At 36.3% G+C, this 288,358-nt stretch overlaps 3 protein-coding genes across 6 annotated transcripts; 1 reads left to right on the forward strand and 2 right to left on the reverse strand.

Moving 5' to 3' along the window:
• Positions 1–15,661: 15,661 nt before the first annotated feature.
• Positions 15,662–210,938, reverse strand: TBCK (TBC1 domain containing kinase). 3 transcript variants are annotated; one of them, XM_043438214.1, is made up of 26 exons: positions 210,659–210,938; positions 203,139–203,360; positions 193,890–193,962; positions 161,140–161,254; positions 159,792–159,865; positions 154,936–155,077; positions 150,481–150,541; positions 149,409–149,470; positions 149,169–149,230; positions 145,397–145,545; positions 144,025–144,163; positions 141,363–141,462; positions 137,020–137,069; positions 136,712–136,841; positions 135,632–135,730; positions 133,887–133,949; positions 133,237–133,363; positions 131,989–132,039; positions 130,467–130,550; positions 127,869–127,954; positions 104,202–104,238; positions 103,055–103,216; positions 88,351–88,526; positions 58,411–58,586; positions 42,613–42,772; positions 15,662–17,064 (listed from the first exon to the last, which is right to left on the reverse strand). In XM_043438214.1, the coding sequence occupies exons 2-26, from the start codon at positions 203,329–203,331 to the stop codon at positions 16,954–16,956; spliced, it is 2,682 nt and encodes an 893-aa protein (XP_043294149.1). In that variant the 5' UTR covers positions 203,332–203,360; positions 210,659–210,938; the 3' UTR covers positions 15,662–16,953. The 3 variants fall into 3 exon arrangements, with proteins under 3 accessions (XP_043294149.1, XP_043294150.1, XP_043294151.1); XM_043438215.1 differs by having other exon boundaries at positions 210,655–210,938; XM_043438216.1 differs by lacking the exon at positions 210,659–210,938 and adding an exon at positions 204,676–204,748.
• Positions 210,939–210,985: 47 nt separating this feature from the next.
• AIMP1 (aminoacyl tRNA synthetase complex interacting multifunctional protein 1) lies at positions 210,986–238,836 on the forward strand. 2 transcript variants are annotated; one of them, XM_043438218.1, is made up of 8 exons: positions 211,056–211,284; positions 213,025–213,065; positions 219,050–219,183; positions 221,160–221,273; positions 223,528–223,695; positions 232,386–232,597; positions 235,643–235,811; positions 238,598–238,836. In XM_043438218.1, exons 3-8 carry the CDS (start codon positions 219,075–219,077, stop codon positions 238,762–238,764), a joined length of 939 nt encoding a protein of 312 aa, XP_043294153.1. In that variant the 5' UTR covers positions 211,056–211,284; positions 213,025–213,065; positions 219,050–219,074; the 3' UTR covers positions 238,765–238,836. The 2 variants fall into 2 exon arrangements, with proteins under 2 accessions (XP_043294152.1, XP_043294153.1); XM_043438217.1 differs by lacking the exon at positions 213,025–213,065 and having other exon boundaries at positions 210,986–211,284.
• Positions 238,837–249,665: 10,829 nt separating this feature from the next.
• GIMD1 (GIMAP family P-loop NTPase domain containing 1) lies at positions 249,666–260,166 on the reverse strand. The gene is made up of 3 exons (XM_043438802.1): positions 260,094–260,166; positions 258,419–258,815; positions 249,666–250,066 (listed from the first exon to the last, which is right to left on the reverse strand). The coding sequence occupies exons 2-3, from the start codon at positions 258,809–258,811 to the stop codon at positions 249,806–249,808; spliced, it is 654 nt and encodes a 217-aa protein (XP_043294737.1). The 5' UTR covers positions 258,812–258,815; positions 260,094–260,166; the 3' UTR covers positions 249,666–249,805.
• Between the last annotated feature and the right edge of the window lie 28,192 nt (positions 260,167–288,358).

Genomic DNA, 288,358 nt, shown 5'->3' on the forward strand with positions numbered 1-288,358 from the left:
GTATTACACGACCCAGGGGCACAAAGCCACAGGAGACAAGAGGCAGAGGGCGGAGCCACTGAGAGGAATTTTAGAGTCCTTGTCTCCTGTCTTGATGCCCCGGGGGAAGTGATATACTCACTAGGAACCAGTGCTGACTAATGCCTGGAGACTGCACTTCTAGGCTGATGGAGTCTGGAATGAATAAATATAACACATGAACACACCCCCCACCCTTCCTGCCAATGTTAATTTTCTAAAAGAATACCTTCAGGAGAGAGAGTGCCCCCAGATACACAGTAGCTTAAAAAGTAGCAATATGAGTATTAAGCTGACATCTCTGGAAGGAGGCAGCTCCATAAGGTGAGAAGATGATAAGCGTGGGTTCCAGGCACCCCAGGCCAAATAAACAGGCCCTGAACTTCCTGGCAGCCCCAGCCGAAGTCCTCACAGTTTTTTGTTCAACGAAACTAAAGGGTGCGATTAACAATTTCCGTGACTTGGACTTCATTGCCTTCAAAGTTATAAGAGGGTAAACAAGTAAGAAAGAAAAGGGAGAAGCTGGTTCAGAGGAGGAGGAATAAGTCCAACCACAGGGAAAGCGGTCAGAAATGTGATATCCTTTCTGTGAGAGCCCAGGGAGACCCCAAATTGCCAAACCGCGGCATCCGAGGAGGCACTGCTTAGGACTGGAGCTTCCAGCAGACTTGAAAGGGCTCATTTGTTTTACCAGGGGCTGAAGCTGATGGGGTAAGCTATGGGTCTGACTGACGCTTGGGCAAGCAGTCTTTCCCTGTCATTCAGGAAGCCCTCGGTAATTTCCCACCAGAATGTGCCACGCAGAGCCCTGTGCGCATGTGTTTGGGGCAGGGTGTAGGGGAAGGGATGGCCCCTCTGTGCTTTTAAACCCAAGCTAAGAGTCTTCTTGGCTTGGTGTTTGTACCACAGAGTCATCAGAGAGAGGTAAAGGCATCAAAATTTTCTCTGTACTAAAGCCTATGCTGAAGATGAATTTCTGCTCTTCCTGTAACTCAAGCCTCCCCAGGCCTCCCCCCTCTAACAGGATTAGATTCATGGCAATAGCCTGAATATCACAGGCTTTCTCCCCTCTCCCTTCACTTTCCACCCCTCCCCTACACCCCCTCCCCTGCCAGCTTCACGGCCCCCACTAAAGTCTCACCCAGTTTCAGATGCTCCCCAGTGGGGTCTCCGGTGACCTCAGGAACAACCCTTTTATGGTCTTCTGTTCAGGGTTCCCTGGTTGGGGACCGAGAAGCCACCTGAGGGTGGCTGGCCTCCTCACCTCCTCACGGCTCCAATGTGCCCGACAGTCCAGATTCCCCCGAGGGTCTCCAGCTCCTCACGGCCCAAATCAGCAGGAGGCCGAGGAGCTGCTGCACTTCCCGAAGTTCTCACTGGGTGATGCCACCTCACCCCCTCCTCCGTTCTATCACTTTTGCCTCCTAGGTAGCGATGCTCAGGCTGCATCACATATGAGAATGTATCCTTCAGCTTCTGCCTGTAGCCCTGCCTTTTCATGCAGTGCAGACAAGAATTCAGAAGGCAGGCAGGCAGATCAGCCTTCTCAAACGTTAGCATTTATTAGAATCACCTGGAGGCTTTGTGAAGCCCCTTCTGGGTTTGAAGCCCAGACTTTCTGATTTTGCAAGTCTGGAGTGGGACTCAAGATTTACATTTTTAATGAATTCCCCGACGGTGCTGAGACTGCTGGTCTGAAGACCACACTGTGAGAACCACAGTTCTAGATCGGCACTGGGCTGACCTAGGACTCCTGTCCTAACCACTGTCTTGCTGGTGGCTCCTGCCCACCAACAGGACAGACGTGCCTGGACATACGTGGATCTTTGGAGAGGGTCCAATTTAGGTTCAAGCTCCAATACCGTCAAAGAAGAGGAGAAAATGCTGATACTCCTATTTTTGCTTTTAAAGCGACATTACTTGCCTGGATTATGGCAATTTAGGATTTGACTTAGGAATTTCAAACTTGCATGTGATTTATGTGCGAATGGGGCTTCCCTGGCGGCTCAGGCAGTACAGAATTTGCCTGCATTGTGGGAGACCTGGGTTCAATCCCTGGGTTGGGAAGAGCCCGTGGAGGAGGGCATGGCAACCCATTCCAGTATTTTTACCTGGAGAATGCCATGGACAGAGGAGCCTGGCGGGATGCAGTCCATGGGGTCACAAAAAGTTGGATATGATAACAACGAACAATATGTGTGAATGGTTGAACAGCACCATCCTGGGGGTGGGGTGTGTGGGGTTTGCTTAAATATTGAAGACAACCATTTGTGTGGCCTCCTCCTTCTCACTACAAAGAGCACTAATTTGGGGGATAGCCATGTTTTTCTCTTGGTGAACTGGTAAAGTTAGTGATGTGTGGGAGGTCTGAATGATGAAATAAGAGAAGCTGTAAAGCCAGGGAGAGGAAAGAGGGGAAGAGGACTAAATGGATGCCTTCACATGTCCAGTCTTTGAGGAATACACTCAGAGCTATTGTTTCATTGTGGATTAAATGGGCTTAGTGCAAAGGGCATTCCTGGGAGTCTAAACCACGTCAAATGTTTCTGTGTTATGAGAAGATTCAAACTAACTTACCTACAGACTAGAACTCAACTGGCTGCAAATTAGAGATTTCAGTAAATGTGTTGAAGTTCTTTTGTCAGAGATGAACATTTTGTTGCTCTCATATATTTATCATCTGTCATGCTATGGGAGAAGCACACATTAAATCTGGCACTTGCTAGGCTGTTGAATTATGGCTGTTATGATTGGGTTTCCCATGTCTTTCCCATGGAATTACAGAGCTCATCACTAAGGCATCTGCTGGGCCTGCGATGGATCAAAGCGGAAGTTAGGATGGAAAAGCGAGGCTCCTGGAGACAGCTTATCTAGTGTGAAGTCTGCTCTTCTGGTCTGTCCCAACTTTGGAGTTTGGCAGCAATGGGACAGGCACAGAGCTCTGGGAAAGGAAGTGTGTGAAAATGGAATCTCCCCAGTGTCACGAACCCCTGGGATCTTCAAGGTCATTTTATTTAATTCCTAGATCCCTGGAGAAGGAAATGGCAACCCACTCCAGTACTCTTGCCTGGAAAATTCCATGGACGGAGGAGCCTGGTACGCTACAGTCCATGGAGTTGCAAAGAGTCGGACACGACTGAGTGACTTCATTTCACTTCACTTCACTTCACACTGTAGATGAGAAGCTGACATCCAGAGAGTCAACAACCATGTGGCCTGAGTGTGGCCACCTGGAACCAGTTTGGGGCTTTAGCCGTGGAGCTGCCTCCAGCAGAGAGTCCAGTGGCCCACCGGGGCTTGAGGACGCTAGCACGTGCTAGGTGAGATCAGTTTAGCAAATGCTAGCTTAATCGTTAAATGAGTATCTTTTTGGTAGAGTCCTCTTAAGCTTTAGTATGAGACATGGGGAGGATCTAAGAGAGGATATGGTAGACAGCTTCTTGTTTCCCCTCAGCATTTGGTAGAAGTAACACTCCGTGGCATTCCATTTGGGAAATACTGTATCATGCACATAGTTCTTAAAGGGACCCCACTGGATCCGTGCCCTTTAGAACAGTGCAGAAGGGCCTCCATCTGTGCACAGGCCCCGTAAGTACTCAGCACAGGCAGTTTGCCCCTCACGCATCCTTCATTGCTCCCCTCTTCTCCTAGCTCTGGGCACTCTTTTCCGGCTGCCAGCACTGCCCGCCTTGTCTATCCCTCACTAGGTTTCAGCAACATTGGTCTCCTGTCGCCTCGGCAAACCCAGGCCTCTTTTGCCTTCTCGCTCCGCAATGACCGGCCTCCTGTGGCCATCTTCCAACTCCTCTGTAGGCACTGCTGGCAGCTGCCCCTTTCCTTTGTATTTCTAGCCCCTTCTGGGCCCACAGACACCGTGAACAAAGGACGCTGCTTCTATTAGCCGAGAAATGCATCTTGCTTGCCCCGTTTCACCACTGCTTACCTTCAGCAGCTCGAGAATTCAGGAAAAGCCCACACCGGGATGGGCGCGTGGCATCTTGTTATTAACACTATTGGCTGCCCTGTACTGAGTCTTACCTGGGTGCCAGGCACTTTGGTGAGTGCTTTACATACGTGATCACATTTGTCTTCACTATAGCCCTGTGAAACACACATGATTATTAAACCTGCTTGACAGAGACATAAACCAAGGCTCAGCAACGTTAAATGTCCCAGGTCACAGCCGGGAAAGGAAAAGTCAGGTTCCCACCTAATGACTCCATACACACTCTGTTGAAGCCCCTCCTGCTGTTCAGAGCATCCTGTCCACATGAAATGTCCGGTCACTCCTCCAGCCACTACAGATGTGTTTAAACATATTGAGGCATACTTAGGGAAGAAATTCCTATATGATCTGCCAGTGTGTTTTCTTAAGGAAATAATATAGAGCAACAATAAACAATTAACCTGCTAAATTTTAGCTCCAGTTTAGTAGGTGTTTGTAATAAGAGATACATCTAAGGTAGTTTTTACACTTAAACATCCCAATAGAAAACTTGTTTCAAGGAATCACTGTGTATATATTTTTTTAGATTAAGCAATTAGACTGCTTCTAGAACAGAAACAGAAAGAGAGTAACAATGTCCTGAGTTAAAATTTCTTCCTTTTACAGAGCCTATGAATCCTCAGACAGTCAAAATACTAACTTATTACTTTGTTGTTGTTTAGTCACTAAGTTGCGTCTGACTCTTTGCAACCTCATGGACTGTAGCCCACCAGGCTCCTCTATCCATAGGATCTCCCAGGCAAGAGTACTGGAGAGGGTTGCCATTTCCTGCTCCAGGGGATCTTCCCTGACCCAGGGACTGAACCTGCGTCTCCAGCATTAGGAGGAGGGTTCTTTACCACTGCATTGGTGGCAGTAATAAGTTGGAAGTCCCAATTTATTACTAATATTAGAAATAATATAATAATAACTTATTACTGATATCAATAATTAAGCAGCAGAGGAAAGATTTATCATGGCACTTATGTGCTCAGTGGTTTCAGAATTATGTACTAATCTGCACAAGAACTGAGGTGCCCAGGAAGGCGTGCCATCACCACCTGCAGCAGAATTAACTTGCAGTGCTTTTAGGAAATGGATGCATGTTGAGGACAAAGGCAAGAACAATGTTGTCAACAGGCAGAGGCTAAAAGGGAATTTCAGCTTGCCCCTGAGTACAGCTGACTCATAATAGGATCCCTGAAATTGGGAAGTCAGAGCTAGGGGGAAGCTAGCTCTGGAGGCAGGATTGCACAGCTCCTCACAGTCGCAGGGCAGATGTTCTATAAGGGTTCAGTGCGGGAGCAGCAGCAGCTGGCCGCTGCCGTGTCTTTCTTTTTAGCAGGCAATTGCCTGATGGCTCTCAGGACGCCTGGCAAATAACTCTAGCAAGCAGGTGCTGTTTCCCCAAGGATCAGCAAGAACTGCACAGAATTCCACGGTGCCCAGTGCATGGCAGTTTAACACACACAGCTTCCTGATGGCCCTCATTTCAGAGTGAGCTTCAAAAAGAAAGGACCCTATTTCCTTCTTCTTCTCTGGCCTTGGTCATGCCCACTGTAAGCCTTACAATCTTTTCTGTCTTGGCTAGTTAATTCCCACATAATGAGTGGAAAAAGACCTCAAGCATGGAGACATTATGAAACTGTGCTTTTAAAGGTGAGCTAATGATGAGGTAAAAAGCTTTCCTCTGGCAGGTTAACAATAAAAGGTATGAAAATAGCTACTTCTATTTTTATGTGCTCTAGGTGCTAAGCACTGTGAGCCTCACAATCATTTTCCCCTTTATTCCTCATGCCAGCCCACAAAGCAGGCACTGATCAACCCTGTTGAACAGATTAGGAAACTGAGGCTGAGCCAGAACTTATTCAAGGTCACACATTCAGCAAGTGGCAAAGTGTTGAAGCCCAAAGTACTGGAGCCCCCCAAGCCCCAACCTTGAGAAGCGGTCTCATTACGGAGAGCCCTGGCTCGCAGGGACGTGCCCGGCCCAGCTTTGCTGAGCACACAGAACAAGTGTATAACGTGTGCCACAAGGCTATATCATCCGTCCCTTCTCAAACTCCTTTGTATGTGCCAGCCTTCTAACAGGGACCATGTCTCCCTCTTTCATATCACTCTCTGCCTATCCTGGGATGCAGGCACATACCTGGCACTTAATCGATCATCATTGACTGATGCTTCTTGTTGTCAACAGTGATTCTCTCCATTCATTCAGTAGACACACATTGAAGCCACTTCTGTGTTGATGATGTACTAGTTTCTGTGGGGAATAGCAGAATGAAAATGCTACTCAACTTGCCCTCAAAGAAACGACTTTGGAGCAAAAAGAACTTCCAAGCTAAGCAATACATAAGACAGGGTTGGGTTAGAATGTGTCATCTCTGTTTGAAAAGGGACTAATACACAACCTGGGTAAGCAAGGCCGACAACTCTAGCCATATCTGCTATAATTTTATGCCTCATAACTAAGTCCAGTCAAAGCTTTTCCTTTTTTTTTTTTTTTAAATCAGGGTCATATCCAGTAACAGTCTAAATTTGTACTCCAAACACCAGTACTCCATTATACTACTTATTCGTACTAATATATTCTTGTTCTCTTGTGATCCTACTCATTTAAAATGGGCACCACTCTCTCCTTTTAATGGCTGTCAGGGATGTATTCAATTTACTTCTTTCTTCTGTAAGGAAAAATGGTTGTGGGTCTCACACGGATGCTACTGAGCAGAATGACCTTCAGCGGGTAGAGATAAACAAGAGCTGCTTTTCATCTCCCGACCATTGATTTTCTGCAAGGCAAACCACAAAGCTGCTTTGAAGTACAGGAGAGAGCTCCAAGGGAAGAAGGAGATAAAACTGAAGGGAAGAGTGGATTTGAAATGCAGTTAATCTCTATCATCGAGGTGTAGATGACTATTGGCAAAGCTGAAACTGCCAGATTTTATCAAGAGAGAATAATTTAGATTATTCTTAAAAGAGGGTATTTTAAGTTGGTAAAACTGGGTTAGGGGAAGGGGGGTGTTGTAGAAAACAAAGAGAAATCTGAAAAGATCTTGGATAAAACTCTTCGACTTAGCAAAAATGGTTGCTTTTCACCAAACAGTAGCCAATGTGTAGTGTACAATCTTATCACCATTCATAGAGCCTTCCCCTATGTGTATATTGTATATTAGGACCATATTTATGGATTGTTAAGAGTAATCATTATTGTGTCAAATTTCTTATTTAAAAACAACATGGTAGATAAAAAATTTGGCTTGATGGTTTTATAGAACAGTTAGGACTTTTATAAAAATTGTAAACATGTTACATTTGAGTAACACTTTTCCTTTTATAAAATGCTTTTTCATGAGCTCCAGCATAAGCCTGGGAGACAGGCTGGATCAGCACTTATTCCTGTTTCATATATGAGGAACTTGAGCCTTAGAGAGCCTAAGTGAACTGAACAGGGACATGCCGACAGCCACAGTGGAGAGGCAGAAGATTCCAGATTTTCTTACTCTTGGTCTCCCTGTGCGAGTTAAGTTGCTTCAGTAGTGTCCAACCCTTTGTGACCCCACGGACTGTAGCCCACCAAGCTCCTCTGTCCATGGGATTCTCCAGGCAAGAATACTGGAGTGGGTTGTCATGCCCTCCTCCAGGGGATCTTCCTGACCCAGGGATGGAACCTGCACCTCTTATGTCTCCTGCATTGGCAGGTGGGTTCTTTACCACTAGCACCACCTGGGAAGCCCTGGTCTCCCTGCAGGCTCCCTCTAATCTGTGGTTTCTTAACGGAGAGGAAAACTCTTCACTCTTCTCTTTTCCTCTTTCTGAACTTGCACTTTCTCTCAGGGTGGTCTTCTGACAATTCTTCATGCGATAGTGTTGGGATCTTGAAACATATTAATATTTCTTACTGTTCAAGTATCTGGAGGTTAAATTCTGATGGGAGGTTGGGAGGCCCTGCTCTGAGGACAGCCACAGAGGATGGAGGTTGAGCTTCCTAAATAGTGCTGCAGGAAGTGAGATTTACCAGAATTCTGGTGGGCTTAAGGGTACTTAGTGTTGTGAAAGGAAAGATCCTTGAGAAAGTTCAACCCGCATCTCAACAGTAAGCACTAAACAATTGCCAGCCAATCTGAAGCCCCAGCCCAGAATTCTTCCTCATTCCAGTCTTCCAAGATCTGGGTAAACAAAAATATACATGCCATGTCAGGGGCAAGGTGCCCCTGAGGAGTTAAGATACCACCTACCCTTTAGATATTGATAGCTGAATCACTCATGTGCTTTCATGGGGCAACAAAAACATGACTGGGGCCAAGACATGTCAGGTTTAGCATCTATGTTGGGAATGACAGACTTTAGAGCTGCCAGTGGGATCCTTTAGTAATTTTTATATAACTAATTTGTATCAGATATTTAACTTAGCATTTTGTTCAGATCCTAGAAATCATCTTTTTGTTCATTTTTAGTAAGTAATAATGCTCTAATAAAAGTTGAATCAGGCTGTACAATAAGTGCCTAGCACCTTTTTAAAAGGCTCAGTTAATGTCCCAGGCAGGACAAGGTAATTAAAAGGGCTAAATAATTGCAATAATTTCCTCATAAATTTATGTTTTTTATTTAATTGAATTAATTTAGCTGATAGTAATGAACTTCAATATTAATTTTAATATTACTTCACTTAATCAAAAGGGGCATTTCAGGATGTTAATAATAACTGAAGAATTAATTATTTATAAGGCACTTAATAAAGTCAGCTTCCTTTTGAGCTATTGTCATCTTATGGGATAGTTTCTGTATAAGTATGTAACGTCTTGCTTTATGTTAAGTTATAAAAGTCACCACTGAAATTTTAAAATAGTTGTTATATTGTTGCATAAGATTCATGTTAAAATTAAATTTCCAGAACTTACAATGAAATGAGTTGGTTAAGATGCAAATTATTTATTAAAATCATCTCCTTTATTTCATTCACTTACACATACGCACTTTTTAAAAAATATGTGATTTAGAAGTAAGCATATTTTGGAATGTGCTTAAATGCCTAATCAGCACATTTCATGCTCAATAGATTTCATAAAGTATTAGTTAACCAGCAGCCCGATAAATAAATACTATAGGTATATTTATTTCTGAACTAGTTCTTCTGAAATAGGTCTTTTCTGTCACCTGGGATGCTGTTAGACTTAATCCCTGTAGGATTCATATTAGTTAATTTAATGTAAAAAGTGGGAGGGCTAGTTTTAAAATTTATCTTGGTACCAGGAAAACACTCACCTCAGGCCTCTTTTTAGGCACCAAATGGTCATATAAATCAAGACTACCTGATATCAACAGTAGGGCATGCTGATATGAAAAAAATTCTTGTTACAAACTAAATATAGATAAACCACAGTTTAGGGGGTCATTGTCCAGTCATTGCTGTAGTAGCCCCAAAGTAGGGGTGAAAAACTTTTCAACACTGATCAGCCTCCACCAGATTAATCTGAGAAAGTACAGAACTCAAACTAACCTCCTAGCTCTGAATCAGTCTTTTCTGATGTCTTTTTTTTTTTTTTTCTACACAGAGATAAATAGATAAATTACTGGAAGTTGATTCTTCCTGTTTCTACTAGTTTCTCATGGTGGGGCCTTCATGCCAAGCCATATCTCAGGAAGGCCTCTGCAGAGCATGTGGACAACAGGTGTGGACAACACTTCTGGGACAAGCACCTCCTTTATAAAGAAGAATCAGGCTCAGAATAAGAGTTAATACGATCAAACTGAGTTTTGGTCACTGCCTCCTGCACAATGTTACAAACCTCCAACCACAGTTCTTCATATACTCTGTCTACCAGATCTAATCCCTTAAATCTAGTTGTCACCTCCACTGTATAATCATACGGAATTTGATTTAGGTTATACCTAAGTGGTCTAGTTGTTTTCCCTACTTACTTCAATTTAAGCCTGAATTTTACAACAAGGAGTTCATGATCTATGCCACAGGCAGCTCCATGCAAATAGAAGGGAAAAAGTGGAAGCAGTGACAGATTTTATTTTCTTGGGCTCCAAAATCATTGTGGATATTGACTGTAGCTATGAAATTAAAAGATGCTTGCTCCTTGGAAGAAAAGCTACAACAAACCTAGACAGCATGTTAAAAAGGAGAGACATCACTTTGTCAACAAAGGTCCATCTAGTCAAAAGTGATGGGTTTTCCAGTAGTTATGTACAGATGTGAGTTGGACCATAAAGAAGGCTGTGCCGAAGAATTGATGCTTTCGAATTGTGGTTCTGGAGGACTCTTGAGAGTTCCTTGGACTGCAAGGAGATTAACTCAGTCCATCCTAAAGGAAATCAGCCCTGAATATTCACTGGAAGGACTGATGCTGAAGCTGAAGCTCTAAAACTTTGGCCACCTGATGCAAAGAGCCTACTCATCAGAAAACACCCTGATGCTGGGAAAGATTGATGGTAGGAGAAGGGGGTGACAGAGGATGGGGTGGTTAGATAGCATCACTGACTCGATGAACATGAATTTGTCCAAAATCCAGCAGATAGTGGAGGGCAGAGGAGCCTGGCGTGCTGCAGTTCATGGGGTCACAGAGTCAGACATGACTTAGAGACTGAACAAAAACAAATGTTCATACTGACCACTGCATTAGATGTTTTATCCTGTAATCCTGTATTGCCATACATAATGAATGATGGTGTGTGAGCACAGAGGTTGCTTTTAATCCGTATTACATATTGAAATAAAAGATTCTCTTTTATTGGTTGTACATTAGTATGCAAATTACTTTGTGTCATTTGGGCTCAATCCAGTGATCATATTCCTCCCATGCCTTTCAGGTCCTTAATAACCCAATGTGGAATTCATCGAATGAATGCATGGTACATGAGATTATTAATGATCTCAAAGATAATTTTAGAAAAGATATATCTGACAAGTAATAAATTATCAAGATTGTTTACCTCAGGCATAAAATTAATTTTTTCAAGATAGCAAACTATCTGACCTGTGACTGAACTGACTATGATTTAACTGACCTCTGACCTAACTAAAGTCTATTTCTTCTCTTTTATGATTAATAGACCTAGAAACTAGCTAAATAACCTCTCTCCTTGTAGTGCCTCTCTTTGGCTTTCCACTTGTGACTGGTAGGCTGATACAAGGACTTCTCCAGTTCTTCAAGCCTGGTGCCTAGCCAAGACATAGAAGGCAAAGGTTAAAGGCCACCTTTGACCTGGTATATCAAGGACTTGACTGTTTATAGAAACACTGTTGTTCTCCACCAGAGAAGTGTTTTCTGGGTAATACCGTCTTGGAGTTGAAGAGGTAACTTAATATATAGCAGGAGTTCCCGAGAACAGTGGTTCTTCCCTCAGTTTGGGGGAATGCAGACACTTAATTGTGTTTCTTTTCTTGGAAATCTTTACTGTTTTGTGAGTGAATATGGAAGGGGCAGTGAGAGCGGTGTCTGCTAGGAGTTAATCCTAAGTGAGACTTCTACATCACAGAGCTAACAGTGAGCTTAGTTAACATTTTTTTGTGCTTCATTTTCATATCCTATGCATAATATAACACAAGCCTGACCTAAATTTGCTGTAATAAGTGTGTAATGGGTCAAAATTGGTGTTTTTTACCTTCTCCATCTGTATGTTGTAGACAGAGAAATGTGTTAAGAATCAGGAAAGCAGAAATGTAATTTTGGCTCTTTTACTAGCTATGTGATTTGTACAAAATCATTTCACTGTTATTATTGTTTGGGTAATGATGTTTGGATTGGATGATCTTTAAATTTATATTCATGATTTATAATCTAGAGATAATCTACTGAGCATAGGATGGTTAAAATCAGTAGCTTTCTGGTAAATATTATTAACTGGCTTTCAAAAAAATAAAAATGAGTGAAAAGAAAGCCATGTTTTATGATGTCTGTCTATTTCTAAATACTCCTGCCATGGCCAGTCTTAAGCTACCAAGGTCACTGAATGTGGAATTGGGAAAAAATGGGCACATTCAGCAGTTCCAAGCCACCAGGAACAGTTCTAACAAACTATAAGCCTGAAAACAGTAAGTTATTCTACCATAAAAGACTGAAGAGTATGCAAATATAGTTGAGAAGAAATTAATAATAAAAAATTAAGAGTTTCCAGCATTAATAAGAAAATTAATGCATGAACTGTCTCGAGTTTTAATACTTAAATGATCACACTATAACAGCTTTTTAAAAGATTGGTAGACCATGTAATGTTTTTCAAAAAGTCACAGCTACCTATTATGAAAATAATAGTTTCAAAAGTTGACTCTTTCAGTGTGGCAAAAAACAGTATTTAGAATCTGATCTAAAGCTTTAAATGCACTTGCTATAGCTCCGAGATTAGTCTTAAGCCAAGACAGGACAGTGTTTACATCTCCATCACCCTGAGGATTAGTACATGATATCAAGGAATGCTGGCAATACTGTACCTGGGTACCTATGCATGCACTGCTTTTTGGGCACTGTGAACATTAGAACAGAGTGGTATTATTGAAATGCTGCAAACAATGGAAACTAAAAATGAGTCCTCTCAAAGGGAAGAAAAAAGATATCAAAGATCATCACTCCAAGAGGAGACATTAGGCTGGAAAGTCACTAGTACCAGCTACAAATATAATAGTCTATCTATAGAATATGGAATTTGCCAAGATCCAAGTTTAGTCTTCATGTGACAAGCACCTATCATAAGATATTAACAAGAAAATTACTCAGAGAAGATAAAAATACATGTAACTTAAAAAAAAACACGGCTAACTTTTTAAATAGCTAATTTACAATGTGTACTATTTCTATCAGAACTAGTACACATTGAACACTCAAAAAGAAAAATCTATTATAATCTCATTTTGCTTCCACTCTTTGGCTTAATGAGTGATCAAGAAAAGTGCATTGTTTGGTTAACAATAGGCATATGTAGAGCCAGCAAGTATACCAGTGAGACGACTATTATGACTTTGACAGAGTGAAGCAACCACAAGCCATGGCAGTCAAGGCAGACACTTCCCTCTTGTAGTGGATTTCACCAGGGAGACTACTGCTGGAGGTCCTCTTCAAAGACTATACCACACTTTTGCTATTAATTTCTAAAGAAGTATTTTTCAGTAATTATTTGGAAGAAGAAACAAAGGAGTCAAACAAATATCTGGTACTATGTTTCCCAGAAGTTTGATATAATTCATTGCTCTCATTTAAAAAAAAAAATTATTATTTTTTGGCTGTGCTGGGTTCCTGTTGCCAAGTGAGCTCTTCTGTGGCTGCTGTGAGCCAGAGCGCTGTCTAGTTGTGGAATGCAGGCTTCTCACTGTGCTGGCTTCTCTTGTTGCAGAGAAAGGGTTCTAGGGCGCGAGGGCTTCCGTGGGTGCGGCTCCCGAGCTCTAGAGCACAGGTTCAGTAGCTGTGGAGCACTCATCTAGGATCTTCCCAGATCAGGGATCAAACCTGTGTCTCTTGCATTGGCAGGCAGATTCTTTACCACTGAGTGACCAGGGAAGGTCCATTATTCTCATTTTTAAACAGTCAGATAACACATGCCCTAAGGCCTGTCCTAGTCTGGGGACATAATCCAGCCTTTCCATTGAATGTCTCCATCTGTCTATAACAGATGTCTTTCCCCAAAATATCAGGCCATGACCATTTTCCCTATAGTTTCCCTGATTTGGCTCAAAGCCATCACTAGTCATTTCATGGAGTAAAGAGTTCTCTGAAACTGTCACTTTGTAAAGGAGTCTTAGCACCAAATCCTTACCAGAAGACCCAAGGCCTCTATCCCTTGAACTTCAGCTCCTAGGGCTTATATTGATATCTGATATCCCAGCTCCTCTTCATAGCTGACATCAGAAATTTGTTTTATTCTTTCAGTCTTAGTTAAGTATGATATATTTTTATTAATATTTCTAAATTTAGCATTTCTATGTTTTGGAAAGTGGATGCAACTAGCTTAGTCTATCCTGTTGTATAGAATTTTAGAGTTGGGTAAAATATTAGAGATCCTATCTTTACTCCATGAATTGAAATTTCTATTTATATATCATCAGGTCCCAGATGAGTTTGGCACTTGAAAAAAATTACCTGGATTTCTTATATTCATATAAAATCTCTAAGCTAGCGATTCAATTCTACATATATCAAGCATTGCCAGTGTACTGGGTTGCTGAAGATAACAAAAGGTATAAATTATAGACTCTAACTTTAAAGGGAGATCACATTTTAAAAATAGGGGTTCCAAATGTGAACAGATAATTGCAAAGTGATGTAATAAGTCTGTTACTAGAAGTATGAATGGAATGCTTTGATAGACTTGAGGCTCAGCGCAGCACACAGAAGTCAGAGAAAACTGGAGACCATGCTACTGGTGTGAGACTATGAAGAATCTGTAGATGTATGTGTGCGTGTGGGTGTGTGTGTGTCTGGGGAGCTGGTGGTGGTAATAAGGCCATTCCAGGCAGAAGGAAGAGACTGCTGATGCCAAAATAAACAGCGCTGATAGTGACTGTGCAGGAGTCAATAATAAATTAAAAAGGACCTCTACAAGTCATGGGTTATATAGGGTTTAATTCAACAAATAGTTGTGAGGTCAACTCTGTTGAAATCATCTGCCATTGAATAACATACCCTGCATGTAGATGTGGCAGGGATTGTATGCTTGCTTATTTAACTGCTGAGAATATTAAATATTATTAATAATTTGAATGTTTTAAAAACAACTCCCAAGTTTTTCAAAATAAGCCTAAATGTATCACTTTAAGAAAGAACAAATGCAAAGCTGTAATGGAGGTTGGCTGCTATTACGTTCTCACACAGCCACCCTCACAACGCAGGTCTTCACCCTCTCTCCCTACCTGTAACCCTTTTCAGTCCACATCTCTGCTCCTCCATCTTTCTCTGCCTTTTCAGGAAGGCAAAGTTAAGACTCAGAAGCACTTCTCCCAAACGATCATCAGTGCTGCACTGATTATGCAGTCAAATAAGTCATCAAAGACTGAAGGAATGGATAGGATGACTTATTTTCCTAACCAGGGTAGATGATGGTGAATGATGTTAGAGGAATCATGGTAAAATTTTCTTTTCTCATTAATTCTCACATTTTTCTTTGTATATTCTGTGGAGATCACAGAATGATACAACCATTGATTATGGCAGTGTCTTGCAAATAGTGGTATTTTATTTAGTGAATGACTGAATATAATTTAATTGAGCAAAAAAAAAAAAACCCAACACAGCTGCTGGGACAACTAGACATCTACGTGCAAGAATGAAGTTGGCTACTTATCTCACTCCATACATAAAAATCAAATTAAAGATCTTGGGAGGGGATCAATGGGGAATGCCTGCTCATAGGTAGAGGATTTCTTCTTTGGGTTTTGAAAATGTTCTGAAATTAACAGTGATTGTTGCACAGGTTTGTGAACCTACTAAAAAACATGAATTATACATTCTAAAAGGCTGAATTTTAAGGTATATAAATTATATATGAATTAAAAATATAGATGACAAAAAACCCCAAAACAAACTGCAATGATAAAACCATAGTCCGGAAAGTTGGACTGAGGTTCTTATTGATATGTTCTACTTACGTAGTCCTAATACTGAAGAGGAATACAAGTTAAAGATAAAAGATCATGTTTTAGTTAAAACAAAATTGAACATAGTCAAAAAAACATACTGTATTTTAATAATTCTAAGATGCATGTTTTTTCACATTTCTGAAATGGAAATGAATCCTATAATTGATAGGGTGTCACAGTTTATTTGGCTGCATTTTTTCTTTCTTCATGGTGCATAAAGTTGTGATATATCTTAGGTTCAACGAAATGCTTGATTTTTAGAATTATGTGGCAGAGGCTGCCAGCTGTCCTTCAATGTGTTCTCTTCCTAAACAGTAATAAAAATTTTAACTGGGTAAATGACTGCCCAGTCAAAACTATATTTCAAGTTTTCTTGATAGCTAATTGTGGCCGCATGTCTAAGTTCTGGCTAATAGTATGTATGCAGAAGTAACATGTGCAACTTCTGGTTTGTGCCCTTAAAGAGAAGGAACATGCCCTCCCTTCTCTTCTTCCTCCCTATTTTTACCTTCTCTTCTTTTTCCCCCTCCCTCCTCTGAGATTCCCTTCCTTCCAAACTGCAGATGTGACGGAGGGAGTTGAACAGCCATCTTGGTCTATGAGATAGAAACCCAGTGCTGAGGGTGGTGGAGCAGTGAAAAAAGACACTTGAGTTCTGAATCACTATGAATCCAATACACTAGCCCTACATTGACTCTGCAAGGGTGTCACATGAGAGAAAAACAAAGTTCTATTTTGTCTAAGTCACTCTTATTTTTAGTGTCTCAGCTACAGAAGCTGAACAATATTCTATATAATATGAATAGTTTCTGACTTTCATTTTTCCAGAACTGTTATTACTTTCTCTGATGGGCTAAATAATGCTCCCTCTAAACACACACATACACATGTCTGGGCCAAAAATGAGTTACCAAATGTAACATGTACGTATAAGGAATGTATGGTGAATAGCTTTTCACTTTTCTTTATCATGGAAGAATGATCTCAGCCCACATTCAGTCTATATTTCTAAAGAATACCTCTGTTAGGGCTGTCTGCTCAGTGCTGTGGAAGACAGCCTTTTCAGTGCAACAAGATTTCTTGATAATGCTAAACCTGCCTCGTCAGTTGAATTCTTCTGGCTTTGTGTTGATGTGGTAAAAAATACATGATCGGATTTCACCATGAAGAAAATTCTTTCAGCAATACATGTACAGTCAAGTTTCCTGGATAGCTGAACATTTGGGTCATGCGTTTTAAAAAATAAATGTCTCATGACAAAACTTTATGAAGATGTAACAGTCTAGAAGTCTAGTTCTGTCAGAATGGCAAGGCTGTGGACAGTTGTGCTGTGGGGGGTGAGGCTATTCTGTCCTTTTAACAGCCATGCTCTTGTTCTTCATATTTGAGGAGATGGAACGGTGAGGAGGCCTGTGGGCTTGATTTTATTAATGCCACCATCTAGAATACAGATTCTCGGATATTTCATCTTCACAAGATGAGCTGCAAACTGGAAAAAAAAAAAAAAAAAGGACAAATTTATAAAGGACACACAAAATTGATATCTGTCTAATCCCATTTTTTTTCTCAAGCTGTAACAGACGAAACAATAGTAATATCACTGCTGCCACTGTTCTATCAATGAATCATTAATTTAGTTTTTAATATACATTAAAATCCCTCTTTTCAAACGTATTCATGCTATGGTATAAATGTGTCTCTTTAGTTCTCTTTTAAACTTGTTTGAATAGGCAGTAAATATACAAGGTAAACAGTTCTAACAATATAAAAGGGTAAGCAGTGAGATCTAAACTCCTCTTACATTTCTTCTTAGTTCCCCACCCCCAGAAATCATTAACATTCCTATTTTTCCTACATCCTTCCAGTGATTGCCAAAACATTCTCAAATCTATATTTTGAACAATTTTTATAGTATTTTCAACATACTACTTACTGCAATTATGTGCACAATATCCCAGAGAGGGCCAACGTTGTTGTTGTTTAGTTGCTAAGCTGTGTCCAACTCATCTGTGACCCTATGGACTGTAGCCCTCCAGGCTCCTCTGTCCATGGGATTTCCCAGGCAAGAATACTGGAGTGCATTGCCATGCCTTTCTCCAGGGGATCTTCCTGGATGAGGGATAGAACCCATGTCTCCTTCACTGGCAGGTGGATTCTTTACTGTTGAGCCAGCAGGGAAGGGAGGGTCCATAAACTGGTTCTAACATGTTTTTGGAGCAACTGCAATGAACAGTTTGAGACTATAAACTTGTAATAAATAGGAAGGACTGCTCTAAGAAGTCTTCTAGATGCCTAGCAAAGCAGGACTTTGAAAAATTATCAAGACATACACACATCTCCCTGGATTGCCCACGTCTATGTATCCAGGATCGTTGATTATCTTTCTCTACTCCTTGTACTTGAGTTGTGGACTGTAATCAGTCCCCTGATAAGGATCACTTTAGGACTCAGAGTCTTTTTTGTTGTACACTGTCTGTTGGAAACAGTCTCCAGCTCCCACCAACTCTTGGGTTTTAGTTTCTCCTCAGAACAACCCCCACTCCCACCTGCCTAATTTCTACTTATTTCCCTACTCAGGCAATTCCTTGTCTAGGAGCCAAGTTTGCATTAGGAGACCCTTTGCTCCTAAAAGCCCCCAGGTTTTTTGTGCAAATCTTTATCTTTGGCTTACATCAGTGTAAATTGCCTATTTAAGAGTCTGCTTCTCTAGCAAACTGTAAACTCCTCTAGGACAGTGACAGTGTTGTTTATGTTTGTGTATTTTTGGCCACACTGTATGGCATGTGGAATCTTAGTTTCCTGACCAGGGATCGAACCTGTGCCCCCTGCAGTGGAAGTGCAGAGTCTTAATTACTGGACCACCTGGGAAGTTCCCCAAATCTTTTTATCTCTAATGCCCTGGACATGGCAGGGACTCAATATACGCCTATTGATCTGAAGTAAACTATGATACAGGACAAATAACTGAGGGCAAAAGAGTGAAGTAGACAAGGTTTGCTTGGGCTCTCTGGCATTCTCTCTCTTTATGTGGTATCCTGTTCCTCCTCCTTGGGTGTTTGCGTCCTCACCTTCATCTCAATTACTTTATCATAAGCTGATCTCAGATCCTTCAAGAAAAATGACTAATACTTGCTCACAATGCTATTGTCTCTTGGGAGTATTTGAAGCTTATCTGAAGCTTAACATTGGTGGAATCTCAAGCCAGCAGTCTTGATTTTATGGTTCAAGAGAATCAGCTGAGTGGTTTGGTCAGGGTAACTTCGAGGCCTCACTCAGAGATTCTGCTAATAAGCAACAGACCTAGGGCTCAGAAATGTGTTTTTTGTTGTTGTTGTTGTTTGTTTTTAAACAAACACCATTAGATGATTCTAAAGCAGGTCTGTGGACAATATTTTCAAAAATACTATCTTAAGCCCAAAGTATAAAGGTATTGGTAAGTAGGTGAAACAGATGTTGCTGGATTTGGATCTTAGCAATTTTCAGAACTCACAGAAATGGACCTCAGTATTGCTGATCCCACTTATCTTCTCCATTTCTATAGAGCCTTAAGAGATTCAAAGGCCATGTACCTTTCAGACCCTAAACTTTTCCAGAGCCACTGAGGGTCTCCTTAAGAGTAGTTAACTTTGAAGAGAAACAGTGCCCCTTCATCCAAAAGTTATCACGTGAGCTAGAGTAGAGTGCAAAGGGAGCTGATCTTCATCCTGTTCTTCCTGCTTATTTCTCCTTGAACCCCAGTCCTTCAGAACAGAGGCACCAGACTCATCTGCCCTGAGTCGTTGCAGGCAGCAAGCCCCTGGCACTGTATGACTGCTGAAACGCCGTGGCTTCATTCTCCCACATGCAGTGATATAATTACCATTTAGGTCGAAATTCTAAAATAAACATACCATTACTCAAAAGGTCTTGTGGATAAGCAGTCTTAGTGTTCAGTACTTTCAAAACACTGTAGAAGTCAGAAAATGAGTAAGACAGGACTTACTGTACATTTAACTAATCTCTCTGAAACTCTGCTGTAGAGCTGGAAAGCTCCCACTGTTATTTTAAGGAGGGACATAACAAGTAGGTTACTATTGAGCTGGAAAATGGTGCAGGCGAAGCGAGCAGAACTGAGCGTTTTATAACAATCAGGCCACTGCAATGTGGGAGGTCTAAGAAGAAAAGCAGAAATGGAGCACAAGGAGATGGCACATGTTTAGGTGCCTTGAAAAGAGGCAAGCCTGTGCTTAAGAAAAAGAGCAAGTGTTGAGTTTTCAGGTTAAGATTATGAGTTCTGCTCCCCCAATCCTCTGCATGTTGTTCCAGTGATCCATGTAACATACTGGCCCTAACAGTGAAGCCATGACAGCATCTTTTCACTTCTGTGATAGAAACAGCTCTTCTCCATCCATTCATTCGTCCATTCATTTATGTATCAATCAAACATTTCACTGAACACCCACGAAGTACCAGGCACTGTTGCAGTTTTTGCAGCGCTTGCAGTGGAGGAGACAGTAACAATATTCAGCAGCATTGCTATTATACAAGCAGAAGTTCAAGGTACTTCTGTATTTATCAGAGGTTTGGAGGGGGAGCTGTGGCCCTCTCCCCACTCCTCTTTCATTAGTGATACCTGGAGGGAATGAGAACCCAGGTGTGATGCCACAGGCGTTGTACCGATCTTTGAGGCTACAGCTGGACAGGTTAGGGAGGAAAGAAAGGGCTATGAGTTCACTGTGTGAAAACAGCCACGTCACTTATGGAGAAGACACATGGTGGAACAGAGGAGAACCAGGCGTACTGCGTTCAGGTTTCATCCATCTTCTGCTCTCTGTCCGGCCGGCTTTGGTGTGAAGGGCCTGGTGTAGACTGCAACTGAAACTCTGGGAGAAGCCTGACTTCAAGCAGAAATCACAAACCTAGACTTAGTGCTATGAAGCCATCAGACTCATCTAGGTGCTTTTAGTAAACAGAGAGACCCAGCCCACTCTACATCAGTAAGAAGTAGAGTTTCTCGGGATGAAGCTCCAGTATCATTTTTGTTTTATTCACCTAGAATCCAATGTGACTTTATTGTGTAACCAGATTGATGACAGCTTTATTAGATAACGAGATTCATTTGCTGCTCATGTTTGCTTGGGACCTCAAACTGTAATTCTTGTAAGTATAGTCCAGTGTGGAGAGCAAGTCACTTTGCACTAAAAGAGGCTGCCATTTTGTGGGACTGGAATTTGCAAGACCAAGTCTTGTGTGGAGACAATGGGGTTCCTCAAACTGCACAATCAGTGTAGATCTTGGAAAAGACCCTGAGGCTGGGAAAGACTGAGGGTAGGAGAAGAGGGCAACAGAGATAGAGACAGTTGGATGGCATCACTGACTCAAGGGACATGACTTTGAGCAAATTCCAGGAGAAAGTGAAGGACAGGGAAGCCTGGCATGCTGCAGTCCATGAAGTCACAAAGAGTCGGACATAACTTAGTGACTGAACAACAACAACAAGAAGACATCATCGTATGTAGAGTTGGCAGGATGTAGTATTTTCTGGGATAGAATTTTGGGAATTACGACAGCAATGGCAGCTGCATTTCTGGTGGGATGTACGCCCATGTGGAGAGGGCAAAGCTCTTGCATTTTTATCATTCCTCTGGTTAGTGGGATCTGGCAGTGGTATTCATTTCTAGGGTAGGCACACTTCAAATCAGCCCTGTCTGAAAATGGCAGGCTCTTGTGGGTGCCACTCATCTTGTTTTCTCTCTTTATCTTGCATCTTAGCTTGCAATAAGAGGCTGGCATATTTGTCCAAAGAAATCAAGTTCTACTGTAGGAGGAGAGTGGGTAGAGAAGAGGGATTTTTGATCTGCCACAGAGCAGCGCAGGTTAACCAAGGCCAAGAAACCACAGCTGAGGACAGGTGAAAGGTATGAGGGGACTAGAGCAGGACCATGTTGTTTCTCACTGAGTATCCTAGGAAACTCTGTAGTAGAACGCATAGTAGCAGCAGGAATTTAAGAAAACTGGACTTCTACAAGATTCCGCAAGGAGCACATTGCAGATAATTAAGTTCCTTAATGTGAAAGTCTGGCCTTGTGAGCTTTAAGTTCATAGCAGGGACTTGATAATGGTCATGAATTGACCAACTCCCTGGTGAAAGTCAAACTGAGAAATCTAATATGAACAAAATACAGGTGATTTCTCCATCTAGAGAACAGGGTAGCCTTGGGTCAAATATAAATCAAGGACTGTCTTGTCCTGACCCCTGAAATTTCTGGGGTGACTAATAAATGTCCTGATCATTTAAATTGTACAACTCAGTGACCCCAATTAGAAACATGAGTTGTGACAAGTATTAGTAAGAAAGAGGTAGAAATACTGTATGATTTCACATGTGGAATTAAAAACAGTCAAGCTCATAGAAGCAGGGGTAGAATGGTGGTTGCCAGGAGTGAGGGGATCAATGGGAGGAGATGGGCAGATGTTGGTCAAAGGGTACAAAGTTTCAGTTGTGCAAGATGAATAAATTCTGGAGATCTAATGTACATCATAGTGACTACAGTTACTATATACAAAGTATAACAGTACTGCACGGTATACTTGAAATTTGCTAAGAAAGAAAGTGGTAACTATGTGAAGTGATGGATATGTTAATTAGCTTGATTTTGGTGATCATTTAATAATGTATATATATCAAAACATCAAGTTGTACACATTTAATATATACAATTCTTCTGGGTCAATTATACTTTATTAACACTGAAACAAAAAGAGGGCTATATAAGGTGTGAAACAGGTTTCCACGGTATTAACATTTAAAAACAATTAGGCAGTGGCTACTTTACATTCTTATTTCATTCACAGAAGCGAAATCAGCAGGAAGGTAAAACCAAGAAGGTGAACACAAGGTCAGTAATCATCTTACACCCTTATCAAAGGTACCTTTGACAAGTAAGGAGCAGGACAGGTAATTCCAGGGTATTAGTCTAGCATGTTATATACTGAAATATGGTTAATTATGCTATAAGAAAAAAAAATGAGAATTTACAAAAACAGATATTATATGGTCTAAGCTTTCTGGTCCACGGTTTTTTTTTTTTTTTTAGAGATAACTATCCTGATGGTGTTTGGGATATTCAGAATCCATGCTATGGTATACATTAGTCTTCTATTCTTGGAACTAATCTTTGGGGATTAAGAAATGTGATAGTATAAAAATTTCATCTTAAAAAACATTTTTAATTGCTTTGTTTTGTGTAAGAGGACATATAAATAATTGTAGTGCACTAACTCAATGTGTTTTCTCATTTTGCTTTGCTGTTGCCAATGTTTTCTGTCTCCATTTCATCTCTTCCCATTCTCTTTCTCTTTACCTTTTCATTAAGAAAAATATCTAAAAATATGAAAATAGACATACATGAGTATAATCAGCCTGTAGGTATCCAACACCCAGCTTGAACAACTGTAACTCATAGACAATTTATTTCATTTATTCCTCCTACTCAAGCCTCTCAACCACAATTATCGTCTTGATATAAATCCCATATATCATTTAGCACGTAGATATGTATCTCTGAAATAAAATGACTTGAAAAATATAACCATAGTACAGCTATCACACTCAATATATTAACAATAATCCCTAATATAATTAAATATTCAGTAAGTGTTCAAATTTCTATTATTTCACATATGTTACCTTCTCATCCATCTCTCCCAATATACTGCATGCTCCATAAAAGTCAGGACTTTGTTTTACTTATTACTGTTTCTTCAACGCCCAGAACACTGTCTAGTCCATAGCATTTTCTCTAGTATCAGCTGAATAACAGATCCATTTATTCAACAAATATTTTCTGAATACCTACTATGTATCAGGTATTATGCTGGGTCCTGGTTAAGTTGCCTTACTACCAATGGAGGAGGTTGAAAGGACTTTTGGGCAAACAGCAAGGAAATTGGTTCTGGTAAGAGTTAGCTATTTTTTTGATCCTTTACTAATAGGGTATTCTTTCAAATTTTGCATAAGTTGAAAGAGGTAAGGTGATTTCTAAAAATGTCTTTAAAAGTTATCAATATAAAAACATTTATACAAAAAAGCAATTATGATGAAGTTTATATAGAAATAATAAACTTTGTGATAATTTTTATGTAGAATCCAAAGAGGTCAGATGAGAGACAATGTCCTCTGTCATTTCCACAGTTAAGGAACCAAAGCAGATGAATGAATATGAAGATGATACAGTGAAAGTTTCATTTCTACTCTTGGCCTCCATTCTTAGTCCCTTTTCTCTCAATGGGTTTGGTAATTTTTAATGGTATGTGGGCCACTCAAGGGGTATATGAAAAAAAAGATATGTTAATATTTTCATGTACAATTATAAATTTCTCTTGTCTCTTTTGTTTTACTGTCAAATGTGATTCTAACAAAATCTCAGAGGAATAAAGGAAAGGAAAATAATTTTAATGTTTTAAAGTATACATTTTGAATAGAAATGACAAGAAAAATAAATATTTCCCAAAGTCACAAGATATGTCAGCACAACAGAAGTCAAGGCAACTTCTGCTCCATTGCTGGCTTTGTTTACAGCTCAATAGCAGATTTTTTTTTTCTCTCACACGTCTAAATCATATTTTCCTTTTCCATTTTCCTTTGACTTTTGTTTCCCTTGTTGATCATATGGATCACAGCCTTGTCTAACTCAATGAAACTATGAGCCATGCTGTGTAGGGCCGCCCAAGATGCACGAGTCATGGTGGAGAGTTCTGACAAAATGTGGTTGTTTGGAGAAGAGAATGGCAAACCTCCTCAGCATTCTTACCTTGAGAACACCATGAACAGTATGAAAAGACAAAAAGATAGGACACTGAAAGATGAACTCCCCAGGTAGGTAGGCGCCCAATATGCTCCTGGAGAAGAGTAGAGAAATGGCTCCAGAAGGAAGGAAGAGGCTGAGCCAAAGCAGAAACAACGCCCAGTTGTGGGTGTGTCTTCTGGTGAAAGTAAAGTCCAATGTTTGTAAAGAATAATATTGCATAGGAACCTGGAATGTTAGGTCCATGAATCGAGGTAAATTAGAAATGGTCAAACAGGAGATAGCAAGAGTGAACAATGACATTTTAGGAATCAGTGAACTAAAATGGACTAGAATTGGCAAATTTAATTCAGATAACCATTATATCTACTACTGAAGGCAAGAATCCCTTAGAAGAAATGGAGTAGCCCTCATAGTCAACAGAAGAGTCAGAAATGCAGTACTTGGGTGCAATCTAAAAATGACATAATGATCTCTGCTCATTTCAAAGGCAAACCATTCAATATCACAGTAATCCAAGTCTATGCCCCAACCACCAATGCTAAAGAAGCTGAAGTTGAAGAGTTCTATGAAGACCTGTAAGACCTTCTAGAACTAATATGAAAAAAGATGTCCTTTTCATCATAGGGGACCGGAATGCAAAAGTATGAAGTCAAGAGATATATGGAGTAACAGGCAAATCTGGTCCTGGAGTACAAACCGAAGTAGGGCAAAGGTCAACAGTTTTGCCATGAGAACATACTGGTCACAGCAAACACCCTCTTCCAACAACACAAGAGATGACTCTACACATGGACATCACCAGATGGTCAATACTGAGATCAGACTGATTATATTCTTTGCAGCCGAAGATGGAGAAGCTCTATACAGTCAGCAAAAACAAGACTGGGAGCTGACTGTGGCTCAGATCATGAACTCCTTATTGCCAAATTCAGACTTAAATTGAAGAAAGTGGGGAAAACCACTAGACCATTCAGGTATGACCTAAATCAAATCCCTTACAATTTACAGTGGAAGTGACAAATAGATTCAGGGGATTAGATCTGATAGACTGCTTGAAGAACTATGGACAGAGGTTTGTAACACTGTATAGGCGGTGGTGATCAAAACCATCCCCAAGAAAAAGAAATGCAAAAAGGCAAAATGGTTGTTTGACGAGGCCTTATAAACAGCTGAGAAAAGAAGAGAAGCGAAAGGCAAAGGAAAAGGAAAAATTTAACCATCTGAATGCAGAGTTCCAAAGAATAGCAAGGGGAGATAAGAAAGCCTTCCTCAGTGATCAATGCAAAGAAATAGAGGAAAACAACAGATTGGGAAAGACTAGAGATCTCTTCAAGAAAATTAGAGATACCAAGGGAACATTTCATGTAAAGATGGCACAATAAAGGACAGAAATGGTATGGTCCGAACAGAAGCAGAAGATATTAAGAGGTAGCAAGAATACAGAAAATATCTATACAAAAAAGATTTTAATGACCCAGATAACCATGATGGTATGATCACTCACCTAGAGCCAGACATCCTGGAATGTGAAGTCAAGTGGACCTTAGGAAGCATCACTATGAACAAAACTAGTGGAGGTGATGGAATTCCAGTTGAACTATTTAAAATCCTAAAAGATGATGCTGTGAAAGTGCTGCATTCAATATGCCAGCAAATTTTGAAAATGAAGCAGTGGCCATAGGACTGGAAAAGTTCAGCTTTCATTCCAATCCCAAAGAAAGGGATGCCAAAGAATGTTCAAACTACCACACAACTGCACTCATCTCCCATGCTAGGAAAGTAATGCTCAAGATTCTCCAAGCCAGGCTTCAACAGTACAAGACCTGTGAACTTCCAGATGTACAAGCTGGATTTAAAAAAGGCAGAGGAATCAGAGATCAAATTATCAATATCCATTGGATCATTGAAAAAGCAAGAGAATTCCAGAAAATATTTTCTGTTTTATTGACTATGCCAAAGACTTTGACATGTGTGAATCACAACAAACTGGAAATTCTTCAAGATATTGGAATACCAGACCAGCTTACCTGCCTCCTGAGAAATGTGTATACAGGTCAAGAAGCAACAGTTAGAACTGGACATGGAACAATGGACTAGTTCCAAATTGGGAAAGGAGTACATCAAGTCTGTACATTGTCACCCTGCTTATTTAACTTATATGCAGAGGACATCACGCGAAATGCCGGCCTGGATGAAGCAGAAGCTGGAATCAAGATTGCCAGGAGAAGCATCAATAACCTCAGATATGCAGATGACACCACCCTTGTGGCATAAAGCAAAGAGGAACTAAAGAGCCTCTTGATGAAAGTGAAAGAGGTGAGTGAAAAAGCTGGCTTAAAAGTCAACATTCAAAAAACGAAGATCATGGCATCTGGTTCCATCACTTCATGGCAAATAGATGGGGAAACAGTGGAAAACAGTGAGAGACTTTATTTTCTTGGGCTCCAAGATCACTGCAGATGGTGACTAAAGTCATGAAATTAAAAGACGTCTGCTCCTTGGAAGAAAAGCTATGGCCAACCTAGATAGCATATTTAAAAGCAGAGACATTACTTTGCTGACAAAGGTCTATCTACTTAAGGCTATGTTTTTTTCAGTAGTCATGCATGGATGTGAGAGTTGGACCATAAAGAAAGCTGAGCGCCGAAGAAGTGATGCTTTTGAACTTTTGTGGTGTGGAGAAGACTCTTGAGTATCCCTTGGACTACAAGGAGAGCAAAACAGTCAATCCTAAAAGAAATTAATCCTGAATATACACATTGGAAGGACTGATGCTGAAACTGAAGCTCCAACACTTTGGCTACCTGATGTGAAGACCTGACTCATTTGAAAAGACCCTGATGCTGGGAGAGATTGAAAGCAGGAAGAAAAGGGGATGACAGAGGATGAGATGGTTGGATAGCATCACCGACTTAATGGATATGAGTGTGAGTAAGCTCCAGGAGCTGGTGAAGGACAGGGAAGCCTAGTATGTTGCAGTCCATGGGGTCGCAAAGAGTCGGACTCAACTGATCAACTGAACAACAACAATAAATCCAATCACTTGCACTAAAGCAAAGTTTTCTTATATATAAGATATTAATATTTTGCAATGGAGACAAAAGGATTTTTACAATTTCTTGAAACAAATACAAGTTATATCTTTTAATGGTCTTTTGACAATCTCCTTTCAGGCTATAAGCTGGACTTTGTCTCCTCTCCTAAAACAATACATTTATAATAAGTGGCACAGTGGTAATGAATCTGCCTGCAATGCAGGGGAATGTGGGTTTGATCCTAGGGTTAGGAAGATTCCCTGGAGAAGGAAATGGCAACTCTTGCTGGGAAATTCCATGGATAGAGAAGCCAGGCCGGCTACAATCCATAGAGTTGCAAACAGTTGGACATGACTGAGTGAGCACACACAAAGAAAAGCCCTACATCTTTTTGTTTTGTGTTGTGGAATACTGAGTGCTTATAACTGGAAGGATTCCATTACATACCCATATAGTTTTCACTCTGCTTTGAATTCCAGTCTGAACCTCTACATACTTGACTGACATTTTTTATACTAGTGTCCCATGAGCACTTCAAACTCAGTATATCCCAACATCATTACATTCCCTCCAAGCCTACTTTATTTCCTCTTCCTTATCTGTTAAAGGTATCGGCAACCTCCCCAAAACCAAACCTGAAAACGTTAAGGTGATATTTTACCTTGGCTCCATACTCAATTAGGCACAAAACTGTGTTAGTTCTGTGATTAGTCCCTCTTTTCCATTCCTCAGCTCATATTTCATTTTAGACCCCAATTACTCTTGAATTAGTCCCTCAGTGGTTCTTGCATTTTTAGTTCTTCCCGTTCCATTTTACCCAGTACCCTGCTCCCTACATGGTAACATTATGGAGGACCCTTAGGAAATCCCCAGTAACTGTTGTGTAGAGATATGTTCCTTCGTAGGGTTACTGCCCTTCAGCAAGATCTGTGGATTTCTTATAAGGAATAGCTTGCTTATTTATAGTCAGTCAGGGTAATCTGTCGTACCTAAAAGTTCTTATTCAAAGTTTCATTTCGATAATATTAAGGCTAAAGTTTCTTTGAATTTTGAGAATGACAAAAGAAATTCATTTTAGACTTATACTTGCTTATTCTTTAGGTTAAAGGTTAATGAGAAGGTTGTTCTTTAGTATCTTAAATAAGGTAAGAGAAGATAGTGACAGGATGTTACCAGATGCCTTGAGTCACATAATAATATCAGGGAGGCCATTTCCTGCAATCTCTTGAAAGTTGCAGAGCTTTGGCTGTCAGTCTCAGACAAACCCTTCTGTTGTCTTTTCTCAACAGCCATTTGAGCTTTGCTGATACTGGGGCCTTAGAAACTATTTAGACAGTGGGAGACTGCAAGCTTAAGACAGAAGGTCAACTAAAGGTAGAATCTGGATAGAATCTGGCACTGAAATAGACTGGGAATATAGGAAGAGTGAAATTCTTTAACTGGTCTCTAGTTCTTGGTATTTGAAAATTTCAATTTCATTGGGAACATGGGCAAAAGAGAGGGAGACACTTAAAAATAACTTTCCAAATGATTTTCTAAATTACAGCTGAGAATGTTACTTTCCTTCTTTAAAATCTCTAATAGCTCCCCACGGCTAAAATGTAAACTCCCTAGCATAGCATTTAAGGCCTTCTATGACCAAATACCCCACTATCTTTCCAGCCTTATCTGTGGTTAAAACGCTCTTCAGAGAAGCCCTGTGCTTTCTAGTCAGCCTGTGTTATTTTCTTTGCCTGGAATGTTCCCTCCTGACTACGCCTTCCTCTCAGCACTTCTCCTTACTGAAATCCTCCTGATAATTCAAGATCTAGGTCTATTATCACCTTCCCCATGAAACTTTAGGAATCCTTCACTTAACTTGAAGAAATTCCTTCCTTCTCACCGATTTTCTACAACTTTAACTATAAATCTCATAGCAAATGCCGTATTCCATTTTTGAGTTTTAATCAGTTGTATATGTGTCTTATCTTTTTAATTAGAATTTTTTCACTTCACACATGTCTTATCTTAATTAGATTGCAAGTTTTATATGGCCGAAGACTGCCTTTCTCATTTCTGCTTCCTCATAATAGTTTCCATCATGTAGACACTCAATGTTTGTTGTCTTAAACTTGTAGTTGATATTAGCATTTTTTTTCTATTGTCTTCTTTTTACCAATTTCTATAAGTGCATTCTGCCTACTGCGAACTATTATTTTTAAGATGTTTATTCTTAACTTAGTCATTAATTTAACCATCAGATATTTATTGAGTGCTTGCTACTTGAAAGGCACTATGCTAGGGGCTGGGGGTATGACAATGAATACAGTGTAATTCCTGCCCTCAGTGAGCTTGGAGTTCAGTAGGAGATGCAGGTAAGTGCACAGGTAAGTGGACAGGTGACTACAAGGCCATTTGATAAATGCTACACAGAACCATTATTTAAGGTCGTACAAATTGTGCCTGACATGAGAGAACATGGAAAAGAGGTAAGTGAAGCATGAAATGTAGCCCCATCCTCTCCGATCCAAGTTCTGTGGCCTTACATGGTGCTGTGTTCCTAAATGAACATTTATCTAATGCACACAGAAATTCTGTATATGAGAGTAGTCTCAATGCTACTATAAGAGTAAGTAAAATATTTTCTATGAGCACTTGGAAAGGCTACTTAGTTACAGACTTGAGGAATTAAGAATGAATTCTATGAAGAAATGCTATATGAACAGCTTTTCAAGACAAAAGGGTGAACAGAAATAAGAATGCTTCAAATAGAGAGAAGTACAAACAGACAGTTAGTATGTAAGGAACTATGAGTAGTTTAATTATGGCTGGAATCTACAAGCAGTGAGAGTGAGCTTGGAAAACAGAATCCAGTTCAAGAAAGGCCTTATAAACTATGATTAGAGTTTGAATTGTGATGGTAATGGGAAGTCATACAGGCATTCTGACAATGATCAGATACCATTTCACAAATCTCATTGCTTGTAGGGTGGAACTGGGGGAAGAAGGTTGCTACCAGGTAGGGACAGTGGGAAACTGTAGTAGGTTAGGCAAGAGATTTTGATCTCAGGGAAGACACTTTGGAAATGAATATGAGGGAATTTCAGACCTACTTAACAAGATGATAAGACAAATAGTAATTTTCCGTAAAGTTTATTCCACCAGTAAAGAAGGAGAGAAAATTCACTATTTCAATCAAACAGGCTGGGTGGTATGGAGGAAGGTGTAGAACTTTGTACTGGACAGCACAGAGTTTGAACCAGGGTTCTATTAATACCACTGGTTAGCTGTGGGATCTTAGGTAAGTCACTTAGCCTTTTTGGCCTTAGTTTCTTCACCTATTAAATCTGTAATAATAATACACTTTACTAGTGTACTTAAAGTGTTGTTGAGAGGTTTAAATTCGATATTACATGTGTAAGTGCTTGATTCATACTAAATAGTTTCTATAAAGCTAGTCTCCTCCTTTTCTCCTCTTTCCTTTCCCCAAATGATCCTTTAATAGGAAAGCCATTTACAACATCCTGCAACTGTACAGATTCAAACTTAAAAAAGCAGAGTTCTTCCCATATGGAATGTAATGTAGGGCTTCACAGTGCAAATGGTGAACTGTTTATGTTGGAGCAGTAATTTATACTAGTGACTCTTCTAGTTTACTGGGTCACATATAGTTTTGGCAATCAGAAGAAAGCTTATGAACCTATTCTCTGAAAAAAATATATTATACAGCACATATGTATATAACACTTTGAACAAAATTTTAATTAATTCAAAGAATTTCTAAAACTCATGAATTCTAGCTTAAAATTTTTCCTTTACATTAATTCATTTAATTTAAAAATTTATGATCGTTAATAGTGACCTAGTATTTATACACAAGGCAAACTGGGATCTTTCTACAGATTTACAGATTAGTGTTTAAAACAGCTTATACTTTCAAATAACTTCTCTTAGGAATGGCTATGTGGAAGTTTTCTGAAAAGCTGACATTAAAGAAAGAGGGGGAAACATTTTGGATATGATATAAAAGTTTGTTTTTATGACATAAAAGCATACTGGCTTGTATTAGAGGATAAGCCTCTTTTGGTAAAATTCCATCATCTAATACCATCAATGTATCAGGAGCTCTAATGAGTTTTGTGGCACATTTTCCTATGATTTGCAATACTGGGGACCAGAATTTCAGCAACAATCATTTATCCACTTCTGTTTATACTAGACAACTGGGAACAGTAAACCCATACTGTGTCCAAGGCACTAGTCATGTTACACACAGTACACCATACTCTGAAAAGGAGGTACACAATAAAAACGCAGATTCAAAAGCAAGGGCTGTGATGGGTCACGGCCAAACCCCAAACTTTGTAGGTCAAGAGGGAGGGTGAATATGGTTGGTTTCTCATTCAGCCACACATTCCTGTGGTAAGGAATAATTAATTAAATGGCAGGCTACGGAGAGCAGGTTTAGGTATACAGAATAACACATACTAAGACAAAATAACTTTTGTCCAGTGACAGGTCATGAATATAGTGCCAGAGATCACAAGATTCAGATAATGACTTGGCAGGTTTTTTTTTTTCTGGAAATCGGAAATGAGCTCCCTCTGTTTTTTAAAAAATTGCTTATATACATAATACATCCAATAAAAATGTTAAAAAACCAAAGTCTGGGTTAGGTGTTTTAGGGTTCCCATTACTGCAACTCCTACATTGCTTTTCAATTCACACAGTTTTTGAAAGGTTATAAGAATAGGGATTCTCAGGACAGGTTTTATTTTAGTTCATGGGCTTTTTAAAGTAAATTATCCTCCATCGCTTAACAAATGTAAAGTTATATAGAAGAGTTTTCACTGTTACTCTTAAGCCTCATATGATGTCTAGTGTCTTCAAGTTGCATTAATATCTAAACTGTTTCTTTATAATCTGATATAAACCCACAGACCAAAAAAACTGCTGACAAAAAGGCAAGGAAAAGGTCAGGAGAAAAGCCAAGTTTAACCATAACCAGTGCTTACAGTTCTAACAAGACCAAGAAAGAATTCCTTACATATTTGGAACTTATAAAGGAGATTCACTTCCTATTTTCAAACTGCCTAACGTACAATTAAAGAGAGACCCAATATATTTTTTGACAGAAGGTTCCATACAAAGTAAAGGTATTATATTAGTTGGACAAACTAGACAGATACTGTCAGGAACTAGAGAAATTTACTATAGGGATGACACATACGCTGAATTGGTTTCAGGAGTTTTCAGAATCACACTTGGAGGAGGACACTCTCAAATGCCTGAGGCCAAAAGCTAAGGGAAAAGCTTGAGCAGAGAGGAAGAAAGGAGACGGAGCTAGAGAAAAATGGAAAAGGCAAGGGCTACTAGCGATTATCTCAGTATCACAAACCTTGGTTTAGCTTGGTTAAGGGATCCAAAAAGTAGTGGCGTGGGACTGGAGGGCAGGAGCCTCCAATTACTGCAATATAAATTAACTTCCAACCCGACATCGAAAGGTCAAATAACCTTGCCCTCCAGGGCACTGTAAATGAACACAATTGGAGAATCATCTTATTTTTAAAAACAGTTGCACCAGTATGCCTTGCTTATTATAAATCTGCTTATTTTCACTTGAAAACAAATGCCACATTTTAAATTTAATCCTTACATGTCAAGGATAGAAAACAGCTACACACAATGTTTAGTCATAGAATTGCCACAAAAATCATCTCTTGTCTAGGCTTCTGAATCAAATGCTATTCAGAAGTGTTTATGTTTTGCTATTTTGTTTTGGTTTTAAAGAAAAGAATAATAACACACATGGCTTATTACTGAAGATGGCTCTTATGTTCTCAGATGAATATTTCTTCTGATGACAAAAGAAAAGCACTGATTTCATGCCAAGAGGATATCCAAAGGGTTGTTGACAAGTCAAAGTGAAATGCAAAGATTCCTTCAATTTCTTTCTTAGATAACTTTTTGATGTGGTACACTAGCAGTCATGAAATCTTTGTGGTCTTATAACCACTAAGTATAATCTAGATAGAGAGTATTTTTAGAGTTTCATGTGTTTCATGAAACATGACTAACATAGTAATATGATGTACTGCTGAAAGGACTCACTGAAAGTTAACACTGACTGGAGTGTCATTTTGCTCTGGTCAATGTTGTTGGCTATTTTCCTGTCTAAGACTTATCACTAGTTTGAGTTGGATCCCACTGCATTATTTTCCCACAAAGGAAAAAAGGAGACCCAGTAATGCTTTAAAGCATGTTGCTGTGTTGTCATCATTCTTGCTAAACATTATTATGTACTTCTAGGAAAGAAGTGGATTCACCATGATGTTTTGTCAAGCTAAGATGTATAAGACTTTGACCTTAGGCTGGGGGTAGGACAGTGTGAGTAATGGTTGCTAAGAGAATCAAAACAAATCATACATTTGCCCATGGATAATATTAGATTAGTGCTTAAAATAAAAATTTCTGTTAAAATTGAGTAATCCACTCTAGGATATAAGAATGAACTTTCCTGAGTTCATTTAATCCAGGATATGGATGGTAGACTACCTCTGCCTCTCCCTATTGATTTGAAAAGCTATTGCCTTAATTCTCAGATTTATATACTAGCTCTCTGAGATTAATTCAGGATGTTTCCTTGTATGCCCAGGGAATCTAATTCTAGTTTAACAATCGAAGATGCAATTTCTCATGTGAGTTTCAAAGACATGATTATTTCTGCAAGAAGACAAGAGTGAGACCTTGCCATGTTTTTCATTTAAATGCGACACAAAGCTTGAATTGACTTTACCCTTCTTTTCATACAGGGGTCTTCGTACTCCCATAAACCCCAGCAACAGAGGCGGCCTGTTAATGCTTGGCTTGTCAAATGCTTGCTGACTATACAGCAGCAAGGATCAGCACAAAATCTGATCCACCCTTGAACAGCAGTATACATTTCAGAGACTAGGGATTCCACTCACTGGAGACTATCTGAATTTCCTTGATGCTGACAACTTTGTTCACAAAATATCTGGAAATGCTTGATTCTATCATGGTTCACTGCTTTATTTAACCTGAAGGTTAAGGTGAATTAAAGATTACTGACAAGTGAGGTTTAGTAGGACTTAATTCTAGTATGAAGACGCCTCTACATAGAATACTAATTAAGCTAAGATCTTTGTAGTCCTCCTTTTTTGTCCTATTCTGAGGGGGGTGGGGGTGAAGAGTAATGTTTTATCCAGATAAGAAATGTCAGATTCTAAAAGTTTTTTGATGTATTTAATGTGGGAGCAAGGTCAAAAACAAAAGCCTTATGAAGTGGTAATTGTAAAGAAGCTATCTCATAGCAAAAGGTTGCTAATCAGTTGTAATTACAGGAAATAGTTCATGAATACATAATTAAAATGGAATCATATATCTTCTGATTATAGTTTCCCAGGTACATGAATAAGTGATATTTCTCAGATCTGTTCTGTCTTCTATGTGACTTTAGACAATACATTCAATACATCTGGTCACTGTAGAGTACTTCCTTCATACCTGTATTACAAAAAATACCCTAGTCCTAACTGCTATGTCAAATGAGTGATTTAATACTGTCATATTCTAGATAAGTGGTTCATTTATTCTCTCTTGCAGTTGTTCAAAGATATTTTGCTAGTTGTAAATCCACTACTGAGAGATTTTTCTTTTACTGAACTATACTTGATTTCATTTGATGAATTTTCAGTCTAACTTTATTACTAGGTTTTAACAGCAGATGTAAAACTAGAAAAATTATAATCAGTGCCTACTGTTTTGCAAACAGAAAGTTCCCAAGTCCAAATCATAAACATTTTGTGTTTGACATAAAATCATAAACATCTGCAAAGATAATTTGTAACCATACTAACTAGAATTGGTACCTCTGCTATCTTTTCCCAGTATTCAACTATGGCTTTCTTAATCTTTTCAAAACAGGACTGTGCCAGTTGCAGTGCATTGATTTCAGCTTAGAAGAAAAGCTGCTACTTGTTTAGAAATCACTGTTTTGGTTTTGATACACACAGAGGAAAAATATTAGACCTGATCAGAACAGCTTTTATGAAAGATCCTCACTACTGTTTGACCAAAAATTGTAGAGCTCATACGAACTGGGGACAGTGGGGGTATCCTGAAGATAACAAACTCTAGAACTTAAAATCAACATAAAAAATTTATAACATAAAATTTTCCATCTTAATCATTTTAGGCGTACAATTCAGTGGTATTAAGTATATTCACAATGCTGTATAACTATAACTGTAATAGGGAAGAGTCTATTTTGACTATTCCATGCTAGATCTGTGTCTTTGGCAGCTTTTGTTATTATAAACACACAAAATGGCCTGCCTCAGAGAATCCTGCCCCTCTGCCTGACTGTTAAGCTGAAGTGCCTTTGTTCAGAACCCTGTGCACCTGTAGATGGCAGGAAGGAAGAAATTAACATGTCCCCCTGCCTGAGGCTTGCCATTTTAGGAGATACTTAGAAGATTAAATGGCCTTTTTACTTTGCTTCCTCACCTCCTCCCATTTCTTATCCATAAAAGAACCTGGCATCCAGACCCCAACAAGATGGTCTTTTTGAGACATTAGTCTGCCATCTACTTGGTCAGCTGGCTTTCTGAATAAAGTCATATTCCTTGCCTTAACACCTCATCTCTCGCATTCACTGGCCTCGCGTGCAGTGAGCAGAGCAAGCGTGGACCCAGTAACGTGACCACTGGTCATTTCCATTTTTTTTTTTTAAATCATTAATGGGAAACTCTGTACCCATTAAGCAATAAAAAATCCCATTCTCTCAGTCCTTAGCCCCCTTGTAGTACAAATTTACTTTCTGAATCTATGAATTTGCCTATTTTAGATATTTTATGTAAGGGGAATCATAATATATATCATAATATATTTGTCTCTTATGTGTTTGTCTTATTTATACTATTTTTGAAGGCTCATGGCAAATAGATGGGGAAACAATGGAAACAATGAGAGACTTTATTTTGGGGGGCTCCAAAATCACTGCAGATGGTAGCTGCAGCCATGAAAATAAAAGATGCTTACTCCTTGGAAGAAAAGCTATGACCAACCTAGACAGCATATTAAAAAGCGGAGACATTACTTTGCCAACAAAGGTCCGTCCAGCCAAAGCTATGGTTTTTCCAGTAGTCATGTATGGATGTGAGAGTTGGACTATAAACAAAGTTGAGCACCAAAGAATTGATGCTTTTGAATTGTGGTGTTGAAGACCCTTGAGAGTCCCTTGGACTGCAAGGAGATCCAACCTGTCAATCCTAAGGGAAATCAGTCCTGAATATTCACTGGAAGGACTGGTGCTGAAGCTAAAACCCCAATACTTTGGCCACCTCATGTGAAGAGTTGACACATTGGAAAAGACCCTGATGCTGGGAAAGATTGAAGGTGGGAAGAGAAGAAGATGACAGAGATTGAGATGGTTGGATAGCATCATCGATGTGATGGATATAAGTATGAGTAAACTCCAGGAGTTGGTGATGGACAGGGAAGCCTGGTGTGCTGAAGTCCATGGGGTTGCAAAGAGTTGGACACGACTGAGTGACTGAACTGAACTGAAGGCTCATTCATGTTGTAGTGTGTATCAGAACTTCATTCCAAAGTACATTATATGTATATACCACACTTCGTTTATTCATTCATGTCTTGAGGGATATTTGGGTTGTTTCTACTTTTGGACATCATAAATAATGCTATGAAAACTGGCATACAAATATCCTGTTTAAGTCCATGTTTTCAGTTCTTTTGGGTATTTACCTAAGAGTGGAATTGCTTATTATACGGTAATTCTATGTTCACATTTTGAAGGAACTGCCAAACTATTAAACTGTTTTCTACATAAGCTACATTACTTTACATTCCCCCCGCCCCCCCAAGCCTTGCACCTGGGTTCCAATTTCTCCAAGTTCTTGCCAACATTTGGGTGCAAAGTGGTATTTCACTGTGTCTTTGATTTGAATTTCCCTACACGGAGGATGAGATGGTTGGATGGTATCACCAACTCAATGGACATGGGTTTGGGTGAACTCCAGGAGTTGGTGATGGACAGGGAGGCCTGGCGTGCTGCGGTTCATGGGGTCGCAAAGAGTCAGACACGACTAAGCAACTGAACTGAACTCAGTGACAAATGGTGTCAGGTATCTTTTCATGTGCTTATGGCCATTTGTATATCTTCTCCAGAGAAATGTCTAAAATGTCCCAAAATTTGTGCATTTAAAAATTTGATTGCCTTTCTTTTGTTGAGTTGTAGGAGTTGTTAGTGAACAGAAATAAAACTAATGTTTGTGTGTTGATTTTGTGTTCCAATAATAATCTTTTATAGATACATAATTTACAAATACTTTCTCCCATTTTGTGGGTGGCAAGGATTGTTGGCCACCATCAGAAACAGGATAAGACGAAGAAAGATTCAACCCACAGCCTCAGAGGGAACACGGCTGACACCTTGATTTCAGACTTCTAGCATCTAGAACTATATTGTAGAAAGCCACCCAGTTTGTATTATTTTTAATGGCCTAGGAAACTAACATATGTTCATTTTTTATACCTTTTATTTCTTTTTCTTGCCTAATTGCTCTGGTGAGAATTAACAGAAATCCTTCTCACACCCGTCCAACAAACTGAACAGGAGAGAACCCTTCTTAACTCATGCTACAAATCAGCATCATTCTCCTGTCAAAGTCAAACAAGAACATTGCAAGAAAAGAAAACTACAGACAAAAACCCTTGACGACTACTGATGTAAAAACTTCAACAAAATACTAGCAAACTGAATTCAGGAGGCTACTGAAAGGATTATGTACCATGACTAAATGGAATTTGCACTAGGAATGCAAGGATAGTTAAATCTATGGATATCAATCAACATACCACATTCATAGAAGAAAGGGAAAAATCATAATTACAATTATCTCCACTGATGCAGAAAAGGCATTTAATAAAATTCAACACCATTCAATGATAAAATACTCAATAAACTGAAATAGAAGAGAATTTCCTTAATGTGACAAAAGCTATGTATGAAAAAAATCCAACTAACATCATATTCAATGGTGAAAGACCAAAAGCTGTTTCCCTAAGGTCAGGAAGAAGACAAGGATGCCTGTTCTTGCCATTTCTATTCAAAAAAGTATAGAATCTACTTTCTTTCAATGTTTCTGCGGAAGAGTGGGAGATGAGCACTGCTCACTCTGCCATTTTGCTGATGTTACTCACAAACTCTAGAACTTTTATACTATCATCATATATAAAAGAGTACTTATCAAATTCACATATATGCAAATTATACACTAGTGGAAAATAAAATTAATAGCTGAAATTAATCGAGTGCTCACTATTATCAGGCTGTATACTGAACCCCTTATTGCCTAATCTGCAATCTTTTCAACAATGCCATGAGGTAGGTATTTTCCCCCTCTTGTAAAGGAATCACTGGTGATTCAGGGAGGTTAAACCATGTGCACAGCTTAACAGCTAGTAAGAAACAGAACAGAGCAGCTAATATAGTCTGACTGAAAAATCGTACATTTAAATAGCATCCTTCTAACAGTCAGGGTTCCAACAAGTCCTCAGGATAAATTGAGGGATTTTAACTTACAGTGAGATTAATTACAACATTATGGAATGTAAGAGAACCATATAGGATGATGTAGTAACCCCGCAACTACCAGAAAGCAGAGCTGTTGCCACCCCTAAAGCTAATGGGACCAGGTGCTGGAAAGTGAGTATAGAGAAGGTTTATTGTAAAGAAGCGTTAACCTTTAGTAGAGGAACACTGAAAAACTGAGACAACTTTGAGGGGAGAAACCAGGGGGATAAATATCCTGACCTCCTTCCCTCCCTCCCCAAACTTGTCAGAGGTCCCCATTAGCTCAATAACTGGAAGCCAGAAGACATGGAAGTCTGCCGTCTTGTGCAGAGAGCAGGGTGAAGAAGTGTGGAGAATGGATCTACAATGGGAGGTAGGGTAAGTAAAAGATATCTAGTACCATGGATACATAGCAGAATTCTAGCAAATATGCTTTAAGTTGAGATGCCTCCAACTTAAGAGGAGGGTGAGGGGAGAGGAAGCATTAGTAAAGTCATACAGATCTATACAGCAGACAAAAAGATGATGGAACAATACAAGCAAAAGAATATCAAAAGTTCTCTTTAGCTCCAAGATGAGAAAAATTATTAAAAGTACATCTGTGGACAAAAGAATGTCATTAGCCATTTCAATAAACAAAGGATGTTGCAGCCATAAAACCATCAACCACTGATGGTGTACGGTGAAGGCAATTACAGATGGAGAAAAGCAGGATACTGGCCCTAGATAGTTAAGATGCATATCAAAGGAATAATTTCAATAAGTCCAGACTCTTGCATCTTGCCACACATAGAAAGGTACTAAAATCATTAGTACCACTGAGATGTCTGTTTTTGTGATCAGCAGTAATCTTTTGATGTTTGACTATATTTTTTCTCCCCCTTAGCAAAAACTCTATATCCTGGCTCCTCCCTTCCCTCTTTGGAACATTCCCTAAGAGCTGAGAGGCTGTATCTCCAGCTTAAGTTCTCACTAAGTCTGCTGAATAAAACATTATTCTCAAATTTTAGATTGTGCATTTTTTTAGTTGACACATCTCTATACAAATATTTAAAACTGTTCCTCAAAAATTACTTTCTGACATTGGATTGAAGCATTAATAGCTAAGCATACAATCTGTTCAGTCACTTATCTGCAAGTATGAATAATCATGTAGAGTCTGAGGAAGAAGGAACTACTATGATAGCATCTGGTTTCTGATAAGGAAGACACTGGCTAATTTGTTAGGAATGTGATGGTGCTTTATACCATTATTATCATATATTCTTATTACTTCATCTAAATAGTCTTGCTTCCAGATTTCCTTCATTTGTTGAACTTTTAAATTTATTCACATTGTGATACACACATTTCACAACATGACATATGATCTATAGTTTATTATTTAATGAAAGAAATGAGTTACCCACTTATTGGTATATATGTTTTGACCTTTATGATAAAGTAAACTTAGAATAAACATAAGTCTAGAGATTAATACAATGAGTGGGCTGTTTGGAGGCATTTGACACATTTAAGAAGATTCAGTTATACAGGTCCACTTGATACCATCTTTCAAATGGTTAATGCTTTCTGAAAGTAGAGCCTTAAGCTTGTTAGCACTTAGAGCATAATTGGGAGGAACTATTGTGATCCATAAAAAATTAGAACAAGTCTACTTTGAAAAAACAGGGCAAATGGCAGCATTCAGACTCAAAAGACTTACTTGCTCACTAACTTAAGAGTATGGCCTTACAGTCATATAGACCCATGTTTTAGTCCCGGCTCAGACACAAGCAAATTAGATAAACTGCAAATCTAAGTTTTCCTTGTACATAAAATGTGTAAATAATGCCTCCCTCATAGAACTGTTATGAAGAATAAGAAAAGATAACATATAAAAGGACTTGTCACAGTGCCAAGCACACAATCACCAGTCAGTAATTGGGATGATTATCACTGTGAACATTTCTTCCTGAAAGTTTCCTTGGCAATCCAGTGGCTAAGACTCTGTGCTTTCACTGTAGGGGATGTGAGTTATACCCCTGGTCAGGGAACTAAGATTCTGCATGCCTCATGGTGCAGCCAAAATATAAAATTATTTTTAAAAGTCCAGCTCATTTGGAGTAATAAAAAACAATTCTTCCTAAGGCTGTGTATTATGTGCAACCCAGAAATATGTAATTCTGAATACTATTTCTGTGAGTTGAATGTATTGATATGCATTGTAATGGAAAATGGATATTTTTAATTGGAGTGATATGGCAATATGGATTAATGTAGCAGCAGCAATATTGGGTAATAGTAATAATAATAATAATAAAAGCCAATTTACATAAAAATAATTGAGATACCAAGGCTTCAGTTCTAAAATGTTCTCAGTTACTTATTAAAATTGCACATATAGCCATTTATTACACTGACTTTCTCTGAAATAGGTATATTTAGATTCCCTATCAGGTACTAGATACAGTGACAAAAAGAGAGATGAGTAATTTAAGACTTATATAGTTATTATCCACCCAGATATTTCTTTAGTTTGGTCAATTAAGCTTTTTTTTTTTTTTTTTTTTACCAAGGATGACTTTAATTTAGTGTCAAAAGCCAATACTTCTGAAACAAGATTATTAGATGCTTAAAACAGCCTATGACAACAGTCTTAAAGTTCTCACTTGACTACATTTCCATAGATGTCCTTTCTGGATTATTCAGTTTATTTACATAAGCTATCTTCAGGGAGCAAACTATTTCTGCTACTTTTTCAGGAGCAGATTCTTCTGTCCTTTTAGAAAAAGGGCCTGTCCTGGTTCAATGCTGCCTCCATCTAGATATGTCATTTTAAAAACAGCTTTATAGAGCTCTGATCGACATACAATAACTTATACATATTCAAAGTGTACATTTTAATGTTTGACTGAGGGATTTCTAAATAAGTACATTTGGCTCTCATAGTCCATGTAGCCTCTAACTTGTCTTTTATGAAAAATAAAGGCTGATGTTTGGTAGAAACCAACACGATACTGTAAAGTACGTATCCTTCAATTAAAAATAAATAAATTAAAAAAAATAAATGTGAAGTTTTTGACATCCAGAAACTACTCTGTTTCATGTTTCAAAAATTTTAAGAACATAGCCAGAAGAGAGCAAAGCCATTTTACTGTTTCATATACTCAATTGCTGCAAGTTGATCTCCTTCCCAAATTCTCTATTACCATAAAGCTTTGAGCCTGTAAGAAACAAAACCCACAAATCCAACAAATTCCATCATGATCAGCTTTCAGAACCACCAATCAAGTCCCACTGTTTTTCTCCAATGAAAGGAGCTGAATTTACTTCTTGTAATTTCAGAAAACAGTTAAAAAACAAGACATCAAAACCAAAACAAAACATAGTAGGCTATCATTTGAAGTTTCCCAAGCTTAGCATTGATCCTAATGCTGTACAGTGAGGAAAACAAGCTTGAATTCTTTTACGGGGAAAAGGTAGACAATCTTTTTGATGTAAGAATATAGAGAGATTCAAAGCTCATTTGATTTGCAACCAGCTCCTGAAGAAATGACATTTAGACAACCTGTTGCAGTCGGCAGGTAAATAACTCATCATGAGGTCCACACGACATTTCTGCGTACACTCACCTCTGCTGTGTGCTTTGCTACATTCCCCACGATGACAATGACTTTCCCTTTGAAGCTTTGGAGCATGGCCGTGCAAGGTCCCTGGGTAAGCTCCCCTTCAGCAGTGAATGCAGTGCTGAATGGGATGTTGATGCTGCCTGAAATGTGACCCCGAACAAAACTGAGAAAAAAGGTTAAGGGAAACATTTATTTGTGTGCAGATTTGAATGTGTGAGAGAACTCACAGGGAATTAATTCTCAGAAGAGAGTACCATTAAAATCAAACAGAAATGGAGAGAAGACTTGAAAATCCCCTGAACAGACAAAACCAGTTTAGTCATACAAGCAAAGATTAAATTTAGCTTGTTTTGCAAGACAAGCGAGGCTAACTTGACCTGGGTCACTTCTTGTTTATGCCTCTGAAAATCGTAAGTGAAACTTAAACTGTCTCCCTAAATTGATGTTTGATGCTCACTAACCATTTCCCTTTCATTTAAGAAAATTCTAATATTATAACCAGTCACTGAAAAATAGTCACTGCTGCTTTTTAACAATATACCTCTGAGCCTTACTCCATTTTTTGGCTCAACTGCTCCTGGTTTGCAAACTGTCTTTTGGTGTGTATACAATAAACTTCTATTAATTACTACTTTATTAATTAACTTTTATTAATTACTACTTTAGTTATTCATTAGTTTCACTTCTTTTTTTCCCCTGAACTTCTGACAGAAAGGAAAAAGATTAGCCAAAGGTGTAAATGAGACTTTCTTGATTAAACGAAATATTGTGAAAGTGATCAGAATGCAGCAAATCAATGGCAATCACATAGGTTGTACAACATTCAAGGCTTTCAATTCATTATTACTATTATCATTACTACTGTGATTATTTTAAAGCTCTACTACAAAAGAGTGCAATTAAAAAGAGGACTCTTCCTATAGAGTCTATAGAGAAAGATATTATATCAGTCACTTTTTTAAAAAGCATAAATTAACAACTACAAAAACTGCTCTGAAAGAGATGTATCTGATGCTTTGATAGGACCTGTCAATTTGAGGAGGACAGGGAAGGTTTCCACCAAGGAAATAAGTGATGGCTGAGGTAAAATTTGAATAATTAATAAAAGTTAGGCAACAGAACAGAATACAGGTGGTACAGGGTGGTGGAAGGGACAAACATTTCAGGCAGAAATGTGAGGTGTGTACTGGGGAGGCACATGACTAATCAAGAGAAAGGAAGGAAGGCCAGTATAGTAGAATGCAGAGAGCAAAGATAGCATACTAGCCTGGAAATGAATGCAGAGGCCAGATCATAAGGCACCTTGCAGATCATGTTGTTAAAATTGGTCTTTCTCCTAGAGCAATGAAAATCAGGAAGTATTTTAAGCAGATAAGTAACAGATCACATTTGCACTTTGGCAACAAGTTGGAGAAAGGCTAGGAGAGTGAATGTGAAGGTTAGCTTGTGAGACGTCTGTCTAGGCTGTATCTTGTCTCCTCCTTATAATCACTGATGATGATCATGAAGAGATGTTTATGTTTAATAGAAGCATCTCCCCCTAAACTTCCACTTTAGATATATTCTTTACAAAATAGAAAAGTCACAGCATTTTAAAAGGTTATATCACAAGCAATGAATATCTGCCCCCCCCCCAACAAAAAACTAATCAGTCATTGCTCTAGAAGGGCAAAAGTTATAATTATTTATTGACATGTCAATTTCTCTACTGCCCAAGTTTGTAGGTTCATCTTTAGGGTATTACTTCTCTGTTTCTCTCAATCTCTCTTTTTCCCTCATTAACACAGAGAGGAGAAATTTGAGGCTCCTACTCTCAAGATAGATGGTGGAGGTTGAACACATATCTTAAACTTCTAGTCAGCTGTTATTTCATTTTTCTTTAAAGAGAAGCATTTGGCACTAATAATGAGGGAAAGGATGTAAAAAGTTCTGGAAAATGAAGTGAGAAATAGAATAAATATCATTCCAGGTACACTGTTTAGTTAGAATATTCTAGAATGAACAGAGAATTTATGATCATAGGCAGATCACCCTTCAGTTTCATCAGCTCTAGTTTTTTGAACATTTACAATGACTCAGTATTTAAAGTATCGGCTTCAGTATTCATGAACAGAAATGACTTTGTCCTCAGCATATAATTACTACAATAGCACTTTAATCTTTAATAAGGACATACCTTAAAATAAAAACTTTTGATTTTTCTCAAACTGTGAACAGGACAACTCAACTGTTTTTAGCAAAGGAATCTGCATCCGCCAGCCTGAGTCAGCTGCCAGAGAGAGTTTCTGTGTTTATCAAATAGCCAGTGTCAACCATGGACATTTTTCCTTTTTAGTGTTTTTTCAGTAGCAAACACAATACAAATCTATACTAGTTAAATGCTCTAGCAGACACGTTTGCATTGCCTGCCCAAACCCTGCTTTCTTGTTTGAAAGGACCTCAGCCCCTGACCCTGATGAAAGGATGAGCCTAGGCTGTCATGTTTGAGTCAGGTGACGCTGCCACAGTCAAGACTGACAGGATAGTAGGGAGGGCAAGGGTGAGGGTGGATGTCTGACACAGGCTGAGCCAACTAGATTCTCTCTCTTCAAAATCAAAGATAAAAGACAATGCTCAGACTGTGTTAAACTTATTTGAGTGCCTTCTCTACACATAATTTATTCAGCCACATGTTAAAGAATTAAATAAAATTATTTATTTTACAAGATAAAATCTATAAATATTTGGTTTAAAAAAAGTACCCACCTGTATCCAAATACCCAATATCTAATATCTGTATCTAAAATCATAGACAAGAATCTAGATGAGTTTCTGGGTTCAATATCACCAATTTATTATGGGCTTTTAAAGAAGATTTTAGTCCAAGTTGCCTTTTAGTCACTATGTCATAAATTTATCATTCTAGAATTTGCTTTTGTGCTTTATGGTTTAATGTTTAAAAAAAAATTCACTAGATTAAATGTTAAAATGCTGACAAAGTATGATGGCAACAGAGTCCTTTGGGTAAGAGAAAAGTTAGAATACAAAATACAAAACTATTTCAAATTTTTTTAAGACTATTTTAACATTTTGGACAATAAGACACAAAAGAAAAAAAAATCTTAAACCACACTAAAAACCCATTTTTAGTTTAGTTCAATCAAAAAATCCTGGAAAACATATAAAAGCACTCATCCAAGAACACTCTTGTCATAAAACTTATAGTGCAAATAAGATTGGGTAAACATGGATGCTTGTAGACAGAACGGTCAAACCTCTAAATAGCTGTTAACCGTGTGACTGGCAAATAGCAGAGGTGAATGAGACTGGTCTAGTTACACATTAATACATTTACAATGAACACTCTCTTCTTAAGTAAGCTGGACAATGAGACAATTTTGGTTATTTAAAGATCTTGTTTCCTTGGTAATTATTTACATTTCACTGCCTACAACATAAATTCTCATATGACGCAAACATCATATGATGAAGTAGAACTTTTTTAAGGCAATTTCTAAACACATGAGAGGCTGTCAGACTGTATTGTAAAGGCAGGTAGTCAAAGATTTTTTAAAATCTTCAGTCTTTCATAATCATAATAAAGTATTAGGTGTTTGAAAAATGAACAAAAAACAGATTCTGTATATTCTGTGTTAATAGGACAAATTAAGTACAGTGAAACACAAGACGATTTCTGACATATAGTGACTCTGATTAATCCTGGGCACAACATGGCAAGGAGAGCAAAATGATATAAGAATACACTGCGATATGCACTTTCTTCATATTCTTTTATTTCATTGAACTGCAGTGGAGGACAAATATGTGTAAGTTCTTTAGCTGACTCATTGGAAAAGACCCTGATGCTGGGAAACATTGAAGGTAGGAGGAGAAGGGGACAAGAGAGGATGAGATGGTTGGATGGCATCATTGACTCGATGGACATGAGTTTGAGCAAGCTCTGGGAGTTGGTGATGGATGGGGAAGCCTGGCGTGCTGCAGTCCATGGGGTTGCAAAGACTTGGACACGACTAAGCAACTGAGCTGAACTGAGAGACGAACATGCAACAATATATTTTTTAGAATTGTGACTGTTACTTCATTGCTTTCCTCATATTCTAGACAAAAATTTGAATTCACTGCATTTGCCTGTTGCATTTGGGCTTCCCTGGGGGCTCAGGTGGTAAAGAATTTGCCTACACTCAAAGAGGTTCTATAGTGGGTGTACTACCCAACAGACACTATACTATTTTACAAACAATAAACTTAAAAAGTCATGTATCTGGTTTAGAAACCAAGATTACAGAAGCCCAAGTATTTATGTGGTAATTAGCCTCAATCATATATACATCTTGATAGTGTACTTATAATAATGTCCACCATAATTTTAAGATTGGTTTTGGCAAAAAACACAATAAAAACAATGGCACACATAAACACTAGCTATTATCCTTTCAGTGTTTATAAGACATTTTTGCTATTAGGATTTTCAATGATGAATTTGAAGGAGTTAAAAGATATAAGACATGATTAAAGAAGCTGATAGGAATTACAATGAAATCTCTTCTATGGAATAGCAGTAGCTATAATAACACAAAAGCATCTGATTACTATAGCAGTCACTGGGTCAGGTGCGTTTGCACCTTAAATATTTTTGTGTATGATAAAGGAGTTGGGTTATTAGAACAATATTAATAGGTAAGGATGATGTGTATTATCTTGTACATTTCTAAGATATGAAGACTTTCTTACAAGTCACTCTATATGATGGTACAAGAAGATGAATCACACTTTAATGAAGAATGCAGAAAAAATATCAGTTCTAAGAATAATATGGATACACGATATAGGTAAGTTACATAGGCAAATTTTCATATTCCAGAAGAATTCTTTACTAAAAGATTTAAAAATTCCTTTAAGTAATTGATGGTTCAAAATTCAGTACAGAAATAATCTCATGTTTTCTAAATTCTAAAAGTGCACAGCAATTCTCACTTGCTGATATCACACTTCTATACACAAAGCATAATTATAGCTTACCAGACCAAGAAGGTAGGCTCAGTTATATGCTGGCTTCTTTGTTTGCTATGTTAGCAAATTACAGTTAGTGTCAAAGACCTCAAAGTAAAGGCTATACCTTTAGTATATCAAAAGTCAAAAGCTTCCTATTATAAAAATTATACCCTGAGATTTCACCATTTTTCTTTGCTAAATCTATTGCTGCTTTCTTTGAATAGGATCACCATCTCCAAGTCACTCTAAAACCTCATTTTTGTCATCCTATTAGTGGTAACATTCAACTATACTGTACTCATAAATCCCATTGCCCTATCTCTATCCCATTATCACTTGCCTATTTCAGACACTCATTACTTTGGGCTTAGACTATAGCAATAGCCTTTTGTTTTCTCTAACTCTCTTTTCCTTTGGAAATCCACTTTATTCACAATATTGTTATACTAAAACATTTAAAACGAAGTTCTGATTACCACACCGACGCTGAGAAACCTTCCATGGCTGCCTACAGGACAAAGTCCAGATTTTTCAGTTCGGCCCTTATGAACAGAACCAAACTACTTCAATTCCAACCAAACTGGATCACACCTGTTTCCAGTGCACATTCTGCCTAGTTCCTGTCGTTTTCCCTACCTAAATAGCTTTTCTCTATATTTAGTGTTCAAATATTACCTATCTTTTGAGATTTCCTCCATGAAAGTTTCCCTTCCTACAGTCTCTGTACATCTCTCATGACAGCCCTTTGATCTTTTATAACACAGACTAATGTGGCTTTTCTGGTGGCTCAAAGGTAAAGAATCTGCCTGTCAATGCAGGAGATATGGGTTCGATCCCTGAGTTGGGAAGATCCCCTAGATAAGTGAATGGCAATCCACTCCAATATTCTTGCCTGGGAAATCCCATGGACAGAGGAGCCTAGCAGGCTACAGAGGGCCGCAAGAGTCAGACATGACTTAGCGACTAAAACCACTAACACATACTAATGTACCTGACTTTCATCAAGACTTTAAATGATTTATATAAAGGATCTGCATTTATCTCATCTATGAAACTCTTACAATGCTTAATTCAGTGTCTAGAATACATCTAACATATTTGCTGAGTAAACAAATTTCAGAATTGTGCCTAACCTAGAGTAACTAGTGTCAGGGGCAAATACACTAAATGCCTCCTGGCCTTCCGAACTTGTGGCACCACTACCTGTCAATACTTGTGAGTGTCATGATACATAATTATCTTTTGTCAAAATACAGTATGAGGAAAAAGAAATAGCAACAGGAGTCATTTCCTTGGACTTTCTCCAGCATAGATACCAACCCAAAGGGCCCAGTAAAACTAGTTTATTTTAGGGCAAAGCTAGAGACCTCACTCTCTGTGACTGGAAATATGAAGGAATATTTAAGTACAACAAATCTCTGGGTGATTCCATCCTTCTAGTCTTGCCTGCATCATTCCTTCCATAGTCATTCTTCTCACTGAAACACAAATCTGAGCATGCCACTTAACTGATCAAAATTCTTTAACATTTTCTCACAACCTATGGAATAAAACCTGGACTTCCTAGCACATTACACAACATTCTCTGTAAGTTGCCTTTGCCTACTTTAGTCTCACTTTCTAACCTCATATATTTCAGCCAAGTATATCCAGAGTACTGGTAATTCCCTTAATGTGTCTTCCTCACATTCTTTGCACCCATGCACTGTGTTTTTTCAGTCTCAAGTGCCCTCTTTCTCTTCATTGCTCGGGTGACTTCCACTTGTCTTTTAAGACTCATTTTGGGCATTATCTGGCTGAGATGACCATCCTTATATTACCATGGCTTTCTGAGTATGGCTCAGACATAGAGCATTTCACACGGGATGGCAATTATCTATCTCACTTGTCTGCCTCAGCCACTAGACTGTGAGTTCCTGTTGGGCAGGGGCTCTGATTTAACCAATAAAGCAGGTTCTCAGGCAGGACTGACTGGCTGTTTAAATAAGGTTGATGGAACTCACGAACTGGGGCAATGGATAGGTGTCAGAGAAACTAGGAGCTCTCCTGCTCCAGTAGCTCAATGGTAAAGAATCTGACTGTAATGCAGGAGATGTGGGTTCGATCCCTGGGTCAAGAAGATCCCCTGGAGATGGAAATGGCAACCCACTCCAGTATTCTTACCTGGGAAACCCCATGGGAAGAGGAGTCTGGCAGGCTAGAGTCCATGGGGCTGCAAAAGAGTTGGACACCACTGAGCAACTGAACAGCAATTGATGTACTTCTCAAGACTATTAATCCAGACAGTGGAGACATTCTTCGGTGGTGGCTACCATATACGCCCACATTATACAAGGTCCATTCAGCTATGGTAGTATACTTGAATAGAAACTGTAATTTAAGTATGTTAAATCTAGATCAAACAAAAATCTTACTAAGCCTCTTTATTATCACTTTGCTCTGAACACAAGTACCTCACAAGTACCTTCACAAGTACTTTGAAGACTTTTTTAGAAATTAACTCTTCAGGACACAGAGACAAGAGCAATTCTAGCATTTACTAAGGATGAATAACGTGGTGTACTAATGAAAACAACTGAATTTATGTGCTTTTTAAATTAAAAAGTGTAAGCTTGAGGTCTTTCTTATAGCTTCTGATATTTAAAAAAAGTTAAGAGTTTTAAAAATAAAGCTTCAAAACCAATCTTGACTTGAAGCAAATGAGAACAGATCTTCAAAGTATTTCTGTTCATAGATAACAGTTGGACCCACATTATATGACTAAGACCACACTAAATATGAACTCTAGGGAATTTGAAATGAAATATTTAGAAATATTAAAGAAAACAGCAGTTTAACTTGTGGATTACCTTTAAAACTATTAAGTACTTATGAAATTTATGTACTACCTGAGGAACATTTACTATTGCCTCTTTAAAATATTCAATTATTGTTTGCTCTGAAATCTCCATTATGTATTGAAAGACAAAAATAACTGACCTGAACCTTTACCTAGATTAACAATTCATGTTTCCTTCTCACAAAAACAAAAATAAAATCAGATTTCAACAAAAACTTAGCTGTTTAGCCTCCCTGATATAAGCCATTTAGCTCTACCATTAAGAATATGAACTAGATTATCTCTAGGATTCCTTCGTATTCTAAAGCTGGGATTATATCTCTACTGCAAGTGTACGAAGTCTGTCTTCATGTCCTCCAGATTTCCTTGTCTAAATTCCCCTCCTCTCCTGGTCTCCTCCAAGGTTAGAGGCAGTTCTCTCAGATTTTTGACATGTTTCTTCTCACCTACAATCACAAAAACTGATAATAGATTAAAATATTATCTCTTGCAGGGTATTTTTATTTTAACTGGGAATGTTTATATCATAAGTTGAATGGCTAAAGCTTTAACAGAACTTCAGGTGATGGGGTTCAGGACACGCCACCCCAAATTACGGCATCTTGACATACTGAATATTTTAAGTCGAAGGAATTTGAGAAATGTCATGTGCAGGAAGGACTTTCTGACCTCCCCATGCATCAGGTCATAAAACCTTCAACTGAGAGATGCCGTGCTTATATTGGGCTTCTCAGGTGGCGCTAGTGGTAAAGAACCTGTCTGCCGATGCAGGAGACATAAGAGATTCAAGTATGATCCCTGGGTTGGGAAGATCCCCTGGAGGAGGGCATAGCAACCCACTCCAGTACTCTTGCCTGGAGAATCTCACAGACAGAGGAGCCTGGAGAGCTGGAGTCCACAGGGTCGCACAGAGTTGGACACGACTGAAGTGACTTAGCACACACGCACGCTCCTTATGTTAATACTTAGAGGATAGGAACATCCTTATCTTCAAGACTGAGGAATACTAAGAGGAATCTGAACAGACAGGCCTTGCTAAGCTTTCCTTGGTTTACTACAAACGTTTACAACACTTAGCTCAAACTCCTTTTGCTCCGTCACATTTTCCCATGGCTGTCCACTTTTCATCAGACCTAGCTTAAAAACACTCAGGTTTAGTCAATTCTTCAGGTGTTCCTTATGAAGGCTCCCATGTCATATAAAACTTTTATTAAATAAAATCTGTATACTTTTCTGTTATAGGGGCCCCTATAGAAAAGAACTTAGAAAAGTAGAGGAAAAAGATACTTTTCTTTCCTTATGTGCATAGCAGAGTTCTAGGGAGGGGTAAGGCTGTCCTCTGAATTCACTGGTAACTTATCTTGCTGAAGGATAACACTGCCTCCTTCCTTTTCATAAATGATCACTTTAATTATTTTACCTAGATGAAGAAAGATGACATGAAATTTAACTCTAGACATTTGCTCTCCTGAAATTGTTTTCAGGAGAGTAAATGTATAAGGAAAACAAATTTTTCACCGACATAAAGATGTATCACCTATATGAAGAACTGTATTAGCCAAATTTTCCTGCTTAAATGATTCATAAAAGCAAAAGAGAGGATAAAAAATGATTGGGTGTGTGCTCAGTCATCTCTGACTCTTTGCTACTCCATGGACTGTAGCCCGCCAGTCTTCTCTGTTCATGGAATTTTCCAGGCACGCATACTGGAGTGGGTTGCCATTTCCTACACCAGGAGATCTTCCTGACCCAGGGACTGAATTTGTGTCTCCCGCGTTTCCTGCTTTGGCAGGTGGAGTCTTTACCACTGAGCCACCTGGGAAGCATAAAAATGACATAAGAAGACTATAAACAATTAATATTATACACAGCACTTAAAAAAATAACTTTCTTAGGGGAAGAAAAAGATGTTACAGAGTTTCTGGTTTGTTCTTTTTCCTCCCCTCTATACTATACAGGACTAATTTGTAGGCAGTGGAGAAATAAAACTATTTAAAAAATATACTAGTGTTAAATATTTATTCATTTCTTAAACAGATAGGAAAAGTCATGTTAATCCCAGAGTTTAACTGAAAAATTAAGTTTGTCTACAAAAATGATTCCTTCAAAAAATACGAAGATTTCAATAGGCTTAATTCGTTAGTTTTAAAATTACAGCGTCTTAGTGACAGTTTTGGAAAATTTTAATAAAACATACTTTGAAAGCATTAGATCTTATAAATTAAGTTACTACAGTAGGAAAGAACCTTTCTAAAATGCTTCCTCTCTCAAAGCATTCCAAATTTTCTTTACAATATTTAAAATAACTCATTTTTCTTTGATTCTGTGTCTGTGTCTGTATAAAGATAACTATTAGTTGTATTTAATTTGGATTAAGCCCCCTACATACAGAGACACTGAAATCTTAATAGCTGAGTGTGTGTGTAAGATCTGAAGGAATGTATACCATGGATGGGACTTCCCAGGCAGTGCAGCGGTAAAGAATCCGCCCGCCAAGGCAGGAGACGTGAGTTTGATCCCTGGCTCAGGAAGATTTCCTGGAGTAGGAAATGGCAACCCAGTATTCTTGCCTGGAAAAACGGCATGGACAGGGGAGCCTCACAGGCTGGGTTGCAAAGAGTCAGACACAACTGAGTGCATACGGACATACAGTGTATGAACACATAATCTGGAATCAACACACATCTCATTCAGTCATTAATTTATATTAAGTGACATATCTCAATCTTGTTTATGCTTGCTGAACAGTCCTATGAAAAGACCAAACAGCCACCTGCATAAATCTTGGAGAATAAAGGATGGAACATGAGGCTAGCTCTACCAACTGTGAGTTATGTGCCCTTGCAAAAGTTGATTAGCCTTTTCAAGCCTCAGTTTCTTCATCACTCAAATAGAGGTATTATTTTATGCCACGCTTGGCACACTGTGAGAGCTTAATGACTGCTATTATTGGTAGTCAATTCGCTTAGATCTATTGAATCTTAATAAATTATTCATTCTAAGTATCTCTCATTTTAAAGAAACAGGTCAGGCATAATACTGACACCATGTACATTTATATATCTTCAACAGGACAGTGAAAAGTTTTTAACCAACAGCATAAATCTCTCATTGTGGATTTTTTGGAATAGTGATTACAGGTAGTCAAGTAATTAAAGGCATGTTAGTAACTCTAATCACACTGTAGAGATTTCTGACTGCCCCATACCTTCTGGTTTCAGTGACTTTATCTCCTTTGAGAAAAGGTGATATCTCAGCAGAGCTGAATGATGTAAAGAGGTGGGCTATAAAAGATGTGGGGAGAAATATTCTAGGCAGGAGGAGCGAGGGCAAAGGCCTTGATGTATAAATATGCTTGGCCATTTTGGACCAGTAAGAAACCAGCAAGTAAAGTAAGAGAGGAAATCAGAGGCGATAAAGTCACTGAAGCCAGGTCTCTGCCGAGTTCCAACCTTGAACCAAGAGTGGTAGGATGACATCACGACACTCCTACGAGGGGCAACTCACCTATACTTATCAGAGCACAATTTTCAGGTGAGTTGCTCTGCTTGCTGCTGTTCTATTTATATTTATTCTGAAGAAAATAAAGGAGAGTATTAATAAAAATTAAAGTCAGACTATAAGTTTTGGAAAACTTGGATTGAACGTTCCTTTCATACTGTGTGTATTTTAAAAATTTCAAGTGGTTAATTAAGTAGCTTGAAAAGAAATATCAGGAGTGTTCAGTTCAGTTCAGTTCAGTCGCTCAGTCGTGTCCGACTCTTTGCGACCCCATGAATCACAGCATGCCAGGCCTCCCTGCCCACCACCAACTCCCGGAGTTTACCCAAACTCATGTCCATTGACTCGGTGATGTCATCCAACCATCTCATCTTCTGTCATCCCCTTCTCCTCCTGCCCTCAATATCTCCCAGCATCAGGGTCTTTTCCAATGAGTCAGCTCTTCGCATCAGGTGGCCAAAGTATTGGAGTTTCAGCTCCAACATCAGTCCTTCCAATGAATGCCCAGGACTGATCTCCTTTAGGATGGACTGGTTGCATCTCCTTGCAGCCCAAGGGATTCTCAAGGGTCTTCTCCAACACCACAGTTCAAAAGCATCAATTCTTCAGCACTCAGCTTTCTTCACAGTCCAACTCTCATATCCATACATGACCACTGGCAAAATCATAGCCTTGACTAGAAGGACCTCTGTTGACAAAATAATGTCCTGCTTTTTAATATGCTGTCTAGGTTGGTCATAACTTTCCTTCAGGAGTAACCATCTTTTAATTTCATGGCTGCAATCACCATCTGCAGTGATTTAGGAGCCCAGAAAAATAAAGTCAGCCACTGTTTCCCCATCTATTTGTCATGAAGTGACAGGACCAGATGCCATGATCTTAGTTTTCTGAATGTTGAGCTTTAAGCCAACTTTTTCACTCTCCTCTTTCACTTTCATCAAGAGGCTCTTTAGTTCTTTTTCACTTTCTGCCATAAGGGTGGTGTCACCTGCATATCTGAGGTTACTCATATTCCTCCCGGCAGTCTTGATTTCAGCTTGTGCTTCTTCCAGCCCAGCGTTTCACATGATGTACTCTGCATATAAGTTAAATAAGCAGGATGATAATATACAGACTTGATGTACTCCTTGTCCTATTTGGAACCAGTCTGTTGTTCCATGTCCAGTTCTAACTGTTGCTTCCTGACCTGCATATAGGTTTCTCAAGAGGCAGGTCAGGTGGTCTGGTATTCCCATCTCTTTCAGAATTTTCCAGTTTGTTGTGATCCTATTGATGCTTCCTAAGGCCCACTTGACTTGACATTCCAGGATGTCTGGTTCTAGGTGAGTGATCACACCATCATCATTATCTGGGTCGTGAAGATCTTTTTTGTACAGTTCTTCTGTGTATTCTTGCCACCTCTTCTTAATATCTTCTGCTTCTGTTAGGTCCATACCATTTCTGTCCTTTATTGAGCCCATCTTTGCATGAAATGTTCCCTTGGTATCTCTAATTTTCTTGAAGAGATTTCTAGTCTTTCCCATTCTCTTGCTTTCCTCTATTTCTTTGCATTAATCGCTGAGGAAGGCTTTCCTATCTCTCCTTGCTATTCTTTGAGACTCTGCATTCAAATGCTTATATCTTTCGTTTTCTCCTTTGCTTCTCGCTTCTCTTCTTTTCACAGCCATTTGTAAGGCCTCCTCACACAGCCACTTTGCTTTTTTGCATTTCTTTTTCTTGGGGATGGTCTCCTTCCCTGTATCCTGTACAATGTCACGAACCTCCGTCCATAGTGCATCAGGCACTCTGTCTATCAGATCTAGTCCCTTAAATCTATTTCTCATTTCCACTGTATAATCATAAGGGATTTGATTTAGGTCATACCTGAATGGTCTAGTGGTTTCCCCCACTTTCTTCAATTTAAGTCTGAATTTGGCAATAAGGAGTTTATGATCTGAGCCACAGTCAGCTCCCAGTCTTGCTTTTGCTGACTGTATACAGCTTCTCCATCTTTGGCTGCAAAGAATATAATCAATCTGATTTCAGGGTTGGCCATCTGGTGATGTCCATGTGTAGAGTCTTCTCTTGTGTTGTTGGAAGAGAGTGTTTGCTATGACCTGTGCATTCTCTTGGCAAAACTATTAGCCTTTGCCCTACTTCATTCCATACTCCAAGGCTTAATTTGCCCGTTACTCCAGGTGTTTCTTGACTTCCTACTTTTGCATTCCAGTCCCCTATAATGAAAAGAACAGTTTTTTTGGGTGTTAGTTCTAAAAGGTCTTGTAGGTCTTCATAGAACCGTTCAACTTCAGCTTCTTCAGTGTTACTTGTCAGGGCATAGACTTGGATTATCGTGATACTGAATGGTTTGTCTTGGAAATGAACAGAGATCATTCTGTCATTTTGGAGACTGCATCCAAGTACTGCATTTCAGACTCTTTTGTTGACTATGATGGCTACTCCATTTCTTCTAAGGGATTCCTGCCCACAGTAGTAGATATAATGGTCATCTGAGTTAAATCCACCTATTCCAGCCCATTTTAGTTCGCTGATTCTTAGAATGTTGACGTTCACTCTTGCCATCTCCTGTTTGACCACTTCCAATTTGCCTTGATTCATGGACCTAACATTCCAGGTTCCTTTGCAATATTGCTCTTTACAGAATTGAACCTTGCTTCTGTCACCAGTCACATTCATAACTGGGTGTTGTTTTTGCTTTGGCTCCATTCCTTCATTCTTTCTGGAGTTATTTCTCCACTGATCTCCAGTAGCATATTGGGCACCTACCGACCTGGGGAGTTCATCTTTCAGTGTCCTGTCTTTTTGCCTTTTCATACTGTTCATGGGGTTCTCAAGGGCAGAATACTGAAGTGGTTTGTCATTCCCTTCTCCAGGAGACCACATTTTGTCAGACCTCTCCACCATGACCCGTCCGTCTTGGGTGGCCCCACATGGCATGGCTTAGTTTCATTGAGTTAGACAAGATTGTGGTCCTGTGATCAGATTGGCTAGTTTTCTGTGATTGTGGTTTCAGCCTGTCTGCCCTCTGATGCCCTCTCTTAGTGCCTACCATCTTACTTGGGTTTCTCTTACCTTGGAGTGTGGCGTATACATAAACTGTTTTAATTTTAATTATTTTACTAATAGTCCTTAACATTAGAATAGATCACTGTAAAATACGCTTTTTTGGATGGTTTTACGAGTCAATAACTAAAGGATAAACCAAAAGAAACATAAACTAAAACACTAAGAAACTAAAAGTACTTAAAACGTTAGAAATAATAGATAAGAAGAACTTGTACATCAGGGGTCCCAGATCAGTCACTTGGAACTGAATGCTTCTTTTGGGAGTCCACTCTACTCTGCTGAGGAACTCTTAGTACCCCTAAAGCCCTAACACCAGGAACATGAATACTTATATTCTCCCCAAACTCGGGGTCTCATAGTCTAGAGAAAGTAGAAACTTTTCACAGAACAGATGCTGAGGTATCATTTGAAGTAGAAGGCTCTCAAAGTGTATTTTCAGTAATCTAAGATTCTAGGGATTGCTTTAGGAGTTCTGGAAATGTATGGCTTGAATTTCATTTTAAAATTTCATTTCAAAAATTGTGATTGAAAATATGCACATGAAAACTTATATGCCAACTTCAGCATATAAGAAACCACCAACTTGCCAACCCTCATCTACCTATAACCCTTATTTATAGTTAGTAAATGCTACAAATGTTAACTTACAAAGAAAACTAATTGTAAAAAATGTCTTCATTTATATTTTATATATTGAGTTTCTAAGAAAAATTTTATTTTAAGAGGTAGTTACCTAGTTTAAAAAAAAACAAAGACAAAAACAGAAAATCATTTACCTAGATTTAAGAGTATAGACAATCAAGGCACGCTTTACAAAAATCTGATAGAGATGAAAATATAAGGAGAAAGACCAAACTATTACTACTTTGTAACTTTTCATATTTTAATGTCAAGCAAAACCACCAGAAGTTATGGTACATTTAATAGTAAAATATCAGTGGAAAATACTTTAACATGTTTCCTATAAGCCAATATTTTTAAAATTATAATAAATAAAAGTTCAGTGTTGAGATCTGGTGAACTTTCCTCTTGAGGCTATGAGGTACACCAGGTAAACACTTACTCTTCATCTCTGCCAAAGCTTTATCTATGCCAGGAAGGATTCAAATTCCCCCAGGAGCACCAATATACACCAGAGAAACACAAAAACCAAGAAAATAGCCCATTATTCTGGTGGTGTTTGGAAAGTATTTTAAGGTCTCTGGTATGTAATGTTATCTTATGAAACATTATATTAATATTATGCAAGTCTATTCTGGCATCCAGTTTGAGAACTATTTAGCTATCTGAATTCAGAGGAATCCCAAACATGTTCATTGTTTTTACCACATGCCCGTTAAATGAAAAGGAAGCAATGTGAATAAAGCAGTACCACCCTTTAAAACCAAATGTGTAAAGGATACTCTTCACTATTCCGGATGTCGACTACCAAGAGCTTTGGTTTACTGGACTTTGTCTTCTTGGTGGGTGTTTTGAATTGGCCAGTCACTGTAAGCTCACACAAGTCAATCAGGTCCTCTGCTGAAATCCGGGGTGATACTTCTGACTTTAAGTCATTTAACGGAATGGATTCTCTTGACTGAAAAAAAATGAACAAACAATACAAATATTGAGAATATTATAGAGAGACAAACGATAGCCAGTATAGGATGTCTTCAAGTTTTTGATATCAATCACTATAGCATATGGGAGAATAGAAAACTATATCTCATTTTAGCTGTGTACTGTGTACCTATTTCCTACCACTGATGTTTACTTTTTTTTTTCCATTTATTTTTATTAGTTGGAGGCTGATGTTTACTTTTTTGTTAGTCACAAATATTGTTGTTGTCTGGGAAAGACTAGAGCTCTCTTCAAGAAAATTAGAGATACCAAGGGAACATTTCATGCAAAGATGGGCTCAATAAAAGACAGAAATGGTATGGACCTAACAGAAGCAGAAGATATTAAGAAGAGGTGGCAAGAATACACAGACGAACTGTACAAAAAAGATCTTCACGACCCAGATAATGATGATGGTGTGATCACTCACCTAGAACCAGACATCCTGGAATGTCAAGTCAAGTGGGCCTTAGAAAGCATCACCACAAACAAAGCTAGTGGAGGTGATGGAATTCCAGTTGAGCTATTTCAAATCCTAAAAGATGATGCTGTGAAAGTGCTGCACTCAATATGCCAGCAAGTTTGGAAAACTTAGCAGTGGCCACAGGACTGGAAAAGGTCAGTTATCATTCCAATCCCAAAGAAAGGCAATGCCAAAGAATGTTCAAACTACCGCACAACTGCACTCATTTCACACACTAGCAAAGTAATGCGCGAAATTCTCCAAGCCAGGCTTCAGCAACACAGGAACCATGAACTTCCAGATGTTCAAGTTGGTTTTAGAAAAGGCAGAGGAACAAGAGATCAAACTGCCAACATCTGCTGGATCATCAAAAAAGCAAGAAAAACATCCAGAAAAACATCTATTTCTGCTTTATTGACTATGCCAAAGCCTTTGACTGTGTGGATTACAATAAACTGTGGAAAATTCTGAAAGAGATGGGAATACCAGACCACCTGACCTGCCTCTTGAGAAACCTGTATGCAGGTCAGGAAGCAACAGTTAGAACTGGACATGGAACGACAGACTGGTTCCAAATAGGACAAGGAGTACATCAAGTCTGTATATTATCATCCTGCTTATTTAACTTATATGCAGAGTACATCATGTGAAACGCTGGGCTGGAAGAAGCACAAGCTGAAATCAAGACTGCCGGGAGGAATATGAGTAACCTCAGATATGCAGGTGACACCACCCTTATGGCAGAAAGTGAAAAAGAACTAAAGAGCCTCTTGATGAAAGTGAAAGAGGAGAGTGAAAAAGTTGGCTTAAAGCTCAACATTCAGAAAACTAAGATCATGGCATCTGGTCCTGTCACTTCATGACAAATAGATGGGGAAACAGTGGCTGACTTTATTTTTCTGGGCTCCTAAATCACTGCAGATGGTGATTGCAGCCATGAAATTAAAAGATGGTTACTCCTGAAGGAAAGTTATGACCAACCTAGACAGCATATTAAAAAGCAGGACATTATTTTGTCAACAGAGGTCCTTCTAGTCAAGGCTATGATTTTGCCAGTGGTCATGTATGGATATGAGAGTTGGACTGTGAAGAAAGCTGAGTGCTGAAGAATTGATGCTTTTGAACTGTGGTGTTGGAGAAGACCCTTGAGAATCCCTTGGGCTGCAAGGAGATGCAACCAGTCCATCCAAAGGAGATCAGTCCTGGGCATTCATTGGAAGGACTGATGTTGGAGCTGAAACTCCAATACTTTGGCCACCTGATGCGAAGAGCTGACTCATTGGAAAAGACTCTGATGCTGGGAAAGATTGAGTGTAGGAGGAGAAGGGGACGACAGAGGATGAGATGGTTGGATGGCATCACCGAGTCAATGGACATGAGTTTGGGTAAACTCCGGGAGTTGGTGATGGACAGGCAGGCCTGGTGTGCTGCAGTTCATGGGGTCACAGGGAGTCAGACACCACTGAGTGACTGAACTGAACTGAAGTGAATACTGGAGTGGGTTGCCATTTTCTTTTCCAGGGGATTTTCCCAACTCAGGGATCGAATTCTTGTCTCTTGTGTCTCCTGCACTGCCAGGCAGATTTTTTACCACTGAGCCACCTGGAAAGCACACATAAGAAACCATTAACCTTTTCCTTCACTACAACTTCCTGGCTCAAATATGATGGAAAGAAATGAGGTATACTTTTCCTTATGAGAGCACTGTTTATCTTTAAAAACAGCTCTTTTAAACACATTTCATTTTTCTTCAAGTATAATTACTGTTGTTGTAAATTGCATTTATTAAAGCTCTGGTAATATGAAAATTGTTTTGTGACTCAGTATTGAACTTTTCTAACATGATTTATGTTAGAACCATTCATTACTTATGAATGGTTGGGTGGAAAGTAGATTCTCAGAAATGAAGAACAACATAATGCTTTCTTAGATAATTAAAGCAAATTGACAGTGTATCTTACTTGTAAAGGAGGTAAAATCAGACTCCAGACCACCGAACTTGTCTGCATATGTTTGTTACATGTCATAATACTGATTCAGACTTAAAAAAAAAAAAATCACTCAGTTGTGTCCAACTCTTTGTGACCCCATGGACTGTATAGTTCATGGAATTCTCTCGGCCAGAATACTAGAAAGGGTAGCCTTTCCCTTCTCCAGGGGATCTTCCCAACCTAGGGATCAAACCCAGGTCTCCCACATTGCAGGCGATTCTCTACCAGCTGAGCCATGAGGGAAGCCCAATTCAGACTAAGGGCCATTCACAATTCTTCTTCATGTTATTTGGTGGGCAGTAGGATCCCCTACCCTTCACAAAAGGCAACACAATACATCTCAATTCAACATAAACTTGTTGAATACTAGTAGTCACTCCTGAAAACTTATTTAACATAATTAGAAAATTTAAGAACTTTCAAAATTCACTTGATTTAAAATATGGGGATTCAAAAAATTTTTACTTATATGCTTAATATGCTTTCAAGATTGAGTCTAACTATTATCTCATTTGCTTATTTTCTCTTTTTCCTCAATTTCATAGTGGGATTCCACATATATAATTTCTAATTTAGACTTTCTAGGCAGGAGAGAATAAAGCCTATGCATCATGTAACAGACAGACTTATTTTGAAAAAAAAAAATTGTTCTCAATTGTTTTTGGAGTTTGAATGCCTTGGGTTTCTGTAACTATGTCTGCTATAAATTCTTTAGTAGTAACAGTAAAGCACTTGTTCTCTCACTTTATTAGCTTTTAAATAGAAATGGAAGTTGCTAAGTTTTATGAATTTATTGCACTTTATAAGTAATAGGGATTAGGAATTTTACCTTTTTAGTATTAGAAATTAAATCTACATAAACATTCTCAAATTAAAACTGCTTCAGAAAGATTAGTTTTAAAATCAGCAAGTCATACAATCAATGCTTCTATCTTCTTTTTCATTAGATTGCCGGCTCTACAGGTATTTTCCTCAGCCTTCACATGAAGCTGTACATTTATGAAGATAAAATAAAGAACTCTTGATTACTCTAGTTCTGCTTTCAGTCATTCAGTGCTGAATGGGGCATTGCTAAAAGAGGTTTTGTCTGAATGGAAGGCGTGCCTGACTGACTGATGAACTAAAGAATTTGACCAAAGTATTCTCTATGAAGAACTGATTGATGAAAGAAAGATTTGACCTTGGCGTTAGTTCCAATCAAATGCATCATTTGTGAGGAGCTTCTTCAAAGAAAAGACTGATTGCTTTATGAAATGGTAAGAAAAGAAGAAAACAGGAGTCACTGACAAGTTCGTAACTTTCTGAAATTTGAGTGTGCATCATCAAAGGACTTTAATATGTTACAAGCATGTTCATTTACAAATTAATTTTAGGAGATTAGTAAATTATACTCAGGGCAAATTATACAACTTGCTTTATGAAAAAAATAATTATAATACTAAAAAATTCAGAATCTAGTTTTTCATTTATTAGACAGTTTCATTCACAATTTCACTATTCACTATACAATTTCCACTTAAGAGGCATAAAAGTAAAACTTCCTTTATAAAATTTAAATCTTCTTTAGTATCATTGATATTGGTATTTTCCTGTGTGAGTAGGATTTCAAATTCACAGAACATTGTTTATGGACAATGGACAAAAATTGAGGGTAACTGCAGAACAACTCTGAAAATTTCTATTATCATTTCTGCCCAAGACCCTGTACATACAACGCACATTAAATTTAGATGTCCAAATGTCAGAAATCAATTGGTATGAGAATGACTTTAAAAAAAATAATATTTCATTTCCAAACTAGAGTCAAAATTTATTTAGCAATGTTACTGACAAAAACTATCTTTCAAAAAAAAAAAAAAACAAAAAAAAAACAAAACTATCTTTCAGTAGAGTGAATTCTCTGAAAGGGTATCTAAATGTGTTAGTGATAATGCTGAGCAAGCAAGCAAAACTCCAAAACTGGGTAACATGAGAGTTTCCTGTGTCCATTAAACTACTAGGAGAATCACTCTGTCATGGTATCTTAGAGTCTGAAATGGTAGACTTGACTTTTTTTGGCATATGGTGTTAGAGAATGTTCTGATTTTTTTTTTTAACATGTAGCTATTCAGTTTTCTCAGTATCACTTATTGAAGAAAGTGTCTCTATTTTTGTCCCTTTTGTAGTAGATTAACTGACTACAGGTGCCTGGGTATATTTCTGGGTTCTCTATTCTGTTCCATTGATCCATGTGTCTGCTTTTGTGCCAGTACCAGGTTTGACTACTGTAACGCTGCAGTATAATCTGAAGTCAGGGAGCACGATTCCTCCAACTCTGTTTTTCTTTCTTAAGATTGTTTTCACTATTTGGGGTCTTTTGTGTTTCTATACAAAGTTTAAAATTATTTGTTCTAGTTCTGTGAAAAATGTCATTGGCATTTTGATAGGGATTGAATCTGTAGACTGCCTTGGGAAGTATGATCGTTTTAACAATGTTAATTTTTTCAATCCAAGAACATGGTATATCTTTTCATCTGTTTGTGACATCTTCAATTTCTTTCATCAGCGTCTTATAGTTTTTCAACTACAGGTCTTTTACCTCCTTGAAAGAAAGCGAAAAGTGAAAGTGAAGTCACTTAGTCGTGTCTGACTCTTTGTGACCCCATGGACTCTAGCCTACCAGGCTTCTTCATCCATGGGATTTTCCAGGCAAGAATAATGGAGTGGGTTGCCATTTCCTTCTCCAGGAGATCTTCCTGACCCAGGGATTGAACTCAGGTCTCTGCAGGCAGATGCTTTACTGTCTGAGCCACCAGGGAAGTCCTTTTCCTCCTTAGGTAGGTTTATTCCTTATTCACTATTTTATTTTTTTTTTGATTCAGTGGTAAATGGGATTGTTTCCTTGATTTCTCTTTCTGATAGTTCACTGTTAGTGTATAGAAAGGTAATAGATTTTTATATATTAATTTTGTACCTGCAACTTTACCGAATTCATGAGCTCTAGTAGTTTTCTGATGGTGCCTTTAGGATTTTCTATTAGAGTATCATGTCATCGCTAACAGTGACACTTCCTCCTTTCTAATTTTGATTCCTTTTATCTCTTTCTCTTGTCTGATATCTATGGTTAGGACTTGCAATACTATGTTGAATAAAAGTGGTGAGAGTGGGCATCCTTGTCTTGTTCCTGATCTTAGAGGAAATGTTTTTAGCTTTTCACCATTGAGTTAGTTGTGTGTTTGTCATATATGGCCTTTTTTATGTTGAGGTATTTCCCTTTATGCCCACCTTCTGGAGAGTTGGTTTTTTTAAAAAATCATAAATGGATATTGAATTATATCAAAAGCTTTTTCTGTATATTTTGAGAAAATCATGATTCTTTAATTTGCTAATGTGATTATCACACTTATTGATTTGCAGACACTTAAAAATCTTTGTATCCCTGGAAATATTAACTATGAGAATAAAGAACTGGTGTTTAGAACACTCTTCCCATATTTTCTGTCACATGTCCTGGCACTAACTTCAATCTAGTTACTACCAAGGACAGAAATCTGAAAAGCACTGCAGACTTTTCATCCTTCCTTATTTCTCATTCCTATATAACAAATCCCCAAGTTCCATCAAAATAACTCTTGAATCTGAATCTGTTCCCTGATTTACTGCCCTACTTCAGGGCTTCTGCCACTGCTCAAATGGACTGTAGAAGCTGTTTGCCCCTCTTGTATTTCTTTTTTTCTTCTAATATTCTCGTCACATAAAGTCATCCCTTCTAATCCATATTCCAAATGCCACTTGAGTCAAAATAAAAACCTGATCAGGCTTCCCTGGTGGCTCAGATGGTAAAGATGTATGCCTGCAATGAAGGAGACCTGGATTTGATCTCTGGGTCAGGAAGATCCCCCTGGAGAAAGGAACAACCCACTCCAGTATTCTTCCCTGGGAAGTTCCATCCCTGGGGTCATAAAGAATCGGACACAACTGAGCAGCTAACATACACTTAAAAATCTGATCATGTAGATTTTATAATTAAGAACACCTCACTGGCTTCTAGACATTGATGGAGTGAAATCCAAATTCTTTGGTATAGAATATAAAGTCTTTTATGAATTGCTATCTGTCTATACTAGGCAAGAGACTGTAGGCTGGGGTCAGATTACCAGGACTCAAATTTTGGCCAGCCCACTCACAGTGTATGATTTTGGACATGATACTTAAACTTTCTACCTAATTTCTTCATCTATAAAGTGGGATAACAGCAGTTATCTAAATCCTCCTGGGCTGCTATAAGAACTAAATGTTAGTCTATATAAAACATTTAGAATAGTGTCTGACACACGGTCAGAGTTTAATAAATGCTTGGTATCTGTCGCCTTTTTTCTCACCCCTCACCGCCTTGTACCTTGTGCGTTGGCGCTAGCAGACTATCTGCCTTTTTATACCACGGTGCCACCTTTGCCCGCATTGCTTCCTCTGCTTAGAATGCCACACCTTGTCCACTGGATAAATACCTGCTCACCTTACAAGTATCAGTTCAAACATTACTCTCTCTGTGAAGAAAGTCTTTTTAACCTCTGACAGGCTCATTTAGTTTCTCTCCTGCGTCCCCACAGGTATCTGGTACATGTCTTTATTGTAATAGGATTATTTACTTCCACCAGACTAAGAGCTCCTCAAAGACAAGCAAAGTTACTTTTACACCTATGATTTCCCCAGGTTTCAGCATATTATCTGACACATAATATATCTGTTGAATACGAATGAATAAAATAGTATTTCTAAATTTTCTATTACTTTCCCTGAGTAATTTTGTGCTGCATCATAGTAATTACTATACTTGTAATACATTATCTGTTTCTTCACTTGAATTACAAAATCCTTAAATGCAGGTTCTGCGTCTTTTCATATTTGTATCTCCAAGAGACAGCACAAGGTCTGGCACCAAAAATTGTTAATAGGTATTTAATGAATGAATGAGTGAATAAAAATGTGATTAAATAACATTACAGAGCAAAGCTATTTGTCTGGATCACTAGACAGACTCTTCAGGGATGGCAAATCATCAGATTCTCTAGCCTCTGGGCACTGTGATGGTTAATCAAGAATACTGAAACCTATGTCTGCCTCAGTGATTTCTCACAGCCATCTCTCTTTTCCTCAACTGGAAAACTGGAGATGACAGCTGCTACCATATAAGCTTACAAAACATCCTCTAATTAATTGAAAGACTTAGGTGAATATAAAGAAGGCAAAAATAAGCACACATACAAAACTATCCTTAGTAAAGCAATGATAATTTAATGATAATAAAAAATATGAATGAAGGAAAAAATAGATGAATACCAGAGATGAAACTTAGGGGAATATCAATAAAACTGGAAAAGCTGTATACGAACCATGTGCCTGATAATAAATGAGAGAAATATAAGTACATATGCTTCTTTTTTTGCTTCTCTATATTTTCTTTATATCTCTCTTTTCCTTTCTTTATACTTTCTAATTATCTATAAATGAGAACAATATAAGCATGTAAAATTATTTGAAAAAATAATTGATTCCAAATATTTTCAAAAGAATAGAAAATCTGCATAGACCTATATATTCATAGACCAAGGTAAAGTTCAGGAGAATGATGAACTGTGCGTGTGTGTGCTTTACAATACAATACAATAGACTATTTACAAAGTCTAAATAGACTGTAAAAACAACTAAATAGACTGTGTAAAAATGGGTAAGATTTTAAAGTTTTTAAACAATTGCTTTAAAGAGAGGTGCCAAACACAGTTTTTCCCCAAGCACTTCTATAACTATTCCAAGGCAAAGAAAACATTGAAAGATCATTTTATGAAGCGACCTTAACCTAATACTTAAATCTAACAAAAATGGCATCAAACACAAATGCATGCACAACCCCTCAATATTCCTTATGAATATAGATTCTTTCAAAAAATCTCAAAACTAGAAAATTGAATGCAGTAGCAATTCAAAAGAATGGCATATTATGACCAAGCAGGGGATATTCCAGGAATGAAGGATGGTTCAATATAAGGACAATTTGAAAAGTAATTCATCACCTTTAATTAGTCAAAGGATACAAAGTATGTAATTCATCATTGTAGGTGACACAAAGCCATACGTGATAAAATTTCACATTTATCCCCAATCTTAGAAAAAGAAAAACTCATGGTAAACACGTATCAGAAGCAAAGCTAATCTGAACGATGAAAGATTTCATTAAGACAGATGTTCCTCATTTCAAATATTTGACATTCTACTTAATGATGAACCATACAGGCAGACTTATTGGGAAAAAACGTATTTCTTAGATAATACAATAGTCTTAGAAAATCCAGACTAATCAGAGGAAAGTCTAAAAACTGGTAAGAATTTGGTAAAGTTTTAGTCACAATATATATATAACAAAATCATTAGCTATTTTCAATAGCAGCAGAAGCCAGTCAAAAAACCCAAGGAACATAAGCTTTCAATCGCAATGTCAAAATATTCCTCCAAAACAAAATACTTAGAAATAAAATAATAATATTTAAAGAAAATTAAACTGTTTTGTGATGGGCATTAGAAAAATCTGAGACACATAAAATGCTATCTGGAAAGAAAGATTCAGTATTACAAGATCTTTATTTCCTCTTCAAACAATGTATTAATACATTACAATTTAATCAAAACTCTAAAAGGATCTTTCTTTCTGATTTTGAAACAAAAACTCTAAAGTTCATTTGTCTAAATAGATAAGAATGTCAAGAAAACAGTGAAAAATAATAAAATACATTGTCATATGCTAAAACCGTATAAAATATCACCACATGATATTGCACCAGAATTGACTAGGAGACTAACAGGCCATAATGGGGTGTATAGAAAGACCTCAATAAATAAAAGAATGCTGTAAAAGAATAGGATTCCATATCAACCGGGGGAAATAGTGTATTATTTAGGATATAGTGTAGGCATCATTTATTACCTAGAATAAAATAAAATCATGCTCTATCTTATACTACAAAGTAAAATGATTTGCAAGTTGAACAAAAAATTATATGTAAAAAGTAGAATCACAAAAGAGTAAGAAATGATGACTTCAATTAATTTCAAGCATACAGCAAAAGCTGAACCCTTAAATAAGAGAAATATATGTGAAAATAAAAATTTAAGATGCCCTTAATATATAAAGAATGCTTTAAACCAAATAAGACAAACCAATAAGAAAAAACAGCCTGCTTAGTTAAAATGAAGGGAGGGGAGATATACACATATACTTGGAAAAATAAACACAAATAAGTAAAGAAAAAGTTTTTACCTCAATCACAGATATATAAAAACTATATGTACAGTCAAGACATAGAAAAAGTAGGTAAGTATTCTGGATATCTTTTGCTTGTCCCTCCAGATTCACTCTCCATTGGTTCCTGCCTGTTCTCTACTGGTGGGAGGCCTCTGTTTGGACCTAGAAGAGGGATCCCAGGTCCTCTGGCTTTCAAGGTGGTTCAGACAATAGAGAGAGTAGATTAAGGTAACATAATCCCTTGGTTCCGTACTTGAAAATTCACCTTGATCTAGCTATGTTTGTTGACCAAAGGTCACTGTTCCTCTCAAGATGGCTTTTTCAATCTGCTTCTCATTTCCCATGTTCTGATAACCTCTTCCTTCCTCATCCCTTTGACTTTTAGGTGGTAACAGTGCTATTGCTAATTTTCATAATTTACTGCATTCTCTCTCATATTTTGACCAACATTCTACCATCATCTTTGTAATTATTATCTCTCTAAATAAACCATTCTTGAATTATCCTAACATGAGCATATAATCCTTTGCTGTTGGTTGAACTCTAACAGTAAGCATGTAGAGAAGAACTCAAAAACACATTATGTTTTAAGGCACATGAAAAGATGCTCAACATCACAAATCATTAGAGAAATGCATATTAAAACTACAACAAGGCACCACCTCACACTTGTCAGAATGGCCCTTACTAAAAAATCTACAAATATTAAATGTCAGAGAGGGTGTGGAAAAAAGGGAACCCTTGTACACTGTTGGTGGGAATGTTACTTGGTGCAGCCACTGTGGAAATAGTATGGAGGTTCTTCAAAAAACTAAAACTAGAGCTACCATATGATCTAGTAATCCTGGGCATATGTCTGGAAAAAATTATAATTCAACAAGATACATGCACCCCTATGTTCACGGCAGGATTATTCACAATAGCCAATAAATGGAAACAACATAAATATCCATTGACAGATGAATGGATAAAGACACTGTGGTACACATATACGATAGAATACTACTCAGCCACAAAAAGAATAAAATAATGCCATTTGCAGCAGCAACATGGATACAACTAGAGACTATCATAGTAAGCGAGGCAAGCCAGATAGAGAAAGACAAGTACCATATGATATCACTTATAGGTGGAAACTAAATTATAACACAAATGAACCTGTTAAGCAGAAACAGAATCATGGACACAGAAAACAGATTTGTGGGGGCAAAGGGGGTGGGGCCTGGGAGAGGGAAGGAGTGGAGCTTCTACATAAACTTTCATTATGCAGAATGGATAAACAACAAGGTTCCACTGTATAGTTCAGGGCTTCCCAGGTGGTGCTAGTGGTAAGAATCTGCCTGCCAGTGTGGGAGACATAAGAGACAAGGATTCGATTCCCAGGTCAGGAAAATCTCCTGGAGGAGGAAATGGCAACCCACTCCAGTATTCTTGCCTGAAGAATGCCATGGACAGAGGAGCCTGGGGAGGGGTGCTACAGTCCATAGGGTTGCAAATAGTCAGACACAATAGAAGTGACTTCACACACACACACACACACACACACACACACACACACACTGTATAGCACAGAGAACTATGTTCAATATCCTATGATAAACCGTAATGGAAAAGAATATTTAAAAAGAATGTGTAAATATGTATGTGAATCACTCTGCTGTACAGTAGTACACATTATCTATACTTCCATAAAAATAAATAAAATACGTATGTTTTAGATATGTGAATCAACATAGACTTTCTGAAGACTCCCAGAATTTATAAATTAGGTTTTACTTTAATAAATATTTATTGATTTAACAACAAAAAAAAAACTTTCAAATATGAATGCAACAGAAATTTCTTTTTAGAAATCTGTTCCATGGATATAATCACAGATTGTACAAAGCAGTATGGGAAAATATTTATTAAATATATTGTTTTTCTTAAATTATGAAAAACTGGGATACTGTAAACACATAATAAAAGGTGATAGGATAAATAAATAACAATAGATCCATGTAAAGAAATACCATTCACCCATTAAAACCACATTTTAGAAAAATATTTCTTAATAGAGGAAACATTATCAAGGGGATAAAGATCCTATACAACAATAAGTTTGTAACTTCCTCTGTGGTCCAATGGTTAAGGAATCTGTCTTGCAAATCAAGGGAAGAGGGTTTGATCCCTGGTTGGGGAACTAAGATCCCACATGCTGCAGAGCAACTAGCCCACACACCATAATTAGAGAGTGTGTGCACCACAATGAATGATCAATCCCACATGACACAACGAAGATCCTGTGCCACAGCTAAGACCCGACCTAGCCAAATAAATAAATAAGTAGATAAATAAAATAAATACTTAAAAAAAAAACAATAAATTCACTACAATACCAGTTTGGTGACATATATCACAGTGAATATGTGTGTGTGCATAAACACATGCCTGTGTATATAAATATATTTTCATAGGTATAAGAATGATGCATAGAAATTGTAAAAGTCTGTGAATCAGTGGAATTAACAACTTTTTATCTTAATACATTTTTGTGCTTAAGTTTTAATCATTAATTAAACATTTATAAAAATATGAGATTTATTTTCAACCAGCACTATTATATACTTCTCTTAAATACTTCACAACTATGAATCTAATCTGTCTGAAGATAATTCTTACCAAATATTTACAGCAATATAAAAAGGCTTCACAAATGAAAACTCATGCCTTATGGTCACCATTGTAGGTAACCAGATCTAGCACTAGAAAATATGTAGAGAAATATGTTTAAAATATGTTAAAGAAAAACAAAATTATTATTATGCTTAAATTCAGATGAAGTTTTTAAATGATTAAAAAAAAACCTCAGCAAGTAGGGCAAGCTTTCATGCATTCAGAAAGGAGACACACAAACGTTAATACAGACAATTGGAGAAAAAATGTTTGAGGTTTACTGCCATGTTTCATTGGTAAGGACTACCTTGTTTTCCATGTGAAAAAATATTTGAATAAACTGATCTTTATCCACCGCTTCATCAAATGTATGAAGAATTTAGAGAAAAGGGCCTATTGGCTACATGGAAGAATATTTAATATACTTTTCCAAGCTTCTATCAACATAAATGTCAATTACATTACCATCACTAAATAATTATACAGGTTTTCCTAGTTTAATATAAGATATTAGAAATTATTTACTAGATTACTGCTTACTGGCTATTATTTTTCTTAGCAAGAATTGCATTTCCTTTAAGAGTAAGATATTTTGATCCTGCACTTAGAAACAACTCCCTATGTGATCATACTCATAATGTATACTAGAAGGTTAAAACCAACAAACACCCTTCCCTATGGAAGGAAGCAGTTTTCTTATATTATTTTGTGTATGTGTGTGTTTAGGGGGAGGGTGAGAAAGAAAGATAAAATCTTAATATAAAAAATTAGCTTCTCTAAAGCCACTTGGAGATTAAGGATTTCAAATGACATTTACAGTGGTGGTTTAGTTGCTAAGTCGTACCTGGGTATAAATGAGGCCAGGAGTGATGTTCAGGAAATACATGATAGATGGATAGTTTCCTGGAGCTTCTGAGGGTTTTTCTCTGGGACAGGATGGCCTTAGAAGGTCTATAGTACTGATTCTTTGAGTCAATTTAAAGTTTCTTCATTTTGGAAGCAAAGCAGCATTTATTAAATATCTAATTCAAGAAACTAAAATGAGGTAGCACAGACAGTGATACACATTGTATACACTTCCTATAGAGAGAGAGCTACCTTATTTCGAGCAAAAACATTTAGAATTAGAACACCAACTAATACTAAAGATAAACTTCTAAAAGAAAGGTGGAAATCAGAAAGCATGAAGAGCAAAAGTAGGCATGTTTATAAGACAGGGAACATCACAGGGCCAGCTATCTATGTATTAAATAATGTATATTTCAACACAAATGAAAATACTTTTTTTTTTAAATACACTTTCTTAAGGAAAACTCTACTCCAAAGATCCTTCAAGTGACATATCATGTTTTGAGGAGAGAGACAGGATTAATACAAACATGCTGATGACAACACAGAGCCAGGTATATCAACAGCTTAAATTGCTCAGATTTCTTTTATATCTCTCATAGCAAGAGATGAGAGGGCTCTGCCCAGAGAAGGTGCTGAAATGTTTGATAAATGAATGTATGCATGTGTAACAGGGTGCTGAATGATGTTGTTCCTGGGTTGAAACAAAGAGGCTCTAACACACTAACGAGAAACAGAAACTGCCAGCAAAAGCCACCAACTCTCCCCCGCCCGCCCTTGCCCGGGGCTAAGTGAGAAGTGACTGAAATTACAACTTCCAATTATTATACCTTCCAATTATTATTATCCAATTATTATTATAAAGCTACATAAGGAGCTTTAGTTGGAGGTGGTGTGGGTCAACTTCATGGCAAGCACAGTGTTCAAGATAAGATGCTCCTCCCTTCTCATCCTGCAGGGTAGAGAAGTAGGTGTTTCTGGACACTCAAATCACTCCCTCTCGCTCTCTCACAAGGCAAGTGGAGGGGAGTGCCCAAGACATTTTTAGAGATTTGGGCATACCTGAAAGAAGGGGTAGTGATATTCTCTTTTGTAGCAGAATGTCTGTTTATACAGAAGACTTAATAATCTGTCCTGTACCTGTCTGAGCAGGCAAGAAGTAGGGGGATGTGGTAGTGCTGAGAGAGAGGGTGTTAGATGCTTAACCTTCTCTGACCATACAATTCTAAGCTGTACGAGAATAATGACACCTCACCAATTTATTGTAAGGATCCATTGATATAATAAGGGTAAAAATGTTTGGTAGACTGCATATCTTTATATGAAATAAGTTGTTTTTAAAAATCACATCCTAAAAGAAGCAGCTTGAATTTCATGGTATTCTTAATATGGTCTAAATTTTTAATAAATCATCAATTAAAAATATTCAATTAACCAGCTTTGTGCTGAGCCATCTTGATGGAGATAAAATACCATTTTCACCTCAAAGAGTCCCTAATCTGATTGGAAAATACTAACATAAAAGCAATAATAAAACTATACAATAGTGACAGAAAACATTTATATTGTGCTTGCTATGTGCTGGTAACTGTGATGGGCACTTGACATATATGAGCTCATTTCAATCTTGCAACAATTCTGTGAGGTAGATTTTATTATTTTGATCATGCTACCAATGAATATTGGTAGGACTGATGTTGAAGCTGAAACTCCAATACTTTGGCCACCTGATCTGAAGAGCTGACTCATTTGAAAAGACCCTGATGCTGGGAAAGATTGAGGGCAGGAGGAGAAGGGGACCACAGAGGATGAGGTGGTTGGATGGCATCACCGACTCAATAGACATGGGTTTGGGTGGACTCTGGGAGTTGGTGATGGACAGGGAGGCCTGGTGTGCTGCGGTTCATGGAGTTGCAAAGAACTGGACATGACTGAGCGACTGAACTGAACTGAAAGATGAGGAAATTGGGGCAGAGAAAGGATAAATAACAAAGGCCACATAATCAGAGCCAGGATTCAACTTTAGTCTGGCTCTGGAGTCTGAGCTTTTAACCATATTATTACACTGCTTCTCTCATAAGATTCAGTGTATGGAATCACAGCTACATACTATGAGAACACAGGGAAAGGAATAAACACAAATATGGGGAGAAGTAGTTAGCAAAAAATAGGTGGAAGAAGTGGGACTTGAGTCAGGAAAAATCAGTAAGGTTTAGGAAAGTAGAAAAGAGGAAGAGGAATGTTACATAAGTAGATAATTGTAAGAGTTCTAAGATGTGAATGAGCAAGGAACCAGTCCATAAATAATTACTGAGCACCTATTAGGTATATACAATGTGCTTGGGATACATTCATGAACAAAACAAAGATACTTGTTCTGATAGAACTTAGAGTCAATAGGTATGAAAATGGTAATGAAGAGACTAGTTTTACTGAATGAACATCTGTCCTGAGAAAGAGAGAAATAGTACTGAATAAGTAGGTAGGCGACAGACCATGAGGGCTCTGAAGACAGAGAAGCTCAAGGACATAAGAAATAGATGAGAACTGTAGGATTTTTGGAGGAATGCGTCACATGTTAACAGCAACATTTTAGGAAGATTAATTTGGCCATATTTTGCAGGATGAATTAGAGATGGGAAAAATAATAGGCAGAAAGTCTTGTAATAAAGTGGATTTTATGAAGATCTAGATTAAGTGATGACACTGGAAACCAAGAGTTTTGCTCTATTCATTATCTTTCTTTCCTTCAGTCATTCCCTTGGCCTACAAATACATCCAATTCCCTCCAATCCATAGTGAAAGCTAAATGTAAAAGTAAATACTAAATAATACAATTACTCTCCAAGGGGCAAGCACTTTCCTAGCTACTATCTATCTTCTCACCTCTACTTTCTTTTCTTTCACTGCTGAACTCACTGAAGTTTGCTTTCCGTCATGATACAGGAAAAGCAGTGGTTCATTTGCCCAGAAGCAAGTGGACAATTTGGAAACATTTTCTTAAAAAGGTAACATATGAGCAAAGATTAAAAGGATGAATAGGAGTTTGTGAAGAAAAGAAGTGGAGGTTTACATGCATATTTTGTGTGAAGCAATTCAATCAAACACACTGGGAAGGTGTTTTGATTCTAAAGCTTTGGTTCTACCTCTAGGAGGTATGCTGAATAAATTTCTCATTTAAAATCCTTTCCACATTTGTTTCAATTCATCCTGCTATGAACAAGGTGGAAATTTGTCAGGAAGCTATTTTCATTTTGAAAGAATTTTTTTAAAGTTTAGTTCACAAGTATCCAACCAGAGTGTCTCGGGTTTACAGACCCTGTTCCATACTGATACTGGTCTCTTCCAATAAATATACCATGAGCTCCTTGAAAGCAGGGACTAGGTCTTGTTTTTACACTTCCACTACCTAGCAGAGAGCCTGAAATTCAGTAGCTGTTCAGTAAAATTGGGTGTATTGATTAAAGGTAAAGGAAGAATACAAGAGAGGCACTGTAGGAAATTTTATGAAAGATAAAGGACAGGGATGAGCAAAGATGGCATTTATGTTTTGGACATGGGTGGTTAAGGGAGAAAAGAAGACAGTAACAGTGACAGACAGCAGACAAGGGTAAGACAAGTTCTGAGTTAGACTTGTGAAACAGGATGCACAGGGTCTATCTACCAAGCTGAAGTGTTGAGATGCGGCTGGAGACAGAGACTGGTGTTTGGGAGAAGATGTGGCTAGGTTAAAGATTGAAGGCAGGAGAAGGGGATGACAGATGAGATGGCTGGATGTTATCAACAATGCAATGGACATGAGCTTGGGCAAACTTTGGGAGATGGTGAGGGACAGGGAGGCCTGGCACGCTGCAGTCCACGGCATCACAGAGTTAGACACGACTGGGCAACAGAACAACAATGGCTAGAGGATCATATGTTTGGAATTATCAGCATAAAAACTGCAGATTAGGTCATAAGAAATAAACGATTTTTGAAGAAAAAGGGAAAGGAAAAAAGTTACTTTTGTTAGGTACATCCATATACTGCTGAGTAAATCTTACATTATGTAAACTATTAATAAGACTTAGAATACATAAAGTTGAGAGTTTTTAGAGCAATATCCAGTAACTCTTATTTTCCCACATGTCCACAATAAGCAGACTCTGCTTTCTTAGTGATAGATATTTCTAGCTAACATATGAGGAGGGACCGGCAGAGCCATTAACTACCATTCTCAAAGGAACACTAACAAAGAAAAACAATCCTCAAAAACTTTATCAACTTGCAAAGATATTTAAAAAATAAATTGTTTAAATGGCATTATAGTATTTTCATTTATCCCTCTTGCTTGTAAAGAGACTAGGAAAGGTTACTATTTCTAAGATACAGAAACATAGTATATGAAATGGAAGTCTGAAATAAAACTGTTATGCTCTGGAAGCTGCATAACATAGCTTTAATATTAGAGAGAATATTTTTCTCCTTCAAATAAGTGAGATAATGTACATGAATATGAAACATATGGAGAAAGAACTTCTTCAGTGATAAGGGATTTTATGCTAAAATTGTCACAGATGTGCTCCTAAAAAATTGTGTGTAAGCTAAATTTCTGTAAAGAAAGTAATTTTCTCTTTGATATACAATATCAATATTTTGGAGATATTTCATCTCTCTGGGTCTTAGCTTTTTCATGTATAAAGTGAAGGGCCAGGAGCAGACATCTTATGTTTTTTTCAGCTCTAGAATTCTGTGACAGTTTTCTTCTGATTGATTTTCAACTGTTAATAGGTCAGAAAATTTCTTGCCTATCTCTTAGGACAAAAGTTAGAAACATGTACATAACACTTAATGACATCAGAGGAGTTTCTACTTAAAGAGATTCAGGAATGATTCTAATTATGAGGCTTAGTACTGTTTGTATGTATAAGCATACATACAAATTTAGATCAATAAGAACTTATGCATTTCAAAGATAGGTACCTGGGAAATATTTTAGTTTAAAGTGGTTGAAGTGAGGGTGAAAGACATGGAGGCATTAAGTGGAGAACTCTCATAGTGATCTAGGGATCAAAAACATGGACAACATGGTGATGGATACGGGCAGTGGTGGTGCTGGTGCTACTCTACAATTTTCTAAAAGCTTCTGGAAATACTTTCGAAATAAAACCAGAACTTGATAAATTTCCTTGGTTGAGATAAACACGATGAATATGTTAAACATGAGACTGAGGTGAATTAACTAAACAACAGAAAGATATAAGATGGATAGAATTGTAAAAGAAGCAAAATTAAAATTTTTAGATGATATACAACTGGAAAATTTAAATCAACTGAAAAACTTACAAATAATGAGAGAACATTACATGGCAGATAAATGATAATAATAATGAGGATGAAAGAGAAAACTTACAGAGTGTTTACTATGTGCCAGCAATGTTCTGAATATACTAACTAATTTAATACTCCCAGTAATCTGATGAAGTATGTAAAATTATTAATCTCTGTTTTATGGATAAGCAGACAGGTCATACAGCTGGTATGGCAGAGCTGGGGTTTGAAATTCTAATCTGTTCTAAACAATGTAGTTGTTTACATTAAACTGTAAAGCCAGCAATCTTTCTTTACATATAATCAGCTAGAAAATATAATGAAATAAAATATCCTAATAATAATGGCAAGAGAAAGGTTAAAATAGTAATAAGCCAAATAAGAAATACATAAGAAATAAAACACCACAGAGAAACTGCAAGACATGAATAAACAGAAAGGTACACTCTGATTTTGGACAATATAAAACTCACTGTAGTATATAAATTTTCTCTACTTTTTATAAACTTAATCACAACATAAATACCAAAATGATATTTTTCCCAGGGGAGGAGGGAAAAAGACAAGCCAATTCTATAATTCCTGTAGAAACACAGTGCCAAACGTATGATATAATTATAATTCTAATAACCTCTTGGTACTGGTACTGGAAAAGAAAGAAACTGAAACAGATGACTATAACCGAAAATAGGATTCGGAAATGGATATAAGTACATGTGGGAATCTAGTTTTCTGTAAGAGGGCTATTTGAATTCAGTGGGAACAATTTAGTTTCTTCAAGAAAACAAACATTTTATTAATCTTAAACTATTTCAAGTATCTATTTAATAAGCATGAGAGTTTAAAATGCATTAATTAAATGAAGTATGTCAGGATTCTAATATATTCTTTGCTAGTGTTTGTATTACTTAATTTCTATAGGATTTAGGAGCAATAACCTATAATTCAGATAGACATATCTGGAATAATTCCAGTTTAGTTGCTCATTTTGGCTTTGGGGAGAAATGAAGAAACAAATAAACTTTAACATTAATTCTCTAGGAGATATGAGGATATTGCAGAAAAAGCTGCCTTTTCTTTTTCATTATTCACCTTTATTTGTCAGCACATATACAAATTGGGTTAACTGAAATTTTGGTAGTATACATCATATAACAAGGCTTGTGTATTTATTTTGCATAGTTTATAGGATATACTGGAAGGATAGCTGAAAAAAACAAGACATTTATGCCCTGGGATTGTGAAAATCATTAGACTCACAGAATCCTGTATGTGTCTCTTGTTGCTAGCCCTTCTGTAGAATAGCGCCAGAATCCATTTCTCTTTAAATGCCATGGAATGTCACTGATACATGAAATGACATCCCTGGACTTTGAGTACGCATAAGAAAGATCTCAGTGCAAGCACCCAGATGTTCATTAGCAAGTTGGAATTGCACTACCTGCACCCAACGGTCTTCATGAAGAAAATGTATTCTGTAGACTCACTCGTGAAAAAACACTGCTTTAGGAACTGTCTCAAATCCATACTGAACTAAATCAAACCGCAAAGGAATGAAAACTGTCACCAGCACAACCTTCCTGTCAACTGATACGGTAACGTTGTGTCAAAGTCTCACCCTGATGTCTGTGGCGAAGTGTGCTGTGTCTCAGATCAGCCCAGCTGCTGGCCTGGGCCTATTCTAAACAGGATACTCTACCCTAAGTCACGACAAGTGTTATTTCCACCAAAGATGACAAGACTTCTTATTTATTTTCTTCTTTTGTGTTTTCTATCAAGAACTCCATCCTCAATACCCTCCTATCCCAAACTTGTAAACATCTCTTTTCCCTCCCAAGATCCATCACCATAGCCCAGCCTCCCTCAGTACAGCACACTTGAGTAATCCAGTGCTCCTTTAGTCATTATTTGATTCTTGTCTGGCTCTGGGCACTTTTCTGCCTTTGTTTCACTCACTGAATTAAGAGGGCGCTGTTCCATTCAGAACAGACTGTGAACACTGAAGTACCTACAGTCAGAAAAGAGGCATTTACTAATTTAATGATTTAGCAAAAGAAGACCCAGGGATTTCTATAAGAAGAGGATATATCTTTAATATGCAACTGGAATTTTGATTTCTCACACTTCACAAAAAAGGGGTAGCAGTAAATGTTTAAGATATTCAATATGTAAATATTTCAAGTTTTAGACTGCTGCTGTGAAACAAATGAAATTTTAAAATGAGAAAAAATATGAACAGTCAATAATGGAAAGCAATGGCAAACATGCACCACTAATTTTCATATTCTTGACCTGGAAATAAAGACTTATCCTGGAGTTATTTTGTTATATTTATTCATTTATACTCTGCTTCATTCAGCAAAAGAGTTGAGATTTTGGTTTAGCTTTCCCTTCCAAACAATCTAATATATGTTTTTATCCCTTCCTGATACATTATTTCCACCCGCCAAAATAGTTTTCTGGTGTGTTGAATTAAATTACACCCCAAATTTGCAACTGATATACCATAGGAAAGTAAGTTTATATAAAATGAAAATAATCTTGCTAACTAGATTTGAAGGGCTCTGTTTGAACAACATTTGAGATGTGAAAATGAACAGGATGGTTGTAATGGGGACAAGGCTAGGGCACTGTTGATCATCTCTTTCATCTGAACTGAAGCTATGTACGTGCCCAGCCCCTTTCCCTCATGTACCCTCAGTCAGCAAGGTACTTTGAAAAGATGCAGCCCATACTACTATTAAATGAGGACTGTGAAAACCTCTCTATAACTGTAAAGTCCTTAATAAATTGAATTAAAAAGAGCTTGGCATTTAGTAGGTGCTCAACAAATGTTTGCTGAATGAATAAAACAGCAAAAATTCTCTTAAAATGATAAGGGGAAATAAAGGCAAAGTAAAATTAAATAATTAAAAAAAAAATCAATGTCTTTTGCTTGGTTTTTCCCCTAATCCCAACCAACATTTCACTTCTTTACACTTCTTCTCTTGAAGCAAAACTGTTTATATTTTCAAGTTTTCAGGAAGGAGAACAGTTTGTCACTTTCAATTCTGGATGCTTTTCATGTTATATGACAAGTACATTTATACTCATACTTATTCATATATTAATACCCTATGATTATTACTTGAATAATGACATAAAGTCTGAGTTGATTTAACAGGGTTACCTTTTACTGATTTCAAGAGAGAAAACGTAAAGTGTTAGTACAGAACATAAGTTTTTTGAGTTCAAGATGGATTTCTCTACTTTATTCCCACATGAAAGGACTTTGGAATTCCAATGCTGTATGTCAGTACCATTGATTAAAAACTGCTTTCATAAAGAGGAGCAAGCAGGGGAGGAGTAGCCAGTGAGACAGAGATTTAAAAAGAGGGCTGGCCGTTGGCAGTAAAGACAAGAGAGGCTCAGACTTTGCTGAGTAGTGAAACAGGTGATGGTTTCGGTTCATGAAAGGAAAGTTAACTTGCCAAAAAGGTTAGAGATAAATAACTATAAAACAAGTAGATTAGTATAAAAATAATACAAAAATCAACATGGAAAACAAAATAACACTATAACCATGAGTATCTTATCACTGTGATTCCCCCCCTCCCCCATGAATAAACATTTCTGTTTAACTAAAAAATATGAATTATGAGAAAATTATATGCACATGTCACATTTAGAATCACCCAAAGACTTCAGTAAAATATAGATTTTAGGCACCAGCCCTCAGAGATTGATTTAGTAGATATGGGATGTTTGTGGAGCCTCTAATATCATTTACAGCAAGTATTATAGAAGACTTTGAAGACCTTTTTTTTTTAGATGCAAGTATCTTATAGGAAATGGAGTAAAATTGATTAACTGGAACTAACTTTTTCTTAATTCATTCAAAAATATTTATTGATTACTAGGTATTATTTATCTGTTGATAAGCCAGGCAGAGTGACAGGTTTTGGGGATACAAGAGATAAAGTATAAAATAAATAAGTATATAGTTAGTTATCAGTAAAATGTATGCTACAAAGGAAAAGTCAATGCAGTTAACATGCCTGATGAATAATGAGTTGTGGATTAACGCTTTGTTCAGCTGAAGTTCACTAGTAAAACCTTATTTGTGGTAATTACTTCAACTAAACACATGCATATTGAGAGCACACTATCTCCTGGTCATTGAACTGGGCCCCGGGGATCTTTAATGCACACGTAAATTATCAGAGATGTATCTTATTATTTCCTTTATTAAGAGGCTACGATGCATCAAGCATTATACCAAGCAACAGGAACACAAAAATCATTAAGATGCAGTTCTTACTCTTCAGGAATTTAGTTTAATAAAGGAAATGTAGGCATATATAGAGACTGAAAAACTGAATAATCTGGCACCCTCATGATCATGCTAAATGGATTAAAATATAGTGCTAGGCTATTATGACTAACAAGATAAATTATATGTATAGAAAACAATCAGCTATATTATTAAACACTAAAGAAAAATACTACGGACTTCAAAAATAGGAAGCCTTTACCTGTTACACTTCATTTTCCTTATTATGTTCTTACTCTTCAGGAATTTAGTTTATTACACTCCATTTTCCTTATTTAGTTCTTACTCTTCAGGAATTTAGTTTAATAAAGGAAATGTAGGCACATAGAGACTGAATAACTGAATAATCTGGCACCCTCATGATCATGCTAAATGGATTAAAATATAGTGCTAGGCTATAATGACTAACAAGATAAATTATATGTATAGAAAACAATCAGCTATATTATTAAACACTAAAGAAAAATACTATGGACTTCAAAAATAGGAAGCCTTTACCTATTACACTTCATTCTCCTTATTATGTTAATAGATACAGCTTTGCCGTGTAATTTTAATCCAGCCAGTCCTAAGTGTCGGACTCTGACAGACTACTCAATGTGAGACGTTCACTTCCTTAACCTCAGAAACAAGTTCGCATTAGCTCTATCCAATCTGGAGGAGTTCTCTCTTTGACTAATGGGAGGAAAAATCTGACTGAGCTTAGAGAGAGATCAAAGATACTCTCCCTCTGAACATTAGCTCTGTTTAGGAATGACTATTCATATCAAGATTCCCCTTTTAACATTAGAGAGACTTCAGAAGTCTTGCCGGGGTAGTTTTTGTCCTCTCACCTAACCAAGATATTTCTTGCCAAGGACTGAGCTTCCCCTAATATAATTCTTCTCTGTATAAGGTCTCATAATTAATTAAAATACAGTACTAATGAAAGCAACTTAAATTAGAGTTTAAGAGTATGCCTCCCTGGCTTTGCCACTTCTTTTAATCCGCTTTTCCCTTTTCCTCCTTCAGCAACTTACAGAGCTACATTTTACAAATATGAAGTCATACATTTTTCCTCATGGTATTTACTACAGAGTGATTTCTGGAAGCACTAAATTCATCACTTAAATAAAATGTAACAATTAAATACAACTTGCACACACAAATTACCATGATATCAATAGTTAACAAGAAGACATGATCTCTGGTAGGTTTAGACAATAGAACTCAAGAAAGGTATGTTCAAACTAAAAGGATATTAAATGTATAAGCAGAAAAACTGTAATGAGTAAATTAAATTTTAATTTCAAATCTGTGTATTTAAGAACTCCTTTATTTCACTGTGAATAATTACAACGACCCAGTTTCTTTCAACTCGTTACATACTTAATATTCACAAAGTCACAATACGTGTGTTATAAAATCTTAGCCTCTGCATACCTAACACTTCAGAACATTAATGGTGGAACTCCACAGTGTTGCAAGTTCCCTCCTTAGCAGAGGAAATGTGGCCTCTTCCGGTGAACCTGCTCTTTACCCAAGCAGAGTATGCTTTGGAAAGAGTAAGTAAAACACAATTAGGTGAATATGGAATATTATTTTTACTTTCCATAAGTCTTTAGAATGGTGTTAGGATTTATCATGGTGATAAAAAAGAAATTATTTATCTTCTTTACTTATATAAACCCTGTCAATCTTCCAAAAGCTAGCTGAAATAAAATGACTTGGTAGGGACAATCAATCAATATCTAATATACATAAGGTATCATGTAAGTGGAAAGAGAAATGTCTACTTGCGCTGTACTAATAGGTTCTGATTATTTTCTAGATATTCTAGAATTTTTATTGGAAATGTATTCCTTGTTTGAAGAATTAAAAAAGAAGTTGTTTATTTTATTTTTTGGTTTATTTTTAACTTCTGGGTAGTAAGAAAACTTTGTTTTTATTTCTATTATTTTCTTTTTTATTTTATATTCTGTAACTTTTTGCCATCTCAAGAGGTGGCAAGAATACACAGAAGGGGAACACATGTAAATCCATGGCTGATTCATGTCAATGTATGGCAAAAACCACTACAATATTGTAAAGTAATTAGCCTCCAACTAATAAAAATAAATGAAAAAAAAAAAAACAAAATTGGGAAAGGAGTACATCAAAAATAAAATAAAATAAAAAGCAGAGATATCACTTAGCCGACAAAGGTCTGTATAGTCAAAGCTATGGTTTTTTCAGTAGTCAGGTATGGGTGTGAGAGTTGGACCATAAAGAAGGCTGAGTGCTGAAGAACTGATGCTTTTGAGCTGTGATGCTGGAGAAGACTCTTGAGAGTCCTTTGGACAGTGAGGAGATCAAACCAGTCAATCCTAAAGGAAATCAACCCTGAATACTCATTCATTGGAAGGACCTGATGCAAAGAGTCAACTCATTGGAAAAGACCCTGATGCTTGGAAAGATTGAGGGCAAGAGGAGAAGGGGATGACAGAGGATGAGACAATTGGATGGCATCACTGACTCAATGGACATGAGTTTGAAGAAACTCAGGGAGATAGTGAAGGACAGGAAGCCTGGTGTGTTGAAGTTCATGGGGTTGCAAAGAGTCGGACACAACTTAGTGACTGAATAACAGCAAGAAGAGAAAGACAGATACCTCTCTCACCACATACATGCACAGAGAAAACGCCATGTATACTAGGAAGCAGGCTCTCACTAGGAACCAAATCTGCCAGTACCTTGATCTTGGACTTCTCATCCCCAAGAACTATAAGAAATAAATGTTGTTCAAGCCATGCAAAAAAAAAAAAAGAATACACACAAAGAACTATACAAAAAAGGTCTTAATGACCTGGATAACCATGAGGAGGCTCAGATGGTAAAGAATCTGCCTGCAGTGCAGGAGATGCTGGTTCAATCCCTGGGTCAGGAAGATCCACTGGAGAAGGGAATGGCTAGAGAGTTCCATGGACAGAGGATCCTGGCAGGCTACAGTCCAGGGGTTGCAAAGAACTAGACATGAGCAACTGACTCTTTCACACACTCTCTCTTTTGTACCTCACATTCAATGAGTCAGCAATATCTGTTGGTTTTTCTTTCAAAATATATTAATATTTACTACTGTAATAGTAAGTTTGTATACCTTTAAAGGACAGAACAGCCTGGTCAGCTACAGTCCATGGGTTTGCAAAAGTCAGACACGACTGAGTGACTAAACAACAAAAACAGCTATACTCTTCTTCACTCATTCCATTCTATGTATAGTATCCTTACTGTTCCTCTAACATTCAAAGCAATGCTACCACCTTGCACTTGCAGGATGGAACATTTTTTCCTCAGGAAATATATATAGCTCACTCTCTCACTTCTTTTAGGTTCTCTTCCCAAAGGTCTCCTTATTAGATATTCTTTAAATCTCTCACATAAAATAGGAACTCTTCTCTAATGTTCTCCAGATTCCTACTTCTTGGCATTTTCCATTGTCCTTTTCCTCTTCTCCTTTTAAAAAACGAAATATAGCTGGAATACAATATTATATTGGATTAGGGTGTACTAGACAGTGATTTGACATTTGTAGACATTATGAAATGATCAGTACCATAAGTCTGTGAATTGAAACTCGTTCAGTCATATCTGACTCTTTGTGACCCCAAGGACTATACAAACCATGAAATTCTCCAGGCCAGAATACTGGAGTGGGTAGCCTTTCCCTTCTCCAGGGGATCTTCCCAACCCAGGGATGGAACCCAGGTCTCCCGTGTTGCAGGTGGATTCTTCACCAGCTGAGCCACCAGGGAATCCTAGAATACTGGAGTGGGTAGCCTAAGCCTTCTCCAGGGGATCTTTCCAACTCAGGAATTGAACTGGGGTCCCCTGCCTTGCAGGTGGATTCTTTACCAACTGAGCTATCAGGGAAGACCATAAGTCTACTAGCCATCTAACCCTATACAAAATTATACCAATATTATTGACCGTATTCCTTATGCTGTGTATTATATCTCCATGGCTTATTTATTTAATAACTGGAGGTCTGTACCTCTTAATCTTCTTCACCTATTTCACACACACCCCTCTGCCACATCCTTCCCCTCAGGCAACCACCTGTTTGTTCTCTGTATTTGTAAGTACGGTCTCACTTTGTTCGGTTAGTCTTTTGTCTTTTAGATTCAACATATAAGTGAGATGATATGATATTTTTCTTTCTTTGATTTATTTCACTGACCAAAATACCCTCAAGTTTCATCCATGCTGTTTCAAATGTCAAGATTTCAATCTTTTTTGTTTCAGTAATACTCCATTGTGTGTGTATGAAAATACCACATCTTCTTTATCCGTGTATCTATTGATGGACATTAAGGTTGCCTCCATATCTTGGTTACTGTAAATAATGCTGCTATGAACACTGATGTATAGATATTTTTTTCAAATTAATTTTGCTTTCTTCAGGTAAACACCCAGAAGTGAAACTGCCATAGATCACATGGCAGTTCTATTTTTAATTCTTTGAAGAACCTTTATGTTGCTTTCCACAGTGGCTGGACCAATGTATATCTCACCAACAGTGCACACAGGTTCCCTTTTCTCCACATATTTGCCAATAATTATTTGTTGTCTTTTTAATGAACAGTATGAGTGCATATTAAATTGGAATTCTAATTTACATTTCCCTGATGATTGGTGATATTGATCATATATATGTTAGTCATCTGTATGCCTTTGGAAGGGTTTCCCTGGTAGCTCTGACAGTAAAGAATCTTCCTGCAATGTGGGAGGCCCAGGTTCAATCCCTGGGTCAGGAAAATCCCCTGGAGAAGGGAATGGCAATACATTCCAGTATTCTTGCCTAGAGAATTCCATGGATAGAGGAGGCTGGTGGGCTACAGTCAATGGGGTTGCAAAGAGTCAGACATGACTGAGTGATTAACATACACTTTATGGCTTTGGAAAATGTCTATTCAGGTCCTCTGCCCATTTTTTAATTGGGTTGTATGTTCTTTGATTTTGAGTTGTATGAGTTTTTAGTGTAATTTGGATGTTAACCCCTTACTGAATATATAGTTTGCAAATATCTTCTCCCATTCATTAGATTGCCTTTCTGTCTTATTGATAGTTTTCTTTGTTGTGTAACAATTTTTCAGTTTGATGCAGTCCCATTTATTTTTTCCTTATTGTTTAATTTCCAAAATGGCACCTAAATGCCACTAAATGCTCAACAACAGACGGATGGATAAAGAAAGTGTTGTGTATATGTATATGATGGAATATTACTCAACCATTAAAAAAGAAATCCTGAGGATATTATGCTAAGTGAAATAAGTTGGACAAAGAAAGACAAATACCAGATGATCTTACTTATATGTAGACTGTAGAAAACACACTGAATGTTTACTTTTTTTGCTTACTGTCAGTATATCCTCCACTAAATGCAAATTTTGAATGTAGGTACTCTTAATTCAGTAACTTGAATGACATCTGTTTTACAGTATGTATTCAGACATATTGTTTTAACTATTCATTATATTTTTCTTTATGGTTGAAACATAAAAAGAATGAAATAAATTCTAAACAAAAGTTAACCAAAACTTGAATATTCTTCAGGTAGCAACATTTTACGTAAATAATATATTTTTCTCTTTCATTCTTAGTATTGTTGTTGGGAATAATATATCAGATTTCTGAGTACACAAAAAAAGTTAGTTTTGTATTACAAAGTTTTAGCAAATTGACCCAGTACTCTGAGACTTACCATAATCAGCAATGTATAAAGGGACTTGGGATTTAGTGACATTCAAACTATTAAACACTTTAAACAAAAATCTCATGTCAGATGAGAGTGTAAGGGCAAAGATTTAAAACCACTTACTCAAATTTAAAATAAACAGCAATTTTTCTTAGTAAAATTTCACTTAATCATAAAATGAAAGTTTTACATTACTTGAGCTGTCACTATTCCTTTTTGAAGTTTTAAAATCAACTATTTCTCAATCATTTTGTTTCACTGAGAAATTAAAATGTAGTGGACAAATAGCATAGAATATGAGTGACATCAGTGAGAATGGCAAAGTAAGAATCTCAGAAGAGCTGCTCCTTCAAAACATAATGAGAATACTGGCAGAGATTATCAAAATAAACTTTTTAGAATTTGGAAGTTAAACAAAGGTCTGTCTGCTGCAATCTATAGAGTAGGTGGTCAAAAGAAACACCTGAATTTCAGTAAGAATGTGAGCTTTGTGGAGTTTTAATTTTCCCTACTCTCATTTCTCTCTCAGTTCCACAGTCACCTTAAAAACCAACAGTCTCACAAACCAGAAATCTAGCAGCCACTGGACAGGACAGAATGGCTTTAGAGCTCCCAAGAGGTGTCCTTTCAGCAGGTTACGGTTATTTGACCTATCTTCCAGTTTCCTAGAAACCTCTCCTTACAACGCTTGCCTTTGTTTGACCTGATTCAGAATCCTCTCAGTGCAAAGAGACATTTCCCTGAAGATATCTGTCAAAAAGAGTCAGCAGCAATTGTTTAATATTGTGGCTGCCTGAAGTGGCCATGACAGTAGGAGCAAAGAATAAGCAGACAATGAAGAAAAAAAAACCTCACTAAAATGAAAAGCTGAGGAATTCAACGTCCACAGGGGAATCTGAAAGTGCTAACAGGATCCTGGGAATCTAGAAGTCTGTCTGTGCACACACAGGATGTCTCCATGCACAGGAAAGACCTGAGAAGGCCTTAACTAAGCTCTCACCTTTGGTTGGCCTCAAGACCTGGAACAGCTGCCTGAATGCAACATACTAGAAGGGAGCTATGTTAAAAGAACATAAGTGATTATTGTATTATGAACAATAAAGATACTAAGTGTATTAATATCATATCCATCTTCTTTTAGAGTTTATAAATTAAGTCAAGCAAATACATACCAGGTCTGTTTTTGGAGGATCTGGACACTCAGTGGGGAAATAAGGTGTCGAACTTCTGACTCCACTGCTATCAGACGTTGGCTTTGGAGGTTGAGCATGCTGCCTATAAGTAGCACTTTTAGGAGTCCAACAAAACAGGTTGATTGATTCTCGCACACAACGTTCAATGTCAATTTCTAGATAGAAAAAAATATTAAAAAAAAAAGCAAATACAGAAGCTATTGCTCTCGTTATGTAAGAACCACAAACTATCCTAAATACATATGCACAAATATGGCTAAAATGATAACTAATTAGAAAAGATGTCAGTAAAAAAGTAATATGGATATTAATCAACATATGATTAGAATGATAGATGGTACCTGGTATTATTATGTAGATACATGATACATATATAGATTATATTTCAGTATATCATTATTCAAAAATTTAAATATATTAATCATACATCTTATTAGAGAATCTGCTTCATTAACTTTAATGATATTTTCACCTTCTCAAATTAAAATAAAGGTTGAGAAGAAAGAAGGCTGGAATTTGGGAGTGGGCAAACAAAAGATTCAGATGTTAATATACCATGATTTCAAGTAAAGTGTACTAATAGTTTCACTTTTACCTATTACTGAAGATATAAAATAATCAGGAAAAAAATTAATCAAAATCTAAATTCAGTAATTTATCCCCTTTATAAAAAGAATTTCTTGATTTAAGTGCAGAAAAGTTTAAGTGAAGTATCACATATAGAGAAATAAAATGCACCCAATTAAAAATGATAGAAAATATTTTCAAAGAAAATGTTCTTTTCTTTTTCTGATCTGAAAGAAATTTAAACACTTTTGATATAGAGTTAATATACACAGAGAATTTACTACAATGTCAAATTATTGTGTGTGTGTTTCAATAAGACTGAAACCCTTGAGGAGATTAATATTAACATTCCTGATGGAGAGTAAACCTGTAACTCTATGGGGAAAATGGAGTTATCACAGAAAGGCAATAGAAATTGAAGAATTTGGCTAGGATGAAGGAGTTTAGCATGGATCAGCTTTTTCCTTTCTATATTCCTAATATAGTGAATGGTAGTTATCATCATTTCCTCTGTAAAAGTCCAAGTGTGTCAATTCAGATAAGGAATGGAGAAAAATACATCAAATCCCTTATACAGGGATGAGGTCCCTATTTCCCTGTTTGGAATGAAGTGCTTATATATAAAGGAAAAAGGAAATAGGCACTTAAATTGATTCTGTGAATGGTGCATGAGTCATGCCTTTATAGAACTGTCTGCTTTTATAAGGTGGAAAACTCTTAGAGAAGGGCAGAGAAATGGACACTTATTGAACATCTATTATGTGACAGGTGTTGTATACTTTTACTTAGCTCATTTAATTCAGTGATTCCTGTAGACAGGTAATGTAATCCCCTGATTTCTGTTGAAGATGAAGAAATTAACACATAATGAAGTTAAGTGATTGATGTGTTAAGTGTTGTTACCACCGGTAGAATCTCTGAAGTTACTAAAGTGTTATAAGGCATCTTTCATTTCCCAATTTATTTAGATTTGGGAAACAATAGCCAGCAGCTCTAGAAAGACCAGTTACTCAATTAAACATTCTTTTATCTGCTCTTAGTGATGCTTGCCAACTTCATAGTTGGTTACTTCCACTGCTGCACAAAGAAGTCAGATTTCATCACGATCATATGCTATTCTTAACATAAAATCTATAAAACAAGAGTTAAACATGTTTTGAAGCATGGGCCCATTTATTTGAGAAACTGTCAATATAGTGAAATGTATTCTTCTAAAAAGCTCTTTAACATCATCAACTTAATATTCTACAAAGAGAAGAATACAAACACCAATGAGAAGAAAAATAGGAGTTCAGATACGTTCCTCTACTTCACTTGAGACAGAAGAGATACATTCAATTCATTTTAAAACATTTCCAATTAATATCGTTAAGATAAAAACTTGCAGCTAAAGAGAGAAAACTCTGTCATCTTAAAAAAACAAGTTAATTTACTTCACACTGTTTAATTTCCAAAGGAAAAGAATTTTGGACCATAAATTTTGCATCCGTAGTGCTCAAATCAGTTTGACACATCTGTCACCCATTAAAAGCTTGAGGTCAAGTTACTGATGCAGATGAGAGGTTGTAGTTCAGTCCTTAAATCACTGGCAATGGAAAAGTCATTTATATCTGCTTCCAAAACACCCTACCAATACCATAAAAGGTTTACAGGGAATCCTGAGAATTCACTGGCATCCACCCCGATTTGAGCCTGATTATTACTACTGGCAAATATCCCATTCTCCATTCACTTGACCCAAGTCATCCTTCCATCTCAAAATCCTTCCAAAGTACTTTATCATAACCAAAATATTATGAAAAGTACTTTATAAACTGTACATTAAAATATGCAATTATTCTTTTAAAAATAACCTCTCATCCCAGAGGACTACTACATTCTACCTTGCATTCTCATTTTGATATAATGCATTTGTGAAAAAGTATGTACCCTGGATTATGCTTTCCCAGGTTTGATTCCAAGCTCCATGAGGTACACTCAGAAAAGTAACTTTTGTAAATCATAGTTTCTTTATCTTATCCATTGTTATTGTTCCCTCTCATAAATACTGAACTATTTTAAAAATTATAAAATGCAACTCATGTTACATTTGGGCAAAGGTTAAGTGGAAAAGACATCTCTCCTGAAGCCCTCCATTCTTTTAACTATAAGTTAGGTGAAAAGACAGCCCTCAGATTGGGAGAAAATAATAGCAAATGAAGAAACAGACAAAGGATTAATCTCAAAAATACACAAGCAACTCCTGAAGCTCAATTCCAGAAAAATAAATGACCCAATCAAAAAATGGGCTAAAGAACTAAACAGACATTTCTCCAAAGAAGACATATAGATGGCTAACAAACACATGAAAAGATGCTCAACATCACTCATTATTAGAGAAATGCAAATCAAAACCACAATGAGGTACCATTACACGCCAGTCAGGATGGCTGCTATTCAAAAGTCTACAAGCAATAAATGCTGGAGAGGGTGTGGAGAAAAGGGAACCCTCTTACACTGTTGGTGGGAATGCAAACTAGTACAGCCACTATGGAAAACAGTGTGGAGATTTCTTTAAAAATTGGAAATAGAACTGCCATATGACCCAGCAATCCCACTTCTGGGCATACACACTGAGGAAACCAGATCTGAAAGAGACACGTGCACCCCAATGTTCATCGCAGCACTGTTTATAATAGCCAGGACATGGAAGCAACCTAGATGCCCATCAGCAGATGAATGGATAAGGAAGCTGTGGTACATATACACCATGGAATATTACTCAGCCATTAAAAAGAATTCATTTGAATCAGTTCTAATGAGATGGATGAAACTGGAGCCCATTATACAGAGTGAAGTAAGCCAGAAAGATAAAGAACATTACAGCATACTAACACATATATATGGAATTCAGAAAGATGGTAATGATAACCCTATATGCAAAACAGAAAAAGAGACACAGAAGTACAGAACAGACTTTTGAACTCTGTGGGAGAAGGTGAGGGTGGGATGTTTCGAGAGAGCAGCATGTATATTATCTATGGTGAAACAGATCACCAGCCCAGGTGGGATGCATGAGACAAGTGCTCGGGCCTGGTGCACTGGGAAGACCCAGAGGAATCGGGTGGAGAGGGAGGTGGGAGGGGGGATCGGGATGGGGAATGCATGTAACTCTATGGCTGATTCATATCAACGTATGACAAAACCCACTGAAATGTTGTGAAGTAATTAGCCTCCAACTAATAAAAAATTAAAAAAAAAAAACTGAAAAAAAAAAAATGAGTACGACCTGCTTTTCAGATGTAGTAAATAGTTGTTTACATGGCACTTCTCTTTACCATCACCTAATTCCCTCCATATTTGATCCCTAATTTGGGTACTAAGATATTATTTTCTCCCTTTTGATTTACTGCATCATTTTGGTGGAACACATTTCCCAGTAATTTCTAAGAAAGGATGCACAGAAAGCAAATTATTTTGGAACTGTCCATGTTTTAAATATATTTATTCTGCCCCTGACTGATAGTTGGGCTAGTCATAACATTCTAGGATTGATTTATTTTTCTTCAAAGTTATATAAGGCAAGTGCTCTATTGTCTTTCTTCTGAGAAATTTGATTTAAGATCACATATATGTGATTTTCTTCTTTTCTGTAAACTTTTAGGAGTTCTGGTGTTCTGAAATTTCATAATGATGGTCTTATTATAATCCTTCAGTTGCAGAAAAAGTTATTGTGTAATATCTGTAATAATTTCTCATTTTTTTCCTTCTCTCTTGTTTCATTAGAAGAGTCCTGAACATCCTGAATAGATTTTCTAATAATTTTGCCCTTTCTTCTTACTTTCCATCTGTATTTTTCTTGTATTCTCTGAGGGCTTTCTTAAGCTTTATCATCCAACTCTTTCATATAAAGCTCACTGCATTTCCACATCATTTTTAATTTCCAGTAAATCTTTTTTTGTCATATTAATACTTTAAAAAATCCTGAATTTTCATAGCTATCATATCTTCTCATAATTGTTTTTCTGAGGATATTCCTTTATTCAGTTGGTGCTATTCTGTGTTTTTTAGCTGGAGACTTTCCCAAGAGGTTTGGTGATATACATATTTAAAAGAACAGCACTAAAAATTAGATTGGAAATTTTGAATATGTGGGCAGAGCTTTATTACTGGTGGATTCACTATAGGTAACTTGGGGATATGGTCATTTGTTAGAGGATCCCCAAAAGTAAGGTATTTCTCTTCGGGGGAACATTGAATTTCTCCAGAGAATTATTCTTTAACTTGTCTAAACTAATCCTTGCCGGCATTCTAGGAACTAACCGTGGAGAAGACTGGAAATTGTAACTATATTCATTTCCTCACTCTGGCTCTTGGCTATGCTGCTGATTCTTACAATTCTACTACTCCAAAGAATGTACCTCCAAACTTACTGATTCTATGGTCATGTTTTGTAAAATCTGCAAAAGTAAAAATATTTAAATCACAACCAGTGAAAACTTGTCTTTATTTATACCAATTTCAACTCCATTACACTTCCTCTTGTGTTGGACAACATAGTGGCTGTGAATACTCTGATATAACTAAGCTAAACTAGAGATATATTTAGTATGGTTTAATGGGTATTTTTCTGTTATGTGAAGTCACTTTTGGGTATTGACATAGATTTTTCTCCTTGACCAAGTCTAGCCAGACTCTTCTAAGCCTTTTCTCGACTATGTCTCAATCTTGGCCTAAATAGTTGGCCTGAACAAAACTCTCAACATAACATACAGCAATTCAAGGCCACATCCCTCAGATGACCCTAACACACTATGAATGCCTTCTGGAGAAAATCAAGGCTGTCAGAAGAATTTACTATTTGTTCCAGGAAATACTTGAAGATAGGATCCTTGTCTGAAGATAGGTACCTCTGTGGGAAGGTAGGAGCCTAACTTTGGTGTCTGTTAGCAAATGCAGATGTATTTCACATGGACCCAATGCTCTCCTTCACATATTTTACAATTTTTCACTTCATGCTGTGGTATTATATACTGATTAAAACCTGTGCTTACCACTTTAATTAGTGTCTGGCATTGCTTATCTTTGACAATATAGTAAAATTATTGCTAACTCTAGAAATGATTTCCTGGAATATCCCCAATGCCTACTATATAGGAGCAATGTGAATGTGTTTTAGCACCAAAAGTTTATGTGCAGGAAAAACACAATTGACATGTACACAGCCAAAAATAAGACTGAAAAATTCGAAACATTAAACATGTGAAACTGTAAGCAGAGAATTAGGTTCTCATTGATGCCTGATCAAAAGAGAAATATTTCCTTCTAGAAATATACTTCAATAATGCTATATACACAATTACAAATGCACCATTAACTTTTTTTTTCTTTTTTTGACAGGAATGTCACAAAAAATAGCATTTCTGTGTTTACAGGAAACAAACTTGAAGCAAACAAACAGAAGCCACACCTGGGGTAAGTGATATGTTTTATGCATTACTCCTATCAATATTAAAAAACAAATTTCAACCAACTAAGCCTGTGAAAAGACTGATTATTCATGTTTTCTATAGAAAATAATGTACAACTACTGTTATATGAATCAGTGAATACGAAGCAAAAGAGGAGGACAAATATAGAGATATGCCAGACATTTAATGAATAAAAATATTATGCTATTTTTGTTTTGTAATTTGTTGTGATCTCTTTACTCATTCTAAATATTCTTTTAAAGGCCTAATTTTATATTGTCATTTTTAACCCCTCCTTGGTCAGGTGACTTAATGGAACCAGGAAGTAATACTACATGGAATTAACATAATTCAAATTAGATGTGTTAGTCATAGTTACAAGGTACCATTGACTCACCTTTAAATAGTTAGGCAAAAATGCTCTGGGCCAGTACAAGAATGATAAACCAGTAATAAGATGAATTATACACATACATATATGTACACATTACATACACTCACACATAAACATTCATTGAACGAAGGACTGAGCACATTTTATAAGCACAATCTTGGTTATGCAGTCTGAGGGGGAAAGGATGGTACAATACATTACTGGGCGCCTACTTTACTTCACTCAGACTTTCACATCCCTGACATGTGTGCATGTGCTTACTGGCACGTTTTGCTAAGCATCTATCATCTCTGCTGCTTAGCGCCTACAATGAAGTGAGAAATAAAATAGGAAATGCAATAAGCATTACTGACACTCGGATACTTAAACTGTTTTCTGTTCTTAACTTAATTGTCTTGATCATTTAGCAGTTGAGCAGATACATATTATGATGCAAAGCAGCTGGTGTTGCTAATAGAACACAGCTCGCTGCAGAAAAAACGAACAATGCAGCAGCTTGGAAGACCCAGCACCAGATCAGCAGTAGCCGTTGTTTTCTCCTTTTCTTTTATACTTAGCAGTGAATCCAAAACAAAACTGGAAATCTGATTCTTCCTTGGCAATAGAACCTTGTATTCAAGTTCAGTAAGCATCTTTTCATATGACTGATACATGTTTTTACTGAAGGACTGAATGGTTTACATTTTTCAAGGTAATCCAATGTAGCTTTTTAAAATAAAAGTAAGAAAATTTTGGTTATTTCCTCTATGTTATATAATATTTACTAACTAGCCTATAAGCATATGGCATGTTTTCTGTTTGACTCAGCGCACTCACACTTAGAGGGGATATGTAGTCAGGAGTTTTTTTCCATTCTGTTGAGGATCATCATTTACGATAAGACAATAAGAACACATCAGATTACAGCAGACCCTTGAACAATATAGGTTTTGAATTGCATGGGTCCACTTACACATAGATATTTTTCAATAGTAGATATCACGGCACTACACCACTCACGGTTGGTTGAATCTGTAGGTGCAGAACCGTTGATACTGAGGAAGAGCGGATGTGGAGGAACAGCAGATACAGAGGAACTGGTATACAAAGGACTGATGGTAAACTATACTTTGATTTTCAACTGTGGCAAGCAAAGGACCCCACCTCGGCACTGTTGAAGGGCTAACTGTACTTCCACTTTTGAATAGTGATATAAGGTGAGGTGCTTCCCAGGTGGCACCAGTGCTAAAGAACCCACCTGCCAATGCAGGAGATGTAACAGAAGCTGGTTTGATCCCTGGCTCGGGAATAACCCCTGGGGAAGAAAATGGGAAGCCACTCCAGTATTCTTGCCTGGAAAATCTCATGGACAAAGGAGCCTGGTGGGCTACAGTCTATGGGGTCTCAACGAGCAGGACACGGCTGAAGCGACAGCACACACGCATGCAGAAGGCTAGGTAGAGGACTGGAGAGAGTGCGCCCCGAAAGTATGATTCATTCTAAAGTAAAAATGACATACAGAACAATGTATGCTAAAAGTCATTTTAGGTATGATATGTATATGCTCATTTTGGTCCTTACATTATTATTTTCATTATCCATCAGCAGTATATATGGGGGAAATTTTAAACTTCTGACTAAAAAATTTTTGAGGTTGACTACTTTTCAGATACTTCAGAAGTGTAAAATGTTCTATATATTTTAAAAATACTTTAAAAACCTAACACACACATAAATACTCAACAGTAAAACAAAAATAAACAAATTCCATCATTGAGGTCCTGAAACAAAATACGTTTAATACCTGATTGAGACTGTAAGATAATTTTTGGACTACTCAAAAAAATTCAGAAAGCAGAATCCCTGTCAATCATAAAAAAGACTGCTTTCCTATGGAGAAGAGTCTTCGTATGGAAAAGAGCTTTGAAACCTTGGGACCAAATTTAAGGTGTATTAAGGACTCTAATCTATTCTCAACTTTCAAGGTAAGTAGAAAATTCTGATCAACCCTAACCTTATTTTTCATTATAGTTCGCAATACATAAGAAACCTTTAATTTTATAAAGTATTTACGTATTGCAAAATTTATGGTGTGCTAAGAGCAACAACTAGCTCAGTGTTAAAGGAATTTATCCAGCTTCCGAAAAACAGTTTACCATTGGAATATTTACGAGTTATTCTACTGGCTTTGTGTTTTTTCATAGACATTTATTTTCAGCTTGGAAGTCATGTTTTCTAACATTTGCTTTCATATTTTCCCCTTTTCCATAAAATAATGCAGTATTCCCTTCCCAACAAGGAGGTAACTTAGTAAGATATTTGAAAATACATTTTCATGATTTTCACGTCACTGACGATGTGATCATGTCAATAAAAACACATTACTCTTTCCTTTCTCCTTAACCAATTTAAATTCAGAAGAATTTAATCTTTCATCTAAATCTTAATGTTAACATGTAATCTCTATGGGTGGGGTTTAAATCTCCATATTTAATTTCCAATACGATTGTCCTTTAGCAATTCCATGAAGATGTGCTTAGAAATAGACATGCATTAACATTACATAGCTACAAGCAGAAAATGTAAACAACTATGAATTCTCAGCTTCAGGTAAAACAGTATAAAATCTTAGAGGGCTGACGATACAAAACCTTCACTGAATAACTGGATACTATTATTGCTCTACTTTTTCATCTCATCAGCTCTCCACGAGCCAGAAAAAAAGGAATTATGGATACCTACTGAGAATACTCGTGTTAAGAATCCTTTGCCTTTTGCTCACTATAGAGCTTCTTGAAAGGAATGTTCAGAGACTAGAATGCTCCTCAAATATCAGTACAGCATTCTATTTTGGGAATGCTGTATTGAAGGAAAAGTATCTTTTCAAGGATACTTTTCATTCTTTTAAAAACAGTGAAAAGAAAGAAAATACCTCTACAGACCTATTTGAAAGATATCCCTAACGTGGCCTGTAAGATCCTGCTTGATCACTGTCTACCTCTTCACTCTCCATTCTGACCACTCTCCTTCTTGCACCAAGGATATCAGCCCAGTTCCTTGAGTTGTTTGGGGCTTTCGCAGCACTTTCTTTCCTCTGTCTAGAAGATGCTCCCCTCTCTCTACTTCTTACTTCCCAAAGTCAATTAATTTCAGATATTACCTTTACCATCACTCTATTAGAGAAGGTTCTTTACCTCCCTCAGACTTGGTAGTGTTCTGTGATAAATTCCTATTACTTTCTGTAGCACTTATCACCATTATAACTATTTATTTAATAAAGGGGTCACAAGTATAGCTTTAAAAAATCTGGGCCACTGTTTACAATTGGGAGATTATACATAAATACTATGAAAACCCTATTTAATTTATACTTATCCCTAAATGAAAGCAAGAAATTATTCATTGAACCCTATCCAAAAGAAAGAAAAACCCAGATCAGTTCTTATTGATCTTCTTTCCCACTTTACTACGACAGGGACTATCACCAGTACCTTAAATCTATGATTTCATAAACTAAATTGAATTTCCTCCTCACTCTCTCATTATCATTGATTTTCAGTTTCATCTTGTGGACAAACAGGAAAATAATAAGACATAGCTTTAAGGATTCTACATACTTTAGTACTTTGCTCTATTTCTTAGTTCTTAATAACTTTAATAACATTTCCCTCGGTCTCAAAATATGTGCATGTTATTTGAAATAAATGGCTATGATTTCTCAGCATACATCTTAGGTAACCTGGTAAATAACTGTGTTGCTCAAAATAAGTGTGATTTTCGTGACATATTCTTTGCTATGCTAAATAACCCTAAAGACTGCATTACAAAACTGCTTTAAGTCAAACTTTGCTGAGCTACAATATTTTTGAGGAACCAGTGAAGTGGTACATGATAGACACTACCAGTATTTTTCATGTATGTGTTGAATCCTACTGTAAAGTATGTAGGTAATAGTGAGATAACATCTTAAAGTTTTATTTAAAATGTTTTAATTAAATTTCTGTAATAAAACATACATCAGACAACTAAGATGTTTCAACCAACTGCTGATTTCTTCCTGCAAAAAGGATTTACTTTTCACACATTCAAGTTCCTTCAATATATACAGTATTTCCTTCAAAATACTTTATACATACTTATTTCTTTCAATGGTAAACATTTTAATCTCTGAGGGTAAGTGAAGTGTTCTTCCATACAGATTTCCTAATTTCTTTTACAGATTCTCTAAGAAAAACGTCTTATTTTAAAAGATTCCTACCTTTGAAGATGTTCAGAGGTACAAAGTTATGCATTCTGAGAATTTATTTCAACCATAATTACATAAATATGTTGCATTAATTTTTAACCGTAAAAAGGATATACACCAACAAAGCAAAAAAGCAATTACACATTAGAGCTATTACAAATCCACTCTAAAATTATTACCATTTTGGTTTCAGTCAGATTGTCATATTCATCTTGGGAACTGCTTAGATGTATCCTCAAAGAAATTATTTTGTCAGCTAGATGGACACGATAGCAGAATAATATGGTGAAGGCTGACAGACCTCATCCTGTAGTTGGGTTGAACAGGTGGTAGCTTTGGAAACGATACTCTTAACACCAGTGGCCAATATCCAGTACTGAACGGTGCTTTGAAAAACCCAGTATTTCTTCCAAAACACCCTACTACTACTACTTTGAGACTGTATGAAAAATGCCAAATATACTGCTCTCATGGTTACTTCCTTGAGTACTTAAAAGACACACATACCAATACATATTTAGAACCTCCCAGCAAAATTTTCTAGCACCACTTGTACCTCCTTGGAATGTGACATCACACTATATCATTTACTAAAGGGGAAAGAATTTGGAAGCAGCTTTTGGCAAAAATAATAATGCCTTTCTCCTGTGTTCTCTCTTGAAGAATTAAAAGGTTAGTACAAAGTTATGGAAAGGAGGAAGAAAAGGGAGGGAATTTACAAAGACTGAATGTCACACATTCTTTGTATGTTTAAGCATTAAAAGCTATACATAGTTATGAGTATTTGGTATCAGGTTTTGTGTCAGGTACACTATGCATATTATCTGTTGTGCTCACTCTAACACCAAAACAGATATTTTTAGCTTCATTTTGCTAAAGCTTTCATAACGTATAGGATTCTCTTTCCAAAGAGATTAACAACTTGTTCATGTTCACACAGCTAATATATGCCAGAGTTGGGGGGTGAACTCATATCTATTTCACTCTACATATCACTCTTCTCAGCAAAAGAACCACACTGAAAGTTTCCCATCACACAGGTAGTGAGTGGACAGTTAGGACTCACACTCATGTCTTGACTCCAAAGACTGTGCTTTCTATCCATTAGACTATGTTCTCTCTGAGCAATGAAAAGAGATACTCTTCTTAGTCATAATATGCATACATACACATAGACTGAAGGCTTACTTGGCTTCTCAGGTAATTCCTCAATTGCTTTTGCTAATAAGGAAATCTATATGATTGATATCAATCTCAACAATTTATAGAAAAAGCCAAATAGGGTGGTTGCTTCATTTATTCTATCAATAGGAAAGCAGTCAGGATAGAAAGGAATAAGTGAGGGAAATCATAATGATGATGATAACATTAATAATAGTAATCACTTACATAGCACTTGCTCTTTGCAAGGACTGCTCTAAGTTGTTTAGATGCACTGATTTACTTAGGACGGCAGTCCTGTGAGGTAGGTACAATTATCATCTACATAAAATCAGGGCTAAGGAAACAGATACAAAGAGGCTGAGTCAGGTCCCTGAGGTTATACAATTGAAAGTGGTAGAGCTAGTGTCTAAAACCCAAATGATCTGGCTCCACATTCCATGCTCTTAGTCACTAGGCTTTTGGACCTCTCTTTGTAGAAAGAAGCAACTAGAATGGGACAATTAAAAAAAAAATTGCAAGGGCATTTGGTTTACAAGGTTACCAACTGGATGGTGATTCCCTTATATTACTATCAACAGATGTTTTGAACAGTGAATTTGCTAATCTGCTTCAAAAAAGAATTTAGCTAAATTTGTTCTGATTGCTTACTTATGTTTTTAAACACAGTTAAGTAGGGGTTTCAGTAAAGCACAATATGTTTAACGAGTTCAAATTAATGTTTAATCCTAACCTATCTTTATCTACAAAGTCTATCTCAAGAATTAAGGTAAAATATAGAGCTAGCCTATCTATTCTTTTTCTTTTTTTACAGTCTTAAGAAAATGGCTTTTTTTCCTTTCAAATATGTCTTAAGTTTATGTCACATAATATTTTGATTAGAAAAGGCATATTCAGTGTGTTTGTATGTATATTAATCCAGATTCACTTTTTAGGCCTTCCCATGACCACTTCTGAGTTTCTTCAAGCATCAGGTATAGTGAGGGGGCTCAACATGATGAAAAGAGACATCTTTTAAATCTAAGTAGGAAAGACATCCCAAATAAGTGCACTGTGATTAAAAATAAAAAGAAACATAGATATACTTAAGGGCAAGGTTTACATTTAACCCCTCTGCCCTTCTTTTTTCTTTTTCACATTTTTTCTTATAAACTTTTTTCTTTCCCAACTGGAATCATATACAGTGGCCAAGTAAATGATGAGCCAGAACAATGGCACTGAGGATCCATGCAAATCACATCAATAGAAAGCATCCTATCCTACTTTCAAAACTAAGTAGTGTTTTCCTTTTCAATGAGTCAGTGCTAACCAACACACATTCTTACGTTCTGATTTCAGAAATAATGACTTTTAATATACATGCAGAGTTACGACTAATCTGCCTGTTCAATATAAAAATAGATTCCTTCACCAGTGTATAACTGGAACATTTATGCATGTAATTGGAAAGGCAAGAAATTTGCTTTACTTAAAAATGCACAATCATCATTTCTAACATGTATTTTTTAGACATGACCAGAAAAATTCCTTTCATCCTAATCAATCATCCTCTGTTTACTTTGGCAGGTTAGGAACAAGAAGAAAACATCTGCAGGGTTACAGACAGTATTTGTAGTTTGTGAAACCAGCTTTTTTTTGGGTAACTGTTCAACATCAACAGGAAAACTAGAGATAACTTGATTTACATTAAGAATCTCCCAGGAAAAAAAATATAAGAACTAAACTACTTGTTCATATGAGAAGTTATTAACTTTAATTAAAATTTGATAAGTTAGGAAGCTGATGGTGATACTTTTAGTTTGGGAAGAAAGTAGAAAGAGAAGTTTTAAATAAATCCCATAAAGTTTCTTATTAGTTTCTCAAAAAGGATGAAGATTTTCAACAACAGAAAAATGCTGAAATATGAGGTACAGATGAGCCACTAAAAATAAAAACTGGGGTAGGCAGCAGTTTATTATTCCTTTTGAGAGTACATATTGAATATAAAATCTTAAGACCTCTTTTATTCTTTGATTTTTTTGACAAATTTATCTCTTGGATAATTTTAAGTGTGTTTATTTTCAGTAATCACCTTGGTTGCCTGCAAATATGAAGAATAGCAATAAACCCATAGATGGGTTGGAGCCAATGAAATGCAATTTGAAATAGAGTTTTTCTACTTGAAAAATACTTTGGTTTCTGCAAAAATGTAGTTTAGTTTCCTTTTTTCTGCCACAATTATATCCTATGCAACCATATTACTTCCATCTTTTCAGCCATAGCATAAAAGCTTAAACTATACCTGCATTCTATATTTCTACACTAACCAACTCCTAGACTTACAAGTTCCTCATTTATGAATACAATATATAACTTTACTTACTATCCAGCATAACACAGAATTCCCCTGGAGTATGATTTGCTCTCTCAAGAGGACAATGTTTCTTTTCTTTAAACTATTAAATAGTTAGCAAGTTAACTATGGATAGGAGAGAGCAACATTCAATGGGAATTACATCTTTGTAAAAACTTGGGTTCTCAAACACCTTCCCAAGTTGCCTTTATTTACTATCTGTCTGCTGAAGGTAAACAGGCCTATCCTAAGCAAGGCAAATATGTCACACACTGCTCCCTTCTCCCCCTTCCCATGCCCTTGTCTTTCACCTTTTGGCGTCATCACCGACATGAAAATAAATGACAGTGAGCTAGTATGACCCACTTTGTATCTACAACGCTGGTCCGGCTAAAGAGGTGGTACACAAGGGAGAGAGTTCAGAGAGGAAGGATGTGGCTCAAGCAGAAGAGATTCTGAAGATCTGGATGATTATTTTTGAAAATTGTTTTAAGGATGTCTCATTATCCCATAATTAAATTTCACTTAGTGATTCCATTTTTATATATCTATACCTGGTAAGTCAGAGAAGAGAAGAATGCACTCATTAAAGCCATTAGCCAAAAGTCGGTCACGCAGCTGCTGAAGAATTGCTACTCCGATACAGAATGGGAAGGAGGAATTCCCAAGCAGTAAGGTATCCCAGAGGTGGAAAATTTTGTGCAGTGGAAATACATCTGTAAAGTGACAAATAGAAATAAATCAATTAAAAAAATTTAAAACAAAATAAAAATTAAATCAACAACAAGCTGCTTTACTAGTCAAGATAATTCCCTTATGGTCAAAACTGTTAAAGAACAAATATTGGAAAACTATTTTTACAAAATGTTTACTTGGCTCTGTAGGTTCACTGCTTCCCAAGGCAGTAAAATTGATAGGCTTAAAAAATTGATAATCTAATTGATCAAAGAGATGACTTTCCTACCCTCTATTATCAGTCTTGGTATATAGCTCTTACATTCAATTTCTTCCTAGAATTTTCTGGTTATATTATTTTAACAAGCTCATTTACTTAGAAGAACTTTAGTATTGTTATAATTTCTGTATCATTATATTTCTATTATGCACTCTAAGAACCACTTTTTGAAATTCCCATAAAGAATCTGATTAACAGTTTTCTATTTTCTGAAACTTTCTTTTTCTCATTTATCGGTACTCTCAACACCTTTCCAGGCCAGTGCATGCAGATCTACTTCAAGTATAGTATTTCATTTATCATATGTGCATATTTAACCCAGATATCTACTGCATTAATAGGTGTAATAGATTAAAGTATTACATATTCACACTAACTTTCTATTTCTAGAAGAATTCTACTTTAGGAAATAACAGAAGTATTAGCTATTAGACAGTCTCTAAAAATTGAGTCTGATTTGGTTGTAAAAGTTGCCTTCTAAAACTTTATGTAAATGGTACAGTTAATATTATGTTTCAATAGAGGGCAGAGATTGTATCAATGTTATGACATATAGGTTTTCATCCTACAGAATATTCTTTTTGATATTCCCCAGTCAGAACTATTGAAAAAATTTTCTACCCAACTATATTACCTTAGAATTATATAAGGATGCTTATGTAATTAAATCTGATAATATCCTGGGGAAGAATGGACCTGTTCTTTTCCTAATACAATATTGAAAGAAAATGGAAAAGGATACTTACGAGTAAACATGGTAAGAAACCAAGGGATGGCATAGAGCTGTGAGTGGAAAAAGAAAGGGATGCAGGGGATGGATAAAGAGGAAATAAAAGGGGTAATTAGAATGACTTCCAATAAACTGAATTGTAAAAAACGAGTTCTATGTTTTAATCTATTCCACTGCTTAAAAATATTCTTTAACACCATATACAAAAATAAACTCAGACTGAAGATCTAAATGTAAGACTAGGTGGAGAGGGAGGTGGGAGAAGGGTTCTGAATGGGGGGACACATGTATACCTATGGCTGATTCATGCTAATGTATGGCAAAAGCCATCATAATACTGTAAAGTATTTATCCTCCAATTTAAATAAATAAATTAAAAAATAAAAATAAATGTAAGACTGGATATTGTAAAAATCCTAGAGGAAAACATAGGCAAAACACTCTTTGACGTAGATCGCAGCAATATTTTTTTTGATCCACCTCCTAGAGTAATGAAAATAAAAAGAGAAATAAACAAACATGACCTAATTAAACTGAAAGCTTTTGCACAGCAAAGGAAACCATCAACAAAATTAAAAGACAAACTATGGAACAAGAGAAAATATTTGCAAATGATGTGACTGTCAAGGAATTAATTTCCAAAATATACAAACAGCTCACATAGCTTAATACTATAAAATAAAAAATGAGCAGAAGATCTAAACAGACATTTTTCTAAAGAGAAGACCTACGAATGGCCAGATAGCACATGAAAAGATGCTCACCATCATTAATTATTAGAGAAATATAAATCAAAGCTACAAGGAGATATCACATCACACTGGTCAGAATAGTCATCAAAAAGTCTACAAATAATAAATGCTGGAGAAGATGTGGAGATAAAGAACCTTCCTACACTATTGGTGGGAATGTAAATTGGTATAGCCACTATGGAGACTATGAAGCTTCCTTGGGCTTTCCAGGTGGCTCAATGGTAAAAAATCCTCCTGCCAATGCTGGAGACGTGCATTTGATCCCTAGGTTGGGAAGATCCCCTGGAGAAGGAAATGGCAACCCACTGAAGTATTCTTGCCTGGTAAATCCCATGGACAGAGGAGTCTGATAGGCTACAGTCCATGGGGTCATAAAAGAGTTGGACATGACTTAGAGGCTAAACAACAACAACAATGAAGGTCACTTAAAAAACTAAAAACACAGTGATCTCACTCTTGGGCATATATTCTGAGAAAACTCTAATTCAAAAAGATGCATGCTCCGCCAATGCTCACTGCAGCACTATTTATAACAGCTGAGACATGGAAGCAACCCAAGTGTCCACTGACAGATGAAGGGATGAAGAAGATGTGGTATACACATACAACAGAATATTACTTGGCCATAAAACAGAATGAAATAATGCCATGTGCAGCAACATGGATGGGCCTAGAGATGATCATACCAAGTGAAGTAAGTTAGACAAAGACAAATACCATATGATACCACTCAGATGTGGAATCTAAAAAAAGGATACAATGAACTTGTTTATAAAACAGATACAGACTCACAGACATAGAAAACAAACTTACAGTTACCAAAAGGGAAAGGAAGGAGGATAAATTAGGAGTTTGGGATTAACATAGACATACTACTATATATAAAATACATAACCAATATGGACCTACTATACAACACAGAGAACTCTACACAATACTGAATAAAAACCTATAATGGAAAAGAATCTAAAATATTTATACATATACCCCCCACATATATATATTCAAGAAACTAACACAACAAACACTGTAAAGCAATTGTATTTCAATAAAAATGAAAAATATAACAGAAAATATAATTACTATCACAAACACTTTATTACATAATGACATCTATTACAAATGTTGCAGATGACCCTTCTGCTAAGACTTATTCTACACAGTATTTTCATTTCATCAAGGAATACACTCAAGACAATGCCTATTCCAAACACAATATTAACACGTTAACTTCAATGGCATACTTTTCAAAGAAGAACTTTTGCTATTAGGAACAAAATATTCCTGAGATTTGAACAGTCTTCATCAGCGTTGAGCTACCTTTACTGAGTACTTTTTAAGACGTGATGAGATGATATTTGAAAAATGTCCAAAATGTCTCATTAAAAAGGTTTTATGAAGCTTATATCTTCTATTACCACTTTCTAAATTAACAGAAAGCTTCATAAGAGACTAAAAGTTGTGAGACCTAGGAATGAAATAATATGGTTTTTAAGGTGACAAATTTATCTTCCTAACAGTATCTAGAAATGAAGCACACACACACACACACCTATTAATTTTGTGAGATTTTGAAGTAAGAACTCATTCTTAATTTCTAAAAGTACAGTAAAATCTCCTTTGTTAACAAGTATCAAAAACCATAGTAATTTATAGAAAAATCTGAAAAAGCTCTACTTATATTTTGTATTTTATGTCAATGGCGGCTCCTACTAGACAAAAATTTTTGTACTACCTATGGGGTTTTAAATGAATAGTTTTTTCAGCACCTATCAATTGTGAATTTATGATTAAAGTTCCATATTTCTTTGCACTGTACACAGTTGAGTATTTACATTGTTAAATGCCAGTCAGGAACTGTAAGTACAGTTGTGTACCGAACTACATTAAAATCTAAGTATTGTATATGAAATAAACCCACTGCTCTATACAAGATCATCACTTATATACATGGACACAGCCACTACAAGTGGGGAAAGGGAGGAGGACAGAAGTATGGAAGTATGGAGTACTCAGTATGGAGTACTCACTTCACTATGCAGTATGGATTGCAAGTATGAAGTCAACTGGGCCTTAGGAAGCATCAATACAAACAAAGCTAGTGGAGGTGATGAGATTCCAGCTGAGCTATTTCAAGTCTTAAAAGATGATGCTGTGAAAGTGCTGCACTCAATATGTCAGCAAGTTTGGAAAGCTCAGCAGTGGCCACAGGACTGCTGCTGCTAAGTCACTTCTGTCGTGTCCGACTCTGTGCAACCCCATAGATGGCAGCCCACCAGGCTCCCCCATCCCTGGGATTCTCCAGGCAAGAATACTGGAGTGGGTTGCCATTTACTTCTCCAATGCAGGAAAGTGAAAAGTGAAAGTGAAGTCACTAGAAAAGGTCAGTTTTCATTCCAATCCCAAAGAAAGGCAATGCCAAAGAATGTTCAAATTACCGCACAATTGCACTCATCTTACACGTTAGCAAAGTAACGCTCAAAATTCTCCAAGCTAGGATTCAACAGTACGTGAACCAAGAACTTCCAGATGTTCAAGCTGGATTTAGAAGAGTCAGAGGAACCAGAGATGAAACTACAAACATCCACTGCATCATAGAAAAAGCAAGAGAATTCCAGGAATACATCTACTTCTGCTTCATTGACTAGGCTAAAGCCTTTGACTGTGGAACAAACTGTGGAAAATTCTTAAAGAGATGAGAATACCAGACCACCTTACATGCTTCCTGAGAAATCCGTACGCAGGTCAAGAAGCAACAGGTAGAACTGGACATGGAACAACAGACTGGTTCCAAATTGGGAAAGGAGTACGTCAAGGCTCTATATTGTCACCCTGCTTATTTAACTTATATGCAGAACACATCATGTGAAAATGCTGGGCTGGATGAACAACAAGCTGGAATCAAGACTGGCAGGAGAAATATCAATAACCTCAGATATGCAGATGACACCACCCTTATGGAAGAAAGCGAAGACAAACTAAAGAGCCTTTTGAAGGTGAAAGAGGAGAGTGAAAGTTGGCCCAAAACTCAACTTTCAAAAAATGAAGATCATGGCAGCTGGTCCCATCACTTCACGGCAAAATAGATGGGGAAATACAGGAAACAGTGACAGACTTTATTTTCTTGAGCTCCAAAATCACTGTAGATGGTGACTGCAGGCATGAAATTAAAAGATGCTTGCTCCTTGGAAGAAAAGCTGTGACAAACCTAGACAGCATATTAAAAAGCAGAGACATTACTTTGGTGACAAAGGTCTGTCTAGTCAAAGCTATGGTTTTTCTAGTAGTCATGTATGGATGTGAGAGTGGTGTTGGAGAAGACTCTCGAGAGTCCCTTGGACTGCAAGGAGATCCAACAAGTCAATCATAAAGAAAACCAATCCTGAATATTCATTGGAAGCACTGATGCTGAAGCTCCAATACTTTGGCCACCTGATGTGAAGAACTGACTCATTGGAAAAGACCCTGATGCTGGGAAAGATTGAAGGCAGGGGATGACAGAGGATGAGTTGGTTGAATGGCATCACTGACTCAATGGACATGAGTTTGAGCAAGCTCTGGGAGATGGTAAAGGACAGGAAAGCCTGGTGTGCTGCAGCCCATGGGGCTGCAAAGAGTCAAACATGACTGAGCAACTGAACAACAAATGGATTGCAGAAAACAGTAAAACTATGACAAAATCTAAATTCTTCAGCCTAATTTCAATTTAAACATACAGTGAGTAGATATAAATTCCAACACTATTATTTAACTTTTCTTTTCTTAAAGGACAGAACATAAATTATATTATCCTCTATTCTTCTGATCAAAGGAAACTGTCATTACGAATCTTATCTGAGTTACTTACTTTCACTTTTCCCCACATATCGAAGGGGGCATGTATATGAGGAAAAACACAAAGTGGGGAGGAACCACTTGAAAACCTAGGGGAAAAACAGGCCAGGCTCACACAAAGCCAGGTATAGTTCATCTTACTACCAGCCAGAATTTTTAAAAACCCTGTAATAAACAAGGTAGAGTACTCACAAGGATACTGCCTTAGTAATGGGGCAAAATTATGCTCTCAAATTATGCTGCCTGGTTTCACTTAACAAACCTTAAAAGCAAGCCTTGAAAATATCATACTGTTTCAGTGTAACCGAGCTGCATCTCAACCTAGCTGCATCTCAAAATGAAGTTCATGAATATTTTGTTGTTGTTTTGTGGGTAAGTCATGTCTGACTCTTTTGTAATCCATGGACTGTAGCCTGCCAGGCTCCTCTGTCCATGGGATTTCCCAGGCAAGAATGGGCTGGCATTTCTTTCTCCAGGGGATCTTCCAACCCAGTGATTGAACACGTCTCCTGCATTGGCAGGCTTATTCTTTACCACTGAGCCACCTGAGAAGCCCCAAGAATATTTACAAGGACATAAAACATCCAATATGCAACAAAGTAATTCACAATGACTGAAATCTATTAAAAAATATCAGTAAAGCAAGAGGAAAAAAATGATCATAATGAGGAGAAAAATCATTCAATCAAAATGGACAAAGAACTAGAATAAATGTTTGTATTACCAGGCAAAGATGTCAAAATGTTTTCTATATCTGTATTACATATGTTCAAAAAGCTAAGAAATGACTGAATATGCTATGTAGAGAAAGAACAGATTAAAAAAAGAACCAAAAAGATCCTTCTAGGGATGAAAAATACAATATTTCAGTCAAAAAATAAAATGAATTGGATTAAGAGCAGATCAGATACTGCAGAAGAAAAGGCTAGTAAATGTGATAATACAGCAATTCATTAAGACATTTATTCAAAAATTAACCTGTGAGGCTTTACTTTACTTAAACATTCAATTCCTTCTTCTCCTGATCACTTAACTCCATGTCCCTGCTAAAGCTGGTTTTTTTTTTTTTCTTTAGTACTTACCCCTACCTATCACCTAGTATATTGATCTTTATTTTTTATTTCCCACTAAATGTAAGTTGAATGAGGGTAGAGATTTTGTCTTCTTTTTCCATCAACGTACCCAGGGCCTAGGAAAATGTCTGGTACAATCAAATATTTGTTGAAGAAAGAATGAAATATATAATAAAGATAACTGAAAGGGACAGATTAAAAGATTAGTCACAAGATTACATAATTTCTTAAGAAATTTTTAATAAATATGTAATAATGAAAAAATCAGTTAATCTTCCTTGCAGGGGTATGTGTGTGTGTGCGTGCACATATATGTATTTATCCTTCATATTAAATAGTGGTGAATACTGAAAAAATATTAAACTTGAAATGTTAAACTATATACTAATACCTAAAGCTTGACAACCTTTATGAAAACAGTTATTAGAAGTTAGTAAAATGAAGCACATTCTAATGGATACTGAAAAGTAATAATTCAAGCAGAATACATTTCTTTAATATAACAACTGCTGCTGCTGCTAAGTCGCTTCAGTCGTGTCCGACTCTTAGCGACCCCATGGACTGCAGCCCACCAGGCTCCTCCGTCCATGGGATTTTCCAGGCAAGACTACTAGAGTGGGGTGCCATTGCTTTCTCCATAGGTGCTCATTAACACCAGTCACCTCTTACCAACTGAAGTCAGGTAAATAAATCGGTGATATCCTCTGTGAGACTGAATGCCTGTTATTTTTTCCTTCTATATTTCTCCCTATTAAAATTTTAACTGATATTTTCATATTAAATAATTTCTTAGCATATTGGTATATGTTCATAATACAATGTAATACACAAAAAGACACCATACAGAATAGTATGGTGGTTTAGGGTTCAATTTTAAAAATAATAAATAATGAAATATTTTCTTACAAATATAAAAAAATATAATTAGTCTTAATTAAGTTGGAGATATTATCAGCTCTTTCCTGATTCAAAGTTGGAAACAAACCCAATAAAAAGAAATTATACATCCTTTAATTATTTTGTCCAGATCATAAAATTGCATATTATTGATTTGGTTTAGTGCTAGCCTGCTAAAGAGTCAGCTGAGTAAATACTGCCCCCTAGCAATATCAAGAAAGAACAGCGATATTTACCATTTCATGAGATCTTTCTATAGGTCTGGTAATGTTAGAAACATCAATAGGAAAAACAAAGGCAGGGGCTCATTAATTTGACTTTCAAGAGCATAAATTATGGCTAAAAAACTTAAAAATGTATAAAATGTAAAAGATTAAAAAAGGAAACATTTCTTAAAACTCTAGATGAATCTTTTGTCAAATGGGTTTATTTACATACATACTATGTTCACTCACCTCTCTATATACACACATATAGTAATAATAAAAATTATTAATACAGAAGAGAGTACCTTCTAATTGACTTTTATCTTTTTATGAGCATATTTTCTCTTAACCTCAAGTCAGAAACACTTTTATATCTAAGTTAATGTCAGCCACCTCTGTAAAATGCAAGCTGAGTATCTTGCAATGATTCTGTGTAACAGGGCAATGGACATCTAGCCATTCAAATAAAGGATTCCTGAAAAACAAGATTTTCAAAGCATCAGAGTAGACCATATATTTTCCTGAAACTATGACCTTTGTGATCTGGTAGCTACAAATCTCTTCGAAAACCTTCAGGATTGTTGTGAAGATTAATTAAAGACTTTAAAACACCTGGCAGAAGATGTGACATATTTCAGGTGTCAGTATAGGAAGTACAATTACTCTTCTTCATAACAGCTCAGAAGTTTCTACAATAGGAAAGTATTTCATCAAAATACTTTTGTTGAAGTATTTTGATGCAAAATTCTGAGTCAAACTCATGAAAACATCTAACAAAAGCTACATATGTTCTGGAACTAGGAGACAGGAGTAGAAGGTAAAGAGAAAAGAATTCTGGGCACTGGAAACTGTATACTTGTTTCATAGATTGAGGGAGACTCAGTTAAAGCAAGGCACAGACAATGAATGATAAAGTAGTAACAGTTCTGCTAGCTCTCAAGATCTATATTCCTCAATTCCATGTCAGCTACTCTGAGGTCATAAAATTTTAAATATTCTTCAGTTCAGTTCAGTTCAGTTCAGTTCAGTCGCTCAGTCGTGTCTGACTCTTTGCTTACATAAAATCTTTTCCCTCAACTTTACAAATTCTAGAAGATACTTTATTTTGTCTGTATCTGACTGCTATTGCCTTCTTAACCATGTACAGAATAATATGTGTTGAAACAAAGAAAAATTCTTGAAAATCAAGAGTATGTTCCATAAGAGTTTACTGTTACAAAGTGCTTTTCATTTTCAAAAGACTACCAGCATTCTCAAAAATGAACAAAGATGATGGGTTATGCTAAATCAGGATAAATTAGGTGGAATGGGAAAGGGTTGAACATAAATTTTAAAAACACATAATACAGGTAAGTGAAAGTTGCTCAGTCGTGTCCGACTCTTTGCAACCCCATGGACTATATAGCCCATGGAATTCTCCAGCCTAGAATACTGAAGTGGGTAGCCTTTCTCTTCTCCAGGGGATCTTGCCAACCCAGGGATCAAACCCAGGTCTCCCATATTGCAGGCAGATTCTTTACCAACTGAGCTATCAGGGAAGGCCAACACAGATAAAAGCAGTAATAAATAGTTCTCTTTATTTAACAGTACTCTTGGTCTTCTATCTTCTTAGCATCTTGGGGAAAAATTCTTATGTACAAAATCTGCCTTTATGTCCTAACCAGCAGCAATGGGACAACAGTCAGGAGGTGAGAATTATAAATCTATATGAAAACAGTGGTATACAAAGCAATTCTCTAGAATTATTTAAATAGAAAACACATTATTTTCTGATATTTTGGTGAGCAGTAACCCCGAGGCAAAAGATAATTTGTTTCTATTTTTTATCTTAATAAACAGCCAGTAAATACTGCATTCTCCTTTAAAAATAACTCTTATCGGAGCATAGCTGCTTTACAATGTTGAGTTAGTCTCTCCTATGCCGCAAAGTGAATCAGTTACGCACATACACACAGTCCCTCTTTGACTTCCGTCTCATTGACGTCACCACAGAGCACCGTGCAGAGTGCCCTGTGCTGTACCGTAGGTTCTCATTAGTTATCTATCTCACACACAGGAGTAAATTCTCCATTCTTACAGATAAGTATGGAACATGGCGCCTGGCACATCAATGACTATAGGGAATCAACACCATCAAGATTCTTGCTAGCGTCTGAAGTCAAGCTTATTGAACTTGAATTTCCAAGATATGTACTCCCTCTCTTCTTACAATCATAAATTTTATCTACATCTAATTTTTTAAAGTGAAGTTGCTCAGTCCTGTCTGACTCCTTTGTGACCCCACTGACTGTAGTCCACCAGGAGCCTCCGTCCATGGAATTCTCTAGGCAAGAGTACTGGAGTGGGTTGCCATTCCCTTCTTCAAGGGATCTTTCCTACCAAGGGATCGAACCTAGGCCTCCTGCATTGCAGGCAGATTCTTTACCATCTGAGCCACAAGGGAAGCCCTGATTTTTTGATCTACATCTAAATCACCTGGCACTCTCTGACAGATTACTGCTGGCAGATCCACCAAAGATGATGCAAGCTCCCACCCTCTTTTAAAAAACTACCCTGGTAATTTGGTTTCAGACTTGAAGCTTATTAGAGAATCTAACTGTTCTTTATTTAACACGTGCTCACGTTACATCAGAGCTTTCCTGGTAGCTCAGTGATAAAGAATCAGCCTGCCAATGCAGGAGATATGGGTTTGATCCCTGGGTTGGGAAGATCCCTGGGAGAAGAAAATGACAACCTACTCAAGTATTCTTGCCTGGGAAATCCCATGGACAGAGGAGTCTGGTAGGCTACAGTCCATGGGGTCATAAAAAGAGTTGGATAGGACTTAGCGACTAAACAACATGTTACAACATTACCATTTTTATAAAGCAGTTTCATAGAAGAATGGTATAGTACTAAATAGCTCAGTTGGTAAAGAATCCGCCTGCAATGCAGGAGACCCCAGTTTGATCCCTGGGTCAGGAAGATCCGCTGCAGAAGTGATGGATAGGCTATCCACTCCAGTATTCTTGAGCTTCCCTTGTGCCTCAGCTGGTAAAGAATCTGCCTGCAATGTGGGAGACCAGGGTTCGATCCCTGGGTTGGGAAGATCCCCTGGAGAAGGGAAAGACTACCCACTCCAGTATTCTGGCCTGGGGAATTCTATGGACTATACTGTCCATGAGGTCACAAAGAGTCGGACATGACTGAGTGACTTTCACTTCACTTCACAGTACTAAAACACATCATTATTATTACCATATTTCATTTTTTGTACTATGTCATCCAAAGTGTTACATCATCTTTTAAGAAGATACAATAAATATATGGAGACATCATTACAGTCTTCCAGTTTTTTTTTCTTCCAGTTTTGTTGAGATACAATTGACATACAGTACTGTAAAAATTTAAAGTGTAGACTAGCTGTTCTTCAGCAAAGTTAAGAGTCCTGTCAATATTTTGTTCTAATTGTGTCTGGACTGTGCAAGTACAAGAAGAAGAACCAGAAATAAGCTAGAGCCTGTAAGATGTTTATTTGAAATCTAGAATCAATATTTACAGGATAGATATGCTCCAGGTTCATGCATGACAGACAAGGAGTAAGTGAAAAGGACACCATACATATCACATACATACACTTTCATTATATGGAAAAAAATTTGGGATTTTCTATGTTTAAATGCTTTCTAAAATTTTTAATAGTTATTTTGTTTTTACTATATCTTTATGCTACTTCTACAAATTATTCAAAAAAATAAACATACAAAAATAATTTAAAAGATCCATTGGACCCAGATGTTAAATGGTTAACTTGTTTTCCCTTGTACACCAAAGGTTATATTAGTTATATTTTTTGTAAGTAATGATTTCCATAATACTAAAAAAAAAATAACTGCATAAATATACCTTCTCTATTAATTATTACTTGACTTACAATACTGAACCAAAAAACTATAAAATAGAAATCAATGACAAAATCATTTGGGCAATTTAATGGTTCTGAAATCCACATTTATCATTTTTGGAAAAGATTAGCTATACATCCAAAGTACCTTTCAGTTATCTTACTGAGCATTTAAAAAAGAAAAAACTTTCTAAAAATTTCAAATAATTAATTTTAATTTGAGTGCTGCTGCTGCTGCTAAGTCACTTCAGTCGTGTCCGACTCTGTGCGACTCCATAGATGGCAGCCCACTAGGCTCCCCCGTCCCTGGGATTCTCTAGGCAAGAACACTGGAGTGGGTTGCCACTTCCTTCTCCAATGCATGGAAGTGAAAAGTGAAAGTGAAGTTGTTCAGTCATGTCCCACTAGTAGTGACCCCATGTAGTAGCAGCCTACCAGGCTCCTCCGTCCATGGGATTTTCCAGGCACAAGTACCCGAGTAGGTTGCCATTGCCTTCAAAAGGCTACAAAACATGCTATGCAGCACTTTCTGCGAGACAGAAAAGTACCTTAAAAATACAGCAAATAAAAAATGCTAAAATCTAAAATGGAGTGGCAATCTTACTAACTCAAAAATAAAGTCTTCACTGTTGTTGGTATCATTATTTACCCCAGCAAAGTGTTTGCTAACTGATACAGTAAAATACTATATCTATTAAAGTTTGTAATAGAATGCTTTTCTAAATATAGATCCTATGAATATGACCAAAGAAACAGTGCAACATGATCAGACTCTAATAAATAAAACAAGAATACTAATAATGGCTAACTCTGTAAAATTTACTGCGTACTTGGAACTGTGTTGAACCGTTTACACATATCATCTCATTTAATCTTCACAATAATCTTAAGACATAAGATTTATTATAATCAACATTAAAGAGGACTATGGATGAAAGAAACTAACTTAACTGCTGAGCTACTAAGTGGAGGAGTCAGGACTAGAACGCTGTCCATTTCACACCTGTGTCTGAGTGCTTATTCTTGAATTGTGTTCACAGACTCCTGGGAATCTTCAAGAGCCAGGGCCCCAAAGTTCAAAACTATGTCTATCACAATACTAAGATGTTTTTACTCTTTTTTTTTTTTATTATGTTCATACTTGTGCTAATGGTACAAAACCATTGGTGGATAAAACTGCTGGCACAATATCACAAATCAAAGTAGGAGCACTAAAGTATAAAAGTCATAATCTTGTGAAGGTTAAAAATTAAAAATGATTAATTTTGCAAAATATTTTTTAAAATGTTCCATGAGACAAAATGGGAAGTATGTATAAAGCACCTGTACTGTGTACTGAAGTAAAACATTGTCAGGGAGGTGAAAGCACCTCCCTGATGGCCCAGTGGTAAACCTGCTTCCAGTGCAGGGGTTGCAGGCTCGATCCCTGGTTGGGGAACTTAAGATCCCACATGCCACGTGGCTCAGCCAAAAAGAAAAAAAAAAGATTGCCTGGAGGAAAAAGCACTTGGGCAATGGTTTGAGCTATGAGCCATTGTAGGTGACTTTTTCAAGAAATGCCAAGTTTAATGTTGTATTGAAAAAATAAAATAAAAACATGCTTGGATATTTGGTGGACATTTCTCGAAAATGAAGTGAGCCTGTCACTTCAATAAAAAATTCCAGCTGTCAGGTGAAGATTAGAATTTTGGAAAATTGTATCTGCCAGTGTGAGCTTGGCAGCTTCTCAATACTTAATGAATTTCAGGATGAGATCACTGGTGATATTAATGAATGTGATTTTTTGATATATATAACTATTTCATAGTTGAAAGATCTGCGTAATTCAATGCACTGATATTTTCTAAATGACCAATGTACAACATCACAATATCACATATGGGTAAAAGGCCATTCAAAGTGTAAGACAGACTGATAGATTTGAATATAAAAGAATATGAAAAGTTCACTGACATAGTTTTAGATTGTATATTTCAATTAAGCATTAAGAAACTACCTTTTGCAATTATATGTCTGTGTAGGGCCAACAGATTTTCTTTATGTACTTCAACAAGAACAATGAACTGCAATAAGATTGAATTTAGAAGCAGATATGAGAATCTAACTTTCCTCTATTAAGTAGAAGTTGCAAAAATATAAAACAATATTACTCTTCCATTATTTTGTTTTGGAAAGCAATTACTTTTCTGAAAAATTTTATTTGGTTAACATATAATGGTTCTGCTACTTTCATTAAAAAAATTAATACATAATTTTTAAAATGTCTCAGTAAATACTGACAGATATAACCCTACCTATAAACTCTTTGAGATACTTGGCTAATTTTTAAAAATGTGAAAGGGTCCTGAGACTGACCAAAAAGTTTGAGACCTACTGCATCATATTATACACTTTTTTTAAAATTTAAGTTTAGATGATTTACAGTATTGTGTTTGTTTCAGGGTACACAGTAGTGTTTCAGCTTTGCTTTGTTTTCTGCAGAGTGTATTCCATTACATGTTATTATAAGGTATCAGGTATAATCCCCAGCGCTATGCAGTAAATTTTGTTGCTTATCTATTTCATGTATAGTGACCAGCCTTCATCAATCCCATACTCTGTAAAATCTGTCCCTCCCTTGCTCCTTCTCTCCCCTTTGGTAACCATAAATTTGTTTTTGTCTTTGAGTCTGTTTCTGTTTTGTACATAGATTCATTTATATTATTTTTTAGATTCCATATATAAGTGGTATCATACAGCACTTCTCTTTGTCTGACTTATTTTACTAAGTATATACTTCCTTTTACTTGTCTATCAGTATAATGATACATTAGATTGAAAGCAGAAAAGAACTTAATAAAGGGAAACCTGGTGGATGCTTAACTTCTATGTATATGTTCTTAGCAAGAAGATACCAAACATTACTTTGTCATTGCCTATGGGATTAGTAAGTCTTGGGCTTCTATGATATGAGTGCTTTCTGAAAGGTAATTTAACCTCTACTATAAGAGAGCTCAGTAAGCCCTTTGTATTCAAACACTTTAAAGAATCAAGGTCAGTAGAATGGGTTAGGAGTCAAGTCAGGGAAGCTATGGTTTCCTAGTAGTCAAGTACAGATGTGAGATTGGACCATAAAGAAGGCTGAGTGTTGGAGAATTGATGCTTTTGAACTGTAGTGCTGGGGAAAACTCTTCAGAGTCCTTGGGTTGCAAGGAGATCAAACCAGTCAATACTAAAGGAAATCAACCCTGAATATTCACTAGAAGGACTGATGCTGAAGCTGAAGCTCCAACACTTAGGCCACCTGATATGAAAAGCTGACTCAGTGGAAAAGACCTTGATGCTGGGGAAGACTCAAGGCAGCAGGAGAAGGGGGCTGCAGTGGATAAGAGGTTAGATTAACATCACTGACTTAATGGACATGAATTTGAGCAAAGTCTGGGAGATAGTAAAGGACAGGAAAGCCTGACGTGCTGCAGTCCGTGGGGCTGTAAAGAGTCACGACTTAGCTACTGAACAACAACAAGGAAAACACAGCAGCCAAAGGACACATCATAGCACTCTAGGATGGTCTAGGACAGGTTGGTGGGGACTCCTATTATGGGAGATTCTAAATAAGATGCAATTTTCTAATTTACCTTATAACCACTGATGCTGCTGCTGTTGCTGCTAAGTCGCTTCAGTCGTGTCTGACTCTGTGCAACCCCATAGACGAGACCCCACTGGGCTCCCCTGTCCCTGGGATTCTCCAGGCAAGAACACTGCAGTGGGTCGCCATTTCCTTCTCCAATGCATGCATGCATGCTAAGTTGTTTCAGCTGGGTCCAACTCTGTGTGACCCCATGGACAGCAGCCCACCAGGCTCCTCTGTCCATGGATTCTCCAGGCAAGAATACTGGAGTGGGTTGCCATTTCCTTCTCCACTTGTAACCACACTAGATAAAAATCTAAAAACAAAAAAAAAAATTCTAAAAAATTCATTGTCACCAATCTCTGTAGATTAAAATATAAAATTTCTTTATGCAACAATAACATAAAGGCCAGGAATGAATGATGGAACAAATGAACAAACCAAGCAAATAAATAAATTATATAAATATTTCTGAGAAATACTTTCATAGTTACTACAAACTCAGCTAAATAGAAGTTTGGAGAATGACGGTGATAAACTTTTAAGGAAGGAGAAACTCAGCAGTGGTATAAACATCCGTTAAGACTGCAGTGAAATGACAACGGTTTTGCCAGCATATTTATCACTGAATTTGCTGACGTCATCTTTAGCAGGGACAGTAGGTTCCAGGGGCAGGTACAGTCCTGGAATACGGCCTTTGTCGTGTTTCTTACTGCTCACCTGGTAACTTTTCATAATTTTCAGGTTGAATGCTATTCATAGCTATAAATAGCTATTTACTTAATGCTATTAAGTAAATAAGTAAGTAAATAAAGTTTATTATTTAAAATTAAGTAAATAAAGTTTACTTAAGAATGAAGAAATAGAGGAAAACAATCGAATGGGAGATCTCTTCAAGATAATTAGAGATACCAAGGGAACATTTCATGCAAAGATGGGCACAATAAAGGACAGAAATGGTATGGACCTAAAAGAAGCAGAAGATATTAAGAAGAGGTGGCAAGAATACACAGAAGAACTATACAAAAAGATCTTCATGACCCAGATAATCACAATGGTGTGATCACCAATCTAGAGCCAGACATCCTGGAAAGCAAAGTTAAGTGGGCCTTAGAAAGCATCACTATGAACAAGGCAAGTGGAGGAGATGGAATTCCAGTTGAGATATTTCAAAACCTAAAAGATGATGCTGTGAAAGTGTTGCACTCAATATGCCAGCAAATTTGGAAAACTCAGCAGTGGCCACAAGACTGGAAAAGGTCAGTTTTAATTCCAATCCCTAAGAAAGGCAATGCCAAAGAATGCTCAAACTACTGCACAATTGCACTCATCTCACACACTAGCGAAAAATGCTGAAAATTCTCCAAGCCAGGCTTCAACAGTATGTGAATCGTGAACTTCCAGATGTTCAAGCTGGATTAGAAAAGGCAGAGGAACCAGAGATCAGCCAACATCTGTCAGATCAGTGAAAAAGCAAGAGAGTTCCAGAAAAACATCTCTCCTTTATTGACTATGCCAATGACTTTGACTGTGTGGACCACAACAAACTCTGGAAAATTCCTAAAGAGATGGGAATACCAGACCACCTGACCTGCCTCTTGAGAAATCTGTATGCAGGTCAGGAAGCAACAGTTAGAACTGGACATGGAACAACAGAGTGGTTCCAAATCAGGAAAGGAGTATGTCAAGTATGTCAAGGTGTCAAGGTATTGTCACCCTGCTTATTTAACTTATATGCAGAGTACATCATGAGAAACGCTGGGCTGGAGGAAGCACAAGCTGGAATCAAGATTGCCGGGAGAAATATCAATAACCTCAGATATGCAGATGACACCACCCTTATGGCAGAAAGTGAAGGCAAACTAAAGAACCTCTTGATGAAAGTGAAAGAGGAGAGTGAAGAGGTTGGCTTAAAACTCAACATTCAGAAAACTTAAGATCATGGCATCTGGTCCCATCAGTTCATGGCAAATAGATAGAGAAACAGTGGAAACAGTGACAGTCTTTATTTTCTTGGGGTTCCAAAATCACTGCAGATGGTGATTGCAGCTATGAGAGTAAATGACACTTGCTCCTTGGAAGAAAAGTTATGACCAACCTAGACAGTGTATTAAAAAGCAGAGATGTTACTTTGCCAACAAGAGTCTATCTAGTCAAAGCAATGGTTTTTCCAGTAGTCATGTATGGATGTGAGAGTTGGACTATAAAGAAAGCTGAGTGCTGAAGAAGTGATGCTTTTGAACTGTGGTGTTGGAGAAGACTCTTGAGAGTCCCTTGGACTGCAAGGAGACCCAACCAATCCATCCTAAAGGAGACCAGTCCTGAATATTCATTGGAAGGACTGATGCTGAAGCTGAAACTCCAATACTTTGGCCACCTGGTGCGAAGATCTGACTCATTGGAAAAGATCCTGATGCTGGGAAAGATTGAAGGCAGGAGGAGGAGGGGACGACAGAGGATAAGATGGTTGGATGGCATCAGCGACTCAATGGACATGAGTTTGAGTAAACTCTGGAAGTTGGCTATGGACAGGGAGGCCTGGTGTGCTGCAGTCTATGGGGTAACAGAGTCGGACACAACTGAGCGACTGAACTGAACTGAACTGAAGAATGAAGAAGTGTACTTTCTTGTTCTCATTTCAAAGGCCTGATATATTTTCAGAAGTAGGAACATATAGCAAGACAGAAATGATAAAAATCACCGCAGCCCCAATTTTGCCAAATATACATTTCTCACCCTATTTATACGTAAATCGCAATAACTACCATGATACATATAATCTAAGCATCACGTTAATGCACAATATTCCCAACTATTCAAGCTACAGCAGTACTCAGTATTCAGAGCTCTGTGACCCAAGGCAAATGGAAAGGAGCCAGAAATCACAATCTTTTCTGCAATAGGAGTCTGCATTTTAATGATGGAAGATTAATGAGGGCTTGCTTTAATAGGATTAGTTATTCAGTAGGAAACTCAGTTTGGGATCTCATTATGAAAATGCCCACCCTTGCCCTTGATGAATTCTAGCCTGTAGTTTTGTTGGAGGTACAGAAATTCACTTAAACAATTATCTGACAGACAGAGCACTGAAGGCTATGATCTGGTGGGGGAGGAGAAAGAAAGACTGCATGTACAAACTGGTAACATGCAGTTAAAAGTGTGTGATTATTAACAGGATAATGAAAATGTTAGAAAAATTCTCTATTTCATCACACCTCTCCCACCAATATTCACTGTTAATAATCTCTATATTAAAAATATAAAATCTGTTTTCAAACTTAAATTTAAAAATAGTCTCAACATTTTCATATTATCTACACACCTGAGAAATAGGCCAACAATAAAAGGCCACAATAAAAGAAATCAAGATTTCAAAAACCAAAAACCATCCTTCCTATTAACATTTTAACTTTGTTAAATCTTTCATTTTGCCCTTTCTCTGTGACAGAAGAATAGTCATAGAAAAGGGATTTTTCCAAGTTAAGATATTTTTCCTTTCCCTCACTTCTCTGTTGTTAACTTTAGGATTCTCGATAGTGACAGAGTCTTCCCTAGAGGATGTTTGAAGATACGTGTAGTCATTTTTCAGAAATAACATGTAGGCATTTTATTGTCATAATGATCAGGGGCTATTAGCAGGCAACCAGGGGATAAGGGCTAGGGATGCTCAGTATTTGTCATATACTGGACATGCTCATCCCACAAGGAACTGTCCTCATCCAACATGATTTATGAATGTCTCGTAAGACTAATCACACACACACACACACACACATATATATATATATAAAATAACTAATACTTTACCTTACTAGAATTAAAGCTTTTGCAAGATGTTATACAAAAATACCCCAGTAATTATAGAAGGAAGTCATAATAGAGAGGGAAGCATAAATAAAGATTTTGTATCAAAATTATTATATCTACTAACTACTGTGAGCAAGAATCCCTTAGAAGAAATGGAGCAGCCCTCATAGTAAAAAAAAGAGTCTGAAATGCATAGTTGGGTGCAATCTTAAAAATGACAGAATGATCTCTGTTCGTTTCGAGGGCAAACCATTCAGTATCAGAGTAATCCAAGTCTATGCTCCAACCACTAATGCCGAAGAAGTTGAATTTGAATGGTTCTATGAAGACCTACAAGACTTCCTAGAACTAACACCAAAAAAAGTTGTCTTTTCATCATAGGGGATTGGAATGCAAAAGTAGGAAGTCAAGAGATACCTGAAGTATAGGCAAGCTTGGTCTTGGAGTACAAAATGAAGCAGGACAAAGGCTAATAGAGTTTTGCCAAGAGAAAGCACTGTTCATAGCAAACACACTCTTCCAACAACACAAGAGATGACACTACACATAGACATCACCAGATGGTCAATACCGAAATCAGACTGATTATATTCTTTGCAGCCGAAGATGGAGAAGCTCTACACAGTCAGCAAAAACAAGGCTGGGAGCTTATTGTGGCTCTTATCAAGAACTCCTTATTGACAAGCTCAGACTTAAATTGAAGAAAGTAGGGAAAACCACTAGGCCATTCAGGTATGACCTAAATCAAATCCCTTACAATTACAGTCTGAAGTGAAGCTAAAGTCACTCAGTCATGTCCAACTCTTTGCGACCCCATGGACTCTATACAGTCCATGGAATTCAAAGTGACAAATAGACACAAGGGATTAGATTGATAGACAGAGTGCCTGAAGAACTATGGATGGAAGTTTGTGATATTGTACAAGAGGCAGTGATCAAAACCATCCCCAAGAAAAAGAAATGCAATAGGTAAAATGGTTGTCTGATGAGGCCTTACAAATAGCTGTGAAAAGAAGAGAAGCTAGAGGCAAAGGAGAAAAGGAAAGATATAAGAATGCAGAGTTCCAAAGAATAGCAAGAGGAGATAAGAAAGCCTTCCTCAGGGATCAATGCAAGAAATAGTGGAAAACAATAGAATGGGAAATACTAGAGATCTCTTCAAGAAAATTAGAGATATCAAGGGAATATTTCATGCAAAGATGGGCACAATAAAGGACAGAAATGGTATGGACCTAACAGAAGCAAAAGATATTAAGAAGAGGTGGCAAGAATACACAGAAGTATACAAAAAAGACCTTAATGACCAGATAACCATGATGGTGTGATCACTCACCTAGAGCCAGACATCCTGCAAAGCGAAGTCAAGTGGGCCTTAGAGAGCATCACTATGAACAAAGCGAGTGGAGGAGATGGAATTCCAGTTGAGCTATTTCAAATCCTAAAAGATGATGCTGTGAAAGTGCTCAATATGTCAGCAAATTTGGAAAACTCAGCAGTGACCATAGGACTGGAAAAGGTCAGTTTTCATTCCAATCCCAAAGAAAGGCAATGCCAAAGAATGTTCAAACTCTTGCACAATTGTACTCATCTCACATGCTAGCAAAGTAATGCTCAAAATTCTCCAAGCCAGGCTTCAACAATACATGAAACAAGAACTTCCAGATGTCAAGCTGAATTTAGAAAAGGCAGAGAAACCAGAGATCAAATTGCCAACATCTGCAGGATCACAGAAAAAGCAAGAGAGTTCCAGAAAAACATCTACTTCTGCTTTATTGACTATGCTAAAGCTTTTGACTGTGTGGATCACAATAAACTGTGGAAAATTCCTAAAGAGATAGAAACACCACTTGACCTGCCTCTTGAGAAATCTGTATGCAGGTCAGGAAGCAACAGTTAGAACTGGACATGGAACAACAGAGTGGTTCCAAATCAGGAAAGGAGTATGTCAAGTATGTCAAGGTGTCAAGGTATTGTCACCCTGCTTATTTAACTTATATGCAGAGTACATCATGAGAAACGCTGGGCTGGAGGAAGCACAAGCTGGAATCAAGATTACTGGGAGAAATATCAATAACCTCAGATATGCAGATGATAGCACTCTTACGGCAGAAAGTGAAGAGGAACTAAAGAGCCTCTTGATGAAAGTGAAAGAGGAGATTGAAAAAGCTGGCGTAAAACTCAACATTCAGCAAACAAAGATCATGGCATCTGGTCCCATCACTTCATGGCAGATAGATAGGGAAACAATGGAAACAAGGACAGACTTTATTTTCTTAGGCTCCAAAATCACTGCAGATGGTGACTGCAGCCAAGAAATTAAAAGACACTTGCCCCTTGGAAGAGAAGCAACAAATCTAGACAGTGTTATTAGAAAGCAGAGACATTACTTTGCCAACAAAGGACCATCTAGTCAAAGCTATGGTTTTTGTAGTAGTTACATATGCATGTGAGAGTTGGATCATGAAGAAAGCTGAGCACCGAAGAATTGATGCTTTTGAACTGTGGTGTTGGAGAAGACTCTTGAGAGTCCCTTGGACTGCAAGGAGATCAAACCAGTCAACCCTGAAGGAAATCAGTCCTAAATATTCATTGGAAGGACTGATGCTGAATGAAGCTCCAAAACTTTGGCCACTGATGCGAAGAACTGACTCATTGGAAAAGACCCTGATGCTGGGAAAGATTGAAGGCAGGAGGAGAAGGGGATGACAGAGGATGAGATGGTTGGATGACATCACCAACTCAATGGACATGAGTCTAAGCAAGCTCTAGGAAGCCTAGCATGCTATAGTCCATGGGAGTCGCAAAGAGCTGAGCGACAAACAACTAAACTGAGAGACTAAACTAAACTGAACTGATAAAAATTAGTGAATTATTAAATAATTAATAATAAAGATTCCCCTCTGTAGTGCAATCCACAGCAACTGGAGGTAGCATGTGGATCTTCTGGGTTATCTCTATGGGACTTGGCAACAAGAGCAATCAAGTGCATGCTTGTGTGCTAAGTCGTTTCAATCCTGTCCGACTCTGGAAGGCTACGGAATTTTAGCCCACCAGGCTCCTCTGTCCATGGGCTTTCCCAGGCAAGAACACTGCAGTGGGTTGCCATGCCTTCCTCTAGGGGATCTTCCAGACCCAGGGATGGAACCCAAAGCAGTCTCCTGAGGCTCCTCCTGCATTGAAGGCAGATTTTTTACCACTGAACCACCAGGGGAGCCCCAGAGAAATCAAGAGAAACGCGCTAATGCTCACACTGCTTGCTGTGATGTGAGTGAGAAAGCCCTTTATCTCTGACAAAGGAGTCTTGGATTTTCTCCCAGTATCCATGAAACGGTAAGAGGCTCGTTTATTAGATTTAAGTAGGGTAAAATCAAATCCAAGATCTGAAAGGATTCCCTGACTTGATTTCTATATTACAAAGAGCACATTTAATTTCCCCTCAAATGATGCAAAATCATTAGAAAACTTTTAAGTTGAAATGCCAATGACTCTTACCTTTCATGTTATAGTTATCTAGACTTTTATTTCTGCCATGCTATTAGCCTTTCCCAAATCGATATTATGCATAAATATTTAACAGTCATTGTTTAATTAGATTTCAAACTTGTGAAGATTAGGTGAGTGCTACAAGAGGGTGAGAGCAGTGCTTGGTGCACAGTAAGCACTTAAGTTATGTTTACAGTATTATTTTTTTAATGATACTGTTTTTTGCTTGCCTCCTCTCATATACCACCATCTTGCAGAGTTTAATTATTCTGATTAACTAAGATAAACTATTTCTCCATATGTGATTTTTTTCATTCTACCTATGTTCAAGAATATTTATCTAAGGATTTTATTACATTGTCTTTATAATTTCATACATATTTTTGTATATTGCTCAGTTGTGTCCAACTCTGTGGCTGCATGGACTATAGCTCACCAGGCTCCTCTGTTCATGGAATTTCCCAGGCCATTCCCTCCTCCAGGGGATCTTCCCAACCCAGGGATCAAATCCATGTCTCTTACATCTCCTGTACTGGCAGGGGGATTCTTTACCACTAGCGCCACCTGTATAACTAAATTAATATAGTTTTCTGTTTTAGTCACAAGTGGTCAGTGGTGCTTTCAAGGGAATTTTTTGAAAAGAAATCCCTTTTTAAAAGTCTACAGTTTAGTTTTTTTTCCCTCATAAATCTAACACCATTACTAATTAGGCAATCAGTTCCTCTGTAATTTCTTCAATTCCAGCCATAAGATTTAATCTAGTATTGTCTTGTAATATATATCACATTTATAATGTGAAGCAAGAAAGGCAGAGTTATATAAAAATAAATACTTAATATGATAATATATACTTATATTGGTTAATTTTTTATAGTTTTTCATCACCACACATAATTGTAGGGTTTGATCTTATTTTATTTGTTTGTTTTATAATATGTGTATATACTTTGGAGCCCTCATTGAATAAGCCATGTACTCCACTAAAAGGTATTTCTCCACAGGCCTAGAAGCAAATCCCACTGGATATTAAGGATGGTTACTTTAGGCCTGATGATCACACCACAGAGTCACAGGACAACACACAGAGCAATGAGCTAGAATTAGCACACTTATGTCTTGTCTTTGTTCTCCCCTTGAAAGATGAACCACACTAGGGACAGAGGGCTGTCCAATGATATGTTAAAATTTTATGTCCTGAGATTTAGTTTTATTACCTTCTCAAAAACTAAATTTCTTATCTATTAAATGATGAATTTACTTGCTTCATACACCTTACATATTTGATTTGAGTATCAAATGAAATGTTTATGAAAGTATTTTTAAACTTCAAATCACCCTGCAAGTATTTATACTGTTGAAGTGTTAACACTTTAGCTGCATTTATAGTGTTAATATAAACATTTTCACTCCTAATCTTACCATCAACATACTGTTTTCTGGATATAAGCCTTAAAAGGAAAGGTATTCTTTGACTCTGTGAACAGAACTCAGTTCCCCATTTCAGTATGAATAGGAAACAAAGAAGGTTAAGACGGAATAATGAGATCTCTAACTCAGAAAGGATTTGTTTTTCAGTTTTACAAAAACCTATGACATTGTACTCTAACTGCCTTTTAAAAGAGGTTTGACTCCATGCCACAAGTTACATGTGAGTAACAGGCTAAGCTACACTCTGACTAACAAGAGTCAGCTCTGACTTTTGGTTTGATAAAGAACCTGAGAAGCTAATGAAGTAAGCCAAAATCTGGCAAAGCTTCCAAGTAATATCTCAAGCAAAACACAGAAGCAGCTATTAATACTTAAGAATTCACTAGGTTCCAATTTCCTACTTCTTCAAAACAAGCCTGAATATCATAAAATCCAAGTGAAAACTGCTGACAGCACAATTTGATACAACATTCCACTAACAGGTTTTTCAAATTAATTTGATAGCATCAAGAAAAACAAGATACTTCCCTTTACTAAGTGAAGACATGGTACGTAACCATATAAATTTTATAATAAAAGTCTATAGTTGTTTAGATAGATGGACTTCTTATGACAACAAAACTTTAAAAACAGTTTTATTCTGTTGTGTTGCCAATTTCTGCTTTTTTTTTTTTCCTAACATCATTTCTATTAATGCACCAAGTACTTACATCTGGAATAAATCCAATCTCATTGAGATGATTGCTTAGTTCTGGATCATGAAATGCAATCATCTGAGAGAACACAGTCAGATACTCTGAAATGACAATAAAGTTTAAAACAATCATTGCTTTTACATAGTATATCAAATAAAGACATTAAATGCACATAAATTACAGTTTTATTTACACTTTGAATTAGATTTAGTTTTCCACGAAGCAAACACATTTTATTAAATAATTTTGTTTTGTTACTATTTCAATCACTTATGGCTAATTATTAAACAAGAAAAGCTTTTTGTTAAAAGCTATGTCACAACTTATTTTCTACCTTTAGAGCTGTCAGTTCATTTCCTGAATCACAAATTATTCAAATGATGAATGACTTTTTTCCGTATTAAATTCAACAAATTATTTTCTCTAGTGATATTAAACCTGTCTCACATTTATCATTTTTTCAGAAACTGTAAACAGATACTGAAATAAGGAATAACACTGTCACATACAGAATAATTACACCTCAATTTTATTTACATATACAGATATAGAAATTTGTTCCAGTAAAGTGAAGATCCAGGACAGATCCCAAGGGAGAACTTCTGGATTCAACTTTTAACTTCATTTTTCTCTTTCCAGCTAGGGATGGTATGTTTACAGTCCCAATTTACCTAGAAGCCAGAGGTATGCTACATCAACAATCATACACATTCAACTTTACGTTGATGAAAGCATATGATTATTAACTTTTATTAATAAAATGGAGAAAGAATGACAACCCACTCCAGTATTCTTTTCTGGAGAATCCTATGGACAGAGGAGCCTGGCAGGCCATGGACCATATGGTCTGAGAGTCGGACACAAGAGAAGTGACTAAGAATGCACGCACGCTTCATTTTAAACCAGAAAGTCACACCTCAGGCAATTCTCCACAGCTATGGTCCAGTGTATTAAATGTCTTTCTTATCTGAGCCTGATAGAAGATAACTACTATGGTGGATTACATGGCTAATTAAGAATCTACTGAAGAAACCTAATCCATCATGAAAACATTTTCCTTGTGTTCTGCCTAACACTGATGGCTGGATTTATATATGTGTTATAACTGCACATACGTTGCTGTTGTTCAGTTGCCAAGTTGTGTCCAACTCTTCCTGACCCCATGAACTACAGTATGCCAGACTTCCCTGTCCCTCATCATCTTCTGGAGTTTGCTCAAGTTCATGTCCAAAAAAAAAAAAAAAAAAAATATATATATATATATACACACACACATATATATGTGTATATATAATACACACAAAAATAGGTATAATTATTTTGCATATTATTATATACCATATATTATTTCATATATGTAAATATACATTATAAGGCTGGCATAAGTTTTGGTTGCTCAGGATAGGCTTTAGAATGAGATACAGTATGGCTTGTTACATTCAGAAGAATTTCTTTAAAGGAAAAGATATGGCAGAACTGATGATACCAGCACTGTCATATCAGCATTATGTCAAATTTCAAGTTATTTCAAAAATGCATTTAACAGTTCCTTAGGACAAACGAAACAAATTGAAATGCATGTGTCTTTTGATTTGTAAACCAATCTAAGAGAATTTAAGAGAAGCTACTGAAAAACAAACTAGTAATAAAATTAAAACAATAGATTCCATAGATTCACTACTGAATCTTTTAAAATGTTCATAAAATACTCTAATTTTGGTTTATAATAATGAAAATTTCCATCAAGAGATAAAATATCTCCCAAAATAGTATTTTCTGATAGGTGACCTATGTAGGTGAGCGTGTGTGTGTTCAGTCACTCAGTTGCGTCTGAATCTTTGTGACCCCATGAACTGCAGCCTGCAAGGCTCCTCTGTCCATGGAATTTTCCAGGCAAGAATACTGTAGTAGATTGCCATTTTCTACTCCATGGGATCTTCCTGACCTAAGGACTGAGTCCATGTCTTCTGATATTCCTGCAAAGGCAGGGATTCTTTAACACTGCACCATCTGGGGTAAAAGTCATTAAAAAAAAAGAATCAAGATATTTATGAAATTTCCACTTAAATTTCAAGCGAGGTTTAATGGTGTTCTTTGCCACACAATCATGTCTCATCAATTTTCTGATTTAATGAAGCTTTGTATTTCTAAAAATTTCTGCAATGAAATATAAAATGAATACTCTTTCTCCCTTCTAATAAGATCATATTAAAATTCTTATTCCTCTCCTACATCATAGCTTTTTTATTACATATTTTGAAAATTTTATTATTATTGCTCACACTACATTTTTATTAATTCCTAGTAGGCTTGTTCCATGGCAAACTTTTTGTTAGCAATGCTAATTGTGACAGAGACAAACAGCTGGACTTTTATTTTCTTAAACTGGCATACCTGAATTTGAACCAAACTCAGATTAGATATTAAACAATTATTAGAAAACACCATAATTTTGTGGACTTGGAGAAAAGATTAAACTTAATTATTTCTTCATGTGTTTTAGTGATAAACTGTCACCATATTTTGTTGAGTCAAAACCATAAATTTAACTGAGTACTGATCACATTTGACATATAACTTTCCCTATAAAAAGGCAAAGAAACATTTCCTTACCTTGTATTACATGTGAGTTGTCTTTCAAGAAGAAGTTGTACAGGTATTTGGGGATAAAAGCAGACATGCAGGCATAAGCCAGAGCTAAGAAAGAGTAAGGCAAATATAAAAAATTAGTTAATGAGGTAAGAGATCAGCAGTCATTCACTCACTCAGCACACATTCCTTGAATCTATTTTTAAATAGGAATTACTTAATAACTGATGGAAGCACAAAATTATATGGGGGAAACCCTACAGAAAATATTGTGCACAACAAGAGATAACCACTCCAGTAACTTTTCAATTTCAAACTACTGTAGCAGCAGCAAAAAGAAAAAGCAATAACCAAAAAACAAAAAATACTGCAGAAATCGTTATCCTACAAGAAATAAAATTCTTTATTATCAGAACTTTATGCATTTTAAAATCTCTAAACATAATAATCATTATTGTGCTATATAAACTTCAATATCCATAATTTTTACTGATGCATAGAAAAGAGTCTGAGAACATTGGATTTAAAAACACTAGTAATAATTGTTCTTTCAAATACAGATCCTTTGCCATTCTTAGATCAACATGTATCATAATGAACTATGCTTAACTAAACACAGTAAGGCCTCTTGTCTAGATTAAAAAGTAATATTAGAGAACTGGCATTTTTAAAAAGCATTCATTTAGTGAAGTTTTAGTTCTCTGGGATTATGCTACCAGTACTCAATTCCAGGAATCTATGCAAATTCTGATATGAAACAGAATTTGAAGAGATGGAGATTCTGAGATTAAGGTTTCTAAGGATTCATGCTATGGGATATTCATAATAAATATTTAAATATTTATCAAAAGACTACTATAAAAAAGGAATTATATCAGGGGACAGAAAAAACAAAACAAAAACCCTTGTCATTAAGAAAAAAGCCACTAACCAAAAGAAGGGTTACTGTATTAGTATATTGCTGTTGTCCAGTTGCCAAGTTGTGTCCAACCCCTTGTGACCCCATGGAATGAAGCATGCCAGGCTTCCCTGTCCTTCAATATATATTTAAATTAGTATATAAATAACTGTGATATGAAACATACAGAAGACAAATTTCTGGAAATACAAATCTCAAGAGGGTTCAGTCTTCATTAAGGAAGCAGTGGTTTAAAAAAAAAGGAAGTAGTAGGTGAAATAAAAGACTCCGGAGGATGCAAGAACAATACTGTTTTCCTTACAAATCATTTACAAAGTATATATAAATGAAGACTAATCTCTAAAAAAGTCTTCTTTGGAGGACAGAATTTTCTCCAAAGTTTCATAAAAATGGTCACCAAAGTAGATGAATGCATTTAGAATAATCCATCAGGTTCTCTCTAAATCTCTAGTGACAGCTAAAAACCTCCAGAAATAAATTAATCCTTCACATCCTCTAAAATGAGTCACAACAGATTATTTCACAGAAATTTACAGGCTCTACTAGGAAGAGAGCAAGCTTTCATGTTTGAATAAAATATTTTAGAACAATAAACACAATAATTATTTAAATGATAAATAGGCTTACCTTCATTATTGAAATTTAAATATAGAAACGGAGCACAAAGCGAGTCAAGACCTGATGGAGAGAGATTGGGGAAAAAATTAAAATAAACATAATCCAGCAGAATTGTAGATACATACCTTATTCAGATCTCTGCATTACTTCCATATAGATTCAGTATTATACATGTGATCCATTCAGAAATATGTTATGGGTTATTGTGAGGAGTAAACGACAGTGACTAGCATATAGTAAACATCCGATATAAATCAACCATTATTATTATTAAGGTTATTATAAGTTGAAGAGAGAAATATAGTAACAGAAAAATGTACAAATGATAGAAAGGTTGAATACAGTCCCTGACTGTGTGATCTTGGTAATCACTTAACTCCAAACAGGTTTCCTTGTCAAGGAGATGAAAATTTTTCTTACATGTTTATTAGATGAAAAAAAATTCTTTAAAAAATTGTGAAGTAAAATATAAATACATGACATTTCTTTTATTGATAATAATGCTATTCACACATTGTCATGCTAAAAGAATATATATAAATTTATCTATAACTGTTAGGGAGACATGGAACTCTAAAATGAATAGAGCTAGAAAAAAACAATAGCTTTATTTTCAAGTTTGGCCAGAAACAGACACAGAATTGAAATATAAAGATTACTATTCATAACAACAAATTAAAAACTAACACTAGGTGGAATGGATTTCTCACTCATGAATTTATCAATGACAGCAAAAAGAGTAATGAGAAAAGGTAAAAATCAAGGAGATGGAGCATTATAGATATTTTTTAAAAAGAGAAAAAATGAGAACTTCAGGGTGATATATATTCCCCAATTCCTAATAACCTAATAATATCCTAATCTGATAAGCAAAAGCTATAAATCATTAAGTATCAAGAATATAAACTAGCCCCAAATTATTTACAGTACAAAATTATTTTATTATTTGCATCAAGGATTAAAAATGTATGCACAAAGACTATAACAGTATAAAATATTCTTTATACTTTGCTAATCAACATGATGACAAGTTGTCTCATTAAATGTTATGCATTTATATGATATTCACTAGACATTTAGACAAAGTTTTTTAAAAAAGTGCTCATATAAACATCTCAAAAAATGGAGCATAGCTTACTATTGACTTTTCTTAAAGCCAAAGATAATTTGATAGTTTGTTTTGATTTTAAAAATTATCAGTTATGCAACATGTTCCTAACACTTCAAAAAGTCTTAGTAATTGGGGGAAAAAGCTACCTTGCCAATACACAAGATCAGGATGGGACACGACCCAGGCTTTTAAGACACGCCGAAATTTTGCATGACCTTCTGGTGAGGATAACAGCTCGTCATACTGATGACAACGAGGAATATCCACTTCAATCTGTGAAACAGCAAAACAATATGGTAGAACTATAATAGACAGATCACCAATAAATCCCAAGACAAGGAAGAGGAGAAATTGTATTATGAATTCAAGAATTGGCCGCCTACAATAATCCTGATGTTTTGAAGTGTTTGAACTTTATACTAATCCTCCAGGAACACTAAAAAGTTTTAAGTATACTTAAATAAGAAAAGCAGATCATTTCTTTTGAAAAAGTATGTATTAATTTAGTTTTCAAAAAATCTTACTTTACAATCTGGTCTAAATAAAGCACAAATTCTTCAGACAAAAAAGGTACATACTAGGAAAAATTACTTGGCTTAAACTCCTTAAAGGAATAGTTCTGACTCACTAATGAATTAAGACTATATCTGAGAGAGGTAAGACTTATGCTTCTCTAATATATGCATATAAAGGCTGCTGAGTATTCATGATGAAAGGAAGAAAATTTCTCATGCCTTTCTAAAATTGAAAGATTTGGCAAACTTATCTAGGTTGTTTAAGAAAGGCTATATCATACCTGTCTATCTGTAGGAATTGGAGTGTCTTTATCAATTGCATCATACTTGGCATGAATAGCCCCCTGCAAATAAAAAAAGAGAAGATAAATTACTTCATCATACCTTTAATAAATTATAAATTTAGGCAAAATCAGCTTAAAAACATCTGTCTTTGAAAGCACACTCAGTTATAGACAGGCACACTCAAGCTCAAAGTATACCCTTAGAAAACTTTTCTACATTTTGACAGTTTGTGATAAAAGTCTGAAACAATTTACCATTTTGCTGAGGCAGATGTCTGAATCATACATACTGTAAGACATACATGTTGAATGAGTCACGTGGCTGATGAATATGCTTAGCCAATCTCCCAGCCTCCACAATGACACAAAACACAGCCTTCCTGTTCTTTATCACTGTGTCTCACGCATAGTAAACTTCAAGGAGAAAATTTTTTTAAATTCAGGGGAAGGGAGTGGGGTTCATCCCACAAGAAATATTCCTGTTAAAAGTTGGTCATGAAAGCAAAAATAAAATGAAACTGTTTACAGGAGTGGTAGTTCAGCGCAAGGAAGCAGAAGTTTGGGATGAATCAGAGTGGAGTATCATGTAGTTATAAAATCATTAAGAGACTAGAGGAATCATTTACATTTTTCAGTTATACCATTATAGAAAGAACAATTGAATAAACCACTTAAAATTTTGGTCATGTTCTACAGGACTAAGCACAGAACAATTCTTATTGGTCTGGTAAACCTTAACAGTAGAGAAAGAGCCAGGAATTTGGGGTTCAAATTCTGACATTATGTGCTGCATCAACTTCTCTGGTACATCTATTTAATGAAAGACTTGGACCTTGGAAGTCCTTAGTGACATTATATGCTTAAAGTTATTTTATATGCTTAAAGAATTACAATTCTACCTACTGATGTATGGTATAGAACATTAGACATTCTTATAAAAGAAGCAACCAAACTCAAAAGTGTTCAGAGATTCTCACCAAAAGAATAAAAAAGGAAGAAAGGAAATCTTTCAACAGAGAGTGAAAAGGATTAAAAATATTTGGGAAAATTCACACACAAAAAATAGGTGATGGACATCCATAAGATATCTATAAGAGAACAGATGAAGGTAAGATGCCAAGGAAATTGACAGAAAAGGGAACAATCTGGTGGGGTTTGGCTCATTATTATGACTGCTGTTCTCTGTGAGCACTGCAAGTCACCCTAATAATTTTGTGCCACCTCTCCTTTCCTCACTGCCACCGATAGGGTATTGTACAAGATAAAGTTGCTACTTCTCTTAGCAGTGTGCTTCTGACAAGACAGATGTGTCAAAAGGCACTAAATTATGTTAATGATTTCTGACAAGGTTCAAATTAGAGTGGAAGACTTCTCCAAACTTAGACAGAACTACTTATAAATAGGCAAACCTGTTCCTAGAGGAACATACTTTATATGCAGGTCTATAGACTTACAAATGATGGATATATATATTCTTAAAATATTCTGATTTTAAAATTAATAATCAAGACAATTTGAGTTCATTAAATACACTATTAGGGTAAATAAACTTTCAATTATATTTTTCTACTCTATCTAGTCTATTCCTTTATTCTTTTCACTTAAAATTGTCAAAGATTCTTAATGCTCATATTTTACTAAATAATTTTCTAAAAACTTGAAAAGTATGCATTCAGAAGGCACTTTCATTCTTTTTTCCTAGTACTATTAATCAGCTTCTAACCTTCTCTCTTCTTTTTTACCTCAACTCCCAGAAGAGCAGCCCAGGTTAAACCTCTCATAAGAGGAGGGATGTCGACTCTTGCTTCTTTCCAAATTTGATTTTTTTTATATGGATAAGCCTACAGATAAAAAAAAAGATATGAAAAATACCTCAAATTACCAGTGCCATCTCTTTAGCCAGTTCTCAATACACCAGTGAAAAAGTTGAAGGTGAACTGTAACGTTTCTAAGTACCTGAAATTACTGTGATGTTATTAATACATAAAAGTTAGCAGTGAAATAGTTCTGTATCTTCTGTAAATCTCATATTACACAATCAAGGAGAGGAGTTGAGTCTACTGTTTTTAGCCATACCTCTCTATCTTGTGCTCTGCAAGAATTAAGAAAGACTCATTCTGAGAATAATATCAGTTTCATACAGGTAAAGTAATATAAGTAAGGCTCTTTGTAAAATATCTGATGATACAGAAAGTATTACATAAATATATTATTACAGTTTCTCCTATATCTTTGCATACAAATTTATTTGTAAATTTGTATGTCATGAGAAATTTCTAGAAGAGAAATATTAGGATAAACGGTATGGATGTTGTTAATGCTCTTGATATATACCTTCAATTATTGTACAAAATGTTTCTATCAACTTACACTTATTCCAAAAGAATGAGAGTTCCAATCTTAATATATCTTAATTACTCTGCTAATTTGGTATGCAAGAAAAGGCTATTTTACTTTTTTACATTTCTATTAATAGTAAGGATACATTCTCTAATAGATTTACTGACTAGTTGTATTTCTATTGTGTTCTTTATCTACTTCCCTGTTTAGATAATAGTGCTTTTTTCTTTTGGTTTTTAGGTGTTCTTTAAATAGTAAGGATATTAATATCTAATATGATTGTGCATAGATTCCTGCATCTTGTTTACTTTTTAATTTTATATACTATGAACAGGTATCATTTATAATTAAAATTAATCAGAAAACATAAGTCATAAGAATTAGTCTTCTCATGACATCAAGATTCCCTAAGAATTATGAATGAATAAAAGAAAAGGACTGGATACGGGCACTTGTAACACTTTACACTTTAGAATCTCTACCTTTAGCAGCCTGTCAAAGAGAATGATTCTGTTTAGCTGGTACTCTGTGTCCCTCTCTCGGATGATTAAAGGGAGGGTGGCAGCTGCAGACAGCTCATTATTGCTGTTTGAATGAGGTAAATTAGACTGACTGTAAAAGAGAAACAAAAGCAGAAAAGTTGACAAAAGGTATAAAATTTTTAAAAATTAAAATACCACATTTTTGTGTTCATTTTAGGAAAAACTTTCCAAAGAAAATGTACAAGCTACTCACCAGAATAACATAAACAGATAGGAAAAATAAATGTAAAAGGAGATGATATACTCACTCATCTTCAAGTAGTGGGTAAAATGCTTCTCCACCAACATCTTTTAATCTCTGTGAATTGAGAGAGAAAATATTTGATATTTAGGATCTGTGACAGAAATGCTGACCCATATTTAAAAGAAAAAAATAACATAAAAATATGAATTTATAAAGGTAACAAGAAAAGTATAGAGTCTAAAATTCATTCCTAACACAAATATGAAAATAAGCCATGCCTCCAGTGATTAAATTTATCTGTGAAGAATTGCTTTTTGTTTTTTGATATTTTTACCTCTAGGTACCTCTTGTAAAGATTAGATACCTGTTATAAAAGTTTTCCAAATGTAAATACTAAATAAAGTATTCAGAAATACTAAAGTTAGTATAAATTTTAACAAATGGATAACTATTTAAAAATTATATGAAGATTATTTTAAAAGGTACTTTTGAATACATATTACTTAAAGTCAGATTTTTGTTTTGACATTAATAAAAAAGTTAGACAAAAGTAAGAGGATAATAAAAAGGATTCAAAAGAATTTCTCACATCATACTTTGAACATAAATGATTCAAACAGCTGATAAATCAACTAACAGAAATCAATTTATTTTTTTCACAAAGTCATTATAATAAATGTTACTCCAAATAATAATATTGCCAGAATTATAGATAGTCTTTAAAAACAGAAGGCTGTCAGAGTAAAGTAAAATCTTAGATACACTGTAAGCAGGGTGATTAAAGTTACTGCCATCCTGTCTGCTGCTCAGTTCAACTTCCAACTGGTAGGCAGAGTATCTGCTTCTCTGGGGACTGATGTAGAAGATGGAGCTGTGATCTTCAGTTGATTAGCGTCTATGCACTCATCCATGGAAGTTGTTCCCAGAATTTTTAAAAGCCAAAAAAACCCCAACACTATGAATCTGATAAAAAGTGACTTTATGCCTAGCCTTTCTCTAAAATTGAACATGCATTTGCCATTTTGCTTTTAAGAGTTTAGGTATTTCTTTCATGGATTAAAATTCTAAGTTGAAAACTAAAATTTTCACAAATTTTACTGTATTATTAACTTACATTTTTAAGTTTTACTGTCCTGAAAGTCATAAATATAGTTAATATCTTTTCTGCTTTTTTTCTAGCTAAAAATTTAGCATATTAAAGGTTTATAAAAGGCAAAATTTCTTACACAGAGAAGCATAAGGTAAAATTATTATTCATTTCCATATTATTTTAAAAATTAATAACATTAAAATTTTCTCTTAATAATTATAGAAAAAAGTATTTTAAATTTCAAAAGTGGAATTGTAAGGGAATTGGGGAAATAAAACTAAAGTCCACATTCATTTAACTTGTATTCATATCACTTGTATCAGATTTAAATTAAAGAAACAAAATGAGAGTTAAATAAAAGTAGTTGAAACATATATTTTGGATACATTTTATTTTTTACCACCTTGCATCGCTACTTATTTTATCCACTGTACACAGTCTTTCACTTCAAAGGGATGGTAAGTTTAGAATATCAAATGTAATAATTATATATTTTAATTTTCTGTTGCTGGCATTTAAGCAGGAAAGAGATTCTAATATCCTCCTACTCCATAACATTTAAAATATTAAGTGAGAGGAAACGCCTATAAGAGTAATGAAAATGCAGTGACAGAAGACACAAAACTGTATTTAGAGAGAAAGGGGCTAAGCTAGTCCTAAAGGACACTGAGGACTGTGGACAAGGGTTTCAGAGTACAACAGGATAAAGCCTCAGGCACTTAATTCACAGGCAGTCAAACTGGAGGGAGACCCTGCTACATCCAGGAAAAGAAAGAACTCCGGGAGGACGTGCGCGTGCGTGCATGGGGAGAGGGTGCTGAACTGCTAGCCTAGAGACAGACAAGGGAAATTACCTATTTTATCTTTAGAGTTGGACACGGTTGAGGATGCACATAGGTGATTAAAAATAAAAAGGCTAGAAATTTTGGTCCTCAGACCAATACTCCATCAGCGTGGAAGTCATCCTTTCTGCCCTAACAACAAGAAAGAAGCTGAAAAAACTGAAAATTACAACCTTCTTTAGAACTATCAGAATCAGGGCAAAATGTTACCCAGAAAACTGGAGCAATGACAAATATAAAGAATCACAACTAAGCTGGAACGGAAGCCACTGCTGGAGCCTGGTAAAACACTTGCAGGGTAACTGACTGCTGCAGATTGAGCAATTTGAGAGAGAATAGGAGCTTGAGAGATAAAAGCCTGTGGAGGCCCAGACCTAAGGGAAACTTCACACTTCTTTGAGCTTTACCCCCGTAAATCCCAACATATTCTCAGGGTGAAGGTCTAAGAAAAATCCCCTCCTGTTTCTTGCATGAGAAGGGGCAAAATAACCATTTTGAACTACTCCTAGGGTATCTTGTTGTCTTAAGTAAAGGCCTGCTCTTCAGGGAAACTATTTTACCAGAGCCTAAATGACTTGCGGTAAGGGAAATACAAAATTCTAGGTCCTTCTAGTCTTGACGTGGGGAAGAGAAATACCCAATTACTGCTCTCTCTAGCCTTCCTGTCTCACCTCAAGTAACAGGAGGGAAGCTGAGAGTTCCACAGCCCAGAGACACAGCCTCACTAAAACACTGAGACCTAATGATAGGATTAGCCCTTCAATCGACTTTCCCTCCCCTATCTTATTTCCATATGTAGAGTTTCTGTGAAGGACCGGGAAGCCTGGCAAGCTGCAATCCCTGGGGTTGCAAAGTTGGACCCTGAGTGACTGAGCAACAACAAAGTTTCTGTATGATACAGGAAATTCCGGCTGAAAGAACTGCAAGCCTCAGATTCTGTGTCTCCAGAGAAATCTAAAGACAGTAAGGAAGATAAGAACATTGGCGTTTGAGGATTTTACTCTGACAAAAAAGCTACACAAATAGTAAACAGCTAGATAAACATGAAATCTTTCACTGAAGATCTATTTATTACAGTTCTTTTTACCAATATATCATGTTGCATTCTCCCCCACCCCCAAAATTGTAAGGCATGCTAAGTATAAAAAAGACATTCTGCAGAGACCAAGCACTCTTCAGAACCAGATTCACATATGGCAGAGATTTTGGAATTATCAGACCAGGAATTTAAAATAACTGATTAAAATGCTAAAGGTTATAAGGGAAAAAATGAACCACATGCAAGAAGAGGTAGGTAATATAAGCAGAAAGATGAAAATACTAAGGAATAATCAGAGGATGTAACCTATGTGTGACAGGAATACCCAAGAGGAGAGAGAAAGAAATGGAAGAGATATTTGAAGTAATGACAGAAATTTTAAAATCAGACATACACCAAATGAAAAATCCCAAGAAGCTCAGAGACCATCAAGCAGGAAAAATTTTTTTAAAATCTATGTCTAGGCATATCATATTTAAACTGCAAAAACTCAAATAACAAATAGAAAACCTTGACAGAAACTAAAAGAGGAACCTTACCTATAGAGCAAAAGGATAAGAATTACATCAGACAGCTCTTCAGAAACCATGCAAGCAAGAGAGTGGGGTGAAATGTTTAAAGTATAAAAGAAAAAAAAAAAACTAGAATTTTGTATCCAACAAAATTTTCCTTCAAAAGTAGTAAGAAAGACACACTCTACATTATCTGAAAGAAACCCACTTTAAATATAAATAGATACATTAAAAGTAAAGGAATAAAGATATACCATGAATAACAGTAATTAAAAGAAAACTAGGATAGCTAGATTAATTTCAAACAAAACTAACTTTAGAGCAAGAAACATCATAAAGCTAAGTGAGATAACTGAGGTATGCCTGTATAGCCAACAAAGACTATGTAAATAAATACATTTTTAAAATCCTCAATAAGAAATCATTCAAAAACACTGGCAAGAGATTAAAAACTAGTAATATACTGAAGAGGTAAGCAAATCACAAAAAATATAAAAGGGCTCATAACTGTACAATAATCTGGTAATTAAAAATTAGAATTACAGCAAAATACCATTTTGCACCTTTTAGAATAATAATTTTTTAAGAATTTGATAAGATCATATGTGGATCATATATGGAGAAATGAGAACCCTTATCCAATGATGGTAAAAAGATAAAGTGATAAGATCATTTCTGTGAACAGAAAACACAACAATAGATACTAGACTGATCGCAGATCCTATTTTCCAACAATGTCACTCCTGGGCACATATCTTAAAGAAATGCTCACATATTTTATGATACCAGGAAGAAATCTAGGCTTCATGTGTATCTGTAAGGTTTTATTAAAAAAAAAAAAAAAAAAAAGAAGAAGAAGCCACTAAGGGAGGGAGGGAAGAAGGAAAAAGGTCTGAAGCAAATTTGCCAAAATTCCATTCTCACATTTCTTAGCTGGCATAATGACAGAGTCACAGTGGTGTCATCTAATAGTGAACTTCTATCTCGACCTTGTCCAAAGCTTTCACCATCTTCAAAGAGAAAACTGAAAAGAGATTTAAAAAATAAGTTTAATGAGCACAGAAATCCAATTTACTGTTTCTTCTAGAAAATAAAATTCACTCTAAATCATAAATCTCTTTATCAAAAGAAAGAAAGAAATTTTAGACTGAATAAAATCTGTAATTGGTGGTTGAAATTTCTCCAAAAAAATCATTTTTAAATATATGTTGAGTTTGTATAGACACAGTGCATGTATGCCCAGTGACCCAGTTGTGTCTGACTCTTTGCAACCCCATGGACTGCAGCCTGCTAGGCAACTCTGCCCATGTCTACAGGGAAGAATACTGGAGTGGACTGCCACTTCCTCCTTCAGGGTCCTTCCCGAGGCTGAACCCAAGACTCCTGCATGCAGATTCTTTACCACTGAGCCACCCGGGAGGCCCCTATAAATACAGTATATGAATACAAAGCATTTTAGGGATACAAGAATATGATTTACACTGTTCATGCAGTGCAATGATAAAATTACACTGACAGTATGTAACATGTTCCTGAGCAACTTTATATAGGTAAAAAATGATAAAAGGAGGAAGAAAATAAAATGATAATGATGATAACTTCTCAGGAGAAAGATTACTGAGTAATAAACATATTTAGAATTTTAGAGAATTAATTTTTATATCCTTCAAAGCATTTGCTCTTGGAATTGCCATCATCTTATTTCTGATTTTTCTACTTAATTCATCACGTGAACAGTACAATTGAAGTTAATATTTAAGAATCAGTTTAAGAGGGGGGAAAGGTACAGAATTAGTGCCGTATTCAAACAATTAACCTAAAATTTACATACGAAGAAAAAAACGATCAGCAGATGGTTTTTATAGTTACCTACAAAGATCAAATCTAGTCCTAAAACCTAAAATTAAAACTTTAAAGTACTGATGGAAAGAAATGTAGGTTCTCATTTTTATGAACGAATATGATGAGCAATGGAACAATTAACAGTTTTGGCTCTTAGCATTGTATTGTCATTTAACTCTAAGTAATTTACAAGATTGTGTCTAAGACCTTATACAATTCTGCAGTTTTTCAACAGTGCTTTAGTACCATGATATCTCTAGGACAAGCAATGAGGTCTCTCAGTACATTTTAAAATATCATTAGAAGTAAAAAAAAAAAAATAGTTCCTCATAATGGGCATACTGGCCTAGTATATTAACTCCCTTAAATATTACCGTTCTATTTGTACTATTTTTTTTATTGATCACCAACTATTGTGAGATGTTCCATAATAATACCTTTACTTCAAATAGATCATAAAACAAATAATTTATTAAAAACAGTAGTTTTAAAAATAACAAAAGCACTGATAAGAACTCTGCAATTAGAAACTCCTACCAAACATTTTGCCAAAGAAGACACACAGATGGCCAAGAAACACATGAAAAGCTGCTCACACTTGTTATTAGAGAAATGGAAATCAAAACTATATAATGAATCACCTCACACTAGTCAGAGTGGCTATCAACAAAAAATCTACAAACAATAAATGCTGGAGAGGACGTGGAGAAAAGGTCAACCTCTTGCACTGTTGGTGGGAATGCAAACTGATACAGCCATTATGGAAAACAGTATGGCGATTCCTTAAAAGAACAGGAATAAATCTACCATATGACCCAGCAATCTCACTCTTGGGCATATATCCAGAGAAAACCAGAACTCTAAAAGACACATGTACCCCAATGTTCATTACAGCAATATTTACAATAGCCAGGAAAGAAGCAACCAGGATGTCCATCAACAGATGAATGGATAAAGAAGTTGTACATTTACATAATGGAATATTACTCAGCCATAAAAGGAACAAATTTGAGTCAGCTGTAGTGAAGTGGATGAACCTAGAGCCTCTTATACAGAGTGAACTAAGTCAGAAAGAGAAAAACAAGTATTGTATATTAATGCATATATATGGAACCTAAAAAAAAAATGGTAATAATGAACCTAGTAGACAACAGACTTGTGGACACAGGGGAAAATCAGTTCAGTTCAGTCGCTCAGTCGTGTCTGACTCCTTGTGACCCCATGGACTGCAGCACACCAGGCCTCCCTGTCCATCATCAACTCCCAGAGTTTACTTAAACTCATGTCCATTGAGGGGGATGATGAGGGTGGGATGAATTGAGAAAGCAGCATTGTCATATATATATTACCATCTGTAAAATAGTGGGAAGTTGCTAAATAACACAGGGAACCTAGCCTGGTGCTCTGTGATGACCTAGATAGGTGAGACTGGAGGAAGGTAGGGAGGCTCAGGAGGAAAGGGATATATATATATATATATAAATATGACTGATTTGTGTTGTTGTACAGCAGAAACCAACACTAAATTGTAAAGCAATTTTCTACCAATTAAGAAATAAAATTTTTTAAAAATGGAAAAACTGAATAAAAAAAGAAATTCCTGACAAGAAAGCAAGGTATTGATTTCAAATTGTTTTCACAATCACTTAGCTAGAATGTCTACCTACCAAAAGGAAAAACGATCAAATTAAAAAAAGTTATTACTAGATTTCTCTCATTTCCAAGAGATGTTTTCTTTCCTTACTTGGGGAGTGTGCAGATAGGTGGTTTGGATCGAATGATTTCCTTGTTCACAAGCTCTTTTTCCAAGTCACCTCCAGCTAAACACCAAAGGTAATACACTTCTTCAATAGATCTTTCTGCCAGGTAGTCATTGTTTATATCTATTAATGGAAAATTTTAAAAAATAGCTCTTACACCTTCTGTTTTTATTAAAAGGCAACAGGCAATAATAGCTGACATTTTAAAAAAGTAAAATCTGAAGAACACAGTAAGATTCCCTTTACAATATTCATATTACAAAATGCATAGAGGATTAAATGCAGAAATGCATACTGGTTGTGCATCCAGCTTCTTTTGAGAAAAAAGTGTGATTTTTATCCTCTATATCAGAGATATATATACATAGGCATATATATATGGGAGATACACACACACACACACACACTAGATATACCAAGCCCTGCAGGAAAGAAATAGGGGCAAAAAAAAGCACTTGAGTAGGCAACCAGCACACCCTGTCCCATGCTTTGTCTTGAGACAATTTCTGCCTCTTTTAAAGGTCTTGATGTCTCACAGAGGCTTTGATTCCATTGTACTATGTTCATACTGACCTTCACTTAATTTTTTTTTTGGCCACTCCACACAGCATGTGTGACCTTAGTTCTCCCACCAGGGATTGAACCCATCCCCCTTACATAGGAAGTGCAGAATGTTAACCACTTGGATTGCCAAGGAAGTCTTGGATCTTCATTTACAAAAGAAACTATGTGATTGAATGTCTGTTTACCTCCCCAGTTGGCACAAATGATACTTGAAGATATAGTGTATTGAACATAGTAGAAACTCAGTAAGTATCTGACTGAATGAATATTTAGTATTTCCTACCATGATTATGTCATGATAATTTTTTATATAAACTGGTGTCACTAAAAAACACATTTTGAGAGCTGTAATTTTTAGAGAGGAATGAAAAGAGAAAAGGTGGTATTCTGTTACAAACATGGAATATAATAATAATGCACTTAACAATAATATGATTTTTAGATAATTTATAATAAATTTTATGAAATCTATGTAAATATTGAGGTAACAGAAATTCCATTGAAAACCAGATCTGATTAGGACCCTGGTTTACATAATAAGAAAAAATTTTTTGTTTGATACTACTTCCTTTCTTTGATTCTTAGAAGTCCTTGCTCCAAAGTAATTTAAATTTAAAGGATTAAAATGTTAGGTTATATTTTAACCACTCCAAAATTACTTAATTCTCAGATAAGTATCCAAAAAGTCTCACTAATATTAATATATATTGTTGACAAATTCAAAACTGAAATTAGGATAAGGGTACTTCCTTTAAACACATGGCTTCTATTCTTAGTATTCTTTATCATTACCTTTACACAACTGACTGATATCCTCCGGCAGAGTCAAATCAGCACATCTCAGAGAAGAAGAAAACAGGCTGGCAGGTTTGATAAAGGGAGGGTATAAGGGTAACACTTCACTGAACACATTGTCCTGCATTAACTCATCTGGGGTTGGCCTTAAGAAACACATTTAAAATACAGCACATGAATGAAAGTCATTAAAATGTTCCTTGAGTAATGTTACACCTAAAAGGGAATAATTAAAAGTCATGAACACCTCATTAGCATAGAAAATAATAAAGCTCTCCTTATTAGAGTCTAGATATACACCTTTAAAAAAGAATCAAATGATTATAAATAAATACTGACTTTTTTAGCTCTTTTGTGCTTTTTGTACTTTACAACTTATCAAATATTATTACATATGAGTATCTCCATTTTTTACATTCAGCTTGACCATTATAAACTTGCTTCACTGAATATCCTAATTGAATAATAAAATTATAAACCAATACTATCTTCTGATTTTCTTCCTACTCTCTTAATGTGGTATCAGTTCAGTCAGTTCAGTCGCTCAATCGTGTCTGACTCTTTGCGACCCCATGAGCCGCAGCATGCCAGGCCTCCCTGTCCATCACTAACTCCCAGAATTCACCCAAGCTCATGTCCATTGAGTCAGTGATGCCATCCAACCATCTCATTTTCTGCCATCCCCTTCTCCTCCCGCCTTCAATCTTTCCCAGCATCAGGGTCTTTTCAAATGAGTCAGTTCTTCACATCACGTGGCCAAGGTATTGGAGTTTCAGCTTCAGTCCTTCCAAAAAACACCCAGGACTGATTTCCTTTAGGATGGACTGGTTGGATCTCCTTGCAGTCCAAGGGATTCTCAATAGTCTTCTCCAAAACCACAGTTCAAAAGCATCAATTCTTCAGTGCTCAGCTTTCTTTATGGCCAACCCTCACATCCATACATGACTATTGGAAAAACCATAGCTTTGACTAGATGGACCTTTGCCGACAAAGTAATGTCTCTGCTTTTTAATATGCTGTCTAGGTTGGTCATAACTTTTCTTCCAAGGAGCAAGTGTCTTTTACTTTCATGGCTGCAATCACCATCTGCAGTGATTTTGGAGCCAAAAAAAATAAAGTCTCTCACCGTTTCCACTGTTTCATCATCTATTTGCCATGAAGTGATGGGACCGGATGCCATGATCTTAATTTTCTGAATGTTGAGTTTTAAGCAAGCTTTTTCACTCTCCTCTTTCACTTTCATCAAGAGATTCTTTAGTTTTTCTTTGCTTTCTGCCATAAGGGCGGTGTCATCTGCCTATTTGAGGTTATTGATATTTCTCCCAGCAATCCTGATACCAACTTGTGCTTCCTCCAGCCCAGGGTTTCTCATGATGTACTCTGCATGTAAGTTAAATAAGCAGAGTGACAATATACAGCCTTGACGTACTCCTTTTCCTATTTGGAACCAATCTGCTTTCCATGTTCAGTTCTAACTGTTGCTTCCTGACATGCATACACATTTCTCAAGAGGCAGGTCAGGTGGTCTGGTATTCCCATCTCTTCCAGAATTTTCCACAGTTTGTTGCGGTTCACACAAAGGCTTTGGCATAGTCAATAGCAGAAATAGATGTTTATCTGGAACTCTCTTGTTTTTTTGATGATCCAGAGGATGTTGGCAATTTGATCTCTGGTTCCTCTGCCTTTTCTAAATCCAGCTTGAACATCTGGAAGTTCACGGTTCATGTATTGCTGAAGCCTGGCTTGGAGAATTTTGAGCATTACTTAACTAGCGTGTGAGATGAGTGCAATTGTGTGGTAATTTGAGCATTCTTTGGCATTGCCTTTCTTTGGAATTGGAATGAAAACTGACCTTTCCCAGTCCTATGGCCACTGCTGCATTTTCCAAATTTACTGGCATATTGAATGCAGCACTTTCACAGCGTCATCTTTTAGGATTTGAAATAGCTCAACTGGAATTCCATCACCTCTACTAGCTTTGTTCGTAGTGAGGCTTCCTAAGGCCCACTTCACTTCATATTCCAGGATGTCTGGCTCTACGTGAGCGATCACACCATTGTGATTATCTGGCTAGTGAAGATCTTTTTGTATAGTTCTTCTGTGTATTCTTGCCACCTCTTCTTACTATCTTCTGCTTCTGTTAGGTCCATACCATTTCTGTGCCTTATTGTGCTCATCTTTGCATGAAATGTTCCTTTGGTATCTCTAATTTTCTTGAAGAGATCTCTAGTCTTTCCCATTCTCTTGCTTTCCTCTATTTCTTTGCATTAATCGCTGAGGAAGGCTTTCTTATCTCTCCTTGATATTCTTTGGAACTCTGCATTCAGATGCTTATATCTTTCCTTTTCTCCTTTGCTTTTCGCTTCTCTTCTTTTCACAGCTATTTGTAAGGCCTCCTCAGACAGCCATTTTGCTTTTTTGCATTTCTTTTCCTTGGGGATGGTCTTGCTCCTTGTCTCCTATACAATGTCATGAATCTCCATCCATAGTTCATCAGGCACTCTATCAGATCTAGTCCCTTAAATCTATTTCTCACTTCCACTGTATAATCATAAGGGATTTGATTTAGGTCATATCTGAATGGTCTAGTGGTTTTCCCCACTTTCTTCAATTTAAGTCTGAATCTGGCAATAAGGAGTTCATGATCTGAGCCACAGCCAGCTCCTAGTCTTGTTTTTGCTGGCTGTACAGAGCTTCTCCATCTTTGGCTGTAAAGAATATAATCATCTGCTTTCGGTGCTGGCCATCTGGTGACGTCCATGTGTAGTCTTCTCTTGTGTTGTTGGAAGAGGGTGTTTTTTTCTATGACCCGTGTGTCATAGAAACATTGGCAAAACTCTATTAGCCTTTGCCCTACTTCATTCTGTACTCCAAGGCCAAATTTGCCTGTTAATCCATGTGTTTCCTGACTTCCTACTTTTGCATTCCAGTCCCCTATAATGAGAAGGACATCTCTTCTGGGTGTTAGTTCTAAAAGGTCTTGTAGGTCTTCATAGAACCATTCAACTTCAGCTTCTTCAGCGTTACTGGTCAGGGCATAGACTTGGATTACTGTGATATTGAATGGTTTGCCTTGGAAATGAACAGAGATCATTTTGTCGTTTTTGAGACTGCACCCAAGTACTGCGTTTTGGACTCTTTTGTTGACTATGATGGCTACTCCATTTCTTCTAAGGGATTCCTGCCCACAGTAGTAGATATAATGGTCTGAGTTAAATTCATGTGGTATATTTACCCAAAACTATGCTTTTAATACCATTCCTCTCATTCGAACATGTCTTGATAAAGATGTTTTCATAAAGATAAATTAGAATCTATTATTTCCAAATATTACATACTTACAGAGTTTAGGGACAAATGAATGGGTAACAGTGACATCATCAAATGAAAATAATAAAACTTCTAAGAAATCCTTTTACATTATCAACAATTATTAACTTAACTCACTAAGTGTTTTTCTACAATGTTTATTTGGCAATAAACTTTTGTTCTCACTTTTCTCGTATCATTGTATCTAGGGCATATCTACCTTCCATAGTTTAGAAAATGAACTAGTGGCTGCCTTTGGTATATGCCAGCTTTCTGATCATGTTTTAATTATTTTTTTCTTCTCTTATGACCATACATTAAAGCCAAAACTAACATTTATGATACTAATATCAATCATACATTATTACATGTTAATATTCTTATTTAATCCATTAGTATTAAAAAATTAAGTACTTATATGTTAAGATCTCAATAATAATCCCCAAATCTTGATATCAACCTCTTGGAAGGATGGAAGGTGAGGCACTTCTTTAAAAGATTTATCACAGTTTCAGGAAGCTCCTGGTAAACAGAGAGAGAAAGTAATTATTTTAAACAATCCACTTAAAAATTTATATTTCTTACATCATTTTCTACTTTAAGAAGTTTTGACTTCTTCGGTAAGCCTTTGCTTTAAAATAGTTTGCTACTGGATCCCAAGTATGCAAAATAAATTTTCAATAACAGATTAATGACAAACCTTTATAATGTCCAGACAACCATGCTCCTCAGCCAGAACTATTATAGTGTCGTCTACACAGTCTATAAAAGAGGAAAATTACATGAATTAAAGCTGCTTTTACAACTTACCAGACTGGGAATTAAACTTTAATAACATTATTTTAAATTGTATAATGCAATTTTGGAACTTGGAATATTAAAAAGCTTGAGACTTTGTCAAGTTTCCTTATATGTTTTAATAAATGAAAAAAGGCTTTATTTTATTTTTATGATTATAAGACTGCTTTTATTAAATACAATTGAAGAATGTACACACATTTTTCTGGTCTTTAAACTATAAGGTTTAGCCTATAGACACCATTTATAGATCTCCAAGACTCCTTAATAGCCATATTACCAATCTTTGAAATAAAAGTGATAAAATTGTAAAATTTTATACAATTTTATTTACAATTCATTGTTATTTAATATTCACTAATATTATTCTATACACATCCATATTTGTAGACTTTATTAACCTGGACACCAATCTGACACTCTTTTATACAAAGTGCTCTATCACTGTTTTTCTCTCCTTTTTTTACCATACGTCCTTAACTTAGTCTACTCTAAAGTGGATTACACAAATATTTATAAATGTGAATTACAAGTATTTGGATTATACACATGTGAAATATATGAGCTTGTTACAAGGAAAAATAAACATTCTTCCTCGGTCATTACTTACATATAATTCACTAAATGGAAAGCTCAAAGGTTATAGCACATTGAAGGTAACTGCTACAGAGAAGTACAATTTTATAAGTTCATATTTTGATTCAAAAGTTAGTTTGGTTGGCTAGATCATAAGGCTAAGATTACACCCCAGGACATTATAATTCCTTACAGTGAATAAGGAAAAGCTCTCCTATAGTACCTCAAGGGTGCTTAAACTGTCCTGTTAATGCTTATCACTGATCATTGGAAAACTGAAGAAAGTGAAGATATTTCAGTGTAGTCACTATTTTGATGAACACATTCTCTATGTGCATAATTACTCTCACTAAAGATTATATTTATAACTGAAAGATAATCAATTGTGAGACACTTACCCAGTGTAAGCAAAAATTTTAGTCTTTCAGAAATATCCAAACTCTGAAATAATTTTCTTCCCTACATAAAAGATATAAGAAATTCTTGTTAACATTTACATATTCTTCCCAGGGAGGTTTTATTTTTCATTGCTGAAAATGATTTTTTAATTATCTCTATTTCTCTTCAGAGGTTTTATCAGATTTTTTTGAATTGGCTCCTCTAAAGAAAAATCATTGGTGACATACATTTTTTTAATGTTGCATAATGCTTACCATTTAAACATTTTGTATATCTAATAATCATTACATTTTAGTTTGATCTCAAGCATTCTTCATTTTTGAGACCCACATATATCTGGTTGTCTAGAGGGACTCCAGGAGTCTTATTTGATTAAGAGACCAAAATGTCTTATTACCTTTTCATCTACCCAACTAATTCTTACTTATATATCATGATCCAGGTAATCTGTTGTCTCCATTAAGAAATATTCACAACATTTTTTCCTCTTCTCAAAATGACTTAAGACAAGCATCTTTGTGTTTTCCATAGTAACTGGTATATTCCTTTATTTTAAGATACATATGTTATATTTTAGTTGTTTCCTTATTAGTGGGTTTCAGAGGGCTCCTTGAAAAACAGTCTTGAATCAGGCACAACTTCAATGATTATGCGTTGAGCAACTATTGTGCGTCAAGCTGGACTTTCCACCATGAGTTATATACTATGGGTAAATTACTTGACCACTTAAAAGCTCACTTTTCTCATTTATAAATTGGAATATTAACTATACATGCCATGTAGGTTGTGGTGAAGGTTATATGATGTATAAAAAACTGCTTAGCATTTTCTGCATAAAGAAAATGCTTCATAAATTTTGGCTATTATTATGTTTCTATTATTATAAACAAAGTAAACTTGTATGATCATTTAAAAAGACTTAGAAGGAGAAGGTGTAAGAAGACAGCTTGGTCTTTATGCAGCGAAAGAGGCTCTGATTTTCTTTTTTTTAATAGAGAAGAAAAAACTTTCTTAAAGTCTTATGAAATTAGAACTACAGGTGGAGAGATCATTGAAAACAAATTGCCCTTCCTCTCTCTCTTTTCAATCTCTTTATTACTATCAATATTAATCTTCTAGACCTAACTGTAAGGCCAGATACCATAAAACTCTTATATAAAAACATAAGCAGAACACTCTCTGACATAAATTGAAGCAAGATCTTTTTTGATCTACCTCCTGGAGTAATGAAAAACAAAAATAAACAAAAGGGACCTAATTAAACTTAAAAGCTTTTGCACAGCAAAGGAAATCATAAACAAAATGAAAAAAACCCACAGAATGGGAGAAAATATTTGCAAATAGAAATTTCCCCAAAGAAGACACACAGATGGCCAAAAAGCACATGAAAAGATGCCAAACATCATTAATTATTAGAGAAATGTAAATCAGAACTACAATGAAGTATCATCTTACACTGGTCAGAATGGCCATCATAAAAAAATCTATAAATAATAAATGCTGGAGAGGGTGTAGAGGAAAGAGAACAGTGCTACATTGTTGGTGAGAATGTAAACTGGTACAGCCTTTATGGAGAACAATATGGAGATTCCTTAAACAACTAAAAATAGAGCTACCATATGGTTAAGTGGGCATATATCCCAGGAAAGCCATAATTTGTAAAGATACATGCACCCCGAAGCCCACTGCAGTATTATTTACAATAGCCAGGACATGGAAGCAACCTAAATGTCCACTGAAAGAGGAATGGATAAAGAAGATGTGGTACAATGAAATACAAAGAAGATATGTACAGTGAAATATTACTCGGTCATGAAAAAGAATGAAATAATGTCATCTGCAGCATCATGGATGCACCTAGAGATTGCCATATTGAGTGAAACCAAAGTCATAAATATTGTATAATATTGCTTACATGTGGAATTTAAAAAAAATGGTACAAATGAATTTACCTACAAAACAAGAGTCACAGATGTAGAAAACAACTTTATGGTTTCTGGAGGTAAGGGGACGGAGGGATAAATTGAGATACTGGGGTTGACATATATAATACACACTACTATATATAAAACAGATAACTATTAAGGACCTACTGTAAAACACAGTAAGTGCTATACAGTACTCTGTAATGATCTATATGGGAAAAGTATCTAAAAAAGAGTGGATGTATGTGTACATACACATGATGTACCCCTGAAGCTAATACAACACTGTAAAACATCTATAGTCCAATAGAAATTAAATTTTAAAAGACCCACCTTTAAAAAAACTAATCTTCTAAAACTGCAGGTTTGATTTCAGCTTGCTTAAAAACTTTAAATGTCCCCCCGACCTTATATAAAAATAATCCTCTCAATATGGCATTCAAAGTCTCCTAGGATATGGCTCCTATCCATTTTACTTATTAATTTATATTTAATATCTTGTATGAAATCTAAAGGTTTGATGAGGTAGAGGAAGATTTAAACCATCCTAAACCTGGACTGTCTAAACTTTGAGTACCTCTTAAAATGTCATAAAGCCCCTATTATGGAATTAATATTTCCTTTCTTATAACTCATGCAGTTCTTTGTGCCTATCTTCAAAGTTTATGGATTTGCATTACATTATAGGCTCTTTGACAATACATTTTAATCACAGTTTATTCCTGTTGTATTATTATACACACAGAAAATACTCATCAACATTTGTTGAACTGAATTACTCATATAAGAAATACCCAGATCATAAGTAGTTTAACTATAAGTAATGGTAATAAAAAGGAAAAGCTACATTTGTCACATTTACACTTATGTATACTTTACATTCCAAGAAAATTCTTCATTTAGGCTATGATTTTAAACAAAAATGAGATTTACTGTAATTTCATACCAATGAAAAGTAAGATGGTCTAGACAAAGGACAGCAAAGAATCAGCAAGTCTGGCATTTTCCCTTACAAAAAACAATGCCAATGTATAAGCTACCAAGTTATTGTTAACATTTAAGTGTTAATAATAAAAGCTAACATTTATGTACTGTGATATAATACCCTATACTAAGTACTTTATATATGGTTTTCATTTAATTTTTCCAATAGCTTTACAATATAGATATGATTATTTTTGAAAGTAGAACCAAAGCCTTAAGAAGTTACATTAGTTACCTTAAGCCACACAACTACACTTTGTTGCCTAAGATTTTAAACCAAGTTCTCTCTGACTATGAAAGCCTGTCTCTTAACTATTGTGCTTTTACTACTGCTGCTGTTGAACTGGTACACAAAACACACGAAATGAAAATAATATCATCCTAATCCTTAGATATGGTAAAGATCAATGAGTTAATATTTTCAAAAATACTTTAAAAATCCACTGGAAGACAGAACAACACATAAGCAATAAAATTGTCTGCCCCTAAAGACCTCATTGCCCAAGTAGACAAATACAACAAATGCTAAAATAGAAGAGAGCAAAGAAAACAGAGACTAACCATGGTAGGTACTTGGAGGCAGAATCAACAAAATATTAGCTGTCCCTCCAAACTCATCCTCATCTACCTACCAGGCACCTCTCTATGGCCACACGAGTAAACTGTCAAGTGGAAAGTAGAGTGGATACCTATAACTTTTACATCATTTTCTTAAAGACAGTTACCAAGAATTCACTCCTCTCCTTTTCTTATGGCTAAAAAGGAGGATAAAGCAGCCTCTTTCAGAGCGATCTCTGATAGCCTAAGTTTTGGCATGACATTGTGGAACAGAGCCCACTCTTTCAGAGGACTGTTATATGAGGGAGAAAAACATCTGTGTTCTTTAGGGCATTGCATTAAAAAAAATCTTTATTATGATGATATTGGCATTTTATTTTTTTGGCTGCATGCACGTGGGATCTTTGTTCCCTGACCAGGGATGCAACTTGTGCCCCCTGCATTGGAAGCTCGAAGTTTTAACCAGCTGGACCACCAGGGAACTCTCTAAGCTACTGCATTTTTAATTCCTTTGTTTACAATAGCTGTATAGTCTTTATTACACAAATAAATATAGAGGATATTTCAGGAAGGCCTCATAAAAAGCCAACTCTTAATAAGTGAGTCTTAATGAAGACAGAATAGGGGAGAAAAAGATATTTAAGGAAGAAAGAATACCATAGATGGGAGAGAGAGCATGAATATACCAAAATGTGTAACAGTTTTAGTGCAAATATTTCTAAATATGCTTTTTACACTTAATATAGTGTAAGTTTTTAATACTTAGTACAGGTACAAATATTTCTAGGTATACCAAAATAATATACAAGTAAATTGTCAAGAGGAATTTTTTTAAAAATCAAATTGAGATTTCAGCCTTTTATCCCCATATCTAGTCAATTTGCAAAAAAAGATAAAAAGATGCTATTACTAAACAGCTTTCCTACCCCAAAATATTTTTCTAATAAACACACTATTTTTATTAGTTTAATATTTCTTTATACATACCACACAGAGCTCAAATAAAATGATTCCAAGAGACCAGACATCTGATTTGGGGCCAGAAGGCAATGGTTTCTCACTTGGCACATGATCACTGGTTTTGAAAATTCCTTGCGCAATTACCTCAGGTGCCAAGTATGATGGATACCTAAAATGGTATAATTTAAGAATGAATTTATTACTATGAGCTAGAAAGGGGGAAATATGTATGTAGTGGCACGTCTTTACTATCAGTACAGTATAATCCATACAAAAGTTCAATGAGGTTAAATGAACAACTCTTGCTAGGAAGAATTCTTAACTACCATAATACAGGCCTTATGTCTAGGAATCAAGAGGAAATACACGAGTCTCAAGGAATGTTAAACCTATCTCGCCTTCAGCTCCTTTGTTTTCCTCTGTATTAACACACTGCTTTCAGACTTCCAGGCTTCCAGGTGTTTTTCCTTCTTCCTTACTGCCTATCTTCTCTTTATACTTAACTCTTATTTAAATTTTATCTTTGAAAATATATTTGTTCTTCTGAATAGTAGGAATGTCAAAATCTGTAAAAACATATAAATTGAAACATAAGACTCTTTCCGATCTCTGTACACCAGTCACTCACACATATTTATGCACAAATAAAGTTGACCACTTATCATCATTGCTGTATAGGGAAGTATAGTATATGCACTATTTTGTACTTTTTTTCACTCAAAATATATTTTAGAGATCATTCTTATAAGTATAGATTTGTCTCATTCTTTTTGAAAACTGTCAATAATTTCATTGCACTGATACACTTAATTTATGTGATACAACTCTGAAGGAGGCTATTTGGAAGTTGACTACTACTTTAAATGCTCAGATGGATATATTACAGATATCCCATTTCCCATAAATATATAGATGAAAGACAAATTCCTAGACATGGCACTACAAAGTCATAAGGTAGATGTATTTTAAATTTTTATATATACTGCCAAGTTGCCCTTTCAGGTTATGGCAATTTATATTCTCATAAGCAGTATATAAAGCTGCCTCTTTTCCTTAACCTTCACCAACATAAGTGTTTTTTTAAAAATTACTTTAATAAATATGAAATATAGACTATTAAATATGAATAAGGTATAAAGAATAAAGCTTAAAAGAACACTCATGTACCTACCAACCAGTTTAAATAATGAATATGAAATTATCACTAAAAGTCCCTATTTTTGTGTTGATAATTGTCTTCCATTTATTTACAGTTTTACCATGTTTGTAACCCTTAAAACTATTAATATGTTGTTTGAAAGTGAAAGTGAAGTCGCTCAGTCATGTCTGACTCTTTGCGACCCCATGGACTGTAGCCTACCAGGCTCCTCCCTCCATGGGATTCTCCAGGCAAGAATACTGGAGTGGGTTGCCATTTCCTTCTCCAGGGGATCTTCCCAACTCAGGGATCGAGCCCGGGTCTCCCGCACTGCAGGCAGATGCTTTACCCTCTAAGCCACCCGGGAAGCCCAGTCAAGCACATATCTGAACTTTATAGTACTGGAGTTATGCTGCCATTATTCCTTTGTGATTTGCTTTCTTTAGTCAACATTATTTATTTAAAAGAGCCATTCACATTGCTGTATGTAGATTTAAGTCATTTTTATGTCTGTTTTGTGAATATATTATTCATTCAAATGTCAATGATCATTTATTTCCTTTCTTTTGTACTATAAACTCTGTTGCTAGAAGTAGTACGTGTATTTCTACACATAGTATGTTGCTGTGTAGCAACACTTCTAGCAAAAGTCTCCCCAGGAGTATACAGCTAGCACTGAATTTCTAGGCCATAAGACATGTGCACTTTCAACTTCATAACACCACACCAAATGCTTCTTGAGAGGGGTTGTACCAATTTATACTCCTACTAGCGGTGTACAACAGATTCTATTGCTTACTTCTCCAAAACTTGTTGGACAGCAGTGACAGACTTTCTAATGTTTGGCCATCTGGGGGTGAGACTCACAAACCATTGTACAATAGTTTTCATTTGGATTTCCTTGATAACTAAAAAGGTTGAGGCACATTTCCATAGACTAAAATTGGCACTATGATGCCATTTTACCCTTAGTTGATCACATTGCTCTTGTAAATGAATGTGTGAAATCTCTTCAGATAAGTGAAGTCTAGTGGAAAAGCAATGACCTTGATATCATAAAGCCTGTATTCTAATTCCAGTCCTATCACATATTTTATATGTGGTGACTTATGCTCCAAATTCCTTTTTAATCAAGGACATGTTAAGTTAATTAATAAAAACAGTAAACATTAGGCTTATTTTTTAATATAGGTTATCTCCTTCCAACAAGTGCCTCTTCTTTAGCACTGCATTTTAACACTCAGAGAAAACTACCACAACTCTGCCATGAGTATGACTGGTGAGATAAATATAAGTGGTTTTCACCATCTGTCTGATGTTTTAACAAGGTATTAAGCTACTGGCCAACTGAAATGAATGTCCAATTTCTAACTCATTACAGTATTTTGAAACAGATGTTAATGTTTTACTTTTTTGTTCCTTAATATTTGTCTTTTGAATCAACTGCAAGCTTCGTCTGGTGTAAATATTTTCTTTCATGACTTAGCTGTTTGATCACTTTATTTTTCCTGGCTAAGGTTTCACATTTTGCTCTTTGATACTTTCTGGTCAGACCTTTTGCATCCAAGACTTCAAAGTAAGCCAAACCAAATGGCACACGAGACCAATTCTATTCAAGCATTTTAAATTCAAATGTAACTCTTTAAAATGTTTGATATGCTTTAAAAAAAAATCACTTCCTTTCTTCTATTAATCATTATAACATAAAGCACCTTTAAGTAAAAGATAAAAAATTAAAGGAATTTTTGTTTGTCTTGTTTTTGGAGTTCTCACTTATATAAATTTAGACAAAATGAAGGATCACGCTTACTACAGCTGCCTAAAAGCTATTTCAAAGGGTAATTATCACACATGATGATGATACCAGAGCCTTACTATAAATTTAACTTTATTATTTGAAAAGGCTTTCTTTTAACAAATAAAGCATAGGCTATTTTTATAAAATACTGTTTTTGTGCTTGTGAGAACAGCTATTTGTTGCCTATAGCCACATGATATTCAAAACTATAAACTATGAATTCATGCACATTAATAAGTAAGTCATCAAAACAGAAAATTTTCTATTAAATAATGAGCTTCTTGAAGTTAGGGACCTATCTTATCCATTTTCGTATATCCAGAAGCCTTAAGAAAAGGTGTTTAATAAATATTTTCTTAATAAATAAAGGAAGGTAAACAATTTAAGATCAGCTATATTCAAACAGAAAATTTTAAGAAACCTAGAAGTTAATTTATAGAGCTAAAAAAATTCATAAATGAGATCATTTTTATGAACCTATTTGCAAGGCAGGAATAGAGATGCAGACATAGAGAATGGGCTTGTGGACACAGGAGAAGGGGAGGGTGGGACAAATTGGGAGAGTAGCACTGATACATATTCACTATTATGCCTAAAACAGATAGCTAGTGGGAAGCGACTTTATAGCACTGGGAGCCCAGTTCAGTGTTTTGTGATGACCTAGATGGTGGAATGGAGAGGGGGAGGGAAGCTCAAAAGGGGAAGGATATATGTACACAGACAGCGGATTCACAGAGCTGTGCGGTAGAAACTAACACAACATTGTAAAGCAATTATACTCCAATTAAAAAAAAAGAAATTTAAAACATCTACTTAAGTTTTCAAGCAACATTTCCTGCAGAAACATACACCACAACTCCAAACCACAATTTCCAATAATGGAGTGACAAAAACTGACTTTAGAGAGCCCAAAGGGCAAAACACAAATGCATATCATTAAGCATATCACACAGCAATTAAAAAATATTCTTAAGGTCTTTAAAGAATAGTATTATATCAACTTTAATTTCCTGATTTTGATAATTATTTTGTGGTTCTGAAAGAAAACTCCTTACTTTAGAAATTACAAACTGAAATATTTAAGGGTAAAAGGCCATTATATACACGAATAATTCTTAAATAATTCAGAAAAAATTATATTATACACAACAACACATATATATATAAGATAAAAGAAAGAGAGAAAACAAAAGTTGTGAAATGTTAACATTTGGGGATTCTAAGTAAAGGCTATACGGGAAATTTTTGTACTATTTTGTAACTTCTATGTACCTAAAATAAGGTCAAAATTAAACACTTATAAAAGTATTATATTATTAACATATTTTAAAAGCAACCACACAATAAATATAATACAAATATCTATATTAAAAGCTTTAATTCAGTCCAGGATGAAGTAAACTTTCATTCTCTTTTTGGAGGCCAATATAAATCTGGAATTCCATATAAAGAAACTCTCCAAATTTACATAGACTTTCAGTTATAGAATCCACCCCATTACTGATAGTTACAGTGACCTGACTTGAGGCTTAATATCCAATTATATCTTAGAGAACAGGGATTTAAATTAAAAACATCAGAGAATAACATGAGAGTGATTTTTCTCAGTCTTTTCAGGAACACACATTATCATTTGTCAGCCTTTTTGCCTTAAATTTACCTAATTCTGAATGAAGTAAAGTTAATTTTTATAATATATAGTGAAGAAATTCAATAATCTGTTAGCCTCACTACTAATTCAATGAAATATGAATGTCAGGGAACTTTTGTATGCTAGCAAAAACTCATTGTCATCTCTTAAAAGTATATGGAGAATTAAGATATTTTTAATTTTAAAAAGGTAGTTTCATGTCAAAAATAACAAATTAACAAATATACCCTTAATAAAAGATTAGAAAGTTTAAGATAGAACTAAAAAAAAAAACAAAACCCAAAACATATTCTTACCCAATTGGGAAATCAACATCGTCACCATACGCTGTCATGTGATAAAGTCCAAATTTAGCCAATTTAACATGTCCCTACAATAATAAAGGAAGAAAAAAAATCACATAAAATATTTTAATACTACTGGCAGGGAAAATTATGATTATACATTTTATAAGTAACACTATCATATAGTCAGATACATTAAGGAAAATTATATTTTGATTTATTATAAATTTATTTTAAAAAATCTGTGCGTGTTTGACATCTGCTTTATGTTCATTACAACATATACAAACACAACATATTATATATATATATATCAGAACGATAAATAACATTTAAAAATTGTTGCTGCTTGTACTTCCCGAGCTCCTTTAGAAAACAAAATATGTTGTTAGTTGTCTTGAATCCTTGCTTAAAATATTTTGTGTTGATTTTCACAAAAGAAATTGTTTACAGGAATTGCAAGTCCATTTACAACGTTATGATTTAAACTTGATATGAAAGTTTTTAACTTGAAAAGGCATGTTCACAAATCAAGATATTAGTGAATCTGCTTTATTCCCAACAATTTTTATATTGTTTTAGAATAATCATAAATACCACAAAAGTAAGATTCTTAAAAGGCAAATACATATTGTATAAATCTCTTAAGTTTTTCCCCTTTTAGATGTTTAGAACTTAAATTTTTTTTCAGTTTAGAAGTTCTTTTGCTTAAGAGCTGTATTTCCCAGAATTACAAAACATTTATATTTTAAAAACAATTTCAATTAGTTACTCTACTATCTTAACCATGAAATTATAAGTACCATTTTATCTTTATTTTTAATACCATAGAGCATATACTGAAAGTCTAGAAGAAAAAGAAAAATCCTACTGATACAAAAAATAATTCCGCAGAAAAAGTTTCCTCAAATTATTTTATATGCTTATGAAAAAATAATAAAATTCTTGAAAATAAATGACAAAGGAAAAAAGAAAGTAGAAAAGAAGAATAAAATGGAGAAAACACAATTCAGCTGTACTATGAGAAAAATATTCTATGTAAATAGTCAGAGAATCTTTTTTAAGATAAAAGCAAATTCACAGAAAGAGTGGACTGGGAAGTCTCAATGTGTATTTCACAAAATGAGTGAAAGGAAAAATAAAACATGAAGGCAGAAAATGAGTCCAGGGAAAAAAGAATAGTGCATGTAAAAGACACATGGATTTATATAATTAGAGATACTTTCTTTTTAAACAACCACAAGTACATTAACGTTCATATAATCTTTTCATTACGAATACTCTTAAGACATTCTAATTCTTTCAGCAGGCTACAACCTGAAATAAAAAACCAAATATTTAATGTACTATTGATGATTACCTTTTGATCCAAAACGATATTATGAGGAGACAGTGCCCGGTGCACTATACCATGTTTATTCATATACTGCAAGCCCTGAAGTACCTCAAATGCTATGCACAGAACCTTCGAATAGCTACAAAGAAAACAAAAAGTCACAGATCAATAGATTGATTACAAAGCAGATATAGAACCTGTTTTTTTGTTTTATTTTTTAGAACCTGTTTTAAGAAATAAAATAAGGTTCAATGATAAAATTCAAAGATCTACCTATACATACACACACACACACATATATATATATATTTTTTTTTTTGACCATGAAGCTTGTGGGATTTTAGTTCCCTTTCCCCAACCTGGGCAGGCCCTCAGCAGGGAAAACATGGAGTACCTGGACTGCCAGGGAATTTCCCAAAGGGTTTTCTTTTTATTGTATCGCCTCTAATCAAAGAAAATAGACTCTATACATTTTCTAAAATATTTACTCAGGCATATTTGATTTTACAATTACAGCAGAATTGATCTTACAAAGAACCTACAGCTTCCAAACTACTCCAACTGCAGTCCCGTTCTCCAGGAAGGGAGATTAATATTGGCAGGGTGCAAATGACCTTTTGCAGGTTGGGCTTTAACAAATTATCAGGAAATTTCAGATATATGGCAGAACCAAATCAATGAAAACCATGGATTCTGGTCAAGACAAAAACACCTATGTCCCTGAAAAACAGCTATATTTTATGGCAGAGACATGAGCTTACTTTCTATATCAATCTGCAAGGCAATGTCCAGAAATTTATGATTTATCAAATATTTCTTTCTTTTCCTATGCTCTCTTAAGCCAACTTCCATAGGGATGCCCAGTTTCTTTCTTTCTCTCTCTCTCTTTCCCTCTCCCTGTCCTTTTTTTTTTTTTTTTAAATAAAACATCACTCATATAGGAAGCTAGGAAAAATATACAGAAAAGTAGGGGAGACTAGTTCAAACCCAATCCCCAAAATCACTAATATTAGGGTATAGATTTCTTTTATTCTCATTTTTTTTAACATTTTAAATCATACTTTAAAAAATCAAATTAATATCTGAGTAACTACTAAATTAATTTTTAAAAGGTATAAATAAAAAGCTAATAATAGAGACATAATGAAGTAATTTTAAAAATAGTTAACCTAAAAGCAGGTAGAATAAAAGGAGAAAAGAACAAAGAACAAATGTAACAATTAGGGGAAAAACATCAAAAACACAATGAAGCTACTATGTATGCAGTAGAGTGAGCAAAGGGTAAGGCTGATAGCAGATGAGGTCAGAGGTAGCAAGGTCAGAGGGTTAGATCACTTTAGGCCATTTAGGTCTTTGGCTTTTACTCTGAGACAGATGGGAAGTGATTGGGACGCCACTCTACTACATACAGGAAAAATTCGCAGTAGAACTAAGCAGAGAAGGAAATAAAAACTTAAGCCAACTTAACCCCTAGCTCTCAAGAGATATCTCCATCATCAGGATTAATAGATGCTATAATTTTATAATTATAACTCTAGATGCTATAATTTTATAATTATAACTCTATTCATGAAGATTATCATCAGCTACCACCATTTTTATACCTCATTTTTGTGTTTTTTTCTTTAGCTAGAATACACTCATAAGAAAATTTTTCATAAGGGTGGCAGGAGTAGATATTTTAAAGCATGGCATGTCTTAAAATGTCTTACTATTGTATTTAAACATAGAATTTCTCCTTGTCTTCAAATGTTCTTTATTGATAGTGATATATGTAATATCAGTCTGATCTTAATTCTGTTGTAGATACCTTGTTATTCCTCTCTGGAAGCTTTCAGGATTCTTTTACACTTCATATTCTTAGACCTATAAAAAATTTAGTCCAATATGTCCAGTGTGTGGGCATTTGAGAATTTGTGTTTGTAAGTATTAGGTGTGCCCTTTCAATCTAAAAATTCATGTTCCATCAAGACAAAGACATTAACAAGGAAAAGTTGATTTGTTGTACCTTTGATTATTTTCTCCCTCTACTGTATCTTTTAGTCAGAACTCTTAGGGGGCAGATGAAAATTAGATTTATTATATCAACTTGATGTTTTATTTCCTATGAGCATGGCCTATTATTTAATTTCCAAGATTTCTCTTCTGGTCTCTAGTCGTTCCTTTTCAGTACATCCCGTTCTTTGGCTTTGAATTTATTATTCTTTTGAGTCTCTCTGAGGATAATTACTAGAAATATTTTTAATTTAGGAAACAAAAAAGTGTGTTTATCTTCATTTCCTCTGGGCTAAGTTTTTTAAAAAAATTTTTTCTCCCTCGGCTCTCCTTCTCTCAAACTATTTCTTCCCTTGTATGTCTGGTAGGTTCCAATTGTCAACCATACTTTAGAATAAAGCAATAAGTTGATATTCTACATGAAGTATGTAAATAAAACAATATAATTTACTATTTATAAAGAATGCTTATTAAACTGATCTATAAACTATTTTAATTTATCAAATAGCTCCTCCCATATTAAAGCACCACAATAGCCAGTATTAAGCAATAAGGAATCTGTGGCACAAGAACAATGTAGAAGTTATAATTTTCATTAACATCTGCAAAAAATGAAAACAAAAACCAACTACAAAAACGAAAAGATTCCAAACTTTAAAACAACTACAATAATATTGATAAAAATGTGCACAGGAAAGAATGCAAACCCCTCCCCTGTTAAAAACAAAGGAAAATTTTCCTTGAGGTTGATTAACAAATAAAACACAGGAACAGAGTTTCCTGTGATCATTTGTCTGAGTCAGCTTTCAGGCAGTAATCTCTCATCTTTGTTCTTTCTGTATCTCTCTGTCTCTGTCTCTCGCTCACACACAGACAAACACACCTAACGCTTCACAGAATCTTAGAAGCTGATGCCATATTCAGTTGCGACACTAGAGGGCCTCAGTTGCACACTATTTCAATACAGATGACTCTCATGAGATTGAAACCAAATCTCTAAAATGACTTTTTTATTAAACCAGTTCTGAAACAGCTGAAAACAGAAGACTACATCTTCTACTTAATCTACCTGCTTTTTAGCTGATTCTAAGATATAACTGGAAAACACCTGCATGTCAAATAGCATTCATGCTATTACTGAGCTGATAAGCATTTACAACTGACACAATTTTTTAAAGTATGAATTATAAAACCGAAGCTCATGACACATCTTTTCTTAGCTGTTACTAAAGACTATACATGAATTATGGTTAATGGAACCAGTATTTTTCAGTTTAAATCAGACAGGAAATCAGATTTGCTTTTCTGCCTGTTGTACTCTTATGATTTAACTTTTAAATTTATTTTAAAATATAAGTATAAAAGAGAATAAGAAGCTGATGCTCTTTTCTATAGTGGGAAGAAGAAATCAATACTTGTGAAATTTTGTATGCTTACTTGTTTTTAAAGCTGTATTTAACACTGCCAAGAACTTAAATTATGAAATGCTTTTAAAACTTATTTTGAAGTAGCCAGTGTAATGCAACAACAAAGCAAAACATCATACATTCAATAACAATATGTTACAGTTTAATTGAAAACGGACTACAGAAGGAGAGTTAGGATGAAGAGAATGGGACTTGTACAATTTAAAAAAAAATGTAGGGGATAACAGGACTTTATTCTACACATTTTCTAAGTTTGAACCTTGTTAATAAAGAAATCTATCACTAACCTGGAAAACATAAATTAAATCAGGTCGGAAAATATTCTCTTCCTTTTGAAATTACTAATTATTAGCCACTTTCAGAGACTGGGAGGGTAAACATTTACTTTGTTACCATTGTCTCTGACAATCTGAAAAGTTTTAATAAGCATAAGAATCCTTGGTTGTTATAAACACATAGATATGACTAAAGACAGCTTTAAAATAATGATTGATAATTTCTGATTAAGCAAGATGACATTTTGAGATACTTTTATTTGCATTCAAATACGTCAATTAAGTGGCTATTATCTGCTTGGCATTATGATTTTAGGCCTCTGCATTTTTAGGCTCCATGAACACCAAGAATAAAAACTGATCTTCCACAAATGAAAAGACAGATTTAAAAACTGACAATTTTAATATAGTTGAATTCAACAGAATTTTGATACAGTTGTAATTCAACGATAAGTTAGGAGATGATAATTAATCATCCTTTTCCTCAATCTTGAGAGGAAAAGAAAACAGAAAAATTTATTTATTACATTGGTTAGAACAAAATGGCCTACAAAATCATAAATTTTGGGAAAGTAAGATTAAAAACTAAAAGAGAAAAACATGACTACCATCACCACCACTACCATCAAGAACAAATGTTGATAATTTCTAGGCATGAGTCAACTTGGGTGTATTTGGATTTTAAATATGGCTTAATGAATTTCAAATCTATTAAGTTAGTACAATACAAAGTATGTTTTGTTTATCCCTTTCCAGATGTATTTCAAAGGAAATTTATACTGTGCTCTTCTGAGACAATCTGTAAATTATCTGCAGCTGTTTAGCTTAGTTGGTTAAAATATACTGAGGCCAAGACCATGCGTTTAAAATCTATAAGGATTAGTTAGCTTCACATGTGTACAGCCACAGATTTTCATCTAACTCCAGCCAATATCCTGAAATACAGATAGTTTGTCAAGAGACATTGCTCAATGGCTACTTACTCAAAAGTCTTGATTTTCAACTAAAATCTTATTTTTCTCTGTTTCCCATTCCTGAGAACCTGCTCTCTAATCTCATTAAGACCTTGAGGTCCCTTTTCTCTAAGTCTCCACTGTTATCTCAACCATTCTTTTTTTTTTTTTTACATCCTTCTTTATTCTAGATCTATTCTGTAACTTCAATACTTTTTTTTTCTTTTGGCCAGGATCCTTAATGGCTTCTCACTCAATGGCTCTAGCCCTGGTAGAATTGTACATCTCTATATTCTGCAACTATACATAGTTGCAAGGTTTATTAATTCTATGGTAATAATTTCTGTTTATGTTTGTCTCTCTTGCTGTACCTTGAGGCAGTGGTACCTTGAGTACACTGAAGCTTATTCACCTTGGAATCCCTATGCCTATCACAGTGTCTATAAGGAATGTGCTCAATAAATGTGTATCAAATAATAGGTGTTTCATAAATGTATACAGTGGCATCCATGATGATACAAGAGGGTGAAGATCAAGTTTATCACCATTAAGGAAATAACAGCTCAAAAAAAAGTATGTTAGCCTAGTAATGGGTTAACAGTGTAAACTTCATTTATAAGAGTATATAACTCCTCAGTACATCAAGAAAGCATGAATTGCTTAAGTTCAAAAATGCTTATACACAAAAAGTACTATCAATAATTTGTTAAGAATATACCTCTCCCTCTAGTCTTTTATTTATTGAGAAAAGAATAAGCCACCATATGGTGGCTTTTATAATAATCTTATCATCTAGCTAAAATTGAAAATTAGACTAAGTTGTTAGATTCTTACAATTTTTCTAGCTCAAAAAAATACTTGTTAGTATTTGGTATTTGAGTTGCATTCACATTAAATCTGCATATATCAAAGGGAGACAACATTTTTATGAATTTGAGTTATTCTATCCAAGAAAAAAGGAAGTGCTAATATTTGTTCAAGTCTACTTTAGTGTCTTGCAGAGTTTTATTACTTTTTAAAGGCAATTTTATTGGGGTGTAATTGACATACAAATACTGCACATATTTAACATATACAATTTGATGGGTTTGGACGTGGATACATTCATGAAACCATCACCAAGGCAATAGATATATCCATTACCTTCAAAAGTTTCTTTGTGTCCCTTTATGTGTATATGATATAAGTAATGACTATTCAAAAATATGTAAGAGAGCACAGGGTGAAAAATTAATGAGGTGTCTGATTCTATCAGATTTAAACATGACATGAAGATTCTTTTATAACCCTAATGTAAATCAACAGACGGCTAAAGAAAATGTGGTACATACATATGATAGAACATTATTCAGCCTTAAGAAAAGAAAGAAAATCTTGCCATTTCTGACAATACAGATGAACCTGGAGAACATGATGCTATGGGAAATACGCCAGACATAGAAGGACAAATACTGCATGATCCCACTTACATGAAGCATCTAAAAAAATAGTCAAACTTACAGAAGCAGAGAATAGAACAGTAGTTACCAGGAGCTAGGGAGAGAAGACAGAGAAGGCAATGGCACCCCACTCCAGTACTCTTGCCTAGAAAATCCCATGGACGGAGGAGCCTGGTAGGCTGCAGTCCATGGGGTCCCTAAGAGTCGGACATGACTGAGCGACTTCACTTTCACTTTTCACTTTCATGCATTGAAGAAGGAAATGGCAACCCACTCCAGTGTTGTTGCCTGGAGAATCCCAGGAACGGTGGAGCCTGGTGGGCTGTCGTGTACGGGGTAGTACAGAGTCAGACACGACTGAAGCGACTTAGCAGCAGCAGGGAGAGAAGAAAATGGGAGTTGTTCAAGTTTCAGTTATGCAACATCATTAGGTCCTAGAGATCTGGTATACAATATCATGCCTATAGTTAACAATACTGTGCTGCACTCTTAAAAATTTGTTAAGAGGGTAGATCTCATGTTAAGTGAGATCACACACAAATAAATAAGACTCAAGGAAACTTCTGCTATGTGTGAGTGTGTATGTGCTCAGTCATGTCCGACTCTGCAACCCTAAGAACTGTAGCCCGCCAGCTCCTCTGTCCATGGGATTCTTCAGGAAAAGAATACTGGAGTGGGTTGCCATTTCCCTCTCCAGGGGGTCTTCCCCACTGAGAGTGAACCTGTGTCTCCTCCACTGCAGGTGGATTCTTTAGAGCCATCATGATGATTTCATGGGTGCCTGCATATATCCAAACTCACCAAACATATACATTAAAATATTTACAGTTTTCTTGTATATTAATTATAACCCAATAAAAATATTAAAAAATAAATAAAATGAGAAAGTCTTATTCCTATCAGCCTCAAACCATCAGTTCTTTACAGTAGTTGCAAAGTTTCCAAGAAGAGATGTTATTCAGATTGCAAGAAACAGAGGCCAAGAAAGAGAAGGAGAGGTCAGGCTCCCAGACATGGATTTGGATTCACAGATGGATGGTAACTAAAATCACACATGCTGTTTCCTCAGATCCATAATCCATGATATTTAAGGGCCATTCCATAAGCCAAAATACCCATACTGTCAGCAAACCAAAGGAGGAAACACACTTCTGGATTCTATGAGTTCAAGATGTTCTTTCACCTTATAAAATCTGATCATTCCCACAGAAATTTTCCTTTTGGTCTAAAGCTTTCTTTACTAGGTATTAGCCTGAAGTAAAATGTTTAGAAAGAGGAAGCACAGATGAAATATAGTTAGCTACTGTGTGATTTAAGAAATGGAAAGGAAAAATAAAACACTAGGGATTAATGTTCAGATAATAAAACAACTGCATAACTCTGTGTTATCTTTAACCTAAACTCTCCTCCTATAATTTCAAGGTAAAAGAGCTCAACTAGTACAGAATTTTTAATGATTCACTGGTGTGTAAATTCAGAATTTGGAGAGGGGTATTTACAGCTCTGAATTACTGCATTTGATGCTTTTAACTTGTCTTTTATCAATTACTAAATTTTAAAATTTTGTTAAAATATCGTAACATTTAACAGCAATTTTTCTTCTAAAGGAAAAAGAAAAAAGAAAGCTTTTGGAATTGAAAAAGGAAATAACTCATTTCACTACTGGCACACATGTTTGAGCCTAAAAGGATATAAAACTTAAGAATTAATTTGCTTCAGATTCAGATGTTTTGAAAAGGAAGTTGCATTGATTAACTGCTTACCAAAAGATTATTTTTTAATAGATCTAAAAAAAAAGTCCATCTGTCCATAAGTTGTTCATAACTTGTGAGACTAAGCATACTTTATAATTCAATTCTCACTCCAGAATAAAACAAGGTTGAAAGCTATAAGTCTGGAATGTGACTAATTCTCAATGGGCTACACTAAATTGAGAAATTTTTTTTCTAACTTGAATACTAGATAACTTTCCTTTCTCAGCAGAAAATTACTTTGAGAAGATCAAAATACATGTGGAAAGCATAGTTTAGTGGTTTGAGGTTCAGACATAAAGCCAGGAGACTCTGTCACTGATTTGCTATGCTTGAAGTGTGTTCCAACTTTATCCTGCCTCAGTTTGCAAATTTATAAAGTGGAAAATATAACACCAAACAGGGGCTAAATGGAAATCAGTGAGCTACTATTGGCCCTACAAAGAATGCTGACCATCTTAAAAGTAGAACAAAACAAAGTGCAAGCACCCTTGGGGTGTTTATAATAAATTATATAACACCATTTTGTTACAATATATCTACGTATATATTTGTATAAATTAACAAAGATTATAAACAGGCCTCACCAATTATTTCCAAAACACAGCACAATTAGAAGAAAGCTTTTCTAATTTCTCTGTAAGAATAAAATCACCATTTGATAAGCAGAACTGGAGGACCCAGGGTGATCTGGGTATATTTCCGCCCCATCAGTGTTTTCTTCTCCCAAGCAGCTTTACTATCCTGACACAGAAAACTCCAAAACCATTTTTTTTTTCATCAGCGTTTACTGATACTGCCACAAGGTAATAAGTTCCACTTGCCAAGCCCAGGCAGCATTTGGGATGATATAAAGCTGTAACTTTTCTCTAAGACAGAACCAATGATGGTTCATATTTGGTTGAATCTGCACCGTAGTTTGGACTTCCCAGGTGGTGCTAGTGGTAAAGAACCTATCTGCCAATGCAGGAGATCTAAGAGATGCAGATCTGATCCCCGGGGCAGGAAGACCCCTTGGAGGAGGGCATGGCAACCCACTCCAGTATTCTTGCCCAGGGAACCCCATGGACAGAGAAGCCTGGCAGGCTATAGTTCATAGCGTTGCAAAGAGCTGGAAACGGCTGAAGTGGTTTAGCATGCATGCACACACCCTAGTTCATTCCAAAGGCTTTTTTTTTTTTTAATTAAACTTCCAACTGATTTACATATAACTGTGAACAAAGAATGAATATATTACTATTACTGCTCAGAATTTTGATTTGAGAACAATTCACATTTTTTAAGTGGATCAACATTTCACATTTTTTAGACAATCTGTCATCCCACCCCCAATTCATCACACCAGTGTACAGGGGAGGGCCTGCATTGTGTATACACTTTAATAAAATATCTGCTGCAAACACAAATTTACCAAACTGAAATGTTTAGTTCAATGTTACATTGGTCTGCATTGAAATTATAAGAAATATGACTTTTGAAAGTTTCCTATTTATCAGAAGTTGAAGTGATACAGTAATCATATTTTGATCAAAGAATCCAAAAATAATCAAATTTTATTCTTAACTACTTTTATCACTTTGTAAGGTTCTTCATCCATAGAGAAGACAGAACAAGGCATGATGACTTTAATAGCCAGGGCTTTGTTCTCAAACTCAATGTATTAACGGAACTCTTCAGAGCTCTGTTTACTTACTTAACTCCTTTGTCCTAAGTCAGATTGCCTAAATAAGTCAGTTCTGTCTGTCTCTCCTAACCTTAAACTACAGTCACAGGTCTTACTACTATGATGCAAGAAAGATCAGATTCATTTCACAATGTTTTTAGAAGTGAGAGTAAGAGAAAGCTTTCACTCAAGGAATCCCATAATGACCCGAGAATACCGTTTAGAAATTGGAAGACAGTTATATTTTTTACCAAGCCACAGAGAAGCATTATATTAATGAATAATAATATTAGTTGAGGTAGCCTAAATTGTATTCCCCCTTCCCCCAAATTGTCTACAATCTAATCACGGGAAACTGGGAATGTTACTTTATTTGGGAAAAGGGTCTTTGCATTTGAGGAGAGCATCATGGATTATCTCGTTGCATACAAAAATCCAATGTCAAGTGTCCTTATAAGAGAGAGATGCACAGAGGAGAAGGAGGTGTAAGGATGGAGGTAGGGCCTGGAGTGATGTGGCCATAAGCCAAAAAGAAGCCAAGGAATACTGACACCAGAAACTAGAAAAGTCAAGGAGAGCTTCTTCCCAGGAAAGTCCAAAGGGAGAAAGTAGGCCCTGCCAACACCTTGATTTCTGCCTCTGACATTCAGGGCTGTGGATAATACATTTCTGTTGTTTTAAGCCACTCAATTTTTGGGAATTTGTAGCAGCAGTTATGGAAACAAACAGTTAGCTAGAAAGATGTGCAGGACATCAAGATGACTTGTTTTTCTTCATCATGGCATGATTGTAACAGGATGGTTCCTGCTTGACACTTTTCTTTAAGTGAACTTTGTTGTTGTTTAGCTGCTAAGTCATGTCTGACTCTTCTGCAACCCCATGAACTGTAGCCTGCCAGCCTCCTCTGCCCATGGAATTTCCCAGGCAAGAATAATGCAGTGGGTTGTCATTTCCTTCTCCACTGGATCTTCTCGACCAGGGATTGAACCCGTGTCTCCTGCATTGCAGGTAGATTCTTTACCACTCAGCCACCTGGGAAGCCCCTATTTAGATACAAATTATGTATAATAAAATATACTCATTTTAAATGTACCATCAGAAAAGTTTTGACAAACATATATACTAGCATAAGCACTACCACAATCAAGAAACAGAACATTTCGATCATCTCAAAAGGTTCTCCTGTTCCCCTTCCCAGCCAATCCCATATCCTAATCCTGGCTGAAAACAAATTGCTTTCTATTACTACAGATTAAGTACTTTTTTTCAAGAATTTCAAATAAAGGGAATGATACAGCATTATTTTGTGTCAAACCTGTTTTCTTTTACTCAACATGATGGTCTTAAGATTTATCCATGTTGTTTCCTGCATTAGCAATTTGTTTCTTTGTATTAATGAATAGTACTTCACTTGAGTGGATATGTCATACATTTATCTGCTCATCTGTAGGACATCAATGAAGGACATTTTCTCTTTCAGACTTTTCACAGCTCAGCATAGTATTTTACCAGGAAAAATGCAGACACATTAAACATAAAATTTCACAAGAAAATCAAGAACAAGAAGGAGTCCCAGATTTCTGAGGAGTCTCATATTCTTAAAATTGTTGTTATGGGAGAAGTAATTAAAATTTGTGGGCATAAACTAATAAGGAAGAATATCAGAACATGAAAAGTAGGATCTGAGGTTTGTCTAAGATGTATGTGCCAGAATTGGGGATGCTCTGTCATTATCATGACAATTTTGAAGTACTTATCTACATTTGAAACTGAGGTAAATGGTGTAAAAAACAGAAATGAATTTTTTTATGGCTTATCACCAAGACAAACAATACTGACAACTGACAAAATAACTAGTTAGTGAATAAACTAACATATGAACAGAAAAAGTACAATTAGGTACTAACAGCAAGCTCACATCAAATGCATTGACTAGACTGCCTATAGAAAAGAGCTAAAACTCTCATTGATTTAGATGACTAGAGCAGAGAAAAATCATAATCTCTCTTCTAGGTAATGTGGGAAGAGCTTATAAGTAGGAAATCTCTCATTCTTCATATGATCACTACTTTTTCATCTTAAGTCACTGTCTGAAATAGCACCGATATTTAAGACTCATCATCTTAAACAAGACTGCCCACTCCTACCCTCCAAAACTGTTTTATAAAGGAAAATAAGGAGAACACTCTCATTGCTTTCTCATGGACCGTCTACTAGGGTACTTAGCTACTAGGACCCTCTGCCCTACTTTATTCATATGCTTGCAATTCATATCAATGTCTTTTTGCACATGGTATTTTCTCTGTGCTTCTAGTCGGCCCACTTGGATAAAACTTAACTATCCTTAAAAATACAAGCATTATTTTCTTAGTAAAAATTTTCTGGATTCTCCTGGTTGCAAGGAACTCTGTCTATCAAGACAACTTGCATATACCTCTCATAAGTACTTCTCAAAAAATGGTATTTTGTAACTGTTTGTTACAACTCTGTCTGCTTACTAACTAGCAATCTCTTTAAAGACTAGGACACTATATTTTCATCTCAGACACACCAGCACTTACCCCAGTATCTGAAATATATACGTAGTTAATGAAGAAGTATAGAATAATCCTTGAGTAGATTAATCATAATTTACATCATAATTAGTCATCATAGAAAGGTTATAACCCACAGGCAAGGCTTATTGATAACAATATCCAATAAGTCTCGCAGATGGTGCTAGTGGTAAAGAAACTGCCTGCCAATGCAGGAGTCTAAGAGACGCAGGTTTGATCCCTGGGTCGGGAAGATCCCCTGAAGTAGGAAACGGCAAACCACTCCAGTATTCTTGCCTGGAGAATCCCATGGACAGAGGAGCCCGGCAGGCTACAGTCCATGGGGTCGCAAAGAGCCAGACATAACTAAAGTGATTTAGCACACATGCACAGTAGCTATAATAACAACACTATTACCACTACTGCTACTAATAGGAACACTCAGATAATCTGTATTATATCAAGTACAATATCTATATGCTATACCAAATGCTATTATAAATAATTCACATCTGTTAGTTCATTAATTCTCCCCACTGTCCTAGAAGGTAAGAAAACTGAAGCACAGAGGCATCCAAGGAAGTGCGTAAATGGTAGAGCTGACTCAGATCCAGCTGTTGATCTTACAGTCCGTGCCTTAACCACCACACATACTGCTTCTGTTTAACAGCATGGATGGAGAAATCAAACCAGAGTTTGAGCTCCAGGTAATGAGATAATAACTGAAGTTTAGAGCAGGTACTTTATTCTTAAAATGCAGCCAGACATCTTCTGGCTATAATAACCGTTCTGATTGAAAATCTCAGGTCTTACACAGCAACCAATAACAATGGCTTGCTCCTTTCTGGGAGATTGAGAGGATATGAAATTAAGAGAGATGACCATTTTGCCATCATTAGGGGAGAATCTAGAACTCTTACAACTTATTAGCTTTATGATCAAGGGAAAATTACTAAACTTCTAGGATCCCTCATAGGAGCCTAACTTTCGTCCTACATCAAACGGAATATTAATAAACTACATCATAGAGCTCCTGTAAGAAAAAGATAACCACTGTAGAGTGCTTAGGTTAATGTCTAGCACAACGTGCTGCAATATTGTTACCATCATTATTATTTTTATCTAGTCCTTCCCCTTTGAGGTCCTGAATAATTTAGGATAAAGAAATCATTTGATTTAAACTTTGCATTTGTTCAGTTCAGTTCAGTTGCTTAGTCGTGTCCGTCTCTTTGCGACCCCATGAATAAGTTATTAAAATAGGTGACTGAGGAGGCCAAGATGGAATTAAAAACTCATGAACTCTATATGCATATTCTTTGGTAGTATATGCAGTTTTCATTCTCCACTCCAATTATCTTACAACAGAACTCATTTTGACATGAGTTATACCTCGATTTTTGTCATAAAGAAATCAATTTTGCTTGCTGCTTTGTGTGACAAAGTGGAAAGACAGGGTTCTTTGGTTTCCAGATTGATAAAAATGCCAGGAAACAAAGAAATCCTCATAGAGCCACCAAGATAGTCTGATAACTAATGGACAGGACTCGCTGAATCTGGAAATTTAAAATTGCTTATTCTCTCAAAAAACTGTGCTTTTTGAACAGCACCCCTCATAAAGAGATTCTGGAGTATTAAGTAAGGTTTACTTGCTCTAAGAAAGGCTACAGTAAGAACAGGACTTTTAGAAGTACAGTTCACTTATGCTACACTGTGACTTCAGCAGACATTTCATATTCTATAAAACTTAGATTACTCACTAACCAGGACTAATAAACTGAAAGTGAAAAGTAGAAGTGTTAGTCACTCAATCGTGTCCAACTCTGTGGCCTCATGGACTATAGCCCACCAGGTTCCTCTGTCCATGGAATTCTTCAGGCAAGAATACTGGAGTGGGTAGCCATTCCCTTCTCAAGGGATATTCCCAACCCAGGGATTAAAGCCGGGTCTCCTGCATTTCAGATGGATTCTTTTCTGAGTTACCAGCGAAGCCCCAATAACTTTAAAATTACCTATAAAAAGTATGTAGCAAAATAACTAGAATATAGTATATATTTATAAATACTGTATCCTTTTCTTTTTTGTATCCCTTTTGTTTATGAATGACATGATTGTTTTAAATTTAAAATTGCCCCACTTAAAGAATGTCCCAAAGCTCTTAAAAGTGCTGCCAACATTAACTTATTCAACTCTTTATATATCATTCCCTCAGTATATATCAAGGATTAGGGTTAAGATGTTAAGCGTTAACATATCCTATTAAAAATGTAGAGAATGCTCATTTAGACTCCTAAAACTTTTTGCCTATTAATTACCTAATAATTTGCTATAAATTAATTTTTGCCTATTAATTAAAAATTAAAGACATAATTTTTACAGGCTAACATTTAAAGGAGGAAAGGAAAAGTTATAACTACCATACCACTGACCATTGTCATAATTACTGTCTATTACAGTGTCTGTTAATAAATCTTTTGATTGATTTTTTTGACACACCATCTGCTTTTGACAACACAGATGATCACCACTTCTGTGCCAGACTGTACAACATAAACACTACCTCAAGGCTTTTAACATTCTTCAAAAAGCCTTTAAGGAAATATATTCCTAAGATTAAGAATTAGCAAAAATAGTCCACTCTGTCAGGGCAAAAATCTGTTTTGAGAGAAAAAGACAAAGAGCGAGGGATAGCCCTCCCCTTCTTAACCTTAATAGCTTTTATGTGAACTAGGTGTGTGCCTGCTGACATTGTACAGAGTGGTCCTTTTACATACTGATGACATGACCCTCCATCCAGAAATAGCTTCAAGAAATTTTGGCCAATCATTGTTTGAAAGAACTTCTAACCTTTAATTATGCCAAAACTGAAATCGTTTTGGAGAGTCTAGGTGACATCCAGATGAATAATTTTAAAGAACGCCTTTCGACAAGTTAAGTCTTCTAGGTATCTGGGGGATAGTTTTGCTATTTTGACAAGTTCACCCTTGCAGACTTGCTCAAATTTTAAAATTTTATGAGGGACACATTTGGCTTATTCTACGAGAGAGAAGGACATTTGACAGCTTCCACTCTCAATCTGTTTTCAAACAAAGATAATTTATCCTATGTTTTATTTTGCTATCCACTGGGGCTCAAATCGAGTATGTATTCAAGAAATTGATCAGATCCAAGCTTGCTCTCTGAGAAAAGTCCTGACCCTCCTAGCAATTATGACAGCAACCCATATTCACAAAGAGATAAGATCACCCTCCATTCAGTCACAAATAACTGTCCTTTCTTAAAACATTAAGGAAGTATCTTCAAACACACTGGCTATCTCGGTTTTCCAACTGTCTCATCTCAGATGATCACTAGACAGAAACTAGTGTGTCAATTTTGTCTTTGCTGCAGTACACGTGCCCAGTTTGGTGATTTCTGGCACCCTGTCTATCTAAAATAGTTTCACCAAAGTTCTATAAGCTGAATCTATCCTAGACCTTAATATTATTCAAAGACTACATTAAACAATCATTTCCTACCTCATTGGATTCCTTAATCTTCCAAAAGGAAGATTTAATCGAAAACACTTAAGAAAAAAGTTAGAGACTAAGCAGTTTGGGTAATTCACTGCTAAGCAAGCAACATATTCGAACATCTTATGGCTGATATTTTCATATCAGCTTTCTTTCCTATGACCTTACTAAACTCCTTGTTAATTCAAAGAGTAGTTTTTTTTAATTCCTTAGGATTTTCCACATAAAGAACTATATCATCATTAAGTAGAAATGTTTCCAACTTTTCCTTCCCTTTTTGTCCTTCCTCTGCTTCATTCTTTTTACAATCTTCATGCCTTATGTTTTTCTTGACCTATTTCATGTTTGTATTTTTATATATTATTTCTATGCTGCTTGCATTTTTACACATGAGTCAGCAGAACAAGGAAGATAAAACAATTTTGTAATAAATATAATCACAACAAAACCTAAGATAGTTTGGAATATATTTAACAAAAGAACAAGAAATCTACATTATAAACTATAAAATATTGCTCAGAAAAATTAAAGAAGACTTAAAAATTTGGAGAGAAACAACATGTTCATTTATTGGAAGACAATATTGTTAAGATGTCAGTTGTTCCCAAATTGGTCTGTAGATGCTATGCAATCTCAATCAGAATACCAACAGACATTTTCAGAAACTGAGACACTTATTATAAAATATATCTGGAAATGCAAACAACCAAAGATAGTTAAAGCAATCTTGAAACAAAAGAACAAAGTTTGGAAACTTTTATGTCCTGACTCTAGATTTACTATAAAGTTAGCATAATTAAGACAGTATGGTGCTGGCATAAGGATAGAAAGAGAGGTAAATGAAACAAAATAGAAGGCCAGAAACAGAACTACAATTACATGGCCATTTATTTTTCAATAAGAACACTAAAGCAATCCAATGGGACAAGAAAAATCTTCTAAACAAATAGAGTTGGAACAACTGTACATCCATATGGCAAAAGCTGAACTTGAACACCATATACAAATATTAAATTGAGAAAGATCAAAGATCCACCATAAAATCTAAAACTATAATGCTTCTAGGAGAAAACATATGAGAATATCTTTATGACTTGGGAAGAGGTAAAGGTTTCTCAAAATACAATAACCATGAAAGAAAAAATCAATATGTTACACTTCATTATAAATAATCACTCTGTTTATCAAGATACACCTTAAGAATAGGCAAGTCAGATTGGCAGAAAATACCTGCATAAAATATCTAGCAAAGCATGTTTATGGAGAATATAGAGAAGGTACAAAGAATGACTATGAATCAGTAATAAAAAGGCAAATAACCCACTTAAAAATGGGATCCCTCAAACTGAACAGATATCTAAGTCAAGATATGAATGCTAAATAAGTACACAAAAAGCGCTCAACATCTTTAGTCATCATGGAAATGCAAATTAAATCTACAGTGAGATGCCACTTTATACTCACTACAATGACTAAAAGAATGAAACCTTAACTGCTGACAAGGATATGGAGGAACTAGAGCCCTCATACACCATAAGCAGAAATGTAAAAGGTACAAAACTTTGGGAAAAGGTCTGGTGGTTTCTAATAGTATTAATTATACACTTATATAAATACATATACAGACACATATGCTTATACATATATAAGCCATCAATTTTACTGCTACATATATACCCAGAGATATGAAAACATCTGCCCACAAAAAAAAAGACTTATGAGAACATTCACAGCAACTTGTTATAATAGCCAAAAACCTGGAAATTTCCCAGGAGTTCATAAAGGGATAATTGCTAAATGCATATTAATAAAATATAATGCATTTCAACAATAAAAAAAGGAATGAGATAAGTACATGAAACCATTTAGATGCCTCTTAGAAACATTTGGGTAAAAGAAAGAATCTTTACATAAAAAGGTATATACTGTATAATTCTAACTTTATAAAGTGCTGAAATAAGCAAAACTAATCTTAGGGGGAAAAATCAGAAAAGTGGTTGCCTCTGGGAGGTAAGGGTAGGGTTAATTGCAAAGATTTACTGGGAAGGGACACTAGGAAAATTTCTAGGGTGATGGTAGTGACCTAATCTTGATGTGTATTGGGGTTACAGAGATGCATTTATTGTTCAAAACCCATCAAATGATACACAAGTGTTCATACTTCACTGAGTATAAACTTTACCTAAAAAGAAATCATAAATACATACTGAATTACACTCAGTGATACACATGCTGAAAGAGTTAGGGTTAAAGTTCACTTACAGTGCAGCTGACTTTGAAACACATCAAAGTAACAGAACGAATTAATGAGCAGGTAGTGTGATGGGCAGTTATATGATAAGGCAAAAGATGGAAAAATGTTAATTTTAGGATATAGGTATATTGTACAATTCTTTCAACTTTGCTATGTTTTAAATTTTTAATAATAAAATATTAACCAGTAAAAAATTTAAGGTGATATAAAGACATTTTCAGGTGACTGAAATCTGTAAGAATTTGCCTATGTCAGACTTGAACTAAAAGAAAGTTTAAAGGAAGTTTTTCAGACTGAAGAAAAATGATACCACATGGAAACATGGATCAAAAGAAAGGAATTAAGAGTTCAGGAAATGGTAAATATGTGATTAAATGCAAAAGAATTTTTTTCCTCATTTCTCAAGGTCTTTAATATAGACTGTAAAATGTATGACAACAATACCAAAGGATAGGAGAACGGTGAATAGAAGTATATTGTTATGTAAGATTCCAACATTATATATGAGCTGGCATAATATTAATTCATGGAAGACTATGATAAATTAAGGATGTATATTATAACCACTACCACAGTCATTTTAAAAAAATAGTAAAAAAAACAAAGATAAAAATAAAGACAATAAAAAGTACCCTCTGAGCTTCTTAGAGACTTATTTGTCTTCCTTTGTGTTGACATCTTATAATTTATCAACTCAGCAGTTTATAAACTTTATAAACTCAGCAGTTTCTGGTTTTCAAACATTTCCCAATAGGAAATTGGACTGGTTAATTTCATTACTATCTGCTCCTTCTTTTGCTTTTCATGGGTATAGATAATACCACAGAATAAAATTAAAGGTGTTCCCTTAAAGTCAGTGTAACTCCTATTTCCTGAGTTAGTTTACTGAAATGTCCTCACTCACTGAAGGAATTAACTTGCTTAATAGGAGCCAAAACAATGAGTAAATGGGAAAAATGCTGTGACAGTTGACCACTGAAGCTATACAGACTTTTTTTAAAGCAGAAAGTTTTCATAGGTGAAAATAATTTCCAACACAGATGGGTCCTATCATTCTCAGATCATTCTATTATTAAAAGAAAAAACAGTCTTTTACAAGCATATAATTCCCACCACACTAGTAAAATCAGAAAATCCAGATATTTCACCTTTTCTTTCCAATGTGTTAAATAACTTTTAACTCTTAAAAGTTAAAAAGAAAACCCCGTACTTTTCCCTTCTTTTCACCATGACCCCCATTCATTTAAATCAGATAAAGCGTAAAGTATCTGCCAGCAATAACTTAGCTTCTTAGATCAGCTATTGTAAACTGGCTGTCCATTGGCCAAATTTAGCTTATTACTTTGTTTTGCTTGGATCATGGTGTTTTAAAACTTTTTAACTAGTTGAAAATGTTAAGAAATTCAGAGGTTCTCATATAAGAATCCAGAATCTAAGTCCTTTAGAAAATCTGAAAGAGAAGGTAACACCAGGACACATTCTCAAAAGGTAACATGGGGCTGCAGCTCCTGAATGAAGATTAGATGCCTCTTTTCAATGTTACCTGCTTCCCAGTTTAACCCAGTTTCAAGTTCGGTACACTTTACTCACTTAAATTACCTGCCTGACCTCAAATGAGTTTATAATCTCTATTACAAATATTCCCCATCCCAAATCCAGTCTTCTCTTTCTTCCTCACTCTAGTTCCTTACTCTTGTGCACTCGCTCATGCTTTCTATCAAAATAGCATGCGCCTTATGACCCAGCAATCCCACTCCTAGGCATACACACCGAGGAAACCAGATCTGAAAGAGACACGTGCACCCCAATGTTCATCGCAGCACTGTTTATAATAGCCAGGACATGCAAGCAACCTAGATGCCCATCAGCAGACAAATGGATAAGGAAGCTGTGGTACATGTACACCATGGAATATTACTCAGCCATTAAAAAGAATTCACTTGAATCAGTTCTAATGAGATGGATGAAACTGGAGCCCATTATACAGAGTGAAGTAAGCCAGAAAGATAAAGAACATTACAGCATACGAACACATATATGGAATTTAGAAAGATGGTAATGATAACCCTATATGCAAAACAGAAAAAGAGACACAGATGTACAGAACAGACTTTTGGACTCTGTGGGAGAAGGCGAGGGTGGGATGTTTCGAGAGAACAGCATCGAAACATGTATATTATCTATAGTGAAACAGATCACCAGCCCAGGTTGGAGGCATGAGACAAGTGCTCGGGCCTGGTGCACTGGGAAGACCCAGAGGGATTGGGTAGAGGGGGAGGTGGGAGGGGGGATCGGGATGGGGAATCATGTAAATCCATGGCTGATTCATGTCAATGTATGACAAGACCCACTGTGGTACTGTAAAGTGATTAACCTCCAACTAATAAAAATAAGTGAAAAAAAAAATAGCATGCACCTATTACTTCACTAAAACTTTCAATTGAAGATATATTTCGTCTAAAAAATTTAAAAAAATGTTTCTAATGGAAAACAACAGGTCAGCACTCTATATCAACATATTTATATGGTATCTGGCCAGCCTTTTTGTACACAGACACTGAAGCAGCTCCCTCTCCACAAAAGGAATTTTATATTAACAAAGGGTTTACTTTACTCTTGACTATAATTCTAGAAAATGGCATATAATAAAGTTTGAATTTAAACCTTATTAAAGGTTGATTTTTTTTTTCCCTTAAGGTAACTGACAACTTGAATGACTCAGAAAAAAATTCTTTTGACAACAATATAGAAGTTAAACATGCTTATACATGTTGAAAGCATTATTGCTTAATTAATTAATTAACCATTTATCTTTTTTTTTTTAGCCATGCCACACAGCTTGTGGGATCTTACTTTCCTGACCAGGGACAGAACCTGGGCCCACAGCAGGGAAAGCACAGAGTTCTAACCACTGGACTGCCATGGAATTTCCTCATTTATCTTTTCAGAAATTGAGGTATAATTAACAATACGAACTCAGATACAATTGAGGAATACAATAGGAATTCAGATACAAACGAGGAGGGAAAACTTTGGCAATTACTTGTTTAAAGAATGTAGTACGCAGAATCCTCCCAAGATTCTTGTCACCAGGGTTTTAATTCAACCACCAGTCTAGATACAGCTGTAAAGGGTCTTTGCAGATGGAATTAGGTTGCTAATCAGCTAATTTTAAATAGGGAGAGTACCTCAAATTTTCCAGGTGGGCCACAGTAATCACATGAACCCTTAAAGTAGAAAAGCAGAGCAGAAAAGTCAGACAGAGTGGCCAAAGAGATCAGAGATTCGAAGCCTCAGAAGAAGTGGGCCTGATGCTACTAGCTTTGAAGATGATGGAATGGGGCCATAAGCCAGGGGATGGTGGTAGCCTCCAGAAGCTAAGGACAATTCCTGGCCAACAGCCAGCAAGGAAACAGGGATCTCAGTCCTACATTTGTGTGGAACTAAATACTACCAACAACGGGAATAAGCCTGGAAATGGATTCTTCCTTAGGGCCTCTAGAGGAAATACACCCCTGTCAACACTTTGATTTTGGCTTTGCCAGACCTGAAGCAGAGAATCCACCCAAACCCAACAGACTTTTGATCTACAGAACCATGAGATAATGAATTTGTGTTGTTTTAAGCAGCTACGTTTGTGGCAATATGTTTCAGTAACAAAGGAGAGCTAATACTTTGCTGATGAGTGAAAAAAGAGTCTTTACACAAACCCTAACTGAGCAAGACCAGCAACCATTGGTCTACAGTCACAACATATTTCATGAATTACTGGAGTAGCTATAAAATCTACTTTAATACTTCCCCATAAAGGAATCTCTCATCAATCTCAAATCTTGCACATTCTCCCAAAGGTGCCTATTTTCCTAGCTGGCCCTTTGTGTGCTTCAGGGAATTATGCTCTTGGAATACTTAACTGATAAGTTTTGCCCATTTGAGGCCTTGAATCACTCTGGCTTGTCTAAATAGCATGTGCAAACACTGTGATTTATGTTAAACACCTGCTTTCCTTCTGGGGAGGGGGGTCTGGAGCATCATTAACTGCAATCAGTCACACAGGTGTTATGTACCTCTGTGACCAACCACCAATAAAATTCCTCACTCCTAGGCTCAGACAAGTTTCTCTAATAGGCAATAGTTTGCACATACTATCACAATTTTTTTGTTGGAGAAATTAAGTACATCTTCTACAACTCTCCTGGGAGAGAAACTCTGGAAAGCTTTGGGCCTGGTTTCTGCCATTATCTTGCCCTATAGTTTTCTCTTTGTTGGATTTCGCTTTGTACCGCTTTGCTGCAGTGAGTGTAATGAAACCACGAGTAAAATAACATCTGAGTTCTGCGAGTGCTTCTATTGAATCACTGAAGCTGGGAAATGGTGACCCTGGACACATCACAGTTCCCACCTTCTCAGCCAAAATGTCTTACTAATACAAAAGAGAATGCCAAATGACACTTGCTATAAAATTAAAATTTTTTTCTCAAATTTTTACTAACAAAATTGTGGTAGACAGGATTCTAAATGGTTCCCCAAATGCAAACTTTCTGATGTCCACCTGGCATAATCCCCAAGATGATGAATAGGGTAGATTTTACTTTAATGATCATGTTATATTCTATGGTGTAGCTGAACTCATCACAGGAGTCCTTGAAATCTGGATCTAGAGGTTAGAGACCTAGGAATGGTGGCAGCCTCTGAAAGTTAAGATGATTTAGGCCAACAGCCAGCAAGGAAACAGGGATCTCAGTCCTACAAGTGTGTGGAACTAAACTCTACCAACAATGGGAATAAGCGTGCAATGAGCAAGATGTGATACAAGGGATATTCTCCATTGTTGGCTTTGGAGATGGAGACAGTCACATGATAAGGAATGAGATGACTTTTAGAAGCTGAGAGAGCCCCTCACTGATAGTAATCAAGGAAAACGGGGAAATCAGTCCTACAATTGCAAGGAACTGAATTCTGCCAACAACCTGCATAAGCTTAGAAGTGAATTCTTCTCCAGAGTCATGAGAAAGGAAATCGACAGTTTGTCTTCTCTGATCATTCCAGTAAAAAAAAAATTTAGTCACTCAGTTGTGTCTGACTCTTTATGACCCCAGTAGCCTGCCAGGTTCCTCTGTCCATGGAATTCTCCACGCAAGAATACTGAAGTGGGTAGTCGTTCTCTTCTCCAGGAGACCTTCCTGACCCAGGGATCAAACTTGCGTCTCTATGTCTCCTGCATCGCAGGCAGATTCTTTACCAGTAGCATCAACTGGGAAGCCCTCCATTTTTAAAGAAAACCATAAATCTTGGAAATAAATGTGTTTCCAATAAAATAATAAGTTGCTAAGAAACATTTATATCATACTTTCACCGAAACCCATTTGTTTGGGAAGCAGAATTATGATACACGATTAAAAGGAAAATAATCGGAAATCAGAATTCAACTGCATGACTAAACTAAAAAATTAGTTCATTCAACAGTTAATTTATAACACATTAACTATACGTAAACTCTTATGCTAACAACTTTGGAAAACAGAAAAATTTAAAAATATTGTATGCATGTTAAAATGTACAGAAAATTAAAGGAAGCTATACCTTCCTTAATTAAACAACTGCAGGAAAATAATTATAAGCTAGAAGGGGAAAGGTACCTTACAATTAGAGATACAATGTAAAGAAAGAATTTGGAGAAAACATAGTTTTTGCTTTGGTTCAGTGATATGGTACAGAAGGGGACAGAGGTAAGTGAATTACTTGAAGAAGTGTTATGTACATTGTGTCAAAGACTGGAGATATACCACTGGGCAAAAAGACAGCTTGGTATTCTTGGTACATTTCAATTCTGTGGCACTCAATCTCTTCAATCACATAATGGCAACAGTAAAAACTACTTGAGAAACTCAGACACTCTTTGGAAATAATTTAGAGAGTTTGAAGGCAAATCCAGTGGCTACAATATGCATTTTCTTCACACACACACAAACACACACACGCAGAGCCACCAGATGTTTTTAGCAGGAATGCAAATGGCAACCCACTCCCGTATTCCTGCTGGGGAGTCCCACAGACAGAGGCGCCTGGCAAGCAGAAGTCCACAGGGTTTCAAAGAGTTGGACACAACGGAAGCCATGTAGCATGAACTCATCGTTAACAATGCTCTGACAGCAGCAGAAAGGAGAAGCAACTGGAGTGTGGCAAAACTAAAGGCAGTAAGACCAGTTGAGAGAATGCTGCAATGCAATAGCCAAACTCCGTTAATTAAGGCCTGAACTAAAGAATGTAGAGGACAGCAGTGATAAGAAATATCACCAAGGGTGTATGAACAATACTCAGTGACAAATGGGGTAAACAGTACAAAAGAGAGAGAAAATGAAAGATAGCTGCAAGATGCCATGCCTGAGTGAAAAGCATCTTTTGGGGGCACTATTTTCTGTCTTTTGGGCTTCCCTGGTGGCTCAGATGGTAAAGAATCTGTCCACAATGCAGGAGACCTGGGTTTGATTCCCGGGTTGGGAAGATCCCCTGGAGGAAGATACCCTGAGGAGGCAACCCACTCACCCCAGTATTCTTGCCTGGAGAATATGTCTTTAAACAAAACAAGTAAACCTAGAAAAATATATATATATCAATTATATAAATCTCTAAGTTACTTTGGAGAAGGCAATGGCAACCAACTCCCGTACTCTTGCCTGGAAAATCCCATCAACAGAGGAGCCTGGTAGGCTGCAGTCCATGGGGTCGCGAAGAGTCGGACACAACTGAGTGACTTCACTTTCACTTTTCACTTTCATGCATTAGAGAAGGAAATGGCAACCACTCCAGTGTTCTTGCCTGGAGAATCCCAGGGATGGCGGAGCCTGGTGGGCTGCCGTCTGTGGGGTTGCACAGAGTCGGACACGACTGAAGCGACTTAGCAGCAGCAGCTTAGTTACTTGACTGTACTGTAATTTCTAATGCATTCTGAAACTAGGGCCCTTGAAGGCAAAAAATGTATACAGAAGTCTTAACTTCTACTATCAGGTTATATTCTAAAATAAAAGTATCTACTACCTATTTCTGATGACAATGACCTGTGGCTCACTCATCCATCTGTGGAACATATTCTAGAATGTGTTCAAAAAACTTTTGGAGTATCTAAGTCAGTGAGTAAGCAGTCTTTTAATATGGGCAAATAAAACTTACTCATCGAGAAAGTCAGATCATGTTTTCCATCAAGCTAGTGAACAACTGCAGACATAGCCTGCTTCCCATCAAAGTTTCACGTATAACCTCTGCAATGCTGATGTTTCTCTGGTAAATTTTCAAAACCATAACCCTAAAAACATATGACAAACTACCTTTTATTAAAGAAATATGCCTGCACTACTTACCCTGACTTCACTTGCAAATTTAAGGACAATGCGGGAACTTTACCTCAAGCACCAAAACTCTGCTGAATATCTGTCTATGAACTCTACTTGCTGGCGCTTTTATAGATTAAGAAAAAGTACATGATCTGAATAACACAAACGGGAAATACTTTCCAAATAACACCTAGACTTAAAAGGCAAACCATTTTCTTCATGCTCATTTTAATGGGAGTGACAAAGGTGTTATCTCTTTTTTAACATTCTCTGGAAAATATTTTAGAAATGAGATATAGTTTAAAATTTTCCACTTTTCAGTATCTTGAATCTGGCTTTAGGGTAGCAATTAAATAGATTCACAGGCACTAGATATGAGATGACTTCAAACAAATCTTTCAAACACTATTTATTTTTTTTTCCTTGAAACGTACTGGTTATAGGAGTTTAATTGAATTCCATGCTTCTATGTTTCCAGAAAATAATTTTGATCATTTAACTGAAACTGGAGAGAATACTGGCAAGAGAGAACTCTGGCACAAGTAACATATAAAAGCCACTGAAAAGAGAGCAGCAAACTCCAAAAATTAATTCCTTAGATTTAAGCTTGAACAGATTGTAAAGAAAATTATGAGTTTTCTCTTTCAAGCCAAGCTAGCAAACTAACCTCACAAATAACATTAATTCATAAAAGACTGACTCAATTAGCTCCAAGTCATAGTACAAAATTATTATCTTTGGTTTGGATAACATGAATTCTCGAAAGCATTTTATGGCTATTAAAATTATAAAGAGAACACAATTATCTAGTGAGATCTGAAAACTCCAGATAGTCTTAAATTATAATACAGTTGTGATACAAATTACTACCATTATGTTTTGGTACACATATTGCTTTAAAGATACTAAATTTATTGTGAAAAAAATTAGTGAATAAATTGACACCAGACTCTTACTCTAAGTTTCCAGTTTTCATTAGTCTATCCCCTGAACCAATGATTTTACAGAAGATGCAAAATATTCTTTAAAATATAAATCCAGTAAGATCTATGCCTTAAATGATGCTTAAGTTTGGATAATTAACTGCAAATAGCTACCAAACAAGTGAAAACTTAACAGTTTTGCAACAGAGACAGATGGACAAGTAAAAATCATGGGTCTCAAATAGCAAACCCATCTAAATAGATTTCCTGTTTACTTTACATCAGCCTTTCTTACAGGTGCAGGATGCTTACTTTTGGCAGTTAAGGGAAAGAACTGATTTATAAGCCATAAGAACATCTTCTCACTTTCCATAAACAAGTTATAGAATTAATTAAAATTGCAGCACATCAACTCTGCACATGAAATGGCTCTGTTACTGGAGACAAAAGTAATCCAAATATGTGGAAAGTCAAATAGTTTACAACAAAGCTAATTTAGATGGATAGATCAGATAACAACTTGGAACTGAACCCGACAGAAGCATTTTTACTCAGAGGTGGCAAGTGCTGAATGATATATTTCAAAACAAGCAAGGGAAATATTGAATTTTAACTAGCGCCAAAATTATTTTTAAAAGTACTTTACATAAATGTTTAAACATATCTTACTTGAAGAAATTACAAAGACCTGTAAGACTATCACGGACTCTCTTTTAAATAAATGAGAAAGATGATGTAAATGGCATGAAAGACAATATGAAATTTGCACTTAATCCTACTGATGTTCCACTAACTACTCAAAGAATATGCAGCCACCTATAACATTTTATCCTCATGAAGACATATACAAAGGCATTAAAGAAAGGTGACTTCTTTATACCTGTACACTGTTGAGACTAATGGTATGTAACGTTATGAGATTTATTATCTCTAAAACAGGATAAACAATGACAGGAACAGAAAAGTAAAACTTTTCATGAGTTAATGGATTTAATCTTATTGGTAAAACGATGGTAATTGTGTCCTTACACAGTGCAAGTGTAAATAAAGTAAAAGGACAGAGTTGAGATAAAATGATGAAAACGGAAATTTGTCTTCTAAGTCACCAGCTTCTCTCTCCTTCAGTTCTTTTAGTAAGTCCAAGAAGGACGTATCAGCATATGGGTAGAGAAGGAAACGTGGAGATCAGAAGGAATATCCTACAGGTACTAGCATCAGTAATCTACAGTTACTGATGACAGAGAACTACTCTGCCCATGGTTTACAGAGTTCTCAGGAATGGCTGGGAGCATAAGACCTTGGGTAACATCAATTTAGATGATGTAAAGCAATTCCAGTTGTAGCAGAGCTATGTCCTCTGGTACTTCTGGATATTCCCTTGTTTATCCCCTCTTCCTGGTGTAAACTTCTTCCTTTCTTCCATCCCAAGTGCTCTAAATGAGTACTGAATAATTTTGGGAACTTTATTTTTCAGTTAGTGTTAATGTTGATTTAGTATTTCATTCCTATTCCCCACCCCCAGATTTTTTTTAATACTTGTATGATCTTCAAGACTTCTGTGATTCAGTTCAGTTCAGTCGCTCAGTTGTGTCCAACTCTTTGCGACCCCATGAATCGCAGCACACCAGGCCTGCCTGTCCATCACCAACTCCTGGAGTTTACCCAAACTCATGTCCATTGAGTCAGTGATGCCACCCAACCATCTCATCCTCTGTCGTCCCCTTCTCCTGCCTCCAACCCCCTCAGCATCAGGGTCTTTTCCAATGAGTCAACTCTTCGCATGAGGTGGCCAAAGTATTGGAGTTTCAGCTTCAACATCAGTCCTTCCAATGAACACCCAGGACTGATCTCCTTTACGATGGACTGGTTGGATCACCTTGCAATCCAAGGGATGCTCAAGAGTCTTCTCCAACACCACAGTTCAAAAGCATCAATTTTTCGGCCCTCAGCTTTCTTCACAGTCCAACTCTCACATTCATACATGACCACTGGAAAAACCATAGCCTTGACCAGATGGTCCTTTGTTGGCAAAGTAATGTCTCTGCTTTTTAATATGCTATCTAGGTTGGTCATAACTTTCCTTCCAAGGAGTAAGCGTCTTTTAATTTCATGGCTGCAATCACCATCTGCAGTGATTTTGGAGTCCCGAAAAATAACGTCTGACCCTGTTTCCACTGTTTCCCTATCTATTTCCCATGAAGTGATGGGACCAGATGCCATGATCTTAGTTTTCTGAATGTCGAGCTTTAAGCCAACTTTTTGACTCTCCTCTTTCACTTTCATCAAGAGGCTTTTTAGTTCCTCTTCACTTTCTGCCATCAGGGTAGTGTCATCTGCATCTGAGGTTATTGATATTTCTCCCGGCAATCTTGATTCCAGCTTGTGCTTCTTCCAGCCCAGCGTTTCTCATGATGTACTCTGCATATAAGTTAAACAAGCAGGGTGACATATAGCCAGCCTCTAAGATGACCCCCAATGCCCATGGATTCCTGGGATTCACATTCTTGTGTTGTCTTCTCCCAAATGAATAGAGTTAATGGCTGAGCTTTGTATCCAATAAGATACAGTGATGTGTGGCTCCTGAGGCGAGGTCATAAAAGGCATTGCAGGTTCCACTTTGTTCCCTTTCATCTCTTAGATCGCTCACTCACTCACTCTAGCAGAAGCCAACCACCATACTGGGAGAATTCAGCCAAGAGGTTTGTAGAAAGGCCCTCAAGATAGGGAGGAAATTAAACCTCCTGTCAACAACTGGCACCAAATAAGTGAGCTAACTTAGAAACAGATCCTGAACCCCTAATAGAGGTTTCAGATGACTACAGCCCCAGCTGATACACTGACTGCAATGACATGAGATCCTGAGCTAAAAAACCACTCAGCTAAACATTCCTGAATTCTTGACCCAGGGAAACTATATAAATTGATAAATGCTTATTACTGTTTTGGGCTTCCCTGGTGGCTCAGAGGTTAAAGCATCTGCCTGCAATGTGGGAGACCTGGGTTCGATCCCTGAGTCGGGAAGATCCCCTGGAGAAGGAAACGGCAACCCACTCCAGTATTCTTGCCTGGAGAATCCCATGGACAGAGGAACCTGGTGGGCTACAGTCCACGGGGTTGCAAAGAGTCAGACATGACTGAGCGACTTATTACTGTTTTAAGCTGCTAAGTGTTGAAGTAGTTTGTTATCCAACAATAATTAATTCATACTAATTCTTCTTATAGAAACAAGAAAATACAATAGTATGTTCCTGGATGAAGCACCTTCATTAACAATAAATATTGTTGCTATATGAGACTCACAATCCAAGTCAAGTAAATATCTCAACAGGCTCTTAAAAATTTTTGAGGTATAATTTACATAGGTGAAATGCAAGTTCTTAAGGTATATATGTCAGTGAATTTTGACAAGTTTTGCAAGAATATGTACTATGTAAGTAATACCCCAATGAAGATGCAAAAATTTCCATTCCCCAGCAAGTTCTCTCAAGGCCATTTGGAATCAGTTCCTGTATTCCCACTTCCCAACCAGGGTCAAGCACTGTTTTTATATCTACCACCGTAGATGAGTTTTAATTGTTTTAGAACTTCATATAAATAGAAGAATATGACTTTTGTATCTGCCTTTTGCTCACCATAATATTTCTAAGGTTCATCATGTTGTGTATATCAGTAGTTGATTCCATTTTATTGTTGATTAACATTCTGCCATCTGCTCACCTATCCTCCCGTTGATGGACATTTGAGTCCTTCCCAGTTTGGGGCTACCATGTTTCTGGAAGCATTCCTGTGCAAATATTTTGTTGGACACGCATTTTCTTGATTGAATACCAAGGCAGGGCTGGGACTACAAGGAGGCAAATGAGATACCTCTTGGGCACAAATTTAAGGGGCTCCTCTACCTAGGAGTCTTAGTCTCTGTGGGGTCTCTGGGTCCTGGTGTGCATGAGGTTTGTTTGAGCCCTCTGAGTGTCTCTGGCAGGAACGGGGTTTGATTCTAAATGCAAATTCACCCCTCCTACCATCTTGCTGGGGCTTCTCCTTTGCCCTTGGGCCTGGGTTTCTCCTCACAGCTGTTCCAGTGCCTACCATCTTACTGGGGTTTCTCTGACCTTGGATGTGGGGTATCTCCTCACACCCATTCCAGCTAAGATCAGCTGCCGCTCCTGACCTTGGACATGGGGTATCTTCTCACTGCCACTCGTTCCAGCACCATGCAGCTCTAGTGGCCACAGAACTGGAAAAGGTCAGTTTTCATTCCAATTCCAAAGAAAGACAATGCCAAAGAATGCTCAAACCACCGCACAATTGCACTATTCTCACACGCTAGTAAAGTAATGCTCAAGATTCTCCAAGCCAGGCTTCAACAATACATGAACCATGAACTTCCAGATGTTCAAGCTGGATTTAGAAAAGGCAGAGGAACCAGAGATCAAATCGCCAACATCTGCAGGATCATCAAAAAAGCAAAAGACTTCCAGAAAAACATCTATTTTTGTTTTATTGACTATGCCAAAGCCTTTGACTGTGTAGATCACCACAAACTGTGGAAAATTCTGAAAGAGATGGGAATACAGACCACCTGACCTGCCTCTTGAGAAATGTCTATGCGTGTCAGGAAGCAACAGTTAGAACTGAACATGGAACAACAGACTGTTTCCAAATAGGAAAAGGAGTACATCAAGGCTGTATATTGTCACCCTGCTTATTTACTTATATGCAGAGTACATCATAAGAAACTCTGGGCTGGATGAAGCACAAGCTCAAATCAAGATTGCTGGGAGAAATTTCAATAACCTCAGATATGCAGATGACATCACCCTTACGGCAGAAAGTGAAGAAGAACTAAAGAGCCTCTTGATGAAAGTGAAAGAGGAGAGTGAAAAAGTTGGCTTAAAGCTCAACATTCAGAAAACTAAGATCACAGCATTTGGTCCCATCACTTCATGGCAAATAGATGGGGAAACTGGAAACAGTAACAGACTATTTTGGGGGGCTCCAAAGTCACTGCAGATGGTGACTGCTGCCATGAAATTAAAAGATGCTTACTCCTTGGAAGAAAAGTTATGACCAACCTAGACAGCATATTAAAAAGCAGAGACATTACTTTGCCAACAAAGGTCCATCTAGTCAAAGCTATGGTTTCTCCAGTGGTCATGTATGGATGTGAGAGTTGGACTATAAAGAAAGCAGAGTGCTGAAGAATTGATGCTTTTGAACTGTGGTGTTGGAGAAGACTCTTGAGAGTCCCTTGGATTGCAAGGAGATACAACCAGTCCACCCTAAAAGAAATAAGTCCTGAATATTCATTAGAAGGGCTGATGTTGAAGCTGAAACTCCAATACTTTGGCCACTTCATACGAAGAGCTGACTCATTTGAAAAGACCCTGATGCTGGGAAAGATCGAAGCTGGGAGAAGGGACGACAGAGGATGAGATGGTTGGATGGCATCACCGACTCAACAGACATGAGTTTGAGTAAACTCTGGGAGTTGGTGATGGACAGGGAGGCCTGACGTGCTGCAGTCCATGAGGTCACAAAGTATCGGATATGACTGAGCAACTGAACTGAACTTTCATGACGACTTTTCTTTTTTTTCTTTTTTTTTAAATTTTAGAATAGGTGGCCTACAAATTAAAGTATAAATTTAAATTGGTGAGCAAAGAGCAATATGCTCTTTTACAAATACAATCAAAGATTTGTGACATGAAAAAGTTATATCTGTAAAAACATATTTACTAAGTTATGTTTAATAAACAGAAAATTCTCTTTTATTACTATGGTCATATTAGATTTTTCTAAAAAAGCAAGGGAGGCAATAGTGGATTTGATATCTGCATCTTGCATTCCAGAGACCACTTAAACCAAACCATTTAAAGTAGCAATGAAAGTACTTTTATTCAACTTACTTCTTTTGCTGCTATTAAATTACTACCAATTATTAAGACACATATTTTTCCTCCCTTGAAAAAGATGTATCATTATCTATAATATAGCAATGATTAAAAAGTATTGACCAAGAATAAGAATATTTCTTAAATGTAGGATGGATACTTACAATCATATAAAAGCTCAAGGCAACCCATCTTCATATTTTAGTACAATTTTAGTAATTAAAAATATTTTTCATAATTTTAAGATAATTTCAGAAAATCAGTGAAGAAGCTCATTTAATAGTACATTTACAATAAAATTTAGACCACATATTTTTCTTGCCCAAAATGCCTGAGATAGATAGCAAATTTCATATGTCATTGAAAATAACTGAATTTAAACTGTATGATTAGATTACACACAAGCCATGAATATTATCTCTCTCTATTCTTCAATGTGGCCTTAGTTTATACAGTTCACCATGTTCCTAGGAACACCAGTATCCTGTGAGAAGTTACCATGTACTTGTCTCTGGAAAATACTCTTAACTTCAGCTATGCTAAAGAAAAGCTTACTACTAAAAAGATTTCAAGTTTTCACATATATCCTCTTAGGTAATTTTTTATCAAGTACTTTGCAGAATGCCTACAAAAGCTGAACACTGGATGATGTCAATGCTGAATTTCTATGAGGCCTATGAATTAATTTTCCTAATATGAAAATTTACAACTAGATTTTATCATTAGAAAAGTAACAGAAGAAACTAAGTCCCTGTAGTTCTAGGTAAAATGCCTTTTTGTTTGTCAATTTCTGCTTTTCATTTAACTGTCCTGATACTACACACAGTACCTCACGGGTTTCCCTTCACGAAGCAAGTCTTCTAGACTCCGTTCACAGTGTTCAGCTACCACCACCAATCTTTCTGAGTGAAAAAAAAAAGAAAAAACCAAATGCACTTTATATTTGATTAATACAATGTTTTAGTAACAATATACTCCACTAAAGATATTAACATATAGTACAAATGATATTTGAAAAGAGCTTTTCAAAGTCTATATTAACTACATAAAAATCAGATATCTAGAATAACAAGATAAATGTGTTAGAAAACAATACAGCAAATAACAATCTTCATTTTGTTTTTTTCTCTACGATTTCTCCCCTGTGCATTAGGAAAAACAGCTGGAAAGGTTTACCTTTGGCAAAAAGAAGTGATCCTTCTTCTGACACAGGCTAGCAGAAGAAAAAGCTTGGATGAAGATATAAAGAAATTTTGAAGTGAAGGGGAGACTGGGATCTAGGGACAAGCTGTCTTGACAGTCTGACCTCAAACATAAGGTCTCTGAAACTGAATTCAGAAACTGGAGAAAAGTAGAAATGTTATGAATCACAATTATGGAGAAAGAACTGAAAATCAACTTGGGATTGTTTATAATATCATGAGGCCTGCTGAGATTAGTAATAATATAAAATTTTCATGAGCACAATATATAGTATGATGGAATTTTTATTTTCCAACAGATCAACTGTCTAAGAATAAGTCGCACAGTTTTGAAGGTCTGTCCATACATTTTTAATGTAATCATTAGTTAATTATTGACTGACGCATTGTCTGACACAGTAGCAGATCAACAAGCTCTTTCTTTTTAGATGAGACAACATAGGAGGAACCAGAGAAAGGCACAATTGGGCTCACAAGTGGCTGGGAATTTGATAAGGTTATTTCAGGAGAGATAAAGTTTTTAAAAGAAATTGTAGTACTATGTATATCTATGCAAAATAAGTTCTAAAAGACAAGGAAGAAAGTAAACACAAAATGGTGGTGGTGGTTTAGTCGCTAAGTCATGTCCAACCCTTTGTGATTCTATGGATTGTATCCCACCAGGCTCCTCTGTCCATGGGATTTTTCAGGCAAGAATACTGGAGCGGAATGCCATTTCCTTCTCAGATGGCAAACTAAGACAAGAAAAAGAAGTAAAGTAAAAGAGACTGGAAATAGTGATGACTACATAGAGGTTTGGTGAAAATGAAAAATGGCAAAGGTAGAAAAATGAGAGCAGAAGACAGGAAAAATTTCAGAGGAGGAGATCCAGTAAAAGGCAGTACTCTCAGTAAACACTGGTTCAAGGTAAGGTCAAGTTTGGCCTGCTGAGAGAAGAGATGACGGACAATGGTATACAGGCAACCATGTGAAGTGTGAGGGCAGGATGCTGCAGGGATCACTTCTTGGAAGCGCAAACTGAGGTGGTGGCATTATATAGAATGACCTGAAACACAAAATTTAAACTACTACAAATGAATACCATCACTTTCAGGGGAAAAAAATAAAGCTCCAGGTGATCTGAACAGGAACCTAAAGAAAATTAAATTTGAAAAACCATGAAATGAAGAGAAAAAAAGGAAAATTAATAGGAAATTAATAGGAAAATTAAAGGAAATTAATAGGAAAGCTGTGAAATAAAAGGTCTAGATCTTTAATTCAATACAGAAAAGAGCATGAAAAGTTGAATTCCAAGTGATTTAGCACAAATATGAAGATCTAGAAGAAAAAGCAAATAATACCATCCGAAAACCAAAATGGGAAGCAGTATTTCTGTCAGTTTTCCTTACACCTAACTGGCCACCTCTCCTTAGTCTCCTCGGTAGACAGGTAACTCTTCTAACCAAATTTATTTATTTATTTATTTATTTTTTGGCTGCACCACACAGCTTGTGGGATCTTAGTTCCCCAACCAGGGACTGAACTCAGACCCACAGCAGTGAATGCACTGAGTCTTAACCACTGGACCACCAGGGAATTTCCCCTCTACCCAAATTTAAATACTTCTAGTTCCTCCACTTTTGATTCTGGGTCTTCACCTGTTTTCTCCTTATTTACTCCCAAGGCTGAAAAACTCCTAAGTTTTACCTCAAGCCCAGAGTTCTCTTTTAAACTCCATAGCCAATTCCTCACTTTAATATAAAAGTCACCTCAAACTCAACAGAACTCAAACTGAATTTATAGTTTGCTCCTTAAGCCTTTCCCTTTAGTACCAGTAAATGGTACCACTATCCTGCTAGCTGCTCAGGCTACAAACTTGGGAGTAATCTCCATTTCTCAAATCCAAAGAAAAGGCACTGCTATTTCTATCTTTCAAATGTCTACAGAATCTGTGGTTTGCTTCATCTGCCACAATCTGGGTCCAAGCCAACATCATTTCTTACTAGATTACTAAAACAATCTCTTAACCAATCATCTCCAATAAATTGTTACTGCCCTCCAACATATTTTCATGCCAAAATCTAAGTGCTAAAATAATAATTAATAAAACTGAATATGTAACTCCCTGTTTAGCCTTGTTTTTTGTTATTCCGTGTATTGCTCACCAACTTCCAGTTGCACTGGTCTTCCTTCACCTTTCCTGCCTTAAAGTACTATTACATGGATTTCTATTGCCTAAGATGATCTTCCCTGTTTTCCTCCCAGTGAACTCCTATCATGAAACACAGTAATTAAGAGCACAGACTATTTGGTCTGGGCTCAAATTTTAGGTTTAACACTCATTAGTTTGCTAACCTCTCTATGCCAAGGTTTCCTCTTCTGCAAAATGAGGGAAAAATAAGGACCTACCTCATAGAGCTGTTGTGAGGTTGAAATGAGTTAATACAAAATAAGGACCTGGCATACAAGAATCACTAAGTGTTAGCTATTATTATTACTATACAGTTAAATGTGATTTCCTCCAGAAACACTTTCCTGGTCCCCCCAAATCAATTCACGCCTCCTGTAATATAATCCATTTCACAATGTACTTTTCTTTTGTAGCATTCATTTGAAATCCTAAGGATTGGTATACATTTTTACCTAATGTGTTTGTTCTTTACTAGATAATACAATTCCTGATGGCAGGAAAGATTTTGGTCTTGTTCAAAATGCATCACCAGTGTCTAAAACGCTATCTCAAACATACACATCTAACTTAAACATATGTTAAATTAGTTAACTTGAGCAAAGACTCAATGTGGCCATTAGAAATGAATAAGTCTCATATAAAGACTGTCATTTTCTCAATAGAAATCTGTCCTGTGTAGAAAAGCATATACCTGCTCTGTAAACTAGGCATAATAATATCACAATAGCACTTTTTTTAAATATAAAAGATCATCAGAATATGCTAAAATGTGCATACTCCATTAATTAATAATTTTAAATTAGATATTCACAAGTCTCCATATCTATGAAAGATTTTAAAGTGTCTGACATTAGTACAAAATTTGTCAGGTTTACAATGATTTAGGGGAAAAAAAATTATCAAGTTTCTTCAGGAAACTCCTTCAAAACTTCATAAACTAGAGTTTGCCAAAGCTTCAGGATCCTATGGAACCTTAAAGTAAATATTACTTTAATATAGCAGACCCATAATCCTGGCAGAATATCAAAAATTCTCCCAGAGGTAATGGAATATATACCAAGACAATGTTTCCAATATGAACCAGGTTTTTTTCCCAAAAAATCATTAGAGGGACTTCATCCTGAAACTCTAAACAATTGTTTGAAAATAACTTTTGCTTGTTATAAAACAATATAGTTTCACAGAATATGACAAAAATATTTGAGAATAATATGCCAAATATAAGTCAGCAATATAGTGGCATTATTTATAAGAAACAAATGTGACACCAAGATGAACTTTAAAGAGTAGAACATACAAGAACCATTACTTAATCTTCCCTATATGAAATATTTGATGAGTGTCACATATCTCTGTAGTGTACATACAGTTTGAATTGTAAGTTTTAAGTCAAGGCTAAGAAATGGAAGAGAGTACAGTATTAAGCAAGACAGATAATAAAGTAGTTGAATAAAAAGAGGGACTAAATGAAAGATTTAAAAAACTTTTAACTTAGAGAAAGGTAAATTGTGAATGTGTTAAGATAATATGAAAGGTTATTAGAAAACAGTTACTGCATCATTCTTTCTTCACAGTAAAAACTGAGATTAGCTCATCACCTTTTAAATAAAATCTCTAAATAAATATTTATACAGTCAAACTGATAAAGGGTAATTCTGGGCTTAAGAAACAGTATCATAATAAAAAAAAAAAAGAAACACTATCATTACTAGGTCACTGTGATGGTCAGTTTTATGAGTCAACAGGCTAGGCTATAGTCTTCAGTTATTCAAACACTAGCCTAGGTGTTACTGTGAAGACATTAAATAATTGATTAAAATCTACAATTAGTTTAATGTGAGTAAGGAAGATTAACCTAGATAATCTGGGTGGTCCTGATTCAATCAGTTACTAAGGCCTTAAGAGTAGAATCCAGTCTTCTCTGGAGAAGAAATTCCACACTTGGGACTATGACTTCAGCTATTATATAAAAATTCACCTTGTCCTTGATGATCTGCCCTATGGATTTCAGGCTAGTTTACCCAGCCCCCACAATCACATAAACGAATCCCAATCAATTAATCTATAGCTATCAGGCTATCTAGCCATCTATCTCCTACTGGTTCTGTTTCTTTGATGGAACTCTAAACTGATACAGACACTCAGGTTGAAATATACATATGCAGCTAGAGATACAGAATTATCTTATAGGCCCTTAACAATTCAATTATTCTCTACCTAAATTTCAAACCTATTAATTAAAATAATTTTGTTCTTGATTTTCCTAGCAATAAAAAAGATTTTTGAGTAATCAATACCAAATCAATTGGAATATATTACCATTTATAATCATTTCTATGTTTCTAAAACTGCTGAGATTTCAAGTTCAAAAGAAAAAGATTAAGTTTGCTAACTTAAGTATTTTCATGCTTTACTGACCTTTTTTTCTTTTAAAGATATTCTACTCAATTTCTCTTTTGATAAATCAAGTTCAAAAATTCAAATGTAAACTATTGAGATTAAATACATCAACCTGCTGCTGTTGCTAAGTCACCTCAGTTGTGTCCAGCTCTGCGCGACCCCATGTACTGCAGCCCACCAGGCTCCTCCGTCCATGGGGTTTTCCAGGCAAGAGTAGTGGAGTGGGTTGCCATTGCCTTCTCCTTCAACCTGATGAGTTAGCAAGAAACTAATATCATCTTGAATCAGTTCTGAATGATCTGTTGGAAACAGTGAAAGCTTGACTTCTGAGCTAACCTAACATGTGAAAACAATGTTACTAAAATGAACCATGTGTTACACTTTACTCCAAGTAAAATGAGGAGAGTGTGGGACTAACAATGACAAGATGAGAGATATCTGTGTAGCAAGAACAGAATAAAGGAACCAAAATCAAGATTCTTTGAGGAGGCAAGCACAGTCCAAACCAAAATGATTACATCATTGAAAAATATGCATTGTTCACTTAGGAGATTGTTGACTTTTCAAATTTTTCAAACTGAATGTAACTGAAATGACTGGGATGTTTGGAACAAACAGACCTTCACAACACTTACTCTAATTTCATTAGTTACTCCTTATGCTTATGACTTTTCAGGACAAGGAAGATTGCCAATAGTGGGGGGAAGAAAAGTAATCGAATTCCCTAACCTTTTGACAATAACAGACACTTTCATTCTAGGCAGTCAAACTTAAAATATATGAATTTTATACACATCCATAATCTGTGTGTCCCCAGAAGAGAGGGCTGTGGAGACCTAGGAGCAGGGCAGTCAGGGGAAACAGAGTAACCAGGAATATGGTGATTGGGCCTAAGGAGACTACCCACATTGTTGAGCTGGGTTCAACATTGACAGAGTTTAACAGTGTCCAAGGAGATTACTTCCTACCTGACATTTATAACTAAAAAGGAGTTTCCTATGCAGTGAGCAGTAGGGTTCCCCAGAGAGATTATGTCATAAGGTTTTTCCTAGTTCAGTATTTACAGAGGTTCACTTAGGTAGAAGGATGAAAAAATGAGCTCAAAGACTCTTGACTCTAGGACTATAGAATCAATTATCCCAAAAAGCCTATTCCAAAAAGTCTAGGGAAAACTGGACAGAGGCAAGACCCCAGTCATCTGAAGTGATGCTCCAAATAGGCTTCCAGTCAGTGGGAAAGAATAAAGGGCACTTCAGGATACAAGAATAAAGAAGTCCTGGGTTTCCCTGGGGGATCAGTGGTAAAGAATTGGTCTGCTAATGCAGGAGACACAGGTTCCATCCCTGACCCAGGAAGATCCCACATGCCAAGGAGAGACTAAGCCCATGCTCCACAAGAGTCGAGCCTGTGCTTTAGAGCCTGGGAGCTGAAACTACTGAACTCTGCGTGCCCTGGAGCCCAGGCTCTGCAACAAGAGAAGCCCCGGCTCTGCAACAAGAGAAGCCCCCACAATGAGAAGGCCAGCGCACAACTGGAGAGCAGCCCCCGCCTGCCGCCAACTAGAGAAAAGCCCGAGTAGCAGTGAAGATCCAGCACAGCCAAAAATCAATCAATCAATCTTAAAAAAAAAAAAAGAAAAGAAATGAAAAATTCCCAAGAGCTGAGGTAAAGTGGCAAGAATTTGGGAAGATAAGCATAGTCCAAATTTCCAGACATACAACAGCAAATTTTGGTTACTCATTACAGATGATAATGATCTACCATATGGCCATCCTGGAGTGATTTTGGAACTAGGCCAATTCCACAAGCCAAAATTCTTCAGAATTTGTAATTGGATGGGGGTGGGGTGGTATTTGAGGCATTCAGGGCTTGACAATATCTATCAACTATTTGGTTATATAAAAGCCCCAAATGATACCTATAATTTAATTATTGTCTTGAAGCTCTTTAGCAAACAAAAACTTTAGCAAAAAGGTTTTTTAAATTTGCTTGTTTGTAAACAAACTTGCCAAAAGTTCCTAGGCTACTTAATTGCTCTGTGCCTCAGTTTCCTCATCTGTAAAATGTGAATACAGTAGGAGTTCCTACTTCATGGTAATGTTGTAAGGATTAAGTTAATTAAAATATGTAAAGCATTTAGAATACTGCCTAATAAGTAATAAACACTCAATAAATGTTAGCCATTAATAACATTACAAAAAACATTTTCTATTCAAATTCTATAAAACTTTCAGAGAAACTATTATCAAGAGGCATAAACTAGACTACTTGAAAGTATCATTTAGCCTGTTTTTCAGCAAAACTAAGGAAATAAGAGTTTGCATTTTTTTTCAGCACCTGTAATATTAGGTTGAAACATCTGAAAATGCGATTTTTAAGGGAATAAAAACAGTAAAATATCAGTAAGAATATGGGGTTAACTTTCACAATTCATTTTGTTAGAAAAATATATTTCACTGAAATGTATTTAAAATAATTTTAAGCATGAAATTAAGCTTTCAAAAATAATTTTAAAATGATTAGAAGATTGCCACCATAAGCACCTTCAGGGGTGCTATGGATTTAACATTTGTGCCCCACCTTCCAAATCCACCTGTTGACACCTAACCCTCAGTCTGATGGTGTCCGGTGGTGGGGCTTTGGGGGGCGATTAGATCATGAGGGTGTCCATGCTAAGTCGCTTCAGTCATGTCCGACTCTTTGCAACCCCATGGACTGTAGCCCACCAGGCTTCTCTGTTCATGGGTATTCTCCAGGCAAGTACTGAAGTGGGTTGGCATGCCCTTCTCCAGGGGATCTTCCCAATCCAGCGATTGAACTCGAGTCTCTTGTATCTTCTGCATTGACAGACACTAGCCCCACATGGGAAGCCATGAGGGTAAGGCCCTCACAAACAGGACCAGTGCTCTTATTTTGTAAAAGAAGCCTGAGAAAACTCCCTTTCCCCTCCCACCAAGTGAGGTTACAGGGAGAAGATGACTGGTAAGGAAGAAGTGGGCCCCACCAGACACAGCATCTGCTATTGCCTTAACCTTGGACCTCCCAGCCACCAGAACTGTGAGGGACAGACTCTTCTTGTTTATAAGCCACTCGGTTTATAGTGTCATATTTTAGCAAGGAGAATGGGCTAAGATAAAGGTATAGAAGAACCTGACTTTACGCCTGCACGCGTGCATGCTAAGTCGCTTCAGTCACATACAGCTCTTTGTGACACTATGGACCATAGCCTGCCAGACCCCTCTGTCCATGGGATTCTCCAGGCAAGAATAACAATGTAGGTTGCCATGCCCTCCCCCAGAGGACTGAACCTACATCGCTTACATCTTCTGCACTGGCAGCCAGGTTCTTTACTACCTGGAAAGCCTGGACTATACTACTAAAAAGGCAGTAAACTTCTTCCTGGTGAAATACTGACTTTTTAACCAATAGAGTTCAACTCTACTAAATGAAATCCTATATAAAAAGACTAATGCAGCTACGAAGAGGTAAAAACATTAGTGACCCTCTTTTCATTGGAAGAAACTTAGCCCAAATTATTACTTTCAATCATCAAATACATTCTAATAAACAATTCTGTAAGTTTCTATTGGGCTTCTCAGGTGGCTCAGTGGTAATGAATCCACCTGCCAATGCAGGAGATGCAAGAGATGCAGGCTTGATCCCTGGGTCAGGAAGATCCCCTGAACAAGGAAATGGCAACCCACTTCAGTCTTCTTGCCTGGAAAATTCCATGGAGAGAGGAACCTGGTGGGCTACTGCCCACGGGGTCACAGCAAGTTGGACATGACGAGTGACAGAACACAAAGTTTCTAACATTATAATTTTCATTTCCTTTTTAGAGAGATGAAGAAATATGCTTGAGGATAGAGGCTTCCCTGAAAAAGAATATTAAAAATCCTGATTCTCAGATCTGAGAAATATGAATCATTCAGATGCAGTCAGGAAAACTCAAATGACTGTTTGGCTGGAGTGAAAAGTACTGGCAAGCAAACATACACACTCTGATTACTTTATATGTTTACTATTTATTATTACGGCTTCCCTGGTGTCTCAGATGGTAAAGAATCTGCCTGCAGTACAGAAGACCCAGGTTCGATCCTTGGGTTGGGATGATCCCCTGGAGAAGGAATGGCAACCCACTCCAGTATTCTTGCCTGGAGAATCTCATGGACAGAGGAGTCTGGTGGGCTACAGTCCATCGGGCTGCAAAGATCAGACAGGACTGAGCGACTAACACTTACTGTATATATTATAACCTAATCAGGGTAACAGGGTAGAGAACACAAAATATGCGAAAACAACTCACCGTGCTTTCCCCTAGAAATATCCACATACTGGCACAGTCTGGGGTGAGTGATGGTCTTGAGGATTTGAAAGCGCCCTAAAATCTTGATGGAATTTGGTGTGAGAGGAAGCCCATTGCTTCCACAGACATCATGGGGCAGAGCAGAGGCAAAGAAGGTAAAGGCCCCCATTTCGGCATCCTTCAAGGGAAACATTCTCGGAGTCCTAAATCTTCCCTGGTAATCTAGAAAAGGAGAGAATTTTTTGATAGATCAGCTAAGCATTAAGCCAGTGTTTTCTCACCTTAAATATGATTAACCATATATAAGTTGGAGGGATATGTCAAAGCGTACATTTTACAGCAAAATTATCAATGTGAGAAAATTTCAAGATAATATCAAAGAGGAAAAACCACCCAATCATGAATTTATATTGCAGCTCTAAATCAAAATCAAAGATTTGCAATGGCATATAAAAGAAAAGATAGAACACTCTCTCTGCAAGGATGCCTGACAATTTTAAGAGTTTAGAAGAAGCTTGTTATTGTACGTTCATATTAATAAGGCTCTTCTCTTTACCTAAAGTTTGAATATACCACAGACTACAAGTACTTTTCTTTTTCATAGTGCAAGGAGTCGGGAAAGAGGAAATAAGGACACCAACCAGAACTTTAAATAATCAAGGACTCTACTAACAGTATTAAGAATCAAACTAACATCATCCAGCAATCCCACTAATAGGCATATACCCTGAGGAAACCAAACTGAAAAAGACACATGTACCCCAATGTCCAATGTAGCACTATTTGTAATAGTTAAGACACGGAAGCAACCTAGATATCCACTGACAAATGAATGGATAAAGAGCTGTGGTACATATATACAATGGAATATTATTCAGCCATAAAAAAAACATTTGAGTCAGGTCTAATGAAGTGGATGAACCTAGAGCCTATTATATAGAGTGAAGTAAGTCAGAGAGAGATAAACAAATATCATTATTAATGCATATGTGTATTAATATATATATATATATGGAATCTAGAAAGATGTACTGATGAACAGATTTTCAGGGCAGCAATGGAGATGCAGGCAGAGAGAACAGACTTATGGATATGGGGTGGGGTGGGGAGGAAGAAGAGGGTGGGATGAATGGAGAGAGAACATGGAAACATACACATTACCATATGCAAAATAGAGTCAATGGGAGTTTACTGTATGTCTTAGGGAACTCAAATTGGGGCTCTTCAACAATCTAAAGGGGTGGGATTGGGTGGGAGGGAGGTTCAAGAGGGAAGGGACACGTGTCTACCTATGACTGATTCATGTTGATAGCAGAAACCCATACAATATTGCAAAGCAATTATCCCTCAATTAAAGATAAATAAATTTTTAAAAATAAAAAGAATTAAACTAGATAGCAAACAGCCTTATAATGTTACTTAAATAACTAATAAATTTTTGTTTTAAAGTCAGGTGCTTGCTTTGCAAGTGGTGCTTTACTGCCCTCACTGATCTTGACAGATGTTATTGCCTCCAGGTTAGAAACAGATATTCTACCTGAAGATCCTGAGGGGTCCTAGCAGCATAATTTCCAAAGCAAATGGAGTCCAGTATTTTATCATGAAGTGGCCTGAAGATTAAGAAGCTTAGTTTAAAATCTGTATCACATTATGACAACCACAATAAAAAAAGGTCTCCCAACAAAAAATATCTCTCTCACCTAGGTGTCTCACTAAAAAGACACTGATTGGTCAGGCACTGCATTCTTCCCTTCCAGGTTTCACAATAAAACCTGGAATTCTAAATCAAGACAATAGGCTGCTTTTCATATATCTGTCCAGAAACTTCATTAAAACATTAAAAAGAACTGTTTCAAAAGGTGTAAACTCATAATAAGGAAGAGGGCAGAAAGAGGCTGTGAGCTGATTTCAAGAAACTCCTATAAAGCATTCTGAATAGGTAAGAGCACTGTCACAAGAAACAGAGAGGAGGAGGTTACAATCTGTGATATAGTTAAGAGCTGTGCTCATCCTCTTCAGATCAGAGGCTTCAGATTCAGAGAAGGAGGGAACAGTGGTGAACAACAGCAGTCAGAAGAATATTTGAAATGAGAAATATAGCATTTGAAAGGCTGAAGAATAGAAGACAACTTTGCCACCAGACCCCCATTACTGGCAAGTTGTTTATCCTCCTATCCAAGGATAAGGTTACTACTGCACCATTGTATGAAACGCAGTCATGAGATTAGGGAAGAATCCATAAGAAACTTCAAAAATACAAAGTAATATCCTAGTTCTTAATTGATGGGTTAAGGGTGTTCATATTATTCTCCATAATTTCACATTCTGTATCTCCACCTATCTATATATATGTGCTATATACAATATATTTCATAAAACTGAAAGCTTTTTTCATTTTAAACTGAAAAACATTTTTAAACACAATGAACTGATTTTCAACAAAGGCCAAGGAATAGAATAGGAAAAGGACAGTCTTTTTAATAAATGGTGCTACAAAAAGACGTTCATATGGGAAGAAGATTAACCTCAATTCCTACTGCTACATCCACAGAAGTCTGATATGGATTATAGACCTAAATGTAAAAGCTAAAACTGTAAGTCTTCTGCACAAGAAGATTAAAAAAAAAAGAGGATTTTTTGCAACCTTAGAATAGGCAAAGATTTCTCAAGCAAGATAAGAAGCGCCATAAAAAACGAACTTTAGGGGCTTCCCTGTGGTCCAAGGGTTAAGAATCCACCTGCCAACACAGGGTACATGGGTTCGATTCCTGGTCTGGAAGATCCCACATGACGCAGAGCAACTAAGCACATGCACCGCCAACTACCAAGCTCCAGCTCCAGAACTCACAAGCCACAACTGCTGAGCCCATGAGTCCTAGAGCCTGTGCTCTGCAACAAGAGAAGCCACAGCGATAAGAAGCCTGAGTATCACAACAAAGAGTTGCCCCACTTGCGGCAACTAGAGAAAGCCCGTGCACAGCAATGAAAACCTAGCACAACCAAACATAAATAAATAAATCTTAAAAAAATACTTTAAAAAAATCTATTGTTTCTCTGTCCTAGCAACAAACAAATAAAAATTAAAATGAAAACAGATCTCATCTGAGCCAATCAAAAACAAAGCAATGAGAATTTTTTTAAAAAGATGAACTAAAGTGGGCTTCATCAAAATTAAAAACATTGCACATCAAAAGCCACACTTGAGAAAATACAAATCCAAGGTAAAGTTAATTATGCCATATCTATCTATATATATGTATGACATTTTTATCAAATACACACACACACACACACACACATATATATGCATGTATGTTTGTATATATGATAATGGGGCTTCCCTGGTAACACACTAGCATTCAGAATATATAAAGAATGCCTACAACTTAATAATAAAAAGAAAGACAAGTCAACACAAAATAGGTAAAAATCTGAAATGTGTATTTTCACAAAAGAGGAATACGAATAGACAATAAACACATGAAAAAGTTCTCAATGTAATTAATCAGCGGGAAAATGCAAATTAAAACCACAACATACCATTTTACAACTACCAGAATGGCTAAAATTGGAATGACTGGCAATACCAAGTATTGAGAAAAATGCGAATTGGAGCTGATTCTCTGATGCTTATGGTAGTGTTAAAATGACACAAGGATGTTGAAAAACTGTCCTAAAGTTAATAGTACACCTTACAACTCAAATTCCATTCCTATTGGGTATCAACCCAATAAAAACCAAAATGTCCATAAAAATACTTGTATGAGAATGTTCACAGTAGTTTGATTCATAACGGCCCCAAACTGGAAGCAATGTAAACATCACACAAGTGAACTGCTAAGCAAGTTGTGGTATATTCATCCAATGAAACACTATTTCTAAAAAACAAAAAAGGAATAAATATGTCAATATATGGATCTATCTCAAAAATATTATGTTGATGAAAGCAGTAGACACAGAAGAGTTCATATCCTACGGCTCCATTTAAATGTTACAGAACTACAGTTTTAAACTATAGTGATAAGAATGAGAATGTAGTGCCTGGGGTGGGGAGGAGGGTTGTGGGAACAGTCTTGGAAGGGAAAGGTAGGAACTTTGTTCAGTTCAGTTCAGTTCAGTCGCTCAGTCATGTCCGACTCTTTGCAACCCCATGAATCGCAGCACGCCAGGCCTCCTTGTTCATCACAAACTCCCGGAGTTTACTCAAACTCATGCCCATCGACTCGGTGATGCCATCCAGCCATCTCATCCTCTGTCGTCCCCTTCTCCTCCTGCCCTCAATCCCTCCCAGCATCAGGGTCTTTTCCAGTGAGTCAACTCTTTGCATGAGGTGGCTCATGCTCAAAGTATTGGAGTTTCAGTTTCAGCATCAGTCCTTCCAATGAACACCCAGGACTGATCTCCTTCAGGATGCACTGGTTGGATCTCCTTGCAGTCCAAGGGACTCTCAAGAGTCTTCTCCAACAACACAAAAGCATCAATTTTTCGGCGCTCAACTTTCTTCACAGTCCAACTCTCACATCCATACATGACCACTGGAAAAACCATAGCCTTGACCAGATGGACCTTTGTTGGCAAAATAATGTCTCTGCTTTTTAATATGCTATCTAGGTTGGTCATAACTTTCCTTCCAAGGAGTAAGCGTCTTTTAATTTCATGGCTGCAGTCACCAGAGAGGAACTTTGTGGAGTAGTATAAATGTTTCACATCTTGATTAGGGTGGTGATTGCTACAAGTTTGTTGACATGTATAAAAACTCACCAAACTGGTCACTTAAAATCAGTGCATTTTAATATATGTAAATTTTATCTCATTAAAAAAAGAACAATGAAACAAAATTAAGGGAATATGAGAAAAATAATTTTAAAAATTAGTGCTTGTAAATTAAACATATGATTAAAAAACTAGATAGAAGTGTTGGAAAATAAAGTTGAGACTACTACTCAGAACATGAAGCAAATGCACAAAAGATAAAAACATAAAAGATTACAAACACAGTGAATCAAGCCAAGAATTCAACAACCACCTTACAGGAATTTCAACAAAAGAGGACAGAGAAAAATAAAGAGGAAAAAATTATAAAAGACCAGGATAAAATTACCCACAGTTGAAGGGAAATTAAAGAGGCTTCTAATTTTAAGAAGACTAAATTAACCAGAGATATTTATTCAGGCTTCACTGAATGAGTTCATTGCAAGGAGAACAAACTTAGAACAAAACATGTCATAACAGATATTCAAAGCTTCAAGTATAACTAAAAATGTTAATCATTTCAGAGAGAAAGCAAATAGTTCAGGCATCAAAACATCAAGATCCAACACTCATTCTCATGTCCTCAAGAGCATCAGTGGAAGTTAGAAGATGGTGACGCCTTGAAAAACTTTAAGAAACATAATTTAGTTTCTATACCCAGCCAAACTATCAATCATAATAGTAAAATAATAATTTACACTATGCAAACATTAAAAAATAAAATCACTACCCATATATTTTTATGAATAAATTTTTTAAGGATGTATTCTACCAAAACAGAGGAGAAAACCAAGTAGTAAAAGACATTGTACCTTATTGTACCTTTGTACAATATTGTAACATTGTACCTTATTCAAGATTGCAATGAATATAATTCAGTATAGAAGTTGTCAAAAGGACCAGAAGGTAATCTGTTCAAATCAAAAAGAAAGTAATGGGGCTCCAAGGGGAATGTCTTCAAGCAGAGAAATGGCAGGGAGGTTCTCATACAAAGAATAAGAGGACTTGGTGAATAAAGCACATGAATCTTTTCCCTCGAAGAAAGTACAAAGTCCTCTGTGAAAGTGAGGAGGGTCAAAAACTATATAAGAAGTATATAATCAAAAAAATTAAGCACACTTAACTATGGCATAATTTTTGTTACTGCAGAGGAAGAAAGAACAATCCATTTGACATTAATATTACAATCTCATTAGTGTGGTACATAGGTTATGAAATTAAACACCTGGAAGAAAATGTATAATGGCATATTTCTTGGCTATGCACTGAACTTTATTTACAAAACCATAATATTGTAACATTTTACTGGTTTTTATACACATAAAGCAAAAAACAATTGGAGTTAAATACACTGTAACTATTAATAAGGTTGTCAATGTATAAGGAAAAGTCCATCTACTGAAAGGCAGAAGTGAGTGGATGTGGTTTCTGCCATCTAAAGGTAGAGTCACTAGTTTCCTTGTTTTACTAAACAAGGAGCCAAATATATGTATTTTCAAAAGCTGATGTGAAAAAATAAAGTTTACATATTACTTGGAATTATGAAATTAACCAGTATTAAAACTAAAAATTATGATAACCACTCAAAAATTTATAGAAGAGAGGTTGTGGATGGTGTGGGCTATCTTAAGAAGTCAATTTTTAAAAAAAGAATGAGCAGTTTAACATATCATTCAACATACATACCTAAAATTCGAAAAGATTAAATGTGGTTATCTTTGAAGGAACAGGACTGAGGGCAGGAAGACACTGAGCCGCTGCATTTTATTATTACTATGTCTTTTGATTTTCAATCAGACACACCTATCACTTAGACAACTAAAGATCAAATCACCAAATACAACGCAAATAATTCAAAACGATAAAACACTAGTTAGCACAAACCATATCATCAACGTTCTGCTTCAACAACGTCTTAAGTTGGGTATACATAAAAAGGCTCACATACAACAAATACATTGATTTCCTCACATTTGGTGAGTGGAAGAAGGTAAGTGGGGGGGGGGGGAAACAGCTGAGATGAGAGATCAGTCGAGAGAGAGAGAGAAAAAAAAAACAATATAAGAAGCTGGATTTGAACATTCATTCATTCACCAAATATCCTTAAGTTCCTATTTTAAGTCAGGCACTTTTCCAGCTTCTGCTCCACCAGTGAACAAACACGACAATATTTGCCCTCAAAGAACCTGAAGCGGAAATGTATCATAGGCAAAAAAGGTCAAAAATTGGGCAAAAGATGCTTATTTCATTATAAATGTTTACACATTTTTAATGGGTTAATAACACTAGTCCATTTACTTTATATACTTTTCTGCAAACAGTTGTCTTTCTAGCCCAAACAAAAACAGGGGCAAGAGTCCTTGAAAAGCAACCAATGACAACTCTTTTACATTCTTCCACTTCACGAATGTCACATGTCGATAACTGACTAAGCCTTTGAAAACAAGAAACAAACTCCAAAGCAAGAGTTCGAATCTACGTTGACTAGTGGAGAGCCGAATCCACATTCTCTCAGCTCCTCTTTCAACCTTCCTTTGGAACAGTCAGGCAGCAGTTCCTTTTAAAAAGCTGCCTACAGTTCTCAATGGACCCAGGTGAGTAGGGAGGAGGGCTGTGGGTGGGGATTGGAAACTGTGATCAGTAACCAAAAGCAGCACCGGTGACCTCTTTCAATCACAGCAGGAAGTGCGGGGCCATTCGCTGCACCTGACCTTCCTCTACCTCCCGTCACACCCACCCATAAAAAACTGGGAAACCCAAATACCTGCCTCTGGGTCTGGGGCCGCAGGCTGACACAAAGATAAGGGAATGGAGCTGCTACACAGGGCCCCAGAGCTGTCGCTGTGGCTGGCGTTGCCGCTATTGCTTAGGGCACCAGGCCGCGCATTGCAGGTACTTCTACAAAAGAGGCTGCTCCTGGAGCTCCGGGAGCTCCAAGACTGCCCTCTGCCCGCGAGCGAAGTCAGCGGGGCTTGCCAGCTCGGAATCCGGCCAGGAGAACGAGCCCGGCGCTCTCCGCTGACAGCTCCCCGCTCTCCCAGCTACCCGCAGCTCGGCCCTTTCCTCTGACATCACAGATTCTGCGACGGAATTCTAAGGAAAGACCCCGGCGTCTGGCATCTTGCTTCTTGCCCAACCTGGCGAGAAAATGTAGAGACCGAGGAAGAGGTGCAGGATGATTGGCGTTATTTACTGAGGGAATGGACGACAGGGAATGTGGTGTGGCTGCGCACAGGAAAGCGGGGGACAGAGAATTTGGAGTGGACTCTGTAGACCGCTCGGGCGTTTAACGAGGACACCTTATTGGGTCCTTTCTCACTGCCTCCGTGAGGCGGAGGCGCTCCTTACCTGCTCCCGGCCGAAGCTGCTGAGGCGCATCAGTCCACCAATACATGTGAGTGTTGTCCGCAGAGGGTCCCGGGGAGGGCGGATTACTATCGTAGGAGTGCTCGTTCCCTTACTGGCCTTCGGGGGATAGGACCTGGCCTGCGGGTACTAGTGGGAAGGCCCCGCACAGCAGCGCTGATCTAGGCCTGAGGAAACATGGACGAGCTTGGGACCTCTTGAAGGAGCCAAGTTTGAAAAACGGGACGCGGGGCCGAGGGAAAGGATGTTAGTGGAAAAAGTATATGCGCAAACATGTTTACTTTTGTGTGTGAGAGAGATCACTGGGTGCAGTGATAGGAATTCGCTCTTTGCACAGGTCCACCGTGTTCCAGGCACCGTTTTAGGCGTTGGTAAAAAAGACTGGGTAAAACAGATAAAAATTCCTTTCTCCCGTAGTTCATGTTTAATTGAGGAAGACATTTCTTAAACAAAGTTTAAAACATGACCGTGTCTTAGGCCGTAATGAGTGCTGAAAAGAAAAGTTGTAAAGCAGGGAAGGGGGATATGGCTTGAAATTTTAGTGTGGCCAGTGAAGGTCTCACTGAAAAGGTCACTCTCAAGTAGAGGTGACAGAAACAAGAGAGTTAATTGTAAGACTAGTTGGGGGGGCGGGGGGCGGGCTTCTCTAGTGGTTCAATTGTAAAGAATCCATCTGCCAATGCAGGATACACAGATTCAATCCCTGGTCCAGAAAGCTCACTTGGAAAAGGAAATGGCAAATTATTCCGGTATTCTTGCCTGAAAATCCCCATGGACAGAGAAGCCTGACGGGCTAGAGTCCATAGGGTCACGAAGAGTCAGATGGGATTTAGTGACTGAACACCAACCGTATTTTGTGGTAGTGGAGTCAGGCTGAGGGATCAAACACTGCAAAAGCCGTCAGGCAGAAACTCGCCTGAACAGCAAGGAAGACTGTAGGTCAGAGTTGAGTGAAGGAGTTAAAGCTAGAGAAAGAATCAGCGAGCAGGAACAGGTCATGAAGGATTTTGAAGGGCATCTAGGTCATTGAAGGGTTTTGAGCAGTGAAGTGTTATATCCTGACTGCCTTTTTGAAAGGACCTCTCTGGCTGCTGTACAGAATAGACTGGAGAGAATAGGGTGAAAGACCAGGTAGGAGACCTGTGCACAGATTCTGGGGAGATATGATGGTGGCTTAACTAGGGGTGGTAAGAAATGGCTAGTGAGATTTTCAGTCCTCATAATTTAGTTATGCAAGAATTTTAATGGATGATGAGTTAATCTTTTTAAATTTTGTTTGGGGAGCACTTTAAAATGACTCCTAGTGTGAGGTTAGGAGTATCAAACATAAGTTAAAATCATGGCTTTACTGTTTGATATTTGAATGGTTTTAGACAAGTCACATAATTTCTCTGAGTTTATCTATAAACTGGAAATATTGTGTCACACGGTTGTAAAGATTAAGTGACAGTGTATGTAATATGCCAGGCCCATTAAAATAGTGGCTACTATTATTAACTGTATTTTTGGATTAGAAATGGAAAAAAAAATAGTGGTGAGTGCACCTATAAGGTAAAGGTTTGGTTAAATCCTATAGGGAAAAATCTGACCAGATAAAAGATGACCTTGTTTGGTAGAGGGTCTTGGGAAACCAAGACATATCCCTTTTAAAATTTTATGTACATATCACTGGACAAAAAGCTTTTCTGTGTTAATGGCCATAGTGTTTGAAATACATGGACTGTCTTCTCTTAGCCATATTCTCATAGCCATCCCTTACGCCCTACAGCATCCCCTGTGTCCTCATTCGTAAAGGGGAAGAAGTCTCTGGTGAGTAAAGAAAAACAATCAAGAATAAATACAAATTTCCACTTGTGAAATGATTGTCACAGGGATGTAATGTACACCATAGTGACTATGGTTAATAATAATTTTGCATGTTAGAAAATAGGAGACTGAATCTTGATGGTTCTCATCATAAGAAAAAAAATTGTAACTATGTATGGTAAAGGATGTTAACTGGACTATTGTGGTGCTCACCTTGCAACCCAATCAAAAAATGGGCAGAATATCTAATAGACATTTCTCCAAAGCAGACATACAGGTAGCCAAAAGGCACATGAAAAATGCTCAACGTCACTAATTATTAGAGAAATGCAAATCAAAACTATAGTGAGTTATCACCTTACATCAGTCAGAATGGCCATCATCAAAAAAATCTATAAATTACCGTTGCTGTAGAGGCTGTGGAGGAAAGGAAACCCTCCTGCACTGTTGGTGGGAATGTAAATTGGTGCAGCCACTGTGAATAACAGCATGGAGATTCTTTAAAAAACTAAAATTAGACCTACCATATGATCCTGCAATCCCAGTCCTGGGAAGATAGCTGAAGAAAACTGTAATTCGAAAAGATACACGCACCCCAGTGTTTACCTAAGCATTATTTATTCCAAGAAGTGGAAGCAACTTAAATGTCCATCAAAGAGATGAATGGATAAAGAAGATATGGTATGTATAGAAACACACGTGTGCGCATGCACACATACACACACACACACACACACACACACGCACAATGAAATACTACTCAGCCATAAAAAAGAATGAAATAATGCCATGTGCAGCCCCATGGATGAACCTAGAGATTATCATGCTAAGTGAAGTTAAGTCAGAGAGAGAATGACAAATATTATACGATATCACTTATATGTAGAATCTAAAAATGAACTTATTTGCCAAATAGAAACAGACTCATAGATGTAGAAAGCAAACTTACAGTTACCAAAAGGGAAAGATGGGGCAGGGGGCTGTAAATTAGGAATTTGGGAGTAACTTTCACTACTTTATATAAAATGGGTTAAGTAACATGGGCCTACTGTATAGCAGGGAACTATGCTCAGTATTTTGTAACAACCTATATGGGAAAAAAATCTAGAAAAGAACGTGTGAGTGTGTGTGTCTGTGTATATCTGAATTACTTTGCTGTGCACCTTTAACTAACACAACATTGTAAATCAGCTATACTTCAGTAATAAAGTCACAGCTAGGGAATGTATGGCAGAGCTGAAATTTGAATTCATTCCCTGATCACATACTTGAAAGCCAAAAGCAGTAAATTCAAAGCAGATATTTCAGTACATAATACAGGATGTGACTAAATGTAAGAGAGCGTTAGATCAGTTAAATCAGCTATGGTTTTTTCCTTAATTACTGGAGCCATTTTACAATTGACGGCATCTTATATTTGATGAGATACAATACTTAGAGTGTCTAAGGAGAATATAAATTTTTAGCTAATTGCAATTCTGAAACAGCCAAATCAGATATTTTGAGAAATAGAGAATCACTTCCAAATTTTTGTGGAATTGTTTATACTATAAAGTAAAAATGAAAATCTGCAGTTAAAACTTCCATTTCAAAGCAATTGTTTGATTGTTTGGTTCCTAACATTGAGAGATTGGGGTAGAAGATTTGTTAATTTTTAAAATACTGGCAATGTAAAATCAGAGTGGGAAGACTACTAAAGAGGTTGCTGAAGTAAAGGGAAGCCGTTTAGAAATAATAGGACTCTCAGGGACTTCCTTCACGGTCCAGTGGTTAAGGCCTCGCCTTCCAATGCAGAGAGTGTGAGTTTGATCCCTAGTCAGAGAGCTATGATCCCAAAAGCCTCGTGGCCAAAAAAAAAAAAAAAAACATAAAACACAGGCAGTATTGTAACAAATTCAATAAAAAATTTTTTTAAAAAAAATTGGTCCAGTTAAAAAAAAAAAGCTTAAAAACAGGAATCTCAGAAATAATCTTTTTTGTATGTGTTTTAATGATTAAGATAAAATCTAAGTTCATGTATTTCATAAAACCAGCTTCACCTGATTTTATGATTAGTGACATCTTACAGCAGCATTTTAGGTTTGATGAAATATGGTGGTTATGTTGAAAAAAATAATGTGAAAGGGCAGAGTAACTTAGCTAATACTTTTCAAAGCTTTTTATCATAAAAACTTATTTTTTAAAATTTAGTAGAGGAAAAGGGAAAAAAACTTTGACTCTTACTATCCAAATACAGTTAACATACTGGGTATACTGTTTTCTTCTCTGTAAATGTTTTAGATTTGTAATTACTGTGCATGCAGTTAAGTATTATATCTATTTTAATCACATAATCTTTTCTTTTTTTTTAATTTTGGCATAGAGTAAGTCAGCATTCCCAAACTGTTGTAGAAAATACTTGTTCAAGTAAATTTTAATAGCTTGTCGTTGGTTAGTATTCCATGGCTAAATACTTTGGGAAGTGCTTCATAATCATATCCTTTATTGAAATTATAGCTTGGGCATTAAAAGAGCTAACTCCAGAATCAGACCTAAGTTTTAATCCTCATTTACTAACTAGCCACATGACCTGAGGCAAATTAATTTTAAGTCTATTTTTCTTCTATATATAATGGAGATAATCACTGTATTTGTGGCTGATCTGTGTAAAGCATTTAGCCAGCCCACAATAAATGCTCTGCAGAAGTTACCTATTATTAACTTTATCATCTGTGAGAAATCCTATATGTATTAGCATATTAAAAACTCTGAGGAGACTAAGCAGGCCTCAAATTTTGAAATCCAGTGGATACTCAGTGTAAAATGGAATACTGTGGAGCAGTCGTCACACGGCAGTGAGATGAGCACCGGGTTGAATGATAAAACATCTGTCTGAACTTAAAGCAGTGATGTTGTTAAGCTAGCACTGTTGCCCTGAACATGAAAGTGGAAAGTGGACGTGTTCATTGCTCAGTGGTGTTTGACGCTTTGCAACCCCATGAGCTGTAGCCCACCAGACTCCTCTGTCCATTCTCCAGGCAAGAATCCTGGAGTGGGTAGCCAGTCGCTTCTTTGACCAGTACCTGAAGAAAATCGAGATGGCTTCATCCACAATTATTTTATGTATGAATGGTTGAATAGGATCCTTCTGTATTCTAAGTATTTTAAGATTTCATGGCTCACATAAGTGTTTTCCAGTAACATTTCTGTCTCTTACTGTTTTCTTTTTTCTTTCTTATTTCTCCTGTTTTGTTTATCCACTTAGTAGTTAGAGAATTCATTTTTATTGAATGTTTCAGGTAGTTTATGTTTCCAAGTTCTGCTTTTTACCAATTTAAAACTAGACCTTAATCTAAGCAAGTATTTTTACACTTATGGCTAAGGATATAAATTATACTTATGTTTATAATATATTAACTAAATTAACATATATATGTTATCTTTATATGGATAGTATATTAGTGTCCTGCAGTATTTATAAGAAAAGTTGGATCGTGTTTTATCTGTTTGTATTTGAGTGAGAGATACATACATTTTATTGAGGAAAAACTTTCTTATAAAAATGTTTAAAGTTTACTTATAAAATAGTTTGCTTATAGATATGTTTAAAGCTGATGTTAAAACATTTTCCACCAAATGAATTATCAACTTGTCTTAACTAGCTGTAATTTTTTTCCTGTTTTCAGTTTGTGATAATAATATATTGGTTTCCCTGGAATGGCTCGTCTTTTCACTTTATATATCCTAACTTCTCACCATTAGACAACAAAGATTTTGAGGATTATTCATTCATCTCCCTTTATCTCATTGTTTCCTCTTATGTGTACATCTATTTATATGTTTAACTTATTTGTGTTTCTGTGTTTTGAAACATAGCATTCTCTTTTCCTAAACTTAGCCTGTGCTTCATTATGTATCACAAAAGTTATATTTTACTTAACTCATTATTATAACTATGTTTTCCAGGTAGTTCATAGATTTATTTCAGTAAAATTATAGATCATTTTTGCTTGTAGACTAGGATTTATTACCTGTATTTTGTGAATTATTTTTAGTCTAAGTTTTGAAGCTGTGTTTTGTAAGTTAGGGCACATGTTTCATATTTGGTTTTCTAAGCAACTTGATGTATTTATGAGATGACTTTGTGGACCTACTGTTCAATTTATGAGAACTGTTTTACACTTAAATCTATTTATTTCATATCTGTTAAGATAAGTTTACTAGGGTTTTTTCTAATGTGTATCACTAATTTCACATTTATCTTAGTATCACTCATCAAATTTTTCATTGGTATGGAAGCAAAAGTTACAACTTACACCAAATAACTTACGCCAAATCAAATCATTGTTTCGTTAGCGATAGCTGTTTTCACCTATTGAAATATGTAATATTTGGTTATTACTTATGTTAAACTGAAATAGATGTCAAACTAAAAGAATGCTGTAATTGGGATCCTAAAAGTTCAAAAAAACATAACTTTTTAACTTTAAAATTTCATCATGTGTCTGTGTATTTTTCTCTTAAAATTCTGGCTTTGCAGACATTTGAGGAACAGTAACAGGGTTATTGCGTATTCACTTTTGGTTAAAAAAAATTGGCAGAATTTAAGAAGTTATATCTTCATTTTCACTCTTGTACATTTTTTTCCCTCTATTTTTCTAAGCTATTAGACCAGTTTACTGTGGCTTTTCCAGATTAACCACCTTTGCCCCATTTATATTTTCTTTGTTACCAGCAACTTTATTTTTATAGGGTTTTTAAAACTGCTTCTATATCATACATTGTCACTGTCAGCATAAAGATTTTTGAGGGTTGGTTTTCTTTTTATAAAAAAAATCTCAGTATTCTTTGCCTAATAATTTGAAATTTAAAACAATCTTATATTATTTGTCCACTATTAAACAGTTTTTTAATAAAAAAATTTCACCACTGAATGTGTATCATTTATTTAAAATTAGAACTATTTCAACAATGTTTATGTCATTCTTTGAACTGTAAACTGATGTTAAATTAGGTAAAAAGCAATTTTTAATATTGTTAATGATTAACTTTTTGTCATTGTGACTGTCTTAATATTTGGCAGTATAAATTTTATGAATTTGGCTTCAAAGGTTTGAACTTTTGAACATGATGAATTAATCTCAGAATTTTGCTTATATATGCATTATCTGCATACTGATAGGATGTCTTCTAATTTCTATGAATTATTATAAAATTAAAATTCTATTCTACAAAAGAAAATCGAATTATATAATATACAGCATTCTATATATGTCATGTCAGTGTATGTGTATATAATAGATATTATATTAAAATGTATTCTATCATACAGAATTTTATAATATATAGAATTCTATATATAGTGTCAGTGTCTATGTACATAGAATTCTCTCTCTCTATATATATATATAATATACACTGACATTATATCTCAGTGTGTATATGATTAATATTGATATTTTCCTAATTATTGATCTTTTTCCTTTAATATTGTCTTTCCTAATTTACATGTTCTTCCTTACATGTAAGTTTGTACATAATTGAATAGACAGTAGAAATATCCAATGAAAGATATATATATGAAAGAAACATAAAGAAGAAATATAAAAATATAAGAAATATAAAAAAGAAACATATAAAGAAGAAATTCAGTAATTGTCTTTACTTTGGAACTCAGGTATAGTATTCAGTTATCTCTTAGTTAAGGTTGTTATTAGTTTGTCTCTTAGTGTTCCTGTCTTAAAGTGACATAAGCTTTAAAACTTTCCAACCTGAAATATGATTAAATATCATATTTTCTGCTTTTGGGAAAAAATTGATTTTCTTCTCCAGTCAGAGTGAGGAATTAATCTGTTAACATTTCTGCCTCTTAATTGATTTGTTTTTCTAATATATGGTTCTATTGCAGTAGAAAATGTTTTTCCTTTCAGACTGCTTGTTCATGGTGTCCTGTACAATAAACTTACTCATTCTGCAGTATAATGTATCTCTTTCATTTTTTCATTTAGGAATTTCTGCCGTTTCTTGGCAAAAATGGCAACCAGTGATGCTGTTCTGAAGAGATTGGAGCAGAAGGGTGCAGAAGCAGATCAAATTATTGAATATCTTAAGCAACAAGTTGCTCTTCTTAAGGAGAAAGCAAGTAAGAAAATTTGAAAATTTAAGTTTTCTGGGAGATACTTAAAATGAATTCATATAGTGACAGCAAAAAAAGTATGTTTACCAGATACAGTATTACTTCACAGTCTTGATGATGACTTCTGTATTCTTTTAATATTGCAATTGTGAGTGAACAAATATTCTGGGATTAAGATAAGTTAGAATTGGTGTATGGTGAACACGTAATATTTAGAGAAAACAAGGTATTAATTCAAGACTAATAAAGAAAAATTAATATTTAAAATAAGTTGGTATAGAGCTAGACACTAAAAATGAAGAAAGCTGGGTAAAATCAAATAGAAACTCAAATATCTCCTTTAACTTCATGTAAAAGAAAATCTTTACTTTCACATTGTTCTCTTTTCGGGTATTTTCTGAACTGACTTTTATAGTTTTTCCAGTGCTTACGTTTTACCTCGAAATTGCTATGATGTATTCAAAAAAATATCAAATCTAAATTTCTGCTTCCAGAATTTAGGTTGTTTTTTGTATATTTTATTTCTGAATAGCCAGTGGTAATGCTATGAAAATTCCAAAATCTTTTACCATCACTTATTTAAATAAATGCTTTTCTCTGCTACATAAAACTGAATGACTTACAGAATCCTACATTTACTATCTAAAAATTTTTCCCTTTATCAAATTTTTATTCTTTTTAAATACTGTTTTATTTATTTTTATAATATTTTATAAATACTTTTTCTTACTGTTTTTCTTAAAATTTAAAAAGGATTTTTCTTACTATTTTTTAAAATTCTTAATATTTCTTTCCATTAGAAAGATGAAGAGGTTATAGAGATGTATGTAATATAGAAGAGAATTAAAAAGGAAGTAATTTATGGAGAGTAGTCATAATAAATATTATATGTAAGTAAATACATGGGCAGGACTATACTGGTTGACACTAGAAAATCACATGCTGTGGGATTTGCATACAGGGAATCAGCAAAAATGCAGCAGGCGTAGTACAGATTGATATAATAGTGTGCCTTTGTGTTGGCAACTCAGATACCAAAATCAGCTTTGAGTCATGTTTTTGACTTACTCAAAATGATGAGTGATGTTTCTTTAGTAGAATTCTTGAACAAAACAAAGTACAGTCCACTCTTGATTTGCATGATTCTTGATTCCTAGAAACTCAGAGTGTAATGAAAATGTTTAAAAATGTTTAAATGTAAAAAATAACTAGAAATTAGGCTCAAATAATAAACAGGGTTTCACCTGTGCATCTGTACAGTGTCACTGCAAAACCCTGCAGGATGTGAGACAGTTCTTCATTTCACAGGAGTATTTAACCTATTGCAGAACATCTAAAATTCCTGACCTCTGCCCTCCAAATGCCAGTACTGGCTCCCATTATTCGTGACAGCCAAAAATTCCCTTACAGATTTTCAAAGTCCCACCTAGAGAGCGGTGCCAACCCCCCTGAGAATACTTGTCTTTTATATTTTGTATATCCTGTTGCTCACGTTTAACACACTATGTTGGGCAAATCATTTCATTTAATGTTTCACCAGCTCTACTTTTGAGACATTAGAAATTAAAGAGTTTTCATTTCCTTTCACAAGATACTGATTAAAAAGGAAGAAATGAGAACAATTTTTTATTGTTTGGTATCATTATTAGATCTTAGACTTTTGAAAAAAGTTTAATATATCTGATATTTATCATTCAGTTAATCTGTTACTAACACTGAATGAGGTTCTTACATTGTCATAGCATTTTCATAAAAGCTAGGAAAATGATTGATAAAACCTCTTCTGTTGTTTTTACTTCACAGATTTTCTCCCTTTCTCTTTTAAATATCATGTTGTTTTAATAAATATTAAACTCATACAAAGGAACTGGTGAAACATGGTTCTAGCTTTGTTTATACTGGCTATGCTTTTATCAAGTAGTATTCATAAGAAACCTTTTAAAAAACACAGCTATATCTTAACTGGTGGTTCTTGATCCCAGTTTTGCAGGCAACTTTGAGAGAAGAGAAGAAACTTCGAGTGGAAAATGCTAAATTGAAGAAGGAAATTGAAGGATTGAAACAAGAGCTAATTAAGGCAGAAATTCAAAATGGAGGTGATTAATTATAGAAATGATAGGTTGATTCATAACAATAACTATTACATTCTTTATTAAGTTGAGTTTTATGTTTGATTACTCATCTCATCCTCACAGCTGCCCTTCTCATGCATTTATCCTCTTTCATTGAAGAGAAAATACAGACTTAGAAAAGGCAGATATATGATCTTGCCTATGGTAATGCAAGAAGTGCCAAAATTGGAGTTTAGAGAGCTGCACTTTTAGTCTCTACTGTGATCATCACTGATTCCCCGTTAAACTCAGTCGTCACTGTTCCCTATTGAATAGTTGTTGAAAATAAGCCATGATAGTATTTAGTTAACATTTATTAAGTTTTGCTGTATGCCAGGCACTACCAAGTGGTTCATATACGTTATGTATTTTATCCTTAAAATCTTATGTACACAGATATTCTTGTTTTATACATTGAAGCTTAGAGATGTAATTTGCCTGAAATCAAATACTGTTTTTTAAGTTATCCAAATCGGCAGATAATTATCATTTCACCTGATATGTTGTAAATGAAATGAAAGTTTTTATTGAATTATTTTAAAAGTGTCTAGATAAAGTCATATTATTATAAAATGACATTAATAAAATAGGAATAGATGGAGCTTCTCATTAGTAAATGAAGCAGTAACTTCCAAGGAACTTTACAAATACCTCAGAAAAGTGGTTTGAATATTGGCTGGAAAATAAGCCACATCATAATCCCTCACAAGATTATATTCTCCCATGTTTACTAGGCAGTGAATATGTTTTTCACATTGCTGGAGCAGTGTTCTTTAAAACATTTTTTGAAATAAAATTATGAACAAGTAATGCTGCTGTCTATTAATTCTGATATAAAAATGACTATTACTGAAACATCTTTCCAACTGATTGTTCTCAGGTTAAGAGAAAACCTGAGTGAAAAACATGCCATCTTGCCAAACCATGAGAGGTGTAGTCTCTGGAAACAGACAGCCTGGGTATAAAATCTTATATCCCTGATTCACTATGTATGTGATGAACCAGCTTCTTAACTTCATGTATTATTAAGTTAGATTTTATGCTTGGTTACTCATGAGAAAGGTGGCATGCATTTATCATCTTATACTGAAGAGAAAATAGCAACTTAGAAAAGGCAAATAAGTGATCTTGCCTAAGATCATGCAGAAAGTGTCAAAATTGGAGTTTAGAAAGATGCACTTTTAATCTCTGTGATTTAATTAAAAGCTGCACTTCTAATCTCTCTGGTCAACCTTCTGGCTCAGGTTGATCATCTATAAATGTGGATACTGCTTAGGGTATTTATAAGAATTGTAAGAGTAAATTCAGATAAAGCATTTTGAAAAGTGTTTGGGACACAGTAAGTTCATAATAAATATTAGTTTATGTGTTTGTTATCTGTAATTTTCTCAGTTTAGTCATTAGTGAATGAAGGAGAATAATGCATTTATTCTTTTATGGTTAAAATATACTTAATTTCCTGGCAGCCTTTTAACAGTCTTAGATATGAGATTTGATAATCATATATGCTGAATTTTCTTTTTTAAGAAGAGTTCATATTCTACCATATGACCCAGCAGTTCACTCCCAGTTATGTATATCCAAAAAACCAAACTCTAATTAGAAAGGATTACATCCACCCCAATTTTCCAACGGTGTTGTTTGCAATTGCCAAGATGTGGAAGCAACCTCAATGTCCATCAGTAGATGAGTGAATAAAGGAGATGTGGCATATGTATGCATGCGCGCACGCACGCACACACACACACACAATGGAGTACTATTCGGCCATAAAAAAGCATGAAATTTTGCCATTTGCAGCAACAAGGGTGGACTCAGGGTATTATGCCAAGTGAGATAAGTCAGACAGAAAAAGTCAAATATTATAGATGGAATCTAAAAATTACAACAAACTAGTGAATACAATTTTAAAAAGCTGACTCATAGGGAGCAAAAGAGTGGTTACCACTGGAGAGAGGGAAAGGGGGGGGGCAATATTGGAGTTGGGGATTAAGAGGTACAAATACTTGTGTATCAGATAAGCTACAAGGATATATTATACATCATGGGGAATATAGGCAATATTTTATAATAACTATAAATACAGTATAACGTTTAAAATTGTTAATCACTATATTGAACACCTGTAACATATAATATTGTATATCAACTATATTTGTTTCAAAATAGTTTATGATTCACAGTTTCATAGTTTTCTGTTCGTTTAACATAAATGACATTATTTCATTTTCTTTGTCAGTAAAACAAATACCATTTCCATCTGGTACTCCACTAAAAACTGATTCCACAGTTTCTGAAAATGAGATACAGTCTATACCAATAACCGTATCTTCTGGTGCTAAAGAGCAAGTAAAAGGAGGAGGAGAAGGAGAAGAAAAGAAGATGAAAGAGAAAACTGAAAAGAAAGGTATTTTTTAATAGTTAAATTTATTTGGCACTTGATAAGTTTACCAAATGTCAGCATTGTTTATAATGGTGTCAGGAAGAGAGTTCAAACTTTTATGAATTAGAATAAAGTTTAAGAACAGTAGGATAATGGAACATTAAAGGTGGGCCCTCAGGGGTGTGTAAAGGTTGACCAGGTTGGCAGGGTAAGAGCATGCCTTGAGGAGAGGGACTAGCGTAACTAAAGCCAGAAAGTAGAGAACCATATGTAGTTTGGTATGACTGAATTTGAATGTATTTGTAGAGAAGAGTGTCAGAGAAATCACAGGTAGAAAGTAGTCATGAAGATAGGAAAACAATATTCCAGTCAAAGTGGAGTGTCTGAACTAGCATTGGGGTGTTAACGTTTTAGGAATCTGTAAGAACTGAAGTAGAAAGTATATCACTGTCCACTTAGACAACTAGAGTAGAAATCTTGTAGTCACCCTTAACACTGTTCCTCAATTTTCGTATGTAATTGACTACCAAAACCTGTATAGTCATATCTCAGGGATATTGCAGGTTCATTTCCAGACCATCAAAATAAAGGAGATAGTACAAGAAAGCAAGTTACAAGAATTTTTTGGTTTCCATATGAAATTTATGCTTACACTATAATGTGGTCTATTAAGTGGTCAATAGCAGTATACCTTAAAAAAAAAAGCTGTACATACCTTAATTAAAAATACTTTATTGCTAAAACATGGTGACCATCACCTGAACCTTTAGCAAGTCATAATCTTTTTGATGGGGGAGAGTCTTTTTTCAGTGTTGATGGCTGCTGACTGATAAAGCTTATGGTTGCTATTGGTTGACTGGCTATGGCAGTTTTTTAAAATAAGACAACAATGAAGTTTGCTGTATTAGTTGAATCTTCCTCACAAACTATCTGTAGCACACAATTCTGTTTGATAGCATTTTATCCACAGTAGAACTTCTTCCCAAATTGGAGTCAGTCTTCTCAAACCCTGCCAACTGCTTTATCAGCCAAATTTATGTAATGTCCTAAATCCTTTATTACATTTCAACGATCTTCACAGCCTCTTCACTAGGAGTTGGTTCCATGTCAAGAAACGACTTCCTTTGCTCATTCGTTAGAAGCAATTCCTTATTCACTAATATTTCATCATGAGATTGCAGCAACTCAGTCACATCTTTAGGCCCCACTTGTAATTCTGGATCTCTTGCTCAATCTGCAGTTTCTTCCTCCACTGAAGTCTAGATCTCCTCAAAGTTATACGTGAGAGTGGGAATCAACTTCTTCCCAACTCCTGTTAATGTTGATATTTGGCCTCTTTCCATGAATTCTTAATGGCAACTCTAATGGTGAATAATCTCCAGAAGGTTTTCAATTTACTTTGCATCATTCTGTCAGAGGAATTACTATATGTGGCAGCTATAGCTTTAAAAAGTATATTTCTTAAGAATAAGACTTGAAAGTCAAATTTATTTCTTGATCCATGGGCTGTAGAATAGATGTTGTATTAACAGACATGAAAACAAGCTTAATCTCACTACACATCTTTATTAGAGCTGTTGGGTGACCAGGTGGATTGCCAGTGAGCAGTAACATTTTGAAATAAATCATTCTTGTGAGGTGAAAGTCTCTCAAAAGTGGGCTTAAAATATTTTGTAAACAATGTCGTAAACAGATGTACTGTTATCCAGGCTTTGTTGTTCGATTTATAGAGCACAAGCAGAATAGATTTGGTGTCATTCGTAAGGGCCAGAGGATTTTCAGAATGGTAACTGAGCCTTGGCTTCAGCTTAAGGTCACCAGCTACATTAGCCCCTAAAGAAGAAAGCCAGCCTGTCCTTTGAAGCCAGGCATTGACTTCTCCTCTCTAACTATGGAAGTCCTAGGTGGCGTCTTCTTACGATAGAAGGCTTACCATTTTTATCTGCTTGAAAATCTGTTGTTCAATGTAACCACTTCATTAATTATCTTAACTGGACCTTCTTAATTGCAGCTTTTACAGCACTTGCTGCTTCACCTTGAATTCTTATGTTATGAAGACAACTTCTCCCCTTCAATCTCATGAACCAAGCGCTGCTAGCTTTAACCTTTTGTTTTTGCAAATTTCTCATCTCTCTCAGCCTTCACACAATTGAAGAGAGTTAAGGCTTGGCTCTGGGTTAGGCTTTGGCTTAAAGGAATATTATGTCTGGTTTCCTCTTCAGGCCATTAAATCTTTCTAAATATTATCAACATGACTGTTTTACTTTCTTATCATTCATGTCTTCTCTGGAGTAGCACTTTTAGTTTTCTTCAACAACTTTTTTCTTTGCATTCACAACTTGGCTGTTTGGCACAAGAGATCCAGCTTTTGGCCTGTGTTGGGTTTCAACATGCCTGCCTCACTAAGCTTAATCATTCCTAGCTTTTAAATGTGAAGAATATGTGACTCTTCCTTTCACTTGATCACTTATTAAAGGCCATTGTAGGGTTCTTTTTTTTTTAGTGACAAAGATTTTTAAAGTTTTGTTGTTGCTTTTACACTTCAGAGTCTTGTATTGATGTCCTAGTCATACCTTTATGCAACAAAAACATATACATTTAAACTCATTTTTGGTATTATTGGACCATAATGTTCTAAGAATTCTATCCAATAGAAATATAACATGAAGTGTATATATAGTTTAACATTTTTGAGCAATCTCATTAATATAAAAAAAGTGAAATTAATTTTAATAATACATTGTAATCTAATACATTCAAAATATTATTTGAACATATAACCAAAATAGAAATTATAAATGAGATATTTGCATTCTCTTTCTTCATTGTAGGGTTCTTAATTGGCTTAATTTAGGCCCGAGGAAAGGGAAGGAGACAGATGGGTTGGCTGATGGTCGAACAGTCAGAACACACACAATTTTTAAGTTCAGCATTTTATATGGGCATGGTTTGTGGTACCCCAAAGTATTTACAATAGTGACATCAAAGATCTCAAGACCATAGATCACCACAACAAATAAAATAATAATGAAAAAATTTGAAATATTTTGGGGATTACCAAAATGTGACACTAAGACACAGAGTGACAAGTGCTGTTGAAAGAAAGGTGTCAGGAAAGTTGCCTGATGCAGAGTCGCCACAAGCCTTCAGTCTGTGAATAATGCAGTTATCTGCAGAGCACGGTAAAGGGAAGCACAGGAAAATCAGCTTTGGCTGTGATTCCTGCCACCAGAACCCATCTGGAGCCCAGTTCTGTGCCTGCGTTTTGTTAGGTGCTACCAGGTAATTCAGGCTTCCCAGGTAGCTCAGTGGTAAAGAATTCACCTGCCAGTGTAGGAGACAGAGGAGATGCAGGTTTGATCCCTGGGTTGGGAAGATCCCTTGCAGGAGGAGATGGCAGCCTACTCTGGTATTCCAAATCCCGTGGACAGAGGAGCCTGGTGGGTTACAGTCCATGGGGTCACTAAGAGTCCGACGCAAATGGAGCAACTCAGCACGGTGTGACACCAGGTAGTTCAGGTTCTCGTGATCTCATCTGAATTAATGTTAAAGCCTCATGTTTTCTAGTTTGTCCTTACCTGGCTGCTAAAGCTATTTTTCTAATCATAAGTCTGACTCCTTATTTATTTATTTATTTATTTTTAGTGGAGTGCAGTTTATTACACCGGCGGGCCCAAGGCAGAGTCTCCTCTTAGCCAAGGACCCCGACCAGCATTTGTGAAAATCTTTTATACCCCATGTGTACGCGTCCAAACCCACTACCCCAATTCCCTTGAGACTTACATAAACAAAGGAAGGGTAAATACAACTACAATAACCCCATCATTCACATGTTATGTGTTCAAACAGTCAATAATCAATAAGCCCGCAGTTACATTCCAAATAGTTAATAACCGATAAGCCTGTGCTTACATTCTGATAGATAGTGTCTGGAGGCAGGGGTGATTAGTGTCTGTTTTCTCTTCTTCAAGATTCCCCTGCCCAGAGGGGGGTCTTATCCTTCCATTGTCATTCCCACAGGCGCTAAGCACAGAGTTCAGAGTCCACTGGAGAGGTGGCCGCGCACGATCAGCACAGACAGGCCTGAGATGGAGTCCAGGCCCTATGAATTCCTTCTTCATTCCCCCCTCTTGATGCTCTTAGTTTCCATAACGAGCATCATTTATTGAGATATATTGTACCTTAGCCCTCCTGCCACCCACATGAGAGAATGCTATCAACCTCTGGGTTACAAAATTCACGAGGCATTGTAGGAAGCAGGGCCCACAAAGCAGTATGATCAAGATTACTATAACAACAGTTCATTAGACATGGCTTTCACTTGATTTTGCATATCCTCCAAGGCAGCAGATACATCTTCAGACAGGTCAGGGATGTGCACAGCATTCGCCAAAGTCCCTCCTTGGGCTGCTGTGAGTATGTCTAATGCCATCCTAATTTGAATTACTGCCTTCCTCATCTGAATCTGTTCTTCATTCAAAGCTTGAATGGCTTTAGTACTGTCTAAGAGGGCCTGTTTAATGAAATTAGTTAAGGCCTCTACCTTAACCATGATATCCGTTGTCCCTACAGAGGGTATAAACAAGGCAGCAAGATAGTCATACCATTGGAACACAGATCGTGTCCATCTTGCATGCAGATAAGGCAGGTTTACTGGAGGCTGGTGTAGGCTAGGCTTAATTCTGCCATGGGCGAAAGCAAATCCTAATGTGCAACGCCGCACCCAGCCAACTGGTAACCATGGCCATAAGTTAAGCCCACAGAGCCACTGGGTCCCATTGGGGGCTACCCAGCGGATTCCAGGATTATATTTCCAGTCGGAACCGGGCCACTGAGCAGACTGATTGGGGTGATAGGTAACTTCCAAGATTTGTTTACTTTGTTCAGGGGACAAATAACAATTCTTTTGGGTCTAGGGGATGGTCTCCAAATCCAACTTTCTGTTCTTTTTGTTCCCAGCAAATAGTAGCAGGGGCAATCAACTGTCCTTTCTCAGGAGTCATCCAGAAATATTCATCCCAGACCTGGTAGTATTGCTCAAGGCACCGGGAGGCCTGTCCCCCTTTTGTAAGGGAGCCCTTTTCCTCTTTAATTCTCATATATGAGGTATAAGCCTTTGTTATCTCCATAAGGCTGGTGTTCATGTTAAATGTAACCCTATGTCCCTGGCCCATTGATGGCTTCTTCTAACACCAGAGGGCAAAGAAAGGTTATGGTTGGTGAGAGAGAGGAAAGTTCCTTTCTGTTGTTAAAGTCCCCATAACGGAGTGACGATACCCACCAGGGGAGTCTGTCTATTACTGACAGGGGCATAGCCCCACATTCCCAAGTTCAGACTTGCATTGGTGAGGCCGAGCAGCAGGAGTCGTTTACCCAGCTCCATCCTATAGAGGGCTCGTCTGGGACCTAGTTTTCTTCTTCCTCCTCAGAATGATCTTGGTTTCCCGTGGGTTGGTGGGGTCCTTCTGGGTGGTCCACTTGGCGTCCTCCGGGTCAGCGTGGTATGCCTTCTTTGCTCTGGTGTGATGGATCAAGGGACAATACCTGCAACTGAGCGCTCAGTTCCCCTGCTGCCGTCCACTACCTGCTGACGTGAAAGGTCCGGGCGTTGAGAAGCAGAATCCTTCCAGAGGGGCGAGGCGCCTTCCCCTCTCTAGGAGATTCAAGCTACAAAGCATTGGGGTGGCCTCAAATGAGACCTGTCTCCTCAAAGTGAGGAGTTTCCCGGCCCATGCACCAAATGTTATAGCCACGCGTTCCGGGAAACAAACTCACTCAGAAGGACAATGCAGATAGTGGAGTGCAGTTTATTACACCGGCGGGCCCAAGGCAGAGTCTCCTCTTAGCCAAGGACCTGACTCCTTATTTATTAACTTTCCTTTATTCCTTTCTGGACTTCATGTTCCCAAATGTCAAAAAATACATTTTTATAAATCATTACACATGCCTCTCATGGTACTTAAACTCTTTAAAATTTTTTTGGAAAATATGAAAGGGCTGAGGGATTGGTGAACTGATCTAAGCCATTTTAGCGCCTAACTCTTGTCAGTTCCTTTTGATAAGCATGAATAGCTTCTCGGTGCTGTGCATCCTCTCCTACATCACCTCACCACTAGGTGGTGTGGTTACAGTGAAAGCAGGTCAGACTGATTCTTTTCATGAGTTTTATTAAGTAGGCACAAAACATTCATGCAACTGCTTTTATAAGTTTGGTAAAAAGTCCAGCCTCAAAGAGGATGCAGTATTGTGGCCGCAAGATCAGTCAGCCTCGTGGTTAAATGAGACAACAAAGTCTTCCATTCGAGGAGGGAGCATCCAAGACCAAATGGAGATCTAGGTCTCGAATACCTGTGTTCGGTAGAACTTTCTCTTCTGTATAGCTGGGTTATCCGACACAGTAGACATAGCCATGTGTGGCTGCTGAATGTTTAAAAACATGTCTAGTATGACTAAAGAACTGAATTTTAAATTATTTTAAATTTAAATGTTAAAAACTCTATGATGGAGTCAGCAACTACTGTATGGGACAGTGCTGGGATAGAGGGCTGTTTCATCAGTGTTGGCTGCCAGGGTCACCAGATTCCAGAATTCTGCTCTCGCAAGGGCTCTGGCACCCATACAGTCTTTCTGGACTACACTTAGGAGCATCACTCATTTGTTAATGAAGCATTTCTAAAGTCTCTTTATGATGACTAACAAAGTTCTTGGTATGGAATTTCATATTTACAATCACCTGTGTAATGCAGATTTTTGGAAAAGGTATTTCAAATGCCTAGAGACTAAAGTTTTAAAATTCATGAATATAGCTATATCATATTGTTACAGTAGTATGTATGTTATTGTTGTTTAGTCACTTACATGTGTCCAACTCTCTGTGACCCCATGGACTGTAGCTCGGCAGGCTCCTCTTGTCTGTGGGGTTCTTCAGTAAAGAATACTGGAGTGTGTTGCCATATGTAGTATTTTAAAATAAATACATAGTTTATTACCCAAAGATAACTATTAAGATTTTTGTAGTAATTATATATATATATTTCTTTATCATTAGATCTCTAACTATTTTAAAAAATCTTTGCTGATATGTTACATAGAAAGTGGTATTTTTTTAAATATTTGCTAATGAGACTAAAAATTTTGTCATTTATTTTGAACTAGCTCTACCTCCTCTTTTATAAGCAATCTTTGTGAAAATTGTGAATGTCTTTTATGCAAAATCATCTATTTCCACTCCAGACAGAGTGATTTCTCTGTCAGAGAAATTCTGACAGAATTACTCTTCCCTGTGCTTCTGTATTTCTTTTTATTTGTAATGTTTATCACGTGTTCATTATGTATATCTTTTTTTCCTTTAACACTATTTTATCTATGGCCATGCTTGGTCTTCAGTGCAGACTTTTCTCTAGTTGTGGCACGTGGGCACTGCTGTCCAGTTCTGGTGCACTGGCTTCTCACTGAAGTGGCTTGTCTGTTGCAGAGCACGGGCCCTGGGACACTCAGGACTGCAGCAGTTGCAGATTGTGGGTTCAGTAGTTGTGGCTCCAGGGCGCAGGCTCACTTGTAGAGCATAGGCTCAATAGTTGTGGCATACAGGCTTAGCTGCGTCACCACATGGAGAATCTTCCTGGATCGCAGGGGTCAAACCCACGTCTCCTGCATTGGCAGGTGGATCCTTTTCCACTGAGCCACCAGGGAAGCCCACATCTGTCTGTCTGATGAGAGACTGTTGGTGCCTGGCTAGTGTGGGCCACTCATCTTACTTTTTTCAGTGCTTTAGATCTCAGTAAATATTTATCCAAAGATGAAACAAAGTAGTAGTTAAGAAACAATGCTTTCAAGTCATAACGGCTTATATCTTACAGATTAGGAGGTAAATAAGTTTATGTTTTGTCTTACTTTTTTTTTGTGCCAGAGAAGATAAATGTAAAGTTTAGGAATTTGAACTGTATTCAGGTTGCATTTTGACTGAATGGCTAAAGTGAGCTTATGCTTGTAAGAGTTATATTATCAGCATGTAAATAAAAGTAGAATTTTGAAAACATAATTGTAATAAAATGTTTTCTTCCACTCAAGTAGTTTCTGTAGACAGATCTACACTCCTACTAAGTCTTCAGAGGAGTATAAGAAATGGAGAAATTCATTGTATACGTACTGTATGTTTAAGTGGTGAGAGACACATTTTATCAGTGAAATTATATTTGACCATAGTTCATGCTGTCAGTTGGCTACTTATGATATTCTTTCTAAAGAATTTTTCACTCTTATAGAGTCACAGTAAATCTTAAAGGATTTTTTTCCCACTGTTTCAGGGAAAGGGAAATTTTTTCTGTAGAGGGTTATTTATAGGCAATAAAGTCTCTGTTAAAATTACTCCACTTTGCCAGAGTACCAAAGCATGCATAGACAATATATAAATTAATGAACATGATTTTGTTTTAGTAAAACTATTTCACAGGCAGCAGGCTGGATTTGATCTTGAGCCATAGATTACCAACTCTGTGTCTTTAACTAGAGATATAGATAGTTCAACAGAGAAATAGCTTAGAGGGGATTCAAGATGTTGTGACATGGATAATTCTTTTTGTTACTTAAATGAAGATAGAAGATAAACCCTCTTTTTTTTTTTCTTTTAAACTCATCAGAATCAATACTGTGGAGATTTTCATACTGTATTTTTGTTTTACTTCTGAAATTTACCCTTTGTAACTATTTTTTAGGAGAGAAAAAGGAGAAAAAACAGCAACCAGTAGCAGGAAGTGCTGACTCTAAGCCTGTTGATGTTTCCCGTCTGGATCTTCGAATTGGTTGTATCATCACTGCCAGAAAACACCCTGATGCAGATTCTTTGTATGTAGAAGAAGTAGATGTTGGAGAAACAGCCCCAAGAACAGTGGTCAGTGGCCTGGTGAATCATGTTCCTCTTGAACAGGTAATCTATATAACTAAAATTATTTCTACATATGTATTTCAGTGTCAGTCCCTCTTTCTTAATGTTTTTTCCTATAATTTTGTATCAGACCACACAACATGAGTCAATATTGATTAATTCAGTTGATTATTTGAATATGATAAATCCACCAAAAAATGCACAGAACTATCAAAAACTTGCAAAAGATCTGTAAATTAAGATCAAAGTCATGACCATAGAAAGAAGAAATGATGTATTATTTTTTCTCAATTTTTAAAAGTATTTTTAGTTTGTTATTTTATCATCACTATTCCATCATAGAATTTTATTCCCTGATTTTAATTTTAAAATCACCATTATATAAGCTCAGAAAGCACTAATCTACAATTAAGAAAACAAGCTTTTTATCTTTATAACTCAAGTATTTTCATACTGGAAGAAGAAAGAGGAGAGGGGATTGTGAAGATTGACCTTGAATTTTTTAATGGTATTTCTTTATTCATTAAAAATGGCATGTTTTGAAATTTTATTATTTAGATATTTAAATATATTTCCAATGTCAAAGACATTAATAATTTTTAACTTGCTCTCTCTAGACATCTTCTATAGTAATTTGCATCATCTACCTATTTCCTCTGCTCCATGGTACTTCAGAGATACTGCAAAGACCATAGTCTCCAACATTAAAATAGTTCTGCCTCTCGGTTCTTTGCCAACTCTGTTGCTGATTGACTTTGTGAACTTGTACGAGTCCCTACGTTAATTCATTCTTATTTCTAGATGCTGATAGTTACTGCGAATCTGCACAGCCAGGAACTGTTATAGGCAAATGAATGGAAAGAAAGAAAGCAAGATAGGTAGATAGATGAATGATAGATTTGTTTAAAAAAAAAAGGAAAACCCTGGGACTTCTCTGGTGGTCCAGTAGTTAAGAATCTGCCTTCCAATGCAGGGGATGTAGGTTTGATCCCTGGTTGAGGATCTAAGATCCCACATCCATGGGGCAACTAGAAAGAACTCTGTGTGTAGCAGCTACTAAACCTGTGTGCTCTAAAGGTAGCACGCCGCAGCTCAGAGCCTGTGTGCCACAACAAAGGCCCACCACTGCCAATAATAATAATAAAATAAACAAAAGGCTCATATCCCTATGGGAAGCTCATATCCCTTGTGAAGCTCATATCCCTATGGGAGAATCAGAACTTCCGTGATATGTAGTGTGTTGATATCAGGAAAAAAATAAAGTAAGGAAAGAATCTAGAAAATACTGAAGCTAGGGAAAAAAAGTGGCCAGGGAAGAGCAACGTGGTATTTAAGTAAAGGTCTAAGAAAATGAAGAAAACAAATTGTTCTGTCTTATGGAATAGCATTTTCAGGCAGCCCTGAATCAGATGTTATTCTAGGATGTTCAAAGAACAGCAGGAAGCCAGTGTCATTGTAGCAGACTAAATAACGGGAAATGTCATGGGAGATGAAGTCAGAGATAAGGATGCCAAATGCTGTAGGGTCCTACAGATCGTTGTAAAGACCTTGGCTTTTTTTCTGAATGAGATGAAAGCCACTGGAGGATTTTTGAGCTAAGGGGTAATATGGTCTGTCTCACATATTAATATTATCATCTGGTTGCTTTGTTGAGGGAAGAAAGATGGAATTAAGGAGATCAGTGAAGAAATTTCTCTTATCTATGAAAAAAGATAGACGACACTGGTGTGTGCCTTTTCTTTTGAACATTCATTTTGTATAGGACCAGGACCCTCTCATAACAACTTATGAAGTTAGGTTCATGCGGAGCCCTGGAGAAAGAACCAATTGATCTTGAGCCAGCTAAAATTCAAAAAACTCCTCCTCATTGGGGCTTCAACTTTTTTGTTCTCCTAAGTTACAGACTAGTTCTTCTCTTCCAAAAGCTGTCATTCACAGCCATATGCAAAGTGATTTATATACGTATCTGTATCTAACCATCAAGTCAGTACTAGTCAGCAGTCTATAATGTAACTGCACTTAGCTCCCTAAAACTGTATACCAAATTTTGTACATTTGTTTATTTTTCTAAGGTAAAAGTCTACAGCTGTCATCTGATTCTTAACAGATTGCATCTGGCTAACCCTGTTGTTTTTCTTGTACATTTTTGATGTAACTTTTTTTTATTACATTCCCATATATGTGGCATCTTAATGTCATTTAATGTCTGAAGAGAATAAGAATTCATGAAGATCACCAAAAAGGGGGCCTTTTCCATTTGAACCTTAGGTTCATTTTTTTAAATCTTAGAATGTGGGGGATAAATTTGTATATAACATTTATTTATAAAACCATGTTTCATCTAGAATGTGTCTTGTTCCCCACATGCAGTGACCCTTCTTGTATGTTATTTTGTTTTAAACCTACTGAAAGAATTTAAACAACTGTGTCCCTTATTTTTGCTCATTGAGGAAAAAGTTGAGACTTCAACTCTTGAAGTTTAAAGAAATTTCTATTTACTTCTGTAACAAATTATAGAAATAGCTGTCACTGTTTGTTATGCTGTGCATAAAGCTTAAATTGTTAAGTGATCAGTGTTTTTTAATTTAGGAAATGAATCTTGCATAGTATTGAAAGTGATCAAGCATATAGGAGAAAAAAAACATGCATTTATTTTAGTGCTATTGCTAAGCTAAATGTTTTATATATATGTTGTGATTTAATCCTTGTGGCATCTTTATATCATTTCCCTCATTTTGTGAGGAAACAGGGAGATCAACTTTATGAGTCTCATTGCTAGTACATGAGAACTAGCAATGAAATTTAAAACCAAATCTGTTTCACTCAGTCATTTCTTTATTTTTAAGTGAAATATGATTGCCTCTGCTGTTTGATCTATAATGCATTGTCAGTTTGTAGAATTTTTTTTTTTCATGTTGATATAAGGCTTCTTTAACAACATAAAAGATTTTGGACATAGATAAGGATAAAACAGCCACAAAAATAGAACATTTCATATTTAGCATATTAGATGTACCTTAATGTATTCTAGATAAGATTATTCTAAATCTTTTTACATCTTTAATCATCAATGTATATTTCACACAGATGCAAAATCGGATGGTGGTTTTACTTTGTAACCTGAAACCTGCAAAGATGAGGGGAGTAGTATCTCAGGCAATGGTGATGTGTGCAAGTTCACCAGAGAAAGTAGAAATCTTGGCACCTCCTAATGGATCTGTTCCTGGGGACAGAATTACTTTTGATGCTTTCCCTGGTAAGTATTTATTAGTTACTGTTTGTAGTTTGGGAATCATGGTTCTGAAAGCTATGTTTGGAATGTTTAAATTTAAAATCACTCCTATATATGACTTGTAAGACTACACTAAATGAGCATTGTTAGTGATATTTTTGTTTATTGAGATTGACATAAGATGGTACATTAAGCACAACTGTCTAATTATTCCTCAATTTGCATAAAACAAATTGAATAAAACACTCAAATTGCATAAAGCACCAGAGAGATTGTACCCTAAGTGAAATACTAATTTTGATACCTACATAAGAGTGATATGAATAGAGAACCAGTTAATGTGCTACAAAATCATTTAAGTGTAGATTATCTCAGAATGCAACAGAAAAATGAAGAGATGAAAAGTTCAGACAGGGAGCCAAAAATGTATAATTCTCAAAGTCAACCTAGTAATATACTTGCATATGCTTTTACTAGCCTTTAGGATTTAGAGGAAATCTCTAAGTTGAAATTCATTTTTTTTTTTAATAATCTAAAAGGAAGGTTCATTTCATATTGTTTCTTCTCTCTAGTAAAGTGCTCCTGAGACAGATGAAGCTTCCTAATATGTGAGAAAGTTTCTCCAAATAGGTCTTTTGAAGCAGTAAAGAAAGGATGCTTCGCAGATGTAGAATAAACATTTCTTTCATAAAAGTGGAAGACCTCTTAAGAGGAAAAACAGAAATTAAAAGACTGTATTGCCTTTTGGTTCTAAGAGGACGCAATCACCACTGCTTACCGGGAAATCAAAACACTTCCCCAAACCTTGTGCTTTTGGTTAGGATATCATGTTTATACTTGACACATCTGAAATTTTATTTTCCTAAATTGGAGTGGAATGAAAATAGAAGTGAACTTTTTCTTTTAAGATTCAGCATACGCTGAGGAAAAAGAAAAAATCTCGGTTTGTCTTTTCAGGTTATTTGCCTACTTTTTACTTAAATATTTAAGATGAGTGCATTTTAAGTTCTATTTTTCTATGTAAATTGTTAAGTCAGGTAAATATTTCAGCACTTGAATCAGTTGTTATTATCTGGACATTACTGTTAAGTCATGTGAAGTTTTTTTAAGATACTCAGTGACTTAGCTTAGAGATGCTAACAGCCCAGAGTGGGCTGTCGCCTTTACCATATTTTTTAATCTTTCAATCTGTTTGGCTGTTGGTGTGTGTTTATATCTACATCATTGCAGTCTAAAATTCCTTTCGTATTGATAGTTTCTCCTTGTGCTTTAGTAAATGAATATGTAGATAACATATAAAAAATTTTCTAAAGTGAAAGGGAAAAACCTAACATTTAAGTGGCCCATGCAGTTGTTTGAATTATACTCTTATAATTTATAAAATGCTTGACCAAGCTGAACAGCATCAAATAATTGATAAACTTGGGGACGTGAGGTCTGTTAATTCTCATCCTGCTTATGCACATCAGTTACTGCTTCTGTAGCAGTAAATCTGAAAGGAAATAACAGTTAATACTGTGTATGCAACAGATCATTAGTCTTACTGTATTTTTTTTTCTTTTCCCAGAGAGAGCCATGGTTTATCCGTACTTTATTTTTCAGCATACGTTTTACATTTTAAAGCTTAAGGTGTCTGCTGGTACATTTTGATGTTCATTTGATGTGCTCAATGTCTAGAGATTTACATTTCATGTTATAGTAAGTGTGGTATAGAAATTGCATTTAGGGCTCAAACCTTTGAATTGTTAATTGGCTTTGAATAACGATTTTCCAACTTCAAAACCATTGCTTCCATAAAGTTTAGAAGATGCCACGTAATATATTTAGAATAATGGCTAAAACCCCTCCCCACTCCTTTTTTAGTCTAAATCAATTATTTCAATATCTAGTCCCTAAAGTATCAACCAAAAATAACTTGAACACAATATTACAGCAAGAAGACAAAGACATTGACACTCCCTCCTCTTTCTTTTCCTTTTTTTTTTGAGAATGCACTGGTTTTAGTCTCATAATAAATGGAAATTTACATTCAGACTTTTCTGAGATCATTATTCCAGTTAGTTTTGAGTCTTTTTAATAAATCTGAGTTGACGGTTAATCTCAAAGCATGTATAAGTGCAAGACTCTTTAGCTTTTGGATCCAATTACTCTTTAAAAATGGGGTGTTTTTTTGGTATTGAGGGGTATGAGTTTTTTATCTATTTTAGATATCGGCACCTTATCAGCCAAATTGTTTGCAAGCGTCTTTTCTCGTTCAGCTGGTTCTCTTTCTACCTCGCCAAGTAGAATGGGCAGCAGATGAAATTCAGAGTAGTTACCATATGTAGCTAGATAACCCTAACACTTAGTTATTCCAGCACTGTGGGATATCTTTAAGTACTGTAGCAGCAATTTAGTCATTTCTTTGTAGACACATATAGTACAGCATAGGCTGCTTCTGCCATGTATAAAAATGCAACACATCAAATTATGCTCTCATCTGTTCAAAATCTTTCTTTTTTTATATGTAGTGATAAAATGAGTATCTTGTATTTTCATTCTAATCATTTGGGGAATAAATTAGCTATACAGCTGTTTCTTAAAAGAGTAAAAAATAATACCTTTAACATTTGTAAGGAAATGACAAGATGTTTTACCAATCAAGAGTATAAAAGTGCTGATGTCATAAAAATAAGGTAAGTGTTAAAAGTAAATGTTGAGATTCTTATCATATCTAAAGATCAGAGATTGTATCTAGGACAATTCACTAGAAATCTCTGACGACAGTTTGTTAATATGTTAGCTATGTATTATTTTCCTTCTCCCAACAGGAGAGCCTGACAAGGAGCTGAATCCTAAGAAGAAGATTTGGGAGCAGATCCAGCCTGATCTTTACACTAATGATGTATGTGTGGCTACATACAAAGGCGCTCCCTTTGAGGTGAAAGGGAAGGGAGTGTGTAGGGCTCAAACTATGGCCAACAGTGGAATAAAATAAAACACTTCAGTTTCTGAAATACTTTAGAGAAAGCAATAAAAAGAAATACATTTGTCACTCATACCTAAAATATAACTGGCTCATTTTTGTGGTTATTTCTCTTCTAGATTTGAGTAGTCTTTTACCTGGTATGTATTGTTTTCCATTGGTTAGAGAAACACTACATTTTTACCTGTAGTTTTTGAGCCTACAAGGAGCAATTTGCCTGTGTTTCATGATGATTTATTGTTCAGTGATTGTGTTAGCTAGCATATTGCTTTTTTTTTTATACATTTAGAAAACTTCAGATTAACATTTAGTTTCTCATTTGTAGGCACATGTTGCATGCAATTTGAAGCCCTTGGCTTTTTAATATCTTGATTATAAATGTCTTCTCTTTAAAAAGACAAGTTAAAATTTCTGTCAGGCTCATTAACTAGTCATATTGTAATAGTATTGAAAATGACCATCTGTTGATTCTAAAGAGCCAAACAGCATAAAAACTAGGAGACATGGCATTTGAACATTATTGTTATTGCTTGCTAGAGTAACCCAGATTTGTATACTTACAGTGATTTTTAAAAATTTTGTTTATTTTTTAAATTAATTTATTTATTTTACTTTACAACATTGTATTGGTTTTGCCATACATTGACTTGACTCCGTCATGGGTGTACATGTATTCCCCATCCTGAACCCCCCTCCCATCTCCCTCCCCATCCCATCCCTTTGGGTCATCCTAGTGCACCAGCCCTGAGCACCCTGTATCATGTATCGAACCTGGACTGGCGATTTGTTTCACATATGATAATTTACATGTTTCAATGCCGTTCTCCCATATCATCCCACCCTCACCCTCTCCCACAGAGTCCAAAAGACTGTTCAATACATCTGTGTCTCTCTTGCTGTCTCACATACAGGGTTATCGGTACCATCTTTCTAAATTCCATATATATGTGTTAGTATATTGTATTGGTATTTTTCTTTCTGACTTACTTCACTCTGTATAATGGGCTCCAGTTTCATCCACCTCATTAGAACTGATTCAAATGTATTCTTTTTAATGGCTGAGTAATATTCCATTGTGTATATATACCACAGCTTTCTTATCCATTCATTTGCTGATGGACATCTAGGTTGCTTCCATGCCCTGGCTATTATAAACAGTGCTGCGATGAACATTGGGGTACACGTGTCTCTTTCAATTCTGGTTTCCTAAGTGTGTATGCCCAGCAGTGGGATTGCTGGGTCATATGGCAGTTCTATTTCCAAGTTTTTAAGGAATCTCCACACTGTTCTCCATAGTGGCGACAGTGATTTTTTTTTAAAGACTGAAACTTCCAGCTGTGTAGTGAACTTATTTTTTGCATCTAATAAAATAGTAAATAATAATAGTAATAAATCTTGACTAACTCTAAAGAATAAACACATTGTAAAGTGTTGCTAATGTAGTTTCCATTAAACTGACCATAAACGCAATAGTCCACTTTTTATCCTAGGTGACTTCAAAGATTCTTTAGATACCTAATAGAAGATTATTTATAGCTTTTATCTTTAGAAGAACATTTAAGATTGGTGCATTTTATTTTTTCATGTACCATCATACTAAATATATATTAAACACATTAAAAGAAATATATTTCAAGAGTATATATTAAAATAAATTGTAGCCAAAAGTTTAACATGCATAAGTTTAAAATGTCAAGTGCCTATTTTCACTTATCTTTCAGATATTGTAGGAACAATGAAAATTAACTTAGGCACTATGAACTTCAAGTTCACCCACCTTGAGATGATGACTGAGTTACCAAAAAAGAGATGCATCTATGGAGGTGGGAATATCTATTTTAAAGGAAAAATCACACACAATATTTTAACACTGTCGCTGTTTATAGCTGATGATAAGAAGGAAAGACAAAGCAAAAAAGTTTAAAAGAGTCCTGCATGCTGAGCTATAAAAAGTATTCATTTACGTCCATGGAGTTCTGGTAAGCTAAGTCGTGTTACCATCATAGAGATTTTTATCTTCTTCATGAAAATCTGAATATTAACAGAATCATTAACATTTGTTGATAACTAAACACAAATGAATTTCCAAAGTTGTTTTGTACTCAAGGTACATTCTTCCAGGAAAAAGACTTCATGAATATTTTCTGATTTTTCCCAATTATATTACATTTCTATAAATAATTCTAATACAATTTAAAGACTATTTCAACTATTTAGATAGTTGAAATATTTATTCTCAATTTTTCAAGTTACATGAAAGCATTATTCAATCAAGTTATCCACGTAACCCCATTTAGTTGTTATTTTTACAGAAAAGTTAATTCTGTTTTACTTACGTTGCTGGAATGAGACCTCTTAGAGAATCAATAAAAAATAACTCTTGTGGTCTCTGACTGATATTCAGCCCTTTAAGAATTTCAACAGTAGGAAATGATATTAGGTCACAGACTAAACAGCTAGTGCCTCTTGGCATCTATTTATATATTGCAAACTAAATCAGGAAAAACAAAAGCTGACCTTCCCCCAAGATAATTTCTCATGCAGTGTTGACCCAGTATATCTTATAGTGAATATTGACAGTACTAACTTTTTGTATATGTAGAAATTCCGTGTGTATTATTCTTATAAGTCATTTTCAGGACATGTTAATATAAAATTGGAAATTTTTTTCTACCTTGCTTCTATGAAGAGCTTTAAGTGCTCTGTGAATACAAGAGCACTGTGTCCACCAAGTAGATAATTTGTTGTTGTTTTCTAAAAAAACATGTAAATTATCATTTATACTATTTACAAAATATTCAGAGTAACTCAATGAAGTTTAATGAGCACATTAGCAAGTTGGACTTGTATTTATGACTCTTAGAGATGCTGACAGTTCTGTAGATCTTAGTAATACTGGTTTTGAAACCAGATTACCTGGTTTTGATTCCAACTATACAATTTAAATGCCTGTGTGATCTTGAACAACTGTTTAGCCTCTGTATACCTTACTTTCCTCATCTGTAAAATGGGTGTAATAATAGTACTTACCTCATTGAATTGTGAGGATGTATATTATGTTACACAGAAACTAGTGTTCTCTTCTATCCCATTTCATGGTATCAGAGGTCCTGAGAGGCTGAATTCTTGTTCAGAAGATTACTTGGTATATATGAAATGAACAGACCTTGGTATGTATGAAATGAACAGACCTTGTCTTTCAACAAAGCTGATTGTTCCTCTGTACCAGATGTAGTATCTCTCCCCTTACTAGAGATATTTTTTATGGAAACTTTCTCGTCTCTCCCTACATTTCCACTGAAATCCCTGCTTTAGGTGTTTCGATGCTGGTCAGCCCTGTTCATTGATGCCCTTTCACTAGTTTAATGTAACTGATAAAGTTTCAAATTGTTTTGCAATTTTCTTAAACTGGAAATCAGTACATCTGTTAATAACTACTGTGTGTTAGTGTAACATAAATAAAAGCACTTGTCCTTTCAGGTTCTTGTTGGGTGGAGGAGCAACTCACTATTGCTTATGACAGGGGTGTTAAAACGGGCATGAGTATACTCACTGAATTTTCTAGGGAAGTTATATGTTGTACCTGTAAAAATATAAGAATATCAAAGTGCACCGTATTAGCTGTATACTTTGGCTACTTAAATTATGACACAAGTCCTGGTTCTAAATGCTGTGCAGTGCTATATAAACTATCACCAAGATATAAAACATAAACTGGTGAAGCAAATTAATGTTAACTTATCTAACAGTAACATTGCTAATCGCTGTTTTGTGGAGAAAGCTTTGCTTTCCAAAATTTCAGTTAAGGAAGGCCTATTTCCTTTTCTAACGAAAGTGAGATGGGTTGTGGTGGTGGTTTAGTTGCTAAGTCATGTCCGACTCTTGTGACCCTATGGACTGTAGCCTACCAGGCTCCTCTGGGATTTCCCAGGCAGGAGTACTGGAGTTGGTTGTCATTTCCTTCTCCAGATGATCATCCCAACCCAAGGATCTAACCTGGATCTTCTGCATTGCAGGCAGATTTTTTTCTCACTGAGCCCCCGGGGGAAGCCCATATCTGTCTACTGTCATGGGTTTTATTAGAGAATTATATGTAAAAAAATTTAATCCTTCATAGCTAGCTAAGTACTTTCAACACGTCTTGTCAGTTTTATTCCCTAGAGGTAAGCCAGCCATTTGCCCCAAGGAAACAATAATTTACATAAATGCTAAGATATAAAACAGATTTTACTAATAGTCTACTTTTCTCTTTCTCAGTGAAATAGTAATGTGATTTCTCTCATTTGAATGAGAGGTTTAACTTCTGTTTCTTTTAAACTGTAGGGAAAGATGATAATAAATTTTAAAAAAAATCTAAACTTCAGTAGTTCATATAAAGGGGTTAGGGCAGCTCCTTTAGTGGAGCATTTAAGAGATTTTAAAAGGAGAGGAGATCATTAAGCACTCCCTTGGAGTGGTTACAAAGAATTTATATATATATATTTGTTTTTTTCTTTTTGCTGAGGAAGTGATTAGGAAGAATCACTTGGCAAAACTAGGCTGCTGCTGTTGGCGGCTGTTGCCTTTCTAAAGAACCATTTTGTGCCTTGATTCTGTGAACGTGCTGCTTGCTACCAAGGGTGTGGTCCTGTGATGACGTCTGTCCCAGAAGCCTGCCTGTGAAGACATCACTCAGGTTAGAGCAATAGGTAGGTTAGATAAAGTAAGTGTTTAAACCAGGAGCACTTCTGCAACGGTACACACTTGCAGTACTTTTTGCGTGATAACCCAAAGTTTTATGATAACAATGAAAGGTAGTTGCTGATGGCTAATATGCCTCTATACAAAACTGGATCTTCTTCAGATAGCAACTCTTTGGAATGGAAAAGAATTGGTAATTTATGTATACATTGTTACTTATTGAACTACTTACGATTTTAACTTTGTGTGATTTTGGCACAGATAATTCATAGGAGTATAAGAAAAAATTAGAGGACTCAAAACAATGAAATAATTGTTAGTTGAAAGTGAGCCATCTGGAATTTCAGCAGATTATTGTATATTTTATTTTTTCACCCTTATGTGTCCCCCCTTTTTTTTCTTCCCTTTCCTTACTCCCACCTCCCGCCTAACATACCCTATTCCCAATTCTCTGGATTTTTGAATAAAATATGTGTGTGTTATTTTATGTCTTCATCAACATCATTTCCTATCTGGTAGGCTATTGTCCTTAGCAACAGCAGCAGAAACAAGCCATGGGCTCAATAATTGCAGGAAAAAAGAATAATCCTTTTAAATGAAAAGGCTGACTACTACTCTTGACTTTCCTATTGGCATAATGCATGTAGAGTTGTTCAAGTACCAGTTACTAACGTCTGCTCATTTCTACAATGGCATTGACATGATGAGCCTTCACATCAAGGCTGTGACAAAGTTTTACATTTGTTTCTGTAAATGGGCTCATTAGAGCATCATATATCCCAGTAGAGATAGACTCTCAATATATGCATACACTTAAGTTTTCAGCTCTAAGATACTTGGCTGATACTTGTTAATTTAAAACCCACTCAACTTTTCACACCTGGGGAATTTGGAAAGAACAGTGCAGAAGTCATCCAAAACTCAACAACACAATTTGATTTCTCTTTGAAAAAGATTAATGAAAAATGCAAACCAAAAGTCACTTTTACTAAGTTTAGCAAAAGAATGATTTTGGTTGAAATAACTGTTTTCCATAGCCTTCATTTTTCATATAAAAGGATGACATTTTTTCTTAAAGCATATGAATTGATAATAAAAATTTTAGATGCTTGTGAAAGGAAACTTCTTAAAGTTTGAGTGAGAATCTGGGAAATAACAGTGCCACTTAAAGCATTAGCCTTTTGTAAAAGAATTGTGATCTGCCTGAAAATCAGTAGAAGAGAAAACCTAAGCAAGTTATCTTTTAGAAAGGCAGAGTATAGATAAACAACTTAAAAAAGGAAATCTGGAATTACTAATTGAGTTAATGGTATCTAGATGAACAAACCTAGTAAGGGTCAGAGCTGGTGAATTATTAGAGGTGAATTTCTAGTTCTCTAGGATGGTATGTACCAATGAGGTTATAACCCCAGGTGCACAAAAATGTCAAGTATATTAACCTCCAGTTATCTAAAATGTTCAAAGCACTTCCACATATAAAGTTTAGTAGAGATTTTCATCTTCCAAGTGAGTATAGCATACAGACAGGCCACCTGGAGAGATGTGAGGAAAGATTATAAATTACAGACTCTTAATAGGAAAGGTGGCAATGTACTAAAGATGAGCTTTCTAAACATTTATTTTACCTGGAGCAAATTCTGATCACATGGTTGTTTTGTTGTGAGTTGTAATTATCTCCAGTATTGTTAAGTTTACGGGTCTCCCAAGTGGCTCAGCAATAAAGAATCCACCTGCCAATGCAGGAGAGGTGGATTTGATCCCTGGGTGGGAAAGATCCCCTAGAGAAGGAAATGACAGTCCACTCCAGTGTTCTTGCCTGGAAATCCCATGAACAGAGGAGCCTGGTGGGCTGCAATCCATGGGGTAGCAAAAGTAGGACATGACTTAGACTTGGCAACAAAGACAGTGTAAGTTTATCCGGTGGTGCACGTGCTCTCATCCGAAAAAGCCAGTCGGCTTTAGGTGGCGCAGCAGCCAGGCGTTTGCTTCAGTGTCTTGCTATCTTATGTTTTAACAACCCCAGTACCAACTAAGCAGTCTTTTCCCTACATCCACTGTGTTGATTATCATGAGGAGCTAGAATTGCTATTGCAGAGTGGTTCATGGAAGACCATATGTGGAATTAATGCCTCTGGAATACTACGCTAGAATGCAGGTGTTTCAGGAAAATGCACTAACTAGAAAGATGAGGGAAAAGAAAACAGTGGTGAGGAATGGACCATCTAATATTTGTGTATTAAGTAAGTAAAAGAATGTAAACAATTGCTCGATGTAAATGCTAAGAAGGGACTTTTGAAATACAATGGGGTGATCTGTAAGGGGAAATCCTGAGTTAAATAATTAGGAAAATCTAGCAAGAAGTGGAAAGGAAAAGCATTCCAAAGACTTCTTCCATAGGAAAAATGAGGTTAAGAGAAAAGGATAGGGAGGAAATGGAAGTGCTCTAAAGGTCTTTAAATAAGTTGAGGGGATAATGCACTGGGAATAGAGTTCTTAGGGAAATAGTTCTTACTTTGTTACCAAACAATGGTAGAGAAGTAAGTACTTGATTCTGAATTCAGAGACAAAGAATTCTTAATGGATATAAATTAGAGTAGAACTTCCTATTGAGAGGAAAAACTGAATAGCAACTTTATCAAATGGGCAAAACTAAGGAAAAGAAAAATGTAAGAAATTCAGTAATATTAAAATAATAAACATAAGATGGAGAAACATCTTGTATGCTGGATAGGAGCAATCATTACAAAATGTCATTTTTAATATTATAAAATCATTTGTCATAAATACACTGAAAAATAAGTTTTTTGAAATTAAGTAAAATGAGATCTAAAATAAATATAAATGAATGACTGGGAGCAGTCAGAAAATACGTTGAGAAAAGAACAAGGGAAACTTGCCCTCATAGATATCAAAGAAGGATATAAAAGTCATTTGAATTAAGTCATTATGGTATTGATAGTATTATATATCAAATAGATAATGGAAAAGAATTAAGAATCTAGAATAGATCTAGAAATAAAGAAGATACATATTTATATATCTATATACACATTGGTAACCCATCTACAAGGAAATGAATCTAAAACTGTTTTGTAGCATGTACACAGAAATGTATGACTAAAGAAAATTCACGTTGGCTAAAGTTACCATAACCAAAACTGAAGGACAAATAACAGAATTGAAAAAAATTACAACATGAAAGACTGGGCCAATATCTGTAATATATGTAGAGTTCTTCCTACTTACCAAGCAGGAAGTGTTAAAGGAAATATATTCAGTGACACTTGATGATAAGAAAGAATCATCAAGATAGGTATAGGAACTACTGGAATGGGAATTTATTGTGAGGGAGAAAGATTGGGCTCAACTCTGACTACAACATGGGCGGGTGGGAATTTATAGCCAAGGAACAGGCTGGGAAATTACCAAGAGGGAAATCCTGAAGACAAGGAAGGGTCAGAGTGTGTCTGGGTAAACCCACCCAACAGAATCTTTGCTGAAGACAGACCAGGGTGATTAGACAAGGAACCTGATCAGATATTGTGGGTAGATTTTGATAACCGGCTTATTGGCAAGGTTCTTACCAAAACTAAGTTAGGCACAGAGGGGCTTGGCTTGGCAGGTTCAGGAGCCTGACTACAGCTTTTGTCAAACAAAGAAACTTTGTGTGAAGTGATCGAATAGAAAATGACAAAAAGGACAAATAATGTGAAGAGGCAGTTCATAGAAGGGTAAATGACAACATGCTTATAAAAATGCTTTAATTAGATAGTAGTCTGGAACATGCAAATTAAGGTAAACGGTAAGCAAGGTATGAGTTTCTTTACCAAGCTCATGTGTAAGATAATGACACTGATGGCCTGCATATAGGAAAAGGGTTCTCAAATGCTGTTGTTGAAAATTAAGTTTGTTGTGACATTTATGAATAGGAACTGCATAAGATATATTTTAAAAGTTATATTAAAGTGCATATATACTACAGCCTAAATCTCACTCTTAGGAACATAACTTACAGAAGAGAAATCAATATTAAATATGTACAGGAACATGTTGGAGCATGACTTTGCATGGCAGAAAACTGGAATGCATATAAATGGAGGAATAGTTAACATAAATTTGTTACATATGCTCCCAGAAATGTACATCCTGCTGTGCAACCTTTAAAAACAGTGAGTTTAAGCTACATTTTGGAGTTGCAGGAATTTATATAAGGTGATGTTAAAAAAAAAAAACAATCGTATACTATGAAAACTTTAAAAAAAAAACCCTATATTTGTTTATGTGTATGTGCATACTGTACGTATGTGATTATCTGGCCATGCAGAAAATGTAGTGTATACCATGCTTTTTGTTGACCTATCTGTCATGACTGATTTGCTTGAAAAGGAGGAGAGGTAAAAAAGTTAACTGAAAAAAGCAAAATATAAGATTGCTAAAGAAAAGTCAAATATATAATATCACATTCAGGGATTTATGTAAAACATATATATATATATGTGTGTGTGTGTGTGTGTATACAAATTAAACTAATTCAGGGAAGAACATCACAGAGGTCTTCCTCTTTGAAACTAGAAGACACAGCACTACTCCAGCCTCAGAGATCTTGAATCCTTAATGATTCTCCACCACATATCTTTCCTGAGACTAACAAGTGTTTGTGTTCTATGAAGAGTTATCTGACATCACATGCATGAAGAGTATCATGGACTTCGAACATCAATTTTCCACTCTGTTCTTCACGAGTCACTGTAGTTTCAGCTTCTCAGCCTCAAATCTGTTTCTCTGTCAGTGAGCCACCAACCCCTGGGGAAGTGTCGATTTTTGCTTAACTTCCAAACTCAGCCTGATTGTTGATGCTCCCACTTCACAATCCTGTACCCACAAGGATAGAAGGGGATCATGCAGAGAAATAGAGATATTGTTTCAAGTTGGAACTTGTATCATTCTTTCTCCTAGAAGCACTTTATAGATTTGTGTTAGAAGTTCAGATAATATTAAATATTAAGTACATTTTTGAGGACTAGCCTGAGAGAATAACCACCAGCTGTAATCTTGTTTTTAATGGAAAATAAAGTATAATGCATACTAAAAAAAGCCATTTACAAATTAACTTTATGAAAACAAGCTGTAAATTGGAGACTATATTAGGGAAGAATCTTGTAAATGATAACACTCGTGCAAATGGTAAACTCGGGGGTGATCTGATTTTGACTTGTTGATGGATTTGACTGTTGTGATTAACTCGAATTAATTTCCTTTGATCTTTACTGCTGTCTTTGAGATTATCCTGGAGCTTTCTCCCTATCCAGGTTGACCGACCTTCCAAGGCAGACTGGAAGCTTCTTTTTCAGTCAAAGCTTTATCTGTATTTGGTTAAGAGTTATTTCCATTATTTGTGCTGCAGGATTTGGCTCTGAGCTTTTACCTACATTTCCAAGCCTAAATAGGAACCAGGGATTATATGAAAGTGGAAAAGGGAAGTTAACATTTATTGAGCATCTACTATGTGCTAAGTTGTTTATGATTATAGTAAATATGAAGTAGGTATCTCACATGAGGAATAGGCCTTCACAAGTGTAAGTTTTTAGCATCAAGTAAGCAGTGGAGCAAGTTTTGAAAATTTGTATTGTTATACATCTCTTTTATTCAAGTATAGCGTATGTAGTATACAGTTCATAAGTCAGAAGTGTTTGTTGTTGGATTTTCACAATAGGAACACTCTGTGAAACCAGCTTCCAGGTCAAGAAACAGAACATTACTGGAGTCTCAGAAGCCACCCCAGTGCTTGCTTTCACTCACTCTCCCACCTCCTTCCCACAAGGGTAACGACTTCCTTGTGATTCTCACATCAAAATAGTTTAATTTACATTAGTTTTGACTCTGAAATTTATACAAATCGAATCATAGAGTATATACTCTTTCGTGTGTGGCTTTTTTCTTTCAACATTACGTTTGGATAATTCATTGATCTTGTTACATGCAGTTTAGTTTGCTCATTCTCCTTACTGCATATTATTTCATAGTGTGAATATACCCCAGTTTGTTTATCCACTCTACCATTAGTGGACATTTGGGTAATTTCCAGTTTTTAGCTATTATAGGTAGTACTGCTATGAACATCCTTCTACATACATGTCTTTTAGGGCACAGATGTATACATTTCTTTTGGACATAGATAATTATCATGTCATAGGGTTTGCCTTAGGAATCTTATTTTTAATTGCTAAACAGTTTTCCAAAGTGGTTATATAAATGTACATGCTTACTGGCAGCATACGGAAATTCTGATGGTCCACATTCATGCTCACAAAGGCACATTGGAATGCAGGTGGCTGACTCTAAAACCCAAAGCCCTTTTCCTTTCACCTAAATTTTACTTAAAGGTAAGTACTTGGTAACAATTTTCTTTTACAAATTCTATTATTCTTTCTAAGATTTTTAGTCTTTGTTCACTAAGCGAGTTTCCTTTTCTATACTGGAAAATATACCTACCCTGAATAGAATTTAGTAGCGTTAGCAGTGTATCAGAGGCCTCATGTAAGTATTCATCTTCATTGAACCCAGCCTCTTCTATTTTTTCTGCATGGGTGAAAAGAATGGCAGTGTAATTCATCCAAGCATGGCCAAGAAGTTCCTGAAAGAGAGGAGGTAAGTGGCTATTTGCCTTTTACTGTATTTCTCAAAGATGAGCAGAAGAGTTACGGGTTAACACAGACAGTAAAGAGACCTGTGCCTCATCATGTTTCTAAAACTGAAATATTTAATGGGAAGTGATGATGGAGTCAAATAATGTAAGCAAATGCAGAGAGATGGGTGGGCTTTCTTTTAAAAAAGGCTTAAGTTTTCCATTTAATTTTGTTGTAATTTATGTAAATACAGCTTCAAAACTGCATATTATCAGTGCTTCAGGATTTAATTACCTTTACAACATTCAGCAGTCATACATACTTGCCTGTCAACCTGAATCTGTTAGAACCACTGAAATCCTTTAAGTCAGAGGACCTTGCTCGGGAGAATGTCATATCTTTTTCTGTAGGATATTGTATTATCATCACTAAAAGCATTTCCTGAGAATTTATAGTTACATAGTCTGGTTACTATCTATTGATGAATCAGATGACATGTAACGAAAATGCTATCAAAGTACAGTTTGTCATTTGGAACAACCACAAAATACTACTGTGATTCACATCCTCTTCACATACATAGAATCAAACACAATTTTATGGGTGACTTCCTCTAATATGGGTGAAAAATATTGAATACTGGTATTCCTTTGTTTAGTAATATGTAGAAGTTGGTTATGTAATAAATTCTTATTTGATTAGTAAAAAGCTGACATAAAGCAGAAGTAATAGCGTGTGGCAGATCTTTAACACAGTATGAAAGGCATATAGAAATAACCATTTAACTTTTGTGAATATTTGCAAAGTTATATGAAATCATGACAGTGTAACAGTAAAGTTCACTCCATTCCAAACACTCCCATTACAAAAATATTTCCAAAGCTGCTACTATAATAGCAAGAGAAATATAAAATACTTAGGGATAATTTAATAACAAATATCCAGAACCTCTAAAATTAAAAGAAAGGAAACAACTAATATTTAGTGCCAGATACTATGCTAAAGCTTTACCTCTTTTGAAGTTCAAGGTGATGATTTGTGGGAGATACAATTATGATACGGAGAAACTGATGCACAGAGGTTGAGTACAAACCTATAGAGAGGTATCAGATTAATGCAAACTAGATTACAAAAGTACTGGGAAACTGAAAGTTTGGGAAACTATTTTAAATAAGTATGAGTCATATAATATTGAACAACTGGAAAAAAGTGAAGAAACAGGTGAAACAAGAAGGAAGGGAGGAAGGAAAGAATTGGGATATGCAAATCTAATATGAAAATATAAGAACTGTGGAACAATATATTTAAAAATTAGAAACATCTCAAGACCACAGTTACCAGTTACAACTCCTAATACAGTCTTTTATCAGAGTTATTTATTTTCACATTCATCTCTATAACTTGACCGTGACTTCTTAGAAGGAAAGTCTGTGTCTTCCTATATCAATCAAAACCTCTAATACACTGTACACTCTCAATAAATATGTTGGATTAATGTGGAATTTAGACCCTCACCATCATCTTACATAGAAGGTTGAGGGTTTTATTTATTGACTTTGGTACCTCAATTTTGAAGTTTAATCTTTGGGACACAAAATTGTAATTTCCTGTGAAACTTCTCCTTTCTACTCTAGTTCATTATCACAGATTCGCCTGTAGTCTGCACTTTCTATTTTGTATTCAGAGAGACTGTCTCAAGTTATGGGTCCCCAAATTTTCCTCATCAGTCTGTCTACACCATAGAATAATTGTATGCTTCTGGTTCTCCTAAAAATGCCCTGCTTCAAGAAAATCCTCAGACATGTCAAGATCAGCACATCAGAGAATAATTATTTTAACAGGAAGATTCTAACTTTACAAAAGAGTTTTGCAGAGAGAGACTTTAATTGGCATATTTTATGTGCCTTTAAAAGGCAGATTGGCAAAACTTTACCCCAACCTTTGCATAACATAGCTCTTGTGTAAATCAAAGTATATGTGCAATGTCAACATCACATTTTAGCTAATAGTGACATAGCAAAATTAGCAGACCTTAGAGTTTTTTGTATATTCTGTGCACTCTAACACATCTCTTGTGGGTGAGAAGTCAAAGAATGGGAAAATGAATAAACCATACTGTGGACTGAATTGTAACCTCTCCCCAAATTGATATGTTGAAGACTTGAACTCCAGTCCCTCTGAAGGATTATTTCAGATGCAGCTAATTAAGATAAATTCATTAGGGTGGGACTCTAATCCAATATGTCTTTATAAAACAGAACTTTGGGCAAAAACATGAATACTGGGAGAACACCAGTTAAGCATAAAGTCAGCCATTCATAAGCCAAGGAGAGAATCCTTGGACACATCCCTCTCTCTCAACCCTCAGAATAAACTCACCTGCTGACATCTATTTCAGACATCTAGCCTCCAGAACTGACAGGCAATAAATTTCTGTTGCTTAAGCTGCAGAGTTGGTGGTATTTTTATTGCAACCCAAGAAAATTAACCCAAATGGTTGAAAAATCAGTAACATGCTAAATATAACAGATTTAGGTTCTGAGAATAAGATTTCTGGGCCATTTACACCAGAATCACTTAGGGTGCTTGCTAAAAGTGCATCAAAATCTTCAGGGGTGGAATCTGGGGATGTGAATTTTAAAAGCTCTCTGGGAGATTTATTCCTTCTGCAGATACTTATTGAGGGGTCTACTTTGTTCTGAGGACAAGGAACGGTACAAAACAGATGCGTTTCCTGCTTGTATATGATGGAAATTCTCGTTTACTAACTAAACTTAGGGCTAAGGAAGAGGGACACTTAGGGAAAAAATACATTTAATTTGTTGTCCTCGCAAGTGTTGTGATAGAAAATATATTGGCTCTACAGAGGCAGACATTTAGCCTAATTTTGGATGGGGGGGTAATGTGGGGTAAAGGGAGGGATCAGAAAATGTATCTGGCATGTGATGATGCCTTGAGCATAGAAATTAGCAAGGAATTTCTCATGCGATAAAGACATACCAAGTAAAGAAAGTGATTAAGCATTACTGGGAATTGTATAGTACTGGGATTTTATTTTTAACAAGTACAACTATTGATCTTGCATCATTCTTGTCTCTAGAAGTTTCTCAAATTTAGAGCCAGGCTTTATATTCCCCAGTGCATTATTGATGTGTTCATATTGAAATGTTTAATATAAGTTAATAAATAGCTACTGCCCTTAAGCTCCCTTGAGTGCTACTGCCAGAACTATTCTCTGGGTATTGGTTGATGCATGGGCTATATTTGTTATTAAATATTTATACAACATCACCATAATATAAATTAATGTTAAATAAACTGTTTGGCTCAAGTGGTTCTCTCCTGAATTATATATTATAACATAGAACTCTCCTCTTGCTTGGTTAGTGCTTATTGCATTAAATGGTATAACATTCACAGTGTGTCTTTGGTTCCTGGCTTTCTATATTGTAACATGAACATGCCCACCCCTTCCTTTGTTTCCACCAGACGTTTGCTGTACTTTAAGCCATAATATCATGCAGGAAAATGAGTTAAAGCACCTAAGGATAATAGATTTGTAAGCTTGACACCACTTATGAGCCCATGTGTTCAGCCACTGGAAAGTTTTTACATGTTGGTAATTATTTATGAAAAGATGCTCATGTCCTAAACTGTGAGAGAAATTGCACTTTTGAATTACCGCCAAAAATAGAAGAGAATGGTTGATTTAGCTTATATTCTTTAAATTGATTTTTGGCCAGAAAATAGTTGAATATTTGAAAATAGTGTCACTTGGTGTATAGTCATCATGTTAGGGGCCAAACGTGTTCTCTATGGACCCAGAGAATAATCACGGTTGATTGATACCTCACATAAAAATCCGCAAGAAAGATAAGTTAATGTAAGTTATCTGGTGTTAACAATTTAAATATAATACTAAGCTAGATGGAAGATTTATAATCAATCATGAATTGTTTGATTTCAAAGCGCTAATGGGTATGAGTCCATCTAGTCCTTTTGGGACAACTAGTTAGGATATAAACTTTGTTTTCCAGGAATTGTGTTCATTTTCCCAGGACCTCACCAGCCCTGCCCCATTTGTTTGTGGTTGATGAAATCATAGCATCTGGTCTTTTTAGGGGGAAACTTTAAAAAAAGCCAACTATTACATCAACTGAGAAAAAAAAATTATCATGGTTCAGGAGGACAATAAGGACCATTCTTTATGTTATTCCCTTATTCTCTTCCCACTTAGAACACCACATTTTCTTCTTAGAGAGCCAAAGCTGAATGATAAGCCTTGTTAGATCAGATTTAGAGAATAGTCAATCTTAGAGATCACCTGTCAAAATTGCCTTATTTTATAGATGAGGATATTAAGGCCTTGTGATATTAAATGGCTTGGCCAAAGCCACATTGCTGATTATTGGCAGACTTGGGCCTGTAACAGAGGTTCCCTGACTGCCAGGCCCCTGTCCTTCCCACTAAATTGAGACTTCTCAGTTTAACATTACTAAGCCAGTGGATTTTTTTCCCATAAATTAATAAGGAAGTTCTTATATATCAGGGCTATGTAGGTTTGATTTCACTCTCTTTTCTGAAGCCTATCAAAATAATTCCAAAGAAGGCTACAAATAATATGTCCCAATTTTAGGGTAAAACAAATACTAGCAAAAATGTTATAGTGATCATAGGTAACGTTTATTGTGCACTTGACATGTGGTAGTGTTTGAATTAATTTACCATTATGTTAATATGACATTCATTCCAAAAGTAACCCAGAAAACTATTATCTTTTCCAATTTATCACTGAAAAGATTGAAGTTTAGAGAAGTTATTTGCCCAAGGTAACAAAGCAAGTAACTAAGTAGGAAATTGAACATAGGGATAACTTACTGCAAGACCCAGGCTCTTATTAATGTGTTGCTTATATCTAGTCGTTCATTTGAGTAAGTTACTCATCACAGTCTAGATAGTAATGATGACAAAACAATAATAGTAGTGGCAATTTACAAACCTACTATGAACCTGTGATAGTTCAGGCATGATGCCAAGCACATAACATTTATTAAATACAGCCTTCAGAATTCTTTAACATAGGTAAATTATCCCCATTTTATAAATGAGGAACTGAAGCCAAGAAAGTTTTGTTAAGTAACATCTATAGTCATGTACCTAGAACTGTAACAGACATATATTTCAACTGAATTCTGTGGAACAGCTAAGCCCATGATCTCTGTTCAGTATGTGCATGTCTTGCATTGGTCTTTCTAAACCCCATCTGTGTACACCCATCTATAACATCAACAGTCAAGTTGCTCTTTTGAAATCAAAATACTTGCTTGAAACTTGATTGTGTATAGTAATAATACAAACATGATACCATGATTGTGGAAAGAATGTAATCAATTCCTGGATTCAATTCCTAGTGCAGTTTGACTGTGTGCTAGCACTTTCCTTAAGGAGACTTTATTATATATGCTGTGTGCTTAGTCATTCAGTCATGTCCAACTCTTTGCCAGTGGACTGTGGCCCGCCAGGTTTCTCTGTCCATGGGGATTCCCCGGGCAAGAATACTGGAGTGGGTTGCCATGCCCTCCTCCAGGGGATCTTCCCAACCCAGGGATCGAACCCAGGTCTCCCGCATTGCAGGCGTATTCTTTACCATCGGAGCCACCACAGGAGCCCATTATAATATGTTCTGATCTATTATTGGGGGATTTTTTTTTAATTCAAATGATAGATAACATTCAGATGAATCATTCCCTTTTTTCCCCATTTTGGGGAGACAGTTCACTAACATCTCTACTGTTTTGCTGTAGATTAAGGAAGGCCTGACATAAAGAGAAAAGGATCATTTGAGGAACCGTTTCAGTTGTCACAACTGGCAGCTTATAACCCCTCTATAAAATATTAAAGCAGAAATTGAGAGATATTTAAAGAGACAACAGGGCGGTGCAGGAAAAGGAGAGGTCACTTCTCTGGCACTGGCCTTGAAGACTCCTTCCAGGGAGGGCATCAGTGCCCCCAGAAAGGGGGAAAGGCAGAGGGGAAGGCAGATGTTCTGTTCCTCATTTTGCATGAGCCAGGGAGAAAAAGCAATCCAGGGTGTGTCTGGAAGCAGAGGACCTTAACTACTCCTTGCTCCTTCCTAACAGCTGTGGGTCCTGTTGAATATTCAGACATCCTGCAGCTGCTCCCGGTCTGTGAGCACATCCAGACGGCTGCCACTAGTATCTGAGGCACCTTCAGGAAGAAGATCGTAAAGAGCCAGCCTGCACTTAGGCAGTCTTCACCCAGAGATCAAGGTGGAAGCCCGGAATAGGACTGCAGTGCCTCCCAGGGTCATGACCCTGCTGAGGATTACTAAATCTCTCCTTGGAGAAAGGTTACTTACTCTTGAAAAATTGTTCTGGATCTGAGTTTTTCCCTCGCGCATCTTCTCCCTGCCTTCAACTCCTGAATTGGACACTGACTTAAGGAAGGCAGCCATAAGAAGTGAAGGCTGTATGTATGCCAAATACCATTTAAAAGGGTCAGAGACACGTGGGAAACAAATTCACTTGTATAAAAAAAAATTAGGGCATTACAATATAGTTCTGTATCCTAAAACTGGAAAAATCTATTTTCAAAATGTTTGTCTCTTAAAATGTCTTTTTTTGGATCAGCAGAAAGAAAAATCTGGAGACATACGGAGAGAGTCAGGTTGGTTTTTGAGAAATATTTATCCATTTACAGAGTTTACTGGATTACATCCACCTATAGCTTAAGTTAAATGTCTATTTAATAGCAGCTTTAAGTGAATTTTTTAAGCTGCTTAAAAATTATACTGACAATATGGCTCCAGGGCCCTGCTTTTGATTTCTACCAGAAATATTGTTTGAAATGCCAGCTTTAATAGGTTAGAGGAGGTTCATGGGCTTTCTTAGATTTCACATTGTTTCTTAATTGCAATCATCTTCTTTGCTTTTGTACAGAATGTTCTTGGTTTTTCAGGAGTTGAATGATGATTATTTTTTATACTCTTGTCACCCTAATTTTTTCCACTAGTTTTTTGGATTACACATATGCCTTTTTTTTTTTTTCTTAAAGAAAACGTGTGTCTGTCATTTAGAACAATCTTATGTCTTTACTAGCTAAAGGAAAATATCTTTCTTTAAAGCAAAGTATACTATCTTTCTAAGTGTAACAAATTTACATCAACATAATCAGAGATTGGACCAGAAATAGCGTAGCATTCATTCAAATTCATTTTGATTGAAAATGTCTACGTCTCTATTCTCCATGTAGTTTACTTTGGAACTTCTAGTAGAGATGAGATCTTTAGTTAGGTCAATTAATGAGGCTACTGAGTAATACTAGTCAAGTTCAGCAGTTAAATTTGGTTGGTCCTAGACGGGAGAATGAAGAAATTGAATAAATGAACAAACAGATGAACCATTAGGGAAAAGTGGCATATGTTATTTTTATTCACCCTGAGGTCCCTGTGATCTCATGGCTGGCATGGAGCAGTTACTCACCCTACAGATAAGGCAAGCAAAGCTTCTACAATTCCTTATTTCTCTCCTATAAATAAAGTATAAATCTCCCCTAAATGTTTGCCATGGTGTAGGTCTCAGTGATGCTTCCTTCACTGAGGAGTTATACATTGCCCTGCTTTGGCACTTAATGTTTTGTCATATACTTGTTTATCTATTTGTCCCTTCTAGACTGTGAGTGTTTTGAGGGCAGGGCTCATATTATCACTCACCAATCATCAAACTCTGCTAGTACTCAGTACAGTGTTCAATGACTGAATCAGAGTGACCGCCCCCCCCCCGCCATTTATGGCGAACTGTAAGAGGCTGTCCCTTGTTGAAAGAATGCAAGTCAGTATTTTAGTTCAGTGGTTCTAAACTTGACTATTTTAGAGAAATATATGGAAAGTTTATGCAAATACAGATAGGCAAGCTCTACTTTTGAGATTCTGTTTCACTAAGGCTTGGATGAATCTACTTTTTTTAACAAACAGCTCAGTTGATTCTGAGGCAGATAATCTGAGACCACATAGACAATCAAATTCTCAGTTCTTAGGAGTTTGAGATTTAGTTAACCTGAGTTCAGTATCTCATTTTTGTTTTGTTTTCTTTTGTATAATAAGAAGTCATTTCCCAGTTATAAGATGACTGACTGAATTCCTCAAAAAAGGAATTTGTAAAAATGACTCTTGGTGGGAGAATCAAGTAATTTTTACCAGTTTTTTTCTATGTCACTAGTGCCTGTTTTAAACTACTTGTTTAAAATATCTCTTTTAACCAGTTTTTCATAGTTTGTTCCTTTTAAGGTGATGCCATTCAAAATGGGAATAATGTCACTGGTGTGACTGCTCTTTGCATTACCTGGATCATTTGGACTGGGGAAGATTCTTCCTGTGTGCAAAGAGGCACGTCTGCTCTCTGGACCAGCAGTGCAAGGTGCAGACCCTCCTGCCCAAAGTGATGTGCCAGGGCCTCCCTGACCTCCTGTCTCACGTGCTTCTTGCTCAGCCTGCTGTGCGGGTAACCTGGCGTGTCCAGCACCTGGACCTGCAGAGTCACCTCTTGCCCCCCTCGACGCATGAAGCTGTGGAGGTGACAGCTACGGCCCAGACTGCAGTCTTTGGTCACAGAGCATGGAGCAAAGCTGCTGTGGAAGTCAGTGCTTCCCAGGAGAATGTTCCCCGCAGAACTTTTTCCACTTTGAGTCATGCCAAAGAGGGCCAAGTTGATGGTCATCTTGTTGGAGTTCATCATGGCTCTGGGTAAACAAAAGCTCAGCGTAAGCAGTCAGGCATCTCCCCTCAGCCAATGTAAGGCTTTTTAACTGGCCTAGAGCACCCCACATATTGCCTCTGATTTGCTCTCCCCTCCTTCTTAGTGTCTAAAGCATGGAGGAGCACACCACTGAAGCAGAGACCACCCCCCAACCAGTGACAGAGGAAAAGTGGAAATAATATTAGTAGTTTATACTTGGAGAGGAGAGAGAAATCAAATACAGATAAGGAAAGGGGGAGGAAGCAATAATTGTAGGAAAATGAGGGGAAAAATTACATGAAGATGGTGTAAGCCATGTTTTGGAGAAGTGTGTTAACTTATCAATGTGATAGGTGAGTTGGTTTAATAATGGGTGCTGAGGTCCCTCAGTTTAGTAACAAAGATAGCAGCAATATTTGAAAATGATTCACTCTTGGTGAAGAAGTGGAAACTACAGTGAAAGAAATGGCCCTTCCTGCATTTTAAACAATGTTCTGCCTCTCCCCACTCCCTGCCTCCCCACCCCTTGAATATACAAGTGGCATCTGCAAAAAATCATCTCTCCTGACTTCCTGAATGCTTCTCTCCTATGAAACATGAATGATATTAAAGGAAGACTTCTGTTTCTGTTTACTAATTTTTTAACAACTGGGCAACATTCTGATGAAAATGATTACTTTAATTTCTGTTATGAAATAATTAATCATTTCCGTGGTTCACCATAGCTCAGTATTGGCTCTTCAACAAAGAAAGGAAAGACCAGCACATTGTACAGTTCAATTAGGAGGGAGGAGAACCTTGGGAGATTCTATTTCATTACAACACCCCTAAAATGTAGTTATTTTTGTGTATTTTAAGGTCACCTGTCATTTTCATTAATATATCGATAAAGCAAAGCTACTGGCCAATCACCAAATGTACTCAATCTCTTGATTCAGAAATAAAGACATTTAAAATTGCATATTTACTATTTTTGCTTAGAATTTGTAGTTAGACTGTAAAGTTTTATGTGCTTCTGGTCTTTCCTGTCCTCTAATGCCTCTCACCTTAATCTCTCCAGACCTTAATATGAACATGTTGAAGGAAACTTACACCCTCGTACTAAAGACACTCACCTCAGGAGTCCCTGAAGATGACCCCATCCCACCTCACCCAGCTCATTCAGCTGTGGCAGCTGAACCGTAGTCACTCAGATTTCTTTTTACTCCAGAATTAGATGTGTGATTTTTTTAAAGAATTAATTAATTATGGAATCCCAACCAGTTTGCTCTATGTCACGTACCTTTTCCAGTCTTAAAAATGCTTGTTCCAGAGACTTCCCTCAAGCTGGTATAGTTGTTCAGTATGAACTTCAACCTTCTGACAGTGTCATTGTACCACTCTGAGACTGATACTGTATGTACTTTATTTAGTTAATCTATTACCAGAATACTTTCTATAAATGATTAGCTGTCTTCCTCTAATCAGCATCGACTTTTTTATGTCACTTGACAGACATGTAATTTCAATAGGTACTTTCCGAAATTTCTATTTCCCGGATTAACTTGTTTAAGATAATTGTTAATAAGTAACAATTTATCATATAACCTAAAAAAATACAATATTGGCAAGTGTTAAATAGAAGCTAGACATTTAAAAGCAAAGGTCACAATTTTTTCCTTTCTAATTCACATATCACTAATTCATGAAAAATTTTCAACAAATAGATATACATACAATAGATATTGACTTCCTAACAGTATTTAGTTCATAAATTCAAAAAGTCTCTAAGAAAACTCTCTTGGCTATTTCCATGCAATTGAAATTTATTATTTTGATATGATCACTAGCATGATTATATCAACATATACAGTTTCCATATCAATTAATGATAGCATATTTCAGAAACGTGGTACAATTAACTACAACTTAAAGCCATATAAACTTTGCTTTAAAGTTGGGTTTTTATTTTATTATTAAAAGCTTAAATTTGATTTTTACGCTTTTTAGTATATAAGCCGCATTTACCAACATACTTTCTTAGTGTATAAGTGGTAGAAACCTTTGTTTTGTTATATTCTGATTCATCTTCTGTACCTCTCAAAAAGTCTGTGAAGTATGTACTTCTGTATGAAGGAATCTTGGAGACATCTGGAATGACTTATGACTTCATAAGGGCAGAAAATCTTCCTGTGGATATGACAAAGAAAACATAAACTGTATTCATTCATCTGAGAAGCACATTTAACTTGTTTGAATGAAGCAGAAAGAGCCTCCCCCAGGTGGCAGTAGCACCCTGTTTCCTAAGAAGTTATTCTGAACCAGAATTTATTTTCATTTTCTTCCTCAAAGAATAACCTGACATTCTCCAACTAGGCAACTTATATCAATACATATTAATTGTGTGGAAAATCTTTTGAGCAAAGGCAAAACTAAGCCTTCTTTCTTGTGTCCCTTATATAAAGTGACAAGTGTAGAAGATCTTTAGTTTTCAAAGTGTCCTCTTTGAGATCATAGTTAAATCATTTGCTGAGTGCAACAGTTGATGGTTTAAAAAATAAAGTTCAGAGTTCATATGTGTAGTGAAAAGTTCCAGTGAGACTGCAGAATTTAAAAACAATTTGCAACATATTTAATGGAAGTTTTAGATCTGTGTCAATTTAGAGATCATATAAAAGGGTAATATATGGGTAGGTGTTTGATGATTTTTAATGATTGATGTTCATTCTTTTTGAATCAGGCTCCTGAGAGCAGGAGCCAAATTAACTTACAATGGGAGTCAAACTGCTGGAGGTGAGGGAAGTGATGGGGGGTGGGGAGGGGGGTGTTGAGAGTAAAGAAGTTCTGGGGGTGTAAAGGATGGGGAAGGGAAGGAGGGTGGAAAGGTAGGAGGGACAGATAGAAAAGACATGAGGAGGTGAAGGACAGAAGGAGGAGAAAATAAGAGCTATAACATTAGAACATAAAAGGAAGCTGGATTTCCCACTTGTGGAAATGGCTAAGGGACTATTAGAGCAGAGATAGCCAAGTTCAACTTTCATCTTTTACATTTCTGGACTTGTAAAATCAGCTGTGTTCACAATTACCTTTTTGTTTTGGTTTTGCTTTGAATTATTGTTAACCTTTTACCTGATTTTATTTTATTTTTATGGAAAGACCTGAGGTCCACCCTAGGTTAGCGCAGGACAAGGACCACAAAAGTTGGAGATTGTAAAATGGTGTCTGAACAGAATCAGGAGAGAGGAGGGAACCTAGGACTCTAGTCCCTAGGCCCTTGCAGGAATCTTTGGGAGAACCTTGAATTTTCCAGTCTATAAAATGAGATATTATATGGTAAGGGTGACTCTAGTTGCCATAGTAACAATTATATTTTAAATTACACACACACGCACTGTATTAGTTTCCTAGGGCTGTCATAGCAAAGTGCCATACACTGAGTGGTTTAAACAACAGAAATTAGTTTTCTCATTGTTTCGGAGTCTGTAAGTCAGATCAAGGTGTCAGTGGGGTTGGTTACTCCCGAGGCCTCTCTTCTTGACTGGTTAATGGCCATCTTGTCCGTGTCTTCATGTGGACTGTCCTCAGCATGTCAGGTTTCCTCTTTTTGTAAGGACACCAGTCATAGTTGATTAGGACCCATCATAATGACTTCATTTTAACATAATTACCTCTTTAAAGGCCTTATCTCCAAATACAGACACATTCTGAGGTACTGAGAGTTTGGATTTTAACATAAGAATTTGGTGGCAGGGGGACATAATTCAGCCCTTAACACACACACATTAATATCAAATATTAATTGGTATGTGGGTATGTGAGTGTGTATATACACACAGATATATTTGTGTAATTATATAGATTTTATTTCTCATACACACGTATTAATGTGTGTATGTGTATACATTATAATTATGTAAATTATGTGTCTCTATACTCAGTAAAATTATGTTGCTATATGTCATAAAACTGATTTAGTATAAGTGGTTCTTGACTTATGGCAATTTGGTTTAAAGGTACTCTCAAAATTTTAGACTAATTAGAGTTTGCATTGAATTGAGCTGTGAACCCCTTGCTTGTGTTATGTCTTTTCATAATAAAGAAGACCCTTAGAGTAATAACCAGAATCTGTGTTTATGATGTCTAAATGATCTTAACTTGGCCAACACTGCTCTAAGTCAAAGGAAACAGTGACAAGCTGGCTAACGATGGTGGTGACTTGACTGATTACACCTGAGCTAGTCTTAGAGTAAGACTCAAATCTCACCTTTCAAAAATTTTAGAGAACACTGACCAGCAGTTTAAGTTTTCTGGACAAATCATTCTAATTTGAATATAGTTTGAAGGTTCTTGGAACAATGAAGAATGTCCATATTTAGACAGGAATATTGCTGGGAATAGGAGAAGGTTTCAGTCCAAACTTGGTTAATTTCATATTTTAAAGACCCTACCAATCCTCATCCCCACAAAGGAATGTTTATGATATTTTGCTTTTTGTTTGATGTTGTTACTATCAATTTTTGTTTATTTTTTGTTTTCCTTGAATATTTCTGATTAATTTTTTAGGATTATAAATTAAATATGTATATTTTAAAGCAGGAATTGGTAAAAGAACACAAAAAAGTAGGATCATTTCAAAATCTTTTACTTCCTGGGACCCATGGCCCAGTGGCTTCTCTTGGAGAATGACACAGTAAATACATTTCTTTTCCAACTCATGTTCTCCCTATTTACTTCTCATCTTTAAGATCCATTACTGTAATGAGAGGCATTAATAATGGGATTTTGTTTAGCATGTGAAGTGCATGTAGGCAAGAGTAATTGTTGCCAAGTACTTAATAAGAATATGGTATTTTTTTCCTATTAATATTTACTGCACTCACTTTTCTAAGATTTATTTTAGCAACTTTATTAATGTGAGATTGGTTTGTAGCTTTCTATTTTTATCCTATATTTGATCAGGAATGTGCTAAACTCTTAAAATGAATTAAGAAAATTTGTTTATTTTATGATTCTCTGCGATAATTTAGATACCTTGACAATTAAGATCCCTTGAAAGTTCAAAGAAACCTTCACAAAACAACCCGGCCCAGCAATTTTCTGTAGGTCATTTCAGAACAACTTAAAAAAATTACTGCCGTAGTAATTTGACTCTTCTTATGTCAATTTTGGAGATTCATTGTATAATTAACATACTTTACCCATATTTTCATTTTTTAATGTGTAATTATATCCATTTCTAGCATTAGATCCCTTTTCTTGTTCTGTAATGACTTTTCATTGAATTTGACTTTATATACTTAATAAATACATGCACATATGAGCATGTGTGTGCATGTGACTTTTGTGCTTTTATTGTTTGAAGTGGATTTCTATGAACATTAATGAAATTTATAACCTGATACCTCTAGGATATAATGAATGATTTGACTTACAACAACTAAATGTTTGATCACCAGCTCCAAGCCAATTATGCTGAAAATTGAGTATCACAGGTACACTCATTTTCAATTACAATATAGTGAGTCATTATACAAATATATATCATTATTGGAAAAATGAATACAACTTTGAAAGCAAGAGAACAGTCAGTAAAGTTTGAATTCAAGTTTTCTCGAAATTCCCAAGCTTTATTCTTGAAAAATTTATGCTAAATTTTTTACCCTAATTTAGATCCTCTTTGCTAAAAGACTTATTTACTCTTGAGAAATAAGATAATATAGTATAATACAGTGTCATTGAAAATATATTCATACAAAAATAATTTTATATGTCAAAGATCTTATATACTTTATTTTTCCTACCCAGGAAATAACATGTATTCAGCCTGTATAGATAAATATATTTTGTTAGACAAATGCACAGAAACAGAGGGTCTTATAGTAATTAATAAAGTTTTTAACCTCTTAGCCCTTGAGACAGGACACTAGGCTAGTTTCAACTTCTTACAGACTTTATTATCATTCAATTTTAAACATTTATATGTTATAAATGCTTCTAGTGATGTCCTAGGAAACACTAGAAACTTCACTTATTATGATATGAAGTGTCATGAATGCCATGGATAATAGTTACAAATAAAGTGGTAGCCATAGATATCAGATGCTACACCTGGTTTTTTCTTGACTTGATGCTACAAAATCTCCTGTTTTATGCAAAATGCTTTTTAAAAAAAATAAAATGAGAACCCAAGTCAAGAAAAATAGACTCTGAATAATAACTGTAACTTATATAATATGCTTATATTGTTTCTAGGATAACTAGTTTTTCCTCTCCAAGAAAATGTAAAATTTTTTTCTTCCTAGCAATAGTTGTGGTATGGCGCTAACTTCCCAGATACTGTCACTAAAATCTGCTGATAACACAGTGTCTGAAACACTGGGATCAAGGAAAGCTACTGCTAATTACTGTAGAAAGGTCAGAAAATACTATATTCTCTTAGTATCTTTCCATCCCATACTGAAGTTAGGTAGGGTGTGGGTGAGATGTACTTACCCAATGATGGACTATAACATCAACTAAATTATGTATGCAAAAGGCATCATTCACGATAAAGGACACTTTTATCAGGCTTCTATCAAAGAATTATTAGCTATATGAATGGTATAGTTATTAGCATTAAATTCAGGTCTTGAGTGTTTTTAGGAGATAAAGTATCGGATGGCAGAGCTTTACTATGTGGTGCATGCATGCTAAGTCACTTGAGTCATGTCTGACTCTTTGTGACCCTATGGACTGTAGCCAGCCAGGCTCCTCTGTCCATGGGATTCTCCAGACAGTAATAATGGAATGGGTTGCCATGCCTTCCTCCAGAGGATCTTCCCGACCCAGGGATCAAACCCAGGTCTCCTGAGTCTCCTGCATTAGCAGGCAGGTTCTTTGCCACTAGCGCCACCTGAGGAGCCTCTTACTATTTGGTAGTACTTCATTTAACCTTAAAAAGATGGCTAAAATAGGAAATTGGGATCTCCAGATTCCTAACAATATTGAGAATGACGGAGATACTGAGGAGGGAGTGAAATGACTGTCATCCTTTGTAGATTTCTATGCAGTACAGATTACCTAAGGACACAGCGTAGAAATAAAGGTCGTTAGTAATGGTGCAGAAAAGGAAAAGTCAGTTCCATGTTTGTGTGTATGTGTACATGCAATGCCCTAATGAGTTCAGCATTCTGTAAAGGAAAGCTATGTAGCACACATGCCAGGCACTGTTCTAGACACTTTAATATATTAACTCACATAGCCCTCACTCTGAAGGGTTTATTATTAACCCCATGTTACAGGACCTTCAGGCACAGAAAAGTTAAATAACATATTCATGATTGTATGGTTTGTAAGTGGCAGAATTGGGATTCTGCTTTTGTTTTTCAGAGTATAGTTGTTGACACACATCTGCTCAACTAGTTACTGTTTTCATTTCAGCTGCAGCACTTGGCCAGAATGGTAGGGTTTTGTATGCCAGAGTGTGGAGGAGGGGAAAATGTGCGCCGGAAGAAGGCAGAGGGATATGGGGATGTGTATAAATTGGTACCTTATTTTTATGCTTATTTTCCCCAGAATGGTTTCGGAAAAAATTTTAAACATAAAAGTCATAAAACATAAAAGTCAAGAAGTGATGGGTTTTCTAAGAAAAAAGCAAAAGTTGTCCAGAGTTAGTTGAAATTTGGCTAATGTGCTTTGCTTCCATTTTGGGCCCAATCTTATTGATCCAGGCCATTTTAATCACAAAGATTAAACCCCAACGAATAATAGCAGCAACAATAGCAGTAGTGATAACAACTGTACTTTGTGGACAATTGCTATGAGGCACACAGATACTAAGTGTTTCGTGTGACTTTTTCCCTGTAATTCTCACAACAAGTCTGTGACATAGGCACCATTATTGTCACTTCCCTTGTGATGAAACCGAGGCTCAGGAGAAGAGTTCTCCCAAGGTCATACAGCTTAGAAATAGCAGGAGGAGAACTCCAAGCAAGGCCTATCTGAGTCCAGAGACCATATGCTTATTCAGTATGCCATGAAATGGATATAAATGCAAAAGGGAAAATGTTAAGTGCTCCATATAAGTCCTTTGCTTATGTTCACTTAATTCTGGTCATATGCAATAATTATCATGAATAACCACATTGTTAAAATCTTATACTGACCCATATTGTACCTTTGTGAACATGGCCCTGCACAGGACATCACCTCCTGCTTGTCAGCCAGGTCTGTGCAGAAATTAACAAACGTGATTTAAAAGTCAGAGGCAGAGCAGGCGAGAGTGTGGGTGGTAAGTTTTAAGAATGGTTTTCAGGTGCAAACCACATGAGCTAAGTGCAAAGAAGACAAATGCTAAGGTTGATATGTTGTGTGGTCTTTGAGAGATGAGGTCAGTAATGTAACACTGTAGTGGTAAATTTTGAAAAGAGACATATGATATTTACATAATTCCTAAAAGGTGAAATTAAATAGTTCTGGATAAGAGCCACTATCTGTGCCAAGCATGATTATGAGAAATTGAATCGTTGCTTTACAGTATTGCTACAAAATTGCTAGGCTAAAAAGCAAACTTTAGACCCACAGTATTTGGAGACGTTTATCTGAAACATATTGTTGTAAGCTTAGATGTGGTGGAAGAGTTGAATATGGTCTTCTGGCCAATTTGAGAAGGTATACAGGATATTGCAAATAGAATAAAGATCATGTTTACATAGTAAGCTTAATTTGGCAAAACAAATGGCAAGAAGTAGTTTGCATACATTAGTGGCAAAACAGCTTTATGGCCTAAGGTGGTCCTTTGTGTGATACTAATTTTATTTTCAGCCATGTTATATGATACTTGTTCTTTTTTAATATTTATATATTTTTATTTGGCTGTGCCAGATTCTGGTCACAGCATGTAGAATCTATTTCCTTGACCAGGGATTGAACCCCGACCCCCTGCATTGGGAACACAGAGTCTTAGCCACTAGACCACCAGGGAAGTCCCCTGTAATACTTGGTTTTAAGGGCTAAAGTCAGATATTCTTTGTTGTTCAGTTGCTAAGTCGTGTCTGATTCTTTTTTTTTTTGTGTGTGTCTGATTCTTTGTGACCTCATGGGCTATGGACTGTAGCACGCCAGGCTTCCCTGTCCTTCACCATCTCCCAAGGTTTGCTCAAACTCATGTCCATGGAGGTGGTGATGCCATCCAACCATCTAATCCTCTGTCGCCCCCTTCTCCTCTTGGCCTCAGTCTTTCCCAGCTTTAGGGTCTTTTCCAATGAGTCAGCTCTTCACATCAGGTGGCCAAAGATTTACAGTTTCAGCTTCAGCACCAGTCCTTCCAATGAATATTCAGGATTGACTTCCTTGAAAAGCTATTTCTAAACTCCATGGTGTGCACTAATTTATATTATAATAAAAGGACAAAAAAATAACATTTAGAGGAGATATTATACAAAATAAATCCATAGATGGTGTCACAATCTGGTGTGATAATAGGTATTATTAATGGTATTTACAACACATAGTATGAAAATATATATTTCCCCCTCAGCATGTTTCTCCTGTGCGTTAAAGATAAGTGAAATAAATGTCACTATTGTTTCAGATAAAGATAATTATTTGGGGGAGAATTTTATTTTTAAAAGTAAAATACCATGAAAATGTGTCAGCACTGTCAATATTAAAGATCTAAAAGTGTATTCAAATTGAACCCAAAGATAGCTGATTAATCAGTAAATTCAAAACATACTGTTGAGTGACAGTTGCATGCTAGGTACATCATTTATTTTCTAGGAATCAGAGTTTGGATAAAATAATTATAGGCAATTTAAATTATGCAAGATTTATTGGTTTATTTCTTTAAACCTCACATGTGTTTCCTACCATAGGAGATGCTGAAAGACTCAAAAGTAAAACCTTTTCAGGATCTGAACATACCTAGGCTCTAATCATTGTTATAAAATCATTAAGTTTCAATTACCTTGTTTCTCTCCTTTATTGACAACTAAAAGAATAGTTTTAGTCAGTCAGAAAAATGATCGCTGCATGAATACCTTTATGTGAATGCCAAAGAATAGAAACTAAACAAAACATAAAGAAGTGGATTAAAAATCAAGAAAGTCTTTAAGAGTGGGTCACTTCTTTACAAAACAAAAATAATGATCTACTTCAGGTGGTTATTGTAGGGGTTAAGACAGATATTTTATACAAATGTGTTCCACAAAATTTCTCACTATAGTAGATGCTTAATAAATATAAGTTGAATTTGAATTTGTCTTTATAATAAGGCAGATTTTAGATTCAGTTCTCCTCCAGTCTGTACCTCATTACAAACTATTTTTGTGTCTACAAATATGACAGTGCAGGAAATGAAAGGTAATTAATTATAAGTGTAAAGAATTGGGTACATTTCCTGTTTTGTGCTTACACATAGTTTATAGTGGCTTTCTAGGGTTATGAAAGTTACCTTAAATAGTAAAGCTATTAAAAGCTATAGATCTGAGTTTGATATCTGCTCCACTACTCACAAGCTATATGAAATGGATAAGATTTTTATCTTCCCTCCAGACTAGTTTTCTTTTCTATAAGACAGAAGCTATAAAAACCTAGTGATGTAATGCTGATGATCTGAAACAAATATACTTTCAGATATTTCTCCAGCAAAGATGGGTTTATTCCAGATCAGCAGAGAATTGCAATTTGGGGTGTGTAATCAAGGCAAACCATGCACAAGTGACTGCATAGCCAGGGAAAGAGAATGCTTTTATACAGAGAAAGGAAGTGAAGAGGGCTATAGTAAGCAAAGAGTCTTTGATTTTTCATTGTCTGAGAACTTGCCGGGAAAGGAGAGGCGATTTTCCTTCTTCCTACTGGGCTCCTCTATGTAGCAGAATATGAGAGCTCCCCACTTTGGTCCTAGCTCTACTTAAACGAAATTTCTCTTTATTGATTGCTTTTTACAATGCATATACATAAAATGAAATACTATAAGGGAAACAACTGGTGTAGTGTCTGACACATGTCCCAAATGGAAATTATGGTATTTGTGTTAACTCTGTGCTTCTCTTATGTTCTCTAATGCCCTTTTGTAGAAATAATTTTTCCCTTTATCTCAGTCTAACTCATACAACTGCTGAAGAAATATCAATAATTTTTTCCCCCTATAAACATCTGACCCATACATCCATACCTCTTCTCTGGCCCCACTGTACTGTCTTACTTCAGGCCCTTCTGACTGACTGCTTGGTCATACCAAGATAGTTTCTAAAATGATGTTTCTGCCTTCCTTTCAGTCTTCCAGTTTTCTCTGCATATTGCTGCTGGAAAGACTTTTCCAGAGTCAAATGTGATCATGTGTAAAAATCTTCACAAGCTCCACACTTCTGTATGGTAAAAACCAAATTCCTTAGTCCTAGTTCTTACCTTTCTCTCTACCCACACTGTGCTCACAGTTATTAATACTTTAGCCAAAGTCCACTCCTTGTCTGGAATGCCCTCTACCCCCTACTCTCACTTCACTTGAACCTTTGTCTAACTGGTATTGTGTAACCCATTCATCTTTCAAGACTCAAAAGATATTTCTGGCATAGGATAAATATATTAAAATCTGGAATAAAATTGAGAATCCAGAAATAAATCCTTACATTTATGGTAAAGTGATATTCAACAAAGTGCTAAGACAATTCAAAGGGGGAAAGATAGAATTTTCAACAAATAGTTTTGGGACAACTGGATATCCACATGTAGAAAAACAAAATGGATCCCTACCTCATATCATATACGAGAATTAACTCTTTGGATCATAGACAAAATTAATTAACTAATACTGTACAACTTTTAGAAGAAAACACAGAAGTAAATCTTTATGACTTTGGCTTAGGCAAAGTTTTTATTTTTAAATACAACATCAAAGCATGTGATAAGGAAAAAAAATAGTTGAGTTTAACATCATAAAAATGTAAAACTTTAGCATTTTATGGAACATTAAGAAAAATGAAAAGACAACCCATAGAATGGGAGAAAACATCTGCAGCTCATGTGTCTGATATGGGACTTCAATCTGGAATATATTAAAAAAAAAAAACCTCCTACAACTCAATAATAAAAGGACAGCCCAGTTGAACAAAGGGCAAAGGATTTGAATACAAATTTCTCCAAATATTATACCAATGCCAATAAACACACAAAACATGCTTGGCACCATTAGTCATTAAGAAAATGAAAATCAAATCCAAACATGAGGTACCACTTCACACCCACTAGGACGGCTAAAATAGAAAGACTGATAATAACAAGTGTTATTGAGGATATGGAAAAATTAGAACCCTCTTACATGGCCGATGATGCAGTCACTTTGGCAGCTTTTCAAAATGTTAAACATACAGAGTCACCATGTAAGCCAGAAATTCCACTTGATGGGAGTTTAGCTAAGCTAATCCACGGTATGATATTACTCCCTTAGCATTCACGGTGTTTGGCCAAGTGCCCTGCAGAGATCTCAGACTGACACTAGCCCCTCATGCAAGTCTAAGTATTTAATAACAGCCCACAGAGTCACAAGCAGTTGTAAGTTCCTACTATGACTTTCCCAACAGTCCTTGCGTCTCTTCTGCTTCCCAGTGCTCCCCTTGGGCGTCCTTAGGAAAGAACCCTGTGGGACTTGCCGAAATCCCACTCTTTTGGTTTTAATTGGCCAACCTGGCCTTAACCTAAGAACCCCAAAACATTTCACCCACAAACCCTAGTAAAAGCATGTACTCCAGGTCCTGTCTCTCACTGCCCTGGCCCTTCTCTGTGGTTCCTCAAGCTGCACTGAGCAGTATTTTTAGGAACTGTGACTAATGAATCTCTCTTTTATATTCTCTCATGGTCTGTTGTGGAACTGTGACTTACCATCCGGCACTCTATGTTCCACTTAAGTGTTAATTTGATAGGTCCATAACACCACTCCTAGATACATACTCAAGAGGAATGAAAACATATGTCCACACAGAAACTTACATGGCTATCTAGAGTAACATGATTCACAACAACCAAAAAGTATAGATAATCCAAATGTCCATCAACTAATTAATGGATAGATTAAATGTTGTAGATTTATATGATGGAATACTATTTGGCAATAAAAACACATGAAGTACTGACACATATTACAGCATGGATGAGCCTTTAAAACATCATGTTAACTGAAAGAAAGGACAGTTAGAACTGGACCTGGAACAATGGACTGGTTCAAAATCAGGAAAGGAGTACTTCCAGGTTGTATATTGTCACCCTGCTTATTTAACCTAAATACAGAGTTCAGTTCAACTCAGTCGCTCAGTCGTGTCCGACTCTTTGCGACCCCATGAATCACAGCACGCCAGGCCTCCCTGTCCATCACCAACTCCTGGAGTTTACTCAAACTCATGTCCATCGAGTCGGTGATGCCATTCAAGCCATCACATCCTCTGTCATCCCCTTCTCTTCCTGCCCCCAATCCCTCCCAGCATCGGGGTCTTTTCCAATGAGTCAACTCTTCACATGAGTACATCATGAGAAATGCTGGATGAATCACAACCTGGAATTAAGATTGCTGGGAGAAATATCAACGTCAGATATGCAGCTGATACCACTCTAATGGCAGAAAGCAAAGAGGAACTAAAGAACCTCTTGATGAGGATGAAAGAGGAGAGTGAAAAGCTAGCTTAAAGCTCAACATTCAAAAAATGAAGATCATGGCATCCAGTCCCATCACTTCATGGCAAATAGGTGGGGAAAAAGTGGAAATGGTGACAGATTTTCTTTTCTTGGGCTGCAAAACCACTTCGGTTTTTCCAGTAGTCATGTATGGATGTCAGAGTTGGACCATAAAGACAGCTAAGCACTGAAGAATTGATGCTTTTGAATTGTGGTGCTGGAGAAGACTCTTGAGAGTCTGTTGGACAGCAAGGAGATCAAACTAGTCAATCCTAAAGGACATCAACCCTGAATATTCATTAGAAGGACTGATGCTGAAGCTGAAGCTCCAATACTTTGGCCATCTGATGGGAAGAGCCTACTCATTGGAAAAGAGCCTGATGCTGGGAAAGATTGAATGCAGGAGGAGAAGGGGATGACAGAGGATGAGATGGTTAGATGGTATCACCAACTCAATGACCATGAGTTTTGGCAAACTCTGGGAGATAGTGAAGGATGGGGAAGCCTGGCATGCTGCAGTTCATGGAGTCACAAAGAGTCAAACACAATTTAGCATCTAAACAACAATAACAACTGAAGGAAGCCACATATTATATGATTCCCTTTACATGACGTGTCCAGAATAAGCAAATTCACAGAAACACAAAGTAGATTAGTAATTTCCAAGACATCAGGTGAATGGGCAAGTGGGGAATAACTACTAATGGGCATAGAGTTTCTTTTGGTGTGATGAAAATATTCTGAAATTAGATAGTAGAGATGTTGCACAACTCCATTTATATACTAACCTGGTATTTGTAAAAAAACAGCTCCTCACGTTTCTTGTTTTGTTCCCTCATTAGCTTGTTTATTTATTACAAGTTGCACCCAAGATGATAGAATGATGCCAGGAGCTAAATATACAATTCATTGTTCAACCACTCACAAAGCATATTCCAATTCTTAGCTGCTGCAGGATGTCAGAGATAATTCTAAAAATGTGGACTCTTGTCTGTTACTTTAAACAACACAGTTTAAATTTGGCAATTGCATGTTTCTGGAATGATTAGAAACAAAGGTGTCTGAGGAAGGCGAGAGGAAAAGACTTCTTAGGATTTTTTCAGAAGGAGTCTGAGATCACATTTGAGCTGAGTGAGGACAAGTACCTTAATCAGTCGCTGATACTTGCAGTGGCTGTGATGAAGAGAGGGTATGGGTACTTGAGCTGTTTCTTTATTTTCTATCTTAAGCAGTAGGCCTTAGGTCTTCTACACAAAGTTGGTGCCCTTGAAATGTTATTCTAGTTACAGATTCTCATTCAGTAATTCATGGAGAAGCTGGAGTGGAGGGGATGGGAATTTGCATTTATTATCTTTTGTGTCCCAGGCACTGTTAAGACTCTTCAGGTGAATCTTCACAATAACCCATTGGAGTAGCTGTTATTGTCCCACTTGCAAAAGTTTACCCCTCTTTGATAACTTGGTATCAGTTTAGTTAATATATTTGTATTTGTATCTTTGGTTTACCTGCAAAATCCCAGACTCACTGTACTTAATAAAGCCAGAATTGTAGCCAGAAACAGACGACAAACAAAAATATGGTAATAAAAGAGAATTAATAAGGGGACTATATTAATAAGGTGGGCACTGATAAGAGAAACCCACAAAGGTGGAGTGGTAACCTATGGTGAGAGTGAGTGTGAGATTACCTGCCCAGAGTGGCTAAGGAGGGAAGGTGGCCTTTAGAACTCAGAGAGAGTAGGGGTTACCTGGCAAGAACTGTGGCCTCTAGGAAAAGGGTGAAGAAAATGCCTATCATCATGACCCCCAAGGAAAAGAGGAGGGGAAGTAAGAGCCCATCTTCACTCTCTTCCCACCCTCTTCTCTCTTACTGGTGACTCCACTGGCTGAAGAAGTCCACTGAGGAAATTCATAAAGGTCAGTCTTTTCAATTGAGAAGGACAGAGTAGAAGGGTCAGAAGGCAAATACTTTCACAGAGTATCCCGTTGTTCGTAAGATAGTGTCAGGTGGTGGCACTAACTGCTTTCTTGGGACTCATATTGGTAAAACAACTGACCCACAGTTCTAATGTGATTCATTAAAAAAAAGAAAGAAAGAAAAAGATGCTCATAACAGAAAACTCAACTAAGAGTGGCTTAAGCATTGGAGATATTTGTATTGTTGTTGTCAGTTGCCTAGTCGTGTCTAACTCTTTGCAAACCCATGGATTGCAGCATGCCAGGTATTCTACATATATCTGTCAATTTTATCTTTCTTCAGAAGCTTGCTTTTCTTTAAAACCAGTGAAGATTCTAGTATTTAAAATCATTTAACTATTTTCTCTAACTCTAAAAGTTATAGTACTCAGTAGTACTTCATTATCTTGAGAAAAAGTATTCTATCTGCTTCTAGACCTACCCACATGCCTTTCTGGAAACCATGTTTTGTATGTCCTAATTTGAAGAATTCACAAAGAAAAGAAGAAAATGCAAGGGTGACTGATTATAGTCAACTTCTCATAATTTGTAATGTCTTAATTTCTAATCCCTCTGTAGAAGAAAACAGTACTTTCTGTTTCAAATTTAGATAATTGAATAGTGAGTTCATGTGCAAAACGACAGTGATTGTCAGAAAAATTTTCCTCATGTTGATGATTAAAGTAATATGATCTTTCTTTTGCAATCTCTGCCCATCATGTTAGCTTTTTCTAATTCCTTTAGAAGTAGGCGGGAAAGTTTTTGCCACCCATCTCTCTGTTGTTTGTTTTAAGCAAAATAAGTCTTCATTATGGCAAGAGTTCTTAGAGGATTTTTGTAAAGATTTGTAAGCTTTTATAAAGCTTTTTAGGACAATTATGTCCTAAAATTATTTGAATCATAAGTAATGTTTGTGTATGCTTATCATTCCTGCTATTTTAGTTACATCACTACTTAACAACTAGTCTCGTAAGCCTTGCTCTTGAATTAATTATTCAAAGCCAACGTGTTCACTTTCTTCAGTTTTATAGAGTACCAGATGCCAGAAGTCCTGAATTCTAACCCTGGTGTTGCTACTAACATGCTCTGTAAACTAAGGCAAATCAGCAGACTTTTCTGAATTTAACTTTCCCCAATAGGGAACGTAAGACGGACTAGATTGTATGAAATTATTTCAAGCTTTAGAATTACAGTTCCAATATTATTGAAAGAGAATTATCATCCAAACTGAGGCTCAGAAATTATCAAGAGTTTGGCTGGTTTTTAAATTGCAATGTCTAAGATTAATTAGCTTGTACATAGAGTCGATATAATGGAGGAAATCCTGATTCCCACAAGGATGTAACTTAGCAATTCACTGACTTTAAATTGATACCAATGCCTATTACATAGAAGAGGAAAGGGAGATGCCTTGCTACATATTGGAAAATTATGGGGAGGAAAGGACCTATAACTATTTTTGGCCCCCCCCAGCCCCCCCCCCCCCCGCCGCCCCATTTGGCCTCCTCTCTTCCCCACACCGCCCATCAGCACCATGATGATGCAGAAGGCCTGTCAGCTGTTGGGAGTTAGTGGCAGGGCTGGAATTTTGCAAATGACCTCACCTTGTTTTGGATTTCTGTTTTCCATCTGCTTTTGGCAAACATTGCTGCATTTTTAATGTCAATCTATTTGTAATATAATTGATGAGCATTCCATTCTTTTTCCAATGCTATATTGAGATTGTTTTTATATTGAGGAACAAGAAAGCCTGGATTTCCTCCTCCATAAAGTTTCACTGGTTACTGCTGCCATTCATAATAAGAGCTCTGTAATTTACTCTCTCCTTTATTCCCACATCAGTTCAGTTCAGTTCAGTCACTCGGTTGTGTCTGACTCTTTGCGACCCCATGAACTGCAGCATGCTAAACTTCCCTGTCCATCCCCCAAATTCCCAGAGGTTGCTCAAACTCATGTCCATCAAGTCAGTGATGTCATCCAACCATCTCATCCTCTGCTGTCCCCTTATCCTCCTGCCTTCAATCTTTCCCAGCATCAGGGTCTTTTCCAATGAGTCAGTTCTTTGCATCAGGTGACCAAAGTATTGGAGTTTCAGCTTCAGCATCAGTCCTTCCAATGAATATTCAGTACTGATTTCATTTAGGATTGACTGGTTTGATCTCGTTGCTGTCCAAGGGACTGTCAAGAGTCTTCTCCAACACCACCATTCAAAAGCATCACTTCTTTGGCACTCAGATTTCTTTATAGTCCAACTCTCACATCCATACATGACTACTGGGAAAACCATAGCTTTGACTAGATGGACCTTTGTTGGCAAAGTAATGTCTCTGCTTTTTATATGCTGTCTAGGTTGGTCATGGCTTATCCCCACTTAGGTAGCATAAATCTTTTCCTGCAACCTCCTTTTCTGATTTTCTCTTTCTCTATTCTCTCTCTGTTTCTTGTCTTTGTTGTTAAATCAAAGATGTACGTGGGCCATGGAGCTCTTTCCAGTTCCCTTCTAGAGGACATACGGTACAGAGGGCTGGCATAGGCCACAACCATCAGCCTTTCCACCCGAAGATCTGCCTGGTCTCTGTCCTCTCCCCTCCGGCTAGGAGAGAGAACCAGTTTCAGTCATTATCTCAGGGATTCTCCCTATTTGTTGTGTGGCCTTATAAAATACAAGAACTAAAAACGGTATTGCAACGGGTGGCCACGTTGCTTTCTCTTCCTTAAGTTTTGCAGCTGGTGAGTATGATTTCTGGTTGTCTGCGGGTGCTTAGAGTACCATTGGAAAAGTTAATTTGGGCTTGGGGGAGGATACTGTGATCTTTTTAGATTAACCATGTGAAAGAAGAGTGATGGAGTCTTGAATGACCAACTTTATTGGTCCTTACCTTACACAGAGATAAAATTGATTCCGTCTCTCCTTGTATACTGTTTACGAGTTCAGTCACACAACATGTCATTGCTAAAGACTCTGGGACCCAGTATCAACATAGGGGCAGGGTCTCCACAGCACCAAGCAAGTCTGACTCCTACAGTTCAATTCACTTCTCACACCACCTACCTGGGGAAGTGTCAGATCCTACGGTTTGAGAGCTCAGTTCTATAAAACTGCTTCCCTCCCCTCCTTCAGACACCGATCTCGGGCTTCTGACTGACCAGCTATAGAACTGAGGTTCCCCACTACTCCCTTCTCAGATTTGATTAATTTGCTAGAGCAGCTCACAAAACTCAAAGGAACATTTTACTTACTAGATCCCTGGTTTACTATAAAAGGGTGTAACTTGGGAACAGCCAGATGGAAGAGATGCTAAGGACAGAGCATGGGGAAAGGACTTCCAATGCCATTCTCCCAGAGTCTCAACGTGGTCACCAAGCTAGAAGCTCTCAGAAGCTTCTCCTTTAGGTTTTCATGGTGGCTTCCATTACATGGGCATGGTTGATTAAGTCGTTGGTCACTGGTGAGTGATTCAGCCTCCAGCCCCTCTCCCCTCCCTGGAGGTCAGGGAGGGGGACAGAAAGTTTCAAGTCTCTAATTACCTGGTTGGCTCCAGTAGCAATCATCCCCCACTCTTAGGTAAGGTCCAAAAGTTACCTCATTAACTTAACAAAGGTACCCGGTTTAGCTCTCTTGTCACTTAGGAAATGACAAGGGTTTTAGGAGCTCTGTGCCAGAAACAGAATGAAGACCAGCTATTCCCTATTATACATCACAGTATGGCGATTGCACTTGCTTTTAGAGAGTCTTCCTATACTTCCTCCCCATAGACCCCACACTAACTAAACTTGGAAGTTTTTAAGGACAATGACGATATATTTTTCATAGTTGTATTCTCCTTAGGACTTATATAATGTTTGGCCTGGTAGATAGTAAGTACTGATGAAGTTGCACATATGTGGGTAATGAGATTGATTTGTTTCTCTTTATTTGACCTTTTTCCCCATCATCTCCCACATTTGATTAGCAGGTGCTATTTTACCTTCTAAACTCTCTCAGATCTGTCCATGCTTCTTCCTGCAGCTGAAAGCCTTCCTTTCTCTGCTCTGTCTGATAAAAATCACTTATCCTTCAAGTAACCTCTGCTGAGAATAGTTTTCTTGCACCTTTTTGCCCTTACTCCAAGTCATGTTAAATTCCTCTGCTAAGAGCACCTGTCAAACTCTGGGCATAGATCCCTCAAAGCAGTTACTACTTTGTGCTACTACTGACTTTCTTGTCCAGCTTGCTCTCAAATCTTGAGCTCCTTGAAGGCCTGAGAAGTGTAGCACTTGGCCACATAGAGGCACTTGATAAATGGTTTTTAAATGAATGAATGAATAAAATCATTTAGAGGGAAAAGAGTGAAAAACTCAGATATTTTATTACCTGAAGTGTATCCAAGATTAAATTCCGTGTTACGTTATGACCCTGACAGTTCATTAGCTAATGTCTTAACTTAAATAATGAAATGTTTCCTTATAAAACGCACTGCCATGAGTTTGATTACTTCACATTCGATTTTCATTATCACTCTTGTCTTCATTGGGAAAGATCATTCCTTCTTTTCTCCAGAGAGCATGCAATGAGTAACTTTATGCCGCTCTGATAAACTTACACAGTTGACAGGAAGAAATTTCTAGTTAGAAATTCAAGAAGCCAAAACCAAGAGTTTCAAAACCCACAGGGATACAATTTCTGAGAGAGAAAATGGCAGATTTCTGTGTACTCACTGATTTTTCCCACTCCAAGAAAACCCTTTGCTCTGAGTGGAGATTTTTTTTTTTTCTGTAAAATCATTTGCACAGAAATGGAATGGAAAAAATGTAAGAAGACCCAGAAGTATTGTCTTCTTCCTGTATTAATCACTGTCTCCATGAAAGTTTTGCTCCACAAACGATTTTGAGTCTACTTTAGAAGTTACTTTGTTGAGTGATGTGAATATTTAAAGGCAAAACATATACTGAAGAATTAATTATAAAATCAGTTTTCTGCGTGTTCTCACTTTTAGTTTGTTGTTTTTGTTCGATTTTTTTTTTTGTTTGAGTTTTTGCTGTGGTTTATGGAGTGTTCTCTTTTTCTTTTCTTGATTGGGCTCAGCTTTGAAACAAACTATGCTTCCAAAGTCCAAACAACACACACACAAAAATCACTTACATGTGCTTGCATTTTTTTCTTAGTTCCCCATGTTTTCTCTAAAGGATGCAAAAATAATGAGGTTGCCAATTTATATTTTGCATACTATAAATATGCGACTTTTAACCTCAAGTATAATCTAATGTGAAGTTATTTTAAATGACTCTTTAGATTTCCTTTTACCACAGCGCATATGAAAACTAACGTGATATAGGCTTTATTGTGGTTTGACTTTTATTCTTGTCTAGATTCAGAGGCTAATTAATCATAGAAAGGCTTTTAGAAAAATTCTTGGTGTTTAGAATCCTTGAGGAAAAACTTTTTTCTTTAACTTTTTTTATTCTAACAAAATACACATAAAAGTCCATCTTTGTTTTTTGTGACCCTGACACTTTTTGATTAATTTAGTTTAGTTATTTTGTAGAATGTACTTAGGTTTGCCTAATGTCTTCTCAATATTACATTAAGATTGTTCTTTTTTTTGCAATACCACAGAACTGATACATCCTTCTCAGTGCACCGTATCAGTAGTTATCTGATGTTGATATATCTTTTTTTTTTAGTATTTTTACTAATTCTTTAAAATTTTTTTTAATTTATACAATTTTTAAAGGTTAATTTCCATTTGCAGTTGTTACGAAATATTGGTTATATTTCCTGTGTTGTACAATACATCTTTGAGCCTATCTTACACTCAAGAGTTTGTACCTCAAACTCCTCCACCCCATATTGCTTCACCCCACTTCCCCACTGGTAACCCCTAGCTTGTTCTCTGTATCTGTGAGTCTGTGTCTTTTATATTGTAATTTGTTGTATTTTTTCTTTCTATTCCATGTATAAGTGATATCATACGGTATTTGTCTTTGTCTGTCTGACTTATGTCACTTACCATAACACCTTCCAAGTCTATGTTTGTTGCCACAAGTGGCAAAGTTTCATCCTATTATATGGCTGAGTAGTATTCCACTGTATATGTATACCGTGTCTTCTTTACCCTTCATCTGTAGATGGACACTTAGGTCGATTCCATATCTTGGCAAGTATAAATAAGGCTGTTATGAACATTGCAGTGCATGTATCTTTTTTAATTAGTCTTTTCAGCTTTGAGGGGGATATATACCCAGGATTGAAATTGCTGGGTCACATGGTAGTAGTGTTTTTGAGAACTCTCAATAATAGAAACAGTTTCCATCGTGGTTGCATCATTTTACATCCCCACCAACAACATATAAGGCTCTCTTTTCTCTGCATCCTTGCCAGCATTTTTTACTTGTCATCTTTTTGATGATAGCCATTCTTATAAGTGTGAGGTGATATCTCACTGTGGTTTTGACTTGTATTTCACTAATGATTAGCAATGTTCAGCATATTCACACATGCCTTCAGTTCAGTTTAGTCACTCAGTCGTGTCTGACTCTGCGACCCCATTAACCATAGCACGCCAGGCCTCCCTGTCCATCACCAACTCCCGGCGTTTACCCAAACTCATGTCCATTGAGTCGGTGATGCCATCCAACCATCACATCCTCTGTCGTCCCCTTCTCCTCCTGCCCTCAATCTTTCCCAGCATCAGGGTCTTTTCAAATGAGTCAGCCTTTCACATCAGGTGGCCAAAGTATTGGAGTTTCAGCTTCAGCATCAGTCCTTCCAATGAACACCCAGGACTGATCTCCTTTGGCTATCTGCATTCCCTCTTTGGAAAAATGTCTTTTCAGTCCCTCTGCCCATTTTTTTGCTCAAGTTGTTTTCTTGATGTTAAGTTGTATGAGCTGTTAATTTGTTGGATACTAACCCCTTATTAGTCATATTATTTGCAAATATTTTCTCCCATTCAGTTGACTGCCTTTTTGTTTTTTTGATGGTTTCCTTTGCTGTGCAAAAGTTTTAAATTTAATTAGGTCCCATTGATTTATTTTTTGCTTCATCTCTCTCCTGGTTCCATTTCATATATTTTATATCCCACACTTTTTCTTTACTGGTCTCCTAATGAGCAGTTTCCCCAGTAACCTCTTTCTCGGGTGGTTGTTTAGTTGCTAAGTAGTGTCTGACTGTTTGTGACTCCATGGACTGCAGCATTCCAAGCTCCTCTGTCTTCCACTATTTGAATTTGATCAAATTCATGTCCACTGAGTCAGTGATACTATCCAACCATCTCGTTCCCTGCCACCACTTACTCCTTTTGCCTTTAATCTTTCCTGGCACTAAGATCTCTTCCAATGAGTTGGCTCTTTGCATCAGGTGGCCAAAGCATTGGAGCTTCAGCTTCAGCATCAGTCCTTCCATTCAATATTCAGGGTTGATTTCCTTTAGGATTGACTAGTTTGATCTCCTTGCTGTTCAAGGGACTCTCAAGAGTCTTCTCCAGCACCACAATTTGAAAGTGTCAATTCTTTGGCACTCAGCCTTCTTTATGGCCCAGCTCTCACATCTGCACATGACTACTGGAAAAACCATAGCTTTGACTACATAGACCTTTACTGGCAAAGTGATGCACCTGCTTTTTAATACACTGCCTGGGTTTGTCATAGCTTTCGGAGGTAGGATGGTAAATTTTTTGAGACATTGGGTACCTTAAAATCATGTAGTTGCTGAGTAGCCTGGAGGTAGGCAGATATCTAGGGATGTAACTGCTTCTCAAACAACTTTGACTCCAGATTTACATTTAAGTCTTGAATCCATTCTATTTTTTCATATGGTGTTAGAGAATGTTCTATATCTTCATACCGAAGATGTGTATCTTGATTACTTGTTGAAGATAGTGTCTGTCAGTTTTCTCCAATGTGAAATTTCTCTTTTTCCCCTCTAGAAAGAGTCTTTCTTCTAACGGAGATATACTTTGAGATGGCAAATATCCTGTTTTCATCATAATTTTGCTCACTGATTTTAGCATTCATTTATAGTCTCCCTGAAACCATTCTTTTACTTGTTTGTTTATTGAAATATAGTTGATGTGAAAAGATCATTAGTTTCAGACGTATTACATTGTGATTTGACATTTGCATACATTATGAATGTAATCATCACAATAAGTCTAATAACCACCTTCCCCACACATAGTTATTATAATATTATTGACCATATTCCTTATGCTGTGTTGTACACCCTCATAGCATATTTAATGTATAACTGAAAGTTTGTGCTTCTTAATCTCTTATACTTACATCACCTACCCACAACCCCGTCCCCTGTGGCAACCACTCATTTTTTCCCTGTACCTGTGAGTCTGTTTTTATTTTGTTTTGTTTGTTTTTAGATTGCACTTAGATCATATGGTATTTATCTTTCTCTTTGACTTATTTCACTTAGCACAAATCTTTCCAGATCCAGCCCTGCTGTTGCAAGTGACAAGACTTCATTTATTTAGTTATTTATTTTTATGACTGAATGATATTCAGGTGTATATGTGTACCACATCTTCTTTTTCCATTCCTCTATCACTGGTCACTTACGTTGTTTCCATATCTTAGCTATTGTAAGTAATGCTACAATGAACATTGATGTGCAAAACACCCTCCCATGATCCCAGCCCTTTCCTGTCATCTTGTGTTCCACTGTTAATGTGCATGCTATAGGCTAGTCAACCTAATTCAGTCTCATTTTTACTCTGCATTAAAAAGGTCTCATATTGCTATCTTTTGTTGTTGTTCAGTCACTAGGTCATGTCCAACTCTTCGCAGCCCCACAGACTGCACACGCCAGGCTTCCCTGTCCTTCACTATCTCCCAGAGTTTGCTCAAACTCATGTCCATATTATCCCTATTGTAACTTAAGGACATTTTAAACCAGTTTCCTTTTGTTTGGTTCTCAACAGAGAAGAATAGCTAATTAATTGTCTCTTTGCAACAATTTATTAGATGTCCTTTTCCATGGTAAACAATAGAACATAACTTTGGCTTCATTCTTGTCTTGAGGAGCAGGAATTTCCTGCCTATTTCATAAGGATGTTGAAATTCACCAATTAGTGTACATAAGATTTTTAAAGCTCCACAGAAGAAAGTTGTTACACATAAACAAAATTTCCACTGGGAAGAAAAAATTTAAGAGAATATTTCTTTTTATCATACTTACATTGTTCATTTTAGATGTCAAAGTGTGGGCTCTGTGTTTATTTTTTGGAAAAGGGCTCTCTAGAAAGTAGAAATAGTGGGTTAAGTAAGAGTGAAATAAAGTCTACAGTTCTCAGTGGTATCATTCATATTGGTTTCAATGATATTTTAAACAATACACAGATTTTTTTTTTGCCTCTCAGGTGCAATTCAGTTTTTAGTTCTTGAATTTTAGAAGAAATGTTATCTTAGATACACAAAATCGGAAACATGTGCTTTAGGGTTAAAAGTATTTTGTTCTGTGAGATCAGCTCCAAAGACTACATAAAGCTTGGCTGATTTAACATGAAATAGAAGTAGTTGTTGTAAGGAATGCAGTATATAAGCTCTCATTTAAGGTTGTGTTTCTCTTATTAATTTCAATTGTGTGTTTTGAGAGAAAGAATTTATTAAAGAAATAAAACCTGGTTTAGCAAATGTTCTGTAACCATAGTGAAATAGGCAATGCATGAAACCATAAAATTCAATTGTAGTCTTTTCTCTCGCTTTTACCAAATGGAGCATGGTTTTTCTACAATAGAGGTTATCATAAAATTCTTTCTTCTCTTCACAGTAAATTACGAAAAGAACTAAGTACTGAGAAGTATATTTCAAAACATATGACGTCAAGGTTGTTTGGACAAACTGAAAGTGGCTACATTTTTAAATCTGGTTTACCATGCTCTTTCTTACGACATGCAGCTCTGAGCTTGATTACAAACACAATGAAGGTGTGGGTTAGTAGCACATTATCTAGATAACTCATCACCCAGCTCTCAAAGTGGACTGGAGAATTCCGTGGTGGTCCTGTGGTTAGGACTCTGTGCTCTCCTTGCCAAGGGCCTATGTTCAATCACTGGTTGGGGAACTAAGATTCCACAGGCTGCACAAGGTGAGGGGGAAAAAAGTGGATGGGTACTGGCATTTTCCTCATTTCAAGGTAAGAGCAATCTTGAGTCCTTTCCTTTTCCATGTGGGTTTTTTTTTTTTTTTGGTATTTATTATATTTTTTCCAATTTCTCTTAATGTGCTGCTGATATGTGACTCTGGTGTATTGTGACACCTGGATATCCATCTCAAAATTTTCCGGGGGAGGTTTATGCTGCATATATTTCTTTTATTACTAGAGAAAGAAAAGGTTTGTATAACTTGTATAACTGTCATATTGATATATAAAATCCATTTTTAAACATTTTTGTTTCTATTATTTAATTGTTGATATTATGAGGAATCCCAAGAATTGATGGCTTTTAGAGTTATGAAGCTGAGTGAAATCAGCAAAGGAGAGGTATAGATACAAAAAAAGAAAGGAATCATAGAGTAACCCAAATCCATGCCAACATTTAGAAATCAAGAGAAGAGAACAACCATCAAGGGGATTTGAATAGGAGAGAAAATGATGTAGGAGAAAAATCAAGAGAATGTATTTTAGAATTGAAGTGAAGAAAGTATACTAAAGAAGAGGGATAATCAACTAAGTCAAATATTACTGAGAAAAAAGAGGATGAGCATCTATAATTGGATTCAGTATCATGGAGGTTGTCAGGATTCCCCAGAGAAAAGAACCAATAGGATATATCTCTGTCTATCTATCTGAGAGATTTATTTTAGAAAACTGGCTCCCCCGTTGTGGGGACTTGTAAGCCTGAAATCTGCATCAGGCTATAGACCCAGGAAAGAGTTGATGTTGTAGTGTTGAGTCCAAAGGCAGTGTAGAGGCATTCTTCCAAGGAGAATTCAGTCTTTTCTTTTAAGACATTCAATTGACTGGTGAGGTCCCCCGGGTCCACCCATAGTAATGAGGGAAATCTACTCAAAATTGACTAAGGTAAACTTAATCACATTTTAAAATTATCTTCACAGCAAATACTTTCATAAAAACTTGTTTACCGAACAACTGAGTGCCAAACCTAGCCAAATTGACACATGAAATTAAACATCACAGAGGTAATTGATAGTACTGAGAAATTTTTATGGAGAATTTTGTATTACTATGGGCTTTCATGGTAGATCAATGGTAAAGAATCTACCTGCAATGCAGGAGACCTGGGTTCAATCACTGCGTTGAGAAGATCCCCTGCAGAAGGGAATGACAACCCACTCCAGTAATCTTGCCCAGAGAATTCCATGGACAGAGGAGCCTGGCCAGCTACAGTCCATCGAGTTGGCAAAGAGTCAAACATGACTGAGTGACTAACACACACTGCACTACTATACCCCAAAGTCTTCAAATAGTGTTTAGCTCAATAAAAGATGAAAGGATTTTCTACTTTTTCCCCTTAATTATGATATCCTCACTCAAACCAAATTAAACAAAATGTGCCAAAAGGAAAAATGATTAAGAACTATCTTTTTATTTTAGTTTGTAAAAACACATACATGTTGAGAAATCATAGACATTCTGGTTCATCAAAAACCAAGAAAATAATTCTATAGTCAAGTATCACTGAAAAATACATAATACAAAAGATCAAGTAGTTAAAAAGTATTTAAAAAAGCCAAACTTTATGTTTTCTGGTTACTTTACTGCACTAGCAATAATTAGGTTTTTAGTATAACTTTTTAAATATCTTCTCTTACTAAGAAGCTTGAAAATAAAGATGGTAAATGCCAGTGTATTCCCAAATACTGGAAAAATGGCTCTAAATGAAATGCTTAGATAATTAAACATTTTCATGGTGACTTAGAGCAAATTTAATTTTGTTTCCCATTACGTTTTTGCTAGAATTGTCAATTTAATAAGTGGAGAAATTTCACTTTTTTCTCTTTCTCTGAATAATCATTGTTTGGTAACATCTGAACTGCCCAAATTATTCTTCTCATTAAGTGACTCTCTTCCTAATACCATTTGGCTTTTTATATTCTAAAAACTGGAATTTCCTCAACAATTTTCAGGTTTTTTTAAATAGGCATTAAAATAAATATCACTCTTTTTTTTCCTCTCTTAATCTAATTATGCTTGAGTTGCCTAGCTTATTGGTACAACACTGATTATTTTACCATATCCTAGATAAAAAGAGTGCTTATGGATTACCATTAAAGTTCCTAAATTAACTAGACTGAAGGTATGTGGTGAGGTAAAAATAGAGCACTTAAAACATTCCAGCTCTCATCACTGCTGTTCCATTGTATTTGTCAGACGATGTAAGCAAGATAGTTTTTCTCTTATGCAACGTTGCCACAAATTATTAATACAATAGCTGTTTCTACTAAAATAGTGATTTTATATACTTTGGGTATGCTAGTTATTTCCACTATTCAGAAGTGATTCAAACAAATATCTTATTCACAGTTCATTAATTCAAAAGGAAATTAGAGTTTATCAATTAGTTATTTCAGAGAAATATTAATTTTGACTGTATGTTATTTATGTTGGATTAACCATTCTTTGTATTGAGATAATACACAGCATTCTTTTAAAATTTTAATTTGCTCCTTGATACTCATTAGTGGTATAATTTTAAGAAATTAGACCAAAAAATTAACATATCTATCTTCTGAAAAAAAAAAAAATCAGCAATTTCTTTTTACACATTTGTCTTTGTCAAGACCTTCAAGACCCTGGGACTGTGTCGTGTTGCACAGTGTAAGCACGTTAGCCATGAAATAGATGGTTATTGATTGAACACAGAAGTGAGTGAATGACTACATTAGTGGATGATTTCATTGAGCATTAAAGTTGTCTCTGAACTTCCTGATAGTCAAAATGGAAAGGAAACATGGTAGGCTACAAAATTTTCATTGCCTAGTAGGGGAAAGAATACCTAGTGAAATTTCCTTCATATTTCTCCCCAGCCACATTCTGTTTCCCCTTGTTTAATTTTTTCCCCTCCCAAGTTGTTAGAACATGAGAATCTCTTCCTATGCAAAGGTGATTCTATCAGAGCCTTAGAAAATATTACTTTCTGTTTTTGCTCTACTTGCCTAACTGGTCTCCTTGCTTTCACTTTTGCTCTCCTATGGTGCATTTTTAAGATATAAGGGATTAAGTTAAAACATAAATGCATCACAGCATTCCTCTGGTCAAAATCTTTAAATGGATTTTTCTTCACCCAGAAAAAAACAAAAGCAAAAAACTTAGACCTTACAATGGTTTACAACCCTTGCTCTATTCCTTGCCCTCTGTCCCCGAAGTCTGCTCTCTTTACCTTATTTCTTCCCATTCTATGCTAGCTCATTCTGCTTAATCACATTGGCCTTCTTCAAACATACTCAGTAGTCATTCCATCAGTTGTGCTTTTTCTACACATATCCATAGATTCATTTCCCCACTTCCTTCAGGTTTCTGCTCAAATGTTGCATTAGTGTTGTGAGTTTCTTTATGGACAACATATATAATATTAGCAGCCCTACCTTGTCAATTTCTATTCCACCTATCTTCTTTACTTTTCCCATGTCACTTACCTCCATATACTGAATGAAAGAGTGAGTTTCTATATTTCAGCAACTTGGCCCTCTCCATTTGTACCTTTAATTTATTCCTCTGTTCGTAAGTGTATAAAAACACTAAGATATTTTTCATTTCTCCCTGAGGGCTCTGCAAACTCATTCAAGTAGTAGCACAATTGTAGCTGTTTTACTGGATGTGATATAATAAGAAGCTAGAGAGTATTAATAAGGCTTCAATGGTTTACAGTCATTGATTTGGCACATGCATTGTTTTCTGTTTTGACTGGAATACAGAATCAAAAATTCAGTTCAGTTCAGTTCAGTTGCTCAGTTGTGTCTGACTCTGCGAACGCATGAACTGTAGCATGCCAGGCTTTCCTGTACATCACCAACT

This window comes from Cervus canadensis, chromosome 19, assembly GCF_019320065.1.
Source record: "Cervus canadensis isolate Bull #8, Minnesota chromosome 19, ASM1932006v1, whole genome shotgun sequence".
Lineage (NCBI taxonomy): Eukaryota > Metazoa > Chordata > Mammalia > Artiodactyla > Cervidae > Cervus > Cervus canadensis.

Coding starts and splice junctions, on each gene's coding strand:
- TBCK (XM_043438214.1), bottom strand. CDS start 203,331: ATGTTTCCCTTGAAGGATGCCGAAATGGGGGCCTTTACCTTCTTTGCC. Junction 136,842..137,019: donor TACCCACTACTTGAAGATGA/GTGAGTATATCA, acceptor TCTCTTTTACAG/TCAGTCTAATTTACCTCATT. Junction 104,239..127,868: donor AGATTGGATTTATTCCAGAT/GTAAGTACTTGG, acceptor TTCCACTCACAG/CTCTATGCCATCCCTTGGTT.
- AIMP1 (XM_043438217.1), top strand. Junction 223,696..232,385: donor AGAGAAAACTGAAAAGAAAG/GTATTTTTTAAT, acceptor ACTATTTTTTAG/GAGAGAAAAAGGAGAAAAAA. Junction 235,812..238,597: donor TACTTTTGATGCTTTCCCTG/GTAAGTATTTAT, acceptor TTCTCCCAACAG/GAGAGCCTGACAAGGAGCTG.
- GIMD1 (XM_043438802.1), bottom strand. CDS start 258,811: ATGATGAACTCCAACAAGATGACCATCAACTTGGCCCTCTTTGGCATG. Junction 250,067..258,418: donor CCCCAGTCCAAATGATCCAG/GTAATGCAAAGA, acceptor CCTCTCTTTCAG/GAACTTCTTGGCCATGCTTG.